General features: G+C 52.2%; 3 protein-coding genes across 11 annotated transcripts; 2 read left to right on the top strand and 1 right to left on the bottom strand.

The window, feature by feature from the left end:
* Nucleotides 1–6,177: 6,177 nt before the first annotated feature.
* LOC136016422 (ankyrin repeat and fibronectin type-III domain-containing protein 1-like) lies at nucleotides 6,178–237,963 on the bottom strand. 7 transcript variants are annotated; one of them, XM_065683594.1, is made up of 24 exons: nucleotides 237,787–237,963; nucleotides 232,939–233,077; nucleotides 172,294–172,487; nucleotides 169,877–170,094; nucleotides 80,641–80,681; nucleotides 46,500–46,628; nucleotides 21,738–21,939; nucleotides 21,214–21,421; nucleotides 20,733–20,927; nucleotides 20,367–20,480; nucleotides 19,537–19,634; nucleotides 18,088–18,178; nucleotides 16,101–16,208; nucleotides 15,787–15,886; nucleotides 15,105–15,237; nucleotides 13,820–13,939; nucleotides 13,131–13,346; nucleotides 12,643–12,809; nucleotides 11,779–11,929; nucleotides 11,417–11,585; nucleotides 10,984–11,150; nucleotides 10,260–10,470; nucleotides 9,328–9,998; nucleotides 6,178–7,378 (listed from the first exon to the last, which is right to left on the bottom strand). In XM_065683594.1, exons 3-24 carry the CDS (start codon nucleotides 172,364–172,366, stop codon nucleotides 7,091–7,093), a joined length of 3,870 nt encoding a protein of 1,289 aa, XP_065539666.1. In that variant the 5' UTR covers nucleotides 172,367–172,487; nucleotides 232,939–233,077; nucleotides 237,787–237,963; the 3' UTR covers nucleotides 6,178–7,090. The 7 variants fall into 7 exon arrangements, with proteins under 7 accessions (XP_065539666.1, XP_065539670.1, XP_065539667.1 ...); XM_065683598.1 differs by lacking the exons at nucleotides 232,939–233,077; nucleotides 237,787–237,963 and adding an exon at nucleotides 221,330–221,380; XM_065683595.1 differs by lacking the exons at nucleotides 232,939–233,077; nucleotides 237,787–237,963 and adding an exon at nucleotides 192,692–192,758.
* A 12,776-nt stretch (nucleotides 237,964–250,739) lies between these two features.
* TEDC2 (tubulin epsilon and delta complex 2) lies at nucleotides 250,740–259,907 on the top strand. 3 transcript variants are annotated; one of them, XM_065683608.1, is made up of 10 exons: nucleotides 250,740–250,817; nucleotides 250,901–250,999; nucleotides 251,171–251,226; nucleotides 251,703–252,384; nucleotides 253,820–253,873; nucleotides 256,216–256,300; nucleotides 256,721–256,829; nucleotides 257,051–257,152; nucleotides 257,568–257,779; nucleotides 259,676–259,907. In XM_065683608.1, the coding sequence occupies exons 1-10, from the start codon at nucleotides 250,792–250,794 to the stop codon at nucleotides 259,820–259,822; spliced, it is 1,572 nt and encodes a 523-aa protein (XP_065539680.1). In that variant the 5' UTR covers nucleotides 250,740–250,791; the 3' UTR covers nucleotides 259,823–259,907. The 3 variants fall into 3 exon arrangements, 2 of the variants coding, with proteins under 2 accessions (XP_065539680.1, XP_065539679.1); XR_010613599.1 differs by having other exon boundaries at nucleotides 250,763–250,817; nucleotides 257,647–257,779; nucleotides 259,676–259,765; XM_065683607.1 differs by lacking the exon at nucleotides 250,901–250,999 and having other exon boundaries at nucleotides 250,763–250,817.
* An 11,844-nt stretch (nucleotides 259,908–271,751) lies between these two features.
* Nucleotides 271,752–276,518, top strand: LOC136017696 (transmembrane protein 100-like). Its single transcript, XM_065686188.1, has 2 exons — nucleotides 271,752–272,802; nucleotides 276,198–276,518. Exon 1 carries the CDS (start codon nucleotides 272,016–272,018, stop codon nucleotides 272,385–272,387), a length of 372 nt encoding a protein of 123 aa, XP_065542260.1. The 5' UTR covers nucleotides 271,752–272,015; the 3' UTR covers nucleotides 272,388–272,802; nucleotides 276,198–276,518.
* The last annotated feature ends 9,268 nt before the right edge of the window (nucleotides 276,519–285,786 follow it).

The following is a 285,786-nucleotide window of genomic DNA, read 5'->3' on the forward strand; positions in this document are numbered from 1 at the left end:
TCACAGCTCATGGAGGGAGGGAGTGTCCTCCCACAGCTCCTCATCACTACCTGGACCAGCAAACAAGACACAAGCCATGGTGAGGGATGAGGGACCTGCTGCATGTGTGCTTGCTGGGAGAGGCACTCTCTGCAGCAGCAGATCACCACCCCTTGTCAAATCACTGGTCCCACTGGTGCCAAGGGCATCTCTCCAGTTGACTTCATTGAGACTTGACCTCAAGTTGACCCAGCAAAGCAGGAGGGCTGGGAAAGTCATCTGGAAGGAGCCACCATCCCAAAATTGTCCAGATGGCTGTTTCCTAGAGTCTCTCCAGTGTGTCTTCTAGCTCTATTTTTACTGAGCCTGTGGGCATTCAGGAATCCCAGCTCCTGGTAGAGTACAAGCTGCTTGTCTGTACCACCGCACACATCCCTGTGTGACCAGGCCTGGCCAGCACAGGGCTACAGCTTTCTGCTAGCATGGCTCCACCTCAGCTTGCCATGGCAGTGAACCCTGAGCTGGTCAACACCACACCCTGGGCTTTGTACAGATATCTGTGCTTCACCCTGGTGCAAAAAGGTACGTTTCCACTCACAGTCAAAACACCAAAACCTGGGATTTCAATCCCTGCGACAGCTTGCGTGCACTGTTAATCCATGCTCAGTGCTCAGCCTAGAGAGAAGAGACTGCAGACAGGGTGTCCCCCTTGCAGCCCTTCTTAGATGGCAAGAAAGCCCAACCCCTCAGTGAGACCTGGCAGCAGCGGGTCCCACCATGCAGACAGGCTGCCCAGCTCTCCCTTCCCACCCTCCTTCCTGGGTACCACCACCTCACTGTAGTTCTCACTTCGCGTTTGTGACGGACATGGCAGGAACAGGCAGCCACAGCGAGAGGATGCAGCTGGGCACAGCAAGGGCTTGCCCCCCAGCCTGGTGGTGTGATCCATGCTCATGTTTTACTCACACTGACTGCAGGATGAAACACTGGGACCCTGGCACATTCTCCTTCCTTTGCTTCTGTGCCCAAGCACACATGGCATTTTTGCCTGTCCTCCCAAACCCACCCAGGGGATGTTTTCTTTAAACCTATGTGGATCTATAATTAGTTGGTCGTTTCACGCATCCTTTAAAATAAACTTAGTAGACTTTCGCACCTGGTTTCTGCTTGCTGGTGTCATTACAGGACAAACTGTGGGCAGAGTGAAGCTCAAGCATGCACAGAAGGGGTGCCCTAATCTAAGCCATACTGTTGTATGAAAGTCTCCACCCCATGACCTGCTCAGCTTTGCACTGATGGACAGCACTGGTGAGAGGACTGGGCAGGGTTTGTTCTTCATATAGATCAATTATCTGAGTGTGTTGCTCATGAAGGAGCAGCAGCAGCATCCCTGGGTGTGGGAATAGCACAACGCTTGGGGACATAACATCTCCCAGTACACTTCTCCACCACAACACGCACCCATGAACCACAGCACACATTGCTAATCCTTTCTGGGACACTTCACCCTTTTCCACCTCTTTCTGCAAGGAGCATGGCCAGGAGCTTGGTGGAGTGGATTCCCAGGATCTCAGTGGAAGCACCTAGTGCATTTAATTTGAGGTATTGCTGTTGGAAACTAGCTGTCTTAAGGGAAAACACTGGGAATCAGGTCAACTGATACCATCCTGGCAGTGGCATTGCAGGTCTAGGAATGTGGTCCAGCAGTTCGGAAACAGTCAAAGAGCAAAATCATACTTTTGTTGCTATCTTAAGATCAAATTAAACTACTTCAGGACAAACACATTTGCACCTCCAAAGATTCTTTGGAGCCTGAGTCAGCACTGTGCATGCTTCAGCTTTAAGAACTTAAAAGCTTTGAGCATGTGGTCTACAATCTATTGCATTAAGCTGGAGCTTGAGGGAATAACTATATGAAAAGTGTTGGTTTAACACATCATCTGTTGGGTTTTTCTTTTACCTTCCCACCAAAAAGGCAGTTTTAGTCATAATATAGCTGTCACAAAGGACTGGTTTCAACACATGGTATCCTTCAAAAGTTCTGAGTTAGGACAAACCTGTAGATAGGCACTGGCCTGTTTCTGTGTTCCGGCTTTTCAAGTGAAAATAAGTTTGGTAAAAAAAAAAAAAAAACACACCACCTTTTTTTTTTTTTTTTTTTTTTTTTAAGTGGAAAATAAAATAAAGCACTGGTGCTCCCCTCATGAATTTTTATCTTTGTATTTTCAGTTCCTGTTTTCACTATGTTTTACTTTGCACATCTCTTTGGGAACAGACTTTCTTGTGTCCTAGGAATTTTCATGGAGTGGAAAGAGCTGCTTCCTGCCTAGTCTATAGGTGGGTTTGAAGAACCTGAAGCCAAAAAATCCTAGACACACCAAAGTCAGCCGGAGCTTTCCAATGGTGCTAATGTTACCAGGACTCTCATCTCCTCCAATCCAAGTGTCTTTGTGGCTGGGAAATTGCAGTCTTTCTCTAAAATCTGCATTGTCCAGCCTGATTCCACATGGGAAGTGGCTTTGCCCACAGCGTACAGAGTAGACCAGTGTGTGGTTTCTCAGAGAGACCTGGGCTGTCTGACTGAAGGCCACTTGACAGCAAGCCTCAGGCCAACAGTGTTTTTGCTCAGTGGCTGCTCGGCGAAGCTGCATCCTCAGTGGGCATCTGTGCTGGGGATGGAAAGTGTGGGCACCCCGCAACTCCTTGAGTCACCCAGCATAAATCTGATCACACCACATTGCAACACGGCAACTCTATTTATAAGCTACGTGGGTAAACAGTCCATGGAACTGCACAGTAATTGTACAGAGTTCCTACAGATGATAGAACTTAGTCACTGCATGTGCCAGAATAGCCCTGGAACTTCTACAATGTGTTTTGGATGCTTGCTTTCTTTCTCACCTCCTGTTTGAAGGAAGAAAGGCTTCCACTGACTTAACAGATCACACTCAGAGCATCTCTCCTCTGTGGACAGTGCAGCTGCTTTATAGAAAGGGTACCTCTTCAGCTTTTCCCCATAACCAGAACTAAGGACAGACATAGAAGTCCAGGTTAAAAAAAGGAAGGAGAAAAAGGCAAAAAAGGAAACAGCATCAAACACCTTCTATGTTTCAGATGCAGAGAGCCAAGCCTTGGGCAATACAAAGCTGGATTTGTGTCTGATAAACTGAGCAGCTCCCTTTGGATGTGAGAAAAGAACTGCAGATGCTTTAGAACTGATGCCAACAAGCTCCTGATTTTGGGGAGGAAATTCAGTGTCCCAGTTCAGGTTTATGATGAAACCATACACTGTGAGCAAAATGCCATGCAGGCATGTCTCTTCTGATGATGTATATTAATGCATCCATTAACCTTCATGGAAGTGTGCCAGTTTTCTCCTCCTGAACCTCTGGACCTGGGTCTACCTCCAAGTGGAGGGAGGAGATCTGGTTGCTAGACTGGACAAGTTGATACCCAGATGAGGTTTTCAAGGATGCCCCATCCACCAGGATGCGGGGTTGTCTGGGTTAGGTGGGTATATGGTACAGCTGTCGTGCACGGTGTCTGGGGCCATTTGGAGGGGGTTGCATGCTGGAGGTGCTCACCTCGCCCTGGGTGTGCTGGAGAAAAGTGAGTGCTCCAAGCAAAATGATGCCTCTTTCAGCTCCAGCCCCATTGCTTTACCATGCCAGGAGGGAGCAGGGCCAAGTGCTCTGGGGATCTTCCTCCATCACCTGTGCCATGGCACACATGCCAGTGAGAGCCAAGCTAGGTCCTCACTGAGAAAGCCCCTTCATCAAACCTCCGCCACCAGTGTGAGGAGACCAGGGCAAATGCTGTCAGTCTTTGTGCTGCTGAGGACAGCCCTGGCTCCTCCTTGCCTGACAACACATATTGTCATGCTGTGCCATTGCCCAGAGAGCCATCATGAAGCTGGTGGGAGGTCGTCAGCCCTGTGCCAGCCTTGCTTGGGCCACTCGCTGTCAGATGCATGGCTTTGGGTTGGAGAAAGAAGGGAACAGAGAGCAGCTGAGGCACAGGGTGGTGAAGAAGTGACAGAGCAAAGCTTGATCCACCTAACTCAGAGCCTCAGTGCCCCTTAGGGCCTTGAGCCACTAAGTCCCAGTCAACTGTAACACCAGAGCATGCATGATATAGCCTTCAAATATTAAAAACCAACCTTCATGTAAACAGCTTATGACTCCAGGCTCGTTCGAAGAGCCACATAGGCTCCCCACAGCCCTCAGCACTGAAGTGACAGCCTTAGAGACTGCCACATGCAGAGGCTACAGTTTGTGATCTTGCTCCTTGGCTATGGGGAAGGGCAGGAGAGTGAAGACTTCGAGACCTGTTAGAAAGAAAACAGTGGGATGTGCCCATCCAGGGAGAGAAGGAGAATGTGAAAGCAATCTTCCAGTACCTCAGGGGGGCTACAAGAAAGCTGCTTTAGGGTCCCCTCCAACTCAAACCACTCCATGATTCTATGATTCCCTGAAAAGATGAAACCACCTTGCAAGTGCCATTCTTCAAGAAACACTGCGCAGCAGAGACTGCCCCAGAAATCCCTCTTCTTCCCAAGGCCCTCTTTGCTCTGCTCTTCATGGTAGTGCCACCTCATCATGCATCATTTACCAGCGTAGGACAGATGTGTCCATAAAGTCCAACTCACAAGGCTGAAGATGTGCTTGGTGAAGGGGTGAGGCTTCTATCAGGACATCACATGTCCCAGCGCTGCTCATAGAGGGGTTTCCTACACAACTGCTATGCAGCTTCTACCCTTCCCACTCTGCCTCCAACACTGCTTCTACCCAGACCTCTGCTCTTTCCCTCTTCCTCTTCCAGGAGAGGGAAGGAGGTCCCATGGAACCATGTACGGCTTTTGTTCCCGGCAGCCGAGTGATACATCCTACTATGCAGCCAGAGAAACTCCTGCAGAAAAGCACTGCCCAGCCAGCAAGATCCTCCCTGGTCGAGGGCTCTGCATAGAGAAATGTGGGGAACCAGGTCTAGCTGCAAAGCTTGCCCATAGCTTGCTCAGCCAAAGAGCACCCAGCTTTGGGTCACAGCTTTATCTGTCTCGATGGCTTCTACGAGAAGAGAACAATTGCTTAAGAGAAGGCCTTTCTCCCCTCTGAGCAAGAGCTGCATGGATCCATGCTCCAGAGCATTGGGTACACAGATGTAGTGTTCAGTTCATAACCCTGCTCTAATACTTAAATCACTCTGTGACTTCCAGAAAACCACATAATAGTTTTCCACCAGTTGTGCCTTCCCTCTCCTCTGCCCCAGGCTCTGACCACCAGTAGGTGATGCATGTAAACAGGCTTTTGCTAGGGAAGGGCTCCTGCCTCTTCAAAACGTCGATGCCCATCAATGCCGAACAAGGGGAACCTCTGCACTCATAACCTACTTCTTCCTTGACCTGGAAAAGTGGGATTGGTTTGGACTTGAGGCAGGAGACAAGTGAAGGGCAAAGGAGATGGGAGAAGTGCCTTTCAAATGTTCCTTTGCCTCTCACCTCTGCATCCCATGGTGGTGTCACTGATGACTGAGGTCAATGCAGTGCAGCTGACTTGCACCAGCTGAAGGGCTGGCACACAGTCCTCCCCTATGAGTGCCTCTGACACGGGGTGGAGAAGGGCTTGTGCTGGGATATATCCCTGCCTGCACTGCAGCAAGGCGAGGAATGATGGACCTTCACCCCAGCACTCTGCAACAGGGTCTGCCGCCCGCCCCAAACCCCTCCACATAAAGAGAAGGTGAATGAGGTGGCTGCTAAAGGGGCATCAACAACATGGGTCTCACCTCGCCAAGGGCCACAAGCCCTGCACCTTGCTTGGAAGCGTTTGTGTCAGTGGCAATAGAGTTGTGAGCTCCTGCTGCCTTCCACTCTCTATTGGTGTTCTTCCCTTGCGGTCTTCATGCACTTCACTGCAGATGCTCAGGGCCTCCGACCATCAGGTGTCCAACACCACATGGAGGTGGCAGCTTTTGCATACCAAACTTATTTTACTGCCTTACAGAGCAACACAGCCCAGAAAAAAACATTTTTAACTTGCACTTTGCTCTTACACATGGGATTTAGGTGTTAATATAAGCCTCCACTGAGAGCATCCACAAAATGCTCCTGGGAAAGGTAAGCCCAGCCCTTGACAGGACCAGTTTGGGGGACGGAGGAAAGCTATCCATCAAGCCACAAGAAGGAACAGTGCTACGCAGTCAGCAGCAGTCATCTTTCTTTACTATGGACCACATGAGATCAGAAAAATAACCTTGTTAACAAGAGACCTAGTAGCTAACAAAACGTCATGCTATAGGACATACAAGAGAGGCCAAGCACAATTACCAGAACAAAATAGCAACCGAGGAGGCAAGGAAACCCCAGGGTGGCGTGCAGGGTGCTGCAGGAGATGATGCCCTATAGCAAATGTGGTATCAACACGGCTGTGTGCACCCCTGTGTGTGCATGGGGTCAGCTGCCTTCAGAACAAGTCAAAGGGTCTTCACCTCCTGCACAACTCCAGTATCTCCAGCACAATGATTATAAACTAATCTTCACAGGAAAAAAAAAAAGAAAGAATTGTCCCAAGAACTATGTGCAAGGATTGTTCCTCCAGGTACAGTGAAAGGAGGGCAGATGGGAAAACACCCTTCTCAGTGCTGTCCCTGGGACTCCTGCCCACTCCTCACTGACACCACAGCCCTCCCCAGCAACCCTCTGTGGCTTCGCCTTCAGTGAATCCCCAACAGGTCTTTTCAGAAAAAGAAGAAAGGAAAAAAAAAAGGTATTGCTGCTTCTTCTTGTCATATTTTTCCTCTCTCTCTCTCCCTCCTTTCCCCTTAAAAATGTTTACTTTCAGAAATTCCATTCCTGCAGAGATTCCTCCCAGGCTCTGAGGTCTTCGCGCTCCACCCTCCTCTTCTGCAGTCAGAAAAACTGAGTCTTGATGTCTCTTTGGTTGAAAAAAAAACCAACAAAATAACACAAACAAATAACACACAGCCCAGTATGATCCCATCCACCCCACGACGCCTGATGAGAGGGTGTCTGTGGAAGAAGGAAGAATTAGAGACAAGCTGTCTGCTCTCTGGAAGCTGAGGTCCCCACGCTGCCTGGCCGGCTGTCCTGCTCTCATACAGTGGTCGCTGGCCCGTACTGGAGCACCAGAGGGGATGTCTCCTTGATCCGGACATAGAACTGCCCCTCAGGCCGGGTCGTTTGGAGGGGCAGAGGCAAGAAGTCATCGGGAAGCCACTGCTCACTGTCATCGGAAGCAAACACCAGTCCAAAGTGCTCCAGCTGCTCCTCGCCATAGCAGAAGGCGGCCGAGCCACCCAGAACACTGCGGGACATCTCATTCATCTCGAGCACCACCAGCTTCACCACCTCCCCAGCGGACGTCTGGCTGGTGATGTGCAGCTGCAGGAAGAGAAGAGAGATGAGATGTAAAAGGGAGAAATGGACGTAAGTGCGAGGAACGAGGAGGAACTGTGGGCTGGAGCCAGCACACGGTGTGTCCTACAGCGGTGATTAGGAGGGTGAAGAACTGCCACCCCGTGGTGCCCAGTGAGCAAATGGCAGCAGCCCGACGTGGAGCTGTGGGCAAATTGTGCCCCAGGATACCATAACTCCTGTACTGCTTCCTTGCCTCCACTACACTGAGTCCTTACAGCTCAACTCTTGCATGTGGTACCTACACTCGCCTGCTCAGCTCAGGCTGCTCACCATCCCATTATCTGTCCTGGAGAGGGATAGTCCCAGCACTGCTCCTGGAATCTGTATAAAGTCCCCCTCATGAGCAGGATCCAGACCATCAGACCAGCTAAACCACAATGGCTCTGCCAAACTAGTGGTGCTGAGCTGAAGCCTCTTTGGGAAGTGGCGCTAGATTTCATCCCATTTACAAGCTCGAGGTTCTCCCACCAGCAGCTGTCCCTCTGTTTCCTTGGGGACTGCCCAGGAATCCCAAATACAGCCAAGAAAATGAGCTCATCTCGGATTCTGGGTGCTAATGACCATTGGGAGCCTGCTACTTGACTTAAAAGGCCCTGAAGCAGGACATCCATCCTCACCCAGGCAAGGCGATGGTTTCCTTTGGCACATTGGTAAGGGCTTGTGGCAGTGACTTGGCAGGGTGGTCCAAGCCCTCAGTCCGCGTGAGACCTGCCAGCTCCCAACAACCACTGCAGGGCTCAGCTGATTTACACTAGCCCAGGAGCCTTTCCTTTTAACTTGCTTTTCTTAAAGAACATCATAAAACGCTTCCAAACAGGCATGTCCAGAGCTTTGCAACTTCAAAAGCCACGTGGGCAGCCTGCCAGGAACCCAAAGGCTGCACTTCAGTGGCATAGAAATCTATGGAAATTTCTCCAATGGAAAATAAATACTGTGAGGCAGATTCCCCCCTGCTCCTAACACCCTGCTGAGTGTGGAGACACCAGCTATCAGAGCTGCCCAGCAAAAAAATCCATCTGCCCTTGGCTCTGTCCTTCCTCTGCCATTTTATGGGCACAATGCACTCAGGCTGCTCTGTCAGCCTTGGCTCTGGGCATTGGGAATGTTGGAAGGGATATTTCAACAGGGGAAGAAGCTTCATGGTGGGAGGAAAGGAGGTGGCAGAGACAGAGGGGGGCCTGCCCAAGATGTGTGTCCGGGAAGACCCATGGGGCATCCCACCCAGAGCAGATGAGGGTGACTGGAGATGCTGGGTCAGCTCTCAGAAGCAAAGTCCTCATGGAGAGCAACCAGGTCACATAGCAGCTCCGGCAGACCCCAATGCCTGAGCGAGGAAGCAGCTTTGCCTGCTCCCTTTCATGAACTGGAGACAAGTGGCTCCTGCTCTCCTTTCCTCAAAGGCACACATGGCTGGAAGGTGGGAACACAGACCCTGGGGTGAGCGGAGGCTGTGGGAGGGCCAGGGCCGGGCCAGGGGTGTGATGGCTGGATTTCGTCTGCGGGGCTGATGTGGTTGAACACGAGGCAGTGGTGAAGGAAACTCCTCTATGCGACCTTTGCTCACTGCCTGCCCACTCTGGCTGGCACTAACCTACTGAACCATGGGCTGAGAGCTGAACCACAGCTCTGATGCCTTGTGCCCCCAAAATTCCCGATCCTGTGGCCCTGGCTCATCCCCTCTGCAGCTATCACTCTTGAAGAACCATACACACTACCCCTAGGCAGGGACACAGGGATTCAGGGCAGGAGTGCTGCGAGTATCCAGGGGACCTCACCCCTGGGATGGTGGAGGATGGAGAGGGAAGTGTCAGGTGAGGGGCACGTGAGCCCCTCCTGCCCACCTCTCCATCCTGCCAGCCCTTTCCATATGTGCCCAGCAGAGCTGCGGTGCTGCCCTTTGCAGGCTCCAGTACCTTGACATTGATCTCTTTGGAGAGTCCAGTCTCGTACTGAGGGCAGACCCGTAAGGTGACAGAGCCCAGCTTCTTCCCTTGATCACCCAAGCACCCAGGCTGCTCTGACTGCTCCTGGAAGTTCTGAGTCCACTCGGCCGAGCGTGTCCGGAAGAGTGGCTGGGAGCCCTGTGTGCTGCGGCCGCACTCGGGCCTATGTGTCACCGCAGCACCCAGCCTGCGCTGGCTGCAGTGGCCCGTGGTCCTGCTCTCCGTCGGGGAGCTGTCGACAGAGCCAGGGCAGGACTTCCTGGCTGCCTGGCAGAGCGGTTTAGGGAAGTCCAGGCTGCTGGTTCGGACACAATATGCCTGCCGCTTCTCCGTGATGTGCAGCAGCTCGATCTGTCGGCTGGGCAGCACGAAGTCGCTGTCATAGAGCTCAGGGGGTGGCTGGGGCTCCTCCGCAGGTGGTGGTGGCAGCGGTAAGGGGGTCTTGAGCTCATGGTTCTGCAGGACGTCCGGGGCGCTGTCCTGCAGGGTGCGGGCAGCCCTCCTGCCACAGCACTCGGGCCCCAAGGAGGAGCACACCAGGTCAAGCTCCTTTGGGCTCTGTGCCCTGCTGGAGTCGTAGTCACTGTCAGTGGCCAGGAACACCTCCGAGGAGCCCTCCTCATCCGACAGCCCATGTGAGTCTGCAAGGGGTGCAAGAGAAGCAGAGGTTCAGCCTTGGTGCTGGCAACCACAGCTGAGGGGTTGGACTCATTTGCACCAGATGGAGTCCAGGGAAGCCCCGGGGTGCTCAATCCCTCGCTTTACACCCATCCTGCGCTTCCCAAGACACAGGCAGAGCAGGTCCTACCCTAAATGAGGCCATCTGCCCTGCCTGTATCTCCACGGTGCAGGGGCAGCTCCAGAGCCCACCAGGCAGGAGCTTCACAAAGCCAGGTCCTTACCAGAGTTGAGCTTACGGCTGGTCTCTGGTGAGGGTGCCGGGGAGGTAAGGTACTCGAGGTGGGATGAGGTGGACCGGGTTTTCTCCTTCATTGCACCTCCAGCCTCACTGAGGAAGCCACTGAGAGACACCCCACAGGAGGGCTGCTTGTACCGGGCATGTTGCAGCGCATCCATAATCCAGCGCATCTCGCGCCAGATCTCCTCCATTTGCTGCCAAAATAGGACAGGATGGATCCCTTTCAAAAAGCAAACAACAGCAACAAAAAGGTCCCACAGCAAAACATGGGCTCTCCCACACACCTTTCCAAAGAGGCAAAAGGGGGAATCCCTGAGCCAGGAAATCCCAAAGAAGTGCTCTCAGGTGGGAAGATGCTGCTTCTACCACTGCTGGTTCAAGCAGGGGTGCTGGGAAAGGGGTAATGTGAGGTGCTCTTTCAAACAGCCATCCCAAAATGCACTTCCAGGCCCTTTTCTAGCAAGGTGGGGAGCTGCAGAGCAGGAGCCTTTGGCTCTCCCGTCAGGATTTTTAATGTGACTGTTGCTGCACAAAACCCTGCCTGCTGCTGCCCCGCAGAGAAACCCCACAGGGTCCCAGCCAACAGGACCAGTGAAGAGCCCCAGTGCAGATGCTTCTGCATCTCATCCAGGACATCACTGTCCTGGCTACATCCCTCAAGCACAGTCAAGTTCAGCTCCTTCCCAGCACGCTCCCACTGTGAGCACCTGGATATAGTCCTGAACCTGCTGGTGCCTCTGCTTTGCAGTGGAGAGCTCAGCATCGGAGAAGGCTTCTCTGAGGCTCTGCTGAGAGAGTAGCGACTCCAGCTCCAGGAGTGCAGATACCTGACAGTACTGAGTGATGAACTCCCGGTCATATGTGAAGAAGTGGACTGAGGAATAGAAAAAAAAGGGGGGATTGAAAAACATCAGGTATTGGCTGCGGATGCCCTACAGACTCCCCCCAGCTCACTGAACACGGGGAAGAGGGACTGCTGTCCTCTAGTCTTCCTGGAGAGCCCTCAGCATCCCCCTCCATCCCTCCTCTCCTGGAGAAGGTGAGGGAGCTCCAGCACACCCCACTGCCCATCCCAGCTCTCAGGAGGTCTCAGTGACAAGAAGACCAGCGAGGTTGGTTTTTGGTACTCCCTCTCCTCACCTAGCTCGAAGATCTGCAGCGGCAGCGTGAGGAAGCCAGAGCGAGGGGTGTAGGGGTTGTTCTGGCCTGGGGCGGTGCAGACATCATCTGATGGAGGCAGCAGCAGCAGGAAGGAGACCTGGTCCCCAAAGTCCAGCACTTCTTGGCTGTACAGACGGAAATCTTTGGCCTGCAAGAAGACACTGCAGTAAGGCTGCAAACATCACCTGGTGGGCCCTCCAGCAAGTGCTCATCCACAGTGGAGTCCTCAGGGACCGCCTGAAGCCAGGGGACATTGCTGTTTCAGCACACAGCCAGTGCTGCTGGCTTCTGGCATAAAATGCACACTTCCTTATCTCTCTTACTTCTAAAAGTCTCTCTACCTCTTGCAATGGGATGTTCACCAGGGTCATCAGCTCCTTGATGGCCACTTGGAGCTCCAGAAATAAGTGGTTCTGGGAGGTCTCAGCCTCTGGTTCTGCAGGAACAGGCTCCTCCAAGCTGACCATCTTCTGCAGCCATTCCCACTCCTCCCTGGAGAAGGGCAGAGAAAGACGAGTGAAGGAGGGAGCAGCTTAGGATGTACCTGAACATGTAATAACTACAGGAACTATATTTGGTCAGCCATTCCTCCCCCAGACAGTGCAGCATCCCCAGGGATGAAGGAACTACAGTGGTAGAGGGGGACCTTGGTCTGCTGCAGATCCAAGCTGCCCTGCATGGCAGGCAGTGAGGCTGAGAGAGCTGGGCTGGTTCAGCCTGGAGAAGAGAAGGCTCCTTAAGGGGAGACCTTAGAGCAGCTCCAGTGCCTAAAGGGGCTACAAGAAACCTGGAGAGGGGCTTTGGGCAAGGGCCTGTAGGGACAGGCCAAGGGGGAATGGCTTTAACCTGCCAGAGGGGAGACTGAGATGAGCTCTTAGGCAGAAGCTCTTCCCTGTGAGGGTGTTGAGGCACTGGCACAGGGTGCCCAGAGAAGCTGTGGCTGCCCCATCCCTGGCAGTGTTCAAGGCCAGGTTGGACGGGGCTTGGAGCAACCTGGTCTAGTGCAAGGTGTCCCTGCTCATGGCAGGGAGTTGGAACTGGATGAGCTTTAAGGTCCTTTGCAACCCAAACCAGCCTGGGATTCTATGGTTCTATGGCTCTCTGAATTAGATGCTGCTGTCAGGATATGAAGAGCAGAAGCAGGAGGTGATGTGGGCTCTTAGGCCTAATGGAACAGAGGAGCCTGGCTGCTCTGCAAGCCCCACCTGGAGATGTTGGGATTAGAGCGAATCTTGACGTGGCACAGGATGTTGGGGAGTTGCTCTGGCACCAGCACTCGGATCTGATCCACAGCACTGCAGAGCTTCAAGTAGCCCAAGTAGAGGCCCGGGGAGAGGGCATGGCTGCTCCGCTGGTGGTAAGCCAGCTTGTCCTGAGGAGAAAGGCACCACTGAATGGAGCGAGCTCTAGCAGGGGGGCTCTCCCCTGCCCTGGTGCCGGCTGCCATGGCACAGCCAGCCCAGCCAACAGAAGGGAAGCAGCAAAGTACAATCCGTTGCTGCCTGATGAGCCTGGCACCAGCTTGATGCCTCCCCTTGAAGCTACACAGGGTTTCTGCAGGCTGGCTGTGCTCCGCTCCCCCTCTGCCTGCAGCCAGCACTGAACCCTTGGTGGCCCAAGGAGGAGCAAGAGTGCTGGCAGTCCCGCAATTGAGCCAAAGGCAATTCCCTGCAGCAACAGCACCGGGCAGCACCTGGATGGAGATCAGCAGCATGTCCAGAGCAGTGGGCTCCTCCGGGGAGGACACGGACTTGCGACTGCTCTGCAGCTTGCAGACGGGAACCCAGCGGACACTCTCGAAGGTCTGGTTGGTCTTCACCTCCTTCAGAGTGACGATGAGGATATTGCCCTGCTTGTCTTTGACAGGCTCAAAGAAGACCTGCCCCAGGTCCTGGATACCCAGCAGCCCCTGCACAAAAGGATGGGAGGGCAGGAGAAAGACAGTGTCAGGTGACATCCTCAAGTCACAGTGCTCTGTGGGACGGGGCACCTGGGACATGACTGGCCAGGTTGGATGGGGCTTGGAGCAACCCGGTCTAGTGGAAGGTGTCCCTGCCTGTGGCAGGGGGTTGGAACTGGAGGAGCTTTAAGGTCACTTCCAACCCAAACCAGTCTGGGATTCTATGACTGGCAGCTGCCTGCTGGAAAACAACCTGCCTGATGAAACACCCACTGACAGCTCCCAGCCTTTCTGCATGAGATTGCCACGAAGCCAGACATCTCATGTACTAGAGAGGACGAGGCAGGGGCATCCCAAGCTGCCGCTGACCGAGCCCTGGGCAGGACCGGCAGAGCCTGCAGCTTTCCTGGCTGCAGCACGTCCACGTGCTGCTCCCAAGTGCCCCACAAGAAGCACTTGCTCCCCATCCAGACCACCCTCACCTGCATTTGAGAGATGGCCAGCAGCATCTTGAAGCGTGTCTGCAGGATGCAGGAGCAGGATGACTGGGAGACGGTGACACACTGCCGCAGCCACAGGATCTCATCCCACATACATGACACCTGCAGCACACCAAAGGACTGTCACCACTGGCTGCCGCTGCTTCACACGAAGGTGTCTTGGGGAAATCCATTTGCCTTTCTGTTTGAGCTGGATTAAGGATGTGCCTGAACAAATATTGCCTCTGAGCAGGGGTTAGATTTCCAATGCCACAGGTACCCCAAGAGCCTGTACCTGAGGTAAGTACCACGAGTGTCCACTCAGACATCTGTCTTCATCTAGGATTAAGACCTTAAGTTTGAGTAGAAGATAGCCAAGGGAAGGAAGGAGAAGGTAGCCTTCTCCTTCACTAGGAGCAAAAGATTTTGTCCCTGAGCTGCCCACCTGCCCTTTCACTAAGCCTAACGACAGCAAAGACCACAGCGCCCTGCACATCCTGCTTTGTACAGCAGAGGCAGAGCTGCCGTGGCAGGATCAGTTAAACAGCCAAGAAGCTGCTGGCATCCCTGCAGAGAGGCAGCAAGCATCCACTGTGGTGGTAATGGTGCATTGTCCCACCTTTGGACTTCAGGGGCTGGGCTGGAAATGCCATTCCTTAGTGGCTTCTTGGTCCAAGCCTGCGCTGCCGCAGCAGCCGGGGTGGAGGGAATCTGCTGCCATCTGAAGGCAGCAGTGGTCCATGGTGGCCACTTGGCTCACCCGGGGCTGCTACTGGTTCTTGGCATTGCTCAGCCCTGCAGTGGTACAGTGGAGGTCCTGGAGGCAGCACTGGGAAGCCCAGGAGCCACCAGATGTTGCGTTGCCTGGTGCTCACTTTGTGCACACGGGGTGTCCCCTGACACTTCTCCCAGCCCTGAATCAGACCCAACCAGCCCCAGTGAGAATGCTCAAAAGTGATGGGCACTGCTGCCTCCACAGGCAGCACTGGGGAAGGTGCTGCAATGAAGGTGCTCTACGGATCGTGAGGCTCTTGAAGGACAGTGTACAGGGTGGTGGCCATCACCTCAGCAGCATCTGGGGTGTCAGCGTTCAAGGCCAGGTTGGATGGGCATTGGGCAACCTGCTCTAGTGGAAGGTGTCCCTGCCCATGGCAGGCAGTTGGAACTGGATGGGCTTTAAGGCCCTTTCCAACCCAAACCAGTCTGGGATTATATTGATTCTTTGTGTGTCAGGAGACACACTGCTGCCATGTTCCAGCACACAGCACAGGGTCCCTAGCCAACCCACCTTGGTGAACCAGAGAAAATCCTGCATGAGCAGGCAGGAGTAGGTATCATCAATCTCCACCACAGGGATCTGGTCTTCATGGGTCACCAGGATGTTGTCGTCCTTGTAGAAGATGGCCGTCAGGTAAAGGCCCCTGCATGGGAGAAAAGACAGGCTTCAGCGTCACCCCCGGCTGCCAGCTTCATCTCCTAAGGGTCTCTCTCCCCAGGGAAGAGGAGATGCCCTGCCCTAGGTCCAGCTTCTCCTCAGCAGCCTGTGTCAGAAGAGGCACAAAGCTAGTACAGGAGCAGGAACAGGAACCCAGTGCTGCCAGTGAGGCAAACTTGGCTGCAGCCGCAGCTGATGCCCCCAGCACAAGGGAGCAGGATGGGGCCGGGCCTGTGCAGGAGACACACTGTGGGTGCCTGCAGGGCACGGGTGAAGGTGGGCAGTGAGGAGCTGGTGGGGTCTAGAGGAGGATGGAGTCTTGGGTGATACTCAGAGATCAGGTACGGGGCTTGGCCAGTCCAAATGGAGACACCAAGGAGAAACGTTTGATTTCTTGGCAATGGGAACCCTCTCTGCTGACACCACCAGCTTGCTCAAGGCCAGGACCCACTTCTGCACACCCCCAGACTCCGCAGGCGCACACAGCCCCGTGTGCCCACTGGGAGAGGGGCTCTCCACCACACCAGCCTCTCACCGCTTCAGCGTCTTGAGGAACTTGCTGCTGGAATGGAAGAGGTGCTTGAGGCTCTTGGAGACCGAGTGTTTCCTGCTCTGGGGCTGGTTCTTGCAGGGCTCTGGGGAGCAGAGAGCAGAGGATGCTGCAGCACAAGATGAAGAGCTGAACCAGCATGGCATGCCAAGTCTCTGCCAAGGTCTCCATGCCCAAGCTGTCTCCCTGCTGTGCTCATCCATGGGACAGACATACTCCTGGTACCACCTCAGCCCCCTGGACCACACCACAAATCTGGATGCCCTCCCCACTTCTTGCCAGACCCTCCATGCACTCACCATGGCAAATGCAGTGCTGGTGGACAGTCTTCACCTGCCCCAGCAGATGGTCCAGAGCTTCAGCTTGTCCCTTGCGCCGTGGGGCCCGGCCATCATACTCCCGCCAGTCTGTGGGGGACATGCTAGCATCACCCCTTGGTCTGCGGGCAGCCCTCCTCCCCATGGTACATCACCTCCCAGCGTGGCACAGCATGGCATGGCACCAGACGTGGGTGCTGGGCATCTCTGGGCAGGCTTTGGGAGATTCCCAGGAGCACCCCACCTCTGCACAGCACCCCATGGCCACCGTGCAGCATGGCAGGGACACGGCACAGGGGAAGAACAAGGTCCCATCTGTTGCTGCTGCTCTTTGCTGGCCTTAAAAAATCAAATTCTTTCCAGTGTCTTCCTCCAGGTCTTCCCTGGAGCTGCAGCTTTTCCGGGCAAGGGCCAGGAGCTGGGCTCACCTCAGCAAACACATTAACAAGCTCCTGCCAGCAGCAGGACTCAAACAGGGTTGGGTACCCAGAAGCTCTTCGTTAGCTTTACATTAATTGCTTCAAACACCCCCTGTGTCCTGCCTGCTGCTGTTTTCCATGGGAAGTTCAGCTCTGTTAACACTGGCTGTGGCTTGCCACTATTTTTAGTAGCTTTAAAAACACCCAGGGAGGTGCCTGACTGTACTCTGCTGGGCCAGGGAGGGATCTTTACTGAAGGGAGAAATATTAATGGAGATATAAATACATAAAACCCACTCATGTCTGATTCACTTCTGCGTCAGTGACATGTAGGAACGTGACCCATGAGGGATGGCAAAGGGCCTTTAAAGTGTGTGCAAAGGGACTTATAGTGTGTCAGACACGACTGCCATGGCCATGCAGTGCCGGCACAGGCTTTCTACACGCATCCATTTACATACATGCAAATGTGGTTTTGCATCTTGCACCCTGGTGCTTTGTCTCTTGTGTAGCTGCAGCTAAAGCCACACTGGGGCCTGCACGGCTCCAGCCCCATTGCTACTCGCTGGGGTCAGACTTACACCTCTGATGCTCCCAGGCAGCAGCGTGCCTGGTCCCTCACTGCCTGCTCCCCAGATGCTCATGGTGACACTCCATACACATCCTGTGGGACCACTCTGCAGCAGAGACCCATTTTGGGATGGGTGGTGAGGGGCAGAGGCCACCTGAGAGACCACTCAGCCCTGAACTTCACCCTTTGGATCTGCTTCTTCCAGTTCAGTCCTTCTAGCCTGGCTCCCGCAGCACCCTGGGGTGCATGTGTGACATTGAGTGACTTTTCCCCACTGCTTGCCCCATTGCCAGTGTTGGGAGGTGAGTGCTGACAGTATGGAGCTTGTGGGTAAGGCTCGTGGCTCCCATTCCACCTCAGTGACGGGGAACGCAGGTCCCTGGGGATCGGCTGGATGGGCCTCTCGCCCATCATGCAGTGGCACAGGGAGGGCTTCACACTCACTGCCAACCAGGACCAGGACAGCTCTGAGGCCTCGAGGACACCTCCAGCTGGGGCGTCCCACCGTGTCCTCCCTCGGCATGTGCCAGTGGTGGTTTTGCACAAGTTTGCCCGCTTTGGGGCAGATGTCATTGAGGTGGTGAGGAGCTGCCCAGCATCAAATGACAAACCTCTGCTGAAAACCACAGGGCTCTTTTTCTTTCCTACAGAGAAGATGGCTGCTCTGCTTCCCTTTTAACTGGGAAAGCAAAGCATCCTCTTCCCAGCTTCTTTGTTAGGATGAGCTGACACAGGTGGCCTAAAATGGCTCAGCCAGGAGAACTTCAGGTTGAAAAATTGCTATTTGGCAAAGCTCCTATTGCCTGGAGGCAGCACCTGCCTGCCTGGTCTGAGATCCCAACTGCTGCCTCTGTTGTTGGGTCCACCAGACCCTATACCAGCAGGGAGAGCGACCCTGGATGGCACAGGGAGCTGCCACTTCCCTGCAGTGACCCTGCAGCTGGGTCCAGCTCCTGCTGGCATTCCCAATGGTACTTACTAGAAGGGATGGCGAAAGGGGGCACAGAGGCTTGCGGGGGACCCCAGCCCTTCATGTTGTAGGCAGACACCTGGACGTAGTAAGCTGTGCCCTGCGAAAAGGGAAACCACACTCAGCATTCTGGCACTGATCCTGGAGTGCAAGAGAAAGAGGATTCCCCCCAGCCCAGTACACCAGGACACCACGGGCAATACTAAATAGGGAGCCTGCAGCCCAGGTCATTAGCTCTGACCTCCCCCCACTGTACAAAGCTTGATATCAGACACTAGAGAATCCCCACAGCCTGGGTGGGTGGCTTTTGCGGGAGAGGCAGAGGAAGGATGGGGCACTGCAAATGCTCCTTGCCAGGAGATGCTCTAGGCCCAAAGACACAGGACTTCCACAGCCTGGAGGGTCAGGGTGCTGCCTTCCTGCTGGGATGTGCAAGGATCCTGGAGACAGGGAGCTGGCCCAGCGCTGTTGAGGGCTTGTAGCACAGTGACAGTGATTAAAGGCCTCTGATTAAAGCCCAGTCAAGCTGCCAGATGTTGCAAGGCCTCCAGGCACTCATGAAGGCACATAGGAGCCTGCAAAGCAGCTCTGAAAGCTTGATGGATGTGCTCGAGCCAGCCCCATACAGCAAATGAAGACTCAAGCCCCACCACACCACACACAAGGGCAGCTTCTCCTGCCCCACAGTGGCTCCTGGGTTTCAGCGCTGCTGCTTTGGCCAAGCCCCTCTAACCACATTGGTGCTTTCCCTGCTCCTTGAGCCGGTGGTCCCTGCCTGCCCAGAGCTTTGGCTCTGCAACTCCCTGGTAAGGGTGACCCAATTCAACCCAGCATCCCAGTGCTCCCATCCCAAGCTCCATTCTGCTGCAGTCCCTGTCCCGCCCCATCTTCCCCGCACTAGTCCAGTATGTGCCTGGACCAGACAGCAGCCCCTGGAGAGGGGACAACTGACAGGCAGCATACTCCCTGCACTTCCCAGGGAGACAAACCAGCTTGTGACTGTGACAAGCCCCTGGAGACAGAGACAGGGCTGGTTCTCCCTCTCCACTGGGGGACAGTGTGAGGGGTCGATGTGTGCTGGTGGCCAAGGAACAAGCCACTGATTTATGGCCCAGGAAGAGCATAGCTGGAGACAGGAGCAGGGTGGGAACAGACAAGAAGTCAGGTGCTCTGCGAATGGACCCATTTTGCCTTTTACCCCAGAGCCACAGGCATCACTTCACTGGCTTTCCCCATTGCCAGGGTGGCTGTGAAGAGACACATAGACGCCTCTTCCAGCCCCACACTCATGGCTCTGCCCACAGCCTATGCTGAACACAGCACATACCACGGCACAATCCCATTCCTCCCGCTCAAGATGATGTCCCATCCCCTCCCAGCACTGGCTGCAGGGAAGACCCAACAGGCTGCACCGTAGCTGTGGGCTCTTCCCCGCAGCCCAGGCCCCCGTGAGCTCACCGACACCAGCCCCTGTATGGTGAAGTGCAGGTTCTTCAGCTTGTCAATCACAGCCTCCCCCAGCAGCGGTGAGAAGGTGGGGAAGCAGCTCCACTCCACTGAAAGGAGAGAGACCCCAAGGTGCTGTGTGGTCCCAGAGCAGACACAGGCTGCCAGGGCTGGCTGCAGCACATCAGTACCACGGCAGCATGGGAGCTGGAGACAGGGAAGAGGAGGAGCCACGGCAGGGGCCACAGCACAGACAGCTATGGTCCTCCTCACCAAACATGTCAGACAGGGTCAACACTCTCAAACTATGGGTCAGGAACTGGGGATGGAGGAAATTCTCCCAGAAGCCAAAAAGCAGCTGGTTTAAGCAGGTGAGGGGTGCAGGAGCAGCATGATAACAAAGCACCCCAGTGTGCATGATGAGGGGGCAGCAAACCAGTGGCACCCTGAGTTTTGCCTTGGTGTAGAATGGTGGAGCAGTCTAGCTCAGGCTGTCCAGCAGCCCTGGCTCCTCCTGTGCTCGAGCACAAAGGTGTATTCAGTGTGCAAGGCCAGGCTGGATGAAGCTTGGAGCAACCTGGTCTGGTGGAAGGTGTCCCTGCTCATGACAGGTGGTTGGGACTGGATGAGTTTAAAGGATTTCAAAGTTTAAATTGGATTCCAATCCAATCCAGTCTGTGATTCTGCAATTCTACGATAGGAGCTTGGCAACCCTGCTCACCCCCCAGCATGCTGGTGTAGTGTGCATGGGGTGAGCACCCCAGCACGCTTCACTGGCACACTCAAAGCACCTGCCCATGGCTGCATGTCCTCTGCACTGCCGTGGGGACCCCATTCCTTACCTTTGTACTTGGTGACAACAGCTGAGTTGAAGCTCAGGGGCTCCCCAAAGGTAACCTGCACCGAGGAGCTGCTGGCCACGGAGAGGTGGACGTTGGAGGGGGCAGCTGGCACTCCTGGGGACAGAGAGTGCAGGGACCACTACACTGAGGACGATCACTCTGAACCCCACAGTGTCCCTCCTGGGCCTCCCCCCAGTCCCAGCAGCATGCTCCCAGAGCATCCATACGGTGAGCCCTGGCTACAGAGTGTGGGTATGCTCTGATGGGTGCTGGTTCAGCCCCACGCCTGCAAGACACAGCACCCTGCTCCTTCCCCCAGTGCTGCAGCTGGCCCCCAGGGCCCCCAAGCCTCCTGTGGGCACTCACGGGCATGCTCAAACCCTGCCTTCATGCGCTTGTAAAGCCGGTATCGCCACTCCCAGGCCTTGAGCTGCTTCTCTTTGTTGGAGCAGTCGGCGTTGGGCGCCTCATTCACCACCTGTGCCGTCAGCTCATTGACGCGCTGCTCTGCTTCCCGCACCAGCGTGGAGAGGTGCAGTGAGCGGCTCTCCAGGCTCACGACTGTGGGGGGGGTGGCATGGCCATGGGTCCCAGACGGGAGCCAGCAACAGGGAAGAGAAGGTGGTTAGGGCAAGCCCAGGCTCTGCTGGCAGCAAGTCCCCTCCCTGAGATCCCATTCTGTGCTCCATGTCTTGCTACTGGGCTCCACTCGAGCCCCTGGCGCAGCCTGCACCAGTTTCCCACAGCCCAGTGACCACCTCCCCACCCGGACCCCACTGTTTGAGCTGCCCCACTCCACCAGACTGGTGACTAATAAGCACAGCATGGATTCCCCATCCCAACTCACAGTGTGGGCTCTCCTTTGCTCCCGCCTGCAGCAGGGCCCTGGCAATGGGAACATTGTTGGTCATGATGGCGATGTCCAGGGGCAGTAACCCCTCACTGTTGGGGGTGTTTAGGTCCAGCTCTTCGGGGCTGTACTGCTTCAGCAGCTCCTGGACCCTGTCTCGGTCCTGCAGCTCCACAGCTTCAAAAAGGGCAGCATTGCTCTGGAACTGGGTGGAAGGAGAAATGCCAGTCAGCATAGGGCACCCTCCTTCACCCCACCAAACACCATAGCCCCTCACCCCACAAACCTAAACAGGGAGGGTATGCCCTGGTCCCAGCGGCTTGGGAGCATCTGCACTTTGCAGACACAACTGGTTGGTGCTGAGCAAAATCCCAGACCAGCTCCAGCTGAACTTGCTCCAGGGTGGCTTCTCTTAACGCACCCTTGGTCTTCCACCCACAGGACAGCACTGCCCACACACAGACCCTCCATTCCCATCTTCCCAGCCACAGCAGTGCTAGATGGAGCCAGTGGGCACTGACCGGATAGGACTTGCGGAGCTTCTCCTTCTCGCCCCGTCCCACCAGGCTGCCCTCGTCAAAGGACGTGTAGTTGACACGGAATTTCCCTGACAGGTTTCGGTAGAGCCTCTTGGCTGCGTTGGGTGAGGAAGGGCCCGGAGGCTTCCTGGCTTGAGCCAGCTGCAGGTCCCGCATCTGCTGCGTCATTTTAGGGGAGGATGACCTGGGGAAGGGCAAGGACATGTGGGGAAGCAAGGCATGAAGCATGGACAGAGAGGAAGAGGCACATGTGCAGCATCGGGACTGAGGCACAACCCAGGAGAGCCAGAGCAGAGATGGGGCAGGACCAAGGTGAGTGGCTGCAAGGCAGGTGTCAGTGCAAGTGATGCCTTCATCCATCTGTTCTCAGCTGAGGTCAGTCCGTTCCTCCTTCCAATCACTGCTTCTGGCCCTGCAGAGGTCCTGGGGGGTTCATATGGACCCTGTGGGTGACACATCTCCATCCAGACCCAAGAGCCAGTCTGGCCCCACTCTTCTCTTGAGCTGGGATGCCCCAAGCAACCTCAGGCTGCTGTGTTCTGCAGCTGATCCCCATCCATCACACCAGGGAAATCTCTCCTCACTCCCATACTCCACAGTCCACCTCCAACAGAGATGGGCTGTCCTATTCCGGGTCAACAGCCCCAGCCCCAAGCTAGATGAGTGCTACCCACCATGCAGCTGGCTTGGGATGGCCTCTCACACCCACTCCACATCCATCCTTCCAGCAGGAGCTCATCTCCTGCACTCATTGCTGTCCCTCAGCCATCTTTACTATGTGACTGTCCTCAGGATCCATTTATTCCAGAAAAGGGCACCCTCCAAAAGTGACCCAGGCTTCACAGCTGCTCCTCACCTTCTCCATCCACATTAATTATTAAGCTACAAAATCTTTTCTCCATTCTAAGTTTGGTTTCTATTTTAAATAGTAGTGATAAATATGTAGTTACTAGGAAAGCTTGGACCTACGCAAACCCTGGAGAGGGACATTTGACAGGGGCCTGTAAGGACAGGCCAAGAGGGAATGGCTTTAACCTGACAGAGGGGAGACTGAGATGAGCTCTTAGGCAGAAGCTCTTCCCTGTGAGGGTGCTGAGGCGCTGGCACAGGGTGCCCAGAGAAGCTGTGGCTGCCCCATCCCTGGCAGTGTTCAAGGCCAGGTTGGACGGGGCTTGGAGTAACCTGGTCTGGTGGAAGGTGTCCCTGCCTGTGGCAGGGGTTTGGAACTGGATGAGCTTTATGGTCCCTTCCAACCCAAACCATTCTGTGATTCTATAATCTTTTGTTGGCTTCCCAGAGGGGGAGCTGACCCTCCCCCTGCAGCTGTGACTCCTGTGTCCCCGTCAAAACCTCTTCCCACCGTGCAGCATGGCCCTGCTGCTTGGAGGGGCTTTTGCCCATGAGTCATTCCTGACAGCTCAGAGGGTTTCCACTGGCGTCAAACATCTGATCCCCTTCTTGCTGCAGCCCATGGCACAGTTCCCAGACGAGGAGCATCAGGTCTAAAGAGCATTCAGCACAACTACACTCAGCACAGTTTCTCCCAGTTTTGACCTCATACCCCTGTGCATAAGGTCAGATATTTAGGAGCAAGGTCTTCCCCGTATCACTTTATTGGTTAAATATCAAGCAAGGGGTAAGCGTGATAAAAAGCATGACAGTTGTCTTGAAGGTCATGCCAAAATGCTACCACGAGGCTGTGCCTGTGATGATGGTGTTTATAAAGCCATCATCAGGAGGCAGGATATTAATAACAACCTCGCTACGTGCTCTTCATTGCCCTGATTTCAGATTAGGCACAGTGGGCTGCAGGAGGCCTTTAATGATTTTGCCTTTTATTACTGTGATATTTTTAAGCAGAAAACGATAGGGAGGTTGGCTCCTGCCAATCACTCATCTCACTGGCTTCAGCCTATGGATTTAGAGGTCTTGAGCGTGGCCCAAGCCTTGGTGTGAAGTTGCTGCCCTGGATTCCCACAGGAATGGGTGTTATCTGAACACAGGGCTTTACAGACCAGGCCGATGGTGAACACCAACCCAGTGAGCTTCAGACACCCTAAGCAACCACACAGAGGTCAATGAGATCTGTGCAGCAGAGTCCTGCTGGTTCCGATGGGAAGGAAGAGAGCAGCTCTCCACCAGAAGGGCATCACCATGGCAGGAGAGATGTGCAAAATGCAGGGAAGGGCCGGCCCTGGGCTCACTGGGACCTGCCCAGCTCTCAGTCATCAGCTCACAGCCTGAGCACATCACGTTTCATCATGGACATGGAGCAGCTCCTGGCACGGCCACTGTGGAGGGCTCCTTATGCCAAAGGCTCTGCACATGGCACATGCAAGCCTCTATAGACAGCTAGTATAAAACCCCAGATATAAAATGAGTGGAAAAGCATCACACAGTTCTGCTGTCACTGATGCACATAAACTAAGAGAGAAAAGCCACCCGTGCCTGCGCAGGCAGGGCATTTTGGCAAGAAGAGGCAATTAGGAAGGCAGGTCCTGACCCACAGGCCAAGACCAAAAAGCAAAGTGCTATCTGACATACTTTGAAAGAGAAGTGGATCGAGTTGATATCCTCCAGCAAAACCTTGTCCTTTCACTTGTGTTTAAGAGCTCCCTGCTGCCCAAGTCCTCCTCTCTCCACCTCCAGCTGCTGCTGGAACACAGCTTTTCAACATGCTTGTCAACAAGTTGCCTAATTCTGTTGCACTTCCCCTTCATCCAAGTGGGCAACAATGCTCTCCCACATCAGTAAAGGAAGAAAGACTCCAAAAGTACATCTCTGAAAGCTGGAGTAGACCCTGTTGTAACAGATCCCTGTTCCCTTCATGCCTGCAGAATCAAGGTTAAAAAAGCAGAGGTGCTTTGGAACAAAAGCACTTTTTTTCTGTCGATTAAAATGTAGGGCAAATGACACAGTAGAGGCAGAGTGCACAATTTGGAAGAGGTTTTCTCAGAGATCGTAACAACAGAGGCAACAGAGAGAAATTTCTCACTGTTTTCCCTCATCTAATTTGCTTTTAACAAGAAGTAGAGACAGAAATTATTCAGAGCTCAGGAGTGAACATCCATCTATATTAAACTGGCTGTCCCAAAGACAAAAGAGTTTCCTGCCCTGTGGTCATGAGTCATCTGGACTCAGTGAAATGGTCTTGATTTATCCAGAGCTAAACTTTGCCCTGGCACAACTGATAGGAGATAACAATACTCAGAGATGCTGTGCCCTTGAGGTATGACCAGCCAACACCAGCTTGCTCCATGGCAAAGCCCCATCCTGTAGGGATGTGGTGGGAGGAGGTCCCAACCTCCTCTGCCTTTGCTGCCGCAGTGCCGTTGGACTAAATTTATCTCAGCCACAATCAGTTCTTCTTGCTAAGTATTTGCCAACCTCCTACAAACACCACAGCACTGGGCAAGTTGCTTGCCCCAGCAGTTCAGTCTTCTGGCCACGGGATGTGTTTGTGACCATTGAGAAGGTGATGTGGACATCAGGTCTGCAATGCCATACAGCCAGCAAACTCCATCACCCCCTCCATGGAAAAGGCTGAGGTTCTGACACAGGATGTGTTAGCGCTGGCCAGACCCATGTCATGAAACCAATGAAATGAGGATTATTTTCTTTTAAAGCACATGAGGACGGATGTGCATAAGACAACTTCATTTTATTCCTCCTTCTGCAGCGAACACAAGCAAATCCACTGGGTACTTTATAACATTGTGGTTCCTGCATATTCTGGGTTTTAATGTTTCCAGTGCTGCAGAGCTTGGCCCAGTAAACAGTGTTAATAATTCTTGTAATTGTATGATTTTAAGTGCATTTTGTTTAAGGGTGTTGTCTTTCTGAGTCTCAGCAAAGAACCAGTCCATGTCAGCCAGGGCTGCTCTATCCCACTGGCAGAGCTCAGACCCTCAGCTGGCTGGAAGGAGCCTTGCTCGCCCCAAGCCCAGCAGAACGTGTGTGTTCTTCCCTGAGCACCCCATGAGGATGCATGCACCAGGGAAGGAAGCCATCCACTGTGTGAACCCCACACACGGGGAATTTGTCCTCCCTGCCACCATGTGCTCCCGTCACAGCGGCAGGGGCTGCGGTACCCAGGCAGGCAGGCAGTGACTGTCCTGCCAAAAACTCACCAGGCTAAATATAAGGAAGAAATGTACGCTGAGGGCAGTGAGGCGCTGGCACAGAGAGGTTGCCCAGAGAGATGGTACATGCCCCATCCCTGGAAACATTCAAGGCGAAGTTGGATGGAGCTCTAAGCAACCTGGTCTAGTCAAAGATTTCCTTGATCACTGCAGAGTGGTTGAACTAGATGACCTTTAAAGGTCCATTCCAACCCAAACTATTCTATGACTCTACAATTCTATGATGTGGGTGGTGGGGACCAGAGTGGCCATTCCACAGCACCTCCCACCAGTGGGAGCCTGCACTGTGAAGAGGCTTATGTGCAAGCAATGCTGCTGCTGGTAGCAATGGTCTTCTACCTATTCCCCGAGGCTGTCCAGTCCCTCCTGCTCCACACGATGGCTGTGGAAAGGATCAGCTCATGGGAGTCTGCCCATGCTGGCTGTGAGAGGGCAGCTCGAGCCCCCAGGGCTCATGAACTCAGCACCACGCTCCTGTCCTTGGGGTGGTGGTGGGTGTCTGTCACTTTGAGAAGCTGCTCCCTGCTGCCTGCAGCCTAATGCGGCCAAGAGGGAAGCCGCAGGGCTCTGTGCATGAGAAAAAGGACAGAGGATGAAAGGTGATGAAATGCTTTGAAAGGACAAGGCTTGTGGTGGTGAGGAGGAGGAGAAGGGTCCTTGCAGAGCTCGTTGTAGCCTCATGGCACTGCGGATGTCAGTGGTGCATTAGCACAGGCTGCCAGGGATGCTTTCCTGAACCGCAGACCAATTCAGTGCATAGGGTTATCCAATGAAGGAACAGGCGAAGGACAGGAGAAGCCTAAAAACCAGTTATCAGGTAGAGCCAACCCAACCCAGCCAACCTCACCCCAAACTGGGAGCTTCCATCAAGAGTTCAGCTGGTAAGATCAACATACAGGCTGCTTCCAAAGGAATGTGAGTGCGAGGAGTCTGCTCAGTCTGAGCACACTCAGCCTAACCCCACCATCAGGACCACGCTCACCCTTGATGCATGCAGCAAAACACTTGGCATGGCCACAAACACTGTGACACTAAATACTCCACAGCAGAGACCAGTTGAGTTCCTCACATACAATGGAACTCTCCTCAGCTCATGGGGTCATGAACCAGAAGCACAGTGTCCAGCTTGAAGAGGAGCTGCTGATGCACTCATGCTGCCCATTCTTTTTGCCCCAGTATAAGCAATTTTTCATGACTGGCAAAATAGAGAATGGGTCCAAAATGGAGAACAAGTACGGGAGCACTTCTAAGAGTGGGATTTCACAACCAACAAAAGGCATACTCAAAACCAGGACAAAACCCTGTGCTTAGCATCCCTGCAAGGTAGCAAGGCTCACAGGAGCAGGCTGCACACCAGCTGCCCAGCTGGAGGTGTGAGGACCTCAAAAGTCATGTTGTGTGGTGACCTGCCTGTGCAAAGATGGAGCAAAACACTCCTGCTCTGTGGAAACATCTGCGTGCCTGGAAAATGCACTTGCTTATTGAAACCTGGGTCCAGGAAAGGCACCGAACCAGAGCCAGGGCTTTGTTTGTTAGTTTCCTACAGATTTTCTCTTTTTTCCCCACTTGGCAAATCTGCTGGGTTTTGTTTTGAATGGAGCCGAAGCGAACATGCCTCTTTTGTTTAGCAATAACAACTAACTTATACAGCCCCTGCTCCTGCCAGAACATTTTTGTTCGGGCTCCAGAAGCCCAATGCCATCAGCCCAATGCTCAGAGGACATCAGGATGGTGCAGGGCCAGGAGCTGCACAGCACCCAGCTCACTGCAGTGTCTCCCGAGCATCAGGGACCCATTTGCCAACACTGGTATGGCTGCATGTTGCCTCTGCCATCTCCATACCAGACATGCCATGGTGCATGTAGGTGCTTCTTGAGGAGCTCATGGACCAAGGCAGGAGAGAACGGATCTCACAGACACACAACATCATGGCACTACATTGGATTTAATAGTGGACGCCCAGCAGCCCAGGACACCCTGGGTGAGACCTGCAACATCCCACCAGCGTTCAATGCCCTGCACCTCTGCAGGGGAAGAAGTGGAGGATTCCTCTGCAGGGGGAAGAGGGCGTCAGCATCATGCTTCAGCGCCCGGGCATCTCGGAAAGGGATGTTCTTTTTCATCCCTTGGGAACACTTGTGCTGAGGGTGCAGCTGCAGCATCTCCCCTTGAGACCAGCCCTTGCTCAGCTGCTGGAGGAGCTGTGGCAGTAGGGAAGCACACAGGAAGCACACAGGGGAGCACACGGGAAGCACATGGGCTGGACACACGATGTCCCACATCCTGGGCCCAGTTGGCAAGTCAGTGCTGTCCTCCAGTGGCATGGCCACATCCCCCAATGCAGTACAGCAGGGAAGAGTCTGCCCCACTGCACCTAACCCCTAAATCACAGGCTCTGAATTTGGGACAGACGGAGACTTCAGGACTCCAAGAGAGGCTGGAAGACAACCAAGTAGATCATTTGCTGACAGCCTGAGGAGGGCTCCCATAAAACACTCTGTTTCTGCAGGCCCGGCAGTACCTCTGGGGGAGGAAGGGAGCAGAAACACATGAGCAAATTCTGCTGCAACATGGTAGTGCTGATGCTTCTTTCTGTTCTTCTTTCTTTTTTCTTTTTTTAATTAAGCATCCTAATCATTGTTTTTAAGTGAGCTCAGAAGCCCAGTGGCTCAACCCCCATTAAAGTACAATCAAAATCAGACTGTCATCTCTCTGGTGCCCGTGACCATCACTGCAGGGACTGCAGTTGCGCTCATGCTGCAGTCACAGTGTGGCACCATCCTGGCTGTGCCCACTTGTGCAGGTCCCTCCTGGGCAGCTGCTGCCCTGCCTGCATGCAGAATCTCAGCCAGCACTGCCAAGGGCACTGGGGCACTTCTAAGGGACAATGCACAATGGCTGGCTCTCCAGCCAAGGCAGATGATTCTGACAGTACCATCAGCCCAGCATTGAGCTGTTCTCAAGTGGAGACCAGCTCTGGGCACCCTGACCTATCCATCCCTTGAGGGAAGGAAAACATAAAACCTCAGAGGCTCACACAGACAGGGGTCAGGAAGGAGATGCTGGAGGGGAGAAGAGATGTCCATTCAGGCCCTCAGCTGTGCATCCAGGCCAGCTCCTCTGGCTTCACTGTTTTCATTGAATGGTTTGGGTTGGAAGAGACCTTAAAGCTCATCCAGTTCCAACCCCCTGCCATGGGAAGGGACACCTTTCACTAGACCAGGTTGCTCCAAGCCCCTGTGTCCAACCTGGCCTTGAACACTGCCAGGGATGGGGCAGCCACAGCTTCTCTGGGCACCCTGTGCCAGCGCCTCAGCACCCTCACAGGGAAGAACTTGCCCTATATCAGTTTAAACCCATTACCCCTTGTCCTGTCCCTAAATGTCCGTGTAAAAATTCCTGCTCCAAATCTGCTGTTAGCCCTTTCAGGTAGTGGAAGACTGTTACAAGGTCTCCCCTCAGACACATGGTAAACCCCAGAAGAGCTCCTGACCCACCATGCCCAGATGCTCACCCCTAGAAAATCCGCTCTTCCTCTTCTGCACTACCAAATTCCTGTGGGACTGAGCTGATTGAGGTGTCCCTGCCTGGAGGGACACAGGTAGGGTGCAGCATCCCCCTGTCACAAGACCCGTTGTCACCGGGAAGCCCCGGTCCCCACACAGCAGCAGAGTCCCTCGGTACTGCAGATGCGCTGCCAGGAGCTCTGCTCAGCCCGGGGCTCCCCGCTCCCAGTCAGGGTAAACCCTCCTCGCTGCGCGCCCCACAATGTCAGCCTGTAATTGCTGCTTGACATTAAATATCTGAGCAAGGAAGTCTTGGGTAAATGTTCTTGCCATGGGAACACACAGTGCTGAGTCTCTTTAATTACATTGTTTTTGTTTGGCTTGTTTTATTAGTTGTGCTGCGGCTTCCCCTCCCTGACAGCCCAGCGAAGCGCACGCTAAATATGGCCGGGTTTAAAGCCCGCCGTGAAATCCGAACCGCGGCACCAGACTGGCTGGACCCGGGACACGCCAGGGTTACGCGGGACACGCATTCCAGCCGCCCCGCGCCGGCCCTGCACCCCGTCCTGCTCCGACACTGCCACCGCCGCGGCCGCAGCGCAGCCGCTACCCTCCACAACACCCGCACAGCCTCCTCTTCCTCATGCCACTAAACCCTGCTGGGAACACAACCCAGCCCTTCACTCTATGGGCCCCAGGCTGCCCTATCTCCATCATACCCTTTGCTTCCACACTACGCCCCATCCCACCCCATCTCCATCACACCCATCACTTCTGCAGCAGTCCCTATGCCCGCCCCACACCTGCTCAGCCCACCTCTGGCTGCTCCTCGGGGCCCAAGAGCCCTCTTCCCACCAGCCACGCCGCTTTCATCCTCCTCTGCCCCTCTTGTTATTTTAAAGGCATTCCAGAGGATGCTGTCAGGCTTGGATGTGGTTTGGTTGGGTTGTTTGTTTTCATACTGGAGGTTTTATGATCGCGTTGGGAACAAGCCCTAATTGAGCTGCAATTCGAATTGCAGTCCGTGGGTATTTGTTTCATTTTTGGAAGGGCTGAAACGGCAGCTTAAGCTGGAGAACGCATTTGGTTTTAACTGGAACCTGATGGAGATGGGACTGAGCAGGATGGGCTGCCCTGACCGGTGACTAAAGCCCATGGGGAAGCCCTGTGCAGCCACCATGCTGGCACGAACCCATGGTGCACCCTGTGACCACCCAAAAACCCTTCTGCTGCAGGACAGAAGGCAGCTGGAGCTGGTCCTGCCATGACAAGTGCCCAGCACATAGCCTTGGGGGCTGGTTTGGTTTGGGCTCACAACCATCCTGCAATCCCTGCACCCTGCAAACCCATGTCCTGCAATCCCAGTACCCTGTGAGCTTCTGCACTGCAGGGTCTGTAACCTTGGGCTCACCCAGCAACCCAGAGAGGGAGCTCAGAAGCCTGCCTTGGTGTTGAGGCTGGCTGGGTGCTCCCTGCTCCACTCAGGAGCTGCCTCCAGACTAAGAGCTGCTCGCAGGGACCAGGCAGCAGAAAGACGGGACCTAAAGGTCAGTGTCTAAACTACCCTTCACAGGGTCGGTGTCAACTTCTGCTGACCGTGCCCCACACTCAGCGCCAGAACTAGCAGTTCAGCCCCGGCACCCAAAATGTGCCTGATGCTTCTGGCACCAGCAGCCAGCAGGACCTTTGCAGGTAGTGACAGGAGGACAGACAGATTTCCAGCGCACAGAGGGACCGGCTGAACACCTGCTCTGCACTGCAATGGCACTTCCTCCTTTCCTTCCAGGATCCCGCGAGCTCCAGATGCTGCAGCAGGTCAACAGTGCTCTGGAAGACACCTCCAACCTGCTGGCACCATCCTGGCTAAATCAGACTTCCGCATATTAAAAGCAGATGAGCAGTGAGGACTCAAGGTCTCTCTTTCAGAAAGAAATCCTACCCCAGCTTGGCCTGCCAGGAACGAGCACTGCTCTGTGCCACAGATGCATGTGTGCAAACTTTTCTCGGGGGTATCAAATGCAGAAGCTGAGTCATACGATGCCTGCTCTCAAAGATCACTGGAGGCAAAAGGAGGGAGAAAAAAATATCTCTGTGGGGTTGCAGGGCCCCAGCTCGGACCCAGCTGGAGCAGAACTCTCAGTGTGGGGATGCTCAGCCATGCAGCCATAGCCTGGAGGAGTGAGAAGGGATGTAAGGACACGCTCATCCAAGCTTGGGTGTCCCTTGCTCGGGCCCTGACACTTGCTTCCTGGCAGAGAGCAGGGCACGCTCCTGGGGAAGCTGCTGTGGCCTCCCCAGGGTGATGGGTGAACCCGTGCAGGCTAGGGTGGCCAAACCATGGCTTCACCAGCAGGCTGTATCAGCATCTCCAGGTGGGAGAAGAGGCCATGGGGGCTGGGATGGCATTGTCCTAGCTCCTCTGAGGGTTGCCACCATGTACCTGCACCCAAGAAAAATGCCCCGGAGCCAGGAAGAAGCACTAACTTATCTTCTCTTCTGATGGCTCAAGCGTGTGCAGGAGGGATGTTCCACACTTCAGCATGGCCTCAAACCAGGGAAACATTCCGCATTGCCTCCTCCTCATCCCCCCTGGGACCCACTGGGGCTGTTCCCCTTGAGACTGAGGATGCTGAGGCTCCGCAGCACCCGCATACCAGGCTCCCCACTTGGGTTCAGCTGTTGGTTCAGCTCCTTGCTCTGCTGGAAATGGGGCTCCTGGGAGCTGCATGGCTGTTGCCTGGCCCTGGGGCTGCAGCCCTAGCATGGGGGCACAGCTACATGCCATGGGGGCTAAGTCCTACAGACTCATCACAGCAGTGAGAGGCAATAGATATGAACCCCATACCTGAGAGGTTGAGCAGCAAATCCTTTAACCTCCTGCGCCACCTGGTGCCATCAGGACGAATACGCTGGTGGGATCTGGCTTGCGTGGGAAACCACCTCTTCTCCAAAACCATGAAATTGGACAAAATTGGCCCAAGGAGGAATTCTGGAGGTCACCTGATCGCACCCACCTCACACCTGTGCCTGGTCTCCATTCTCAGCCAACTGCGTCCAACCCGTGCTTCACAGCCCTCCAGAGGACCTCTCCAGCCCATCGCTGGGATGTCCCTTCTGGTGGAAACCCACCTCCAGTCCCAAGTCACCCAGATAGACAGGGACCGAGCTGCTCAAGCACGCTGAGGCTGCACGATGGAAACCAGCACCGCTGGCTGAAGACTTCCAGTGCTGCACCCAAAGGGGTTATAAAAGGCAGGCCACAGACACTGATCTCAGCAGGGAGGAGGAGACGACAGCCAAGACACAATGGAAGAACAGACAAACGCACACACCCGGCTCCAGAGCTGCTGCCCAGCTGGTAAATGTTACTGGAGTCAGAAAACCCCTTTCCTGCGGGAAGGCAATCAGAGAGAGCCAGCCGGCAGCAATGGGCACACTAGTTGCTACCCACACAGTGTTCCTGGCACTGCTACCAAGAGCTGCCACCCCCCCTCAGGGGTCTCCTTGGACTGACATGTCCTAGGCTGGCTCTCTTTCAGCACAGCTTCATGACAAGGTTTGCTGCCGGCTTGCTCCACAACCAGCACCCACTGGGGTCTTCTCTGACCAGCCCCACCACGTAGCCCTGGTGCCAGTCTCATGCCAGTGCAATGCCACCTAGTGCAATGCCAGAGGAGCTGGATCACTGCCCCTCAGCTACAGAAGTACTCACATAGCCAGAGCCAACCTTCCCTCCATGCATCTCTAGGAAAGTCAGGGTCCAAAGGCTGCATTCCAAGAGGAGGAGCCAACTGTTTTTTGCAATTTTGCTAGGAAACACCCCACAAGTGCTCAAGTGCTCTTGCAGTGGCACCAGCTGGGGAGACCTCATCCCCAGCCAGGCCTCCTTCCAGCCGAGGTTTGCCTGCTGCCTCCATCCGACTGGAGCTTTCTCACCTGCTGTCTCACTTTCTTCTCCCTGTAGCTGCATAAAGCTTTGAGATGCCATCAGGTAGAGAAGCTCAAGCTGAGGATAACAGACATACGGAGGAATTGTCAGAGCCCCCAGACAGTATGTAGAGAAGATTCCCACACTACTATAAAAGAGCAACGTTAAAAACCATGGCAATCACCAGGTCAAACCTCTGACCATCAGCACATGCTCATCTATCTATGCATCGATGTGACCAGTACTGCCAAGCACACCCATGGGAGAGGCAGGCATGCATATGCCCTTTCCTGAGGTCTCAACATGGGAGCTCTGGGAAACACTCTCTCTTCTTACCAAGTATTGTCTCAGCTTCTCCTCATCTAGACAAGACACTGCCCAAGTTGACCTGAGCTCTGTTCCTTGCTCTACCACTGGGAGTGAAAGCCAGGTGATGCCCACAGCCAGTGGGAAACTGAGATAAAGATAATGCTGTCTTCTGTAAAGTGCTTTGAGACTTGCTAACAAGGAGCACCAACCAACCCTTGCGCTCCGTGCAGTCATTACTCCTGACCTGGACTTGCATGGGCAAGGGGGGGCCTCTAGAGATGGAGCAGGAGGTGCTGGGTGCTGCTGGAAAGCAGAGGGTGCAGTGGCCAGAGCCTCTGCAGATGGGGACCTCAGAAGCCAGCCACTGAAGGGCTCTTCCAAGTGTGTACAACCATGCTTTCCAGAGGCTCACAAATTGACCAAATCTGTGCTGATTTCCACCAGGAATGCATCAACCCTGCCAAATTCTAAGTCTCTTTTCCAAAGCATGGAGGCACCAGAAGTCCTCAAACAAAGAGACAGGAGGAGAAAAAATCCTGCTGAAACTTGGGGCGGGGGAAGGCGGAGAAGGAGAGAAAAAGTTCAGCTTAACGTAGAGCAAGCATGGAAAAATTCAGCCCAAACAGTTAAAGTCTGGCAAAGGTATAAGCAAACAAACTCCCACTGGAAAGTGTTCTACAGCCTGAACAACAGGCGTCTGCTGGCTCTGTCTACAATCAGCATGTTGGGCCAGAGGTGCCCATCTTCCCCCTTGCCCCTCTACGGGAACACACGAGGATAACTTCATTGCAAGGGTGGCAGGGGCTAGTGCCTGTAGGTGGCCCTGGTGATAGGAGGTGACAGCACAGAGCAAGAAGAGACAACTCAGACCCCAGCACCTCAGAGATCTCTCAAAGCAGTTGGGAGATACCTGTTCACATGGTTACACCAAGCAGGAGCTTTGAGCCAGACGTAAGCAGTTTGGGTTCCTCCGTCACCAAGGGGCTGGGAAGCATCTCACAGAGCTGGTGGCCCCAACACATGGTGGGTACTGCTGTGTCCTTAACTCCCCTGAACAGCAAAGGCAGGGTGGAGACACCCAGTCATGCCACCATGCTCCTCACCCTGTTTCTCCTGGCTGTGTGCTGCAAGGCAGCTTCCTCAGGACCACAATGCCCACAGACCTGGAAAGCCCTGTAGGTGCCCACTGCCCCTGACACATGCTGGCCTGGGATGCATCACCTTGTCCCCTCTGTTAACATGGGGGTGCTGCTCAGGCTGCAGTCAAGGCGGTGCAGTGGGTGCCTACCGTGCCCTTTAAGATGAGGGAGAGCAGCATTTATGGCAACATGGTCCCAGTGTAGCCCAAGGACGGCTCTATCAGTCTGCTGGCATTTCTACCTGGAGTGATGAGAAGCTACTCAGGCAGCAGATACCTCCTCCACAGAACAGGAGGAGGATGATGGTACACAAGGAAGGCAGACTTGGGTCCCTGTGCAAACCAGCATCCTGTTCCTGACCCACCTGCATCATCAGGAAAGAAAAGGGCCAAAGAAACTTCGCGAATTCATGTGAAGTTTACCTCAGCAGAGCTCTGTGCCATAAGCAAAACTGCTTTGCTGCTTGCCACAAGCCTTACAAAGCTCGTGACCAGAGCAGAGCTGAGCCAGAGAGGATGGTGGGGAGGATAGACACTGGGAGGATAGGACCTCTTGCCAGCATCAGCCTTCCACTTGCACAGAAAGCAGGCCAGCACTTCATTGTATTATCCACTCCTTGCTCAAGTTGCTCCAGACCCACACTCAGAGTCAAGGTTCCCTCAGACACCCCCTTGGACAGCCAGCAGACACTGGGCACAGACCGGGGAAGCAGGAGCATTAGCTAAAGGTCACACGGGCTTATCTGTATCCAGAAGCAGCCTCCTTACTTCCCAGGATTTGGCCTGCTTTCCATGGGATTTCAGCGCTCAGGGAAACCTGACACAGGTCTAATAAACACCAGCACCTGACTGGCACAGGGAAGGACATAGCTCCAAGCTGCTCCTGATGCGCGACAGCAGGAAGAATGAAGTAGAGCTGGTCTGGGGGCCCACGAGGACACAGGGCTGGGACAAGGCACCCCTGGCATGTGCTAGACCTTAGACGAGCTGCTTGCACACCAGCACATAACATGCCTTCACCCAAGTCCCATTTTCTAACAAGGTGCAGGGGCAGAGCAGTCCCTGCCAGCACCAGGAACCCCACTAAGCCTCACTGGGCTGTCTCTCCCCTCAAAGCTGTTCTCCAGCACAAGGTCTCTCCTTCAAGGATTATGGCTTCTGACGAAGGCCAGGCTTGCAGAAGAGCTGAAAGCTCCATCACACAGCGGGAGCAAGCACCCTCTGACTCCAGAGCCCAGTGCACACTGACATTTAAACACAAAAGAATTTAGTGTTATACCTGCCTGGATCCCCCCATCCCACCTGCCCATCTCTGCTCCTTCCACTGCTTCTGATCAGAACTGGCTCCTCTTCCCCAGCAAAGATGCTGATGAACGAGAACACCATTTGGAGGGGGATAGACTCACTTCTTCAGCATCTGCTCCCTGGGCAGAGGAGGTTCCACCGCACAGGACACCTCATGCGGCACAGAAACTTTGACCTTGGTGCGCTCTGCTGAAGTGGTAACATAAGCTAACAGCTTCAGATTGTGATCCTAAAGTTACAAAGCCTAAGAGTAAAGCTTCACCTGCCACCTCTGAGCTTGGAACCAGCCAACATCTTGTCCCTGGGGCTGGGGGAACACGTTTGCCAGCAGAAGATCCCATTTACCAATTGTCCTGATGCAACAGCCAGCTCCTTCATCAGTAGATCTCGAAGTGCCTGAGAAAAGAGGTCAGTGTGCTGTGCTCCTTTTAAAGGGTGAGAAACCAATACATAAAGAGGGCAGATCTCACCCTCAGTTGCTCAGTCGGCCGGAAGAACACAGGTCCCCTGTGCCCCAGGCCAACCTTCGTCCCTTGCCCCCAGCCCAGGCCACATTTCTCTGAGATGGGTGAAGCTCAGAAGCTTTGATGAGTCAGTTTGCTTGAGCCTGGGGGTGGAGAGGAGAAACAATGCTGCAGGAAGAGCTGAGTCACCACACTGCCAGATCTACCTCCATCTCAGAGGATGCAACAACCATGTGCTTGCAAACCTGTAGGGTTTGTATGGAGAACATCAACTCAACAAGCCACAGCATCCTGCTGAAGGTGATGATGGCTCCCCTTGGGGCAGTGGGCCAGAGTCAACCCTGATAACACCAAGAAGACATGTTTCTTGGAGCTCTGCTCAGCTCAGCAGCCGCTCTGGTGGCTATGCGTAACAAATGCTGCCACATATTGTCATATGTTTGTTTTTCAAAGCTCAGAAACACCAGCTTTCACAGCGGACCATCACGAAGGAGCCTGCCCTGTCTTAAGGCAGGAGAGATTTACCTCCCAGCTACTAACTGGTCAGCTCTTACAGGGCCTGTTGGCACATGTGGATGGAAACCAAACCCTGTCTGAACAGATCTGGTGAGGGCTCAGGTGAACCTCCAGACCATGGGCAAAGTGAAGACCTTGTGCCATTCTTGTCACCATTGTGACCTTGTCATGAAGACCTTGTCACCATGCTCATGATGACACTGGCAGCTGCTGCCAACTGTCCAATTCCACTTTGGACAAAGCCAAGCATGAACCTTGCTTTTTCCTGGCCCTGAAACTGGAACTTCTATCAGAGCTGCACTATTTTGCACTGCCGACATGGAAAAACCTCCTACACATTGCCCAACAGCTCTTCGTAGAAGATCTTCAACCCTCTTCAGCCCTCCCTTATAACAGTGCCAATAAAGCCAACAAAGGCATAGTGGGATGGGGGGAGGAATGTCCCTGGGGAGTGAGCTATTGCAGGGTGCATGGGGGTAGATGGATGAGCATTTCAACATTGAGGAGAATGGGAAGAAATCTGGAAGTAAGGAGCAAAGTGGAACATAACTGCTTCTCCCTGACCTCCACCAGGCATGAGGCTCAGCAGATGTGGACTTCACTTGGACTCACAAACCTTCTCTTAAAAGCAAGCAAGCCAGCAGAAGACCGGTGGGTAAGAGGGATGGGTGTGAAGCAAAGCGATGGGGAAGAGTGAGTGTGCAGGTAGCAGGAAAGACTCAAGCAAAGGCGGAGAGAAATCCCAGCACACCCAAGGACATGGTCCTCGGTGTCCCAGGTGTCCTGGGCTGACTCCTACATGCAGTTTGGCCTCCCCACTGAGTGCTGCCCATCCTGCCAGCATCCAAGCCAGTAGGTCCAATATTGACCTGGCACTGAGAGATGCTCTCCAGGAAGATAAACAGGAGGTTCCTGAAGTTCTGGCAGGCAGAAGTGTCTCAGCCAGGAGGAAACTACTGAAGAGCAGGGAAAACCAGCACAACAGGGACTGCCACTGTTTAAGGGACAAGGAAGGATTAAAAGTACTCCAATACCTTGAAAGTGCTGGCTGTCAGAACAATCTGGAAATGTTGATGCTTCTGGGCTTCCTGACCCCAGTGGCCCCAGCAGCATCAGCAGCAAGACCAAGACCAGAAATCTTTTCTTTTCCAAGGGCAAAGCTGTCCCAGGGCTGGGGCAGCCCAGGGCAGAGTGCCTGCCTTGCTGGGGCTCTCCATGCACACAGCTCATCCACACCATCCTTCCCCAGCTGAGAATCAGCTCAAGAAGAAGCCAGGTTCAAAGCCACTGGTCTGAAGCTTGACCACTGTTAGTAAACCAAGTCTATTATCAATATTCCCACTAAGAGATATTGAGATACTTTGTGTGCTGGCTAAGAGGACTGGAAGAGCTAAGACCCTCCAAATTCAGTGCACTATGGAAATAGTAGCTGGTGTGGAGGATCCATGGGCCCATCAGGAAGGGCTTGACTCACTCCAAGATACAGACATTCATGAAGTTTCCCTTCCATGCCAAGGATTGGGGCATCCCTGCACTTTTTCTGCAGCATAACCATGGGGCTGGGGCTGCCTGCTGTACAACCTTCTGGGCATCGACACATCCATGGAGAAGAACCAGTGGGGATCCTACAGGATAAAAAGTATCGTCCACACTCCTCAGCAGAGATCAAGGCATCCACCCTGCTTTGCAGATCCAGGCCATGGGAAATGGCAGAGAGATGATGAGAATAAACCAAAACAAATCAGGCAAATAGGCTATTTGAGAGCCATCAACGTGCACTGAAGATAATGGATATGCTGCACTGAGAAATAATCTTACTGGGGCTCAGAGGTACCAGCTACCAGCAGAGGGAAGAGGCCAGAACAACACATCAGCACAATATCTGAAGCTTGTCTTTGAAATAAATGGTGTTAGCTTCATGTGCGCTCAGTGAGGAAGGGATCTGGCTGAGGGCTCCAGTCCCAGACAGGGAGAACCTGGAAATCAGTCTTCTCTGAGCTTTTCACTTCTGTCACTTTCCCAGAAGGCTCAAGTGACACCAGAAAAAAATGCAGATGGGACCACTGGACCTGCTGGAGCCAGAGCCTGTGGTGGCCAGTCACAATGCTGCACACAGAGGGGATCCAGCCCATGGTCTGCTCCCAACCTCTCCATCCTCACTGGAATCACAAGCTGAGCTGCTTCTCCCCAGGTGAGGAGGAAGCCTGGGCTGATGGAGGTTGTTGCACCAGGAGGGGAGGCTTTGCACAGACCTTACAGATATGGATGGTCCCAAACTCACCCTATGCTGCTCTCCTTTCCCACCAGTGTCCATGGGATCGGAAGATCCCACCTCCCTGCCAGCAGCACAGGATGGCAGAAGCAGAGCTGCGTGGACCATGACCCCTCTGCTGTTGCAAAGCCCTTACAGCAAACACATTGCTGCCATCGTGCACAGCAGTTGCCCTTCAGCCTCTCTCTGTTTGCAGATGATTCAGGCAATGATGATACAAGGTGATTTTCCACAAATAAATAATTCATTTTAATGCTTTCCTAAAGGCAAACCCAACTTTCAGGGACATATTTTGAGGGCTTGCTTCTCCCTATTCCCAGCAGCAAGTCCCTCACAGTCACTGGTGAATCACTGTCCCACCAACTTCTTCTCCCCCCATACATCCAGAGGCACCAACCATGGCCATCCCCAGGGTGCTGGGGATAAAGCCAAGCTCTTGAACCACATTGCCCCATCCACTTTTCAATGCCAAAAGCTCTGGGGCTCCCTAACTGGCATCCAGTTCACACATGGAGAGGTGTCCTGGGAGGGTGGAGGGAGGCAGCACCAGGACCAGGCAGCGAAGCCCACATCCTGCCTTGGTACAGGGGGGTCTCCACAGACAGAGCCCTCCTTGGTGGGGCTGCGGCTCCTCTTGATCACATTTATCGCCCATAAACTGACTTTCCAGAGGCCTGCTGATGGCAACGTCCATCTGCTGTGCTGGGGGAAAGCTCCGGCTGCCCTTGGGCAAGGGGCCCTGATGCAGGATGGCTCCCTGGGCAGGCGGGACATGCTGGCAGACCACAGAATGGTGTGGAAGTCCAGCTCCCATACAGCTAATTCAATAAGTCACAGATACCATGAGTTCGTAAGGCAGAGAGGCTCCACAGCTATTAGGGGAATTGGGCGTGGGGGGAGGAGGAGCTGAAATGGAGAAGGGATGGAGACGGGGAGGGTGGAGAGGGGGAAGCTAAGACAAGCAGCAGAACAAAACATCCCATAAATCATGAGGAGCTGCTGAAATACCAGAACAAATGACCCCATAGCTTGGCCATTGTTCCCGAGCGAGGGCTTAAAGCCCTCCCAGTCAAGACAAAGCGCCTCACGTTCCATTTCAACGCCGCACTGGCTTGTTCAGGACCCGTCCTAGGCACAGCCGAGCTGGGGCGGCTGCACTGCACCCCGAGTGATGGCCAGGATCGGTGGGATGAGGAAGGTGACGCTCTGGGCAAGGCTGGATGCCCCACACTGGAGCAGATGTGGAGCCCACATCTCAGCCTGCCCCGAGCATCTCTGCTCGCAGATGCCCACACACGTCCCATGCTCTGGCATTCCTCCCCTTCCACAGAAAGGCTCAGAGCCTTGGTTTTCCCTCTTATTTTCCCTCACTCAGGCTAAGAGCTTCCTCAGTGGGAAGAGAAGGGGGCTCCACACCTCCTCTTCTGTGTTGGATTAAGTTAGGGGAAAGACAGCTCGAGTAGGGCTGTGAAATCCAAAGGAGCTCTGGGCGCTCTGTCTTTAGCGTTCTGCTTCTCCCCACCTCCCAAAAACTTGCTGACAATTCACTTTGTGCTGGTTGCCCCAGGCAAACCATTGACCGTCAAGCAAAGAGTCCTGGGACAAGTCCTATAGACCACTGAGATGGAAACAGCATAAGGCTTTTGTTGAGCTTTGCAGTAGCAGCCCTGCAGTGTTCTGGCTTCGGAACAGTCAGACGGATCAGCCGGCAGCTCAGCACCTCCCCCAGGCTCTGCGGCCCCCCACGACTTCAGCTCTGGGGTGCCAGGAGGTGAGGAGCCTGCCGATGGGGACAGGTCGCAGTGCTGCCTGCTGATGGCAGCTGAGGGCAGCTATGGAAGGAGCTCAGCAGCAACAGGCACCTCCATGGCACGGATTTCACACCACAGCACAGAAACTCAGGGAGAATTTCCACACCACATGAGACCACTTAAACCCAAAGGGGAAATATTACAATGTAAAATTTTAAATAACTTCCATGAAAATACTTCCATTAAATGCTTTTGCTTTACAACCGAACCCAACGCATGAGGCAGAGTGTGGCGGTGGAGCCGCGTGTGCCGCCTCTGCCAGCCCGATGGCGTCAGTGTGGCTCCCGTGCCCGGTGGCTGCAGCTCCTGCCCTCATGGCACCACGGTCCCACAGCACGGGGACATCTGCCAGCCCGGATATCCAGCCCCAGTGCTGCTGGATCATGGGAAAACCCCTCCTCACCTTCCCACCAGGCAGGCACGGGCTGCATGCAGAGCTGCTGGTCCCAGCGCATCCCTCTCAGCGAGGAGCCGAGATTCAGCAGCGTGCTAGGAGTCAGGCAGCAAAAGAAGCTGCAGGCAGGGCTGAGCCGGAGCCGGCTGCCTGCCTCTAACCACCCGAACACATGCTCCTGCCAGCGCTGCTTCACCAGCTCGTGATTGGCAGCCAAGGAGCAGAACGAGACAACGGGATGGTGGAAGCGAGAAATGTACTGCATTTTTCCTGAGCCACCATGGGAATAGGCAATTCTGACCATGGATCACAGGGAGATGTCTGGCATGAGACACTCAAGAAACCCAAAGAGAACAGGCAGCAAGTAGAAGTAAAAAGCAAGAAGAAGAAAACAGGGTGAACAAGAGGTGAGCATGGGAAAAGGAGCATGGGGGAAAGGCAAGCAGAGGAACAAATGGAAGAAGTGAAAACAGAGAGCTAGGAAAGGAAAAGGAAGAGGTAAACGGATGCCAGGAGAACAAACCTGCTGGGGCTGGAACTCCCGATGAGCACCAGAGGTGGAAGGATGTGTGAGGGGGACAGAGGCTCTCAGGCTCCGCATGCACAAGAGTAAACCAGTGGATCACAGCCATTTTATTGGATTAAGGCTCACTTAAGAGGAAAGATAAATGTGCCTCATTTCTCAGGTGACATGCACAAGAGGAGAGGAGGCTCTTTGCCTCGATTCACCCTAAGGGAGGTGAAAAGGGATGGCTGATTTCGGGGTTGCTGTGGGGGCAGCGGGAGGTCTCTAACAGCAGAAGGTGGTGAGCTCCAGATGAAGAGGGCTTTTGTCTTGCAGGCCTTCATGCTGTTTATGCTTTGGAGCTAGATTGGTATCACAGACTAGCAGAAAGCAGAGCTTTAATGAATCAGACCCCAAATCCATCCTTGCCTCAATTACCAGTTTTTGCCTCACTTGGAGCTCAGGCTGCTGCGGTGCAAGAGCAGGCACCAAACAACAAACAGGAGGAGAAGGAAACCAGCAAAGGGGAACAGAATTGGACACCAGCAGCACACACTTTCTCCCAAAGCTTGGGAAAGGCTGGCTTTACTCTGCTCCCCCAGTGCCTCTCTCCAGGCACCTTCCAGCAGCAATACACCGGCTGGGGGGAGCCCTTGGCTGAGGTGATCTGGCACATTCACGGGGCTTAACACTGGGCACTTTGTGGCACTGGCTTTAAAAAAAATAGCCTAAAAAAAGCCTAATAATGAAGTATTTATTTCAGTAAACAACATGTGAATGAAAGAAGTGTTTTCTCAATACTTCACTTTTTCCCTGCCTTCACTCCCTTCCCCCCAGCAAGTTTTTTTCACTAAGTGGAACTAACGAGGCTCTGCTCACAGCCGGGCTGGGAGCAGCAGCACTGCGCTCCGCACAGACACATGTGCTGTGCGAATAAAGCGTGCCTTGTGCCTGGGAGAAACGGGACCCACCGGCACGTTCCAACAGCCAGTGGGGAAGATGTGCACCAGCAGACACACCAACGTGACCTGCGATGGGAGCATCTCCGGCTCCCACGAGACATTCAGCACCTTGTTTTGACAAGGGCCTGTAGGGACAGGCCAAGGGGGAATGGCTTTAACCTGACAGAGGGGAGACTGAGATGAGCTCTTAGGCAGAAGCTCTTCCCTGTGAGGGTGCTGAGGCGCTGGCACAGGGTGCCCAGAGAAGCTGTGGCTGCCCCATCCCTGGCAGTGTTCAAGGCCAGCTTGGACACAGGGGCTTGGACAACCTAGTCTAGTGGAAGGTGTCCCTGCCCATGGCAGGGGGTTGGAACTGGGTGAGCTTTAAGGTCCCTTCTAACCCAAACCACTCCTGATTCTATGATTATTTATTGTGGCAGCAAATAAGTGCACCTCCTGACCCAGAGAGCTGCCATTGCCCAGGGATGCTGCCCCACAGGGCTCCCTGTCTCCACGGCCAGGGAGAAGGCCCAGACAGAGGTGATGGGATCTCTTGTCCCCATCCTACCTGGCAGTGCTCAGCTCAGGGGACACAGTGTCAGACAGACACTGTGATGCTGTGAGCTCCTTCTCTTCTACCTCAGCTCCATCCACCCTTACCTGGGCACCTGAACAACTGGGAATGCTGTATTTCTATCAAATCTGTATTATTTATATGTGGTATGCATTTATAAGCTTAGCCCAAGGGCACCATGGCATCGTTTTACCTGCATCTGTGCAGAGGGTGAACATCCACATGGCTCATAATCTCTACTTGCTCCCTGGCAACAGGTAATGAAGGTCCAGGAGCCCTTCCTTGCCTTCAAGCCTTGGGATTAAGATAGGAAGGATTCTCAGGAGCCACTGATTTAGGAAAATATGGTCCATCATTTCCATCCCCCTCCTACCCACATGGGATGAGCTGAACCTCTCTCATATACCATGTGGATGTTCACCCTCTGCACAGATGCAGGTAAAACGATGCCATGGTGCCCTTGGGCTAGGTTTATAAATACAGATTACATATAAATAATACAGATTTGATGCATGTAGGTATTTGCTCAGGAAGCCAAATTAGGCATCTGTAGTTTGCAAGGCCATGAACCATGTTTTCTATCAGCCACAGAGCCCAGGACCCCGCCTCCCCAGCAGTGCTCCCTGTGTGCAGCAGGACTGTTTAGAGCAACTAACCAAAGATGTTGATCCTGCTGCATCGATCATGGATCCCTGGAGATGTACAAGGAATGCAGAGAAATGATGTTTCACACGAGGGAAAAGGCCAGGTGCTCCCTTGGGAGGACGAGGCTGCGCAGGAGGCCTGCATGGGAAAAGCCTCCCCAAAGCTGTGTGGAAACCTGTCTGCAGTGTGCCCATTCTGTGTTTCATGCACAGGTACCCCCAGCTGTTCTCTGGAACCTGTGCTGTGTGCACGTAAATGACAATTAAATCCCTGCACTGCAACAGCACAGCCAGCACATCTCCTGGGTTATCTGCTTATCTGCTGAGTGTCAGAGGCACAAGTGCAGGCACTCCAGCACACCCAAGCCTAGCTGCCAAGCTGGACATCTGATCCAGCTTGAGATGTCTCCAGCCAAGGATAAACCCCATGACCAGCTATCGCCCTCCGGCCAGAGCAGCTCCCTGCAGGAGCCGTGACATCAGGTCGTAATTAAACACGTAGGACCTTTACCAATTACTGCAGTGTTACCAGTTCAAACACTAGGGTGGTCTATGCGGTGTGAGGTAAATTAAAATGACACTAAGCTTTTCCATCCACTCAATTTGTGTATCCAACTATAATGAATGAGATAACACAAGTGTGTAGACGTGGCATTTCGGGACATGGTTTAGTGGTGGACTTGGTAGTGTTAGGTTTATGGTTGGACTTACGAGTTTAAAGGTCTTTTGCGACCTAAATTATTGTCTTTCAGGAATCACACCTTCCAGCCTCTATCTCCAATGCAATGTCATGGGGCAAACTACAGGCAAAGGCAATTCCTCCTCACCAAGAGCTCATTCCCAAGCTGGCTTACAAAAAACCCATAAACCAGCATCACCTTATGCTGCAGTCACTGCTCTACAAGGTGCTTTGCAAAATACTGTAAGACAGATGGTTTCCCCCAGGAAAATGCTACAGAGCGAAGGAAAAGGTACCACAAATAACCTGACACCACAGGGTTAAAACGGGATCTGGGGGCTTCAGGGAGACATTTAAAGGGAGAAATGAGATTTACTGACTTCTCTTGCTTCTTTATTGCAAATAAAGAGAAACTCTTGCTTGTTTTTCTATCTGGTGTATTACAAATTCACATATTTGTCTATTTGGAAGATTCATGGCAACGCCAGAGCAGCTTTCCTGATGACATCATTTCAGCAAAGGAAAGAAAACTGTGCAACAGGGGAAGAAAGCAATCTGTCATCAAATAGCTCAAATTCTTTCTTTGTCTGCCTTCATTAATACCTAGTCAGCTTTGGTGCTTAACTAACCTCACCGATAGAGGAAACCTTTGAGGAGGACTCCACAACCTCACACTGAAGTGTTAGAACATACAATAAATGCCAGAAAGATCTCCAAAACAAGCAGGGAAGAACAAAACCAAGCTCGACATTCTTGCAATTTCTAAGCATTTCTTTTCTTCTTTTTACCCTCCTCTAGCCATCTAAGGAAGCAGAAAGCAATGCAACTTCCAGTTCTTTTAAATATCCTTAGCAGGTCACCTCTAATGCTGGGAGGGTTGACTATGATCTGCTTCCAAAGGCTGTTGCATCAGAGCCTGGCAATCCAGGATGAATTGCTCCCTGCTTAAGCAGGGACTGCAGTTTCAGACCTATGCTCAGCACAAGGGGCCTTGAGGGTGCTGCAGCAGCAGCACTGGGGTAGAAAGGAGCAAAGGGATGGGTGAATGGGGGGTGGCCTGTGCTGGGGCTCCCCGGACCTTCACAACACCCACCCCAACGTGTTCCCTGCCATGGCTTCTGGTGCCCCCACACTGGCTGTGGCCATCCCAGTGTGGCTCTTGGATCTTGTTTATCCAACAGATACGTGTCAGGCAGCGAGGGGCTGCAGGATGCATCCTCTGGAACACCAGCTGGGAAGGGAATGGGAGAGGAGCAGCCATGGGTTGTGCGCTCATGTGCGCCTGTCCAGCAGACATGCATGTTCACATCCCACACGAGCCCCAAAAGACCCCCATGGCTTAGTTTATGGGGTGTCCTTCAGGCCTCCAAGGAAGCAGCTGCCTGGGTCTCCTTGCTGCTCCCTGCACTGGAACGAGGGGGCATGTTTCAGTTTGATACCCTGGGGGAGCTTCTGCAGCAGGCAGAGGGTTTTGAAGAGGCGTTGTCCCACAGCACATTGCTTGGACAGGGACAGAGAGTGGCAGCAGTAGGGACAGAGAGTGGCAGCAGTAGGGACAGAGGTGGGGATGAAGAGGCAGGAGCTCCCTTCCCCCAGCCCTGTCCTGCAGCTCTTACCATTCAATGCTCAGAGACCTGGGCCGGAAGGCAGACAGCTCAGCCGAGGCATACTCAGCTTTCCTTCTCTTCTCCTGCTTCTGTTTCACCGACAAGCGGTGGGCAAATCTAGAGAGGCTGCTTTCCGACCTGGGGAAGGGGAGAGGAAAGGCATTAATGTCACTGCAACTCCCTGTGGTAGGTCCATGGCACAAAGCCTGAAATGCTCAGAGCTGAAAAGAGGGTCAGCAGCACCAGGACAGTGAGGCACCAGCTGGGGAGGGAAAGGGGGGAAAGAAATGGGAGCAGCAGCCACATTAGCATCACTTCAGCAGGCCAGGACCAGCATGGGTCCATGGTGTGCTGTTAGCAAAGCCGAAGCTGTGAGCTGGCAAGCTGAGAGCACTGGGTCCCTAACCCACTGCAGCACCATCACCTTCTGCCCAAACACCAGCCAGTGATGGCCAAAGCTGGAGACACACCAGCTGTTTCATCTTTTTTCAGTACCTGCCCGAGAGAGGCTGTGCAGCAAGGGAAGTATCTTTGGAGGATCAAAGCAGATCTCTGCACAGCCACACTCCTCTGGGGAAGCCCCAAAGCTCCTGGGGCTCCCAGCCAGGGGTTTCAAACACTGGGACAGCTTCCCTGATGAGGGCTGACAGGGATATGAGCACACATCAGAAATGGCTTGGAGGAGGAAACAGAAATGTGTGTGAGCAAATGGGTTTAGCTGCAAAACCCATCTGTGCTGAGGACAAAGCCCCTTCCTCGCAGTTGGATGCTCCAGCATCGCTCCCAGTCCCTGGGACCGGGAGAAACTCAGCCCCTGGCTCAGGGGCCATGCTGCAACACCCTGGCTCCAACAAGAAGAGAACCACCGTCCCAAGGCACAATCCCAGTCTCCAAGCCACTCAGATGTACAAAGCTGGTACTAAGATTAACTTTGGAGCCCAGCAGAGACCTGGGTGCCACAGCCCATCCCTGCTGCCCATTGCCTTGGAGCAGAGGTGGGAGCAAGGGAGAAGCAGCCTGGGGAGCTGGAGCTGGGACACCCTGACTTCGGTACATGATGAGGCTGGTGGCACTGGTGCCATTTGCCAGTCCTGCCAGCACAGCCACTGCCTCCCCTCCTTCAGTCCTGTGCCAGCACAACCTGCTCCCACCGCTCAGCTGGGCAGGGCATGCAATGGGGCAGAAGTGATCTGACAGAGGTTTCATGGGATGAGGAACAGACCTGGGGGGAGCCTTTGAACCTACACACGCTACTAAACCCACTCCTCCTCTCGAGTCCTGACCAGTTTCAACCAAAGAAAACACCACCCAAAACAGAAGGAAGAAAAGAAGGGTTTTCTCAGAAACAAGAGGTCCTTGCTTTTCCTCGCAATAATTAAGCCAACCATGACCAGCTAATAGTATTTTTTCCTGATACATTTCAAACACAGACATCTTCAATTCATTAACTCTGGTTACTGATTTATTTTTCAGCTTATGAATTGCTGTTGCTGGGGACAGGGTGGAAACAGCTTTCTGGAGAAGGCTCTCATCTCTCCAGTCACCATCAGGAAAGAGCCACTCAGAGCTTCCAGGGTCACTCTTTACATCCTTGAGAAAAAACACACTTTGTCGTAAAGGATGAGGTTTACCTTAAAAGAAACCCAACAGAAAATCCAAAGCACAGCTTTCCCCTGCTCGCAGCTGGAGGAAGAGATGTTTAAAGAGGAGCAATCCAGGCGCCTTGGGAGAGCCCCTCGAGCAGAGCACAGCACCAACACACCCCCACCACCGCACCTCTCATGGAATCATAGAATCAACTAGGTTGTAAAGACCTTTAAGATCATCAAGTCCAACCATTACCCCAGGGGACGCGTGCTGTTGGCTTCTTACAGCACCTCCTTAGTGGCATTTGAGTGTTCCCACTGCGATAGTTCTAACTCTGCCCGGCTTTCCACTGCCCCAGGAGAGGCTCCTGGGATGAGGGCTCCATCCCCAGCTGCTAGCACACTGGCGATGTTGATCTCCGGAGATGCAGGGACTGCATGAGAGTGCTGTCCTGTTTGCTAGGCTAGCCACATCCCCTCCATGCTCCCTGCACCATTATAGCCACCCCTGCCAAAGTGGTCCCCAGCCCAAATGATCTGCATGGATGCAAGAAGGCAGACACCCCCTGTGAGAAACAAGTGCCTCTGTCATGCTGGTTACATGCCTCTTGGGACGAACAGAACCAGAACAATTAAGCAGAAGCTCTTCCCTGTGAGGGTGCTGAGGTGCTGGCACAGGGTGCCCAGAGAAACTGTGGCTGCCCCATCCCTGGCAGTGTTCAAGGCCAGGTTGGACACAGGGGCTTGGAGCAACCTGGTCTAGTGGAAGGTGTCCCTGCCCATGGCAGGGGGTTGGAACTGGATGAGCTTCAAGGTCCTTTCCAACCCAAACCAGTCTGAGATTCTGTGATTCTATGAATTATACAACCAGGAGGTTTACTCAGTGCATCCACATGCCCCAAGCAGGCTGGCTCATAGAGCCAACAGAATCCACTGAGAAGAGCTGGCAGGGGGAAAACAAGGTGATGTGCGACATTGCTTGGAATGAAGGAGCATTAGTCTCTGGGGACAGGGTGCACTGATGGGGCTGGAGAAGCCACCTGAGTGCTCGGGGACATGCTGCGTGGCATTGCAGGGGAAGATGCAGGGAGAAAAGGGATACTCTAGGGGATGCTCCCCAGCTCAGGGCAGGTGCTGTGCAGACCTGCCCACCCCAGGGTGGGCAAGTAAGACAGAAGTTGACCAATGCTGCTTTCACCCCCAGATCAACCCTTTGGCCTACCTGTCACCCACCCCCTCCCACTGCTCACAGCCATATTAATGGAGACGGCTCTGATGGGCCACTACCTCCCCTTGAGAGCTGTCAGCCGCTCATCCAGTGCTCAGCATTGAGCCAGCCTCCACTCACCTCCGCTGGACCCAAAAGCTCCAGCATAAGCATCACTAATTAGAGAGCCAGGAGGACGTTCATGTGTCATCTGGCTATTTGCACAGTGCAGCTTTACATAAACTGTACTGCAGAAGAAGTAATGAATCATACCTGCTGTGCTGTGGCTGCACAGAGGCGAACACAGACTGGCACCGGCAGCCTGCTCTGCCCCATTCCCCTTGCCCCACTGAGACCCTGCTTGTGGGTCAGTTTCCCCTAGCTCCTCATGCAGGGGCTACTGCACCCCACAGGATCGGGCTGCTTCCAGGGCCAGGATGCTCTCACAGCTGAGCACTGAGCCCAGGGTCTGTACTCCGTGGGTGGCAGCAGCAGTTAGACACTAACACGGGGAGGGAGATGCTGTTGGGACCATACTTTCACTGCCCAGGTGCTTTCCAAATGCATGTAGATGTCCCTGTCCCTTCAGAAAGATCAACATATGGGGTCTTAAGGTAGAGACAGGGAAACTGAGGCACAGAATGGCTGTGTGATTGAGGCAGGTTCCCTATGGCTATCGGCATCCATCCTCTTGTGCACTTCACTGGTGGGCAAGATTTTCATGCCTTCACCCATCAGTACGAGCACACTCAGCACCACAAGTGCCAATTTGGGGAGCAGGCAGCCCCAGAGAGCCACTGCCACCTTGACCCAGCTTCATCCCAGCCAAAGGATGGGGACAAGGCCAGCACAGCTCCCTAGTTCCCCATGGGTGTGCTCATGGCCCAACCTGAGCAGGATTTGGGGTGACCTGCGCATCCCACCACAAGAAGCAGCATCCCTGCAGCAGCTCACATCAGTGCTGCTGCGGCTTGAAGGACCCTGGCACCAGCTGCACCAGAGCCTGCCAAGGCCACTGGTGCTCCCCGGAGCCAAGGGGACACGCGGGAAAAATCCTCGACTGAAACATCAACCGCAGCGCTGGGAAGAATTGTCTCCTGACAACCAGAGAAGGTTGTTAGCTACTGTGCTGTATCATAAATCACACCTCTATGACACATGTTCAGAGTCCCATGTCAGTGCTAAAGTCAGAACGCAGCATCTTTCCTGCAGAAACAGTTACCGGCCCTGGAGACTCCTGCAGCAATATCAGTGCTCAGCCCTTCCCTCCAAAGCTCCCGGCAGAGCAGAGCTGGCAGTGCCATGGATCCCACATGTGACATCTCCCCCATACAACCACCTCTTCAGGTACACATGGAGTGTCAGGACCCCCTGGCACTAGCCACAGTACCCAGCCCTGGCCACAGGCAGGGGCAGCCACAGGCAGATGCTGCTGCTGCTGACGGGAGATGGGGACAGTGGTGTCGCCAGCCTAGTTTGTGCTGACGTCCCCCCAGCGTGTTCAAACAGGATGAGCAGAGGGTGCCCAGAGCAGCACTTGGACCCTCGATGCCACCACAGCCCAGCCTGGCCAAGGAGGAAGACTCCAGCTCAGCACCAGAACATGCCATGTAATACCAGCCTGACGGTCATCCCATCACCAGGCACATTTTTGGGGGGTGTATCCCCAACCTGGGTGATTCCTGGCTCTTGGAGGCATTGGGAATGCAGGCACAGACACAGTGTGCTGGCAGCCTCTGGCTCTGCCAGCTCCCTGAGCCACCACAGCACGCAGCATCCAGCGCAGAAATCCACTCAGCTGCCTTTCCAGATGAGGACAAGGGTCTGAAGTGCCTCCCTCCACCCCCTCGCTGGCCAGGCAGTGGGTGAGCAGTATCACTAGAACACAGGGACTCAATTCATCCCCCCAGCTTCACCCACTGTGCACAGGCATGGATTTGGTCAGGGTCTGCAGTGCCTCACCACCACATCCCCCACACAACGCCATCACTGGAAAGCGATGACAAGCACAATCCCTGTCCCCTGGGTTCTGCATCCCTGCCTCTCCCCTACAGCGGCCCATGGAGGGACACGGTGCTGCCTCTACAAGGAGCAGCACGATTCAGCAGCCTGCAGCCACGGGACTGCAAGAGCTGCCGTGCAGTGTCCAGAGCTGCAGGACACACACACCATGGTCTGTGCTGGTACAGTGCACCATGCCGTGAGTGTGGGATGACCATGGTCATGAGGGCAGTGCTGATGCAGGCACTGGCATGGGGCTGGCAGCATCAGAGATGCTCCTGCTCTACCAAACATTCCCAGCCAAAGCCCTCACCACCACACAGGCACAAGCCATTCCATCCCACAGAGATGGACATCTCCTAGACCGGGCAGGAATAACTCCCACTTGTTGCATTCCCTATCTAGAGAATCAGGAGCCAGCACGTGCTTGAATGTGGTTCTGAACTAACCCAGCTTCTGGCAGGCAGCTTCCAGCCTCCTGAATCAGGACAGGCAAGCACAAGTCCTAGGACAAGCTGTGCAGCGGCTGTGGGCAGCCCTGGTACCTGGCAGCAGGGAAACAAGCAGCATTGTCCCCCCTTTGGGAACAATCACCGTAAAGCCAGCTTTGGAGTTGGACTTATCCCCACCATGGGCATCCCGGCTGCAGCCTGGCCTTGGAGAACCGGACGCTGTCTCTGGGTTAGTGCAGCTCAGTGCACTCCCCGCAGCAGCAGGGCTCAGCTCCTGTGAGTCTTTCATTTGCACAGGTGCAGTCAGAATAAAATAGAGGGAAAACAATGGATGCTGGAAAGGTGCCTCCAGAGCAGGCAGCAGACTGTTGGGAGAAGGAGGCTTTAGGAAGCGGACGTGCACTCAGCCAGCTCCGGGTCAGACTTGGTCCTGCTCACCGGAGCACAGCACCCACTGACCACGGCTCCAGCCATGACTGTGCCCCCAGAGCAGGAGCCAGGACAGGAGCCTGGGGCAGCTGGGCACAGCATGGTGCCGTGCCGTGCCGGGAAGGATGCGCGGCGCCACGCGAGCAATGCTCACTCACCTGCACAGCCACTGCTTCCTTCCCTCCTGGCTCTGCTGATCGCCTGCTGCTGGAAGAGCAGCTCATCCAAGAGTGGCTCTTTGAGAGAATCCCTGTCCCCTTGACGCACACAACCACAGGCATGCTCCCATCCCGGCCGGCATCCCCTGCTCCACTCCTCATCCGCCACCTCGGCGTCTCTCACCCATCACCTCAGGCTTCTCACTTGCTCTGGGTTTGGCTCTTTTTTTTTTTTTTCTTTTCTTTTATCCTTTTTTTTTTTTCCCTTTTTTTTTTTTCTCCCAATCTTGTTTCTATAGAAACGAGATTAGCAGAGGGGGAAATAAACCAGCCCCATGTGACTCAGATTCCGACACTGAAGAATCTCCTGGTCACGCTTGCCGGAGCTTTACGTAACCACGAGTCTGCGCGGGCTCGGCTGAGGGGACCAGGCTGGGATGCAGGGACCAGGTTTGAATGGGGGGACTGAGCTCAGATGGGGGACCAGCCTTGGATGGGGGGACTGAGCTCAGACGGGGGATCAGCCTTGGATGGGGGGACTGAGCTCAGATGTGGGATCAGCCTTGGATGGGGGGACTGAGCTCAGACGGGGGATCAGCCTTGGATGGGGGGACTGAGCTCAGACGGGGGATCAGCCTTGGATGGGGGGACTGAGCTCAGATGTGGGATCAGCCTTGGATGGGGGGACTGAGCTCAGATGGGGGATCAGCCTTGGATGGGGGGACTGAGCTCAGATGGGGGATCAGCCTTGGATGGGAGGACTGAGCTCAGATGTGGGATCAGCCTTGGATGGGGGGACTGAGCTCAGATGGGGGACCAGCCTTGGATGGGGGGACTGAGCTCAGATGTGGGATCAGCCTTGGATGGGGGGACTGAGCTCAGATGGGGGATCAGCCTTGGATGGGGAGACCAGGCTTGGATGGGGGAACTGAGCCTGCATGGAGGGACCAGGCTTGGATGGGGGGACTCTGCTTTGATGAGGAGAACCAGACTTTGCTGTAGAGGGACCAGCACCAGGCAGAAAGCAGCAATGCTTTTGGCTTACCTCCCCTGGCTTTGAGCTTTCTGCGGCACTCCTGATGCAACAGTGTGCCACCAAACCCCACCAGCATCCTCAGAGGATGTAAGCCCCTGACACCCTGTTTGGCTACCTGTTGATATTGAGAGGTGGAGAAAGCAGAGAGTGCTGAAAACTGCCTGAGTCCCACTAAAACTTTTGGGGTGCCCAGGCAAGGTTGGGAAGAGGGGGGCCCAAGCCCCCATGCTGCCAGGCTCTCTTGCCCCAGCCCTCACCACTCAGGAAAGTGGGTTTGGCTATCCATGGGCTCCTGGGTGACCGTGCAGGGAATATGGTGAGCTGCAGACAGCCACATACCTCACACTCCTCAAGTTCCTCTTCCCCAGTTTCCTAAATCCATGAGCACTGTCCATGAGTGAGCTGTTCCACCACTGTTTGAGTGCGCAAAAGGCACAGGACTCTGCACACAGTGACTTCCCAAGCCCTCGATGTGCTCCCTTAGCTCACAGACGGGCACTGACTGCACATGGCTATTGCTGCCTGCCAATGCTGCCCACCCAGCCTTCTGCTGATGAACCCCACATCTGCACAGGACACTGCAGATCTGGGGCTCACCCCACTGTCCAGATGCTGCCCAGGGCTGGAAATGGGAAGCTTGGGTGATCTGCTAGGACACAACAGTTCAACCCCAGGAGCAGTGTGGTGCCTTCCCCAAGGCAGCAGCACAGGAGCTCAGCTGAGCTCATACTCCCTGAGCAGGGCTGCAGAGAGCATCTCAGGGGGATCAGTTCTTGACCCAAAGGGCAGGGCATTGGATCCACACAGAGAAAGGAACTTGCCAGGAAATTCTCCAATTCCAGTGTTTCCTTCAGGGATTCATTGTCCCATGTCTCAGGCTGACTCAAAGAGTGATTAGTCTGTGAGATCTGATGCCATTATAGCCCAAGGTCTGCCCACAGGCTATCTCTCCCCCACTGAACACCACATCAGTGGAACAGGCTCCAGTATGCCTCGGGACAGATCACCCATCACCTAACAGCAATTTCATAGGATCCCAGCCTGGTTTGTATTGGAAGGGACCTTAAAGCTCATCCAGTTCCAACCCCCTGCCATGGGCAGGGACACCTTCCACTAGACCAGGTTGCTCCAAGCCCCTGTGTCCAACCTGGCCTTGAACACTGCCAGGGATGGGGCAGCCACAGCTTCTCTGGGCACCCTGTGCCAGCGCCTCAGCACCCTCACAGGGAAGAGCTTCTGCCTAAGAGCTCATCTCAGTCTCCCCTCTGTCAGGTTAAAGCCATTTACACTTGTCCTATCCCTACAGGCCATTGTCCAAAGCCCCTCTCCAGCTTTCTTGTAGGTCCATTTAGTGACTGTAAGCTGCTCTAAGAGCCATCTTTGGGTTCCTCATCAGCAGAAGTAAGGAGGAGTGGCAGCTCCAAGTCCCTCTTGCACTGTTGCCCCAGAGCTGGACTGCAGCGGGGGGAGTTGTGCGCAGTGAGGGTTAGCTGCAAGGGGAGGAGTGTTCACCAGCATGCTGAGCCTTTCAAGGCCAGAGAGAGGGACAGTGGGGATGCTGCCAATAGGGAAAGAGTGGCAGGAGTTGCAGGAGATGGTAAAGAAAGCAGATGGAGGTCTCAACAAGAGACAAGGAGAAAAGTCTGACAGCCCTGGGACACCTTGCTGCAACTCTAGACAAGTTGACCTGAGCCCCTGAATGGTTCAGAGAACCTGAACCATTCTTCCTTGTGCCACAGCACATGTCAGTGTAAGCTGCCTCTTGGTTGATGAGTACCCTAAAGCCATAAAGAAGACAGATCACAGCTGCAAAACCCCAATAAGCAGAACCCAGGGCAGCCCTTCAGTGACAGGAGCTCAGGGAAGGGACTTTGTGGCAGCAAATTTCTTGGTAGTCACCAACATTTGCCACTAACTGGGGGGCATAAGCAGCACTTACAGATTGACAGTGAGCACTGCTTTAGCAGGCCTGGCGGATGCAGGCACCGAGGCTGACGCTGGGCTGTCTTCTCTGGGAAGGACCAAGCTTGCAGGCTCTGGAACAAGGAGCCAGGATGGGAAGACAGGATCCTCTATTTAAAGTATGAGAACAGGGTCACAAAAAACTTCCATCAGCAAAAATGCTTCGATATGTGCAGCTAATTATAGTTGGCATTATCAGGCTGCATTACAATTAGCAAGTTGGTGGCTGGTCTCTATTTCTGACCTGCAGCACAAGGCGGATAGGTACACCCAAGGATGAAAGGAGAAGGGAAGCAGGGGGAGAAGGACAGAGATACCTCACGGGTGTATTTAAATAAGCAGCACAGCTGTTTCCAAGAGCAGTGGAATAGGAGGTTTTATTTGGAGGGTACTTACAAAGAAAGCCAAGGAAACACCACCCATCTCTTCAGAGCAGCCTCAGGCAGCAAGCGGAGCACCTCATGAACCTGCTCGCTCCAATTCCTTCAGCACCCTTCAGGTGTGCTCTGAGGTACCACCCCTCCAAGCAGCACCCTGGGCTGACTTTTCAGAGCAATTTAGAGGCCAAATTAAAGCAGCATTCAGGAAGAAACTAAATCAGACATCCTACTTGCACTTCCTAAAGCCTGCTCCTGTTGGCCTGTCCAGTATTCAGCACCAGGGAGGTTGCTTCATGACAGCAGAAGCAAATGAACGCAGGAGCAAACCCTGGAAATGGATAGCATTTTTAGAACTTTTTTCTTGTTTTCTTTGAAAACCAGAGTTTTGTCAAACTCAGAGTATTTGCTGCACAGAATATGATGCTAATCCAAGCAGAAGGAACCATCTGATGAGTCTCAAATTAAAATGTTCCTTTGCTTTGTCTTTCAAACATAGTATTTTAATACCCATGTACGCTCTGAATGGAAGGTAAATTTGCATGTCCTCCCCCTAAAAATTCTTTATCAAAACAATGATTTTGTTCATTTGCATTTTGACAATAACTGTCCCCGCTCTGGCCAACAGCTGCCAGCACAGGAACAGAGATGCTGGGCACGTGTGTCCACAGCCTGGTGAGTCACACTGCACCCTCAGCCCCCATCATGCTCGTGCCACTGAGGGGGACAGGACCCGCAAAAGCATCATCTTCCCCCATGGGCATCATCATCACCCATGGGCATGCACAGTCCTGTTGGGAATCATCCCTGTGTGGGTACAAGTGGAAGCATCTCATGGGCAAGCACAGTAAGGATGCAGCGGGGCATGCTGCCAAGAGACCCTGCCCCCACCGATATGAACGTAGCCCATGAATGGGGCTGTGGGACTTGGGAGGAGGTGGGATCCTGAAAATGATATAAAATGATACAGAAGTTTCCTCTTGCTCCAGAATCTAAGCGATATTTAGACTGAGGTCTCCTTGCACATCACCATGTCAAGTTAAGACCCTGTTATATCCAGTGAGCTGTAAAACAACTTAGAAGAAGAGAAGGATTTGGGGGCACTGGTGGATGAAAAGCTGGACATAACCCACAGTGTGCATTTGCAGGGCAGAACCCCCCATGTGCTGGGCTGCATCCCCAGAGCGTGAGCAGCAGGTTGATAGAGGAGAGTGTCCCCCTCTGCTGTGCTCCGGGAAAGCCCCCCCCCCTGCAGTCCTGATCCAGCTCTGGGGCAGCAGCACAAGAGGGATGTGGAGCTGTTGGAGTGAGTCCAGAGGAGGCCACGGAGATGCTGCGAGGGCTGGAGCAGCTCTGCTTGAAACAGGCTGAGAGAGCTGGGCTGGGTCAGCCTGGAGAAGAGAAGGCTCCTTAAGGGGAGACCTTAGCGCAGCTCCAGTGCCTAAAGGGGCTACAAGAAACCTGGAGAGGGGCTTTGGGCAAGGGCCTGTAGGGACAGGCCAAGGGGGAATGGCTTTAACCTGACAGAGGGGAGACTGAGATGAGCTCTTAGGCAGAAGCTCTTCCCTGTGAGGGTGCTGAGGCGCTGGCACAGGGTGCCCAGAGAAGCTGTGGCTGCCCCATCCCTGGCAGTGTTCAAGGCCAGGTTGGACGGGGCTTGGAGCAACCTGGTCTAGGGGAAGGTGTCCCTGCCCACGGCAGGGGGTTGGAACTGGATAAGCTTTAAGGTCTCTTCTAACCCAAACCTTTCTATGATTCTGTGTAAGCAAAGATCTTTTCCTGACTCCCTGCCACAAACCATAAAATTGACGAGCACTGTTTCATAAATGGCACATACCAGTATGCTTCACACTCAAAATTAGCTTAATCTACTTTCAAAACAGAAGTCCAGCCATCTACAGGCAACAGTTGAATAAAATCTACAAAATAAAATGGACAAATATTCTTTTCCCTGGGAAAAATCTCCATCACTTTGCTTATTTTTAACAAGTCCATACTTTCCCTTTACTATTGTTTGTAATGAAGACATTGCTCCTTCCTGAGCAGCAGGACAGAGCTTGGGCTCTTCCAGCTGGGCTGCGTGAGCATGCTTGACTGTATGGCTGCCAAGGCAGAGGAACAGACTTGCTCCCATCTTGCCAGGGGACAGGAGTGCTCTGTATCCAGCCCTGGCAGTTTTCAGAATATCCCCCTAGCAAATAAAGCTTTTCTCCTAATTAAAAAGATGATAAAAAATAATAATAATAATTAAAAAAAAAAGACAAACCGACAAAACCCAACAAATCCTGCTCTATGTGTGCAATCAGTGTGGACAGGTGAGAAGCACCTTGGAGGGGACCTTCATCTTTCTCCACCCACTCTGGCAGCAGCTTAGGCTGAGCCCATGTCTGGCAAGACACCACTGTGTCATCTCAGCATCCCTGCTATGCCACAGCATCCCTGCCAAGTCTCAGCATCCCTGCCATGTCCCAGTATGCCTGTCATGTCCCAGTATCCCCACCATGTTTCAGCATCCCTGCCATGTCTCAGCATCCCGCCATGGCCCTGCATCCCCGCCATGCCCCAGTATCCCCTTCATGTCTTGGCATCATCGCCATGCCTCAGCATCCCTCCCTGACCCAGCATCTTTGCCATGTCCCAACATCCCTGCCATGCCCCGGCATCCCTGTCATGCCATCCCCATCTGCCCTGGCAGCTGTGACTTCAGCCTGCTCCCCCTTTGGGGGGCACAGGCTGCCCTGGGGCTGAGGCGTTGTTTAGTCTGAGCACTGTGCTCGTGCTGGAGCCGGCTCTTGTTTGCCATGGCCCTGCGTCCCATGCTGCTGCAGAAATGGAAAAGCTTGTTATGTTATTCTGGGCTGCCAGGCAGCCCAGCTTTTCCAAGTGCAGGAGAGCAGTGATGTGGTTAACACAAGCCGGCCACAGAGCCACGATGGTTTTTCTTTCTGGGCTGGCCTCAACCTCCTTCTGCGGACCACACCACGATGGGAATGCAGGTGCCAGGAGCTGTGCGTGCACGTGGGAGTTGCCTGTGCACATGGAGTGCTTGTGAGTGCCTGCAAGCTTGCACTGGGGGCTGCAGGGAATGAGCCCAGACCCTGGAGGCACCAGGATGTCTGCCCAGAAACACACCTCCAGCAGCATCCTGTTGAGGGCTTTTTAACAAACAATGGGCATGTGAGCGATCCAGGACTCTCGCCATTGGTCGGAGTTTGTTGTAAGGATTAAATGGCCTAGTTCACAGGTTGCTTCAGGGAAAAGCTGTGGCCACGTATGCGGAAGTTCGGCAGGAGGGAAACAACTCCCGGATGCTGAAGAAGGAATCAATCAGGTACCTTTGCATTGTGTGTAGAAACCAATCATGGTAAAGCTTAAGTGCAGGACCGAGCTTGGAAGCTGTAAAAGGCAGTGCTCTGAACTGAATAAAGGTCAGTTTCTGATCACATTATTCAGCGTGCTGTCCGTTGATCTTCTGCAGCATCCCACTGGCCTCAGGGACACGTCCCATAGAGACACACAGAGCCTGACCCATGCGTGTGCTGCCTCCAGCTAAAGCTGGGAGCTTGGTGGTCCTGGTGGCCCCCAAAGGGCCGCCCAGCACCTCTGTGTTTCATTCACAAAGCTCCTCAAACTGGTAAAGTAGCACCTACAGAAGAACTACATACTAAAACCCAATCCATGGAGGATCCTGGGTTTGGTTTTTTTTTGTTTGTTTGTTGGTTGGTTGTTTTTTTTTGTTACCTAACTAAAGGGAAAAAGAAGGAATGCAGAATTCTGCAAGATTGACTCTAAGATACAACACTAGTGTACATCAGCACCAAGTGGGAAAAACTCATCAAAGTATTTTCAGTCAGAAGAACAATGCCATAAAATGCCACCAAGTTACACATAGCTCTCTCCTGCCCTCTGTGTTGCCTCTCCTACAGAAAGTGAGCAGTTACAAGGGACAGCTGGGTCAGTCTACAGACCCCACTCTGCTCTCAGTACCCTTCAGGTGGTGGACAGCAGCAACGGTTGTGGAATGGGTCCCAGGATGGACAACTGTGTAATTGTGGAGGCACCCGTGGGACTTGTGCACAGCATGCACTATCCCCTGACGGTTCAGCTGCCACAGGGGTGGATCTGTGCTAGGGACTGGGAGATGGGGACCCATCAGGTCAGTGTTGCATAAACATCTTTCCATACTAAAGGACGATTTCCCTCAGGTCCTGGGAGCACGTCAGGATTTACAACCCAGCCTGCTGGGCTCTCTTGCACCAGTGCATGAATCTGCATCTTTTTCTGTTCCCAGAATCTTCAGTGCTTCCCAGTTCAGTGAGAACCTCTCACCACCCTACCCAAGGCACTCACCCATCAGCTTTGCCCAGCAATGTGCACAGGGACGCAGCAAGCTGCTTAACAGCCCTTGAAATAACAGGGACAAAGAGAATGGAAAACGCACCCCTACAGGCAAACCGTAGCTCATCCAAACTTCCTCCCAGTCCAAAAGTCCCCTTGAAAAGGCATGATAGGGATTTACAAAGGTTCCTCTTGCAAGAAGGGGGAAAACGCAGGAGAGAAAAGCCTTTGGCGTGCCTCCCCCCACAGCAGGGACGTGCTGCCGGGCTGTGAGGGACTTGAAGAGATTTGCGATGCAATAAAAACATTCCTGCCTGCGAAGCATGAAACCCAAAAAGTTTATGGGAAACCACTGTCTTCGGGATGTCTGCATATCTTCAGGCATCCTGGGAGCTGTAGTTCAAAGAAACCAAGAAAAAGCAAGTGGTCGATAATGATGGTTTCTGGATGGAGGTTGTGTGACTATTGGCTCCCACATGAAAGCCTGAATTTCTGGGATACTGAGCCCGTTTCTGCAGCCAAGTGAAAGGATTGCTGCTCGGCGCCTGGGGCATGAGAGACTCCAGCAACAAGGCGAGGGAGAGCAAGAGGTTCTTGCTGCCCTCAGGGAAGAACAAATGGCCTTGGCTCCAGTAAGAATGGCCCAAAAGCCAAACATCCATGATTAGGAGGAGGGATGTGCTGCAATGGGAGCCAAGAAGGACAGGCCAAAGCCATTTCCAGGGCCAGGAACCTCGCTGTGATCCATCAGAGATGTGGTCCCTGTGTGGGGCAGTGTGGGGCATGTCTCCAGCCAGTATCCAGCCAAAGACAGGCTGGTGGGGTGACCTCAGTGAGGGACTGCACATGGGGATGGGGTCCTCCTCCAGGCTGCAGGAGGACCCAGCAGAGCCATTTTCACCTGGTACTATGAAAACTATAGGACACCAGTCTGGGCTGCAGGGACTCAGCTAGAAGCCTCAATCTCTGTGCTCAGTTTCCACTTTAACTCTTACTATCCACCTATCCCCAAGCGTATACGGACTGTCCTTTGCTGTTTGAACACTCACAGGGAGATGAGCTCCTCAGAAGCCAGCTGTCTACACTGCACCATGCCCAGCATCATTCAGTCACCATCAGGCGCATTTCCTCAGACCCCACCAGGCCAACAAAAGGTGGTTTATTCTGACACAGGAGCCTTTTAATGTAAAAGAGTCACCTCCCAGCAGGAAAACTAGTGGCACTTGACATCCTCCAGATGTGACCCTGCCAGTCAGCAGAGCTCTGGCACCTAAAATGCCCTTCATGCATGACCACACTGAGAGCAGCAGTGCGGGGACAAGGATGTGAGAGGGTGGCATCTTGTCCCAGACTGAGCCTCAAGTGATGCAGATGAGACACTTTTGTTCCCAACCAAGGAGTCCTGCAGCAAAGACCACAGCCATAGGGCAAAGGCAGCAGCAGGGACATGAGCCATGGTGGGTGACCTTCTCACTGTCTGCCTTTCATTGTGGGCTTGGGCTTCACACGTCAGACCACAGCACTGCTCTGTGGTTGTGCAAGGTCCTCGCTGCCTTTGGACAACATCTGCCCACCAACACAAGCACAGTGGAGACACACAATGACAAATCCATGATGTGAGGCTTGGTACTGGTTGACCTAAAACCCTAGCTTGACAGCAATGAAAGATGAACCACGGGATGGCTTGTCCTTGGAGGAAACCTGTAGCCCTGAAGAATCAAGAAGAGGTGAATTATTCATGCTGTCAATAGCACGGGTGCTTTGCACGTCTCATCTTCCCCCTCCATCCTTGAGCACAGAAAACATTGCAGGCTGGTGCTGTGAACATATCTTGGTGCACAGTGAATGATGCCTGTGGGTTGGGGACACCACGGCAGGCAGGTCCCACTGAACACAGCACCCTTCACACCTTGCTGCAACTCCACCCAGGCTATAGCCTTCCAGCTTCTCAGAGTAAAACCTGCCTTTTAATGCAACCAGCTGGCAGATCCACAGGGCACTGCAGCCAAGAGCTGAGGCTCTGGAGGCTCTGAAGAAAGATGTCTGTTTTCACAAACAGTACAAAAGGGACCCTGAGACAGTCACGGCCGTAACAGGTAAGATGAGAGACCTTGTCTCCAAGATTTAGGGCATCATGGGTCCTCCTGCTTCCTTTTCCTTGACTGTCAAACTCACACAGAGATCCTGATCCTCCATGGAACTAAATCCCAGGCTTACTGAAACCATACAGTGGACACAGCCTTTTCCCTGCGTTGAGGTGTCTCGGCCCCGCTTGGTACAAACCTCTCCTCCACACGAAAAGGTACCACCAGGTAGGTGGCCTCCTGAACCTCCCCAGACCAGGCTCCCTACCTCCAGTCAATCCCCATGAGTCCTCAGCATGGGGCTGTCACTAACGCACATGGGTTAAGCAAATGGGGTGTTCCAACCCCCCAAGGCAGAGCATGGTCTTGCAGTGGTTGTGCTGGCTTGCTTCAAACCTCAGTCTGGTGCCCTCAGTCTGTTCCACAGTACTGATAAAGCCCAACTGAGGAAGATAGTGGGGCTTCAGGAGCAGAACAGATGCTCAGCCTCCCATCCAACTCCAGCCAAAACATGGCTCCCCACCCGCGGCACGTGCAGCAGCGCCTTTGCTGCATATTCTCAGGCACCTTCAGTCTTCCCCTACACCACTCAACCCTGTTAGAATGGTTTTCATTGCACCCTGAGCCTCAGCAATGGGTATCTCTGAAGCAGAACCTCAGGGAGGGAAGGAAGGAGCAAGACGCTGCTGTTCAGCCCATTTCTGAAAGGAAAAGCAACCATCTGGGTTCAGAGCATCTCTCAGCAGCTCAGAGGAACACACACATGCTGCCACATTTTGATATGAGATGGCTTGGTGCTGCCCAGAAACATAACTTAGGCCTCATGCAGTCACTTTACCAAGCCCTCTCTTTGAATTAATGCCACTTTTCAAATCAGACTGAAAGCGCTGATGTCTGTCTACTATACGAGGAGTCCTTACCAAAACTACTTTTTCCAAATGAGCCAAAGCAGCAAAGGGTTACTAACCAGGGACAAAATGAGGACAGGGAGAGAACGTGCTGTTCTTTGATAGGGACCGTGCTAATGAGCATTATAAAACTAAAGAGCAGAAAAGACTCAATGACTTCAACCATAGAAGAGCTGCAGTCAAGGCGCAAAGCAAAACAGCAGAGAGAAGACAGGGGAAAGTCCAGTGTGGTTCCAGCACTTAGGGCCACGTTCAGTGCCTCTCATCTCCAGCACCAGGTCGCTTGATTAAAGTGGAGGTAACCCAAGCTCCTCTGCTAGTCCTGGGCATGATTTCAGCCAGCCATAACCCAGTCATGATAGAAAGATCATTACAGTATGATCATGACAGCATGCTGAGAGAGCTGGGCTGGTTCAGCCTGGAGAAGAGAAGGCTCCTTAAGGGGAGACCTTAGAGCAGCTCCACTGCCTAAAGGGGCTACAAGAAACCTGGAGAGGGGCTTTGGGCAAGGGTCTGTAGGGACAGGCCAAGGGGGAATGGCTTTAACCTGCCAGAGGGGAGACTGAGATGAGCTCTTAGGCAGAAGCTCTTCCCTGTGAGGGTGCTGAGGCGCTGGCACAGGGTGCCCAGAGAAGCTGTGGCTGCCCCATCCCTGGCAGTGTTCAAGGCCAGGCTGGACGGGCTTGGAGCAACCTGGTCTGGTGGGAGGTGTCCCTGCCCATGGCGGGGGTTGGAAGTGGGTGGGCTTTAGGGTCCCTTCCAGCCCAAACCAGTCTGGGATTCTATGAAAGGGCTGTTAGGTGATGGCTGAACAATGGCTTTGCAAAACACAATTCACTAAGAGCACCACTGCAGGCACTGGTCATTGCCTTCTCCTTCAGCATGTCCTACCACCCACTTCCTGGGGACGTGCGGCTGCTGTGCCTGCTCTCCCTGCTCCTCCTTGCAGCTGGTTAATCCATGGGGAAGAGGAGCTGTCACACCATGATGCTCAGGCCTTGATGCTGCCAGGGGATCGAATTCTTATGGCTTTGCAAGTGGCACTTAGGTTTGCTTGAATGGTTGGCTTTGGTTCCCTCAGCTGCTGCAGGGACTCTGCTTTTACAGGACTAAGTCCAACCAAACACTTAAGCATGTGCTCATCTCCCCGGTAAGAGCAGCCTGTGGAGATCAACGCTTCACAAAAAACACACTTTCCTGGATCAGGGCCACAGTGATGGAGCTACCACCACCGAAGCCATACCTGAACAGGACCTCCCAGTGCTGTCTCTCCCTAGGAAAACCAGCAGAGCTATACTGAATATCAACCTATATTTTAGGTGTTTCAAAATAAGCAAACCTCCCTTCCCCTGAAAAATAAGAGAAATCCTAGAAAAAACAGAGCACAAACTGTACCTTCACACATCCCCCACTGAGCGCCAGCCCAGGGCAAGCACAGGGAGCCTTGAGTCCAAAGACAGTCACATTTTCTAGGGAGCATGTTAGCACAGCCCTGGAGCTGGTGGTGACAGGTAAACTGGCTGCAGGGAGCCCCTGGACTCCCAGCACCGTGCCGGGCTCAGCAGAGACGGGAGCTGGACCCTGGCGGGACAGATGCTCTAAACTGGGAATGAAAACATTCCCCCCTGCTCAGCAGAAGTGTAGGCTCAAAGTGAGCCCTTGTCTGGGACAGCCAGCAGGCGAAGCAAGGCGACGACGACAGCTCCACCGGAGTCCAAAATATACTCGGCAACTTGTTTTGAGTTACCTTATGCAGGGCTTTAAAAAAATCACTTAAAAATTTCCACCCAACCTGGCTGCGGAGCAGCAAGAGGACCCTGGGTTTTGTTTCCATCAGTACAGTGATTCTGATCTGAATTTCCACCCACCCCACGCACCCTGGGTAGTGAATAGAGAGAAATTTCAGCGTGGAGAAGAGCCATGGAGATGACAGCCACCCAGCATATGCTGATCTTGAGTGATGACCACAAAGGCACCTGGCTGGAGGTGGGAGCGATGCTAACTCCCACCACCCCAGTCTTTGCCTCACGGTGCCCGGACCCCACAGGCCCATCAACCTTAGATAAACCCCCAAAGGTTTATCTTGCTGCACAAGCGCCACAGTGCAGCCTCCCCCCCTCACCCTCAGGCATTCAAAGCTCCTGCTCATGGCTCAAATCAACACGGCTGCATTACAAACAAACATGTAGGAGGGAGAGAGAAAGAAAGAATCCCTAGAGGGATCTGGAAGGCACTGGAGGAGCTAAAAATAAGCACTGCCAACAAGTCAGTGTAGAAACAGAAAGCTAAAATCCCTGATAATAGAGGGTTGCCAGCCAGAGGAGGGAGATACCTAGCACCTCACACTCTGGCTCTACCCACCAAGGCTCCTGGGGAGAGCAGGAGCACGGAGACCAAAGGGGCATTGCTGCTTCTCAAGCAGTGGTGGGTAATCTCCAACAGAGCCCAGCTCTCGGGCAGGGCAATGTGGCACTGAGGTTCCTTGATGCCTTTTAGCCTTGTGTTTTCATATCACCTCTCAACGTGGGCCAGCGATTGCGAAGAACCACGATGCTTGAGCCAAACTCCACAATCCCTCCTTCTCTCCCTTCTAAGCTCCAGAAATCAAGCCAAATCTGGTGTCCTTTCCAGTGCTGGTCACCATTTTTCCCCACATTCCTCAGGTGACAGCAGTTCAGTCTCAGGGCTCATCTCCATAGCTTGGCTCTGCTATTCTCCCCCGCCCAAGGGTGCATGCCCTGACCCAGGCTTTACACCCCCATGAACATGTGTCATCATAGGCAGAAACCTCAGAGCACGGGCACAGTGATCCCACAGCTATAAGGCAACAGAACCACTCTTGGAGAGTGTGTCAGAGGCTAAGGATGGCAACTCGCTTGCAATGAGAAATTCAAATGTGAATTTCAAGATACTACAGCACCAGAAAATCTGCGCTGGATGCAACTGTGGCAGATGAGGAGGGTGGAAGAGCCCTGGGTTTATCCACCACGCTCTAGGAGAAATCCAAGCCCACTGGAAGGTCCCAGTGCAATGGCTTTCGTTCTCCATGTCCCCAAGGCCTGGAGTGGGAAATGCATCCCCAAGAGTGATCGGGAAAGCCCCCATGCTTGTGCCACCCCAAGCCACCACGCTGCCAGCAACAACAGTAGGGACCACCTCCATGGCCAAGAGGACATGTACTGCTTACACCCATCCATCCTTAGAGCCAACATCTTCTGCCTGTCCCCGAGGCAGCCTTGGCACAGGCCTCCTGGTGATGAAGGGCAGCGCTGGAGGGACACAAGGCAAGGACAGGCCAAGTGGGAGCAGGGTAATCTGATGACTTGCACTTGCCTCCCCCAGCCCGGTGGCAGGCTCGGGTGACTAATGCTGCAGGAAGGGGATGCTGCTCTCTTGACACAATACACGCTGTTAATCCTGCAGGTTTATCTGTCACTTCCGTGCCAGCTGCAGGAGCCAGCACCATCCCGCGAAGCTCCTGGAGCACTCCCATGGGAATTGCATGGCCTCCAGTTCCCTATGTGCCTCCCGGCTTCCCTATCCACTATCCCAGCTCCTCCTTTCTCTTTCCTCTTCTTCAATAAAAGCTCTTGGAGGAACAAAGTATGTCAATGGAGTGTTTGCTTAAATAAAATGAGCTGGAAATGAGTGGGAGCCTGAAAGTTCATTGCCTGGGCTCAAAGGGGGAAATAAGGCTACAGCATGGATGGAAACTCATACCTGGGGTCACTGCAGACACATTGCACCCCGCTGCAAGGGCAGGGAACCACAGAAGTGTAGAAGTCCCTAGATGGGGCAAAGTTCCCAGTAATCCCCAGCCCTCCCCAGTGCCTCCCCACCCCACTGCTCCATCTGGGGACCCCCATGTCCCCCACCACCATTGGCAAGCAGGACCAGGACTCACCCTGACCTGCCCATCACTTGCACACCCAGCACCTCACCTCCATCTCTGAAGCAAGAGCCTTGGACAAGCCCAAAGGGATGTCCCCAAGGACACAGACACCAGGTCCCACAGGCAGCACTGGCTCTTGGTCCAGGAGCCCACAGGCAGATAACCTGCTGCTGGTGACAGCCTGCGCCAAGCTGGGGCAAGCGGCTCAGCAATAACCCAGCTCTCCAGCTCAGGAATGTCCAGATAAATACAGAAATACATAAAAAGGCCATAAATAAGGTTGCCTGAGATGGCTGTTTGTCTCCCGCCTGGCCAGGACCCCCTCTCCCCCACTGCTGTTTGCCTTGGCAGATGACAGCTGGGTAATTTGTTTCCATTGCAATGAAGTCCTAATTAACTGGAATAAACTTTTTACACTAAGTGTGTTTGTTTAACAAACTGGCTCCTTCAGAGCCTCACCGAGACCTGATTGATGCATTTCAGGGGAGTGGAAACACGCTGGGTGCTTGGACATTAAAGCTGCAGTGTCTGAGCAGGCCGGGGCTGAAAGGGCTCTCTCTGTGTTTGGGAAATCAAAACTGACACCTCTGATGTCTGGCCTAGGACGGAGATTTCAGCATGGCTTTTGTGTACAAATATTTAGGGTTTCACATTCGCTATGGCTGACACCTCCAAGTGTCCTCACTGCTCAGGAGAGCAAGGTCTTGTGGCAAGGAGATCCCCTAGGACCATGCTCTGCACTGATGGGATCCATCATGTGGTCCAGCCTGGTGCTGATGGATGATCCATCATCATCCATCAGTTCCATGATCCTGATGCTGATCCACATAGCGGACCCACTGCTGACTGTGATGGATGTGGTGACAGCACTGCTGGCTCTAGCCAGTCAACAAAATGCTAAAGGTGGGACCTCCACAGGATGCTCTCAATAAAGCAGGACTGATGTCTTCAGCAGGAGCCATGCTGCCTCCTCCCCACCTTCAGAGATCGGCTTCATCACTTCTGAAGACAGTGATTTGCAATAGCGACACTTGGGCAGTTAGAAATCAGTCTAAGATGGTTAGAAACTGGTTAGAAGTCTGAGACTAGCTTCTGGTTGAAACCAGGACTTTCAGTGACACCCACCAGCTGTGGGGAGGCCAGGGACACAGAAGCTTCATAAAAGCCCAGAAGCAGATTCCTCCTCATCCTCAGAGCCATCCCGTTTGTCTAGAAATGGCAAAACCAAGCAGCTGCATGGCAGATTTGGTATCCAACACAACCAGGTCTGGCAACCTGGCCCTCACACAGGCGGTCAAAATGCTGTGTGCATGCAGAGATGCTTACTGGAAACATCTGGGAACAACGGAAACGTCTGGAGATAGCAGCTCTTGTGCTGTACCTTCTTTGGGAAGACTGTTGCCAAGAGCTGAAGGACCCTCAAGACAAGCAATGCTAAGGCCACACATTTGGATCCTGCGTGGAATGCTGAGCCCACACCTGGGACCCGAAACATAGGAACATGGAGCTTTTGGAGTGAGTCCAGAAGAGGCCACAGAGGTGCTGCAAGGGCTGGAGCAGCTCTGCTCTGGAGCCAGGCTGAGAGAGCTGGGCTGGTTCAGCCTGGAGAAGAGAAGGCTCCTTAAGGGGAGACCTTAGAGCAGCTCCAGTGCCTAAAGGGGCTACAAGAAACCTGGAGAGGGGCTTTGGGCAAGGGTCTGTAGGGACAGGCCAAGGGGGAATGGCTTTAACCTGCCAGAGGGGAGACTGAGATGAGCTCTTAGGCAGAAGCTCTTCCCTGTGAGGGTGCTGAGGCGCTGGCACAGGGTGCCCAGAGAAGCTGTGGCTGCCCCATCCCTGGCAGTGTTCAAGGCCAGGTTGGACGGGGCTTGGAGCAACCTGGTCTAGTGGAAGGTGTCCCTGCCCATGGCAGGGGGTTGGAACTGGATGAGCTTTAAGGTCCTTTCCCACCCAAAGCAGTCTGGGATTCTGTGATCTGCCAAACGGTGGCTTAGGATCCAGGACAAAAGCTTTGATTAAAAGAAGGACAGAAGAGGAACACAATGGGAAACAGATGACCAAACTGGTGCTTGAAGAGGGCACCCAGAACCACCTTGCTGGCTCTGGCAGGACTCCCCATGCAAGAGAAAACTGCAAGGCTGCACAGCTCCATGGTAAGGCCTAGGTCATGAGGAGCCCCAATCTGAAGCTGTATTTCAGCTTTCTAATGAGATAGCTGTGTCAGTAATAAGCATCTCTGACATCTGAGGGACAGAATGAATGCAGCTGAGCCTTTCCTCCTTAGGTGCTTTTTCCTTCCTACATCATACCACAAAGAAAAACCTGTAACAGCTCCTGTTTGAGAACTGTCAGCTCCAGAAGTTTTCTTGAGGCATTCAAGCCTTTTGGAAGGTTTAGCTTTTCTATTTTTAAATGTGGAACTGGGACTTTGCAGGCCCTGGGGTTCCTTTTGCCTCCTTCTCCAGCCTGTTTCCTGAAAGCAGTGCACACAATTCCATTTACTGTGTGGCAAGAAGGTGTTTTCTTGTGGCTGACGGTTAGCAACCTCCCACAACCTCTCAGTAGAATGTGCCAAAGTCTTGCCAAGGTCTATCTCCCTGTACTTTCCATAGCTTGATTCAATCAAGTCTTTAATTAGGTAGAAATACCATTCTCCAGTGTTTCTTCAGTAATTATTATAGGCTCATCCTACCTTCAGTCGTACCTTCTGGATGTGTTGACAGCCGTAAGTGGCAAGACTGATGGCAGAGATCTGAGCTAGCTGTCATGGAGAGATGAGGCACTTCTGGAGGAAGAATTAATTTCCCTATAAATTACATGGTGATGCTGGAGGTGATGCCCTTTTACATGATGTCCCAAGCCTGAAGAGACAACCAAGCACCCACACCCTTGTCCCTTCCCACTGCACATCTCCTGGGAGTCACTGTGCTATTCTGAATCCTGTCCTTGATAATGTCAGAAACCTGCAGAAGAGCTTAAAGCCTGAGATATCTGCACACACCGCGTTGTCAGGATGCAGTAAAGACAATAGCATTTTCCTCCTTTAATGTCCTCAAACACACTGTTTCCTGAGCAAACTGGTGTTATCTACATGTCTCCTCACAGTCTGCTCAGTACGCACCAAGTCAATCAGTGTATTCAGCCTGATTATCCCTCCAGAGCAAAGAGACATAAACACCAACTCCAGAGCTTGGGGACCCAGCCAATTGCCCTCAAGGTTAAAGCTGTTATTTCCACCACCAGCAACAATTTGTGCTTCTCGGGAGCTCAGGTGGCTCAGAGCCGCAGGGCCTCCACCCACAGCATACATCCTGCTCTGCTTGTGGTCCATACCGGAGCAAAGCAGGAAACAACCATGCTGGAGACAATCACAGAACTGTTTGGGTTGGAAGGGACCTTGAAGCTCATCCAGTCCCAACCCCCTGCCATGGGCAGGGACACCTTCCGCTACAGCAGGTTGTTCCAAGCCCCGGTGTCCAACCTGGCCTTGAACACTGCCAGGGATGGGGCAGCCACAGCTCCTCTGGGCACCCTGTGCCAGCGCCTCAGCACCCTCACAGGGAAGAGCTTCTGCCTAAGAGCTCATCACAATCCCTCCTCTATCAGGTTAATGCCATTATGTCACTAAAGAGAGTGGATCAGTTTGGAAGGACACTGCAAACGGTCTTTCCCAAGAGATGATGCCTGACAGCGGGCTCAGGATGCTCTTCTACAGAATAGCACCACTGGCAGGTGAGCACAGGGCAACCTCTGGTGCTGCCACACTGCAAAGGGCTCAGATACTCTCAGGTTGGCCCTGGTGAGGCTGGTCTTAGGTGAGGACAAGCTGCTGAAGATAGAGCAGGCTGCTGTTGCTGCTGATGATTCTGTGGCCCAGCTGTGTGATTAGCACCGCAGATGAAGGCATGGAGAGAAAATACCAGAACTGAGCATTTGAGTAAAAAGACCCACTAACCTGCGGTTGTTCCAGGACAGAGTATCAGAGCCCTTGCTCCTGCTGTGCTGACAGGCAAAGCAGCAAGCTCTTGAGACGATGTAAGGCAGTGAGGTTGAGAAAAGAGCATGAGGAATGGGAAAATTTCACTCACAAGCAGAAATTCAACACACTTGACATCACTGAAACCTGCTATGACTATTTACGTGATCAGAAGTCTCTGTGTAGGAGGGATGGCAGGGAAGAAAGAGGAGGGCACTCAGTGCTTACAGTACATGCCATTATATTATTTTCTTTAGAATTACAGACCTTTTAGCAGTCAGTGCTTGAACAAATACACGTTTACCTTCTCACCAAGGACTGGGAAGAGGCACAGCACATCATACCTAAGCCAGCACAGGAGCTCAGCCTTAAATATATGTTCTTAATGGATTGAAAGAAATGCGTTACAAAGGATTTGGGCTTATGCGTCACACATGCAAGGAGACTCATGGAGCCAGCAGTAAAATACCACACGCATTTCTAAAGACTGCAGTTGATAACTTTTCAAGGCAGAAGTTAATGCACTGAATGTCTGTAAAATCCTAATTTCATAGTTAGGAAAACTGACTTAGAAATCCCCTTTGCTAAATGAAGGCTTAAAAGTGGAACTAGAATGTACAATAAAGAGTGGTCAATACAAATTTAAAAATACAATGTGTAGGAAACTGATAAGGGAAACTAAAGGAGGGGAAAATGAATGGCTGGAGATGCCATATATACTACTGAGAGATGCACACTAGCAATAGGTCCCTTTCCAGAGAGCAACAGGACCATTTTTAAGCAGAGACTGTAGGACTGCTCACAATGATGCAGGAAAAGCAAACACTCAGTAGATATTTATTCTGTGTTTGGGGGAAAAGAATAGTGAAGTACTTTCTAGGAGAGATGAAGCTTTCCGAAACCATTAGTATACTCACCTGCATCCAAATACACTAAACCAAATACACTAAGCAGCCAGCACAGATAACGTCCCTGCAAAGCTGGGGAGGGATTTCTGGGCTCTGCTGCTTGTTTTGAGCAAACTTGGGGCTGCCACATTTAGATGGCAAATGGCTCCTTCACAGCAATATTCCCAGCCAGCAGTTAAGATGACCTAGTTATTTACTAAATGGTCAGCCTGATATAAGACACAGAAGGCAGGGCTCATCTGGAATTAAATTAAGAAATAATTAAAGGCTGTAAGTTATAATTAAAGTCACTCAGTGTGTCTTTGTTGAGAAGAGATCTCATCAAATGAACCTGATGTCACTCTTTAACAAATACAGGCTGAGCTGAAAAGGCACCACATACATTAGTGCTGTGCAGGCAGAGCACTAAGTGCTTCCTGACATCCTGATTTTAGAAGACAGGACTATACAGTACCAATAAAGCAAGTTAAATAATGAAGAGATGGCTGACAGGTCTCAATCAGAAACTGTCAATGGGACTCCACAGGGAGCATGCTAGTCAATACCTTCATCGATGAGCAAGGAGAAAATACAAAATCCTCACCCCAAAAAAATCAGCAGCTGACAGGAAGATTGATGTAACAGTAAATATTGATGGCAGAGAGTGAAATGTGGGTTGCTTGGTAATGCTGAGCCCATTCAAACACTGTGTATGTTAATGCAGCCCAGTGCAGAATGACACACCTACAGAGAAGGATTTCAGACCGTATTTATGAACACGGACTGTATCCCAGACAAGAAAGAGCCTCCAGAAAGGCTCAAGGTCACCACGGGTGACCAACCCAACACAAGGCTCTAATGTGATGCTGTGATGAAAAATGCTGATGCAGTTCTTGGGGGAGAGGAGAGTTACACATATTGCACTGTTGAGACAGACACAGAAGTGCTCCAGTGATACGGGTCCCCACATTTAAAAGGGGACACTAAAAAAAGTAGGCTGGAGGGATGAGTCACGAAACTGATCCATGGGCTGGAGAAATTATCCTGCTGCAAAAGATTTGAGCTATATTGAGTTTATTGACAAAAACTCTGCCACCGGTCCACAAACCAGAGCGGCACCAACTTCTTTTATCCAGTGAGACACACAGGGAGCCAGGGCCTGGGAGCTGAAGCCCAACAAGCTCAAACAAGTTTTGAGTCAGGATTAGGTACCTCTCAGAGATGCTCAGAGGATTAGGTCCCTCTCAGAGTGCAATCACAACCTCTTCAGCTTGCTCAGAAGCATGTGAGCAGCATTTACATCTCTACAGCACACAGGAAGCCAAAAGGCGTGATTCCAGACCCTTTCACACCTAAATCCCATACAAATGAATCCCAGCGGATAACTGGAGCTCTGAGGATAACCCCTGGCATGCATTATGATGAAGAGGGGTGACTCACAGGATAGCACTGGCTTTGGAGCGCTGAGGAGCTGGGAGTCACCGAGCAGCAAAAATAGGTGCTGGCTCACGAAGGCGAGGTTCAGAGCTAGAATCATAGAATCACAGAACCAACCAGGTTGGAAAAGACCTTTCAGATCATCCACTCCAACCATTCCTCAGCACTGCCAAGGCCACCACTAACCCATGGCACTGAGGGCCTCGTCTACACGGTTTGTGAACACTTCCAGGGTTGGTGACTCCACCACTGCCCTGGGCAGCCTGTTCCAATGCCTGAGCACCCTTTGGGGAAGGAATTGTTCCTAATATCCAGTCTAAACCTCCCCTGGCACAGCTTGAGGCCATCTCCTCTTGTCCTGTCATTTGTTCCTTGGAAGAAGAGACCAATCCCTATCTCCTGGCTCCATCCTCCTTTCAGGTAGTTGCAGAGATCAATAAGGTCCCCCCTGAGCCTTCTTTTCTCCCGGCTAAACCCTCCCCAGTTCCTTCAGCCGTTCCTCATCACACTTGTGCTCCAGACCCTCACCATCTCCATTGCCCTTCTCTGGACCCACTCCAGCACCTCAATGTCTCTCTTGTAGTGAGGGGCCCAGAACTGAACACAGAGAGAAGTTCAACTAGCGGTGAGGAGTCCCTGTCAAGGCTCGTGCCAGGAACAAAATGTGTGGGAAAGGATCTCTCACAGCTCTTGGAGAAACACCAGAAAAAAAGTGCTGCCTGAGCACCTTGGGGAACACCTCAACTCACTTCTCCCTCTTGGCACTCAGCTGTGGAACCAATGGCTGCTGTGGGCGGAAGCATTACCTCCCATGTTAAAAGCATCTCCATGTTGACTCACTGCAGCAAACACATTACTCTCTCGCTCAAGGGAGAATGCAGCCTTGGTTATTGTGTTAAAAAATGCCCATCTTCCCACGCTCGATTCCCTTTTCATTATTAATGCGGAGCAGAGCCAATGTGAAAGGGCTGCAGCTGGTGCATAGGCTTCTGTGCCGGGCTCAGCTCTGAGCTGGCAGTGTTGCTCTCCCATCCTACAAGAAGGGACGGCAGCCCCGGGCTCAGGCCAGTGGAGCAGGCAGATCCCATTTCAGAGTCTTCAGCAAAGGACCAGCAACCGTCACCAAGTGGCCATGCACACTCAGTTCCATTGGTTCAGAAGAAGCAGCAAGGAGAGGAACCCCATGGTGAGCAAGGAGATCTTCTCCTACCATGAGGCCCCATAGGAGATGGGCTGAGGATCAGCCCCAATCTCAGTGAAGGCTCCATGGGGACAGAAGCACACTCCGCATTACCGGGAAAGTGCCTGGTTTGCAGGAACATGCACCCTTCAGTTGGGACGGAAGGAAGAATGACATAAAGACAGCAAGTCTTTGTGGCAGTGCCGGGGACAGGGAATCAGGGCCAGGCAGGTTTTCAATTGGACTGGAACTGAAATTCCAGGGGGTGGGGGGGGAATCCAACTCTGCTTTGGTTGAAAGAAAAGGGCTGGGGGGATAGGAGAAAAAAGCCCGTCAAGTTTCTATGACAACCTGCACAGTGAGAGCCTACATGCAACCTCACTTAACACATTAAAAGCTGCACAGAAACAATGAAAACTAAAACTTTGTTATACCTCCAGGTCTGGGAGGGCTGGAGAGCTGAGTGGGCACTCAGAGCAGGGCAGCATGGGCTCCACCAGCACCAGCAACTCCTTCTCCTGTCCCCTGGGCTCAAGGGACTGCTGAAGCCAAGTGGTTCCTTATCCCGACCTCCCTCAGGCCAAGATATTTAACTTGTGTTATAGAGGGTCCCGGTGCCATCTCTGTCCTCATAAATCTGGGTGTGGAGCACCACCAGCCCCAGGAGATGTAAGGGTCCAGGGTGAGCACTCCGACACAACCAGCAGTAAAAAAGGAAACAAATAAGATTTGGATTCATCCATACTCCACACAACCCAGTGGTCTTCAGCAGGACCCCTGCCCAGATCAGTCAGGTCTCCAGAAGCCTTTCTGGGCTGAAGGCACTACTGGGAAAGACTGGACCACCTTAGCTTAAAAGATCAGCACACCACAGGGCAGGGGACACCTCCTGAAAGCCAGAAGGAAAGCTGCAAAACCGTTCAGAGGCTGGATCACCAGCCAGTCTCCTGCACCCACTGCAGATGTCTAATACTGCCACGGCATGAGCTACCTCCCACCATTCAGACCCATTTCTGCTAGAACCAGCTCTGTTCTCCACCCGCAGACTGGCATTTGATGAACCAGGACTTTTCACCAAAGTACCTTTCCAGGATTCCCTTCCTTTCCCAGCACTCGGACAGGCTTAAAGCCCCTCCACCTGCCTAGACCTCAGACTCTGAATCCATTTTCCCCAGGGGAAATACGTTTTAAGCTTGCAGTAAAATTTCAGTGGTCCATCCCCAGCTGCTACCCCTGACCAGCATCATAATCCATCGCTCCATCGCATGTTAACATCCCAACTCCCCAGAGAACTTCCTCAGCCAGGGTTTGGGGTTGGAAGCTTGGAGCCTATGCTCATGGTCCCTTCTGGAGGGCTCTGCTCCCCTTCAGCTGCCAACCTGCACCTTTCTGAGGGGCACCTACCCCACAGAGCCCAACACCTCTTCCACCCCACTGCTCTGCCCTCCCACTGCCACCAGAGATGGTGGCGATAGTGCTTCATCCTTTCCCACAACTGAAGCTGGCAGAAGCATCCTCCAACCCTGTGAAGGCATTTTTGGGGCAGTTTCTTGCAGTGTTGAGTATCCCATGGCTTCACTACAGAAGGGCAGCCTTGGCATTGCTTCTCCTTTCCCACCGTTCCCCTTGTCTCATCTGCACCATCTCTTACTCCCTGCTTTCCCTGTGTGTCCTCCTCCCGCTGCTTGGCACTTTGCAAGGGAACCTGAGCTGCGTGAAGAACATCCCAGCTGAATGACTCTCAGCTATCACCAAAGGACTCATATCATGTAGCATAAATGTGTGTTATTATCATCATTACTATAACAATTATGTCTGAGTTAAGGAGGCAATGAAATGAACACCCGGCTTAGGAACACATCTTGCTTATTATGATGGTCTTTAATGCTTCCAAGACGTAAATACTGATTTCTAGATCCTTTAAAACACCACGGTTTTATAAGATAATGATCCAGCAGCAAAACGCTCACTTTCATCTAAATGCTGACATGGAAAGGTTTTAGTCTGAGCGATGAAATGTTCTGCTTTAAAAGCAGGTTGACAATGAATTAACTGCAGAGACATCTTGACATAACGAAGACTACAAGGCAAAACAAACACGAGCTGCTGCTTTGTGTAAGGTGATTTCAAAGGTTCCCTGTGTGTTTATACATCTGAGGTTAAAGAACAGAAGGCGAGCAGCAGTCTTTAATCTGGAATGGAGACAAAGCCACGGAGGTGCCTGTATGGAAGGGCTGTGGGAATCTGCTGGAGCAGGAATGGGCTCAGAGACATCAGGTCTCTTCAGCATAGCCACATCAGTCCAAGGGACTGAAGAAGCAGATCAGTGAAGAGCATTTTGTGTCACTACAGAAGTGTCTCTCTTGACACCTCTAGTGCCTAGCAAATATTAACTGCTCCCGAGTGATGACTCTCTTGACAGGTGAGCATTGCTCTCAGCAGAGGAGGCAGCATGAGGAGGGAGCACTAGCAGCTCCTGCAGCAAATCAGTGACACTTTAATTAAACACAGATATTCCAGTCTACATTTGCTAGGGGTTTGATGGTTGGTATTATCACCAACATTTCTTTCTGGGTTTTTTAGAAACTGAGTCCCAGTTGGTGTCTGACACTGAAGAGCAAATATATGCCAGGGGGAATTAGCAAACACACCAGACTTCAGCTCCTGTCAAGACACTTCCAACCAGCCCTGGCAGGAGAGTTATTAAGCAAAAGCATCTGCCCCAGGAGAGCTTATTCCTGTCTCTGAGCCTGGAGTCCCTGGGTCGTCAGCCAGCAAGTCCTCGCTCAGGAGACTGTCTTGACAAAGCACTCAAGGCCCTCTGTGAGAAACAGGGAAGGACCTCTGCAAGCCTGGATATTCTAACATTACAGCTGCATTAGCAGCTTCCAAACTTGGGCTGACAAAGGAGTAAGCAGTTCAGGGCTGATCTCAGCCCAAGAGGTGTTTCTTCCCTGGTCCCTATGAACATGGGCCAGATCCCAGACGCAGTGGGCCTGCAGGCAGGGTTGTGATGGGGAATGTATGTGCCCAAACTGCACCAGATGAGACTTATGTAAGGATATGTTGTTCTATTCTGACATCTGAACAACCTGCTTTGGAAACACAGAAAGGCATCTGTACCTGCCCACACGAGACAGCTGGAGGAGCTAATGCAGGTGGGGAAGCCTGTGCAGATGTTGGCTTGCTGATGGTCTCATGGCCATTCCCAGGCTCCTCTCTCAGGTGTTTCAGCTACAGGAGCTATTTGGGGGCCTGTTCTTTCCAAGATGATCTCTAGCCCATTCAGTTCTCCAGTGATGTAATGTGCATCTGTACCTTAAAACCTCTTGGATGTTCTGGGCAGAGGGGAAGAGCTTTGGGTAAAGGCCATCAAAGGCTGGTGTATGACAGTAGACACCCCTCCATATCCTTGATGAGTGCTGGGCTTTTCCAGGCACTTAGGAAACACCCTGCTGCTGGCTGAGATAGACCAATGGCAACTCTAGGGTGAGGGAACATAATGACAGCCTTTCTATTTCTGAAGGGAAGAGGCAACAAAGGAAGGAAAGTAGTCACCCAAGGTGACACAAAGAAACCCAGATAATGGAGTACCTGATGTCCAGTGAGGAGGAGGAAAGATTCTGAACATGGTAAGAACCAAGCAAGATTCATTCCTAGGTTAAGTGGTGATAAACCCCACTGCCCAGATTTCTGGCATGTGTGTCTTTCCTTTTTCTTTTTCTACAACCTGTATTTGCTGTGAGAGCCCAAACCCACCAACCTGAGAGCAGGGATGTTCCAACCCTGCTCCTGCAGCGCAGGGGTTTGATGGGCAGGGAGAATTCCTGCCTCTGAAGCACAGAAAAGGAAAAGCAGAGAAACAGCCAATGTGGAGCTGAATGTGCTGTGTGCCTCTAGCACATAGGGGCTAGAGGACCAGCCATTCACTACTAGACTTCTCCCAAGCCCTCGGAGGTCCACCAGGCCTTTGGCAGCTGCCAGGGATCCTTCTCTGCTGAGGAAGACCAAGCTCCAGTCCTGCCAGAGGCTGAGGGACTCCCTCAGGTGCTTGGCCGAGCCGTGAAGAGGGGCTGCAGCAGTAGGAGCAGGTCTGCCTGCAGCAGCAATGGTGCCAGCATCTGCTGGTGGATCAGAAAGCTGGGCTGGATAGGGTGGTGGTACCAGGCAGCATCACAGCCACAAACTCTACCAGTCACAACCCCAAAACACTCACAACCCCAAAACAGCCACTGAGGAACACTGTAATACATGATTAGTCAAGTCACAGCTGGTATCACAAACTGCTTGGACAAATCATAGAGGTCCTGTAGCATCATGGCACAGAGGAACAGGTCAACACTAATAAGACAACCTGTACCTACAAGACCTTCTACCCCCAACAGCTCCACAACGGAAGCCCATGTTCTCCCATTGAAGGCAGAGAAACACCCTTCATTTCTCTGGTAAGACGAGCTATAGAAGTAGCACTGTAATTGTTGCTACCTAGCACCAAAACCACCCCAGAAAAACCAAAGAGTAGGAGCTACTTACATATATTTTCTTCAAATCTCTTACTTAAAGCCCCCAAAAGCTTCATCTGGAATACAAACACTAGAGATGCTTTGATCCCTTGAGCCTCCTTGTCAGAACATACACTCTAGCATCACAGCAAGAAGCACCAAGATTTTGGAAGACTATTGCCAAAGGTCACAAAAACATGGTTATAAGTCCTTTGCCAGGTATTTGTTCATTTTGTTGTTGCATTCACAATTACTCCATAGCCTCCTGGAATATACCTCTGATCTCCCAGAAAGCCAGGTGGGATTAAACAGCCTGGGAAGTGGCTCTGGCTGTACTTTCAGTAGTCTTTAGCAGCCAACAGCTTTGGAAAGCCAATGATCAGCACAGCCTTGGGGTGAGCCACAGAGGAGCTCCCCGAAATCAGACTTTTCAGTACGCACCTAGGAAACTTCTGGTGGAATAAAGGAAAAGGAACCAGCAGATAACTGAAGAACCTGCACGCACCAAGCACTTGCACACCAAGACAGCGAGCAGGCTGCTCCATAACGTGCTTCATGACATTTCCAGCCTTTGACATGCCTCCAAGTGTGTCAGAGACACCAAGAGTGACTCGAACGACAGTGATTCGCTGTGTGCTCAGGCACCGCTGGGCAGCAGCTCTGCAGGAATGTTTGGGAAAGCAGCAAAGGAAGACCAAGTGCAGAAGGACAGTGAGTTTTGGAGGAGGTATCTCCTCAGCCCAATTCCTTCTGAATCTTCCAGAAGCACACTCTTCTGACAAGCGTGCACATCAAAGCACTGTTTGCAAATTCAAAACAATCTATGGTGGGCTTTTTCAGAAGAAAAAAAGTGATAACATGAAGATGTTCGCTTCCCTAACAGAGCAGGATCAACACAAAGTCTCACATGCAACTCACACACGCACAACCGCCAGAACCAAACTTCAGCATGGCTTTTCATAGTTTGCTACTATCCAAATAATGGTGGTATGGGACATATACTTCGACAAAGAGACACACTGGTTGTTCCACACTGGGTGGAACAACACTACTGGCCTGCTATTGCAATGCTGTACTTGCATCTTAGTACAGGTCCCAGAGGTTGACAGCTGTAAGTGCCCCATGCTCACACTCTCGCTTATGGACTCTTGCAGCCAGCTCAGAGCCATGGACAAGGGACGCATTAAGTAACCAACTGCTTATGTTAGTGGGGCGATCTGCAGGTCCTTTGTTCATGTTCATGAATATGGTGGCTCCAGAAAACCTCTTCCTGTCCTCTCACCCCTGCTGCTCACTGTGCTTTACAAAACACAACAGATGGAAGATGACAGGCATCAATGTCAAAGTATGGGCTGCAGTAGACGTGCTTTAAGATCAGCCCGTTGTGACACAGAACGAAACCCTTCAGATCTCCAAAGCGGCAGAGCTGTGCAAACCTGGAGCAGAGGGAGCCAGAGGTGGGAAAGGTTACCCCTGCATTTCCTCTGCTTCAGCCACCAGCTCTGTCCCTCAGACTCAGTCAAGTTGTCGTGATTCCTTCTGACCTAACTGAATGAGTTGCATATGCCCAAAACCCAAAATGATTGGCAGCCTTTCCCCTGTTATCCTCACTTGTGTAATTGCAGCAGCTATTCTTGTACATTGAAATGTCTAATCTTAGCAAGCCACAGAGCTGCTCGGGAATACAGACCAACCGGGAATTTCCATGCAATTATTCACCACAGCTACTGGCACTTACTTTGGCTGGTAAAAGTCCTTCTTGTCTGCTGACCCCAGGCTCTGCAAGACATAAAAGACAGATGTATTGTTTTAACTCTTTGCCAAGCAAGAATCATTGATGAAGATGTGGCAAACAGGAGAAGGCATGTGCTTTTGGTTGCCGGTGGTGTGGGCTGGCTGGACAGGCAGTTAGGACCCCAGCCACCGAACATGCTGTGGGCAGAGCCCAGGCAGCCAAGGATGTAAAAATGAAGAGTCAAAGCAGAGGTGTGGAGATGCATTAGGTCTGAACCCAATGAACTCATCATGTCTGCATCTCCCATCACTTGCAGAAGTATGGCACCTTAAGTTAGGAGGGGACTGTCCTGGGGAACCCAGGGGTGACAGGCCTGCTTTGGGCACACATCCGGGTATGTGCATGCCACAGACCCTGCTTTGGATGCACACAAAGGTATGCGAATGCCACGCACAGAGAGCACAGACCCACCGCTGTGCCTGACAGGGCTACAGGCACCCACATGCGCCCAGGTTTGTCCCCCAACACGCCATGTCCCAGAGGCACCCATGGCTGAGGCTGCCCTGAGACTTCAGTTCTGCTTGCCAAGCACAGACGGGGCCCCGCTACCAAGGAAGGTAGAGGCACAGGCTGTCCTTGCACAGGCAGCTCTGAGACAGACCGACCGACACCACAGATCTGAGTGTCAGCAAAGCCATTGCACCATCAGAGCCCCCTCCTCCTCCTCCTCCTCCTCCTCTTGGGGATGGTCCTTACCCTTGTGCTGCGCTGGGATGGGGGACCATGGGCAGCACCACGGGGTGGCCCCAGCACCCGTCATGGTCCAGCTCCCGGTCCCTGCAAGGGCGGCAGGCGGGTGCCGGTGCGAGTGCACGGTCGCGGGAAGGACGATGGGGCTCTGGGGCTGCTGTTGTAGTTTTGCTCCGTGGTTGCCAGGCAATGGCGAGCCTGAACGCCAAAGCAGCGGGGCCGAATGCTAATGAGGGGCGCGGAATTCTCCCGGCACTCTCCAAAGCAGCCCAGCGCTCCCACCCTGGCCCTGAAAAGCAAGGAGGGTGAGGGGAGCCCCGGCTTTTAAGCTGGCGGGGATCCACAGTCACCACAACATCCCCTCGTCTCTGGCCAAGCCAGTGAGATGAGACCGTGGTTTGGGGGTGGCTGACCCTTCCCACAGCATGGAGGTGTTTGTTCACACCAGCATGGGAAAGCTGCAGCCAAACCCGCAGTGCAGGGTACGTGGGTCTGGATACGTACCGTCCTCTTACGCATCTCATGGGCACACACCAGAGCTCCATCCTGGCATAGAGCTGGGAGCATACAAGGAACAGCCCTTCCACTTGCCAGCTGCCATATGGGCGTGCAAAATCTCTGAGCAATCCCCATCACTGGCAGGATGCGCTACACAAGCACCCTTTGGCTCTCCCCATTGCTTCCCCCCCTCTGACATGACAGCAGCAAGAAGCCACCACAAAGCCCTATGGGATCAGTGGCCAGACACTGGTATGGGGCGGTCCAACACTAGGCACAGGCTGTCCAGAGAGGTACTGGAGACATTCAAAACCCAGCTGGACATGGGCATGTCCACATGGTCATGGGCATCAAGGAGAACCCAGTGCAGTGATGCTGCCTTGAGCAGGAGGTTGGACTGGGTGATCTCCAGGAAATCCCAGATCTCCTCAACCACTCCTTGCATTCCTGAAGCAACAGAGAAACAAGCACAGCAGTAACTCCACAGAGCAAATGCCTTGAGCAATAGCACCTGTCCTCCAAGCCCACAGCACATGCAGAACACCTCCACTTCCTCAGACACAGCATTCCCATGAGATATTTCCTTGCTTATTTAAACCTGACACCCAAAACCAAGGGTGCTAGTTCCCAAACCATGGATTAGCTGCAACAAGGTTCACAAGCCATGACAAATCCAGTTCCTTCTGCTATCTCTGTTAGCAGGGATCAGAGAGAACTGTTGATACTTGAGGAGAAACCACTTGCAAACAGCTTTCTCAATGCTATTGAAACAACACATGGGAAACCGGCATGCCCCCAGTCAGATCCTCCCCCCACCTGCAGCTGAGGGCCATGGTCCCATCAACTCCATAGCAAGATCCAAGACACACCTGACCTTTCTGATAACTGGTAACAGCAAAAAACAACACTGAGACTCTTCTACCTTCCTAAAGCACTGGGGTAACCATCACCAGCATCCCCAGCCCAGGAGGCAACAGAATCTGCAGCAGTGATGGGTGCCACAAGCGTTAACCTCCTGAAGGTGCAGGTATTTGAAGCCAAACTCTAATGAGGAGAAACCACGTGGAAACTAGGGGGAAAAAGAAAATCACATTGGAAGTTCAGCTCCTGCAGGAAGCACCACGGCTATGAGCCATGAGCAGGATGAGCTGCACGAGCATGCTGAGAGAAGGGGCTGCCTTAAGCTTATCAAGCAATTATTTTTTAAGAGTCAAGGAAAACCAAGAAGGTTTTAGATATCTGGAATAAAAGAGTGAGGCATTAACTTTGGGGAGAGGGGAAAACACCCCAGTGAAACTGGGACTCAATGCAGCAATGAATAGCCAAAATAGCTGACTAACGCTTCCTGAGAAAATAGCATGAGGAGGAAAAGCAGATGTGTGACACAGCAATGTGTCCAAGGAATTGGGCCTGCAGCAAGGCCAGGAGCCGTGGATCAGCTCCTGGCTCTACCACCACCCCAAGGTCTGGTCTTGAGCCATTTCTTCCCTCTTCACGCCTCAGTTTCCCCATATTGCCCCTGCACAGCCCTTTGCCTCCTTACTCTTCCCAGGAGAGAAAGGGACTATGCCCAGCAGTCAGATGAAGTTACACAGGTCCATCCTACTATGTTGCATTTCTTGGACCAAGCAGGTCTAGTGGAAAGTGTCCCTGCCCGAGGCAGGGGGCTGAAACTGGATGAGCTTTAAGGCCCCTTCCCACCCAAACCAGTCTGGGGTTCTGTGAAAACCAAGGTGGCTGTGGATCCAGAGTGCTCCAGAGGAGTGGCAGAAAAGTACTTGGCCACAAGAATCACCAACAAATAGAGCAGAGCTTTCTGGAAGCTGTTAGAGGTGATGCCTAGGCAGGAGAAGATGGTCAGGGCAAGCAGGAAGACCAAGGCAAGGACAAGTGTTTGAATGCCTCTGAGTGAGATCCTCATGAAGAAGAAGTGAGCTCAGGCATACATGGTGTCAGAACAGCAGCCACAAACAGGGATCTTCCACCAAGGTTAACAGACCACGTAGTGGATAAACCAAATACTAAGATAAATGCAAGTAAAGCAGTGCAGAGCCACTGGCAGGAGGAAGAAGGGAGAGACCTTGGGGCACCTTGGGCTGGCCTGACTTTATGCAGCAGTTCAACTATAGGATGTAGCTGTAGTAAAAACCTGTCCAAGGCATTTTACCCAGGGCAGGGTCATCCCAACAGCCCAACTATTCTATGATTCTGTATTCTATAACTGGCCAGGAGCACTGCAAGAGCTCAGAGCAGCGCCTGGAAAGATCCTCCCAAGCAGGGGAGTGGGTCTCTACTGATGGATTGAGGGTATTCACCTGAGAGCACCCAGGGTGATGGGTAGCTCTGGGCAGGAGCTGCCTGCACAAAGGGGCAGCAGCTGAAGCATCTCCCCAGGGGCAGCAGCATGGGCTGTGACAGTGCCACCAGGCACCACCCCTGTCTCACCACACTGGGTATCACAGAATCAGGTAGCATCCTCAGGAGAGCAGGATTATGGAGAAGTCAAGGGAAGGACAGGATGTAAAGGAGCCAGGTAAAGGGAACATGCAGCCTGGATCATAGGGAAAATGTCCTGGCACTGAACTTGAACTGAGTTGGAATCAACTCCAGCAGCAGAGATAGAGTGGCACTTCAAAGGGCCTGCACAAAGCCAAGTAGATAAACCAGCGCAGAGGGGACAGTCACTGGCTTTCAGGGAGCTGGGACTGGTTTTCTTTTTTCTGCCTGTGCCTGAGGACTAAAAGAGGCAGAAAGCTCCCCAGAATGAGCAAAAGGTAACCTGGCATTTTCCTCGGATTTCTGTGAGGAAAGACCAATTCCTCTGGAACTGATATGGGATCTGGCGGCTTTAATCTATTCAAGTATACGATAAAACAGATGCCTGCCTGCACTGTTGGCTGATCCAGAGGCTTCTACAGGAGCACTGTCTGCTGGTGGCTCCTGTGTATCAGGGCATAGGTGGGGACTCCAGAGAGGCATGGCTGAGTGTGTGTTTAGCTCCCAGAATAGATCTGGGCTCCCAGATAGCTCTTGCTGCTGCTCCAGATGCTAGGGAGACTCTGGCCTTGCTGAGAGGGAAGGAGGAAGGAGGGGAGAGGAGCATCCCCTGGTTCACGAGTCCCCTGCAAGCCCCAAGTCCCAGCGCAGTGTGAGTCACGCTCCAGCGGGACCCACCGCGTTGCTCCTCAGTTGCTCATTTCATTGATGACTCAGGATTTAGGAAGCACATTTTAAATCCCTTAATGAAATAATGGAGAGCGTAATTTTGATCCACGTGTCTTTCTTTTTAAAACAAACACTCCAAGTGAGGCTTGCGCCCATCTCCACCCTTTCCTCCCCAGACATGGAGTCAAGTGGCAGTGGGGACCGGGTACCTCAGAGACACCTGGAAGGGCAGGAGCATCCTCACTACCCTACACATGGAACTGGGCATGGCAGCAACTGAAACCCTGCCAGGCAACAACCTCTATCCCTCTGGCATTCACGGGCAAGGAGAGGGAGGTGGGACACCAGGACACTGTCCAAGATGATGTCCTCAGAGCCCGGCGGTGTCCCCAAGCACCTTGCTCCCCCCCCGGTGTGTGCCTTCCAAGTGCTATCTCTTTTGGATTCAGCCAGGCACCATCTTTAATCTCCTTCCTCTGCAGAGGAAACAACCACCCAGGCAGAGGCAGTGCAGAAGGGAATGTTGATGCCAAGCCCACAGCTCCTTGGTGCAGCCTGCCAAGATGCAGGATTACCTGCCAGCACGGTTAAGTGTTGTCTCAAGCTCATTCCACAGCTACCCTCTGCCCCTCCCTACACAAGAATCACAGAATCACAGATTGGTTTGGGTTGGAAGGGACCTTAAAAGCTCATCTATTCCAACCCCCCACCCCCCCTGCAGTGAGCAGGGACATCTTCATCTAGATCAGGTTGCTCAGAACCACTTCCAGCCTGGCCTTGAACGTCTCCAGGGATGGTGCATTCACCACCTCTCTGGGCAACCTGTGCCAGTGCCTCACCACCCTCACTGTAAAACATTTCTTCCTGAGCCAGGCTTGCACTGCCCTTGCTGTGGTGGAAAGTGCTCTCCTCTCCCTGAGATGCTCAGAGCCCTTTGAGCTTGCAGAGAAGTGCAGCATGCTAGGAACACCTCAGAAATGCTCTGGAGGAAAGGGAAGGCAGCAGGACACCAGCTTCCCCAGTACTTTTACCCGGTGCAAGATGAACTGAGAGGATTTATTAGCCAGAGGCACCCATATCCCAGTTCTCAAAAAGCACCTTTCCAGGAGGTGTAAAAATGCAGCCTCCCAAACTAGTAGAGCAACACGCAGCTGCATCTGGGCTAAGGCTTGTCCAGTGCATCAAAACCACTGGAACAGCAGGAAGACCTCATTTTCCCAGTGGCATTCCCAGTGCTGCCCCTCCTCGCCAGGCCAGGGTGACCACAGGGACACACACGCAGCCCCAGCTCCCTTTGGCCCTGCAAAGCACCTTTGTTAACACACTACATGTTGTACTGAATGTCAAAGACATTTTTGGCCTTTGCAAACCTGTGACAGGCTGGGCCAACATGAGTGCTTGAAGTTATTCTGTTAATTTCACATTTCAGGCACTATGTCAGCTATTTTGTAAGCTATTAAAATCATCTATTTAACAAGCCCAAGTTACACAACATATATAAGCCACAGGCAGGCTTCTCTAAGACAGCTCATCTCCACAGCTGGCCTTGCTGGTCAGTGGTAAGAATCACCACAACGTGCTGCAGACAGGAAAGATGAAGCTGATGGAAAGGACTGCTCTGAATTCCGTACTTCAGCCAAGCTAGGTTGATAACAGACATGGGGTTGGAAACACGGATGCTCACGGAGGGGCTAAGGCAGAGGTATTGATGATTTATTTATCCCCACCAGCAGACATCAATCCTGTTGTACTTTTTCCTCTCCTAAATGTTGCCAAGCATAATCTCAGTTTATCCTTTTCTGGGCAGCGTCCCTGGGAGAGCGAAGTTATTAGTAAGGCTGAAGGAGCCTCATGCAATTATTTAGAAACTACACCAAAATAATCCCCAAGGACAAGCAGCCGCTTGCAGGTGGCAGCTTTCTAAGTCATTCCCATAAAATCTGGCTCAGTAACTCCCAGCATAATCAATGCCCACACAAACACAAGACATAAGAACTGAGGATGAGCTATTTTCCATGCTAGAAGAGGATCCTACAAAACAAACTCGTGGGCCACCGCCTATAGTGGCCTGTGCTGCCAACCTCCCATCCATGCATGGTCACTATCTGGGACCTCGGCACCCACCCCAGCATCCCTGAGCTGAGTTCCTGAGCTGAGTTCCCAAGCTGAGCCGAGGGCATTCCAGGAGGATTTGGGCATGGGCAGCAGGCACTTGGCCCCCAGGGTGGGACATGATGGGGGGACCAAGGCTGCAGAGCTCATCCCACCCCATCCTAGCTCCTCACCGCTGGATCCCAGTGGTTGGTGCTTTCAGGCACAGCCGTTTGTCAAGCTCCATGTCTCTGCAACATGCTGCAGCTATGACTAATCGGGACTTGATGCCTGATTGTTGGAAGGGGAATGAAATTCAGAGCCTGGGATGTGAGAGGGTTGTTTGGAAGGAGGAGGAGGAAGGAGATGCCATTCCTCCGCCCCAGCTAGCAGCATCCCTCTGAGCAAGGGCCAACCCACCCGGACCACCCCAGGTGTCAGGGCACCATGTACCCTTCCAGCTCCCTGCCTCTGCCACAGATTTGTCCAAGAGACCAAAGGGCTGTGGGGTGCTGCCTCCTCCCTTGCAGCAGTCTGGCCACCACCACAACCTGTGCCCAGCACCAAACCCCCAAAACAGCCCTGCCCAGGCTCCAGGCTGGTACAGCCCCAAGTGACCCTGAAACACTAACGGGAGGCAGGATGAACCCTCAAATCCCAAAACCTTATTTTCCAGCTGGATGAACCAGATTGCTCAGCTGAAAATCATGGTGGTAACTCCTACCTTCAATGTGGCTGTGCTGCAAAGCAGCTCCCGCTTGGGAGGGAGCTCCGGGCACCTTTAAAGGCCACCCTTGCTGAAAAGCAGGTCCCTCCTGCCTGCGTGCCAAAGGATGGGGGTGATTAAGGAACAGAGAACAGGGGTGGTTAAGAAAGGGTAGGTCACACCAGAACAAAATTGGGTGGCAGGGGAACAGCCAGGCTGTGGCAGCAGCACTGCTTGCCCTGATGGTGAGAAGGGCTGGTTCAAGGGTAGGAGGGAGGATGTGTGCCACTGGGAATAAGAAAAGGGGCTTGGTCTGTTGGAGGATGGCATTTGGCAAAGCTGAAGACCATGGCAGACCATGGGGGGATGCGTTAAGCCATCAGCATTTCTGCACTGCCAGCCCCAGCCCTTTGTTGTGGTGATCCTGCCTCCTCCTGCCTTAACTCCAAAGGCTCCAAGGAGGGCGAGTGAGTCCCTGCAGTCCTTACCCAGCCAGGGGAGGATGCCAATGGATCCATCACATTCATTCTTCAGCAGCTAGCTCATCCCACCAGCCCTGGAGCCTGAACCTGCTACCACACTTGCCTGCAAACAGCCTGACCCTGTGCATGCACAGGGGCATTGACACTCATCCAGGTTGGGTCTGAGTCCAGTGGAAGGTAAAAACATGCTAAGAACTATAGCAATGTGCTATTGGACCATTCAGCAGGGAAGCAGAAGGAAAGCATGTCTCTACACGAGATGTAAATTGAGGTAATCCAGGGAACAGAAATGAACCCCTGCAGACACCCCCCTCCCCCCACAGAGCAGCTCAACCTTGCACTTGCAAGCTGTAGGAGCTCGCTGTGTCCTCCCAGTAGCAATCCCTACTGGAGACACCGTGGACCCAAACAGGAAGACGCCCCATGTTTCACTGCGTCCCACAGCCTTGCTCAGACTGCAGCCTGAACCCACCACCTCACTATGCCAGGACATCATCCCGCGAGCATGTGGACACCACCCTCCACCAGCTCATCTCACCAGAGGCTGAATGGTCTCTTCTGGTTGCTCAACCTGCACATCTTGGACCCAGGAGACCTAGGGGCTGAAATGCAAACGTAAACCAGGTTCTTTGGATAACTGGGCTTCATCTTAACCCAACCTGTATCTGACCTCAAGAAAGCAATGGGATGGATTCTCCTGGACAAGCAAACCCCATTACCAGCCTCTCACTCTCAGCAGCTTGCCCTGGCCCTGCTGACAGGCTGTATTCATGTAGGCCAGACCAAGACAGAGCATCATTAAATTTTGCTTCGTCTTCCTCAGAGCTCACCCTTCAGAGAGGAGCAGATATCTGCCACACATTGTGCGTTGGACCAAGGAGGAACAGCAGAGCCAAACCCCACTGCCATAAGCTGCACTGGCACAGCCCTGGCGCCCACCAGTCCCACAGCACCCAGTGACCCCCCTCCTCCCTCGATATCCTTCCACTTGGCACATAAATCATAGAATCACAGACTGGTTTGGTTTGGAAGAAACACTAAAGCTCATCCAGTCCCAACCCTCTGCCATGGGCAGGAACACCTCCCACCAGACCAGGTTGCTCCAAGCCCCGTCCAACCTGGCCTTGAACACTGCCAGGGATGGGGCAGCCACAGCTTCTCTGGGCACCCTGTGCCAGCGCCTCAGCACCCTCACAGGGAAGAGCTTCTGCCTAAGAGCTCATCTCAGCCTCCTCTCTGTCAGGTTAAAGCCATTCCCCCTTGTCCTGTCCCTACAGGTACTTGTCCAAAGCCCCTCTCCAGGTTTCTTGTAGGCCCATTTAGGCACTGGAGCTGCTCTAAGGTCCATCTTTGGGTTCCTCATCAGTCAAGGTAATGAGGAGCGGCTCCATCCCCAAGCTTGCCTTCCTACCAGGAGAAAAAGCAACTCTGCTAATGAGCGTACACCAACACCCCCAAATACATGAGTCCATTTGCACTCAGACTTTCCTTCCCCTGCCACGACCCCTTCCCTTGCCTGGCCCCTCCCAGCATCTCCCCAGCCTCTTCCTACCCTGCTTCCCCAGCCAAGCTGCTCACCCTCAAATCCCTTGCAGCTCACACCACTCTATGGCAGACCCACACTTCAAAGCATTTCTTTACCGAGAGCTCGTCCAGGAAACTTTGTTTTCTTGACTCCCCTCGTACTGCTACATGCCTGTAAAAATTAAGTCATGCATATATTCAGATGCACGCACGTACAGACGATTTACTGCAGAGCTTCTCCTTGTGGAAGGATCTCCCCAAGCCGTGCACTTGCTGCTCATCGGAGCTTCTCTTGGATGAAAGTTCCTGTCAAAGCGCTGGCAAAACCACTGAAGCTTGTAAACTCTCTCAGCTCAACAACATCATCCAGGGCAACAGGCACGCACAGGTGTGGACACCTACTCTCCGTGTTTCCATTCATCAGATCCCGAATTAGGCAGGTAAAGGTGCAGGGAGGAGCATCAGACCCCCAAGCTCTATGTCTGCCCACAGCCCGGGATCAACAGCGTGCTGCACACCCTGGTTTCCACCTTATGTTTTCTTCTCTTTCTTGAATACAACCTGAAAACTGTCACTGAGACTTGAAGGAGCTGGGCTTAACTGTTTGCAGAATCAGGGCCATGATGTGGAGCTGAACGTGCTGCTATTTATAGCATGGAGCCCTGAGCTCGGCATGTGCAGGGAGTGCGGCATGGCCGGGTTGCTCCTAGAGCCTGTTTTTTTAATGTTTGGCGTCATTTTGGGGAGGTGCCAGTTGCCTGATCTCCACATGGCATTCATGCACTGCCTGATACCCTCAAACATGACTTACTTTTGTTTTAATCCTTGGGCATACCAGCTTATACATGCATATACTGGTTTATAGGTGAAGTTCCGTGTTTTGTCATAGAAAAGAAAAAGGAAAGGCAAGGGAAAAGACTGGCAGCTGAGCAGGCAGCTCTCACCCCGAGGCCCTGCAGTGAATTACACTGTCCTCCAGCACGGAGTGTGCAGCCCGCTGGGTGTCAGCATCCCAACTGCAGCTCTGCCACCTCAGGCTGGGGACCACCACGCCCCTGAGGCATGCAAGGGGATGGCAGCACAAGGATGAGGGTCTCCAGAGAGGTACTTCCTGAACCCCCAGGAGCACCTTGGCAGGGAGCAGACCCACCATCTCACCTCTGCACCCTTCACCCTGCCCTACAAGACTGGGCTCAGCATGACTGGTCCCTTCTGAAGCCTGGAGAGAAGAGAAGGCTCAGGGGAGATCATCTTACAGTCTTCCAGCACGTAAAGGGGCTGAGAAGAAAGCTGGAAAAAGGGCTTTGGACAAGGGCCTGTAGGGGAATGCCTTTAACCTGACAGAGGGGAGACTGAGATGAGCTCTTAGGCAGAAGCTCTTCCCTGTGAGGGTGCTGAGGCGCTGGCACAGGGTGCCCAGAGAAGCTGTGGCTGCCCCATCCCTGGCAGTGTTCAAGGCCAGGTTGGACACAGGGGCTTGGAGCAACCTGGTCTGGTGGAAGGTGTCCGGAGCAGGAGCAAGATCTGGCCAGTCACCCACCCACCAACGAGCTATTAACAACCACCCCACATGCAGGACCTGCAGGAATACAAACAAGGCTGTCAGCAGGGGACCAAGTAAAACCCAGCCCCTGCACTGGCCATCATCCAACTAGAGCTCAAACCACCATGAGAGAGCAGTTCTCTCAGTCTTCTGGCCCAGAAAGTGGTTCCCTGAGGTTATAGAACGTCTGAGTCAAACTATGGAGATACACATCCCCATTCCTGGGATCCCAGCTGCTGGCTTCGTACCCGCCAGCCAAGGCATGATGCAAACATGACCATGATATGCTTTGAACTGCTCTTAACCCTGGAGGAACAGCAGAGCTGCTTGCAGAACAACTTGTCCACCACAAAATAATCATGCTCCTCACAGATGACCTCTTCATCGTCCTCCTTGGTGGTCAGTAGTGAGCCCATCACACCGAGATGTGAAACCTGCTCATCCCCAGGGAGCTGATGGATCTGAGCAAGCTGTGGGTCACAGGAGGCTACAACACACTCCTTGGGTGCTGCCTTGGCTTTGTCCTGTGCCAAATGGAGGGAAACATGGTTTGGTCAGGAAAGAGAGCAGAGGGAGCACCTGAGTGAGGAGATTGTATTTATACAGACACTTTACAAATTAAAAGAGCACAGACGTGACTTCAGCATCCAGGGTAACACTTCTGGGGCTGTGCTGAGCACCCCTTTCCCATCGTCACCCAGTTAATACCATAGAAACCTAGACTGATTTGGGTTGGAAGGGACCTTAAAGCTCCTCCAGTTCCAACCCCCTGCCATGGGCAGGGACACCTTCCACCAGACCAGGTTGCTCCAAGCCCCATCCAACCTGGCCTTGAACACTGCCAGGGATGGGGCAGCCACAGCTCCTCTGGGCACCCTGTGCCAGTGCCTCAGCACCCTCACAGAGAAGAGCTTCTGCTTAAAAGCTCATCTCAATCTCCCCTCTGGCAGAATTAACTCTTTCAGAGATAACTCCTCTAGGCCTAAAAATTCATGCTTAGTCTTTTACCAAAAGTGATTCTTTTAAAAACAGGGCTTGAAGCATATCAGCCAATCCATTTTGGAGCTGCAAAGCTCCACAAAATGAATATGCCACAGGCGTTTGGAAGGAGACCCTAATGTCTGTGCTCTTTTGACCCTTGTCCCTCTGCTGACCCTGAGGACACTGGTCCTGCTCTTCATCCTTACCCTCCTCGCCTGCCTCTCTCACCCATCACTGCCCTGGGGAACAAAGATGGGTTCAGGAGGATTGGGAGAAGGATAGGGGAGCACAAAGTGTCCCGAGAGCCCATGGGAGAACCACCCCAGGCCACTGAAGCCCACACTGGAACCACTCAGCACACACAGAGATTTTAGCCTGAATTTGCATCCCACTGCTTATTTGGAGGTTTGTAAAAAATGTATATACCCCCCCAAAAAAAAAAATAAAAAAAGTTTAAACAGAGGAAAATGTATCAAAACATTATCTGTGTAGGTTACAGGTAAGGCTTTAAGTAGGAAAAGCTCCTTGAGGTTTGCCAGGTTCTCTAGCAATGGCATCTCCTCGCCACCCCAATGCTGTGGGAAAGGAGCACCTGTTCGCTCCAGCCCAGCTGTTTCTCATCCAGGCAGGCCAGGAGAAAGGAGAAGGGGGATGAGAAGAGGATGGGGATGGCCAGGCCTGCGCTCACCTACCGAGCATGCAAGAGGCTGCAGCAGCATGAGAAGTATTTACAGGGGCTCCAGCCGGCCAACCACCACTAAATATTTAGGCATCAAACTCCATAAAGGAAGCACAAGACACACTACAGAATAAGTTGAGTACATTAGAAAAAGCCTGGAGGGGAAAAATAGATTTTTTGGAACGTGTTCTCAGTCTCATTAATTGGGAAGACAGCCTTGGAGGGGGAAAAATAATGATTTTATTCCTCCCCAAACCATTATCTGCTCTTCAGAGTGTATCATATGAAAACAGTTATATAAAAGAATAAATTATATTTGGAATGGCAAGAACCCCAGAATAAAGCTAGAAACTCTGATGTTCCCATATAAAGATAAGAGACAGTTATCTGTTCCAAATTTTCAAGTTTTCTGTTGCACCACTTCAAATTCACAACATACCAGCACGGCCATATAAAGGGGACTCCACCCATGTAATCTTGGAGCAAGCAGTAATCCCCCAAACTATCAATTTAATGTATGGGGATACAAAATGAGACAAGAATGTACTCACAGAGAGAGCAATGCATTAACGACATGGCAAAAGGCACCAGAACGTGCACACAGGAGTATCTATTCAAAGTGACATTTGCATCCAAAGACTGGATCTGAAATTAAGATTTCTGCACGCAGACGCCATAGATTCTTCAAATTAAAAGGCCCTTCCTAGATCCAATGTGAATTTTCTTTTCTTGTTTCATTTTCTCCTATTTGTTCAGTCACGTTTCTTGGCCAGCACCAGGGAAGCAGCTCTTTGACAAGGATTGTTAAATAAAGGTTGCTTCTGAGCGGCTTTCCAGCCCTTCTCGCTTAGAATCTCCTGAGCAGCAAAGGAACAGAGAGGGTGCAGGGGCAGCTCTGTATGGGTGCAAGGCTGGAGCCACAGAGGGTATCCTCTGCCTGCAGCACACAGAGATGCCCCAGCCCTAGCCAAGGGATGTGGGTGCTAGGTGCAGCATCCCCTGCACAAGAGGTCCCAAGCTCCCCCTCACCCTGTGTTATATCCAAGGTGAGTAAAATCCTCCCTTTTCACTCATTTTCAATCCCAGACTGATTTGGGTTGCAAAGGACCTTAAAGGTCACCCAGTTCCAACCCCCTGCCGCGGGCAGGGACACCTTCCACTAGACCAAGTTTCTCCAAGCCCCATCCAACCTCGCCTTGGACACTGCCAGGGATGGGGCAGCCACAGCTTCTCTGGGCAACCTGTGCCAGAGCCTCAGCACCCTCACAGGGAATGAGGATGTGATCCCACAGGATGCCTTGTCAACATGCTGTCATGTCTGAAACCACACAAAGAGCTGGTTCCTCACCTAAACTAAATGACATTCGAAGTTCAGCAGAGATCTTCCAAAGTCCCCATTCCAATACAGAAATAACTGGCACACCAAGATCCAGGGAGCACCCCAGTATCTCCACGTGCCTCCTACCAGCCCTGTGGGCCCCCATGCCAACGGCACAAGGCAAGGAGATGGGAATGAGGGTCAGAGCTCATCTTCTATCAGATCGACAAGCAGTTTTGAAGCCAGCTGAGTACTGGGGCACAGAGCCCCCTTGCCACCAGTCTGAAGAAATGGCTTATTTTCTCCAGTTCTACCAGTCTAACAAAAAGCATTAGAAATAATAATAATAACCTTCAAGAAACTTCCTCCACACAGACCATGAGGAGTACCGGCAGCACCACGTCCAGCACCACACTGGCTCCAGTGCTGCAGCAGGCGAGCAGCACCACTGGCAAGCGCCCTGGAAGGCAGCCAGCAGCCAGCAGCCAGCAGCGAGACCTGTCCAAGCCTTCGGGATGGCTCCACAGACAAACCAGGTCAGCTAAGTGTTTCCATCCAAGCCAGACAGTGACTAAGAGACGGCATTAATTTGTTACTCAGCCGAAGTTAAACTTTTCAGACCCAGAAGAGCCAAATGGTTGTTCCAAGTGAAAAAAATATTGCGGGATGCATTCCTTCGCCCTGTCCCAGGAATACCCAGGGATTCATGATTCCAGGATGGAGCTGACAGCTCTTTCATATATCACAAAGATTAACAAACTAACCTTTCTGGTTTTCTTTTCACTCCCCAAATGCTATTTACTGGTTGCAGGAAGACACACGTCACGTTTACGCAGCCCTCCGGGTGGGTGGAGGCTTGTACGAGCTCCACATGCTGTTACTGCAGCAGATCAAATGAGCACAGAAAACAAAGATTTGTTTTATTGGCATTACTGCTGTCAGCACAGAGAAGGAAAGAGGGTGAACAAGGGACTCTCCACCTTCCACCCCTTTCTGGATTCAACATAAGGACACGCATGAGCTTTACTGAGGGATGTGAGGCTGAGAAACACAACTGGACAAACCCTTCAGTCCTTGGAAGCTGTTCCAAATCTCTTTGAAATTCAACAAACTGCTCAAGCACCTGTGAGTGCTGCACTGCCTGCTTTGGACATACACACAGACAGCAGCGATGGGGCAGCACCTCCATGCTGGGGTGCAGGGACCAGCACACCCAGGCGACAGGGCAGTGCCCAACGCCTTGCTGCAGGGCGGGTGAGGGATATCACCAGCAGCTTTCACTATCACAGCAACAGCCTTTTTATTTATTTTCTCCTATTGGACCTCTAGAAAATTATGTTTTCACGGCCAGACCCAGAGCCAGGCAGGGCTCATGCAGAAAACCACATAAGGTGCCATGAAATGCCAAGAGGGTGGCACAGTGGATGCAGGGGGAGCATCTCCAGCCCCAGGCTGAGGTACCCTGGATGCCCCACAGCGCTACTGCCCTCCTGAGGGAAAAAATACAGAGGATATTTCATCCCATCAACCTGGAAAAATGCTGCACAGCAGAAATCTAAACAGAGGTATTGCCTCAGAGACCGCATCCAGCTTCACCTGAAACACCCACTTCAGGTAACTGTGAGCAGGACACGTCTGTGATATGACACAGCCTTGGTACATCCTTGTGAAGAACACAAAGTAATGCCCAGATCTTGGTTTATAAAGCTTTCCGGCAGTAGGTCAGACCAGGGCTCTGCAAAGCCTCTCAGCTCCAGCACCCCTCTCTGCAAACCTTCAAACTTAGCTCTACCAAGGTGCCATGCTGCAGAGCTAGGAATCAAACTCCCCTGTGCCACAAATCACAAGACCCTGCACACCTTGCTGTGGCCTGGCCCCTTATAAAGCACACCCATACCCCTTTCCTCCATCCCTCAGGATGTGTGGATCAGTTTTAATTCATAAGCAAACAAGTTTAAGAAATCTCTTGGAGGTGGGGGGTGTGTGTGTGTGTGATGGAAGTGCCCAAAGAGGCCCCCAGCCCCAGTAAGGACCTTTGTGGCTGCTTGCTGTCACTTGAGGGACAATGGTCCTTACACCCCTCTAGACAACGAAGACCAGGGAGAAAGGTGATGTGATGACTTCACCAGTCTCTAGTAAAGCTCTCACCAACATCAACCAAGCTGGGCACCCTTGCACAGGACGACAAGCACACGAGAAAGTGACTACGTTCATGCACGGCATCCCTCTGTGGGAGGCGATGCATATTGGAAGGACTGAGCCGAAACGCAGCAGCTGCTACAGTGGCAAGTGACACATCACATGCTGCGAGCACAGTGCTCACCTCCCCAAGCTGCTGGGGCTCCCGGGGCTGGGCAGGGCTCGGCTGCTCCTCCTCCCACCACCCACAGCCCTTCCTTGTGGCACCTACTCCCTGGTCCCCACCCTGCAACTCCTGCCTGTGTCCTCACCTTCACCCTGTCCCACTGGCTCAGTGGGCTTGGGAAGCCTTAAAATGAGCATAGCATTGATCCAAACCAATGTCCCACTGAACAGCCCTGGCCGAAGCAGGGGGCCAACGAGGGCTTGGGCCCGGCTGCTGCGATGCCGACTGGAGTGATCCCTCCTCCACCGTGTCCCTCCTTCAGCAGGTCCTCCTGCTCGCAGGGGTCTGGGCATCAGTTGTTTCCTTACAGGCTGTCCACTGAGCCCACCTACCTTTCTGGCCTTCATCGCAGCCAGATCCACAACATCTTCATGAACCAAGTGAAAAAACAGCTGCCTTGAATTCACTGCCAGCAAATCTCTTTGGTACCCCCTTAATTCTGGTATTAAATCACTCACCATCTCTGGAAGGCTCAGAGCTGCACAGGGCCTCTGCTTCTTCCTTATCCTCCTGTCCCTTCTCCTCTCCTTGTCGTCCTCCTCCCCTGCTTCCCTGAGCGGCTGGGCTCTCCCTGCTGGGAGGGCAGCACCCTGTCCCGAGATTCCTATCCAGCCACCCGCAGCCTCTCCCAGCAATTACAGGCCTCTGCGGCTGTCCCAGGGTAAGTGGCAATGACAAACCTCGAGGCAACTTCCATGGAAATGTCTGTGTTCAGAGGCAGGTTTATCTGTCCCTGCTTTCTCCTGCCCGGAGAAGAGCAACCCACATGCACCGGCAGCATGGTGATCCAAAACAAGCGGGTGGAGAGCAGCAAAATGATCTCAACCTGCCAGAAAGCAAGGGTATGGGTATTGCCCTGGGACCCTGCATCACACCAGCAGCCCTGGTCCCCAGCAAGGGCAGGTCTGTGGAGCCAGGGCGGCCACCCCAAAAGCAGGGTGATGGCTGGAAACAGCCCAGGGTTTGTGCAAGCTGTGTTCGCATAAAGGGCCCCTTTAATGGTGCACCAAAATAGTGACTGGTGGGTTTTTCTAACCCCCAGGACAATATTCGGCGGGCACACTTATGCTGTCTGGCTGCACTAAGTTGGGGGTGCTGGGCTGCAGGAGAAGCTTCATACACCAGAGCTCAGGGTACAGCATATCCCAAAGAGGCACAGCCCCGGCAGTGTTCAAGGCCAGGCTGGACGGAGCTTGGAGCAACCTGGTATAGTGGAAGGTGCCCCTGCCCATGGCAGGGGGCTGGGACTGGATGAGCTTTAAGGTCCCTTCCAACCCACACCAGTCTGTGTCTCTGTATATTTTTATGTTTTGTCTAAAAGCGCAGGTTCTAGGACTGCTCCCATGGGAAGCCCACCCCTTGCTGCCCCAGCCAGGGGTTTGGATATGCAGGCAGCAGGAGGAAGGCAAGCCAGGTCTGCCTGCAGGCTGGCAGTGGTGAAGCAGTTGCAAGGGAAGAAATAAAAGAAATAAATCATATTTTGTCCATGCTCAGTAAACACTCACTAGACAGTCACGATTAAGCCTTGCATATGGTCTTCCATGGTGGCACTCTGAGGCTGTGGGGTGACCTGAGCCCCTGCCTGTCCCCTGCCCTCTGGGAACATCCCAGCACCTTGGGACTCCTGGCAGCAGCAGAGTGGGTATGGCTGCCAGCTATAGAAATGGATTGGGAAAGGTAGTATGGGGGCAAAAAGGCCCTTTTAAGAGAGGAGGGGAGAAGGGGAAGTTCAAGGAAAAAAAAAAGGGAAGAAAAAGCTGCTGTGTAAGAGATGCAGGAAGGGAAAAAAGAAAAAAAAAAAAAAAGAAGAAAGTTGAAAAGAAATCCCTGGGGAATTGTGGAAGAGAAGAAAGAGAGTAGACATGCCAGGCGAGCCAGAGTGAGAGCCAGAGAGCAGGAAGCGCCTAACTAGGATGGAGACAGAGATACTACAGGATCGCCCTGACGTCATGCCGGAGCTGCAGCGGTTTCCAAAACAACTCCAAACTCCAGCGCCCAGACAAGGAGTGGGAAGTACAGGAGAAGTGGGGCTCTGAGCTCGGAGGGAGCTGGAACAGAAGCTCGAGGAGTCTGTGGAGCTGAGCCTGCTCCCTTTTGGTTTGCATTGGCAGGCTGGGCTCTGGGGAGCCGTCAGACACAGAGACAGGGGTTATTGTAGAGCCAGGCAGCATCAGTAAGGAAATTCCTGAGGGTGTTTTCCTAATTGACATGGACAATGAAGCTACAGTCCCCCCCAGCCCCTTTCTGCAAGAAGGTAAATGCTGGATGCTCCCAAGAAACAAAGCCAAGGAGTGAGCAACAACAGAGGCGATGACCCAGAGGAAATAAAGCTGCAGTAAATGAAACCACACACAGAGTTGTCCCGGTGGCAGCGGCGCGGCTCTGCCCCAGCCTGTTCGGATTAGGGGGATTGATGGCTGTGCTGGCTGGGGTGGAGGACATGTGGGGAGACCTGCCAAGGCACTGAGCAGGCTCAGGGCTGTTTGCAGAGGGTAGAGGACAAAACAAGAGGAATAGAGAGCGAAGCCCCACTTGGTCAGGCTGTGATGCCCCTTGCCTGTGATGGAAGCTGCCCACCGAGCGCTTCCAGCCCATCTCAGCGGCCAGATCCTGGCAGGGCAACAGCAGGCCCAGCTGGGCTGGGCAACCCACTGCGTGAGGGACTGCATGACTCAACAGTCACAAAGACTCCGAAAAAGGACATTTCTTGTCTGCATGGACAACCTAGTGACCAAGCAGCTTCTCATACATGGGAGGGAATCAATTCACCCTCATTTCAGGCCGGGAGAGTCCAGCACAGACTCAGAGTCTGTACAGGACCCCGCCATCAAGGACAAATAGCACAACTTCTATGAAGTCCTTCTGGAAGAGATTTTTCTGCCAGAAGGATGCCAGCCAGAGAAACCCATCCTCATGGCTTCACTGGCATCACTCTTTGGAATGATGCCCAAGCTCAGGAAGATGCCAAACCCCCATGCAGGACTGGCATCATCAGTGCTCCCCAGGACCCCTCTAGTGAGGCTGGCCCAGGTACGTGTGTCAAGGTTCCCACTCACATGATCATGGTCCAGCCGAGACTGGGAGCTGGTCCATCTCAATGCCACAGGACCACCACAGCACACACAATGTCTCCTTCCTTCTGCTAGCTCTAAAGGCAGCCAGGATGCCCAGAATGTTCCTGGCACAATGCAGGTGCCAAGGGATTACTTTCAACATGCATCCTCCAAGATCAGAGCTAACCAGGGCTTCACAAACTGCTGTCCCACCAGCTCTCTTACTTCTCTTATGCCTGCAACTTTGGGGAAGCTTTTACTTTTCATGTCTCCTCAACCCCAGAGGTGTTTCTAGCAACTCTGTGGGCAACCTGTCATAGGGTGCAGGCAGCTCTGCAGCTCCTTCCCTTGCCTACCTGTCCAAAGCCAATCCAAAAGGCAGCAGCCTGAGTGCTCCCCATCTTTGCTCTCACAGCTTCCCCTACTGCAAAGCTGGAGCCCAGTGGCTTTCACAGGACCATAACTGCTGTTACGTTGGCAAAGCTGTAATTGGGCCTGTCCCTGTGCTGGGGTTGATCCTGGGGTTCAGGTATCCTCAGCAATCCAGGCCTGCATCCTGCCGGGACACACATAGGAGAGCAGTAGCTGCATGCCGCTGACCTGGCCATGAGTCCTGCTTCCAAACTTCACCCCCGTGCCCAAGGGAATCCTTGAGAAGGATTCTCGAATCCTGAGCAAGGACAGTGCCAGGCAGGAGATGCAATAGCTGCTGGATTGGCCACGGGTGACTCGGAGCTGGCAGCACCTGCGAACAGGGTGGCCACCAACAGAAGTCCTTACCTGTCAGCTTCCCGTGGCCCTCATCCCTGCTCCTGTGTAAAGCTCATCCCACCCGGGGGCGAGGAGAGCATGACTCACACACTACAAGGAATTAATAAGTGAGCAGAGAAGCCAGGCTCATCCCATGAACCAGCAGCATGAATCACTGCAGCGCTGAGTGTCTCCTGTATTGTTCCAGCACTGAGTCAGTAATGCTGTGCGGGCTAACAAGGGGAGAAATTAAAAGTTATGGCCTATGAAACACAGCAGCACTGAGAAATGAGCAAAGAAGTGCTTCAGTAAGCAAGCTAATAGGACTGCACAGAGGCCCAGAAAAGAGATGCTCTGTGCTCCATCTTCCCCCTCTGCAGATGTGGCCCCCACCATAAATCAAACCTCCGTCACAGGCAGGCTCACTGCCTGCAGCAACGTGCTTCACAGCACCAGTTTTCTTTCTGTTTCAGAAATGCCACCTCTGTATTTATCAGTTTAAATTTACAACCTTCACTGGATGACGTGGTCTGGTTGTTCTTCCCACCCTGCGCAGCTGGGACACACACAAGCCCATGGCTTCCTGCTGCCCCCTAATTCACAGGCCTGGTCTGTTGCTTCCTGCAGAAGCACAGAATGGGATTTTGAAGGCTGAGGAGGAGGAAAACAGTAACTCCCAGAGCAAGTTCTGTCTCAGGGCAGGGGAACAGCCCCCTTCTCAAGGGCCAAACACCTCCAGCTCCCCTCCAGCTGCCAAGCTTGCTCCATCTCTCCCTGGTAAGCAGAAATCCCTGCCTGCTCTTCCTAAGTGTGCCAGCCCGTTTCCCATCCCAAAGCAGCTCCAGCCATGCAGTGCTGGCTCCCCAGTGTGAACAGCAGCTACAGGCTGGGCTTTGCAAAATAGATCATACTTTACCTCAAAATAAAGCTAAAGACTCCTGCACTCAAACTGCTGCAACAGCCTCCTTTGTAATGTGGGAATGGAGCACCTCAAGTCCTTCCAACGTCCCAAGCCCCAAGAACCGCCAGCAGCTCCCCCTCCATTGACCCATGCCCGGCTGGCCATGGTGGTGGTGGTGGCTCTGGGCAGTCCCAACATGAACATGATGTGACGCCTACTTGGCCATCATCCAACCCAGTGTCATCCAATCCTCAGCGACCCTTGAAAAGCTTATCTCAATGAACCATCAACTCAAAACAAAACAAAAAGCACTCAAAAAGCACTGAGCACACGGTTACACCGTCCTCTCCTACAAGGATCTAATTCAGCTCTAATAGGACAGTTATTATTATACAGTAAATGAATGACAATTGATTATTAAGAGTGTATTCATTGAAACTGGGTAGTTGGGTAACAAGATACCTGCCCATTACATAGCTGTAAAACCACACTGAATACGCTTCTAATGACCAACTGGTATTTGCTTAACATTCAATATCCATCACTAAGAAAGGTCTCACTAGATTTAATAAGCCTCTGTTATTTTATGTTTAATTAAATACCATCCATGATTAAAAACATATTTAACTGAGACCGAAACCAGTAAAAACTGTATCTTATAACACAGCTGCTAAACCTCAAATATCTTCTTAATGATTAATTGGGTTTTAGCACATGATCGCTGTCCTACTGAGAGTGAATGGAAAGCGGAAGCTCAACCATTCGGGGAGCAAAGTGCTTTGCTTCTGCAAACAATTCTGCTGGTGAATTCATTTGGCTAATAAAAATAAAACTGAGCAGTGGGAGCCTCAGTTCCTACAAAGCCTGGCTTTGGAAAATTCAGACTAGAACACAGCCGCTTCCACAGCACCGGTCGGGCAGTGCCAGGCAACTTGTAGGGCTGAGTCCTCCTGCACCCAGAGATCTGGGAACCAGGGGTGCATTCCTGGATGCCAGGACACCAGCAGGACCTCTCCATGTCAGATCTACCCCAGCTTTAACGTAGAAGCTCTGGCACAGTAGGCTGGGGGCCTCCTAATGGGACAGTTTCAGTTGGGATTATGAATGGTATCCTGTCTGCTTGGGCTGGCCAGCTGGTGAGGTTCAGCGTGTCATCACACCTACCAGCTTCCCCAGCAGAAAGAAATGGTGTCTGGAAGAAGCTGAAGGTGGATTTGTCATGTGCCATAGTTTAACCCCAGCCAGGAGCTCAGCCCCACATAGCTGCTCACTCCCTGAGGTGGGATGGGGAGAGAATCAGAAACTCATGGGGTAGATAAAGGCAGTTTAACGGGTAAAGCAAAAGCCACATGCAAATGCCACATAGGCAAAGCAAAACAAGGAATTTCCTCACCATTTTCCATCACAGGCAGGTGATCAGCCATCTCCAGAAGAGCATGGCTTCATCAAGTGTAACGGTGACTTGGGAAGACGAATGCCATCACTCCCAATGTCCCCTCTTCCTCCTTCTTCTCCCAGCTCTATATGCTGAGCATAATGTTGTATGGCATGGGATATCCCTTGGGTCAGTTGGGATCAGCTGTCCTGGCTGTGTCCCCTTCCCAACTCCTTGTGCACCCTCAGCCTCCTCGCTGGTGGGGTGAGGAGCAGAACACGCCTTGGCTCTTTGTAAGCACTGCTCAGCAGTACCTAAGGCATCCCTGTGTGATCAGCACTGTCTGCAGCACAAATCCAAACCATCACCCCATATCAGCTACTGTGAAGAAAATTAACCCTACCTCAGCCAAACCCAGAACACCATCATGGTCCAAACCTTTGATGTTAAGAAACAAGAGGCATTTTCATGCTAAGAGACCAAATAGCTCTCAAAATCAAGGAGCCTGCAAGCACAAGTCCTGCAACAGCCACAGATTAAGGACAGATGCTTCTGGCACTGCTCCATGCCCTCCACAACAGCCACAATGGAAGTCACCCAGTCACCCAACCCTGCACACCCACAGCCATGCACTACCCATCACCTTCATCACTGGGCTTGGGGACAGCTGATGGGGGAAAAAGGCCTCCTGGCAAGCTTGAACAGGGAATAAGGAGAAGTCCAAAGCATGTCAGCACTTGGGAAAAATTCATTCCACCTCCGTGACCTCCAGCAAGAGGATTTGATTTTATTGGTTTTGTTTTGAAAGCCCTTGAAAGCAAAATCTGATACTAGCAAAGCATTAAACATAACAGCATATCCCCATACAGACTGCACAAGAAAAAACTTAAAAATAGAAACAGCAAGAATGAATATGAATGCAGAGAAAAATACCAAGAGAGGTAATCCAAGAGGGTCCTTCCCTTCTATTGCTCCCCTCCTAACCTCAGGCACCCTGGAGAAATCAAGGTGAGTGAGTGGGGTGAGAAATGAGTCAAGAGCCTGGAAGGTGCCCTCAGCACCAGGCAAACCCAGTGGCAACCTCGTGTTATGAGCTCACCCACTTCACATGGAGGAACCCTGGTGTCAGAGCTTGGTTTGTGGAGCTCTAGTGAGATGCACTGAGGAAGCGTCACAGTGGAGCCGCTCATCCCAGTGGGGCAGCTGGATGTGGTTGGAGGTAACCAAAGCTCTTCCCCAAAGTCATGTCCTAAGAGTGAATCATCATCCTGCCATGACTGACATACCAAAGAGATAAGAAAACATTCCCAGCATCTGATGAGGCACTGAGCTATGCGTGTCGGGAGGTTTCTAAATATCTACCCTGAGCAGGAATCTTTGGAGGAAAACCTCTGTGTTACTCAGTGTTTCTGAAAACAAGAGACCTCTGGAGTCCAAGCACCTCAGCCAGAGGGAAACGGTTCAAAGAAGACCCAGGCGGTTGCCTGTCTGCCTTGTGGGCAGGCTAGTTAGAGGCTGACTCCACAAATACTCCAAGGAGAGGACATAAATGAGAAGAACCTCTTGGGAGGACGTAAGTGGAACAATGACGTCACCAAAGAACCTCTCCCACCTCCCAAGCATGAGCACCAGGAGGAAAGTCCAGTTGGTTTTTATTTCCTTCTCCAAGCAGTATAAATATATGTATATGTATATGTATATGTATATGTATATGTATATGTATATATCCAAATAAACAACCTACCTACTTACTCTTCACAACATCCCTCCCATGAACTAGCCACACTGCAATGGTAAACACCTCACAGGAGATTCCATCTGAGTTGCTTCAAAGCCATGCAGCTGATTAAGTAAATAGCAGAGGTGTATGTCTGAGGAATATGGTGATGAAGGATGTCTCGATCTCCAAATCAGCCTTGGAGCTGCAATATTGACTACTGCTCCACAATGCCACAGAAATTGCTCAACACCTGGCATGTCCTATCTCATTCAGAAGTCAGTGGATGGGAAGAATCAGGAGGAGGCCTCTAGTGATGCCTCCTTAGTCCACTGGAGGAGAGACACCTGCTCCCTACACATTCATCTCTACTGGACAGTGCTGGACTTTCCTTTTTCCCCTCGTTCAGACAGAAACCTTTGCTCATCTTAAAGCAAGTTAATCTCACTTTTGATTGACTCTTCATAAGGGTACAAGAGCCCTACCATCTAACACTGTATTTTAGTTTCTACAAATTACTCCCATGGGGTTTGAGAGGCCTCGGGAGCTGCACCAGCACAAGGACAAGGACTTGTGTGTTTCAGATCTCTCCTCTGCAACCTCACAACCCCATGGTTCCCATGAAAAATTACTTACAAACACTTTTTTTTACCAAAAGCAATATGATCCCATGCACATCTTCAGCTGGAGCTCCAGAATATGTCCTGTTGAGTTCAAGTGTTGCCAGGAAAACACAGCATAGCTGAAAATGGAAAGGGGCCCAGGCAGGCACCATGGACATGTGGGATAAGGAAATGGAGATGGGTGAAGCAACCTTCACAGAGAACCCTCTGCAAGTTTACTTCCGTAACAGCAAGTACACTCCTTGGCCCAAAGCTGAGGTGAGGCAAGCCAAGCCCTCTGCAAAGGAAGACAACTAAAACACAGGGCTCACAACAAAGCCACATCCCACTTCCATTTCTGCTGGATATTTCTTATGCTTCTTGGGAAGTACCACCAGGCACAGGTTTAGCATCGTCCCTTCCATGTCTGCCACGGAGGCATTGCTCCAGTCAGTGCAGGTGGGGCTATCTCCAAAGCACCATTTTTCTCCTCTGTTTTACACACCCATTCACATGAGCGAACGACACTCTGGTGATGCCCATTTCTCTCCATCATCTAATGAAAGGAACCGAAATACCCAGCCCAGACCTGTACGGCTGCACTGCCAGGTCTCTATTTTTACAGACAAACCCCACCCCTCCTGTTTCCATGCCTCAGTTTCCTCCGCTGCAAAGGGAAAACAGGCTGTGAATGCCTTCCCAACCCAACCACAGCAACAGAGTGAGGCTTAATTCATTACAGCCTGCAAACCACTTTGAGATCCTCCACTGCTGTATGAACCCAGTGCTGGTATTTGTTTAACCTTGCGGCGCAGACGGAGGCAGGCACCCAAAGCCACAGCACCGCTGGCTTCTCAGAGCCGGCCCGGCCCCACCGTGGGCAGCAGATGGATTGGCTGCTGTGAAACAACAACTTCCTTCTTTCTTTTTGCTGGAGTTAACTGGGGTTTAGACTGGGATTTCGGTTACGTTCTGTGGCCAGCCTTGCTGGAGACAACCACCCCACTGATGCTGGGGGAGTACAAGATGTCTAAAACCACACAGTTGGGTTTATTTGGATTCCAACCTTCCCATCATTCAAAACCTTGGGAAAATTAATATATACTGCTGGGATGAAATTTTTGGTTTGGAAATAAGTGTTAGACTGGGGGCAAGTGGTTGACCAGCCAACTTGCCACTGGCTCCCTCCTGCCCTCATCTTGGCTCTCTTGTGCTTTCCCATCCATATAGTCGAGCAGCAGTTTGCAAGGATGACAGTGATGTGCAAGGCCTGAGAGATGCTCAGGGGCTTGCAGGCCAAATGAGGCACAGAGGCACGCACGGAGTCTGCCCTCACCAAAACCTGACACCGCACTGGAATGCAGAAAACTGCAAACGACACTTTAATTCCACAGTCTCTCAACAGTAGCTCCAGCCATGGGAAATACTGGGAAAGGTGCATGCTTGGGAGCGCTTACACACAGCATGTCCAGCTCCAGCCTAATCCAGCGGGTTGGAAACCAGGCTATCTTTATCAGAACTTCCAGTCCCGCCAGGTCATTCCCACCTGCCTGCCCTTGAATCAGCAGGAAGCGCCGCAAGGCACCAGGCAGCTCTGGGTTAAAGTAGTGCTGGAACCGAGCAGATGCCTGAAGCCTCACCCTGCCACACCACATCTCAACGGCCACAGAGCCCTTTCCTCCAACCACAAACCTCATCACTGCCCTCTCCACCTCCAGAACTGTTGTGCTGAATGGTTTTGTCCCTCCTCTCTATAAGGAGGATCCCAAAGCACATTCTAGGCACAGTGAACCCTCCTGGCACTCAGCAGCAGCTGAGCCCCAGCTCCCAGCACTAAGCCATTCTTCCATCCTGTCTCCCCATTCACCTCCAGCTGCCATCCTGTGTCTGGAGCTATGGGAGGATGTATACTCTGTCCTACCATGGGGTTGTGCCACAGAGCCTCCATACCCTGTGAACACTACAGGACCCACACCTGTGTCTTCTCCCTCCAGGAGCTCATAGATCCTGTGCTTTTAACCTGCTCTGCACCATGAGCCCATCACCAGCAGACCTGTGGGGCGCCTGTCGTGGTGTAGAGTCAAGAATAGACCAAATAAAACCAAATGCAAGAAGACCTCAGGAACTGCCATGGCTGGATTTATTACTGGGAGGGAGGATCTGAACTTCAAAAGAGATCGCAGTTAAGATTTAACACCACTTAGTGTTCTGCCAAAAGCATTAGGAGAGAGAGGGAGGCTCAGCACATTGGGATGAAGGCTGCTCTCATGTTTCAGGAACTTCCTGATCCAGTTTCAGGTCTTCTTTCCTTCCTCTTGAGCTCTCCCTCTGAAGCTGATGGGTTCTGAAGACCAAAGAATAATGGCATTTGGTTCACTGCTGCTGAAAAGGGGCTTTTAGGTCCCCACTGTCATTTTCTAAGAGCTCTCAGTGGCACCCAAGGGGCAGAGGGGGTATTGCCAAGCGGCATGCCACATTCCACAGTCCAGGAGACCTTACCTGGACCCTGCCTGTGCTCCTGCCTCCCCTCTGCCTGCTAACCTACAATGGGTCAGCAGCAGATAATGTCCTGTTCCCCTCTAGCAATGTGTTGCACAGTGGAAGAGCTGTCCCACAGTGTGTCACTCAACATGTCACACCAGAGAGAGCCAAGAAGGGGTATGAGACAGCCTGCACTGGTAACACGAGATCCCTCTCCACACTGCAGCCTACCTGGATGAACACCTGCTGTGCCTACAAATCAGAAGGATCTAGTGCTTGTCCTGCACTGGCTGGCACAGCAACTGTGGCCTTGTAACTTCACCTACCCCAGGTATGTGCCATAGATGGCCTGCACTGAATTAAGATTATCGCGATGAGAAAAGTCTATTGCATTTCCTACAAAGCCCTCCTGTCCCTCTGAGTCATTCTGGCCCCTCAGCTGAAGTCTCCACGCCATGACCACACAGGGCTCCCAACCAAGGAAAACCACTGCTCCCTTTCCCTGGTCCCCATTGTCTTTGCATTTAGCACACACTCTAGAACAAAGGTTTCTTCTTGTGTCCTGTGCCAAAATACCAATTCTTCAACAGAAGAGAAGCAGTGGGATACCTGAGGCTCTGCAGGAGCTTTGATTGATCCTGCATGAAGCTGGTCTCCAAGCATTTGGTCTGGTGAGGTCCCCTCCCTCATGGGGGATAACATACATAGGTGAAGTTCCTATCCCTTGCAGTACCAGCACACATATCCCCAAGTGTCCCGACTAACACAAGCCCCGGGTATTTAGTATCGGCTGCCCAAAAGCCACCCATCAGCTCAATCCAGGAACCACTGGCTCCTTCAGGAGGTTCAGATTCCACTTGCATCCACCGGAGGAGAACATCTCTCTCCTGCCTGAGCACTTCCCCCATAGCTCCTGTTTCCTTGGGAGGTTTTGCCTACAAGCAAATCCATCAAAACCAAGAATCAAATGAAGCCCTGACCATTTTAGGGAGTGGGTTGCAGCAGACAGCGGGGAGAACACTGGTGTCCCAGTACCACCTGTACGGGTTTCTGCTCCCAGAGAGCCCTGTTTGCTACCTGGAGCTTCCTCCTGCCTGTGGGCTGCCGCTTCTTGGCACAAATCCCTCTTCAAGGGGGAAGCTGGGCTTTATTTTGTGCTTGGTATCAGAGGGGCAAGAAGAGAGAAGCCCCTTCTGCCACCCAGCCAGAGCACTACACCATGTGCTGGAAGAGGGTAACCCGAGCTGTGGTTTTCCCAACATTCCATGTAGCTCCAGCTTCCCAGCCAAAAAAAACCCAACATTTTCCTTCTTTTTTTCATTCCCCCCTCTCCTCGAGGCAAAACAGAAGGAGGAGGGTCCACAACAGTTCTTAGCCAAAGTCACGCTGGCTGGAAACCAGCTCATCCCAGATGGTTCCCAACACCATTTCCAGCACCCTGCTCCCTGCAGCAGCACCCAGGGTGTATGAGGCAACCCCGTGGGGTGATGCCACGGGATCAGGCCACACAGGGAACATGTAGGAAAAGGATGGCTGCTCCTGGCTCACAGAGATCAGTGTCTGGAGAAGTGCTGTTGATTTACATCAGCGGGAGCCAGGGCCTCTGTCTTTATAGGGCTTTAGAAACCTCTCTGAGACGAGCAAGTGAGAGGAAAGATGATAGTGCTCCAGCAACTTCATCAGTTGTATTTGAGTTACCCAGCAGACACATCGGGAGCAGTGGGGCTTTCCAAGGAACATGGAAAATGAACTGGAAGATGTCCCCAGCACAGTGCTCATGAGCACATGGGGCCCAGGAACAGAGGAGGAAATCACGCCCTGAGGCTGCAGAGCAAGTCCCACTTGCATCCCCATCCACCACCTTCCAGCAACCCCCAGCATCAGCCACCAGGCATGGACAAGTTTGACCTGATGTCCACCCAGCTGCTCTCTTGCTCCCTCTCCTTATCAGCAGCTCCAGCACAGGGGTCACATTTCAAACCACAAACAAACAAGAGCTGACCTGGAAAGATGTGAGATTTGCTCAAGTAGAGCTCAAAACCCATCCGCCTGTTTCCCAAGCCACTGTTTCAGCTTGAGCAGGGCAAAGGGGATGATGCTGAGCTGAGTTCTCCCATGCTGACCAAGCACTCAGCAGTAATGTCAATGGGCATGTTGGGCATTGTGATGAGGGGCTCTGGGGATGGCAGGAGGAGGAAGGCAAGCTTGGGGCCTTGGCATGGTGATCCCAGAACAGCAGGTCTCTGGTGGGTCCAGGCCCATGGGCAGCACTATGAAACTGGACCTTCATCACCCCAGAGAAGCCCTGGCACTGCTGCTCTTCAGGTAAGAGTGAGCGGGGTGCTGGGCACTGCTCAGTGCAGAGCCACCCTCCAGCCTGGGTATCTGCTGCATACCTCAAAGCTGAAATTCTCTGCCTGAAATAGAGGAGCATAGATCTAATAATTAGAATGGCTTTCTACTCAAGGTTAGTTCTTCCTAATTCACAAAATAACTGCTGCTTGCTGCCATTGACCGGAGAGCTGGCTCCAGAGCAGGGAAGTCTCCACGATGGGGAAAATATTCTGTTCAACACCAAGGAACTGCAAAGAGGGAACTGCTGTCTAGGTGGGCAGGAGATGCTGATAAGGACAGAGCAGGAGCCTGCACCCTGATGTGGGAAGTGGTCCCCGTGGGGAGGTACAGAGGAGAGGCAGAGACACTTCCCTGGTGGGGAACAGCCAATCTGGAAGTGCTAAAAGTAGTTCCTCAAGACAGAAGAAGAATCAGAGATGTGACAAACTTCAACAGCAAGCAATGACTTGTCATTGAATGTGAGCGCACTGATAAGCTCCCAGCTAATTCAACTGGTTTGTGATAAAATCACACACTACCCTGCACTCGCCAGCCAGCCCTAGAGCAGACAAGGAGGGGCAATATCCCTGGCATTCCCACCCCTGATGCTGGAGCGCAGGGAGCAATCGTAGGCTGAGCGACCCCCCCCGGGCTGGGTTTTACCATCCCAACCCTAGCCACGGGACCTCCACTCTTCCCCAGAGGCTCACTGCCTCAAGCTGCAGACTAGGGAAAGAGTTAACACTTCCCCCCAGTGCCTTACACTGTTATTCAATACATTATTGACGTTGAAAAGTCGTCACGTTACAAGCCAGCAGTCCACGAGTATTAAGAGGAAAATAGAGGCACGCAGAGAGAGACACACACCACGGAGACGTGGGCCCCTCTGAGCTACAGTTACGTTACCGCACAGAAACTCCTTTCCCAGACTCACTTTCCTCCCCCAGTTGGTGCAAAACCAATTCGTTTGTTATTTGCATTTAATGCCACAGTGAATCCCTAAATCCAGCTCACAGAAAGGATTACTGACTGGGGAGGGATGGCTGCACTGGCGGGTTTTTTCTCAGGCTTCAACAGTTCTGATGCCTTGTGGCTGAAATGAGGAGAGGGACGATGGTGCCGGAGGCTGAAGCCCCTTCACGGCTGCCCCACAGCTGCTTTGCTAGACCTGTGCCCCCCCACCGCCCCGTACTCATGGACACCCCTCAGCACTCACAGACTCAACCCCAACACCGGTGGCACAGCACTGCCACTCAACACAGCTCTCACAGCCCCGACTGCCGTGGTTCTCAGGGAGCCATGGGTGGCAGCTCTCTGAAGCAGTCGGAACCGTTCGCTACAGAGCACGAACCCTGCTCACAGGAAAAGAATTATTCCCTATCCCTTCCTCCAACCCATACCTCACCCTCCACTCAGGGCCCTAAGATGCTGCTTCTCTGGGGAGTTCTACCTCAGAAAGAAAGGCAAAGAAAAAGAAAGGGAAAGGTGGAAAAGCAAGTGCCCACAAAGGGGTCTCATACCTACAGCCAGTGCTGGGGAGGGGAATCATACCATGCTACAGAACTTGGTCTGCCACAAAGACTTTGCCTCCCATCAAAGCTCCGTCAAGGGCTTCAGGCTCCAATGGCTGCTCCAGGCATGGACATCTCCACCCATGGGAGCCCCAGATTGCAGCATGTCCCATGCCCACCCAAGGCAACCCCAGTGCAGGAGCAGCCCAGGTGAGATGGGAAGTTCTCTCCTCATTTCTCACTAAAAGAGAGACATTCAGGTTTTGGAGTGGGTCCAGAGAAGGGCAATGGAGCTGGTGAGGGTCTGGAGCACAAGTGTGATGAGGAACGGCTGAGGGAGCTGGGGGGTTTAGTCTGGAGATGAGAAGGCTCGGGGAGGGCCTTATCGCTCTCTACAGCTGCCTGACAGGAGGATGGAGCCAGGAGATGGTTGGTTTCTTTTCTGAAAGAACAAGGGGTAGGACAAGAGGAGCTGGCCTCAAGCTGCACCAGGGAAGGTTTGGACTGGATATTAGGAACAGTTTCTTCCCCAGAGGGTGCTCAGGCATTGGAGCAGGCTGCCCAGCGCAGTGGTGGAGTCACTGTCCCTGGAAGTGTTCACAAACCATGTAGATGAGGCCCTCAGTGACATGGTTTGGTGGTGGCCTTGGCAGTGCTGGGGAATGGTTGGACTGGAAGATCTTTTCCAACCTGGTTGATTCTATGATTCTGTGGCTGCAGGCAGGGCAGGCAGTGGATGGCAGCACCTGCCTACTGCAGGGTCTGCCATGGGCAGGGTGGAGGAGAAACAAGGGATGAGGCTGGACTGGGAGACGGATCTCGCCAGGCATGCTCCCTCCTCACTCGTATTTTATTTCATCCCCTGATGGGTGAAATGTGTCCTTAATTTGTTCTAAAAGAAAAAGCAAGCGAGCTTCATTCTCACACCCAGAACGAAGACAACACGCAAAGCCCTCGCAAACCAGGCGCCACACATACTCTGCGCTGCCTTTTTCTAATTAGAGACGTCTTTTCTAGTTACTTGGGGCTCGTGATGCTGCTGGTGGGGCAAAGACCCATGGGCTGCCCGCTCCTGTCCCATGGCCAGGCACCAGGGCTGCGCTGGGCCTTCCAGCTTGGAGCACGAGCATGGGCAAAGGAACTCATCCAAGCCCTTCCCAGACAATCTGTCCCCAGAGGGCTGCTTCTGGCTCAGCTAGCGTTTGAGAAATATGGGTGCATCTGGTTTTAATCTTACCCCTCGTGGTAGCTGTCACCATGGGTTTGCTGTCAGAGTAAAAGATGCTTTCACGTAGCACCATGCCAAAGCAGCAGACATGGAAACCTCAGGCTACATCAAAACCCCCATGTCCTGGGCTACCCCAGCCCCAGGGCTCCGCGCCTCGGCCCAGGAAGTAGGGAAGGGGCCATCACTCCTTCCCACTGCTCAGGGGTCACCAGCTTGGCTTTCATTGCAGCCAAGCAGTGTGGTGAGAGGGGTTCTGACCTCCCCAGGAACCACAGCAGCAGCACCCGCGGTGGGACAGGCACCACAAACCCTCCCAACTCCTGCTGCCTGCCCCGGAGCATGCTCGAGCCACAGATCTGTGCTGCAGCCGCCTCTCCTCTTCTCCCAAAACACACAAAGAACCACAAGAACCACAAAAATGCCTCTTCTCCACAGCGCAGAGCCTCCCTGTGAAGGGCACGCCGCGCTGCCCGGGACCAGCGCTCTGCTCACCCACAGCTCGAGCGCCTGGAGAGCCGCCAGCTCGGAAAAGCAGCTGTCACATAAAAGCAAACACTGAAACCCATTACATTTACAGCAGTTTATCTTTAACTCCAGCTCAGGTTTTGATGCTGCTCCATTCTGACTCAGTTAAATGGTTTTTCCCCCCTTGCAGCCCTCCCCTCCTGCATGTTCACGCCTGCCAGGACACTCCTTCTCATCCTCATCCTCCTCCTCTAATTTTGCACTGCTGTGACATCATGCCTGGACTTGTGCAAAGCGTTCAACACTGTCCCACAACACCCTTGTCTAAACTGGAGAGACATAAATTTGATGGATGGTTCACCCAACGGCTAAGGAATTGGCTGGATGGCAGCATACAAAGAGTTGTGGCCAACGGCTCAATGTCCAGCTGAAGAATGGTAATGAGTGGTGTCCCTCAAGGGTCAGTGTTGGGACTGATCCTGTTCAACATCTTTGTCTGTGACATGGACAGTGGGATTGAGTGTGCCCTCAGCAAGTTTGCCGATGACACCAAGCTGTGTGGTCCGGTTGATACGCTGGAGGGAAGGGATGGGATCCAGAAGGACCTGGACAGGCTTGAGAAGTAGGCCAATGCCAGCCTCATGAAGTTCAATAATACAAAGTGCAAGGTTCTACACCTGGGTCAGGGCAATCCCAGGCACAGCTACAGGTTGGGCAAAGAAGAGATTCAGAGCAGCCCTGCAGAGAAGGACTTGGGGGTGCTGGTCGATGAGAAAATGAACATGAGCCGGCTTCAGTGTGCGCTCGCAGCCCAGAAAGCCAACTGTATCCTGGGCTGCATCAAAAGGAGCGTGACCAGCAGGTCGAAGGAGGTGATCCTGCCCCTCTACTCTGCTCTTGTGAGACCTCACCTGGAGTATTGTGTGCAGTTCTGGTGTCCTCAACATAAAAAAGACATGGAGCTGTTGGAACAAGTCCAGAGGAGGCCTCGAGGATGATCAGGGGACTGGAGCACCTCCCATATGAAGACAGGCTGAGAAGGCTGGGGCTGTTCAGCCTGGAGAAGAGAAGGCTGTGTGGAGAGCTCAGAAAAGCCTTCCAGTATCTGAAGGGGGCCTACAAGGATGCTGGAGAAGGACTCTTCATCAGGGACTGTAGCGATAGGACAAGGGGTGATGGGTTTGAACTGAAACAGGAAGTTCAGATTGGATATAAGGAAGAAGTTCTTCCCTGTGAGGGTGCTGAGGCGCTGGCACAGGGTGCCCAGAGAAGCTGTGGCTGCCCCATCCCTGGCAGTGTTCAAGGCCAGGTTGAACAGGGCTTGGAGCAACCTGGTCTAGTGAAAGGTGTCCCTGCCTGTGGCAGGGGGTTGGAACTGGGTGAACTCGAGGTTTCTTCCAACTCAAACCAGTCTCTGATTCTGTGATTTCAGTGGGCACAGAATCAAGCTGTTCTGAAGCTGAGAACTGTGCTGGCAACTGTGACGGAAAACCTGAGCCGAGGCATCACCCGCCACTGGTAAAGCCAGATGGAGGGAGTGAAGCACAGGGGAGTGCCACTGAGTGCCACTGAAGCCTCCTCTGACAGCCCAAGGCGTCCCATGTCACCCTCAGCAGTGCTTGCTGCCTTGCCCAGAACCAGGAGTTTTATTGATGTGGAAAACGAAGAGTACAGCCCCAGAACCTGGGAATGAGCCTCCCTGTGCTCTGAGCCCACAGTCACCCAGGCAGGAGGTGCCAACTGCCCTCAGTCCAGCTTAATAAAGTGTTAACTCCCAAGCCTAATTGCGACCGCTTAACATGTCAACACCCTTCACCTCTCTCCTGCTGAACAAGGAGAAGTGTTGAACCCGCACCGCTCAGGCACACGCCTGTGTTTGATCCCAGGCTGTGTTTTCTTTCCATCTTCCTCCTCACCATTGTTTTGGATGGTGTCAGAGCCCAGCTTATCCCTCCAGTTTCCCAACCCAACCAGGGAACAACACCTCCTTTTCCACGCAGCCACATCCCTCTTTTTCCACACACACCCCCAACACGCACAAAGGGAACTTCACTTGCAGCATCCCAAGGTTGCACAGGGAAAAAAGGAACATCAGGAAATTAAAAAGGTTCATGTAACACTATTAACAAAGCTGGAATGCACAGCCAGTAGCTATGAAACAATGTGCCAGATGAGCCCCTTGCAGGACAGTGCCTGGGTCTGAGCAGAAAGGGTTTAGCTGCAGGCAGAAGGCAGCTCTCACACATTTGCCACAATTCCAGCTGTGTTCTTCCAGTTTTCACCACGAGGTTTTTCTGAAAGGCTGTTACCACGTACTGTATCTACTCACATCGCTCCATCTTTTGCTTTTCAAGGTACAGAAGACGACAAAACAATAAAATCTCTGTGACTTTAATCTTCTGCCCCATTTGACATGCACAGTTTCAGCACTATTTCTCCAAGGCCACTGTTACAGAAATCTCCTGTCCACATCCCAACGAAACAGCAGCACAGAAACACTCAAAAAAGCATAATCATACATTATTATTCTCAGAAAAGTCTACTTCTGAGAGCAAGAGCAGTACCAGACCATCAACTCTTCCTTGTTGTACTGGGATGGAGGGGCTGGATAGGTGAGAGCCAGCACCAGCACTTCCCCTTGCCAAGTACCTGCCTCCTGAGGCTCACCAGCACCTTCAATGTTCTGGAGAGCAGAAAACTCACATCAACTCTGTAACAGTCAACTCTTTCCAAGCACTCCCCTGCATGGCTCCAAGGGACGAGCTGATTCTCTCTTGAGGTCTCAGACCTTTGGATTCAGGATGGAAACTCATTCTGGCTGATCAGGATTGTTCTTCACTCACCTCACTCCCTGACTTGGAATCAGGGAATCCCGAGCAGTGGTATCTCCCCATCATCATCTCTGTGGTCTCCCTGCTTAGTGCTGGCCTTGAAAGTCACCTCAAAGCTGGCGAGCAAGCTGCTGCTCTGGAGGGTCACTTGCTCTAGGAGGTGGCAGCAAATTCACCTCCTGAAGTTACAGGGCAGATGCCAGCATAGCCAAGAGCTTCCATGCAGATGCTCCCTTCTCAAAGCTGGGATGACTTTGGAAAGCCATTGAACAGATTCTGACCACTGTGCTACTAAATTAGACCACATCGATCTATGCATCTATGTGTGTTGGCTTCACCCCTTTGGGGATGCACTCAAGCTCCCCTCAGTGGGCTGGTGCCAGCCATGAGCCTCTCCAGCATATGGGCACCCACCAGTCCCACAAAAGCTCATTTTCAGCACATTATGGTCCTCTCCTGGTTCTCTTGCCCATTCCTTGCTGGGAAAAATGCTAAAAGCTGAGCAAGCCAAGCTCTGAAGAGCATTCTTTGCCATGGGTGGCACAGCAACCCTGGGCAGATGCCCCAGAGTCTGGCAGGCCCTCTCATGGCCCAAGAGGACAGTGGCTGAGATGACCTGATCCTCCAGCCTAGTCACGGACACTCCTACAGAACTGGTCCCTCACTGACCTCTTGCAGACTAAGTTATAAACAGCCACATCTCCTTCCTCAGCTGTCCACCTTCCCTGAGGTCCTCCCTTGAGTGGAGAAAAGCGAGGCAAAGGGGCAGCATGGAAAGACCCTGCTACAGCCACTGCGTTTCTACCTTGTGTTGAGAAGGACACCACAGCAGAGCAGAGCAAGGGCACTGATAGGTGCAAGGGCACATCCCAGTCTGTTCCACATGCTGGCAAGGGCATAGAGAAGCCAACCTCACTCACAGATGACACATTTGTCACTTCTCAAGCACCAACATCTCCTGTAAGCACCACAAGACAGCCACGACCTCAACAAGCTCCTACCGGCATCACAAATTAAAGTCCAGCTAGAAGCGAGGGAAGGGAAGAGGAACATGTTCAGCTTCATGGGTGAGAGAAGGGAAAGTCTGGAGGACACCAAGGGAGAGAGAAGGCAAGGTTTGGGAAAACAGAAGCCAGACAGAGCCAAGGGGTTTCACTCCACTCTGGAGTCATCACCCTGAGCTCAGTGGGGTTGCGAACAGCGAAACCTGATCGCTGCTAACCCAGGAATGCATGGAAATGGCAACTGCACATAACTCCGGGGAATCCACCACTGGTGCCCCAGCACCCGGAATCGCAGGGATAACCGGCGTGCCTGGCGCATGAGCTCATCCCAGGGATAATGCTCTCACATGAGCCCAGCCAGCAGGAATTCACCGCACGCTTGGCGGGCCAGGGGTGGACACCCTTCTCCTTCTGCTCCTTTCCCCTTCCCCTCCTGCCACCATCCCATGTTTCCCACGGGACCCAGAACCCAGCAGGAGCTCAGCTTCCCTTTGTGGGGCTGCAGAAAGGTGATGGGAAATCTGCTTGACCCCATAAAACACTATGAAGTTAGGAAAAAAGGAAAGGAGGGAAGAGGCATCTGCTCTCCTGCATCCCTAGTACCAAACCTGCTTCTTCCTGCTCCTCCAGCTGGGGAAGGGAACAGGAATCTCTTCTCTGTTTTCGCCATGTCCTAGCTGCTGGTGGTGCTTCATGCATCCAGCGCAGTGCACAGAAGGACCAGGAAGAGCTGTGCTCCTGGGAACACTTTAGCATCAGGTGTTGCACCACTCCATCCATGAGGCTTCTCTCCTCCCCTCTAATTTCTCCTCTCACCACAGTCTGCTTCATGGAAAGAGGCTGAAATCCATGAGGATTAGTATGCTCCAGAGAGCAGATGCGGTCTGTGAAGCCAACCTGACTCACAGATGACACATTTGTCACTTCTCAAGCACCAACATCTCCTGCTGATGGTGGCTCTTCTAGGGACCAACCAAGACTATAAATGGTAACTCAAATGGACCTGTCTGCCCCAGATGTGCCCCCTCCAGCAAGCAGCTGTCCTGCATCCATCTTCTGGTGGGAACCGAGGGGAAACAAAGCCATCACAACTGGAGGGAGAGCTCAGACCTGAAAGGGTAGAAGTCAAGCTGCAGATCTTGGGGACACAGGGATGCTCATGCTGAGAAGGCTCAGCAAATCCCACGTCCATTGGGAAGACAGAAGATGGCAGAAGGCAGGCAGATTGCAAGCAACACATCATAGAATCCCAGACTGGTTTAGGTTGGAAGAGACCTTAAAGTTCATCCAGTTCCAGCCCCCCGCCACGGGCAGACGCCTTCTGCTAGACCAGGTTGCTCTAAGCCCCATCCAACCTGGCTAACAGATACACCTATTTGGTTTGCTAAAGAGAAGGGGGACAGCCATGCCCAAGGCACTTGGTTTGGGGTGATGGGGCCAGACCTGCTGTGTCTTCCTTCAGCCATCACACACCCTGCTGACATGATTGTGGTGGGATTTCAGAGGGATGTCTTGAAGTCCCTGTCCCAAGAGTGAGGCAGTTTCTGCCTCCCCTCACATTTGGCCAGCTCACTCCCAAAACACAGAGCCTTGTAGGGGCTGCCTTGCAGAAGGTCAGAGCCTTTACACCCAAGGTCAGACAATCTGAGTTTTGGAAGCAATTCTGGGCTTTCTGAACTGCCTCTAGCCAAGAGGGACCTTTCAACTCACTGATCCAATCTTTCCGCACGTGCTCCACAACTGAATCCCTCCCCTCCAGCAGCTCCACTCCAGAGCCTCTGATGTCACTCACCCTGGAAATGCCAGAGCAGGAACAAGATGAGCCAGCCCCAGAATAGTTGAGCCATGACAGAGGTGCAGACTGCACATGTGAGGCTGGTCCAGAATATGTCCCATTCCAGCTGGACAGGGCCTGAAAGAGCACTAGAGATGCAATGGATGTATCAGCAGAAACACAGCTCACTTTACACCTGGGCATCTCTGCTCTAAGTGGTGCCACATTGGGCTGTGCGTCTCCTGGAGACCCTCCCATGTCCCACCCTCCACACATGGAATCATGGAATGGTTTGGGCTGGAAATCATGGAATGGTTTGGGTTGGAAAGGACCCTCTCTAGTTCCAACCTCCCTGCCATGGGCAAGGATACCTTCCACTAGACTGTGTCGCGTGGGAGAGCTCCCAGCTTCTCCTCCAGCCCAGGGCAGGCTGACCCAGGAGCTGGCTCACAACCTAGGGGTTGCAGTGGGAGCAGAAAGAACCAGGCTCAGACTGTGAAAGGATCAAGAAAATGAAGAATTAGGTCAAGAAAACAGAAAGCTGAGAAGTAACACAACAGTGGAACAAAAAAAAACCCACCAAAACCAACGGTGAGACAGAGCCAGGAGAAGATGCAGACACTTAGGACCAGATGTAGACTAGGTATAGCTCCAGGTTTTGACCCCTTCCAAGCCCCCATCCCACGCCAGCACTGGATTTCTGCTTGATCACCAGCACATGGGACACCAGGAAACAAGAGATGCTTTCCCCTGCCCAGGCAGTTCCCAGCCCTCTGCTCCAAAAATGTTCCCCACAACATGTCACTTCCCCAAAGCCAGCCAAGAGCCCTGAGTACTGTGGGCATGGGAGACAACACAGGCCTCCAGGGCAGGTTCTGGAGCTGGGTAACCAAACACCTGGCCAGCTTGTGAAGGGAATGTGATTTATACCTCTCCCAGGAGAGCAGGATCAGTGTGAGCTCTCCACAGGGTAGGGAAGCAGCACACCCAAGACCCCGTGAGCAAAACAGGCCCCCAAAGCTGTTCCCAACCCATGGGCTAAAGCCATGCCAGCCCCTTCCTAACATGCTGGTGGCAGTTGCCACCTCATGGCAGCTGCGACTCCTCATGATTCGTCCCAAGCCAGACACCAGGACAGAGTTCCCAAAGTCAACAGAAAGCCAGACAGGAGGCAAGGAGGAGGCTGGGGACTAGCAGGGGAACTTGCCGCTCCAGCACAACACCTAAAGGACTCAACACATGGATGCATGAGGAGGACTTGGCTGCTGCATCACAGCTCCCGTTGGATCCCTGCAGCTGGAGGCATCAGTGCTGCACACGTGCACAGGCAGCTTATGCCAGGCTCAGAGGAGATTTAGGTGATGCTGGGCTTAAAATATCACAGTGACCATGACAGGGGGTTGGAACTGGATGAGCTTTGTGGTCCCTTCCAACCCAAACCAGTCAGTGATCCAGTGACCATATGACTGCACATGCCTCACCTACACCAGCACATGGGTTTTAGCCCAGTGCTGCCAGGAACAGACAGCACCTGCAGGTAGGGTGCAGGAATGGGGGGTGCATGGATGCTGCCACCAGCACTCTCAACAGCAGCTATGATGTCCCCAAAAGGGAACTGGGTTTGGGGCTCCTCATCACACCAACATCTAATCAGTTCTTTGCCCTTCCTGTGCTGCAGAAACAGCAGCTCTGTCTCTTGCAGACACAACCTGACCAGAGCATCCCAAAGTAGATGCTTCATCTGGGATTAAGTTGGAGGATGCCTTGGAAGATGAACATGTGCCAGGCACGAGGAGCAGGGCTTGGACTGCAAAAGCCATAGCAGGGTTTGCATTTTATCTTCTACAGCCTTGGGACACTCTAATTTCAGAGAGTACCTAAACAAAACACACAAAACTCGATGCTGAGGAGGAAAATAGGTGGGATGGATCAATGTGGTGTTCATCATGGGCTGGCACATGCTAGGAGCAGCAGCCCCCACCACTTCTGCTCCTTCCTCCCCTGTTGAACACATTGTTTCCCAGCACTTCCCTGCCCACTGTTAAATGCCTCCTGGGAAGGTCCTGCAAGGATCCTGCAGGTATCAAACCATTAGGCTTCTCCACAAATTATTTTGAAACCTACAGAGTTTATTATTCTTGAGAGTCTTTTCTGGGTTTCTCCTACACCAGACCGAAACGCTCTTTGGCAGGTACAATTTTCTGTACTAAACTCCAAACAAAGCTCTATTTCTAGCAAATTACAATCATTTCTCTGAGCCAGCTGAGAACGGTCACAGTGCCAGGGCCTCACCTCACTTAAATGCACCAAGATGCCGATGTGCCATGGTCACACAGGACATTATTTCTATTGAAGGTAACAGGGTTTCTGGAGCAGCACTGGCTCCAGGAGCAGGGGCTGCTCTGCTCTGGGTACTTCCACCCCAGAAGCACTGCAGGTGGTGAGCTGACTGCAGACAGGACTTCACACTAAACCTCAGCCACAAAGTACTCATGGGGGCTGCTAGGGCACAGCATGCTGCCCCAAAACTCCCTCCCTCTCCTCCTCATCCAACCCCATTCCAGTCCACTTTGGCACAGAGTCATCAAGTCCCAGCCTGGTTTGGGCTGGAAGGAACCTTAAAGTTCATCCAGTTCCAGCCCCCTGCCATGGGCAGGGACACCTTCCACTAGATCAGGTTGCTCCAAGCCCCAACCAACATAGCCTTGAACACTGCCAGGGATGGGGCAGCCACAGCTTCTCTGGGCACCCTGTGCCAGCGCCTCAGGACCCTCACAGGGAAGAACTTCTGCCTAAGAGCTCATCTCAGTCTCCCCTCTCTTTATCCACGAAGATCCACTCTTGGATGGGGGAACAAAGATGCTCCAAGTGCCTCAGGAACTGCTGCCACAGCACATACAGGTAAATAGCTATTCAGGTACTGGTGGTGTCTGACAGCCAGGTGCACACTGGCTGGTACCACCAAGTGCAACACCAGTGGCTACTGAGCAGGGCTGGAGCTCTCCCAGAGGTCCAAAGAGAGAGGAAAGGGCTTGGCTGCTGCAAGCGAGCAACAAAGGAGAGAGGAGACCAACATACAGGACAAGGCAACTTGGATGCCCCCAGATTCTTCCTAAGACATGAAGACCAGAGCACTTTCCCATGGGCAGAGCAGTAACAGCCTCAAACTCCACCCTTCTGAGAAGGGGAAACCTTAAGAAATATTCTTCAGCAAGGGAAATATTGACATACATTTACCATGGGGACAGAAAGGAACATGTATTGTGCCTTGCTGGGGGGAGTATTGCATTTCCAGAGCTGGTCTCTGGCCGTGCAGGTGAGGTGGGCAGTGCTGATCCCAGCAATCACATTTGGGACTGAACAAGCAGCATCCTAACAGAATCTATCAATACAGATCACCCATGGGGAGCAGGCATCCAGTGGCTCCCACACATTAGTGTCTGTGTATGTGTACAGAAATGTATATGCTGAGAAGGGAAAGTCCCACACTTCTTAGAGGGAGAGAAAACCAAGACAAATTTACCCCCCTCATTACACAGGCTAATTCACCCATTGAAGCCAAAGCTGCCCATTATGCATGGCCTCAGTGGAGGCAGGTGTCTCCCCACCAGCAGTATCCTGTTCCTAAACACCTCGCCATCATCCCGGGGTTGCATCAGCTCCTCGCTTGTATTTATATCTGGCTTTTAAAACCTGATATTCCATTTCCAGTAGCTCTGGAGGTGGGGGGGCGGGAGGAACGGACTGAACTCACAGGGGCCCCAGCCAAGCAGCTGCTGCCAGCATGATCCCTCTTCCCTTCAACATCCTGCTCAGAAAAGCTCCCCACCGCCAACCTGGTGCCAGGGCTTACTGGCAAGGGCTCTTGAATTAGCTGCCCAAGCCACGGGCTCATTAAAGGGGTAGCTGGTTGATTTGGGAGAGGGAGGGGGGGGGAGGGAGAGATGAGGAGAGGCAGTTTAGGTGGGTTTCACACCCACTGGAATTGCATCAACCCTCAGCACATGGCTCCTCCCCTCTCCCAGCAAGTCTGATTCTATCCCTGAGATTTAATTTCCAGATTAAAAAGACCCTCCAAAGCTATTTTCAAAGTGATGGATGAGTGGAGAAGGGGCTTGTGAAGAGGAAAGAAGTCCCTTTGGGACAGCAGGCCCCATCCCAAGCCTCTTACTCAGCACTCCTTGCAAGACAAGTTGGAGACCTTCTGCAGAGCTGCTCCAGCACCAGGCTCTCCTCTGTCTGCTTCACCCCCATGACAGGGCAAGGGACCCCCTGCTGGAGCCCCCATGGCTCGCAGGAACCATCCTGGTATCAACTCGCAGCCAGCGGGACCCATCCTTGCCATCAGCCAGCACAAACCAGGGACCCCTGCTCCCTCCGGGAGGAAACCTCCAGCTCCTTTAAGCTATAAACACACAGGGACCTGAGGAAAACAGCCAGTCTCCTGGGCAGCAGGATCAATCACACACCTACTGAGTGTACAAAGCAACCTTACAAATTAAAACCAAGACTCCAGGAGCAGGTCTGAAGCTTGGCTGGGACCCCTCACCCAGTGTGCTTCTGTGTAGCACCTATTGCCACAGTTATTTCACCTTCCCTATTTTTCATGGAGAACCAGAGACCCAAATCCAGCAGAAACAGTGGAGAAAAGAGAACTCAGGACTGACACTCTGAAACAAACCCTCTCACAGTCTCCTCTGAACTGTGTGTGTCCCCAGAGGCCAAGCAGCTTCCCTGTGCACAAAACCTCTTCCACAGAACAGGAAAAGCGAATTTGCAAGCCTGAATGGGGCAGTAAAAGGACAGACTGCCTGTCATTTGAAACGTGCGGCAGAACCTCAGCTGAAAAGTATCTGGAAAATGCAAAATTAGCCTGAAATTCCCCAGGCTCCTGCATGGATGCTGCAGTACTGCTCTATCCCACCCCTGAGCACTGAGGACCAGCTCTCTTGCAGAGACATAGCAGCCACTGAGTCCTCCTGGCTGCCGCTGAGAGAGCAGCAGCCAATGTGGGATGAGCAAAACCATTACCTGCTTCCAGAACGACCCAATGCTAACAAATGGGAATTGCCAATTTCCTGGTCACCCAGAAGAGGTTTCAAAGGACTCATTTCCAGCAAAGCCCCGCCTCTATGACCCTTTATCCTGTCCTCCTTTGTTCTGGGACTCCCAGAAGCTGCTGTCCGAGGTGGAATAGGCTGGAACCGTGAGACTTTCTGGGACTTTCAAGACCAGGATGTGACCTGCTCTGGAGAACATAGCTGTTATTGTCTGATAACCCCACAGAAGAAACTGAGCAGACTCTCAGTGAAGATGAAAAAGAAATGCAAAACTCAACCCTACTTCAGACAAGTGCATGAGCTCATTCCAAAACCCCACCTTTCTGATGGGAAGGTGTTACACAGAGAAAGCCTCTGCTGCCAACCCCAGAGCAGTGAAAGTACAGGAGTGTCTCTCAGCAGTCACCATTAACTGCTCTGAGCTGAACATCCCTTGGACTACAGCAGGGAGGCCACACACGGCTTCCTCTGATCCACCTCCATGTAATTACCCAAAATGCAGCCTCCCCAGCAGGGAGGCAGCTGCTGCCTTCAAACCTTCCCATGGCCAGGGACAGCCACCAAGCCTCAGGGCAGCCAGGGAGGAAGCACAGCATCCACAAGAGCCTTTTACTGATTGTCTGAGCCTTTTTCTGATTGTAATCATCATCACAGAGATCCTGCAAGGGCTGGAGCAGCTCTGCTCTGGAGCCAGGCTCAGAGAGCTGGGCTGGTTCAGCCTGAAGAAGAGAAGGCTCCTTAAGGGGAGACCTTAGAGCAGCTCCAGTGCCTAAAGGGGCTACAAGAAAGCCGGAGAGGGGCTTTGGACAAGGGCCTGTAGGGACAGGCCAAGGGGGAATGGCTTTAACCTGACAGAGGGGAGACTGAGATGAGCTCTTAGGCAGAAGCTCTTCCCTGTGAGGGTGCTGAGGTGCTGGCACAGGGTGCCCAGAGAAGCTGTGGCTGCCCCATCCCTGGCAGTGTTCAAGGCCAGGTTGGATGGGGCTTGGAGCAACCTGATCTAGTGGAAGGTGTCCCTGCTCATGGCAGGGTGTTGGAACTGGATGAGCTTTAAGGTCACTTCCAATCAAATCCCCGCCTGGGAATCTGTGATCTTCAGCTCTGGGTGGCACAGACAAGCCTACATGCAGAACACAGCATTCATAATTTCTACTAAAATCTGGTATTATTTTATCTGTTCTATTTGAGGACTCCACTCCCCCTGTTAAAACTGCTGAATACTTGGGACATATATACTTGAAAAACATGAAAAGAGGAGCGAGCTCCTATCCCCAGCCCTGCCTCTGTTTGCTGAGCCCCTTTAGATCCCATCCTGCTCTCCAGCCCTGCTGCCGAGGTGCAACCTCTCAGGAGGAGGGCAGGGCCTGCAGCTGCCTCCTTGCTGACTGCTTGGAGCTCCTAAGGTGAAAGGCACCACAGGGCTGCAAACTACAAATGTGTTTGAAGTCAGAAGGATTTCAGGAACATTAACCTTTATCAGTTTTAAAATTAACATAACCCTTGTACCTTGTAAGCTGACCTGAATAGACACCAGTGCCTAAGGCAGGGAGGTGCTCTCTTAGATCATTATCTAGGAGAGCAAGATGCTTACACATTATAACACCACCACATTCTGTTCATTATCTTGCACTACCCAGTGCTCAAGTTTCATTTGTGCAAAAATAACAACCAAGCAATTATGTTCATTCCCATTCACCCTCATATCAGAAGCATTATCAAATGGAGCAGAGGCAGGTTGCTTTCCCACAGGCAGCAAGAGGAGCACAGCAAAGAACACACTGCTTTCACAAGAGATACCTTGATTGTCTGCATAAATTTGGTTCTCTGTCTTCACAGCAAGACTTTTTGGGTACCATCTCACATTGTGGTTAGCAGTGATCAATCCAGCAGCTGAGATCTGGATGGGAACACGAGACTGAACTAAACTGATCAGTCACTCTAACCCCAAATCTGCAAGTGCTGCAGGATCCAGCATCACAGAATCATAGAATCATAGAATAGTTAGGGTTGGAAAGGACCTCAAGATCATCTAGTTCCAACCCCCCTGCCATGGGCAGGGACACCTCACACTAAACCATCCCACACAAGGCTTTGTCCAACCTGGCCTTAAACACTGCCAGGGATGGAGCACTCACAACCTCCCTGGGCAACCCATTCCAGTGCCTCACCACCCTAACAGGAAAGAATTTCCTCCTTATATCCAATCTAAACTTCCCCTGTTTAAGTTTTAACCCGTTACCCCTTGTCCTGTCACTACAGTCCCTGATGAAGAGTCCCTCCCCAGCATCCCTATAGGCCCCCTTCAGATACTGGAAGGCTGCTGTGAGGTCTCCACGCAGCCTTCTCTTCTCCAGGCTGAACAGCCCCAACTTCCTCAGCCTGTCTTCATACGGGAGGTGCTCCAGTCCCCTGATCATCCTCGTGGCCCTCCTCTGGACTTGTTCCAGCAGTTCCATGTCCTTTTTGTGTTGAGGACACCAGAACTGCACACAATGCTCCAGGTGAGGTCTCACAAGAGCAGAGTAGAGGGGCAGGATCACCTCCTTCGACCTGCTGGTCACGCTCCTTCTGATGCAGCCCAGGATACGGTTGGCTTTCTGGGCTGCGAGCGCACACTGAAGCCGGCTCATGTTCATTTTCTCATCGACCAGCACCCCCAAGTCCTTCTCTGCAGGGCTGCTCTGAATCTCTTCTTTGCCCAACCTGTAGCCGTGCCTGGGATTGCTCTGACCCAGGTGTAGGACCTTGCACTTGTCATGGTTGAACTTCATAAGGTTGGCATCAGCCCACCTCACAAGCGTGTTGAGGTCCCTCTGGATGGCATCCCTTCCCTCCAGCGTATCAACTGAACCACACAGCTTGGTGTTATCGGCAAACTTGCTGAGGGTGCACTCAATCCCACTGTCCATGTCAGCGACGAAGATGTTAAACAAGACTGGTCCCAACACCAATCCCTGAGGGACACCACTCGTTACTGGTCTCCAGCTGGACATTGAGCCATTGACCACAACTCTTTGTGTGCAGCCATCCAGCCAGCTCTTTATCCACCGAGTGGTCCATCCATCAAATTGATATCTCTCCAATTTAGAGAGAAGGATGTGGTGTGGGACAGTGTCAAACGCTTTGCACAAGTCCAGGTAGATGACATCAACTGCTTTACCCTTGTCCATCAATTTTGTAGCCCCATCATAGAAGGCCACCAAATTGGTCAGGCAGGATTTCCCCTTAGTGAAGCCATGCTGGCTGTCACCAAGCACCTTGTTGTTTTTCATGTGCCTTAGCATGCCTTCCAGGAGAATGTGCTCCAAGATTTTGCCAGGCACAGAGGTGAGACTGACTGGTCTGTAATTCCCCGGGTCTTCCATTTTCCCCTTCTTGAAAATGGGGGTTATATTTCCCTTTTTCCAGTCATCGGGACCTTCACCTGACTGCCATGATTTTTCAAATACGATGGCCACTGGCTTAGCAACTTCATTCGCCAGCTCCTTCAGGACCCACGGATGGATTCCATCAGGTTCCATGGACTTGTGCACGTTCAGATTTTGAAGATGGTCTCGAACCAGATCCACTCCCACAGTGGGCCCAAGGTCTTCATTCTCACAGTCCCTGCGTCTACCTTCTAAGACAGAAGGCAGTCAGAGCCTTTGCCAGTGAAGACCGAGGCAAAGAAGTCATTCAGAACCTCAGCCTTCTCCAAATCCTGTGTAGCCAGTTCTCCCAAAAGCTTCCTCAGGGGGCCTATGCTGTCCCTAGTCTGTTTTTTGTTTGCTATGTACCTGTAGAATCCCTTCCTGTTACCCTTAACATCCCTGGCTAGGTTTAATTCTAACTGGGCCTTAGCCTTCCTAACCTGGTCCCTAGCTTCCCGGACAACATCCCTGTACTCTACCCAGGCCGCCTGTCCTTGCTTCCACTTTTTATAAGCCTCTTTTTTCATTTGAATTTTCCTCAGCAGCTCCTTATCCACCCAAGGAGGTCTCCTGGCCCTACTGCCGCACTTCCTTCTAGTTGGGATGCAGCACTCCTGAGCTTGTAGCAGGTGATCGTTGAATATCAACCAACAGTCTTGGGCCCCCCTGCCCTCCAGGGCTATATCCCATGGAACCTTACTAAGCAGGCTCCTGAAGAGGCCAAAATCTGCTCTTTTGAAGTCCAGGGCAGTGAGCTTGCTGCACGCTCTTCTCGCTGTCCTGGGGATCTCAAATTCGACCATATCGTGATTGCTGCATCCAAGACTGCCCTGGAGCACCACATTCTCTACGAGCCCTTCCCTGTTGGTGAGCACAAGGTCAAGCATGGCACCTCTCCTTGTTGGCTCCTCTATTTATGCCCCCTCCCCCAACGCATCTAGTTTAAAGCCTCCTTGACCAGTCTGGCAAGCCTCCTACCAAAACTGCTCTTCCCCTTCTTTATCAGACCAGCTCCACCAGCCCCCAGTAGACCTGGCCTACAAACTTCAGTCCTGTGTTCAAGACACCCAAACCCCTGACTATGACACCACCCTTTTAACCATTTATTGACCTGGCCAATCCTCCTAGCTTTTTTTAGGTCCTCCCCTGTGTCCTGGAGAATTGATGAAAAGACTATCTGAGCACCGGAGCCCCTAACCACCTCTCCCAGGGCTCTGTAGTCTTTCTTTATGGTCCCCAGTCTACTGCTATCTATATCGCTAGTACCTACATGGATCAGTAGGAGTGGGTAATAGTCCGTGGGACTTACTAAAACAGGCAGCCTCTCTGCAACATCCCTGATCCGTGCCCCTGGTAGGCAGCACACCTCCCTCGAGACAGGGTCAGGCCAACAGAGGAGTACTTCTGTCCCTTTCAAAGTAGAGTCCCTTATTACTACGACCCGCCACTTTTTCTTGGCAGTGCCAGGAGAGATCTTTACCTGTGCACCAGCCAGCTGCTTCTGATGCAAGTGCGTTTCCTCGTTAGCCCCCTGCAGGACAGCAAAGCGGTTCTGCGTGGGGACAACAGATTTAGGAGGAAGCCCCTTGCCTTTAATTGTCCTTTTCCTCCTTCTTTTGTTATTTTTCTTTGTCACTAATTCCCAGCTTCCCGGGATAACGGCCTCCTTCTTTCCTTCATGAGCTTGAGGGGAAGCTTGAGGCCTCTGCAGTTTGGGCCTGGAGCAAGCAGCCCTGCTTCCTCTCAGCTACCCTGACGTTTTGCAGCCTGTTAATAGCATCCTGCATCTCAGCCCCTGCTGCAGGAGGAGCTCCACAGGGGAGCACCGAGCGCAGCCCTGCCCATCGTGCTCCTTTCCCTCACGAGACCAGTGCAGGCACTCTCTACACTCCGAGCTCTGCACTGCAGCCTCCCCTCTCATCGGCTCTGTCTGGGTGCCTATGCTGGCCACTGCCGGGGCAGCCAGAGCAGAGCTCCCAGACCGGGCCCTGGCCATACGACGGGTGCTCACCATCCCACTCGCCTGCCCGCGCAAACTGCCTCGACCCGCTCTGTTCGCCACGCTCCTGGTCACTCGCGCTCCCTAGGGCAGGTTATGTGTATTATCTCCCCTCAGACATCTGTATGCCCTGCAGCTCCTTTTAACAACGGAACGCTAGTTTCTTCTCACCTGGGTGATGTGCAGGCCCTTGCCAATGCAGTACGTGGGAGCAACCCAGGAAAAGTCTGTGCCCAGCTTCCAACTGGTCCCGATCACCCAGATCCAAGAGAGCCTGGAGGACAAGTGACTTCCCTGCACTTTTCACTGACCAGCAAAGGAAAGTGGAAACAGAAGCTGACTCATTGTTGCATGTCATAGATGAGAACAGCAACAACAAATCTTAAGACACTTGCCTTGATTCCAAGTTTCTCCTGTAATTAAGAACAAGAGCTACTGCAGCAAACTAAACTGCAGTACAACTCTTCTGCATGACTAATGAGGGCACAGGCATAAGGAGTCATTACACTGAGTAGAGGTGGGGGGGTGAGCTGAGTCCTTCTCCACAGGGCTCAGCACCATGAGAATGTCCAGGTAATGAGCTCAAAATTAAAATCAGGGTCTCACTAAGCTAAAGAAAAGTCCAGAGGTGTCAATCCCACCTAATCTCAGCCTTAGGATCACGCTTCCTTTCTCAAGGCATCTTCAGGCTACCTGCCCATTCGTACAAGCTGCTCCTGCCCAAGTGCAGATAATGCTGGCTAACAGCCCGTATGCCCCAAGTACCTTCACAACTTCAAAACCAAACTCCAGGGATCCAGAAAGAGTGCTGTGGAGCACATGCATCCAGAGCAGACTTCAGGGCCCACCAGGGAAGAGCTGTCTCAAGCACAGAGCCTGCAGTGCATGCTTGTGTTCCCAAAATGCACTCCCAAAAGGCACTACATAGGAAAATGTCATGTTTTCCCCCTGGCAGGGCTGCCCAGCCCACACCAGCAGCACAGTCCCACGAGCATGGGGGACAGGAGGGCACAACTGCTCCATGTCTGTCACACATGAGGTGGCTGGGCAAGGCAGAGCCTGTTTGCAGAGATAGACACCTGAGAATGAAATAAGGGTATAAAAACCCACCAGGGCAGAGAGAAAGGTGTCTTCTGTTGGGAAATGCTGCTTGGTGACATCCAGCTGGCTCTTGGCTGGAAGGAAGGAGGCAGCATGCTTTGTGTGAGGTTGAGTAAAGATAATAGGAGCTTCCTCCAATAAAGCAGCTAAAGGCCACAAATCCCAGCATGAAAATGTCAGAGTAACTTCACAGCTGAGCAGCTGCCAAAACCATCAATATAGATGTGGCGCCTGCAGACAGGACTGTGCAGAGAACAGGCAGCACAGGCAGACGGGAGCAGAGGCTTCTCCAGAGCTGGCACCCTGCAGGAGGGCTGCGCTGCCCCGCACAGCACAGGCATGACCACAGAAAGCAAGTGCCAGAAGAGGCCTGGACTGCACATCCCCAGGATAAACACACAAGCCCATCTTTAGACTGATCCTGGGAGTTGGTCCAGCAGCCAGGTGAGAGACCTCTCCTCCTCTGGCCAAGGGAGGACATAGAATCCCAGACTGGTTTGGGCTGGAAGGGACCCTAAAGCTCATCCAGTTCCAACTCCCTGCCACAGGCAGGGACACCTTCCACTAGACCAGGTTGCTCCAAACCCCATCCAACCTGGCCTTGAACACTGCCAGGGATGGGGCAGCCACAGCTTCTCTGGGCACCCTGTGCCAGCGCCTCAGCACCCCCACAGGAAAGAGCTTCTGCCTAAGAGTTCATCTCAGTCTCCCCTTTGTCAGGTTAAAGCCATTTCCCCTTGGCCTGTCCTTACAGGCCCTTGCCCAAAGCCCCTCTCCAGCTTTCTTGTAGCCCCTTTAGGCACTGGAGCTGCTCTAAGGTCTCCCCTTAAGGAGCCTTCTCTTCTCCAGGCTGAATCAGCCCAGCTCTCTGAGCCTGGCTCCAAAGCAGAGCTGCTCCAGCCGTTGCAGCATCTCCATGGCCTCCTCTGGACTCGCTCCAACAGCTCCATGTCTCAGACCAGGAAACGCACATGAATGCGACAGTGAGTGCCTGGCTAAGGACAACTCATCTTCTGAACTTCCAACAGACGAGCTGCTCCTCCTGACCGCCTTCACCTCATCTCTTGACTTAGTCTAAGGCAATGGAGTACATTTTAAGGCATGACATACATGATGATTTTTTTTATCTATCTCTAAACACATCATCTTCCACTTCCTTGTCCTCCTACAGCAGAAATTCAAACACTGCCTATGCTTAAGAAACCACAAAGAACCAACAGACAAAACATCCTGACAGGAATGAACCACAGAGTAGGAGGGAAAGCCTGATCCTTTGGTTTTATTTTGCTTAAAGACCCAAAGAACCTAATATTAGGAAGCAAGGGACTTTCAATAATTAAAATCTTACATTCTTTAAACATAGAATTGAAAAAAGAAAAGAACCCTCTGGCACTTCTTGAGTTATTGAGGAGAAGCCTGCCAAAAAAATAAAAAAACACCAAAAAAAACAAGAATTCATGTTTCTAGGGTAAAAAGCAAATATGTGCACATACGCATATGTTCTTATACCCTCCGCACCCGGACTCGTAACCTACATGCTCATTAACACACAGGCCCCCCACTACAGACTGGGTGGAAGGGCAGCACAGAGCATCTCTGGAAGGCTGGGGTTTATGTCGCCACGTCAGAGGTAGAAATTAATTTATTTGCTCTTACAGAGGCAGAATTAGAAACTTGTTTCTTCTCTGCTCCTTGATCAGCACTGGTGCCATCAGGAAGACTCACTGAGAACGCCCATGAGATCTCTCTTCCCAAGGGAACCAAACCTTTCCCTTGTCACTGCCATGCTCATTCAAATGATGGGGAGGAAAAAATAGCACTCAACTAATTCTACAGGCACATCAGTAATAAATTCCTCTTGTAAGAAGGGTTATTTTTAAAGCAGATGAGATACCAGGCTGCACTGTGTTTGCACACTCAGTATTTCACTTCAGTCTTCCAAGAAGTGCTGTCCGCAGAGGATGGACCAGCTCCCTCTGACCTGGGCTTGGCTGGTGGGAAGGGATCTGGATTGTATGGTCCTTCACTGCACTGGGAAACAAATTCTTCTTCTCCACACCCCCCAGACACTCCAAGAGAGGCCTCTGTCCTGCAAGAGCTACTGTACAGCCCCCACCAAGGGGCAGCACAGCACCCTGCCTGCCCTGTGTCACCTCAAGGACATGCTCCTTTCCATACCACCACCAAGCACAGCCTGTCCAGCAGTGTGTGCCTTCCTTTGGACCCCAGCTCACCCCTTCTTGCTCCCAAGCTCCCTCTCAAAGGTGAGCAGCCTTAAGAGCTTAGCTGCGGTCTGCAGATCCCAGCTCCTGCTGATAGCTTGGCTGTGCTCAGACGGGGTGAGCCAACAGCAGCAACACCTCCAGCAGCCAGAAAAGTCAAGGTCTGCATCCAGAAGCATCAGCCCTGCCTCTCCAGCAGCAGCTCTGCTCCAGTGTGTGCATCCCCTCCAAGGGGAGAGGCAAGAGCTCAGCAAGAGCTTAGGGCAGAGGCAACTCCTCTCTGATGAGGACAGCATGATCCAGTGGATATCCTGGGGCCATCCCGCTCCATACAGGCTTCAGGTGCTCATGTGTTTCTGTGGGTGGCCTGGCACCCTCCCACACCTCAAGGAAGTGGGACCACTGCTGGCATGGAGAACACCCTGCTCCAGCTGCCCATCTGTGGTCAACTGTGACTGCAGAGGGGTCTTGCATAGCTCCAAGCTGGGGGAAGCACCGCAGCAAACCTGCACCATCATCCTCCAGATGGGAAGACCTCACCACGACCCAGCGTGAGAACCTCCCCTCCCACGACACCGGAGGCGTCTGGAATTGTTTTGAAGGTGATCCCTGCACAGCTCTGTGGTTTCACAGCTTTCCTGCTGTAGCAGATGCTTGGGGGATGCTGCCAGCCCCAAGCAGCCTTTCCAACTTGCTCCCAAGCTTCGGTGGGAACTGTTGAGGTGCAACAAGAGCCAGGAGCCAGAGGGACCCTATGGCCAGCAAGGCAGAACAGGACCATCCCTGCTCTGTGAGGAACAGGGCAGACCTGGACATCATGGCCAAGCTCAAGCAACAGTCTGGATCACCAGCAAGTTGGTGGTGATGAGGCAGGCCTGAGGTCACAGCGGGATGCCCACCCACAGTCAGAGTCAGGATTAGACGTGGTCTGCACTGGGCAGGTCTGCAGACGTAAGGACAGGGTCACTCTGGCAATCAGCCTGCGACCTGGGGATGGAGCCAGAGGCTCCGGAGTAGGGCAAAGCGGAAGACCAGCTCTTCTACAGTGGTCCCAGGCAGATTTGTTTAGCACCACCCATGCAGACCATGCAGAACCATTCATGCCCCCATGCCAACAAGGCAGCAGTGTGGATTGGTTCCATGCATGCCTCTGAGACCAATGCACATAGAGTCCCAGACTGGTCGGGTTGGAAGGTACCTTAAAGGCCATCCAGTTCCAACCCCCTGCCACGGGCAGGGACACCTTCCAGTAGATCAGGTTGCTTCAAGCCCCGTCCAACCTGACCTTGAACAACACCAGGGATGGGAAGATTGGAATAACTCTCTGTGCCACAACAGGGCTACTTTTTCTACCCGATGCAGAGACCCCAGGTCTCCTGCCAGGGGCTGCCATTCCTGCAGAGCCACATTACTCCAGCACACATGGCTCAGCCATGTGTGCAACCCAGATTCCTGACACTAGTCGTTAGCTCTTCCCATCTAGGGATGCCAAACTGAAAAGACTCACTCAGTAGAGCATTTACTGAATATAAGCAGTCGCACAGCCAGAGCCTAGAGCACAGAAGAGCTTCACTGATGGCAGGCTACGGACTGTGCTGATTTAATGATGTTTGATTGCTGGTGTTCATGAAGAGCCCTGCAGCACATGGGACGTGCATGGGTTTTACTGCTGCACATCATCTGTAGTCCAAGGCAGGCAAGTTCAGGCTCAGGAGCAAAGAGATTAAGTTCACAGCGCTGAGCAGCAATCATGGTTCTTTTCTGGAATTCACTGATGCCAAAGGTAACCTTGATATTGGTTCCCACAGGCTACTGTGAAAAAGCTTCTGCCTACCTTGTCAAGGTCTCTAAGCAAAGCTGGATGATCCCTATAATAGTTGGGCAAGGCCAGCCCTCAGCCTGCCTCCTGGCAGAGGAGGAGGAGACACTATCTCACCAGAGAAGGAGATACTGGAAAAGCCCATCATGTACTTAGTCATCCAGCCCCCAAAGGAAAAAAGGGTCAGCCACATTCACAGGCAGCCCCATGCATGGCTCTTGGGCGGCCTCAACCACCTCCTCCTCCACTAGGCTCTGAAGCAACCTCTGCCCTGACCTCAGAGCAAGATGCTCCCACAAGCAAATCCTCCTTGGAGTACGTTAGTTCTCCTCGTGCTCGTCACTCGCCATGTGGATGCTGCCGGCAGGAGGCCTGGGCAGCACTGGGGCTCCTTAAGGCCAGCTACCACACTCCCCATGCCCTCTTCATCCTCACTCCCTGTTGTGACGGACCCCAAGAGATTTTGACCCCCAGTGGGACCTCACTTCAACAAAGGAGGTGACAGTCCCCACCACAAAGCAGCAAAGCAGCAGGACAAAGATTTTGACTCACAAGATCTGCAGCTTTGGCATCTCCCATCACCACTACAGGAGCAAAAAGCATCCTCAAAAGCTTTGCCATATCTAAGCCTCGTCCTAAGGCTGTACTGGGCTTAAAATAGTGAGAACTGCTCCCATGTTCTCTTCTGGTGAATGTCCTGGTGGAAAACAGACTTTGCACACAAGGCAAACCATGATCAGGTCAAAGGCTCACTGCTGGCAGGACAGCCAAGTCCTAGTTTGGTTTGGATCATTACTCACGAGCCAGCATTGCTCCACCCAAGCCAAGCGTGGAACAGCTCTAGGGTTGGACACACACAGGAGGGAAGCTGGGCAATTCACATGGGCTTGGCATCTGCACATGGAGCCAGGGCCCTCCAGCACACAGAGGCCAAGTGGCTGCCCAGGGCCACCAGCAAAGCTGGGCTGAGACCATGTCTCCTCCAGGGCACCAGCCTGCTGCCTCCTCCCTGCACACACGAACCCCAGGACCGTGCTGCTTCCAGAGGCACAGGCTGAGGCTGCCACACCCCAGACCCCATTGCCCTTCCCTCACAGGGCTCCCAGGCCTCTGTGCTCCTCCAGGCTTGAGTGGGCAGCTACAAGACCCTCGGAGGAGCACAGCGGGGTGAAGCAGACCCTGGCCAAACCCTGGTTTGCCCTGAAAGTGCCAGCAGCACGCGAAGGTGCTCGGGAGGAGACTGCACAGCCATCAGCATCAGGAGAGGAACCAGAGCCCAAGGCCTCACCCTACTTTGCCTATCTCCTCTTGCAGCTGCTGGGCTGGGAGCTGGTGGGAATTCCCTCTGGATACACAGGGGTTAATCCATACTCAGCTGGAAACCAGAGGGACACATCCTGTCTTCAGACAGCACTGAGCACAGGCACAGTTACCAACAGTGGGGGTTGAGAGCAGTATCAGGGCTGGGGCTTTCCCCCCTCCGCCTCCCAGGCTCACAGCAGTTCAAAGGGTTAGAGCAAGCAGGGCTCAGTCCACACTAATGCTTCAGCCCCTGACCATACAGGAAGGAGGTATGAGACAGTGCACTATGGAGACCACAGATATGCGTCAGGAGATGTGACCACCTTGAGATTAAGTCACAACACACACATTAAGCACCCTGAATCCAAAGGTCGGGGGCCGGAAGTGCTTGGCAGGGCAAGAACTGGTCCTGAGGGTTTCAGACAAGGAGAGGGTAGCGAGTTGGTATCAGCACTGGGACTAGTCCTGTGCATGGGGGAGAGACTAAAGAACAACTCTGTATCCTAACACAGATAAACACCACACTCAGTCTTTGTAACAAGTCCTGATACCATTTGGAAAGATTTGATCCCTGCAGCCCCAAGCATCACCACAGGTAACAGCTCTCCCCTAGGAGAGCCAAGAGCTTTTCCTCATAGATTTGCTGCCCATAAGAACAAACAGATCTTACCTCCTCTCCCACATATCCCAAAACACCACAAGATTTAGGGTACGTGGGTTTCCATGTTTCAAGGGGGCCCCGTCACCTCCCACACATGCCCAGCTCTACTGGAGGAAAACATTTAGTACCAGATCCTCTAAAAACCACCCAGCTGGCCAGGCCAAGAGCAGTTGTGCTGCTCAGGAGGGTGCAAGAGCTCTTCCATGTCCATTTACACATCACCTGCCCTGCAATCCAGGCACCATCAAGGAGAGCCTGTGTTGGGCCACGCTGGTGGTAGGGGACCATGGCGTGTGAGGCATCCCTGTGCCTCCCGCTTCTCCTCACCAAACCCTTCTGGGTGGGCTCAGCTGGAAGCAGGCAAAGGCAAAGTTGAAGGCAAAGTTCAAGCCCACACTGGGCAAGGGCACAGAGACCTCCAGGATTTATGGAGATGCTGACAGGCACCCAGTGGGGTGACCCTCGGGTCTGCATCCTAGCGTGACCAAGCATTGGGGCGCAGGGGCATGTGCTGGGAGGTGCAAGGCTAGCCCCAATAAACACATCATTTTCTCTTGGTGGCTCATGTACAGTAACGTCTAAATATATACTGGATGGAAAGTGTGGAGTGATTTATTTTTGTTATTGTTGGTCTAAAGTCATGCCGGCTGGAACAGCACTCCTGAGCTACGAAGCCTTGCTGGGCACACACGGAACATTATCAAAGATATGTCATAAAGCAAATATTAGCATGACTTGCAGTGGAGGTTCTATAGGGCCACCGCTGCCAAACACAGCCACCCCACAGCAGGAGCCACTGTGGAGGGTGACATAATGCTGCTCTGCCACAGGCAGGTCCTCCAGCTGAACAGCCACCGTCCATCAGGGTGGAGGAGGAGGACGATCAAAAGGGGCCGACAAGAAACCTGGAGAGGGGCTTTGGACAAGGGCCTGTAGGGACAGGCCAAGGGGGAATGGCTTTAACCTGACAGAGGGGAGACTGAGGTGAGCTCTTAGGCAGAAGCTCTTCCCTGTGAGGGTGCTGAGGCGCTGGCACAGGGTGCCCAGAGAAGCTGTGGCTGCCCCATCCCTGGCAGTGTTCAAGGCCAGGTTGGACGGGGCTTGGAGCAACCTGGTCTGGTGGAAGGTGTCCCTGCCCATGGCAGGGGGTTGGGACTGGATGAGCTTTAAGGTCCCTCCAACCCAAACCATTCCATGATCATCTTGCCCTAGGAAAATGCCAGGATGTAACAGGCCCTGATGGGTAAGGGCTGCATCAGGCTCCCAGCCAGCTCGTATGAGGCGGGAGAAAACCCCCCTTTCTGTAGAAGAGGTCTGAGCTGCATGGCTTCTCCCTGCAGCCCATCTCTGGTAGCAAGATGCAATCCCCTCGAGAGATCCCATACGGGAGTTATTAGCCTTTCATCAGCAAGTGTGCAGATGAATGTCATAAAAGTCAAAAAGCCCCCATGTACTGAAGCCACCCAACCATCCAAACTCAGCAGCACATTTCCCTGGGATGTCTTTCCAACATTTAGTCTGTGCTGGAGGGAGGGGGAGACCTCTGACATCGGCAGGAGCCTCTCCGTTCTCACCAGGATGTTTTCCTGCTCCCTTTCCATGCAGTGGTCATCACTGCCATGTCCCTTAAGCCTTTAATGGGCAACAGTGACCTGAGAGCCCTCTCCGCTCCTACCCCAGGCACCCACTTGCCCAGGAGAAATGCCCATCACACAGAGAGAGTGAGACAGAACACAGGAACCTCCTGCCAGGAGGACATGGTCACGCAGAGCTCACACCAAGCTGGAAAGCCTCTCTTCCTCTACAAATGAGCTGTGGTGGATGGTCATGGGCACCCTGGGGGTCCCTGGACAGGAAGAATTCAAGCGCTCCCACAAGTCCCCACAGGCAGAGCAGGACCTTTGCTGCCCCACAGCTCCCCACAGCCCCACAGGGCAGCAGGTTCCTCTCCACACAGCAGTAGCAAGAGATCAAACTTTGGAAAGCTTTTCCTTTCAAAACAAAAATCCCCTCCAACTGGCCCCCTCTGCACAGATTTCCAGCTATGCCTTTGTACAGAAAGCCCTTATTACTCCTCTGGAAACCCTGCTGTGCACACCCTGCCTGGGATAGATCCCAATGATCTATCTGCCGGGATTCTGCAGGCAGGAGCAAACATGCAGATGTTGCTCCTCTCCCATTTGTAGGACTCCACCTCTACCTGACACCAGAAGTCACTGGCACAAAAGACCTCACCATGGCATCCTCTAAGCAATCAATAGGAGACCCCCATTTAAGGAGTCCCATTTTACAGAATACTTACTTAAAGCCAGGGGTTTTGTGGATCAAGGCTTCACAAGACCTGGGAACCTGGTGCACAACTCCACTTATTGTTGAGATGTTCCTTGACCAGCGCCCCAGCACCAGCCTCGGGACCACCCTGTATATGAGAAGCACCCTCCTGGGTGGTCACCTGCCTGTGGGACACACCAGCAGTGAACTCACCAGCAGCGCTGGCTGAGGTTAGCAGAGCAGCAAAGCCACTTTGACACCCAGCCAAGCCCTTGAGGAGAAACTGGCCCCCATCAAGGCTCCACACAGAGTTAAACCTCCAACTCCTCCATGTGGGGTTGGTGGAGCCACACAGCCTGTGGCCAGGATGGGGATGGCAACGAACCCAAGGCTCCAGATGCCATTATAACCTCACCCATGCTGATGTTCTGCCTGCTCTATCAGTCCCAAGTTGGGGCAAATGCCTGCAGACCCCAAGAACAACACACAAACTGCTTACTCAGAGATGCTCACTGTTGTAATTTCCTCTCTCCTCAGGACAGAGGGGTGCAGAGTTCAATCTTTCCCCTCCTGCGGCCCCAACTCACCCGCTGCTCATTCCGAATTCCCCTATTAAACTTCACAAGCCGCCCTGGTTTTCCCTCTCTCAGCATCTCCTTCAAACACACTCATGCTCCCCCTATGCAGGAGACAGGAGAGCTGAACAAGCTTCAGCTACAGAAAATTAAGACAGCAAACTCTCTCCCTACAGATCATCTTTAAAGGTTTTTTTCTTAAATTGTCCTTCTTTATTAGTCACAGACAGAAATCTGAAACCTCCTTTAAAAAAACCAAGAGATATATAATGATTTTCAAAGCTGTGTCACATAATTAATGTCACATTTATCTCTTCAGTTGTAGAGATAAAAAGAAACCATCTGTCCATGTCCTCGTTATGTTTTATTCTCCTTTTAAAGCCAGGTTTTAACTCCATGGGATGGGGGTACTTTAAGGGAGGGGGAAGTCTGACTTTCACTTTACCCCACATACCTATTGGAGTGATAGAAGATTTCTCCTTTCCCTCTTCCCTGTCCCCTTTTCTCCATCGCGGCTGATCGGAGGGTAGGATGGGTTGAGTATCCCTTGGGCAAACATCTCCCTCTGCCCCATGTAGCTGCTCCTCTTTCTCCCCACCACCTTAAGTTTAACAGGGGACATTTCAGCAGCCAGGAGCTTTCCTCCTGCATTCTTCAGCTGAGTAAAGAGCCAACCTTCCCAGGTCTCCTGTGACCCGCAGACCAAGTCCCACAGCAACACTAGTTTTTAAAAGCCACGTACATTTTCCATCATCAGCAGAGCTCGGATTCATCTCACGTTGCGTCCTGCTCCATTTCGGGGGATGCTGCCCACATTAAATCGACACTTAACACCACGGCGCTCCCCAGGGCCATGGGAACACTGAGCGGCCGCTCTGAGCGGGACCACCAGCACTTTCCCCACGGCTGCTCATTCCCACCCTGCCTCTTCATGGCTCAGGGCTTCCTCCTCCTGCACCAGACAGCCTTGTAATTATGTCCTAAGAAGTGATAAGGGCCCTTTAAGATATCTGATGAATGCAGATAATCTGGTTTTGATCAGCTTATGACAGCTCCAAATATTGCAGCTAGAGCTCTCCAGGGCTTCCAGCATGCTTTGTGCCCCATATTTCCACACTCAGCACTCCCCTATATACACTCATTGACTGTATTCTGTCCCCAGCCTCCGGTCCCACCAAGGACCTCTGTTGTTATGTGGTCCCCAAAACGTGGGGGTTGAGTAACAGCAAGTATCAAACAGAGCTATAGGTAGAAGAAAGGGCTGCCAGATCTCAGGAAGCACAGGGGACCCAAGACCTCTCCCATAGAGCTAGAGACCTCTCATGCAGACCATGCTGATACCAGGGAGGTTTCTCGTCTCCTTGACCACAACAAAACTACTTTTGTACTTTCTGCTACGCACCAGCTCAGCATTGCTGCTGCACAAGATCCACATGCTGAGTATTAGTTTAACAGGGATGCATACTCTGTTCACTGACCTTCTTCAAAAGGAACGCAGAATAGCCATCAAAAGCTGAATGGCATTTGGAAAACTCCCAGAATAGGAAGCATCAGGTCCCAAACCCCTGCATTTGATTCAGGACAGCATAAGCCACTTGGTTCCTCCACATTGCTGGCCCTAGCAGACAGGCTCAGAAGCCAGTCCTTTCCGCCAGGAATGACATCGGCAGAGGTAAAAACATTCCCCACTGTCTGAAGAGTATGTGGGTTTGCATCCCCTCTGCCTGGTTTGAGACATTAGAAAGAACAAGCTGACCCTCCCCACTGGCTCTCCCAGAGCTTCAAGGAAAGCTCTTTTGGTCAGGAGATAACCACAACTCAGTGGCAGGTACCGAAAGCCAGGCTCAAGATCGCTGCCTTCATCTCAGCTCACAACAGCAGGTCAGAGCACTTTTCATCTCATGCCTTCAGTTGAGCTGCGGTAAAGCTGTCTGTCATGCACCCGCTCAGGCACAGTGGAGGTGGCAATGCCGTGGTCACTGTCCCCAACCCTGCTCGAGGGGTGCTAAGCCCAGGCAAAGTCAAACCAATTTGCCACAAACCATGGATAGGTTTAACTTTGCATTTCTGCCTTCACTGCACCTTTTTTTTTTTTTCAGGTAGTAAATCACACCCAGCGAAGAAAACAAGTCTGTGGGCTCTTCCAGAGAGCTGCTTTTGCTCCACATACACTTGAGTGGACCGGCGGTCACCCCAACCTTCCTTCCTTCCTCACTCTCTTGAGAAAGCAGAAAGAAAAAGAGGCATTGCTATTGCTGAAAGGTTCACCCACCAAAAGCAGGGGAGTCAAAGCCACTCTTCACTTGTTCACATCGAGCATACAGTCTTGAAATGAAAGGGTTGCCCTGGGTAAGATAACTTCAAAGTGCCCTACAACCATATGGCTTCACAGCTCATGCCCTGCCTTCACATCAGCTCTTCTCCCTGCCCCAAAGCAAAATCTCAGCCAGGGAAAAGCATTGGATTGGAGCAACTCTGGCCTGCAGAGCTGCTGATAAATCTCAGTTACAAACTGCAGCTGTGGCTGGTCCGCAAAATCTCTTCCGAGCGAGCGGCTGAAAGGCAGGAGGAAAAGTTGCACCACCGAGGGAAGGTCTCCCCTGCTTCGGAGCGTGCTGCACTGCACGCGCTGCCAGCATCGGCCTCGGGATGCGCACGGAGAGGCAAGACTGCTCCCCAGCGTACAGTCAGACGCACGAGGCGCCAGCGCCGCCTCAGTGGCTCTGCGGGGAGCTTCCGACCGTCACAGGTCCCTGCGGACAGAAGAGAGGCCGGTCCGCTGCGGCTGCTCCCGCCGGGCAAGGACCAAACCTGCCCAGGAGAGGATGGGGCAGTTTGGAGCTGCAAACACCCCCCACCAGACGCATGATGACAGGTGGCACTAGAGACGTGATGGCAGCCTGTAAACGGGAGTCTCCCCAGAGCGCAGCAGAGGAGAATCCCCTCCCTGGACGTGCTGCTCATGCTCTGGGGATGCAGCCCAGCACACTCATGGCAGCATGTCCATCTGAATCCTTACAAATGAAAACAGAGCAAATTAAGTCCAACCCACTCACACAAGTGGTTTCTCATGCACAGCTTTTGGTGTTCAGGTTGGCCATGTGAGACCTCAAAATAAGATCCAGCAAGTCTTCAGCTCGGAAAGTTGTCTTCTTTCCCAAGCCCACACCACCTGGCATCATGCAGATGCTGGAGTAGACCATGGACCATCCTCATGCAGTGTGCAACTGCACATCAGGAGAAGCTCATAGCATCAACTAGCCAGTCCCTCTCTCCAAAGATTCATCTTCTGTGGAGAAAGCCAGAGACCTGGGCTTACCCTCATAACAGGGATGGGCCATTCTGCCTCGGTGCTGCTCAGCATCTCCTTCACCCGCAAAGCAAAGGGGAAAGCCAAAAAACTTCCCTGTTGCCACCACCATGACCTGGAGGAGCCTTGGCCATACCCAAAGTGCCAAGGTCTGTGAGAACAGCAACAGAGGCACCAGGCACACGGCGAGTCTGGGACATGTTCAAATTCTCCCACTGCTGACTGCCAGATGGTAGCATCTACAGGATAATATGCCCCTGAGGAAAGCTTTTCTTGACCTCTGCCACTTAAACATCAGCTCCTATCCGCAGCTCTCCCCAAAGACTTTATTTTCCCTAAAACCTTTGCAGCTCACCTTTCCACTGTCTGCTCCCCCTTTCACCTTACTCAACGTCCAGCCAACAGTTCATTTGCACCCCTAAATTTCTTGGAGATCCCAACAGCTGAAAGGCACCAGGATCCCCACCTTAGGTGAGGTGAAAGCAAAACACCCGCTTTTGAGTTGGTGCCACTAATCTGTCACTGACTGCAAAGGCCACGTGAGGACATCGTGATCCCATCCCTCCACACCAAGAAAGGGCTGAAAGCTGGGCTGTCCCACCAATGTTTGAGAGACTAACATTTGGTATCTTTCCAGAGCTCCTGAGTTGGGACTTGACTGCTGTCCTACCCTGGAAAAAGACTCACCACCTCCTGCCAACCAGGACTACATAACCACTACCCCCTCTTGGACCAGGCACTGGCAACTGAGAGGTGAACAGAACAAGCAGCCCCAAACCCACAGGGGTTCAGCTGGGGGGCTGCTCAAAAACTGAGCCAATCCTGACCCCACTCCAGCATCACACCCAGCCAAGCCTGGCAGCATCCCAGTATGGCTGGAGAAAACCACAGGGAAATTAAGCAAAAAAGGGGGAAGTAGGGATCCATGACATCCATCCCTGCCACCCTCCCTGGCCCCCACGGCTGTGTCCCAAACAGGGGTTGGCAGAGTTGGGGGTTTCAAGGGGATCAGGCACCCTGCCACAGGTTGCCCAGAGAAGCTATGGTTGCCTCATCCCCTGCAGTGTTCAAGGCCAGGTTGGATGGGGCTTGGAGCAACCTCGTCTGGTGGAAGGTGTCCCTGCCCATGGCAGGGGGTTAGAACTGGATGAGCTTTAAGGTCGTTTTTGACACAAATCATTCCATTATTACAGAACATGACAATATAGAGATGTAAAGTCTGCCACCCCCATCAGATTAACTGTCCAGCAGCGTGGCATCACTGCGGTGCTGGGCTGGTGTAAAGAGTGAGCCCCCCCCAGCTCACAGCATGCCCCAACAGGGGAAACGCCTTGATCAGCAAAGCAGCAGGGAGGCAAGAGCCCTTCAAGCTCACAGAGGGAGTGTGGGACAATCCCTTGCTCTCCCTGCTCCCAGAAAACCATGCACGAAGTAATCCAGATAGTCACTATGAGGAGCATTAATCACTGAGGACAAAGCTCTAGATGCCCTTCTCTTAAAATACGAAGCCCCAACACATGCAGAAAGCCCTGGCCATGGGGACAGGAGGTCCTCTCCATGGCCAGCACTACGCAGCAGGTAGCAAAGGGGAGAGATGAGGGAAGGTGGGTCAGCATGCCAAGCACAACCTGCAGAACAACAATACAGGTCAGGCTTCACCCCACATTCCACCCCTGCGTTAGGTAATTAAACTGAGAAATTCCCAAGGGCAGCAAGTGGAAGGATGCAGAGCACGGGGCACTGCAACTGCCACTGGGGACGCGGGCAACAGGAGACCTTGCGACGCAGGGATGGGAAGGGACTGGGACACTTGACTTGCTTCTTTGCACCTCTCCAGCATCGTGCTTGCACACCCATAGTGAGGGCCTTGCTTTGCTTCTCCTGAAGCCCTCACAAGGTTCTCCCCCATCCGCACTCTCTTTGCATTTTCCTTAATGGCAATCGAAACCCACCCGAGAATACTCCTGTCTGGAGGACCTGGCTCTCAGCTCAGCAAATCCCTTTGCCAATGCCCCTTCAGAGAGTCTGACCTTCGGCAAAAGAGAACAAGATGAAAACCCAACCACCAGCCTCACCTCAGGCTGCTGGTGCCGCTGCAAGTGGCCGCTTGCTCAGCCTGCAGTAGATGGGGTCTGCTGCAGCTGCTAACAGACCAAAACCCTTTTTCTTCCTGACTAACCCCCTGGTTACATTATTGCTTTTGAGCCTGGATGATAAAAATGTAAGAGGGGATCTTAAACCTGAAGTATCTGGGGTGGACACTGCAGTGATAACAACAGAGAGCCCAGGAGACAGAGGGCAGAGAAGTGTGGGACCATTGAGTGGTTCATGAAGAATTAACACGAGGGCTTACAAGAGCAGCCACGACCATTCTTTAATTCTACCTGGAATGGTGGAATTTTCGTTAATTTAATCAAGTACGGGTTCCCCACCTCTTTTCCACCTAAAACAGGGGGTAGAGTTGGCATGCCTCTTAGAAACTGCCCCCAAAAAGACAGAAAAAATGCACACAGTTGCTGTTGACCAAGCAATTAATGGTGACTCATCTTCTCACATGCAGTAACACTCCCGGCATGGAGCCATCAGCTGGGTTTTGCTCCCAGAGACCAGTCTGGTGGAGCTGATGAGACAGCTCGCTGTGTTTTTCTTGGAGGGGAAGCACTGGGATATGTGGATGCTGCTGAATAAAAATCATTGCTTCATATGAACAATGAGCCAGTCATCCAGCAGCAAAACATTTAGCATGAAAAAGAAGATAACTCTTTACACACTTTGCTGTGCGGCTCTTTGCAGCCTGTGGAAATCAGCTCTGCCCCGGCCTCCCCTTCAAACGAGGACCAACATCAGACCCTTACACTACACGGCCTGGCCTCAGATGACAAAATCCTTCCAAGCACCAGAAAATCTCATCAACACTGCAAACTAACGGCTGCCTTCAAAATCCCACTGAAAAAGGCGAGCACTTTTCCTGCCAAGCCCACCAAGAAGGGATGAAAGGGGAGCCCTGGCATCTGTAATTTGTACCAAGCAGTGCAAAAGGAGGGCTGGGTGTTACCAGACCTCGTCTGAGATGCATCTGCATAGATGGGGCTGACCTTGAAGCCATGTACCTGCCGATCACAGGTGTGATGGTGCCATGGAGGTGCCAACAAAGGATTCCTAGTGGTGGAAAAGCCAGATCCAGACAGTTCCAAGCGCCATGGTCCCCAGCCACGCAAGGTCCACACAGCCCCGTGATCCCTGCCCTCCTGTGCCAACCATCCCAAAGGCTGGCTGTGCCCGCATTCCCCAAGGATTCCAGTCCATCAGAAGCTCCACTCCCACCGCAGAACCTTGATGTGGCTCTGGACCGCCACATCTACTTGGGATGACACCAAGTAGATACCCACCCCAGGCACTCAGAGCTGAGCATCAACACTTTTAAGAAAGCAAATACATAAAAATAAACCCCATGAGGTTCTTTAAACATCTGCCAGTTTGCTCCTACATTAGCATTCGTGTGCCTGGGCTGGGCAATGCATTTTCCAGCTGGGCACCCGGGTTTCCCTCAGAAATGCAAGTCTTTTACCAGCAATCCACAGCAGGAGAAATCGAGAAGGGGGGGAGGAAAAAACAAACAAACAAAACTGAAAAACCCACAACAGTTTTCCTGCTTTCTCCAGTACCAAAGCCTTTTTCAGGTCTACTTCCCTTTGGCTCACTTGCTTTTCTGGGTCTACCAGCACAGTTTAGATAATGAAATGCACATTTGCTGGTCAGCTCTAATATACCCAGAGCGACTGGTTTTCATGTGTGTTTGTTTTAAACTTAAGGGTGTTGTAAAGTTGTTCCATCAGCCCAAGGACAGGATGATAAGACATGGCAGGCAGCGCCTGTTTAGTGGGTGGCTGTGGTGTTAATATTTATCCCATAATTCAAAGAAGACGTGACAACATGAGAAAAGCAAACTACCACCACTTTTCCTTACAAGGCACACGCTGAACCCTCTGCAGAGACCACCAGATATGAGGCACTTCATACACACCTTGCCTGTTGCAGAGAGAGAATTCTCTTACAAGGCAAGTTCATTAAAAAAAGAAAACAAAGCAGCACTCAAAGTCAGAATCAGCCCTGCTGCTGCCCCTAGTGCTTTTCCAGCCTGCTCCTTCAGCTCCTGCATCTGCTTTGGCTGTTGCCAGAGCCCAGGCTGGATGCTGGACCGTCCCCTGGAGCAGACCATCCCAACCCAGCCCTCCCTGCTGAGGAGGGCACAACTCCATCATCTCTGCACCACCAAGCCACATCCCTACAAGTGCTGCTTCCACGTCCAGACAGTTTTCAGACTGATGGAGATCACACTCACAAAACTACAAAGAAGGTTTCCCGTGTAAATTGATTTTGTGCTTGCTTGGTAGAGAAAGCAACTAAAGATCTCTTAACTCACCTTGCAAAGCAAAACCACCTGCCCTTCCTAGAGCAGGTACTGGGAAAGAGCTCTTGCTCTGGAGCCAGGCTGAGAGAGCTGGGCTGGTTCCCTCCTTCAGGGGAGACCTTAGAGCAGCTCCAGTGCCTAAAGGGGCTACAAGAAACCTGGAGAGGGGCTTTGGGCAAGGGCCTGTAGGGACAGGACAAGGGGGAATGGCTTTAACCTGACAGAGAGGAGGCTGAGATGAGCTCTTAGGCAGAAGCTCTTCCCTGTGAGGATGCTGAGGCGCTGGCACAGGGTGCCCAGAGAAGCTGTGGCTGCCCCATCCCTGGCAGTGTTCAAGGCCAGGTTGGACACAGGGGCTTGGAGCAACCTGGTCTGGTGGAAGGTGTCCCTGCCTATGGCAGGGGGTTGGAACTGGAGGAGCTTTAAGGTCCTTCCACCCTAAACCAGTCTGGGATTCTATGAATTTTACAGAGCTGCAGATCATCCTCAAGCAAACAGCAGAACAGTGTCAGAGAGGAGAGAACTCCAAAGGAGGGCCAGTGGGAAGCTGGCATTAAAGAGGCTGTTGCTGCCACAGAGTGAGCTGTGCCCTGGGGCAGCAGCAAGAGGGACAGAACTGTTCATGCAAACCCCCTTTGGCAGAAATTACAACGTGATGTAAAATTACTGTCCCAGTTTGGAGCCATCGGGGCCTGAAGATCATGCTTTCCCTTACTTCTGGTTGTTCAAAAAGTCCAGGAGAGGAAGAGAAAGGTTTCCTGAGGCATTAGGCACATACAGAAAGAAAAGTTAGCTGACATGGTAGAGAGGGCCCTGGAAAGCACACACCTGTGATTGAAGACTGGGAACACAACTGGAAATTAAGTCCATCTGCATGACTTATGCACCCACTCTGCATCTGGGCAGCTCCTCCAAAACTGAGCTCAACAACAAGGCAAACAGCAGAGCTCCCATGCAGGCCTTCCCCCTCTTCAGCTCTGTCTTGTTCCACAGAGCCTGACAGCAAGAGATGGGAAGGAACACAGCTCCCCGTAGAACCCTCAGGCTGTGGGCAAAACCAATGTAATTAATTATGCTTAATGATCATTGGGATAGGAAACACAGATGAAGAAGGCAAGAGCTTAGAATTAGTGAAGCAGAGATGCTGTTTATGAACACGACGGTTTGGCATTTTCTGTGGTCAATTAAGTTAACTGTAAAGCAGCTGCTTCTACCCTCAGCCTGCCTAAGCCCCCAGCGCAGCCTGCTTTAACTCCACATTTCTGTGACCATTTAGTAGACAGTCTACACACAGTCTTAATATCTAGGTGACATTTAAAGTCCCAACTGGGGACTTGTGATTTCTCCCACAGACACACACATCAGCCACCTCATTTTTGTTAAGGTCAGCTTTTTCCCACCTTTCACTCTCAGATCTCTTCCAACCTGTGCAGCACAGGTCCAGATCCCTCTGTGGAGAATCCAACCTTATTTGTTACAGCTGCGTTCCCTGGACACAGAAGGAGATGCTCACTTCAGGGTCCTACCCATAATGATGCTCACTTTCCCTCTAACAACCTCCACATTTTCCACCCCTTTCCTTTTTCCCCCAGGACAGACAGGACTTTATTTACGGTATTATTCAGCTGCTGGCAGGAAGATGTGTGCACATCTGGACAACCAGAAACCCTGGGCACATTGATTCAGTTTATCACAATTTCAAGCTCACAAACACCAGAAGACACCTCAGCCTTGTACTGCACAAGGTGCTCTGCAGCGGGTTCCTGCAGCTGAGCTCCCTCAGCTCCTTGTCTTTCTTATTTGGCTGACAATTAGGAGGTGACTGACCCCCAGCCGTCTCCCTGCACACAGGGTGCACTTGCTGCCAGACTCATTTATGGAGAGCCTCTGGGAAGAGGCATCAGCTGGCAAATAAATGGCTTCAATCAAAATATTTTAAGCCAACAGGACAAGCCCAACTATTCCAGCCCCACACAGGACTTGTCCATGGCAGACAATACAGTTTGCCCCAAAAAACTCTTTAAAGATTCACTGATCAGAGTTAGACATGTCATAAATTTTCCTGAATAGTTTACTATCCCCAAAAGTTCTTATTAAACTATTTTATCTCATCTGGATTGGCAATTAAGCAAACTGTGCTCTGGTTACAGCTAACCAAGCCAGCCTCTAACAATAAGGCATGCGCTCCTCAAAAAAAAAGGGGCATGAAGAGCCTCAGAGCTGCCCAGCCCACATCAACACATCGTCCCTCCAACCACGTCTTCCCAACACACACATAACACCCCAGGCACAGCAACCCACCCAGAACAGACCTACTATCAAATAAGGTTTCTTCTCCTTTCTTATCTTCCAAATACGCTATTGGCAGGGGGTGGGGATATATCTTAGTGGTTTATTCAGCTGGCTTTTGCCAAAATGCATGCCCTGCATTTAATTCAAAGAACATTTTTCTTCTGGAATCACAGCAGCTACTTTATCATCAGTGTTTTAGTGGGAAATGTTGATATTTTATGGCCATCAGCTGTTTGGCTTTTCAATCACATGACCCAGAAATAAATCCACTTCACGGGTTGTTCTACCTGCTACATGACTTCCAGCTTTTCCATACAGCCCAGTCCAGTTTTCCTTTATAATCAGGTCAGGCAAATGGAAGCAGTTTTCCTATAGTAAACAAATAGCAGGAGCAGCCCATCCTGCCACACACAGGCGCAGGTGAGCAGAGCCAGCCGCAGGAAGCCAATAGGCAAAGCCAAGCCCAGCGGCATAATACGGCATCATGAACATCCCACCCAACAGCCTGCTGCCATGGTTGGAGCAAGGCCTGGACAGCCAGGGACATTTTATTGAGACATCCCAAATACCAGAAGATATTTAAGACTTACCAGTGCTGGTTGAAGCCTTCGACCGCTCTACCCAAATACTGCATTTAATAGGAAATGCTGCCTGATGCACAGTTGGCTGGTGGTGGGGCACCCTCAGCTTCCACCACCCACGGCTGGATGAGCAGCCACCTTCATAGAATCACAGGTTTGGGTTGGAAGGAACCTTAAAGCTCATCCAGTCCCAACCCCCTGCCACAGGCAGGGACACCTTTCACTAGACCACGCTGTTCCCAACCCAGTCCAGCCTGGCCTTGAACACTGCCAGGGATGGGGCAGCCACAGCTTCTCTGGGCACCCTGTGCCAGTGCCTCAGCACCCTCACAGGGAAGAGCTTCTGCCTAAGAGCTCATCTCAGTCTCCTTCAAATATGCAGTGATTGTGGTGTCAGCAAGCACCTCCTCTAGCAAGACGTACTGAACAACTCACTGAATATCTTTCCACCTTGTGCCCAAGGACATGGCCAAACCACACATCTGTCACCTGCCAGTGACAATAACATCGCCCCTTTGTCACCATTTACAGGAGAGCTGCCCATGCCCAGACACTCAGGCTCTGGGCTTGACCTCCAACCTCCTGCAAGACATGTCCAAGCGCTCCCTGCCACCACCATCCACCTACATATCATCCCAAACAGCTCCCGGGACACTAAACAGCAGTGTCCTGCTCCACAATCCCTAAAAAGCAGTACCCGCAGAAATCCTACCACTGCCCATCAAGCTTTCCTCTCACAATGGAGTTATGTGAAGGTTCAAAGCTCCTCAGTGAAGCTTATGAAAAACATCCAATGCAATCACAGCAAGCAAACAAGCAAGCAAACAAGCAAGCAAACTTCTGAGAATCCAATAGCAATCTGCCTGCCCTCAGCCACATCATGAACATTAATGTTTGCAGCTGGCAAAGACAGCTCCTCCTCCTCTCTGCAGAGACACCCCTCCATCCTTCCTAAGGACACACAGCTGCTGCTCATCACAGTCCTCATCACAGCCTCAGCCATATGCCTATATTCAGGACCAGGTTACAGCCACCACTCATTTAAGCCTCAGCTCAAAGGCAATGCCTAGTTCAAACTCTTACAGCTTTGCTCATTGTCTCTGTTAAGTGTGAGCCCTGACCCACTCCTCCACTTCCTCAGCTAGACAAGGTCCCGCAACCTTGGGGATATGGCTCCCACACAACCATCCTATGTTACACCACCATGTCACCAATGCCCTTCGTGCCATGCCAGGAGAGCTGAGCAGCCATTCCCACCAACATCCTCGGGAAGGGACTAGGAGCCAGTACAGGAGCCAGAGGAGAGGTCCCAGGCACCTCTCAGGAGTTTGATCGGCAAGTATCCCACACTGGTTTCTCAGACGCCAGGAAGGCAAGGAGCAGAAGTTGTAGTAACTTCAGGAAGCTTTGCAAAGAGTTGTGGGATAATCTACCAGAAGAACCTCACACTAAGGCAACAGTACCATGGATGCAAGGTGCAACTCCCAGAACACAAGCTGGTCGGACCATTTTGTCATGGAAGCCAGGCCCCAGCAGCCACAGAAAGACCTCCAGGTGACTGAGCACCCACACTCCCACCACAGCACAGGCCACCACTGCCTACAACTGATAAACTTCAGGCATGCAATAAAGACTCAAAGCCACTACTACAACATGCCGCACAGGGAGATTGCTGATGTGTCCCAGACCCTGTGCCACGGGACACATGCTGACCTCCAGCCACCATGGTGTGGGTCACTGGCACAGCAGGAACAGTGCCACCCCCCAGCCAGATCACTACCACCAGCAGATCTGTCTCCAGCTCTCCACCAGGCAGAGGGAAAGGGCCGGATGGCGATTCCCATGGCAACACAGGGATGCCATCAGCAGAGGATTAAACTCCAGCGGGAGGGAAGCGGGACCACGAAGCGGGGGTTGATCAACAAGCACAGAAACAGGGATGCTGTGCAGGAGCAGAGCCCCACAGCATCGATTTTCACGCCCATCGTCCCCTCTAGCATGAAAGTCCCAATTTAAATGACAGTTTGACACTGTTAAGAACTATCAGAGCATTGAACACTGCCCCTTCCTCCCACATTGTCACACCCACAGCAACAGAGAACTGCAGGACCCAGACATCTCCCCACAAGTCCCGGCATGAAAGTGCAGCAAATCTGCATCACACAGAGAACCTTTGAAAGACGATGAAAGCGAAGTGCAGGGAAAAATGATTACTTTATTTGTAAAGACCATGTCTCTTGTCATTCTAATTCATTGCAAATCCTCCAGGCAGTGGACAGCTGCAGGTTTAATCATGAATATAAAAATCAGCAACACATGAACAACAAAGACTCCAAACACAGGATGTGGAGATGGAGAATTCAGTCTGGTTTGGCTGCTGCTCTCCCTCCTCTGTACTAAATAGAAGGAGGGGATGGGTGAAGCCAGGACTTGCCACCTCCTCTTGCCACCCCACATCCAGGAAGCCCAGAGGTGCATCATCTGCTCCCAGACATGGGAACACCAGCCTGCATCTCTCCCTCCTTTGGCAACGCCTCCCCACCTCCAAGTGGGAGGAAGCAGCTGCAGGCAGGACAGCAAAGAGGAGGGGAGATGGAAAGGGAGAGGGAAAGGGAGAGGGAGAGGAGGGAGAGGGAAAGGGGAGAGGGAGAGGGAGTGGGAAAGGGAGGGGGAAAGGGAAAGGGAGAGGGAAAGGGAGGGGGAAAGGGAGAGGGAAAGGAGGGAGAGGGAGAGGGAGGGGGAAAGGGAGGGGGAAAGGGAAAGGGAGAGGGAAAGGGAGGGGGAAAGGGAAAGGGAGAGGGAAAGGAGGGAGGGGGGAGGGAGAGGGAGAGGGAAAGGGAGGGGGAAAGGAGGGAGAGGGAGAGGGAAAGGGGAGAGGGAGAGGGAAAGGGATGGGGAAAGGGAGGGAGAAAGGGAGAGGGAAAGGAGGGAGAGGAAGAGGGAGAGGGAGGGGGAGAGGGAGAGGGAGAGGGAGGGGGAGAGGGAGGGGGAAAGGGAGAGGGAAAGGGAGATGTAGCCAGGAAGGAAAACCACAGCGTTTAGTCTACGGAAAATGGATACATCAAGCACTGGGAAGTTGCTCACTGCTGCCTGAGCCTTGGCCGGGGCATAGCAGGGTGTCACAGGGGCACACAGAGGCTCTCAGCAGGGATGCAGCGTCAGCTCCCTCATGGGCACTCATGCCACACTTAATCTCAAACACCAAACCTACTACAGGCGAGTCTTGCAGAGGCTGCTGCTGCCAAAGAGGCTTCCCACACCTGCCTTCTGCTGCTTTGCATGTGTTTTCCACACATTATGATGCTACAAATGTACTGTGCAACTGAACACAGGGCAGGCAGCAATTGATACCTGAGCTGCTTGGGAGAGAGCTGGGAGAGGAGCTGCCCAGAGCTGGTTGCCAGAGGGTGCTCTGCAGGACAGATTCTTTCATTTCTCATATGAAAAGGGCAGGGACCAAGTGCAAGACAAGGCTGAGCAGCTCACCCACAAACCACCTCTCTCCTGCTGCCAGAAACTCCTGCAATGCTCCTCACGCTAAACTCAGCAGCCAACACTCAAGGAATTTGCTTTCCAAGGACCTGAGATCCAGCACTGAGGCAGAGAGCTGACTCGCCTGCAATAGCCAAGGACCAAGCTCTCAGTGTTCATTCCAAGTCCATCTCTGCAGAATTACCTTCTTCAGCCTCTCTGCAGACTTATTGATCTATGCTACCATTTCCCTAGAAGTGATGGGGGATGGAGCTGATGTGCTTCTAAAGTGCAAGCTTTAGGGGGAAAAAAAAATCAAACCAGATGGGGAAAAGTGGCTTTTGAGCTTCCCAGAGAACCCCTGGGGTGGAGGCAGGCTGTGCTCTGGGTGCCAGGCTGCACACAGGGCCACGGGTGGGCCATAAGACCTCAGCAACCTGGGAGACCTATTTCTGCCCAAGCCCCAGCTCCCAGAGTCACCCCTAGCAACACCTTCACCTTCTTGACACGGCACCACGTCAAGCTTCAAAGCCAAAACTGTTCTCCTGCAGAGGGAGAATTGCATCCCATTTGCCTGACCACTGCAGTGCAGGCCCTGGACCCCAACACAGCATCTCCATCCATCCTGCTCCAGAAGGAACGGTCCCAGCGCTCCAGCTGCCCTGTGCTGGGAAAGGATCTAGCCTCTCCTCGTGCGCAAGGGGAACTGGCTCCTTATTTGACTCTGCTTGGAAAAGACACGTGAGTTGTGGAGCAGTGAAAATAAACCTGTCCCTGCAGTGCTCCCTGCCGAGACGAGCGAGGTCTCCATGACCATCTTGACAAAGCAGATCTGGAGAGAAAGATATGAAGACAAGCAGGGGAACCCTGCAGAGACTGCAAGAAATGATGTGCAAGACAGTTTCACGTGTCCTCACTTAGATGTTTCCCAGTGCACCTGGTGAGTGCAGAACCCTGGACTCACCAGGCTGGGGCTCTGTGCTTTAGCCTGGCACAGGATTTCTCACCTTTTGTGCAGGGACCTTGGTGGAAGACAGAAGCCACCTCACTGATCCCTGTCACTGGTGGCACCATCAGAGCAGTGTCAGGCATACATCCTGCTCCCACCTCTGCACCGAGGCACAGCTGATGTGAGAGCTCCTTGCAGAGTAGGAGCTGGCACAGTAGTGAGGGGACCCCGCCAGCTCTTCAAGCCCCACAGCCCCAAACAGGCTTGTACATGGAAGATCAGACATGGTTTGGGGGGTTCAGATGAGCCTGCAAGCTTTCTGCACCATCCTCCTTCCTTTCTGCAGGCTCCCTCATAAAACATGCCAGGAGGAGAAGGGACTTCAGAGATACTTGAGCTTTGAGATTACTGGGACCCATCAGAGGAACAACATACCTGGTGTTAACCCTCTCCCCAGCACTCACTGCCTGGGTCCAGCCTGCCCCGACACCACAACAGCCAAGCATCCCTCCAAACACTAGGTCAATTATTAGATGGCAAAACACCACTAAATGCAGAGTGCTGACAATAAGAATCAGTGTACGTAAGAAAAAAGTCCAGTTCCCAATTCTGCAAGGAAGCAAACAGGCACGACCTCTCTCCTCCACCAGCTCTGAGGTCTCTAGAGGCCCATTTGTAAGACCATTTTTTCTGATCTTCTTGGCAGAAGCATCTTATGGAAATGCCAGGACCACTGGTATTTCAGGTTCCTTCCAACCCAAACCAGTCTGTGATTCTTATGATTAAAGCTCATTCACTCCCAACCCCCTGCCATGGGCAGGAACACCTTTCACTAGACCAGGTTACTCCAAGCCCCGTCCACCCAGCCTAACCCCACCCAGTCATGGCATTGCCAGCACGGGATGGAGATCCCGGGACACCCGCATCCCTACAGCCACCAGCAGAACCCATCTGATGGCTCAACTGGTAAATCCAAAGTCCAGTGACCAGGAAAACAAACATTGATGCTCGCATGGCCAAACCTCCCCTTCCAGCCTGCAGCGAAGCTAAATCCTTCAATGCTGAGCTCCAAGAAACACTGCTGCTCCCAGCCCAGCACAGAGCTCCCCAGCCAGCTGTGCACATCTGTGGGAACCATAATCTCGGCCATAAAACCACAGCCTGGGGCTGGGACAGGGTGTCAGAGCAGCACTCAATGCTGTGCTTGCCACTGGGAAACACAGATGCAAAACCACAATCCCCCTGTGCCAACTGCAGCAGCTTTAGCGGCTTTTCCCCGATGGCCTCATAGCCTCACCCTTGCCAGCAGAATCTTCCCGCCAGCAGAGCTTGGACGCGGCCCCAGCACAGCCGTGCCCTCCACCAGTGCCGCTGGACTAAGTGGAGCGGGGATGGGGACCTGAGGCTCAGGGCAGGGAGCAGCACCCTGAACACCCACCAGGACACACTGGGAGGTTTAATCCCCACTACAGACATGGGCTGGACTTCATGTTCCCCAGCTCACAGAATCATTAGGGTTGGACGGGACCTCTGGAGATCATTCAAGGAGGGCCAACCAGGAACAGGTTACACAGGAACGTGTCTAGAGAGGTTTGGGTGTCTCCAGAGAAGAACTCACAACCCCTCTGGGCAGCCTGTTCCAATGCTCTGCCACCTGCAGCAGAAAGAAGTTCTTCCTCGTGTTGAGGTGAAACTTGCGTTTTAGTTTATGGCCATTGCTCCTCATCCTGTCGCTGGGCACAACTGAAAAGAGTTTGGCACCATCCTCCTGGCACCTGCCTTTGGGATACTGATCTGCATTGATGAGATCCCCTCTCAGTCTGCTCTAGTCATGCCCAGCTCCTGCAATCTCTACTTGTAAGAGAGACCCCTCTCCAGACCCCTGATCATCCTTGTGGCTTCCGCTGGACCCTCTCCACTAGCTCCTTGTCTTTCTTGTACTGAGGAGCCCAGCACCGGACAGAGGACTGCAGATGTGGCCTCATCAGGGTCGAGCAGAGGGGGGAGGAATCACCTCCCTTGACCTGCTGTCACAGTCCTCCCAGTGCACCCCAGGACATTTTTGTCCCTCCTGGTTCAAGCGCACTCTGCCAGCTCATGGTCAACTCATCATCCACCAAGCTCCCAGGTACTTCTCAGCTGAACTGCTCTCTAGTAGGTCAGTCCCAACCCCTGCTGATACTTGGGGTTCTTCCTCCACAGGAGTAAGACCCTACAGTTGCTCCTCCATGGGCTCAAGAGGGAGAGATGAGAAAACACACACATCATCTCCCACGCACAGAGCACAAGGCCCTCTGGGAACAGCCACAGTGACAATCTCACTCCCCTGCCCATCCCAGCTCATCTCCTCAGCCCCCGGCACAAGAAAGTGTTGTGTGTCCCCCCTTAAAAACTGCCTTTCTTTAAGAAAAAAAACCTCCCTGAACAAATGGCAGCAAATCCCAATGCGGATCTGCACAATGGACACTTTAGGGAGGGAGAGACAGGACCTTCAATGCCTAAACAAATTCAATTTGCTCGTTCAGAGGGGGCTGGGGAAGGTTAGCTGCTTATTCACTTCCCCCAATTAACATTCCAGCGGCGCTGCTCTGCTTTCCAGGAACAATGACTTTTTGGGAAGGGGGAGCAACACTCCTGGGGGCTTTGGATGGTCCTGGAGAAAGGAAACACAGCCAAGCCTTAACAGAGTCTCAGTGTATGTACGATGGGAACTGCTAAACAAAACCAATGAGAAATAAAGATCTGGCCTAGGCAAAAAGAACTTGCCAAATAAAACCCTTCCCATTCCTAGACCAAGATTATTTGCCTTTGCTGCTGATCTAAATATTTTCTGCCTTGGCAACAGAAAAAGAGGTGCCTTGTCACTGGTTTGGTTGTAGAAGGTCTCCAAATGCAGGGTAACAAAAAATGTCTAGATCAGGCTTTGAGCCGCACCATCCCCATGCCAGCTCCCAGCAGCTGAGGCCATTGACCACCTGTGATTTAACCTAAACTAGAGCCCCCACCCTCTGGCAGGCTCCCCATTGCTGCCAGGTCAGGCTATGAGGGGATGGCCAGGACACTGGCATGCGGATGGGGTTACTTCATCTGTGCACCAGTTGCAAAAGAAGGATCATAGAATCCCAGACTGGTTTGGGTTGGAAGGGACCTTAAAGCTCATCCAGTTCTAACCCCCTGCCATGGGCAGGGACACCTTCCACCAGACCAGGTTGCTCCAAGCCCCGTCCAGCCTGGCCTTGAACACTGCCAGGGATGGGGCAGCCACAACTTCTCTGGGGATCCTGTGCCAGTGCCTCATGACCCTCCAGGGAAGAGAGCTTACGGCTCCACAGGCTGGGTGTCCTGCAGGATGAGCAGAGCTAGATCCCACCATCTCCTGAGCTTCCTTCTGCACTGGGAAGCTCCCAGGTCCCTTTACTGTGGTCAGCCCACTGCTCTGTGACAGCAACTCACTCATTTATTTCCTTCTCAGGAAGAAAAATCAGCCTTTTCCTAGCACGGTTATGAATTCTTCCATCAGAGCACACTTGGAGCTCCCACTTGGCTTTTGCAGCTTCCCAATGTTCCCCCAAGGACAGCTGCTGTGCTTCAGTCCTCCTCAGGCACACAAGCCTCAGGATGGTGCACACACAGCAAACAAGGAGCACGAGCAAACCCAACTGCAATTGGGAAAGAAAAGCTCCAGTGGGGCTCTGTGCACACCAGACGCTGCCATCCTGACCATGGGATGGAGACCCGCTCCAGCTGAAGCAGTGCCCATCACCATCTCATGTGATTTGGCCTGAAAAGAGCAGGCTCGCCCTTGTGAAACTGAAAGCAAGCACCAAAACCAAATGGGGCTGTCAATACCCCACGGCATATGTGCTGGGGTGGATCTATTTCACCACTTCACAGTTTCAAAGGATTCCCATGAAAATCTAGCCCAAATAGACAGATGGCTTGAGCTCAGCATTCCCAGTCACCACTCAGAAGCAGGAATAGGTTACCCTAAAGCAGGACACACATGCAACTGGACAGACGTCTCTCCAGAGGCACCACTGGCTGTTAAGCTCTGCTGTATCACCTATGGATGCCTATGGCCATGTATAAGGAAAGAAAAGCACTTTGATCAGGAACTAAACATAGTTTACCCTGCTGGTGTTAGATCGGTGTATAAGCCCAGGAAAAGAGGCCCAACTAATAAAGCTCCCATCAGCTTCAGCTCATCCTATCAAACAGGCACAAGGTAGACTCAAAGCAGGCAACATCTGAAGATGCTCCAGTTATTAAGTCACTCAGCAGCAGTACTTGAGCTGAAGAGCTACAATTTCACCACTTGGGCTTCTCAGATGACAAAGCAGCTTTCTGATTTTCCAGGCACTGCATAATCATGGAAAACAGCTCTATGGTGCCAATGCCATCTCTCAGGAAGAAGACGGAAGGATGGTAGGTAAGTACCTAGGTAAGGAAGGTAGGTCTCCAGCACACCTCCTGCTTCCCACCTGGAATCCTCCCCACAGGAGAAACTAAGGTCAGCAACAGAAAGTCTCCCAGGGAAGCCATGTGGAGCACCATGAGGCATAAGCCCAGGGCAAGGAGTTGGTGCCTTTTCATGGCAAGCAAAATCTGCACTGCTTTCCCTACTTCTAGGGCAGCCAATGCTCTTGTCCTACCAGCCAAGCAGCAAGACCTATTGCCCCAGAGCCAAAGCCACAGATGCTCACCAGAGGTATGTTAAACAGCCACAGGGACCAGTGAATGGTCATTTGAACAAACGCCTGGATGAACCAGCTGAGCTATGAGCTGGATTTGCTATTGTCTTTCAAGCCTGAAAGAGGAACCCATAAAAACACAGAAGCCAACTACTGAAAGGGAAAGGTCCCCACCAGAGGGGAAGCACCATGAACCAAAGCCAGACTCAGCACATGCTCACCTCCACCATGGCGTACCAGAGACTATGTGTGTGCCTCGTCCTCTCCATGCAATGCAGTTAGTGCTGTAGTTGAATGTAGGAGTTAAACAAGGACCCAGACCCAGCATGGCCCTATCAATGTGCCTTCCTATGGAGCTTGCCTATGTGAAACTCCATACCTGGTCTCCTGCAGCAATCAGTTTCCTCCCTCTCCTTCCCAGGAGATAATAGGGGCCCAGGACTGATGCAGAAGTGTCAGGACCCCACCGCCCCACAGGGAAATTGTGTGCTTTCCAGGACAGCAGCTTTTCTACTGTTTTACTCAAGGCATCCAGAGGTGCTGAACCTCTTCAGGAGACAGGGCATTTTTGCTGGCAGGAAATGGGAAGATCTAGAAGTTGAATGTTGTCTCGCTGGTAAGTGGGCATCTCAGAAGAGTTATTCTACCTTGGAAATCCCCCTCTGTAACAGCCAAAGAAATCAGAGGGAAATTCTCACCCCCACAAAAGCATTGTTCTGCCTTTCTCCACTGCCAATCATTCCTGGGTCCCAATTCACCTTCTTCTGGGCTTCTTGGAGGCTTCAGTAAGATGAGATTCAGCAGCTGGCACCAAGTGCACCCCTTGCCATGGAACAAGGTGTCAAGAACTCCACAGCCAAAGCATCCATCCCAGATCCCTTCAGCCCAGCCTATCCCCAGCCCTCCTCCGAGGCAAGGGTCAGCAAGGCTGAAGGTCCCACAGCTGCAGCCACACAGCCACCCATCACCACCCCTCTGCAGCTATTCTTAGTCCTCTGGTGTGACCAGGCTCAGACCGGAGATGTGACTGCAGCAGCAGGAGGGAGGAAAAACAGCTCTTCGCATATGACAGGCAGAGACCTCTAAATAGTCAGCGCCAAAAGAGATAAATCTCCTTTTCTTTCCAGGAGATCAAGGCACCACTATGCAAGTGGGGCAGCCTCCAAAGGCACTTTCCTCTCCATTGATCCGGGGCTATTTCTGCCTCGGCAAGCGTCCCTTGCAGAGATAAGGTTTGTCTTTCTGAAGCTCACAAACTAAGCGACAACATAAAACACAAGGAGGGAGATGAGAGATGAACAACATGCAAATAGGACCCCCCAGGTCAAACCGTCTCCCTGTCACCAGGCCCTCCCTTTGCCAGCACATTCCTGCTCCTAATGAGGCCCCACCGCTTCCTCCTCGCTCCTCAAGTTGCTCCTGGTGATGCAAATCCATCGTCTTTGTTTCTATTCTTGGAGTAAAAACAGAACCAAAGTAAATAGCAAAACAGCTCTTAGGTTTCAGGATCCTTTCTTTTTCCATCCTTCCCAAGAGCCGCAAGGCTGTTGTTGCCGTCACAGCAAGGTGACACCCGACTCCAGACACCGTCTGGCTCCCACCGGAAATGCTCCGCTTAATCTTCAGCCTCCGACATCCTCTTTGAGATCACTGCCAGCTCCTTCTCCAAACCTCTGCTTCACTATGCTCCTCACATATCACCTAGCATGAGAGAGTGCGAAAGCCAGACATGGGCTCTGGAGATGGCAAAGAGCTATTGCCATGCCCTCTCTCTCTGCACAAGGCTGGGGTCCATCCCCACGAGTCTGTCTGCTCCTTCCAGCCCAAGGAGCTGAGGCAGCTGCGGTCTGTGCCCAGAGAGACCTCATGGTGCCCAGCGTGTTCCCACATGCCAGAGTGGGCTCCAGCACATGTGCATACAGGGGGAAAGGAGACATGTGGCAACATGAAGTTAGAGACATCACCTCTCCTCATATCACAGAATCCTAGACTGGTGTGGGTTGGAAGGGACCTTAAAGCTCATCCAGTTCCAACCCCCTGCCATGGGCAGGGACACCTTCCACCAGACCAGGTTGCTCCAAGCCCCGTCCAACCTGGCCTTGAACACTGCCAGGGATGGGGCAGCCACAGCTTCTCTGGGCAACTTCAGCACCCTCACAGGGAAGAGCTTCTGCCCAAGATCTCATCTCAATCTCCCCTCTGTCAGGTTAAAGCCATTCCCCCTTGTCTTGTCCCTACAGGCCCTTGTCCAAAGCCCCTCTCCAGGTTTCCTGTAGCCCCTTTAGGCACTGGAGCTGCTCTAAGGTCTCCCCTTAAGGAGCCTTCTCTTCTCCAGGCTGAACCAGCCCAGCTCTCTCAGCCTGGCTCCAGAGCAGAGCTGCTCCAGCCCTCGCAGCATCAATGTGGCTTCCTCTGGACTCACTCCAACAGCTCCATGTCCCTCTTCAGTTGGTGGCCCCAGATATGTGCCAGTGTCTGGTGAAGCAGCATGAAGACTGTCCTGCCACATGCACTGCCAGGGAAGCTGTTCATACAGGGAAGAAGCAGGACTGATGATCAGCTCTGCCACTGCCAAGCTCCCACAAAAGCTGCAGACACAGGAGGGGCAGGCAAATGAGTCTTTATTCCGGAAAATACAGTTTCTGGTCTGCAACAACATCCCTCAAAGTCACTTGCTCCTTAGCTGAGGTCCAGCAGAGCCAAACCCTACATGGGATTGTCTCTGCCCATGGCAGGAGTTTGGACTTGGATGTGTTTAAGGTCCTTTCCAACCCAAACCAGTCTGTGATTTTATGATTCTAAAAGGTGCTGGGACCCTGAGTACCTGCAGCAGGATGAGCACGCTCCAGGGGGCACCAGGGCCATGTCCCAGCACTGTCCTCACCATCACAGCTCACACTGGTAAGCAGACAGCAGCGAAGAGTCAAGCCTAGGATCCAGATGCAGATGCAGGGAGAGCACAGAGCTCTGCAGCTCTCATTTCAGGATGAGCATGCAGATGTCACCACTGCGTTTGGACACAGTGACCCTAGTGCTTCGAGGAGCTCTGGTAGCTTTCTCCAGGCTCCCAGGTGCAAGGAGCAGTGTGGAGACCGTGAGGCTGAAGGGAACTCCACGCTTTCCAGCGAGGGCAGGGACAGGTGAAGCAAAGCCCTTCCAGAGATGAGGAAGCAAAGTTAGAGCTGCCCAAGGAGCTGCTGCTCTGCGGTGGGTAGCAGCATGCTGAAGCGCAGTGCTGCAGAGACCTCTTGCAGCACACGACTGCTACTGCACCCACCCCCTGACACCAGCGAGCATCTCTTGGAGCTGCACAGATCTAACAGAGAAAGCACTTCACAGCACTCCGGTGATATACCCTGCACATCCCCAGCAAGCTGCACCTCCTGGGGGCTTGTAGCATCCACTGATGGCATCCAGCACACACCAAGTGCCACCTGCAGACAGTCACTACACTAAATTGCTCCCAGTTCTGCAGCTGAATCCACTTGCCAGAGCCTATACAAAGCCACAACAACGTCCAAAAGGGCTTATTCAGGCACAGTATTGCATGGATTTCCTTGCAGAGAAATGCTCTGAAGCATTAAACTTCAGGCTTTCAAAGTACCTTCTTTGTTGGCACTCTCCAATACCTAACTAAATGTGTTTTGGGGATTGTATTGCTCATGAACCTGGGGCACTTGCCTTCCTCAGATCAAAAACACCCAAAGACCTGAAGACTGAGAGGTCTGAGCTGTACAGGGACAGACTACAGCAACCAGATTTGCTGTCTGGTATCAGGGAAAGCTCAAAAGGAGGAGCAGATCTACCACAGGAAACATAAAAAAGGTCTGAAGGTGGACCCATAGACCCTATGGTCAGCAGAGGATGTAGGCCTGGTCTGAGCAGCGACCAAGCTGGAATCCAGGGACCCATAATCATGAAGACTCACAACCATGTGGTGGCAAAGAAGCCACCACAGAGCCCAGAAGTGAGAAGAACAAGAAATCAGTCTGACAAAACTTATCAGGCTGTACGTTTTGGGACGAACAGGAACAACGCCAGGAGCCAGATCCTCTCCGGCTGGATGCAGAAGCCAGGATGGGCCCCAGCAGCAGATATCTGGCCACTGTCACCATCACACCCAGAGTCTGGGAGGGGACAACCAGCCAAAGGCAGATAGAGAAGCCGTCCTGGGGTGAGACACCACATAACCTCAACCAGAAAATGGCCAGGGTGCTGCCAGCACAAGGCTTCATGTCCTCAGCAAGACTGAGCCATCCAGAAGTGTTTACTTCTCTATGCACCAGACCAGCTCTGGCTGCAGCTCAGAGCATCCCGAGCCCACCCTGATCACTGGGACCCAAACCAGGATGCAGCACCAAGCCAAAAACTCATCCCAGTTTCATGTTGCAAGGCACTGGTCCTGCAGCAAAGGAGGAATACTCTAGCTCATTAAATGATCATGGAATCCCAGACTGGTTTGGGTTGGAAGGGACCTTAAAGCTCATCCAGTTCTAACCCCCTGCCATGGGCAGGGACACCTTCCACCAGACCAGGTGGCTCCAAGCCCCGTCTGGCCTGGCCTTGAACACTGCCAGGGATGGGGCAGCCACAGCTTCTCTGGGCACCCTGTGCCAGCGCCTCAGCACCCTCACAGGGAAGAGCTTCTGCCTAAGAGCTCATCTCAGTCTCCCCTCTGGCAGGTTAAAGCCATTCCCCCTTGGCCTGTCCCTACAGGCCCTTGTCCAAAGCCCCTCTCCAGCTTTCTTGTAGCCCCTTTAGGCACTGGAGCTGCTCTGAGGTCTCCCCTTAAGGAGCCTTCTCTTCTCCAGGCTGAACCAGCCCAGCTCTCTCAGCCTGGCTCCAGAGCAGAGCTGCTCCAGCCCTCGCAGCATCTCTGTGGCCTCCTCTGGACTCAATCCAACAGCTCCACATTCCTCTTGTGTTGGTGGCCCCAGAGATGAGCACAGCTAGTGTCTCACTCGGTATAACTCACTGTTGTTGTTTTCTTCTTTCACACGAAGCCAATACCAAAGAACACAGTGCACATTTTTAGCAAGTCTAGCTGGGAAAAGCAGAATAAATTTGGATCTTGGCTTAGGACTCTGCTTTCCTCCCCCTCAGCCCCGGGGCTCTCTGTGCATTTGATGCTCCTTGCCCAGAAGCAAAATGCAAATTCATTGGAGGCTGGAAAGTTGCTGCTTTTCACTCTGTCAGCTCATCGGATTTTCTCTCCATCACCTCCCAAGCCAGCCTTGTCCTCCACCAGCATCTCCATACCCACGCAGGCTGGACACAGGGTGCTCCCTCCCAACGCAAAGCCAGCAGAGGGAGCAAACACTGGGTTTGCAGGGAAATCGCAGCGTGCTTCAGCAGCGGTTATTGTGTTTTGAATCTAGAAGTTATTTCTTAGTAGTTTGCATAAGTTAATTGGAAGGGCCCAAGTTAGGACCAAAGCCAGCCTGCATCTTCTCTTGTAAGGGCACTGGGAAATGAGATATAGTTCACACTAAGATCCAGCCTGTGAAATGGCAGCATTCAAATCAAAACAATCACAGAATCCCCAGCTCAAGTGTCATGTTATTTATCAGGTTCATATGTTTTTTTAAGACTTATCAATGAGAAATAGTTGCCAAGGGAGCATCATTCCGAGATGGGGGCAGGCACAGGCATGGGACACACTGTGAGCATCTTCCATTCACCTTTGTATTTACCTCCTTAAGGCAGCCACTGAGGGCAGTACCACCCTCATCACTCCACTGACTTCTTCATGGGCAAAGACATGATCCAGAGCAGCCCTGAGGAGAAGAACTTAGGGGTGTTGGTCAACAAGCAGCTCCCCATGAACCATCTTCAGTGAGCGCTTGACTCCAGAACCCCGTCATACGCTGGGCTGCACCCCCAGAGCATGAGCAGCACAAGAGGGAGGGGATTGTCCCCCTCTGCTGTGCTCTGTGCAGACCCCCCCTTGAAGTCCTGATCCAGCTCTGGGGCAACAACACAAGAGGGATGTGGAGCTGTTGGAGTGAGTCCAGAGGAGGCCATGGAGATGCTGCAAGGGCTGGGGCAGCTCTGCTCTGGAGCCAGGCTGAGAGAGCTGGGCTGGTTCAGCCTGGAGAAGAGAAGGCTCCTTAAGGGGAGACCTCAGAGCAGCTCCAGTGCCTAAAGGGGCTACAAGAAAGCTGGAGAGGGGCTTTGGGCAAGGGCCTGTAGGGACAGGCCAAGGGGGAATGGCTTTAACCTGACAGAGGGGAGACTGAGATGAGCTCTTAGGCAGAAGCTCTTCCCTGTGAGGGTGCTGAGGCGCTGGCACAGGGTACCCAGAGAAGCTGTGGCTGCCTCATCCCTGGCAGTGTTCAAGGCCAGGCTGGACAGAGCCTGGAGCAACCTGCTCCAGTGGAAGGTGTCCCTGCCTGTGTCAGGGAGTTGGAACTGGATGAGCTTTAAGGTCCTTCCAACCCAAACCAGTCTATGATTCTATGAAACACAGCTGGCCTGCTCCAGGCTGAACTTTTAATATTTGTTGCCCTCAACTACAGGGCACGAACAATGATCAAGTGGCTGGTTGCTAACATTTTCTCAAGTCAGGGATGAGAGCAGAGTTTGTATCACATAAAACAACATAAAACAAGGCAGCAGGAGTGTTAGCACTGCAGTCACTTCCCTGGCATCTGGTGGGATTACAGCAGGGCTGAGTCTGACTTTGCTGTCACCAAAGCATCATGTCAGAGCCCGCAGGACTGCTGCACACAGGAGATAATGGGATGCATCCAATGGACTCAGAAAGTCCCTGCACACATTGCGGTAACACAGGGACAGAAGCCACTAAGCAGAAACCGTTCTGCTCCAGGCTCTGCCTGGCACCAAGCACTCAGTCCAGGATAGTCACATCCCATGGTCCAGTGCTACTGGGTTGAGATGGCTTCTGCACAGACTCACATGCTCCAGCTCCTCAGCATCACTGCAGTGTCCATCAGGAAGAGGAGGAGCCCCTGGACTGATCGTTAGCCATGGGAACAGGAAAACCTGGATGGGTACATGTCAGTCAGCACCTGCCTCTTTCTAGAGTGCAGGCACTGGTCGTAACTCCAGTGAGCACCACATTTGACCAGGTTTCTGCCACAAAGCCAGTTTGTCTTCTCATGCCTCCTCTTCCCAGGCTCTACCATTCCAGTTAGCCTTTCCTCCTTCATTACGGGTGTTGTAAGGCAAGGATTACCTCTGTGCAACTCATCTGCAGAGCTCCCAAGACAAACAGTGCTGTAGTTCTTTCCTGGAGGGCACAGACATTTCCCACCAGCATAACTGCCTGGAAAAACACACCATACACAAAATAATAATAATTAAAAATGAAAATTAATCGTTGCATGAGAGCACAGACAGGGAAGCAACACAAACTTGAGTCTCACCTACTTGAAACACACATGACCTGCTGCAAATCAAGCTAATGGCCCATCGGCCAGCACCCAGGACGCCAGGCACTGCTGGCTCTTCCTCTTTTGGGGCCAACAGGATCTGCACTAGCAGCTTAACAGGTTTCCTTGTAACATCACAACGTCAGTGGGCAGGACCAGGAGGACAGGGCAAGGGGAAAAACAGAGTATAAATTCAGCCAGAGCTGTGCTGTAATCTGCACTGCCTATCCTAGCAGCCACCACAGACCATGACTCAGTCCTGGGTGACCTCCTTTAATGCTCCGTAAGGCTAATGGTGAGGTCAATAGGGTTAATTCCATCTTTATTGAGCAGGGCTCCTGTGAAGCTCAGGAGTTTCAGCACAGCCTGTAACACAGCCATCGTGCTCTTCTCCTCCTCCAGGCAGGGTGCACTGCAGAAGGTCTCATCCCTGCTCCTCACTGCCATCTCAGAGGCAGCCCAGAACCAGTGGGGCAAAAAATCCAACACAGCCCCTTGTCCATCACCAAGTGACCCAGAACCACACATGCAGATCCCAGAGCACAGCCCTGGCCATGGCCACCGACTCCATCACAGCACAGACATGCTGGACCCACAGGGGTAAGGCAGGGGAGCCACGTGACAGGCAGGTGTCAAAAGCCATCAGATGCTCCTCTTCCTCAAAGGTGGAAGAGGATGTCACCAATGTTCCAAGCCTTAGAGGAGTTAAAGGAAAGGCTTATTAGAAAGAAAACTCACTGTGACAATCACAAAAACTGGGATTCGTTTGCAATTCAAATTATGCAAATTCAAGTCATCTGTACGTGCAGATCCATCACATGCCAGCATCGGGACTGCAGGCACACGCCACCCCACCATGGCTGGGGGGAATCCGCCCTCCACCACACTCCCAGAGGATGGCAGCCATGGGAAGGGCTGCTCCTGGGGAACAGAACCAAGCGGGACTTGCAGGTGCACCATCTTAGAAGCCAACAGCTACCTCATGAAATAAGGGGGACAGAAAATCACAAAATGGACTATATAAACCTTTAGAATCACTCCGCACCCCAGCACCCCATCCCCCGGATGCAGGGAGGCAGCTTCCAGTGTTTCCACATGAGCTATAAGAAATTCTCCCTCAGAGAAGCTTAGATGCCCAGGACCAAAATAAAGCCTCACTAGGCACAGAGGCTCATCAAATGGATGCAAGACATCTGCACAGCGCAGAGGGCATATGGGCAGCAGCTCTGCCCTGTCTCCATCACCCTGCCAGGTTAGGGTCCTGGATGCCCCCCTGAAAACCCTGCATCTTTCCCCCTCACTTAGCAATTCCCAAAATAGAAAGCTAAGGAGCTGCATCACAAGGCAAAAGCAGCTCAGCAAAAGCCAGAAATCTACTGTTACGAGCTGGATAAGTGCAACTGCCTGGAAAAATGAATCAAGCTTTAAATACGGACTTTCCTGAAAGGTCCCAGATGAGCCGCTGCAGAAAAGGCAAATCCTGTTCTCTCCTGCAGTGTCAGCCAGGGACTGGCACAGGTTGTCCACAGAAGCTGTGGCTGCCCCATCCCTGGCAGTGTTCAAGGCCAGGTTGGACGGGGCTTGGAGCAACCTGGTCTAGTGGAAGGTGTCCCTGCCCATGGCAGGGGGCTGGAACTGGATGAGCTTTAAGCTCCCTTCCACCCCAAACCAGTCTTGGATTCTGTGAGAGTACAATGCCTCCAGCACGGGAATGCAAAACAATTGCCAAACCTTGGGAGGACGTGGAGCTCAGCACTAGCAACCTGTTCTTGGAAATAACTTCCCTAGGTCAGCAGGACCTTTAGTCTGAACTTCAAACCCAGGCTCTCCAGCTGGGTGGGAAATACTGGTCCAGCACCAGCCCAAGCCTCAGCTGATGAGCTGCTGGCTCAGCTCCCTGCAGCTCGTAGCCCCAAGCCTCCACTGAAGGGCCCTGCTGATGCCCTTTCCAGGTAGGATGAACCTGTGTTTCTCAGTACGTCTCACAAGGTCCCAGCCCATGGCCAAGCCTACAGCAGCATCTCATAGCTGTTAAAGCAAACCAGAAATGACACAGCAAGAAGAGGGGAAAAAAAAAATCACCCTAAAAAAAATCCTGCTCTGTTTCTAGATGAACAGTCAGCTCCATGGGTTCACCAAGGAAAGCTACAGTTCCCCAAAGCCCTGTGAATCCAAAGGCCAAAGCAAACCACAGACAGCACAGACAGGTGCTGACATGGTGCTGAGCAGCCAGCAGGGTGCCCCATGGGGAAGGGCAGAGCCCAGCTCCCTGCAGGCACCAGGATGGTGCAGAGGGCCCAAGTCCTTCCACATCTTTTGTGCGCATCCCCACTGCAGAAGTGAGGCTGTGGGTGACAGGTCCCACAGAGACACTGAAAGAGGCAAAAACCCCAACATCTCAGTGACCTGCTCACCCTCCCACTGTCCTGGGGGCAGCTTGGGGCTGCAGATCCAGGCTGAAAGACAGATAAAGCAGACCCAGTACCTTACCCCGCAGCAGGACCGCCTCATCTTAAACACCTCCAACATCCTTCAGCCACTCACCGGAAGTCCCATCCCGCTTCTGCTCATGTCCATCCCTGAGGCTCTCACCCGCATCCTGAGCCTGAAGGCAGCATCTCCCACGGAAGCAGTTCACAGGCACCACAGGCAGCTCCCCCAGACTCACCCCCACAGGCACCCACTTCTGCTGCACATGGAAAAGAATCCACACACTGCCAAGGTCAGGTCTGTCCTCCTGCAGTGGGGGTATTTGTCAGCCCATCCCAGCACAGAGAGCCAAAAACCACAGCAGGCAGTAGTGACACAGCCCCAGGGACACCAGAAGCAGCACAAGCCTGTGCAACCTGGTGGGGGATCAGCCTCTCCTCTGGGCTAGAGGAAGGTGAATGACTTTAGAGGCCCAATGCCTCAGCTGGCAGCTGTCAGCAGCACTTTAGGTTCCACGGATGTCTGACCCCATTGTATTGACGATCCCACCCATTGCCAATCAACACCAAGTGCTTTTCAGCACAAGGACACCCGAGCCCTCATTACAACCCCACAGCCAGTAACAGGCAGGAGGAAGGACACCCGAACCCCCATCTCCGGTGTCTCGGGGAAAACAAAAGACAAAGCCGATGAAACATTGATCAGAGCCCCTGCAGCCGCAGTGTAACCCTGCCATGTCCCTGCCACCCTGCCACCAGGACGCCCGGAAGGGCTGAAGCTGCCCAAGGCTGATCTCAGCAACCCAGCCCCTCACTGCACCCATTGGCTGGCCCAGGGCAGACCACTGAACAGACCCAGTTGCTCACATATGTGAGGCAAAGCACGGGAAAATTCACTTCCTACTTCCAACCTCACTCCATCCTTTGGGCAGCAGCACCCAGACACTTGCCCTGCACATCACCCAGTGAGCAATAGCATGGAGAGGGGCTCTGCCACAGGGTAGGCAACCTTGAGCTGCCACCATCTGCTCCACCAGGCTGGAGCAGCCTCTTTATGTGTTGTTTTGGAAATGCTGAGCATAAAAATAGCTCTCTTACATGTTGATGGTTTCAGGAGGATGCGCATGTACAAACGCAGAGGGGGCAGACGCCCCAATACTCACAAACTGCCGCCGTAGCTTGGTCTTGACACGCTCGGCCTTGGTCTCAGCTGGGTGGACAGCATAGCTGAGGGAGCCAAGGTGGTTGTCCACCGACAGACTCTTCCTCATGTAGAAGGAGCGGGTACGGAAGTAGCTGAATGGGGCATCCTCCACCGCTGTGCCAAGCTGGGTGTCCTGGCGGGGGTCCGTACAGTCATCCTCCAGCCGCCAGGCCTCCCCTAGAAGGACATGCCACCACATCAGAGACATGGCCCAGGCCATGTCGTATCCCTCAGTCCACCTGGGGATGCCCAGAGGGCAGCCTGGATCCACCCTGCCCACCCCACACCACCAGCATGCCGTGGGGATGGGTGATGCAGAACTCAGAGGAGGTTTAGGGCACATCCCTGCTGCAAGCTCTGTGTACCCCCTGCACCACCATGTCCAGCCTCATGTCCCCAGTATCCTCCTGGCTGGGATTGGTCAAATACAGTTGAGCACAATGAAGACTTGGCCAGAGGTGAAGCCTCCAGGCACTACTGCAGTTATCATAGAAACCTGGAATGGTTTGAGGTGAAAGGGACCTTAAAACTCATCCAGTTCCAACCCCCTGCCACAGGCAGGGACACCTTCCACTAGACCAGGTTGCTCCAAGCCCCAACCACAACCAACTGCTCCATCTCCTGCCTCTTAACACACACCTCCAAGCTTCCTGAGCTTTTTAGGATGTAAAAACAGGTCACTGTGTGCAGAGTCCTACCAGTGGCTCTGAAGGCACCGAATCAGAATGATCAGAACCAAGAGGACAAGCTGAAAGAGAGGCAGAAAGCTGAAAACCGTGAACAAAGAGGCAACCTAGAGCACAGCACTTGTGGCGCATCCTTTTTTCCTCCCCTACTTTCAATTTAATAAGCTGCTCCTGCTCCTCTCCAAATGTCAACTCATACAACACAGGAACTGCTGTTTGAAAGCTGTGATTATTCAACGTACAAACACATCAATCGGAGCCCAGACCCAGGCTGCTAGCACCAGATTGCATTGCTCCGGGGCCATGCTGGGAATGCCATGACACGGGCACAGATCCCTGGAGCAGAGCCACCCAACATGCAGGAACATCCCACATGGAAGAAGGAACCAGTCTTAGGCCCCCTGCACTCACCTGCGATGGCTCAGCCACCATCCCCTGTCCCCAGCCTCACATTTCTTCACATAGGAACTGCTCCATCACCCTTATCATCCTCATGATAATCATAGACTCATAGAGTTTGGGTTGGAAGGGACCTTAAATCCCATCCAGTTCCAACCCCCTGCCATGGGCAGGGACACCTTCCACCAGACCAGGTTGCTCCAAGCCCCGTCCAACCTGGCCTTGAACACTGCCAGGGATGGGGCAGCCACAGCTTCTCTGGGCACCCTGTGCCAGCGCCTCAGCACCCTCACAGGGAAGAGCTTCTGCCTAAGATCTAAAAATAATGGAGTCTCCTCCAGTTACCTACCCAGAAGTGTTCCCCCTCATGTCTCAAGGAATCACCTATGCCAGCTGCCCACAGGTCTTCCTCCCATCAAAGACCCTCTCTTGCAATTGGCTGTAAGGACAGCAGGGTCTTGCAGCAGCATGGTCCTGCACCACACCCGGAGCACTGCTGTGGCCAGCACAGCAGGACAAGCTCTGGCCATGCCAAGGTCCTTCCCAGGCAGGACATGCGGGAGAATTAGGAACTGAAATACAGGCTGCAAAGCATTGACATCAGTCCAGCTCACAGTGACCTGACCATGAGTAGAGAAGATTTAAAAGAAATCAAAATAAATATACAAGAGTTCTGCTGGAAGGGAGCTGGGTTTTGAGGGTTTATTTAGCACTGGACTATCAGCACCACCTTGCAGCCCTTATCACTGTTTCCGTCCTAATAATCTCTTTCCCCATCAATTTTATGGCCCTGGAGTGATTCTGCTGGCACCAAAAGCACTGAAACACTTTGGCAATCAGCAGGTTTTTGCTAATAAACTTGTTCAGAGCAGCTATCCCGATCCTATTAGTATTTCATCAGGATCAGCACACAAGTAGAAGAACATGAGGATGATCAGGGGGCTGGAGCACCTCCCATACCAGGACACTGAGAAAGCTGGGGCTGTTGCTCAGCCTGGAGACTATGAAAGATGGGGAGGTTGAAGTAACAGGCTCAAAGCCTCAAAGAGAAAAAAATAGCCCAAACCTCACCAGGAACATCTGCTTTTAGAGGAGGATAAACCCCACACAGGCTGGACCTGGATTTATTTCATCATTTCATAGAACCATAGAATCATAGTGAACTAGCTTGGAAAAGACCTTTAAGATCATCAAGACCAACCATTCTCCCAGGAATTTGTGCCCCTGGACAAGCAGGAAAGATTTGCCAGGATTTGGCAGGCAGGGTGGAAGCCCAGCAGAAGCTACTTACCAGCGGAAGGGACCGTGCAGCCTTTCTGGGGGTCAGGGGCTGAGTGCTTCTTGTAGGGCTTCTGTTCTGGCATCTCCTCCCTGTACACAGCGGGGTCGAGGAGGGGAAGTCTGCTCAGGACCGGAGACTGCGGGATGCTGGGCAGCGTCCGGGACTTCCCCAGCAGTGGCCGTTGCAGCTTCCTGTCCAGAGACCTTGAGGGAGAAAACACAGGATACCCCTGTCAGTGGGGTGGCTTCTTCAGGCCAGGAGCCTTCCGTAACACACACACTGCTACCACTGGGCTGAGAGCTTATAGGGCTTCCCAACACCAGACTGCGCCTGCCATCTGAACGCTGGTCCTAAAGGAAAGCCTTTTTCTTTCACCAGTGTATTTTAATCAGGATTTGCATCTTGAGCTGCAAGCCACGATCAGCATGTGAAGCATTCTAGCAGCCATGCCAGCTCAAAACTTAAGAGAGAATCAGGATTAAGCAAGAAAACAACCAGAGGGTTTAAGACTGAAGTGACATGAATTGTCTTGAAGAGAATAAAAACCCCACTTGGCACTGAGCATCATCTGAGACACCAGAATGCTTTTTGTGGTGGAAATCAGGCACCCTGGAGTGCCCGGCGCATGTGCTATGGAAAGGTCTGGTCTATAGCAAGACAGAATCAGGCAGCAGGTACTGCAGAGGTCACAAAGGTGTCATGAAACATGTAGAAACACAAGGACAAGGTCTCTGTGGGGTCAAAACTCAATCAAGTTCGATGATGGGGTGCAAAGGTGACCGAGACACAGAACGTATGAGTAGCATGACCATGAACTGCCACCTTCTCCAAAACCCTAGAGTCTCGCAGTGGGCCATGGCAGCAGGTCCCTTTTTCTTCTGCTTTATCCCACAGCCTCTCTCAAGGGATGATCCTCAGGTGCCATCCTCAGGGATAAGACTGGCCCAGGCCATGCTGCGAAGATTCTGTGACAAATTGGAATGTGATAAAAAGGAACAGATGCCCAGCACTGCTATGGTGTGAGGAGACAGAATCACTGAAGCACGGAACCATTAGGGTTGGGAGGGACCTCTGGAGATCATCCAGTTCAACCCTCTGCCAAAGCAGAGCCACCAGAAGCAGTTTATAGTGGTGGGGTTCGAATGTCTCCAGAGAAGGAGAACTCACAACCCCCCTGGGCAGCCTGTTCCAGTGCTCTGCCACCCTCAGTGGAAAGAAGTTCTTCCTCGTGTTGAGGTGAAACTTGTGCTTTAGTTTATGGGCACTGCTCCTCATCCTGTCGCTGGGCATCACTGAAAAGGGTCTGGCACCATCCTCCTGGCACCTGCCTTTGGGATACTGATCTGCATTGATGAGATCCCCTCTCAGTCTGCTCTTCTCTGGACTGAACAGGCCCAGCTCCCGCAATCTCTGCTTGTAAGAGAGATGCTCCAGACCCCTGATCATCCTTGTGGCCTCCGCTGGACCCTCTCTGGTAGCTCCTTGTCATTCTTGTACTGAGGAGCCCAGCACTAGACAGAGGACTGCAGATGTGGCCTCATCAGGGTCGAGCAGAAAGGGAGGATCACCTCCCTTTGACCTGATGCCACAGTCCCCACCGTGCATCCCTGGAGACAAGACGGGATCACCCAGTGCCAAGAGCTGTATGCTGAGATCACCCCAAAACTGTCCCCTGTCCCCTGCTCCCCAGACCCCACACCAGACCCTGACTCAGCTCCCAGCACACCGTGAGGGGAACTCAGCAGAGTCTCAAGGCTGCTCCCAAATCTCACATTGAATGATGCAAATCCTTCAAATTCCCATCCAAAATTCAATCCTTAGCTGGTTTATGCTCAGTTGTTCTTGTGACAATTTTAACCTTTACCTTAAATAATTATCCTCTCTCTCTGGTATTTGCTCCCATGATTAATTGCTATTACACTTCAGTCACAGCCCCTTCCAGCCTGTGTTTCTTTAGGCTGATTAAGGCAAGTTCTTTCAGCCTCTTCACACAAGATGACCTTCAGTTGTTTCCACAGCCCTCACTTGCCCTTCCTCCAGCTTGGACCAGCATCCTCATCCCATCCCGGAGCATCGCACAGAGACAAGCTCCTGCAGAAAAAGGGTGCTCTGCCTCCCTGCACCTTACAGCACTCAGGTTCATTCCATTTCCACTGCACCAGGCCTCAAGATCACACAGGGAGCACACCATGCAGAAGCTCCTGCCTCTTGGTGGCTGCTTGTCACTGCTCCCTTGATGATGATCGTTTCTCACTCCTATTACAAACGTGACAGCAGCTCCCAGCTGCTGTTGGCATTGGGTGCAATTTCCAGGCAAGCAGCAGCACTCACTGCACCGTGATTCCTGCAGGATGGCACTGCTGGTGCAGCAGGCACATACCAAGGGATGGGCTGGCTACACATGCGTGAAAGGCAGGAGCCACAGCACTGGGAGCAGGGCACTCCCTGTGCCTACCTGGGGGCCTTCCACTCAGACCATGAAAGACACATCCATCAGAGCAGGGATAGGGAGCACATTCAGCGTGTAGGTTCAGAAATGCATTAATTGCTGTATTAATTGCATTCACCCTTGTTTACAGGCAATCATGGAATCACAGAATCCCAGACTGGTTTAGGTTGGAAGGAACCTTAAAGCTCATCCAGTCACAACCCCCTGCCATGAGCAGGGACACCTTCCACCAGACCAGGTTGCTCCAAGCCCCTGTGTCCAACCTGGCCTTGAACACTGCCAGGGATGGGGCAGCCACAGCTTCTCTGGGCACCCTGTGCCAGCGCCTCAGCACCCTCACAGGGAAGAGCTTCTGCCTAAGAGCTCATCTCAGTCTCCCCTCTGTCAGGTTAAAGCCATTCCCCCTTGTCCTGTCCCTACAGGCCCTTGCCCAAAGCCCCTCTCCAGGTTTCTTGTAGCCCCTTTAGGCACTGGAGCTGCTCTAAGGTCTCCCCTTAAGGAGCCTTCTCTTCTCCAGGCTGAACCAGCCCAGCTCTCTCAGACAGTTGATGATATGATGCTGCTCTGCCCCACACAGCTGTCACTGAGCACTGCGGGGACAGGGGCAGCTCTGCCCTAGCCCTGGAGAGGCACTGTTGCAGCTGCACCAAGCACAGAACCATCCTGTCCACTCCAGGCACCATGCCTCACTTGCATTGACATGAAAACAAGCTATGCCAGGAGATACAAAGCCAGAATTAGCATCCGGAGTTGTTTCTATTTCAGTACAACGTATGTATCTCCCATTGTAACATATTTCACTGGCACAAGACAACAGGGCTGTAACTTAACACATCACTGTGCTGCATAAATGATTCCTGGGCTCTGCCAGCATTCAAAACCTTCCTTTTTTTCTTGCACATAAATCACAGCTCTTTTAAAGGCACCTGGGTACAGCACCATCACCCGCAGAACAGCATTAGCATTTTAAGCACTAACATCCCCTTGTGCCTACAGTGCCACTCACACAAATCTAATGGGGGCAAAGAGGGAAGAATTCTCACCCTCTAACAAGCAACAACTTTAACGTTGCAAACCTGCAGACAATGATTTATTAAAGAAAGAGAAAAGCAACTAGAAACCTGTTTATATCTGAAATCTGAACTTGGATTCCCAAGCACGCTCCATGTATGTGGATCTACCACCTCGTGTGTCCTCAGCCAGCAGCTATATACTACCTCCTTGGGTGGGATGGGAAGGAGGATCAGAAACAGGTAAATCATGTGGGTTGAGGTAAGAGCAGATTAATAATTTCTAGAGTGGTTTAGGCTGGAAGAGACCTTAAAGCTCACCCAGTTCCAACCCCCTGCCATGGGCAGGGACACCTTCCACTAGACCAGGTTGCTCCAAGCCCCATCCAACCTGGCCTTGAACACTGCCAGGGATGGGGCAGCCACAGCTTCTCTGGGCACCCTGTGCCAGCGCCTCAGCACCCTCATAATTGAAATAAAATGAAATATTATTATAACAAAAATGAAAAGGGAGATAACAAAAAGAGAGAAAAAAATCCAGGAAAACCCAAGTGATGCTCAATACAATTGCTCACCACTCACTGACCAGTGCTCATTCCTGAGCAGCAAACGGTCCCTTCCAGGCAACTCCCTCCAGTTTATAACTCAAGCCTCATGCTCTATGGTATGGAATACCCCTTCAGCTAGTTTGGGTCAGGTGTCCTGTCTCTGCTTCCTCTCAGCTTCTTGTACACAACCCCACACACACACCATCTCACTGGCAGAGCATGAGAAGTCCTTGATCAGGGTAACAATGCTTAGCGACTTAAACCATCAGTGTGTTCTCGGTATCATTCTCAGAATAAAGCCAAAACACAGCACTGCACCAGCTACTAGGAAGAGAATAACTCTATCCCAGCTGATACTAGGACACCAAGCACAACTCCAGAGGCCTCAGCAGCCACTGTCTGCTGGAACTTGATATCACCAGGAAGTCATGTTGCATCCATGTATACTTCCCAAGCAGGCTCCACAGCTACGTCTGATGAAGGATGCCACATCCCATTACTAAAGATCCCTGATGGAGTGTAAAGCTCTATTAGAAAAGCCATAATCAATGCTGTTGCAGCCTACATTTAGCTGCCATTTGGCATTTTGGTAGAAAGGAGAGCACATAATCAAGTCTTGACACAGGGGAAAAAAACTTTCTGGCTGCCTGTGAGAGCTCAGGCAGGAGCCCAGTGACAGCTCCATCACCCCCAGTCGGCAGTCAGATGAGGAAGTGTGAGATGAGTCCCCAGGGCCCGGCCTCCTGCCGGCAGCCCTGGGACAGTCGCCGGACACAAGCCAACCCAGCTGAGTGCTCCAGCATCCCCCACCAGAGCCTGACACCCCGTGCAGCTTCCCAAGCTTTCAGTGAGGCCAACAGGCTAACCAACAAAGCCACTGCGACAAAAAAAAAAAGGTAAAAATGATGATCTTTAAGGTCCCTTCCAACCCAAACCATTCTACGATGCTATGAGAAGAGAGGCAGAACACATCACAAAAGATGTGCTGTGTCCAAAGCCTTCCCCATGGTGATGTCCTTACCCAGCTTCTCCATCACCCCAGCGGAAGCGAGGGGAAGGGCTGAGCAGAGATGAAAGCAAGGGAGGGATAGAGGGAAAGTTTATGAAAGTTGAAATGGGTCCAGAGGACACCACGGAGATGCTGCAAGGGCTGGAGCAGCTCTGCTCTGGAGCCAGGCTGAGAGAGCTGGGCTGGTTCAGCCTGGAGAAGAGAAGGCTCCTTAAGGGGAGACTTTAGAGCAGCTCCAGTGCCTAAAGGGGCTACAAGAAAGCTGGAGAGGGGCTTTGGGCAAGGGCCTGTAGGGACAGGCCAAGGGGGAATGGCTTTAACCTGACAGAGGGGAGACTGAGATGAGCTCTTAGGCAGAAGCTCTTCCCTGTGAGGGTGCTGAGGCGCTGGCACAGGGTGCCCAGAGAAGCTGTGGCTGCCCCATCCCTGGCAGTTCAAGGCCAGGCTGGACGGGGCTTGGAGCAACCTGGTCTGGTGGAAGGTGTCCCTGCCCATGGCAGGGGGTTGGAACTGGATGACCTTTAAGTTTCCTTCCAACCTAAACCAGTCTGGGATTCTGTGATTAAACCAGGGAAAGCCAAATCCTGCATGCCTCCTTCAAGCAACTGCACACACCCCCTCAGGTTGTGCTTCCCCTCATTTCAATGTGGGAGAAGCTGCTCCCCAGGGCACTTCCCAGCCCAGTCTAGAGAGGATGGTGTCTGCAGCTTATCCAGGGGAAGGACAGAGTCACTACACCAGCTACAGCAGAAACCCAGCAACACAAGAGAGACAGCAAGCAGCAAGGGAAAAACAATCCTAAACCCACTACTCCAGTGACCCAAAAATTACCGCAATAAACCTCACTACAATTTCCCAAGTATCTGAGCAGGAAGACCTCCTGCACATGCCTTGGAAATGCCTGAGGATGCTGACTCCCCACAAATGTCCCCTTCCTGGGAGAAGGAAAGCCCTCACCCTGCCACAGCATTCAATCAGCTCTCAAGAGAAAGCCAGGTGCACCCTGCACTAGTCCAGTTCCCCTCTCACCCATTTTCCCAGAGCCAGGCTGCTCATGGAAAATGGGAAGGAGAAAAGGTTAAGGCAGAAAGCAATGGGGAAAAGGGAGTGGCAGAGCAGCAGGGTCCCTGCCTGCTGCTCCAGAGCTGGGGACTGGTGCCAGCCACATGCCCTGATATGAGGCCATTTCCAAGCTCAGAAGGCAACAATGTGTGTCCCAAAGGACTCACAGCTCCGAAAAGCAAATAACGATTCAGAAAAAGATGGAGATGCCAAATGGCTGCTCCTCCTGCAGAACATTTCACAGGGAATTTTGGGGGCTCCTCTATACCGCCAGTCAACTAGTTCACTACATCAGCCAAGCAAAGGAAGATCCTAATGCTGAAGGTTTGGGGAAGAACAGCTAAATGAGGTACTGGGAGTAGCCCAGGACTGGCAGAGGATGGCAGGGATAGGGGCAGGAGAGCCAAGTTATTGCAGAGGGACACCACTCCCGGATCTTCCCTCTAAGACGTGGCTTAGCCGGTTCCTTCAAGGAGGTGTAACTTAGCAACCTGACCTTAAAAACTCCACAAAGGTTTCTGATGGATTCAGGAAAATGAGAGATGCTGCAATCCAGGAGGAGCAATTCCCCACCACAACCTGCTCCTGGGCTGGGGCGAGCACAAACATGCCTCTGGCTGGGGAGGAGGGCGAAGGTGCTGTGTGCCTCCCCCTCCACATGGCCTCCTAGCACCAGTGATGCTGCAAAAGGTAAAACAACAAACAAAGCACCATATCAATCCCTTGAAACAGCTGCAGAGACCAAGCTGAGGGCAAGGTAACTGGCACAGGGGATGACATGTATCCCAAAGAGCTCAGAGCCCTCCAGAAAAGGTGGAGAAGCAAGGGCAGGGTGACCATGTCACTGCCATCCCTGTAGAGCTTCACCCCACTTTGAATGCATGCCCTGGGCAGGGGCAGAGCCTACTTCTACAGGAAGCAGAGCTGGATCATGGACACCCTAAAGTCCATGCATGAAGCAAGGCAGGGCTGTGCCTCAGCACCCCAGGTGTGAATACTGCTGCTGGAGAACATGCACCATGGGGAAGCTCTGGAGGCAACAACACAAGAGGGATGTGGAGCTGTTGGAGTGAGTCCAGAAGAGGCCATGGAGATGCTGCAAGGGCTGGAGCAGCTCTGCTCTGGAGCCAGGCTGAGAGAGCTGGGCTGGTTCAGCCTGGAGAAGAGAAGGCTCCTTAAGGGGAGACCTTAGAGCAGCTCCAGTGCCTAAAGGGGCTACAAGAAAGCTGGAGAGGGGCTTTGGACAAGGGCCTGTAGGGACAGGCCAAGGGGGAATGGCTTTAACCTGACAGAGGGGAGATTGAGATGAGCTCTTAGGCAGAAGCTCTTTCCTGTGAGGGTGCTGAGGCGCTGGCACAGGGTGCCCAGAGAAGCTGCGGCTGCCCCATCCCTGGCAGTGTTCAAGGCCAGGTTGGACGGGGCTTGGAGCAACCTGGTCTAGTGGAAGGTGTCCCTGTGCATGGCAGGGGGTTAAGCTTTAAGCTTTAAGGTCCCTTCCAACCCAAATCTGTCTCTGGATGATTTCAAGAGCAGTGATTTGTACAATGCTCTCCTTCATCCCCATCCAGACAGCGGCAGGAGACAAGAGAACTAGTTTCTGCAGAGGGGTTTTGCAGGAAAAGGAAGCAGCAGGAGAGGTGAAGCAGAGCGGCTGCAAGTGCCTTAGAAGCTGTTTCCGGACAGAAGCACATGGCAACAACAGCAGCAGCCTCCAGATGCAGTTCAGTGTGGTCCAAAGCCCAAAGCAGCAGCAGGGCCCCAGAGAGGGTAGGGGGTGAAGTGTGTGGGGGTCATTCTGCAGTGGGGAAGCCTAGAGAAGGACCCTGAGAGGAAGTGAAACAATCAGCTAAAACAGAGTGGCCTTAAAAACTAAAGGCCAAGGATTTAGGAATCGTGGAGCCTTCACAGGGCACCCGTGTGTGTTCAAGCCACCATCATTTGCTCTGGAAGCCTCATCAACTGTCAGCAAATGCCTAAGTCACCAGTACTTTTCCAGTGCCCCTGTGAATTGCAGAAGTCAGAGAAAATCACTGAGAAATCTTCCCTTCACATTCAGAAAACACCCAAACAGGAAACCTGTTCTTGCTGGCAGGTGTCCGCATCAGAGTTAAGTTCCCAGCAGCCAACAAAGAGCCACACCGGTTCTCATCACACAGGCACTGAGGGGTGACAATCACCACCTCCTTGCAGCAGGACCTTCCCCATCTATCAGAGCCACATTTCTAGCAGAAGAGATGAGCAGCCGAGCCCATCCGCGTCATCTGGGAGCAGAGAGGAGGCAGGAGCATCCCCTCCTGCTGTGGCACAGGGCACAGCAGTACCCCTGAGCAGGAGGGGTTCCGCTGTGTCGCATCTCTCTCTTCCTAATTCAAGCCAAGCTTCCACAAAACTGTCTTCCTGCTGTTAAAAGGTAACAGGGGCTGAAGAGTGGAGGATGACAGCTGAAAACAGAGAGTCTTTTATCTGGCTGTGGAACACTTTCAAAGCAAAACAAAACCCAAAACAGCATTCAGCTTGCAAGTCCAGAAAAGCAAAGCAGAAAAATAAACCCAAAGCATGTGAAGCTATAAAAATACCTTCCCAGGCTCAGCTGAGAGCGGGTAAATAGCATGATTTCCACCAGCTGGGTTGCAAAAGCTTCCTCTCCTGCCACCTCTCTGGCTTGAAGGGCATCCCTCCAACAGGGACCATCACCTGAGCACTGGACAAAACACTGCCACTGAGACCATCTTCGAAAGGATGCTGCTGCTCCTGACAAACACAGGACAGATGCTTCAGGCATGAGTTCTACAGCACAGGAAACACAAAGACACTCCAGCCAGTGCTGGGGCTGCTCGGCTTGTTTTAAATCCTATTGTTTCTGCAGCACGACCAGGTTTTCCAGCCCTTGAGGCTGACAATGGCAAAGCTGGCTTATCTCTGTCTATTAACCCCTGGCAAAAATCATTATTTCATATGTTTTGGTCAAAAAACATATTTGTAGTCATAGGCTTGACCAGCATAGTGCTGTTTTAAACCATCCTGTGCATCCAGAGCTTTAGGCCGGTTCTCATTTTCCTCTGAAGAAGCAGCAGCACAAGAGGAAGGTTGCCACTGTGGTCAAATGGACAGCAAGCCTGTGCAACAAGACTGATCTTTATGCTCCCAGTTTGGATGCTGGAGAGAGACTCTTCATCAGGGACTGTGGTGACAGGACAAGGGGTAGTGGGTTCAAACTGAAACAGGGGAGATTTAGGCTGTATATAAGGAAGAAGCTCTTCCCTGTGAGGGTGCTGAGGCACTGGCACAGGGTGCCCAGAGAAGCTGTGGCTGCCCCATCCCTGGCAGTGTTCAAGGCCAGGTTGGACACAGGGGCTTGGAGCAACCTGGTCTGGTGGAAGGTGTCCTTGCATGTGGCAGTGGGTTGGAACTGGGTGAGCTTTGAGGTCCCTTCTAACCTGAACCATTCCATGATTCTGTGATGATACTAATGTGTCACAGAAACATCCCTAAAAGAAGTGGCTTTTGGTGAAGGGATAATGGATGCTGCAAGGAGCAGGAAGCAGAGCTGGGAGTAGAGCTGGGAGTGAAGACCTCCCTCAGGAGCTACTGCCTTCCCAGGATGGGGGCTAATGGGTGGGCTGAGGGTCCATCCTATAGACTCACAGACTGGTTTGGGCTGGAACAAACCTTAAAGCTCATCCAGTTCCAACCCCCTGCCCCAGGCAGGGACACCTTCCACTAGAGCAGCTTGCTCCAAGCAAAAGGGCTTTGCCCATGGGTCTGCCGCAGGTGGGCAGCGAGGGCGGAGGCTGCTGCCACAGCAGGCTCACCAGGAGCTGCTTATTCCCACCTGCATTCTTCCCATCAAAAAATGCACACTAAAAATATGTTGCACAAATTGGTATAATTGCCAACTATTCCTACTGTAGAAAACACAGATTTTTGAGGGGAAAAAGATACTTATTAAACTATTATCTTTGCATTTGAACTGCTCTGAACAGAAGTCTCCTGTTTTTTCTTTCCTCTTTGAAATTTCTCTTCCTGGATCCACAAAAAGCCTCCTCTGTCAAGCCATCCCCCCCTCTCCTTGCTCTCCAACTCTTCAGAACACCCATCTCAGCCCACCTCTGGTAGGAGAGCATCACCCAGATGCTCTCCCAGGAGCGGCCAACTCCCCAGCAAGGGCTTTGGAGGAGGTAACCCACCCAAACATCCTCACAGGAGGGTGCCATTGCTGCTCTGTCTTCCATTTCCCACTCTCACATAGTGGCCAGATCAGGGCTGGTCACTTTTAGAAGGTCCTTCAGCATCCAAGGTCAGCTAGAGGATGGGTCCTCCAGGGTGATGGATGGATGACACTGTTTGCTCAGACCCCTCCAAATCTTGATGGCATCACTTCCCTGCTCCCCAGAGCTCTCCGCACTGCCCTGTGGCACTCCCGTGCTCCACCACCACCATCTTCATGGAATCCCTATGTCCCGTTCAGCTCAACATCTCCCTGAGGCACAGGAGGTCACAAAGCCCCTTCCCTTCCCCTCCACAGGTAAGTGATGCCGATGTAGGTACCTTGATGGCTGTCAGGAGGGAGCCACCCCCACCCCCCCATCGCTCCCCTGGGCCTGGCAGGGTCCCTCCAACCCCACTCCCTGCTGCATTTGCTGCATGGTGCCCTACACCTAAGGCTGAGTAGGGCACCCAGGGACAATCTCTGTTCAGAAACCTTCCCCCTGCCAGCCACCACATTTAGTAGAAGCTGTTACATTCACATCTGCTGTCTGAACTCACTTCCTTCCACCTCCTCGTGCGCAATTCCCAGTGTGTATTGCTGGGGCTTCTGTTTCCTACCTGTGCACCCACCCAGCAGTGACTCAGTGCCAAAACACCGGGGGAAGGAGGAATCAAACTGTCTTTCTAGCAACTGTGATTCACAGGCCAAGGCTTCCTGCTGAAGGAGATGTTTGCTGAAGTCATGCTACAGACGTAATTCTCCTTAATACCAGTATAACTCCCCCCTCCTCCTGCTACCCCATCCAACTACTGTTCCAAAATAAAGGATGACAATCCATTACTTTCTGCCTAATCCAGGCAAAGATTAACTTCAGCTTGTGCAGAAAATAGCTCCCAACCTCCTCACCCATTCCAAAGATTAGCTCTAAAAGGAGGCCAGAAGCAAAGCATGAAGGAAGAACATGGGGTGGCAGACACATCCTGTGGCTTTCAATAAAAAAAGGCCCCAAACCCCAAAAAGACAACAAGAAGAGCTCAGACGTGCCTTTCCCGCCTGCCAGTTGCAGGAAGTGTGATTTTCCCAGCCAGCTCCAACACATGCAGACAATTCCATGGGAAAGATAGAATCCCAGACTGGTTTGAGTTGGAAGGGACCTTAAAGCTCATCCAGTTCCAATCCCCTGCCACAGGCAGGGACACCTTCCACCAGACCAGGTTGCTCCAAGCCCCGGCCAACCTGGCCTTGAACACTGCCAGGGATGGGGCAGCCACAGCTTCTCTGGGCACCCTGTGCCAGCGCCTCAGCACCCTCACAGGGAAGAGCTTCTGCCTAAGAGCTCATCTCAGTCTCCCCTCTGGCAGGTTAAAGCCATTCCCCCTTGGCCTGTCCCTACAGGCCCTTGTCCAAAGCCCCTCTCCAGGTTTCTTGTAGCCCCTTTAGGCACTGGAGCTGCTCTAAGGTCTCCCCTTAAGGAGCCTTCTCTTCTCCAGGCTGAACCAGCCCAGCTCTCTCAGCCTGGCTCCAGAGCAGAGCTGCTCCAGCCCTTGCAGCATCTCTGTGGCCTCCTCTGGACTCACTCCAACAGCTCCACGTCCCTTCTCGTGCTGTTGCCCCAGAGCTGGATGCAGGACTGCAGGGGGATCTCCCTGGACCACAATAGAGGGGAGAATCCTCCCCTGACCTGCTGTTCATGCTGCCTACAGCCACAAGAGCAGGTTTTTGAGGAGCACCAAGCAGCAGAGATGACCAGAAGCAAGGCATCACTGGCTCCATCCACATCACTTCCCCTGCAAAGCTGCTGGTGCCCAGCACCACGACCATGCAAGAGAGGATGGAGGCAGCAGCCCCCACTGACAGCAGGGCTGTGGACAGGGTATTGGGTGCTGGAACTGGGAACACACCCAGGTGTCCCCAGTGCACAGGAACCCTCATGGAGAACCAGGATCTGCTGAAATGCCCCTTGTAATGACAGACTTAACCGGGAGGGAGATTTCTTTTCCATGCTGCTCCCCTTTCTGGTAGATCACAGCCACACTGATGCAAACAACTGGGGAGAGCAAAGCCAAAAAGCCTCTTGAGGTTTCAACATACAAAGCCCAGGCAGTTTAATCAAGCAAGAAAAGCTAAATGTCATTTCCTCCCATGGCACTGCCACTCTGCTCACAAACACAACCCTTTACATCTGATGGCTTGTCATCTTGGTGACACACCAGGGATGCAGCTCACAGCCCCGGGGAAAGCTGACGCAGCGCAGAGGGGAGGAAGGCTCAGGCCACCACCGAGGGTGAGAGAGGCAGCTCAAAATGCAAGAGCTCCTGAAGCTGCTTCTCACATTCCTGCCCAGCCATGCAAAGGGAACCACTAAGTTGTGCAGGTGCCGAGTGTCCTGTCACAGTTAACAGGAACAACAAACAGACAGTGCTGCTGCAACACAGCCGTGGTCTGAGTCACTCGTACTGAATTTAGGACTCAGTCTCCAGCTCAGCCTGGGCACAGCACAGAGCACATCCACCAAGCAGCCATGGACATCATTTATTCCTTTTAAATAGGTTACAATGATCTGTGGCAGCAAAACTGCCAGTCCAGCCACCCACATGCTTCCCTGCTGGCCTCTCAGCAGGGAGGAAGGTGTCAGTTCTGGGCAGTTTGAAATACAAGTGCCACCAACACCTTGTTGAACAGTCTCAGGTGGAAACTTCTCAACCCAAAACATTTCCAAGTTCCTTCCTTGTTTTCTCTTTTAAAATACGCAGGTACCATCTCATATTGGTGTGTCATTTGGAAGCAGGAAGGTTTTGTTCAAAACATGTCCAAACCAAAGAGTAAAGTCAGTCAAACTAACATCCATGCACAAGACCCTCAGTGCCCCTCAGGGGGGAACTTTTACCTTGTGTGAAAAGCCTCTCACCCAGCTCAAGCAGCAGGATACAGCACCTGGGGAAAATGGTCCACACACACTTGCTGTAGGTGGGTGCACAAGATGCCCTCAGTCATGCAGCAAGGCTTCCCTTAGCTCTACACACCCCAGCTGGCTTCTTGCTCCATCCTACCAGCTCTCAACACTTCCAAGCATTTAAAACAGCCAGCACCAGTTAAAACCCCCCAGACTGGGACTTGGAAGAGGTGGGCTGAACCCCCAGTGCCATGTCCAACAGGATGCCAGGTAACTCGGTGCCACTGCAACACAGTGGGATGATGCACAAGACAGGCGTGCTCCGACGGTGGGGCTGTTGAAAGGCCATGCTCTAAGGCAGGAGTGGTAGACACGCTGCCAGTTTTCATCTGCCTCACAGACAAACTCACACAGATTTTATTCCTTCAGTGCCTTTTTCCAGCCCCAAAACTTGCCAGTTCTTTCTCTTCCCTATCACAACCGTGCGATGGAACGCAGACGTGCTGCCAGAGCTGAAGAGAGATATTTAAACACCCAAAAACAACTAAGCCAAACCCTGCCAGGAGAACACTGCCCACCACCCCTCCCCACTCACCCACCTCGAAGCCCATCCACTTACACAGCAAGGAACATGGATCAGGAAATCAGGGTAGGACATACCCGCAAAGGAGGGGAGGTTACAGCTCCCCAGTGCAAAGAGCTTCCTACAAGCCCCAGTATGGGCTCCAACAGCAGCAGGGACAGCAGGACCCACCTCTGCTCCTTCTATGAGTGCAAATCAGGAGCATGACCCAGAGATTATCTAATGGCATGGGCAGAACAGGCCAGGCAAGTTGGAATTTTTATGGAATTTTTAGATAATTTAACACCCTGCAGCTAACTCTGCTTGCCCACTCCCTGGTTCAGCACAAGCCAAGCACCTCTCCTCCCCATTTCCCAAGCTTAGCTTCCCTGGGATTCATGGCAGGTTGCTCCACTGCCTCCACCCAAGCCAGGGAAAAGCTCCTCCCCTGCAACTGGACTCTCTATGCTTTTCACCCCCCAAACTGTTGAGGGTCTTCAGTTCTGCTGCTTCCAATGCTGAAGGTCCCCCCAAGGAGAAGGACACAAGATCCAAAATCAGCCACAAATCTCTCCTTCCTCTCCCCCCACCCTGAAGATCTCATTTTCCATAACTAGGCAGTGATCTCCAGATGAGCACATCAAACCCCTTCTGTTGGGACCGCATGCGACTCTGGGGACCACGGACCTATCATAGAATGGTTTGGGCTGGAAGGAACCTTAAAGCTCATCCAGTTCCAACCCCCTGCCATGGGCAGGGACACCTTCCACTAGACCAGGTTGCTCCAAGCCCCAGCCAACCTGGCCTTGAACACTGCCAGGGATGGGGCAGCCACAGCTTCTCGGGGCAACCTGTTCCAGAGCCTCAGCACCCTCACAGGGAAGAATCAAAGGAATGTGCATCAACCTCCTGAAGCCAAGTGAGGAGATCTATCCTAAAACAGTACTGGGCCAAGAGAGAAAGCCAGTATATCAAACAGCCTCTGAGTCCCTGCCTAGAGGACAAGATACTTCCCAAAAGTATTTCCCTGTACAGTATTTGGGATTTCTAATGATGTGTCATTTGCCTTAGAACCATAAAATGGTTTGGGTTGGAAAGGATCTTAAGATCAGCTAATTCCAACCTCCTGCCATGGGGAGGCTGTCACTGCTGCAGGTCGCAGCTCCCTGAGGGAAGGACCGGTGTTCTCAGGGAGCGGCGTGCTGCCAGCACTGCATTCAGGCTGAGACCAACCCCAAGAAGCTCCCTGAGAAGTTCTCCAAGAATCATGAACTCTGTCAGTGACACTGGATCCTGATCTTCCAGCAGCACTGCGAGCCCCTGGCCCTTGGCCAGCATCTGCCAGGCTTGCTGGATGCTAAGCAGCCTTGGCTGAGGACAGCAGCCGGGAGAGGTGCCAGCAGACTCCTGAACACTTCCAACAACCTCCCCCAGCCCACTCCCAGCGGAGCACCACTGGTCTCCCAGCCCAGTTACAAGACAACAGCCTTCCCCCATGTTCTGATCCACTCTCAAAAGCTGCAGGAACCCAGAATTGGCTGCCCAGACCTTCCAGTTTTAAAATAACTCACTAGATGAGCTGTTCTGTAGAACCTGACTTTTCCCCTCATTACCCCTCATGTCAGAAGCAGATCCTCTTTACAAACACACAGAGAGCTGGGCACAAGCACCTGGAGGCTGACACCATAAGATAACACAAAGAACAAGCCCCAAGAACCACATACAGGCCCTCCTGTCTTTGCCCCCAGGCACCTTCATCCAGTGCTGCAGAGAAAACCCCACTATCCCGCACAAAGCCATGCGGCTCCAAAGCCAGTCAAGCCAATTGTCTGGTTCATCCCTCAATGCTTCTATCAGACTGGAAAAAGTTACTGCAAATAAACCATAGACTGGTTTGAGCTGGAGGAACCTTAAAGCTCATCCAGTTCCAACCACCAGGTTGCTAGATCAGGTTGCTCCAAGCCCCATCCAACCTGGCCTTGAGCACTGCCAAAGATGGGGCAGCCACAGCTTCTCTGGGCACCCTGTGCCAATCCCTGGCCGGTGTGTTTACACTCCATCCCCACACGCTACAAGCTGCATGCTGGGGACACTCTGATCCCCAGCATGTCACACTTGGAGCCTCTCAACCCCTGGAGATCTGACTGTCCAACTGATTCAAGAACGTGAGACAAACATGCCGTGCTACTGCTCTTCCATGTACAAGTTTGAGCCCTCAATTCCCAAATCCACCTTGCGCACATTGCTCTGTCTGGAGGTGTAGTCTGAAAACGCAGGCAGATTACTTAAGAGCATAACTACACACCTGCTAATGTCTGTGAGGTCTCCCAAGAACACATGGGACCACTATATTTAGAATTTAATAACTCCAGTTAGTGCATCCTCCTTGCTGAGGACCTGCCCACACTTGATTGCTGCAGTCCCAGGGGACCACAGGCCTTTGGCAGGAGTGGTGGGAGCCCGACTGGGCTGAGCCGTGCCAGGGCCATGCCATGGCTCAGACATCACACTATTGAACTTGCATCCATGATTTCCAGTACTTCTGTGCACATGGAAACAAGGGGTCTGAGCCACTTATTTCCTTGTTTAATTTGCCCCTATTAGCATGAAGAAATAAAATCAAACCAGAACATTGCTCAGCAAAGTGAGAAAAAGCCTCATCTAGAGTAAGGACAGGGTCAGATGTGGCAGGAGATGCCTTTTGTTTGCTTTTGGATCCCTGCCATGAAGTGTTTGGCTTTCTGGCTGGCAGCAGCCAGTGCAGCTAGGGTCAGGAGGCTCAGGTGAGGCTTCTCAAGGTACAGACATTGGAGGGAAGAACAAAACCTAGCAAAAATCTCAAGCAGCTTGGGTGGAAAGTGACACTGATTTCAAAAGCATCCTGTGCTTCAATCAACACATTTTTACTGCCATAATCAACCATGTGCAATCAAGGGAACGTGCTCAGGATCTGCAGGTGCACTTGAGCCCTGGGTCTGGGGGTGTTGGGGCTCAGGAGCACTGTGTGCGCACTCAGAGCCAGCCTGAGTTGCTGCACAGCACTGGGGCAGGGAAGCGCGGCTGCTTCATCTCCAGCTTGGCCATGCTGCACCATCCAGGCATGTGCAGAAGCTTCTGCTTGGGGAAGGCATGTCCGGCAGCCCCACACAGAACCCCACACAACAGCCACAATGACACAGCACAAACCACACTCCTGCTCTTAAACAAGTCCTCACTTAGCATCTCCCCAGCAGATTTGGTACCCTAGCTACCCATCAGAAATGACTCTTGTGTGACTAATGCCCCAGAGCTAGGCAGGCACCACAGCATCTCCCATTAGATGGGAAATCACACAATTCACCCTAAAACCCAAGGTCCAGAACAGTAGCAGGCTATGCAAGGGAGATGATTGGTGTGAAGCCCCAGGAGCATCTCTTCACTCCCCTCATGCCCAAGCCACATGCTTGCTCCCCATGTGGCACTTGGCCGCACACCAGCGAGCCCCATGGACACACTGTGCTGGGCAGTGCCTGCAGAACTTCCACATGCCCATTGCACTGGCACAGCAAATACCAGAGGGCAGAAACCAGGGTTACTGCCCACAATGCCAAAGAAGAGCAGAACAAAGCTCCTGGCTCAGCCAAGGATGGTTTCGTGTTTCCGGAGAAACTGCGCCAGGCTCCAAGCGAGTGGGGAAGAGGCAACTGAATCCTTCAGCCACCGAGTGAGTAGGGAGACAACAACAGCACATCACATCTCAGCAGCAGCAGCACTGGAAACAACAAGAGGGACTCGGGCAACAGACCCCCAACTTCTTTTTAATCTGCCGATACTCCAATAACCTTTAGAGGGCATGAGATGCTCAACACCCAGGGAAGAAGGCAAACGGGTATCATGGTGCTGTGTTTCCCCCATGTGTCCCCACACAGACCCACATCCTTCCAGCAGCAAGGAGTCACCATGTGCAGGTCAGCAGAGGGTTTGGGGACACACACACTGCTCAGGCTCTAACCCTCTGTCTCACCATGAGCCCACACAGAGAAGGGAAAAAGCATCAAGGGCTAGCCACGTCCTATACCACCCAACACACTGCCATTCCCAACACACTGCTCATCATTCCCCAGGAGAGGTAAAGCTACCCAGGCACCCAGCAACTTGCTTCATTGCAACTGTGTTGACATGCAAACCAAGGATGTGTGGGGCTGGCCCTGCTGCTTCCCACCACAACCCCAATCACCCTAACAGCAGCACACTCCAAAGGGACTTCCAGTCCACCAAGTGCCACCCATCCCCATCCCCAGCATGTTCCCCTCATCAATCCACCCCCCAATCGAGCTGACAATGAACAGCTTGTCTGCTGCCCAGAGAAGCCCTTTTTACACTGCAGCCTGTCCCAAAGCACCACCAAGACCCCTCCAAACCAGTCCCCTGCATGCCAGGAGGCTCCGTCAGCACCAGGTTCATCCCTACCTGTGAAGCCGCATCTTGTGCCTTTTCAGCCCAGGACTTGGCCCACAGCAGAGTGAGGGGCAGAGGGAAGAAGGGGCAACTGCAGCACAACCACCTCCTCCTCCAACCAGGAGACAGTGCAGTGGCACTACACAGCCAGCCAAGGCAGAGGCAGGCAGATACTTGCAGACATCTGAGGTGCAACACCGACACCTGGGACGTGTCCTGGGCAGGGGCACGGATGCCAGGAGCCTGCTGGAGACGTCCCACGGCCATGAGCTGCTCAGGAGCCCCTCAGGACAAAGGTGATGCTTCCTGAGCCCTTTCCATGCCCACAGCCCCCTCCCCAGTCCCAGGAGCCATGAAGTGAAAGCAAAGCCCTCAGACTGCATTTCCCAGCCCGCAGCCCCCTGGGGCACACACGGAGGCGGCACAGGCCACCCTGTACCTGCACTCCAGGCCACTACAGCAGCAGCTCCCGCTCCGCCGGCCGCGCCGCCCTGAGCGCAGCTCCGTCCTCGACTTCCTCAGGCTGAAGTATTCCGTCAGCTTCCCAAAGGAAGCCATGGCCCCCGCCTGCGGCCCTGGGCGCCGCTCCCGCCGCACGCTCATGCATGCTACATCCCGACTGCGCTCGCTACCCCGCGGGCTCCGGCAGCCACGGGACCAGGCAGGGAGCGCGGTGACCCAGGCACGGAGCAAGGCAGGAAGAGCACAACCAGGAATTACTTGTTGGAGGTTCACAAGGCGCTCCACGGCGATCCCTCACATTTGGAGGGTGGGAAGCTCTGCCTCCCTGAGCCAACTGCAGGCACCGGACTGCACGAGAGCGGCTGGCATCCGCGCTCTTAGATACTGCGACGCTGCAGAGCTGAATTAAGGGAGGAGGAAAGAAATAATACAACTCCTGATACGCATTCCCGCTGGAAAGGGTCCCTCAGTAGTAATGGCACATGTCTGTGAGCTCCCACGGCAAGTGGCCACTTGGCAGGGGAGGTAGCCCAGGGTGGCTGTGGTGGCCCTCGGCCAGGCAAGGGGATGCTCTCCAGATCAGAAGGTGATGAGAAACCCCAAGGAATCGGCTGTTCAGATGGCTTTCCAAAAGGTCTGTTCTTACGCCACAATAGGTGGAGAGGATCCCAGCTCGCTCCTCTTGCGAAAGAACCCCACTCGCTTCTCTTGTGGCTATTCAGAGTTCAGTTTTTCCCTCCTTCCCTGTTTCCAAAGGCAAAAGGCACCTCTCAGCCTCCAGCAGCACCTCCCCATCACGATTTTCCAGCCTGTCACCAAACACTAGTCGGAGATCATCTGCTCCCCAGGCTCCGGCACAACGCCTTTCTACAGCAGGCAGCAGAGAAAGGGATGCTCCAAACCCGAAGGGAAATCCTACAGCCAGCCTCCCGTGGTCGGGAGCTCTCAGCTCTGCATCCTCAGTGCCTGACGCCAGCTGGGCGGAGGGAAAACACGGGCTTCAGACCCCCCCCCAACACACACACACACACACCCCCCAGCCCCACAGGGCAAAGCCAGACCAAGTCGGTGAAGCACATCCAGGGCAGGGGTGTGTGACGGGACTCACACGCCAGGGACCCTCGGACACGGCAAACAAAACCAACGTTAACCCAGCTGGCGGAGCTCCCCCTGCATCCTCTGCATTCCTCTGTTGTGGATGCCATGTTAAAACACACACAACCCCCTTTCATTGCTATTTCCCTGCTTAGAGCCATCCACGGCAACCAGCCTGCGAGCACCGAGGGACAGCGGCCGCTGCCGAGCCCCTGCTGTGCGCCATGCAGGCCCCCTCTTTCTCCCCCCGCCCTCCGCTTCCCTCCTCCCTTATTTGCTTCCCTTTCCTCTAGGTTCCGGATCAGCTTCCAGCTCGGAATTCAGCAGCGGACGGGTTCGCCCCACGGTCACTGGGGCGGGCGGCTGGTGGCTCTCGGAGCCACTGTCACCATCCCTGCTGCAGTTCCTGGGGGGGTGCGGTGTGTGTGTGTAATTCCTTTGATCCCGCTCCCAGCAAAACAGACCCAACCGGTGCAAACCTGCACGGGAAACGAGGGGCTGACGGTGCACAAGGGGTCCCCAGGGACATAGATAGGTTCACGGACCTCCAGCACCTTCTCCATCTCATTCACACATCAGGAGGGGACAGCTCGGGCTCGATCCCCTCTCACAGATGGGGACAATCAGCTGTCTACCCGCTGCTCAGCACAACCTCCCCTTCATCTCCCACCTTCTGCCTCCGATGGGCTCCACCGCTGCCGGGGAGGGCTCCAGGGCGCTTCCTGAAACGGGTCCGTTTGTTGAGAGCGGGGCTGAGGCACCGGAGCCTGAGGCTCCTCCGAAGCAGCCCGAGCCGCTCACAACGTCGGGGCGGTCACCCTCTTATCTCCCATCGGCTCCCCGTTACCAGTGAAATGCAACACGTCAAAGGAGGTCAGAGGAGCCGGAGCGGAGCGGGCTGGGAAAGCAGCCGGGGGGGGGGGGGGGGGGGAACATAGAAGCGGGAGATGGAAGGGGCAAACTCTTGTTTCCCTGCTGGAGAGCGAAAGCACAACTTCGGCTTTGGGAGCAGCTGGGGTTCAGGCACACACACGCCTTCAGAGGAGGGCACCAGCACTTGTCTGGCAGAGATGATGTTACTGGCTCCTCAGCTATGCAAAGGCAACAGGAGAGCGGCTGGACCGGGCAGCAGCAGGCGTGGGGAGAATGAGCAGGGTTAGTTTGAATCCTTATCTCTCCTGGAGAGAATGGGAGCAGCGATGCTGCCCCGGGTATTCTCCTTTAGCATTTGCAAAGCAGAATTGTTAAGGGACAAAAGGGCAATTTGGAAGACTCTAGGACAGACAACTGGAGGATTAGCCAGACTGACAGACCCTCCACAGCAAGCCAGCCCTCCCCAGCACAACCCACATTCCAGGTTGGATGAGGCTTGGAGCAACCTGGTCTAGTGGAAGGTGTCCCTGCCCATGGCAGGGGGCTGGAACTCGATGAGCTTTAAGGTCCCTTCCAACCCAAACCACTCTGGTTTGGGATGATTCGTAACACCCCTCCTAGGTGAGCAGGAGCCATAGCTCTTTGCAGAGTGTCAGGCCTTCTGTAAGGCTGTGAAGCTTCCTGAGAGACAAACAAACAGGAGGAGGCTCTGCCTTGATGAAACACGTGCCTGCGTAGCTGGGGGTGGTGGGAGTCAAGGTACCAACACCTGAAAGATCAGGCAGGTCCACAAACACCTTCATCTGTGATCAAAAAGTGATCCTCCCAAAGGGACTGCTGCCCCACAGCCTCCCTAGTGCATCCTAGTCCCCCATCTGGCTAGAAGCAGACCCAGCACCACCTCCCACATCTCTCCTCTTTTAGTGTCTGGTTTCCTCTGGTGACCTGGGGCAAGAGAAGGGCTGTCTCCTTTCCCCCAAGGCAGAGGAACAGCCTCAGGTCCTTTCTTACTGAAGGAATGATGTGGCCAGGCCTTCAAGGTAGGGCTGTCACACTAGCTGGTCTCCCAGAGGAGCTCTATGCCTGTTATGAAGCAGCAGAGGCAATGTGCTGAGATAGATTGCTGGAATCTCTCTAATTTCCCATTACCAGTCTGATGTGATGAGGTGCACAGCCACGCACTCAGGGATGCAAGCAGCAGCTTCCCATTGCCACTTCATAGTAGAATGAACCACTCTAAAGTGAAACTGTAGTTCAATTTGCAGGATACATAAACTGATTTTTAAGAGGATCTCTGGAGGAGACTGTTAAAGCAGAAACCAAGACGTATGCAGCGTTGGGACTGTCTGTGTTGGGTAACGCACAGCACTGCTGCACACAATCATCACTGAGAAACTTGCACAAGCATCTCATACCCTCACCTGCAGACATTTTGGAGGACAAAACCCCAAGTCATGAACACAGCCACAGTGTAGGTCCATCTCACACAATCCTATACATATGCTTGTCCAGAGACCACCGTTTTCCATTTCAAAACCCTCCACACACAGTGAAGCCATCACAGTCAGGGGAACCAGCACCAGTCCCAGCCTGAGAATCACCACGATGCTTCTTCAGGCCAGAGGGCTCCCCAGGAGCAGTGAGCTGGGAAGCATCTCTGCCAGATTCCCTGCCCAGCCAATGTGGTGGGACAATCTGGGCTGCACTGGGAGGTGGTGGCCCCTGCTCCATCCCAGCAAGACTCCTCACAGTCCATGGTCACTGTGCTTTTGAGGAACCCATATCTTGTTGCATCCTTGTGGCTTCCCCAGGCAGCTTTTATTCTGATTACACTCCTCAAACATGGCTAGGCATAAGCAGGGAAGGGGGAAAAGGGTGCTCTTCAAAGCTGACAGCTTCTCCATCTTCTGCTGCACTGCCAGAGGACTCCAGCCCTGTTTCTCCAGGGCTTCAGTGTCACTCCTCCACACCAAGACCACTCAACACAACTTAAACCCACCTGCTCTGCTACCCTAGCTCATCTGGGGAGCTGCATCCCAAAGAGCCCAGGTGATGCTCACAAGTAACCGACCACTGGTGTCCAGGGTATGCAGGTAAAATGGAGTAAAGCTGTACTGAGAGTAGACACCCCACTGACAAGCAGAGCCTTGGCTGTGTTAAGGCTCCCTTTCCATGTGGCCCTTTCCCAGCCTGGCTGCTACTCGGAGAGCAGCAGCTGCCACCTCTTTGAGGTCCTCCAGCAACAGGGAAGATTGCTTGTGCATCCTGCTGCGCTCTGAGTCCCAGACAGCAGCTTTGAAATTAAAGTGGTGACAACAGCAGAACAGTCTAGGAAAGCAGAGAGCCTGTCCAAAGGAGGAGCCAAAACCTGAGCAGCGCACCAGGGACAGAGCCTGGAGCAAGAGACATGTCTACCTGCTCATCCTGAATGTCCTGTGGCCAAAGGCAACTGTTCCCAGAGCCAGTTCAGCAGGGGTCTGTGGGTCCTGGCAACCCAGTTCCCATCTGTTGTGGTCCAAGTCCCTCTCCCCCAGCGGGAAAAACGTCTGCTGAGATCCCAAAAACTGAGCAAGAGGAAGCTTCCTTAGGGACAACTAGTTGGAGAGGATTTCTCCTGAGCTGCCTTTTTATGCCAACAGGGGAGGAACCAGCTTCTCCCAAGTTACCTGGAAGTCAGCTGGAAGCACCACGGGGACCTCAAAGGGGGTTTGAACAGGAGTTTTCCAAACTCCTGAAAACTGGCCCCTAATGTCAGACATCACCTTCCTGCCAAGCCTTATAGAAATGAATGAAGAATTTTGATAATCACCATTTTTTCAGAGAGCAAGGTAAGTTTTGAGCACTAACTTGACCTGGTCTAGTGGAAGGTGTCCCTGCTCAGGAGCTGGACGATCTTTAAGGTCCCTTCCAATCCAACTCATTCCATGATTCTATGATCCCTTATTTCAAGGGACAAAGGCACTGTACCAGTCCCTTCAGGACACTGTCATCACACCATTGTGCGAGGCCCTCTCTATCCAGAAGCTTCCATGTAAGAGAAGTGCAGTGGGAACAGGGGGATCAGGCCACTGCTACCTCACATCCAACCCAAGGTATAGCAGCTGTAGCAGCAGCTGCAGCACCCAGGGTACAGGCTGAGTGCAGGATGTTTCTCCAACTCCAGCTCCTGGAATCAGCCACAGCAGCACCAAACGCACCCATGTTCATCAGTTCTTCCTTGGACAGTGGGAGCATTTGACACCACCATTTTGCGCCAGCTCAGACATTCCGCTGTGGGGCCCTATGGAAGTGCTACATTTAATACAGCTGTAATGAAAAGCAGAGTATACGGAAGGCTCTATAATTCCCCTCTAACTAGGCACTTTGCCTTAATTGTCACTTATATTGCATTACATACAAATTTCAGTGCTGATACCAAGCAGTACCCAACCACATCAACTCACTAATTTGCCTGGTGTCTCACTGCATTACAACTCATTTAGCACAATTACTCCAATTCCAGCAGCAAATCCAGATGTGCTTCCCAAGTTACACTTAAAATAACCTTGGTTTTAGGGACAGTATTGAATTACATAGGGGAAGCCTTCAAAGCCACATTCCTTTTGTGATTTGGGCCACTCTCCTGGTGGGAAGGGATGGTATCCAGAAGCACCTGGACAGGCTGGAGAGGTGGGACCATGCAAAGCTCCTGGAGTTCAACAAGGCCAAGTGCAAGGTCCTGCACATGGAGAGTCCAGAGGAGGCCACAGAGATGCTGTGAGGGCTGGAGCAGTTCTGCTTTGGAGCCAGGCAGAGAGAGCGGGCTGGTTCAGCCTGGAGAAGAGAAGGCTCCTTAAGGGGAGACCTTAGAGCAGCTCCAGTGCCTAAAGGGGCTACAAGAAAGCTGGAGAGGGGCTTTGGACAAGGGCCTGTAGGGACAGGCCAAGGGGGAATGGCTTTAACCTGACAGAGGGGAGACTGAGATGGGCTCTTAGGCAGAAGCTCTTCCCTGTGAGGGTGCTGAGGCGCTGGCACAGGGTGCCCAGAGAAGCTGTGGCTGCCCCATCCCTGGCAGTGTTCAAGGCCAGGCTGGACAGGGCTTAGAGCCACCTGGTCTGGTGGAAGGTGTCCCTGCCCATGGCAGAGGGTTGTGACTGGATGAGCTTTAAAGTCCCTTCCAACTCAAACCAGTCTGGGATTCTAGGATTCAGAGAAGCACCCAGAAAGCAGAGGTGCACCCATCACCAAACACTGTTGGGCAGCAGCAAGGTAGCTGCAGACCCCACCAAAGACGCAGGTGCTGATGCAGTAATTTGCCTGCAGCTCATTAGCATCAGCCCCTTTTCAGAGCAGCACAGGATGTGCACACTCATGAAATCCAGTTCCCTTTATGACCCTCTCGGATGGGAATTGCTAAATTATTTTACCTACTTTAAAGACGTTCTACCCGCATGCCACACTGTGCAGTCAAATCCCTCCACACAAGGACAATTACCTCCCAAAGCAGCAAGATCCCTGGTGCCTGCTCCTTGTTGGCAGCACAAAAACCTGGCTCAGGATTGCAGGGGAAAGATAAGGGCAGGAAAAAACGGACAGCAGCACAGCCAGCTGCAGGAGCCACAGAGGCCTCTACAGCCTTACTATAAAGAGAGCAGAAATTGTTTAGCCCCTCCTAAAAAAATATTGAGGTTAACAGGATTGAAGAAAGTATCAGACATCAGCACTAATGTGATGGGATGAAACACAGCAAAAGGAAAAAAAAAGGCAAGATAATTTGAGGGCATAGGAGCTGCATCTCACATGTGAGGGTGCTGTCTTCATCCATCACCTTGGCTCTGCCACCTTACCCATGGGGATCCACCCAAAATTCACTTGATTCTTTCACAGCCCCTCCCCACCCCGTTCTACCCAAGTGGAACAAACAGGGCACATGCCATCCCCCCATCCTCAGTCAGCCAGGGACAGATCCACCTCAGCACCCACCAATTAGAATCATAGAATGGTTTGGGTTGGAAAGGACCTTAAGATCATCAAGTTCCAACTCCCCTGCCATGGGCAGGGACACCTCACTCTAAACCATGTCACCCAAGGCTCTGCCCAACCTGGCCATGAACACCGCTAGGGATGGGGCATTTACCACTTCTTTGGGCAACCTGTGCCAGTGCCTCACCACCCTCACAGTAAAGAACTTCTTCCTTACATCCAGCCTGAACTTCCCCTGTTTAAGCTTGTCCTTTGTCCTCTAAATACCAGCTGTGGCCAAACCCAAAGTAAGAATTGGAAAAGTCAGTAATGTGATCAAGAGTTTAAGAAAATGGGAAGGAGAATCATTCCTGCAATCACAGCCCAGCAACCTTCGTCACTCTGTATTAATAACAATCAGTACGTAGCAAGCCGTCTCCGGGCTGGATTATCCCAGGACTACGATCGATATGACTGCCGGCATCCAGCAGCAGCTTCCAGCGCCTACCTGGATCTCTGAGGAGCAGCTCCCTCACCACCATCAGACCTATGGGTGCTGGCTTAGCAAGCACAGAAACCCTACGGCACCCCAGCTCCTTCCCCCTTCCCCAAAGGTGCCAGAACTTGCAGTGGAGAAATGGACAGTCCAGAAGAGGTGGGAAGGCATGGGGGGGGGGGGGGGGGGGGTTGTGCCCAGCTGCCAACCCGTGTTGTAAAAGCACCCCAGTTCTCCCTTCATGGTGTTCTCTCCCCACTTCTCCCAGTGCCACACATACACCATGGTGGCTGCTCTCCATGCCTTTGCCATAAGATGCAGCTCCAACGCCCTCAAACTATCCTGCCTTTGTTTCTCCTTTTGCTACCTCATCACTGGGACGATGAGGTAGCAGCCATGGGCTGGAGACACAGGAATATCATTAACTGCCAAGCCAGGGAGGTCACTCATGAGCAAGAGAAGCCTCCAACCTGCTCCCTTCTTTGAAGTGAATTATGGATACATGCAACAACCCCGCTGGGAAATTAATCATTCTGACCTCAAGCTTCCCTCTGACTGAAGCCCTTCCACTCATCTTAAAGACACAGCAGCATAGTCTTGAGCAGCTCAGCTCCCCTTTCCAGGGCCTCAGGACCCAAACTGCTCCAGAGCCAAGCCCCAAACCAGTGGCTACCCAGGAGGACAGGGGATCTGCATCCTCCCCGCTCCCAAAGCAACACCACATCCCTCCAGGAGCACAGAGCTCCCCATGACCTGGGATACAACCCAGAGGGGTACAGGCATCCTCAGCATCCTACAAAAGGCACCCACATGCACCAGGGAAGCGCATTTCTCCTTCCAACCTTTTCCTTCTTTCACACAGTAATTATCCCATTTCTGCATCAAAGAGTCTATTAAAATCTCAGCTTCTTTCCCAAACAATAGATTAACATAATCCTCTTACAACACAGTGCCTGTTGCAGTCAATGATTGCAAACTTTCAAGCCTGAAGTCAAATTTTAACTTTTCATGTCAAAACTCTGAAGAGCACAACCATCAGATAGACAGGGATGCTGGATTTATCCAGCACAAGACTTTCCGCTTAAAGATTCCCCCCCAGGTTATAGCAATTTAATTAAAACAAAGTAAAAACAAACCTCTAAAAGTTCCAAAAATGCTAGTTGTAAAATTAAAACCTCCAGAACTGCCAAATAACACCCAAGGGGAAATAAATACTGCCACTTAGTTCAGTAGAATAAAAACATGGACCGACCACGGCATGTTGTGTCCTTCAGAATAAAAGCGAAAACATGCAAAGCCCCCACTGGGCAGCACAAAGACACAGATGGCCACTACCACCATCAAGACACCTCACCTGAGATGATCTCCAAGGCCACACAGCTCCAAGCCACCACTTTTCCTGCTCAGATCCTCACCATAAGGGGAGGAGGGAAAGACCCCTCAAAGAGCTGCTCAGGGGACAGCCACCAGCTCTTTAAGCCCTGAAGTTGGCGAGATCAACTGTGGCCTCTTGGGGCGCCAGGGAAGTCCCCAACCTTCCAGCTCAAGCTGCTGCACCTCAAGTCAGTCTGCAGGAGCCCTGAGGACCCTCCCTGCTTCCAGACCTCTTCCATACCTCATACCAGGCTCATGCTGTGAACACATGGTCCAAGCCCAACTCTGAAACCGTGTACACTGTGACCAAGGTTTCTGCTGCTGGGGGAAAATAATGGAGAGAGGGAAGGAGACCCTGCTGGCAGCCTACACCCCCTTCCTTCATCAGTGCTTCCCATCCTACCTTCACCTTGCTTTTGACCCAGTGGGATGCTGCCTTGGTACCAGCAGAGGGAAAGTAAATCCTGCAGAGTTGCATGGGCAGGGTGATGGGGCTGGGTGGGCTTGGGGACAGACCTCTGTGGCACACCGTGGGGCTTGCTGGCCCTGTCCCTCACCTGGGAACAGAAATCATAATCTTGGGAACAGAAAACTCAACACACCATCAGCAGAAACGTGCCATGCAGCCCTGGGATGAGCTGCTGAGCTGGTCTGGTACAAACCAAAACCCAGGCCAGTATACCCAGACTCCCTCAGTGCTCTGTGATGGAGCGAGTGGATGCATCCCATGGCAACTACTGGACCCTGGCATAAGTGAGGTGGCTCAGTCCAGTGTCTCAGGGGTCTGGACCTTTCCTCAGCACCCACCAGACTGTGAAGATGTGCCCTGAGAACCTGGAGGGGATACCATGCAAGCGCTTGCAAAGCATCCCAGGATCCTGCAGAGCCTGGACCATGCAAGGAGAGGCAGCATGAAGTACTGCATGTCCAGGATAGAATCATAGAATCACAGAATAGTTAGGGTTGGAAAGGACCTCAAGATCATCTAGTTCCAACCCCCCTGCCATGGGCAGGGACACCTCTCACTAAACCATCCCACACAAGGCTTCATCCAACCTGGCCTTGAACACCGCCAGGGATGGAGCACTCACAACCTCCCTGGGCAACCCATTCCAGTGTCTCACCACCCTAACAGGAAAGAATTTCCTCCTTATATCCAATTTAAACTTCCCCTGTTTAAGTTTTAACCCGTTACCCCTTGTCCTGTCACTACAGTCCCTGACAGAGTCCCTCCCCAGCATCCCTATAGGCCCCCTTCAGGTACTGGAAGGCTGCTCTGAGGTCTCCACGCAGCCTTCTCTTCTCCAGGCTGAACAGCCCCAACTTCCTCAGCCTGTCTTCATACGGGAGGTGCACCAGTCCCCTGATCATCCTCATGGCCCTCCTCTGGACTTGTTCCATCAGTTCCATGTCCTTTTTATGTTGACTAGATAACGAAGCATATTAAACCCCCCAAACATTTAAGTACTAATTGACCATACATTTAACCAAGGGTGTTTCTGCCAAACAGGGTCAAGGATCCACTGGATTCCTACCACAATTCAACACCCTCTCCCAAAGAGACCGTAAGGCAACACCTTCCTGAACAACCCCCTGGGTCTGTCAAGCTGTGTTTTGACACAGGGAGAAGGCAGCCAGCAGAGCCCATTGCCTGCAGCGTGGGGGAAGGAGGTCCAGCATCAGACACCTTTCCCAGCAGCAAAGCCCCCAAACCTCCAAACATGTCAGAGTGGCAAGAAAAATAACTCACATGCCCTGCACAGCCACTGCTGGGAAGCAAACAGGGAATAAACGCATCTTGTGCTTAAGAGATAAAGTAATTTGGGAATCAAAACTGATTCACCAGACAGGAGATGGTGGAGCACAAGGCATGGAGGTCAACAGTTCTTCAAAAGACCTAAACACCAGCATCATATAGGTGTCTGACACAACAGGCTACGTAATACATGTCCTGTGTGCACCAGTCCTCAAAGCAGCACACCCCCTAACACAGAGGTCACAAAAGCCTGAAATAGCCACAGAGATGTTTGTTCGTCGGACTTCTGTGAACCTTCTTCTCAGGCACAACATGTCCCTATGCCCAAGCAGGGGCACAACTATCACATCACCCCTCACAGGACCCAGCATCACGTTACCTGCAGGGTTGACCGGCTTCACTGTGACATACAGCAGCTGGTAGTGGCAGGGCAACTCTGCAGACACCTCTGTGAGCTGTGTCACAGCCTCCCAAACCAGCCCCAGCTGATGTGTCTGCTTTACCCTGGGCAGACCCACAGCACCCCTCGCTGCCTGGTGCTTCTAAAAGCAATAGGTGAGAGTCAACGGGAACATCATGACAGCACAACCCTCCCCCAGCTCCCTACTCATCTCCAAGTCCCCCGAGCTCAGGCAGCGCAGAAATTCAACTAGGGCAGAGACCAGCTCTCTGGACATGGGCCCCTGGGAATTGCCCCGGACTCATCACCGCTGGGCAGAGCTCAGCATTGTGCAGTCTCCAAAGAATTAACATTGGGATATACCCCCTCCCACAGGCCTGGAAGCAGAACTGAAGGTGCTGCTTCCCCTTCCGGGATGGGCTCAAGATCTCTTGGGCTGCACATTTGCTCCAAGACCAGCAGATCCACAGCCTTGTGACAGGCTGTCACTTGCTGTGCACAGGAGTGGTTTCCCAGCTGCAATACCTCATCGGGAAAGGAGAGAAAACAAGAAAGAGGTGGCAAAAAGGAAGACTGCATCTTACTCCATGCTGTAACAGAATCCCAGACTGGTTTGGGTTGGAAGGGACCTTAAAGCTCATCCAGTTCCAACTCCCTGCCATGGGCAGGGACACCTTCCACTGGAGCAGGTTGCTCCAGGCTCTGTCCAGCCTGGCCTTGAACACTGCCAGGGATGGGGCAGCCACAGCTTCTCTGGGCACCCTGTGCCAGCGCCTCAGCACCCTCACAGGGAAGAGCTTCTGCCTAAGAGCTCATCTCAGTCTCCCCTCTGTCAGGTTAAAGCCATTCCCCCTTGGCCTGTCCCTACAGGCCCTTGCCCAAAGCCCCTCTCCAGGTTTCTTGTAGCCCCTTCAGGCACTGGAGCTGCTCTAAGGTCTCCCCTTAAGGAGCCTTCTCTTCTCCAGGCTGAACCAGCCCAGCTCTCTCAGCCTGTCCCTGTGCTGGATGCCTCTGCTTTGGTCCCCAGCTCGCTGCACTTCAGCCACATCCAATGCCAGACCCTTAAACTCACCTCAGTCTCCGCTTCCAGCAAATGCCTCTATGAGCCCTCATGTGCTACCCACAGATAACGCCAGCTTGTGCCTGGGGCACATAGGTAAAACCCCTCACTCCCCAAACCTCCAAGAGAAATTCTGGACAAACAAATCCCAACCCCACCAAACTCAGAAGCCCTCACCATTCTCTTCAGAGGCTTTCTAAAGCACCTGAAGTCTGACCATGACAGCACCCAGCAACCAGCACCCATAATGGCCATGGGCCAGCACCTGTTGCTGTGCACCGTTCAAGCTGCAAAACAGTCTGGTATTTTTTCACCCTAATATCCCCAGGCTCTGGCTAAGCTGAGTGATGTCTCAACTCAGCAGTGTCTTTCCATCCATCCATTTTCCAAACAAAACTCGGTTTTGCCTCCATCCATGCTCCCCTTTGCTATAGGATCCACGGCGGCGGTACATAACAATCCATGCTGGCAAGAGATTTGGCCACAAGCAGAGCAGGATGGGGCTGAACAGGTCAAAGCCTGGGTGTCTGCTTGGGGCTCAGAGCATCCCACCGGCTGCTGCTGAGAGAGTTCTAAAAGCTCTTCCCTGTGAGGGTGCTGAGGCGCTGGCACAGGGTGCCCAGAGAAGCTGTGGCTGCCCCATCCCTGGCAGTGTTCAAGGCCAGGTTGGACGGAGCTTGGAGCAACCTGGTCTAGTGGAAGGTGTCCCTGCCCGTGGCAGGGGTGTTGGGTCTGGATGAGCTTTAAGGTCCCTTCCAACCCAAACCAGTCTGAATGATTCTGCGATCTCTCTGCCTGGCTGGGCAGGTTTGGGCAGTGCTGTACATGGGGTGAGCACAGGAATGCTGCTGAGCAGGGCACACTCCTGGTCCCCACACGAGCAGGTTACAGCGGGTGTTCTGCACCAGGGAAGAAACCTCTCACTCTGCAGGAGGAAAAGTCACCAAACCAGCACCACCATGTCCTCCCCAGCATGCTACAAACAACTTGGCATCACTCCTGCCACCCCCGGGGGTGCAGAGCAGGCCCTCCACATATGCTATGGGAGACAAAAAGCACACCTTTACACACACACACACACACACAGGAAAACACATTTTCGAAGAACACTCTGCATCTAGTACATGGAGCAGGAAATATGTAAAACAAGCAGTGAAGTACCAGGGGACATCAAACTGGTTTCACTTCCACCACACACATCCTGTGGCAGGCCAGCACTGGACAAGAACCATGAAGATGTGAGCTGTGACCAGAGCCAGACCTGTGAAAACCACATGGATGAATGCACTTGTTAACAGCAGGAGGAGCCCCACAGGACTCAGGACTAAGGTAATAGGGCAGCTCTGGCAGTTTAAGCAGCTTCCACATTACACTCACTTCATGAGCCCAGAGGAGTGGAGTGGTGATATGTGTGACTGACCTGCTGCATCAGGTACCACTGCTTGGGAGATGTGGTCATGGCCCAGATCTCTCCAAATCACCTCCAGAAGTGGGCAGAGAGTTCACCCCAGGAGCAGGATAAGGGCCGGTGCTCTTCTGGCCCTGGTCTAGGCCCTGGCATCCCAAGAGCCCAGCCACACAAGCACACAGAGATGCTGAGAACTAAGACCTTCACAAGGCAAATAAAGCTAGGTAGCATTAAGATAAATACAGCAAAGATTCAAACCATCATCCTTCATCAACAGCCAGGCCTTGTGCAGAAGTAGAGCTACATGAGCTAAGCTGTGCAAGTCCAGGTTTAATACAGCTTCTTCCAGCCTCCCAAGCCTGAAGATGTCCCAGGCCATCCTCAACCCCATCTTTGCAGGTGAGCAGCATCCTGCAGCTGATCTCTGCCTGATTTGGAGATCTGTCTGTTATCTACCTACTATTTGCAGAGGAACAGGAGGAGAGATTGTTCCCTATTAATGTACGCTCCAGGCAGTAGCTTCAAGTCTTTGATTTACTCTTTTACAGGTCACTGTCTCTGTAAATGTATATCAAAGGCAATTGCCAGCACAGTCAACAGCTGTGCTGGTGGCTGGGCATGAAAAATGAAAGAGGCTTTCCTCCCAAATTACTCCTGCCTTGGAGAAACGGCTGTGAGGACACAAAGCAGGAGAGAGGAAGAAATGAAAGGTCAGAGCAAGTGAAGGCATGCAGCAGAAAGCAACATGGAAGCAGGTCAGCAGGAGCAGGCTGGGACAGTGAGAGCTGGATGAGCAAAGTCCTCTGCCTCCCTGCCCCACAGCTCAGCATTGTGTCAGCTGATTGTCAAATAGTGTTGGCTAAACTAAGCTCTCCAAAACTGTCAGCACTCCTGAAATGCTTAAGGAAATAGGACAATCAGGGATTTTTGAGGATGGGAAGAAAAGAAAGGCAGAAGAGACCTGCTGGAACATGGCCCTTGGTAGTGATCCTGCACCATGTTTCAATTCTTATTCAGTTTATTCACCCTGCACAGCCCCAGCTGAAGTGACACAGGCACACACAGCACAGAGGAACCTGCCTGCCTTAGCACACAATGGATGTGGCATCACAACAAAGCACAGAAAGAGAAGCAATGCAGCCCTTTGCCACCCCAGCTCCCCTCCAATGGCTCCAACTGCCTCGGCTGCAGCTACTCCGAGGAGTAAAGCCCTGGGGTACCATTAGGGCTGTGTAAGAGATTAATAGCAAATGCAGGGTGTCTGAGTGTGCTCCCTTAGCAGCTTGCTGGATTAAAGATTTAATGCAATGTGTCCCTCTGGAAGAAATTACCCAGGCTATTAGGAAAGAGGCACCTCTCAGCTGATGAAATCCAGCAATGGCTGCAGCAATATGTGCACACAACAGGCTCTGTGGAGCAAAGGGAAAGCTGCTCTGCTCTTGTGAGCCCTTTTTGGGCAGAGGAACCAATGAGGGAAGCAGCAGCTCCATTAGCAGTAAAGCAAATGTGCAGACACAGCTGTGCCTGGAGAGCAAGATGGGCCCTGCTTCCAAGGGAAGAAGTAGTAGGCTCAGCAGCAATCCCACAATCCCTGTTTCCCACTGGCATTCCTCAGGAGGCTGCTGGAGCTGGGACAGCAGGGGGCCTTCAGCATCTCCCAGGGTCTTGCTTCCCAGGGAAGAGTGAGGGACATGCCAGTGCCTCCACTCCCGAAGTGGCACCACTTTGGGAATCCAGGGTATTAGCTAATGCTTGCCTGATGCACAAACAGGAATTAACCCCAGGTTCCTCACCCAGGGCCGGCGGGACAGGAGGAGCACAGGCTGTCACAGCAACAGGAACAGACATGCTAAAGCATCTTATTATCTGGGGGGGGGATAACCACACAGTTTAACACAGTGTTACTCAGGGTGTAGCAAGTGCATCTTCCTGAGAAGCAGTGTGGTGCTGCAGACAGCAGCACTGGCTCCAAACACAGCTCCAGCATCCCCTTAGTATTCAGTGGCTTCGCCACAAGGGAGCCTACAGTAAAAAACATCAAACAATCAAAGGGAACAGGCACAGGGACACAGCTGACAGCAGAGCTGACATCAACATCCATGATTCCTTTGGTGGAGCAAAGCCTCCCACACAGCAGGAAGCCCATGGAGATCTTATTTCCAGGTAAACTGTGCCAAGACCCCTGAGCTCATTCAGCAAGGACCATGGATGCACAGCGCATTCCCAGGTCCTGAGTGTGACCCTGGTAAGAGCCAGAGAAGGGCAGCCACCCACATCCCTGGCACTGCTGAGCTGCTCCCCGCACTCAGAGCTACCAATTTCCACCCGTTCCCAAGGGAAGCCATCAGTTCAGATGCTGTGCCAAGCTCCATGCCACAGAAATCTGGGCACCTTCACAAACACACAGGGCAGGCGACAGGCACAGCTCTGCAGAGCTCCCCTTCCCCTCCCAGCAAGGGTGGCCCGTGCTGGATAACACCCACTGCAGTGACCCTCACATTGAGGTTGACTTCCCACATGCTGCATGCACCTCAAAGAATCCCAGACTGGTTTGGTTTGGAAGGAACCTTAGAGCTCATCCAGTTCCAGGTCCCTGCCATGGGCAGGGACACCTTCCACTAGAGCAGCTTGCTCCAAGCCTCGTCCAGCCTGGCCTTGAACACTGCCAGGGATGGGGCAGCCACAGCTTCTCTGGGCACCTTGTGCCAGCGCCTCAGCACCCTCACAGGGAAGAGCTTCTGCCTAAGAGCTCATCTCAGTCTCCCCTCTGGCAGGTAAAAGCCATTCCCCTCCCAACTCCAGACTTTCCCAGCTTCCCATCACAGGGTGAAGCTGAGCCACTCACATATGCTCCAAACCCTTCCTCATGCCCTTTAAGCCCCTCACATCTCAGGAGCTTCTGTAGAAGCTGAAGGTAGACTTACAGAAGAAAATAAAAGCTTACATTCAGAGTTGCTCTGGTCAAAGCAAGGGTGGCCACAGCTTTCCAAACTCCAGTGACAAGCTGGACAACTCAGGCAGCAGAGATGCCTGTGAAGATGACTTGGTTTGAAACACCAACTCTGGCAACCTGTGCAGGAGACATAGTCAGACATGGCACCACACTTGGGCTCCCTTTGGGGAGCACAGTGACAGGAGTTGCTTTCCAACATCCCTTGGCTTCCCCAGCCAGCTCCTTCAAGGGTCCCAGGGGGTTCAACAGGCAGAGAAATGGGCACCAGCAGTGAAGCACCTTCTCAAAGCTGTGGTGCCCACTATTCAGCACGCTGCCCATGCACCCTGTGCACATACAGGGTTGATTTTGGGGGCGAGCTTCAGCCCCTGGGTCACTGCACCCCGCAAGTCAGCACCAGCAGATTCATTCTTCCACTCTTCCCATGGGACTGATTAGTTGAATGTGTCAGCTTTGAACACTTCCGCTTTTTGGCAGCTTCCTTCAGCCTAGGAGTGAGCACACAGCCGGGACCCACAGCTCAGATGATGAGCAGATATTTGCAGGTGATTAATGAAATCATTTACTGGTTATTGCAGTGATTCTGCCAAAACACAAGCAAAAAGCATCATGGTCACTACCAGCAAACCTGCCAGTTCGCAACAGGTCAGGGAAGCAAAAGTTTCTGGTGTTGCCTTCTAAGATGTAGGTTTACAGGACCCCAGTGACTAGCCCAGGCTCCTCCTGTCAGAGCTATGCCTGTCCCAGGTACAAAGGTGTCCAGCAAAATCTGTCTCCTGCACAAACCCTTCATAGAATCACAGAATCATAGAATCACAGAATCAACCAGGTTGGAAAAGACCTTTCAGATCATCCAGTCCAACCATTCCTCAGCACTGCCAAGGCCCCCACTAACCCATGGCACTGAGGGCCTCGTCTACACGGTTTGTGAACACTTCCAGGGATGGTGACTCCACCACTGCCCTGGGCAGCCTGTTCCAATGCCTGAGCACCCTTTGGGGAAGGAATTGTTCCTAATATCCAGTCTAAACCTCCCCTGGCACAGCTTGAGGCCATCTCCTCTTGTCCTGTCATTTGTTCCTTGGGAGCAGAGAGCAGCCACCTCCTGGCTCCATCCTCCTGTCAGGCAGTTGTAGAGAGCAATAAGGTCCCCCTGAGCCTTCTCATCTCCAGACTAAACCCTCCAGTTCCCTCAGCCGTTCCCCATCACACTTGTGCTCCAGACCTTTCACTAGCTCCATTGCCCTTCTCTGGACCTACTCCAGCACCTCAATGTCTCTCTTGTAGTGAGGGGCCCAGAACTGAACACAGGATTCAAGCTGCAGCCTCACTCATGTAGAGGAACATTCATTCACTCCTGGAGTTTCATGGCAGAGGTGCAGCCAAGGCTGCAAGTATATCCCCCTTCCCACAGCTGCGTCCCGGTAACCCTCTGAGGTGCAGCTCAGGTCCAAAACCACCAGCTGACCCCCCTGCTGCTGCTGCTGCCAGCCTCATCACAGTGTATCCTCCCAGAAGACACAGGGAAAGCAGAGGAGCAAAGGAAAAACTGTCAACCTGCCCTAACTCTGCTGTTAAACAGCGAATCCTCTTCCTTCAGCACACCAAGAGCCTGCGGAGATCAAGGAAATCTATTCCTTCATACACTCCCCAGGGCACAGAGCTATTTGCAACCTGAAATATAGTTGCTGTCAGTGCACATCTGAGGAATATCCTGAGCACAACAGTGTGGCTTTAAAGGCAGAACCCAAACTGCAGGTTCTTGCATGCTCCCTCCAAAGTGGGCCCAGACAGGAAGAAAGGGGGATGCGGACATGGCAGCAACATCCACCCACCGGGACAGAGACCAGCTCTCTGCAGAAACACTGCTGACAGATCTTCTCCACGGGACCCCGAGACCCTGCAGGCAGGAGGTGTTAATGGAGAGCACACACACACACACACCCCGCAGTCCTGAGTCTCCATCTCATTTCCAAGGATTAGCCTTGCCCAGCCAGGGCCAGCACCTCTGAAAGAAGAGTTTGGATCAGGATCACACCTTGTCATCCTGACAACACCAAATGAGATTCCTGTGCAAAGCATGTCTCCATCTCACACAGTCTCATTTCTCACAGCAGAGATGAAAGCACCTTATTACAATTACATTTGTTATGTCCTACCTGTTTGGTGACTTTGACGCCTTAACCACCACCTTCTGCAGAGGGGCTTTTTGCCCTCTTCCCAAAGCTGCAACCCAGGCTGAACCAGCCCAGCTCTCTCAGCCTGGCTCCAGAGCAGAGCTGCTCCAGCCCTCGCAGCATCTCTGTGGCCTCTGGACTCGCTCCAACAGCTCCACATCCCTCCTGTGTTGTTGCCCCAGAGCTGCAGCATTGCAGGTACTTTAAGACACACATGGACAACCAGACCCCAGAGGAGGGCAAGGAAAAGCCATGCAGGGGGTTGCTTCCTCTGCCTGAGGGGCAACACACAGCTCCAAAGCTGTATCCCTCTGTCCTATAGCAAGAGCACCAAAGCCTTGCTGGAGCATGAATATACTTGCAGCAGCAAGGTGGGGGTCCATGGCAAGCATCACACCCTGCACACTCTGCCTGTGCCCCCAGGCAAGGGGGACACAAACAATCCCAGCATTGAGAGGCTGCTCTGCTCAACCCATCCCATCTGTGGCAGACAAAAACGCTGCAGCTGATGAGGAGCCCTGCCAAGGCGAGGTAGACAACCCACCCTTTGTATCTGCCAAGGCAAAGTTAGCTTTGGGGAAAAGGCTCGATAGCTCAGCAACCAGAGCCTGGGCTTTGGCTGCTTTCCACTCAGTCGGTTCCAGCCCACATGCAGATGACAGCAGCGGTCCCCAGTGCTCCCTTTCTTGTGCCTGTCCCACTCACGGGATGAACTCGGGTTCCCACCACAGCTCCTCCCTCATGCAAGGACCTTCGGCCCATGAACACACACTCATAGTGACAGGAGGAGTGAGATAAGGGGGTTCGACACATCCCAGCTTAAACCCATGTATCACCTGGGGCTTGCCTCCAGACCAGCAGAGAGCTGGGGACTCGAAAGTTTTCCTCCCCCAGGTAAGCCAAGCAGGGTCAGCACTTCTGCCCTCAGATCCGGCCCATCCTGTCCCTTCCCAATGCTTGAACTTCCCATCCATGCCAGCAACGATTTCCATATGCAGAAAAACAAAGCCGCAAGGACAGCAGGTTTTCCCTTATTTCCTCCCTTCCCCGGCTCCAGGACCAGAACCACTGTGCTGCCTCCAGCAAGGCAGCAGCTGTCTGTCCCCACAGCACAGCACAACACAGCACATGCACTGTGCTCACTGTGTTCACCTCCACGCCTGGGCAAACACCCTCAAGTGATCTCAGCACAGATCCCAAAGGTAGGAAACATTTAGCGGTGGCCACTGATGGCTTTTGCACAGCCAGGACAGGACAGCCCAGCCCAGCAGATGCTTCCCAGGGGAACCTCCCTGAAAAAGGCAAATCCTGTCTGCAACTTAATGGGAAAAACAAGACCAGAGAGAAAGGGAATCAGATTTTTTTTCTCACTCTGGAAAGCTGACAGCATGAACTGACATTAAATACATGTATTTATGTATGGCTGTGACCGCTCACCCCTGCAGCGAGGCACAGCCTCTCCCCATGGGCACGGGTCTGCTTTGCAGCATCAAAATGGAACAAGGCGTTGTGCATGCTGAACGCTCACATTGGAGAGCCCTGCACAGGCTTGGCTTGCCCAGACACCAGTACACTTCCTCCTCTGCCAACCACTAGTGAAAGACAGGGAGCAAGGCACAGCCTGACTCACCCTATGGCAAGGTCCATCCTGCCCCTCATCTCAGGGTGCACAGCAGCTCCCCCGGGGCTCCTGGCAGCTAAGAGATGGTGCGATGCAGTCCTCCACGCCCCACCATTGCTAGCCACCTTGTGCTGCTGGAAGAGGAGAGATGGAGACCCTGCCCGCTAATGGGACAGACAGAGCCCAGCACAACCTCAGCACCTAAACCAGAGGTGAGCAATGCCCTGAGGACAACCACATGCCCAGCATGGTTGTGCTTCCCACCCAAGAGACACATGGTGTCCCCCCCACCGGGGGACTTTAGCTCATCACCTCCCTCAGGACTGAGTAATCAACTCAGTTTAAGAGCTGGCAGCAGCCAGAAGCCTAGGCAGGCTGATGTAGGAGCACACCCTCTGTCAACATAGAAACCTTCTGGGTACCTCTGGCAGTAAACTGGGATGCACTGTCCTGTTTCTAAATGATTATCAGTCACTGGATTGACAATGGATTACATTAGCTAGTGGATTACATTAATTTCTTACTCAACAGTAAAAAGTAGATGCATGAGCAAGAACTAGGGCTTCTACTTCCATATATCCTTCCTCCCCTCTGTTTGGCACTAGCAGCCAAAACGTAACAGTGCTTCCTCCTGACCTCAGTAAACATGCCTGGCTTGGCAAGAGCGCTCGGTGCATTTACTTGCTGCCATGCTGACATTCCACATGGATGTCTACTCATTAGCCTGTAACCAACTGCACGGTAAGAGAGGTGAGATGCCCTGTTCAGAAGCCAAGGCAGAAGTACGAACCTCCCATGAGGAGCAGGAAACTGGTGTGGATCAGTCACCCTCTGGAAGGTGGGAAGAAACCCACCACCACACACAGAGGCTCTCCATGCTCTGGGCTAGCCTGCCACTCAGAGAACATGGAAAGGGGAAAGAAAAGGAATTAGTGGGGTAAAACCATCAGCAGACACTGTTGTTGGGTGAAGCTTTGATGTCCAAGGGGAACACTAACACAATGGGACCCACAACCCCTCTTGCGGCATGATAAGGCTACAAGCACAGCACCCACCAGGCTTAGAAGGATGCTCACTGCTGCCCACAGCCATACAGACAGCAAAAGCTCAGGGAGGACAGGAAAGTGCACAAAGTTATCAGGAGAGAAAGCTTCGGCACGAAGTCATCCTCCATTAGGGATAATAGAAGAAAAACACTCCCACTGAAGAGACATCTCTGTGCTTTTTTGCTCGTATCACAACATTGCTCCATTTTCATCTGTTTCAGCTCACAGCACCTCTGCTTTTAGCCTCCAAGCCCTAATGTGCATATCACTAAGCCGCCTGTTGCAGATTTACCCTGTGATAGAAAAATGCAGCTGCCAGTCTTCAGCACCACTGAAATCCAGACAAACACCTGCCGGGATTCAGTCTCCACTGTGAGACTGCAGGCTGCTCCAGCATTTATATTCGGGGCAAATTTGTCGGGAGGAAAACGTACAAAGAATGTTATTTTCAAATCATTATTTTCGCTTCACTAGAGTTGGACACTGATGCAAAATATCTGAAGCATGTCCTCAGTCAGACCTGCTAATCAGAAGCCTGCTCTCACCATGCCAGGACTGCGCTTCTCAATGCGTACTGATGCACACAACCAAGTGAAACGCTTTCCCTGGCTCCTGTTCCAGCTGTGGCTGCTGAAGCAGCTGCAAGCATCTGCCCAAAAATTATTTACCCTCAGAAAAAAACAGATCAGTTGTCAGGTGGAAGCCTGGAAAGCCCAGCTTGAGCTAGAAATACTTTTCTGCTTGTAAATTGGAGGCTGCAACCTCAGCCAAGTAGTGAAGGCTGTGTTTGACATGGAGAAAGATGCCAGGGAGATTTTATCTATGACACAGCTAATGGGGTTTGCCTTAAGCACTGAATAAATCTTCCAGCTCATTACCCGACATTAAGAATCACTTGGACAAATCGGGAGTTGGGAAGTCAAGCCTGCAGAGCAGCTTTTTAAGTTACCTTAAGATGTCCTCCATGCCCCCACCCCCCCAGTCACCATCACAACACAGCTGCACTACCAGTAACATCCAGAATGCAGGACATGTAATTACAAAACTGTTTCCTCCCTCATTTTCTAAATTCCCACTCCTCAGCCAAGATGAGTTGTGAAGGTCCCTCCTAACCCAAACCTGTGATTCTAAGGATGCTGCTTGCAGGTTTGGTCCCAGGGCCTTGCAGCTACCGTTTCCCAGAAGGGGATTTAGTCCATACACCAGGACATTAGCACTCGTGGCCAGAGATGCAGACCCCAGCCTACACAGGACCCCATACAGAAACAGTCCCCCTTGTCTTCTCTCAAAAGAGTTCAGCTCAGACAGTTTCAAGCCATTACATTTTTAGGCACCTCTCGTGCAGGATTTGCAGAGTGAGGATCGTTGGCCTGGCAACCACGGATTTTTACATTAATGGTTTGACTTCTTTGCATAAAATGGTCACAGCCAAGAAGAGTGCGGAAATAAACAGCTTCAGGAGGCTCCTTCAAAGAAAGGAAAGAAAATTCCCATCTGCCAAGAACAAACACGGACCATTCAGGCATCCCTGGGAGCTTGGGTTGGGTTTCTTGGTCTGCTCCCGCTTTCAATTCATAGTCACTGAAAGGGTTTTGTGCCCTTCACTATTGCACGTGCCACCAAATCTGCACCTTAATGAGAAGGAAGATGAGAGTTGCGCACTCACTGCTCAGGCATTTGCACGTGGATTCATACACAGGAGGAGGAAGCAGCAGCCATGCCAAGCCCTGCAGCCAGCCTGCCTCGTGGAGCTGGCATGGGACAGGACCTGCCATCCCCAGCAGCACACTGGCCAGGCTCTGTCCCCCCAGCCATCCCTCTGCTGATGCAAGTACACGGATGCTGTGTAAGAATGGAAAGCTTCATGCCACACCAGGCATGAGGGCAAATCCTGTCCCCCACGCAGAGACCCAGAGGAGCAGCCCCATGTCCCTGGGGACAGTACTGGTGTCCCACGTGCTGTACACCCCCTTAAAGAGGCTGCCCAGCTTCCCAATCGCCTCACCCTTCACAACAGCAGCCAGCTGGGAAAGATGAGAGTGAAAGCAAAGTAAGGAGAAAATTTCAGGTGAACACCTTATGTGGATTAAGAGCAGTGTCATAAACCATAGGCACACCATAGGCACAGGCCAGCTCAAGGTGGAGACCCAGCATGTGAGTTAAAGTCTCCCACAGGTCAGGGAGGGAGCAGAGATGCACTTGTCCATCGGGATGCAGACACACTGCTCATGGGACTGTACAACACAATGTCCTCCTTAATACCTCCAGCAGAAAGGCAAGACATCAGCCAGGTGAGGATGCACATACACCCTTTGAAGCACTTTTTCCCTTTTAGCTGAGCTTTGCGCCCCAGGGTAAGATCACTGGGTGAGAAAGCTGCTGGTCTGCTCTGGTTTATGCTCCCCAAGATCAGCACAGATAGCACCAGGCTGGCAGGACCTGATGTGCTACCACACAGAGGAATCCAACAGGAAGGATTAACCCCACATTCCTCAAAGGCATTTTTGAGGATTTTCAACTCCTCCTTTTGGAGCTCAGGGGTGGGAGCTGACAGCCAAGGTCTGCAGCAGACAAAGCCTGCTGCAAGCTCCAGCCCAGCTCTTCCCCATCTCCCCTCCACGCTGCTACCCAGCAGGAACTGGGATTGCCACAAAGTCCATGGAAAGGACTCCCTCTATTAGGATTGGCAAGCACTCAGGAACAAGCTACTCCCTTCCCTGCCAACTCCAGAGGATGAGAGGAAACTCATTAAGAGCAAGCTGGAGTGATTCTGCAGGCAGGGCAGAAGGAGTGGGCCATCCCAGGCACCCAGCCACCTCCTCTGTGCCCCAGGCACACCTCAGCTGGAGGGACCAGCCCACCAGGGAGCCAGGATCGTGCCATGCTACAACAGTCATGGATGATATGAAAGAGCCTTTGCATGCTGTTCTGTGCACAAACATGAATTCTCTGTCCACTTCCTACCCCTGGTGTTGCCAACAGCCCTGTCCCCAGCACTGTGTCAGGACATGGCTTCTGTGCTTGGTCATGGCTCCTCCAGGGGCACCTGCCTGTCATTACAGCATCAGGCACCGCAGAGCTTCCACAGCCTGGGGATTCCTTCAAATCAGGTTCCCCTGTCACAGAAGCAGAAGAGACCACATACAGAAATTTCAGCCCCAAGGAAAGCAAGCACCGTAACTCATACATCCCTGGGCAAGGCACCCAGGGAGCCACACATCCCAGAGCAGAGCACAGCTCACCAACAGAGCACATGGTCCCACAGAGCCGCTGGGGCTCTGCGCTCAACAAACACAAACCCAGGTCCAACCAAATCCCCATGTGCTGGCATGACCAGAGCACACCATGATTTTCAGTTTGGTCTCTCACAGGTGGAAGGCAAAAAGGGGCATCTCAGTGGCTGGCAGTGATTTCTGGCCAGAGCAAAGAACAACTGAGCCCATCATCACAACACACGGTGGCAGAGCCCTGTGGCTCACCAGGAACACCCCAGCATCCCAAGGAGCACCCAGCAAAAGAGCAAAAGAAGCAGGGCTATGTACTCCTCCTGCACCGGGGAACCTGGTGGCCACTGAGCCAGGCTGGGGCAGTACCGGGAAGCACAAGCGCTGTCCAGGTCGGTCACACAGAGGAAGGACAACCCGACGGAGGCACCATGAGTACCTCAGCACCCCATCAGCAACAATTTAGTTCCCAGATCCAACACGATGCTAACAGAAGCAGCCGGGCAGAGCTGCGCTCCCCCAGCACTCAGGGCCCAGCTCCCTGCAAGACTCCAGCATGTCAGAGGAGAAATCCTCTTTGCCTATGGGCAAGGGAACTGCATGGGGGAGTTAAAAAAACGCATCAAGAAACTCTTTGTCTACAAACATCCCGGCCGGGCGCACGTGCAGCAGGAACTTCCTGACGAGGGTGGAGGGGGAGCCTGAAGTTCAGAGACACCATTTCCGCCTGCAGCTCGAGCCGCTCACCGATTGTCCTCTAAAAATCAAAGTAAACACTGAAGAAGAGCCCTTTGATTTTATTTCTGCTGTGTCAGAGACGTTTCTCTGATAGGAGCCTCCTTTTGAATCACCAAAAAACGAGGAAAGCCAAGGCTTTCTAACATAAAAATCACAGAATCCCAGATTGGTTTGGGTTGGAAGGACCTTAAAGCTCATCCAGTCCCAACCCCCTGACACAGGCAGGGACACCTTCCACCAGACCAGGTTGCTCCAAGCCCCGGCCAACCTGGCCTTGAACACTGCCAGGGATGGGGCAGCCACAGCTTCTCTGGGCACCCTGTGCCAGCGCCTCAGCACCCTCACAGGGAAGAGCTTCTGCCTAAGAGCTCATCTCAGTCTCCCCTCTGGCAGGTTAAAGCCATTCCCCCTTGGCCTGTCCCTACAGGCCCTTGTCCAAAGCCCCTCTCCAGGTTTCTTGTAGCCCCTTTAGGCACTGGAGCTGCTCTAAGGTCTCCCCTTAAGGAGCCTTCTCTTCTCCAGGCTGAACCAGCCCAGCTCTCTCAGCCTGGCTCCAGAGCAGAGCTGCTCAATACATTAGAAAAAGTAAGACTGAAATATGCATGTGTGTGTATCTCACTTTGTTTTGCTCCCAACCCTTGTTCCTTGGGCTGCCAGCGAGGCCAAGCTCAAGCCCCAAATGGCCTCATGCAGCCAAGAGCACTGATGAACAGCCAGCACAAACTTCCTCACCAGGCAGCTGCTGTCATCAGAGCATCTTACTGCTTTGCCAGTTGTTTGTTCAGGTTCTTCCTCTACCACGGAGCTGCTGCACAAAACTGCAGGGTAACGAGACACACAATTACCTTCTCTTTTTCTTGACCTGCACTAGGAGTCAATCCAGCTTCAACAGCCCAAAGCTTCAGGAATCCTCTTACAAAGTTGCTTTTCTAAGCAAAACCCTGCAGGAACCAGCCCCACTACCCAGAGCAAAGCTTTTCTTCCTACATCCTTAATAACACTGTTTCTTTAACCTGCCTGCTCAAAACACAGACTGGCAGAAGAATAAAATAAAAATAAAATTAAAAATCAAAGAAATAAAACAAGGAGACATTTGGTTTCCTCATTTGAGTGCTCCAGCCCACTTCCCAAGGAAAGGAAAGGAAAGTCCCATGGGACATGCACCACACTGCCAAGGAGCCCCAGCCCCTGGGAATAGCACACGCCAGGAGGGACTGGGCTCCTGGAGTCCAGAGTTATCCATCCCAAAAGCAGCTCAGAGGAACAGGAGGACAACAGCCCCATGCTCTGCTGCCCTCCACCCTGCAGGGGGACAGGTGCATTAGTGATAACAGATTTGACAGAGCCCTAGCTCCATTACAGCAGCTTCAAGGGTGAAAAAAAGCAAAGGGAAAGGGCTTATCACTGCACACATCCTCCCCAGGGCCCCATGACCCCAAGAGTAATAAGGTGCGGTAAAGTAAATCAACACAGCCCTGGGCAACAAGCTGATAAACACACCATTAATTCCCAACCCATCCACTTCCCGGCTAACAAGTTAGCCCAACATGTTCACTTGGGGGCTTTTCCACCCACCCCTGGGCAATGACAGTGACCTGAGACTGGGTGCAGTCAAGTCATCCCCCTCTCCAAACACAACTCAAGCCCCCCAAAGCCCAGCAGGACTCTACAGCTGCAGATATATGTGAGCACCGGAGTACAGAAAGCACCATCATTAAATACGTCCTGTGCATGTGGGCAGGGGATGACTTTGCCACCGCCAGCCCAGGAGAGCTCCATCCTCTGCTCCCCCTGTCCAGGCCGCAGCTTCAGACCACACGCTCCAGCCCAGAGGGAGGACTCAGCACTGGTCAACCTCCCCAGCCTCCTCCATCATTTTCCTGCCCTAACAGCCAGGTCTAACAGAGGATGCCTCATTTTCCTCGGCCATCCAACTACCCCCTCTTTCAGCAGCACATCAAGCTCTGGTGACCTGACACCATCTCACACCACATAAAACCCACAATCAAATCCATGATGCAACTCAACACACACCCAGAAAAGAGAGAAAACAACTTTGCTGCTCATTAGTTCACCTGTGGGCCAGAAAAACAAGTCACACCACTAGAATTTGTGAGCAACAGACAGCGGCTGGCTGGCTACTGAGACGCCGGCACAGGTTGCCCAGAGAAGCTGTGGCTGCCCCATCCCTGGCAGTGCTCAAGGCCAGGTTGGACAGGGCTTGGAGCAACCCGGTCTAGTGGAAGGTGTCCCTGCCCGTCACAGGGGGTTGGGACTGGATGAGCTTTAAGACCCTTTCCAGCCCAAACCATTACATGATTCCATGACCTAGCACCCTCCACCGAAGCAGGGTGAGTTCTAGGACCCAGCCTGGGCTGAGCAGAGGGTGAAGCCCAGGCAAGCCACCAGTCCCACATGCCCAGAGGTGCCCAGCCAGCAACTTCCACCTCTGCTCATCCCCGTGCACTCGCTCCAGGAATCCCAGAGCCTGAGAAGCAACTCTGGGCACAGAGCTGGGGCCACACCAAACAGCAGTAGGGACATGAGGGGATCGACCCAGGGACTGACCTGGCCATACCTGTGCTGCTGGAGCACTGCTAGCCTGGATGGGACACTGCTAGGGCCTGGCTAAATGCTGGCAGGAGCAGAGATGTTAACCAGAGCTTTAACCTAACTGTAACCTTTGCTAAAGAAACTCAAAGATTTTGAACATCCCAGTTAAAAACTGACCAACAGTGGTGTGAAAAAACAACACTACCCTTACAGGAGGACCCACTTATTACAGCTGTAAACTTTTACAACACCCTTATTTGGCAGTGGTACCAGGATCAGCTGCAATGCCTTATTAAGTTGTGCAATTACCATTTTACAGGTGTATGGATTGATTGACTCAAGGCACATCTCCTGGGAACCCAGGAGATGCTTGTCAACACCCATCGCTGTCTGACTCGAGGCACAGAGGAACACTTTACTCCCTCAGCTCTCCAGTGGGAGTGAATCCAGTGGGAGCCATGGAAAGGCTTTGGCTTTCCTCCAGTCATCTTAATATATTCCAGTGTGCTTCCTATATTGGCATTAGAGGCAAATCAACGCAGTAACTTGTCAAAGCTGTCGGCACCACCACGGCTCCCGGCCGCTGCCTAGGACAGCACCTAGGGTAGGGCTGGGTGCTGGTAGTGCTGCCAAGGCAGATCCCATCCCACCACCTAGCAGCCTCCATAGCTGCAGCACTGCCTGCTCTCATGGAGCAGACAGGAGATCAGAGGAGCTGCCCCAGGACCCACATACCCAGAGGCAGTGCACACCCACCCTTCACAAGCCAGGACACGCTCAGCATTCCCTGGAATACACAGAGGAGGGCAAACCCAGCCCTCACCCTCCTGCCCTCCACATTAAGCTATGTGCAGGCAGTGCAACAGCATCCAGGAGGGGTAATTCCTAGGACCACTGTCCCAGTTAAAAGTTACCTGACCAGTTGTCTACATTTCTGTGCAGCAACAGGTTGCCCAGAGAGGTGGTGGATGTAGCATCCCTGGAGCAACCGGGGATCTAACTGAACATGCCCATGTTCATTGCAGGGGGGATTTGGACTAGATGAGCTTTGACATTCCATTCCAACCCAAACCATTCCATGATTCTATGCCAGCTCCACTCTGCACACTCTGAGGGTAGGGCAGGACCCTGTCCCAGGGGAAGCAGGACTCTCAAGGGTGACACAGGGGGGGAAGTGGGAGTAACTGAAGTGCCCAGCCAAGCAGCGACACACTGCCTTTCCCTGGTGCCCCATCCCTTAAGGCTCAGCAGCTCCAGCCATGCTGCGGACAGGATGGACCACTGAAAAGCAGGACAACTTTTCCAGCTCTGAGCCCCAGAACTTCCAGCTATTCTTTGTCTGCCACCAACAGCACATGTCTCCCAGCACAGGACCTCTTCTGAAGCACACTCACCTGCTCCTCTCCTCTTTCTAGTCCATGTCAGTGTGCTGCCCAGCGCTCGTGCCTGGCCCCGAGGCTGATCCCCAGCTCCACAGGGAGGATGTGCTGCCCGACAACTTTCCAGAAGCAGGACAGGTACCTCCAGGAGCAGGGACCTCGCTGGTGCTCAGGGGGATGGAGGAAGAGCCCAGAGTCAGGCATGGAGAGTGCAGGGCTGGCTCCGACCCTCCCAGTTCTGCCAAACCCAACGGCACACCCCTGCTAGGAGAGTCAGTTTCAGTTTGCAGACCAAACACCCCTCACATGGAAAAGCTACTTCCAAGGGACGACAGCTCCACAGGTTACAGAACAGCCCACATATCTGAGAGGATCCAGCTGGAGTTTACACCTCAACTGAAGCACAAATAGAAAGCCAACAGTCAAAAGAAGTTGAAAAATCTTCTTTTGCATCAGTATTAAAGGGAGGAAAAGGAGATCAAGAAGCCAAGATAAGATCAAGTGCGTGTTCTGTGAGCCTCAAGCCAACCTCAAAATTAAGTCCTGAGGAAGCAGAGCAAATTATTTTTGCCTCACTGAAAAGCTTTAGCTTTGCCTTTACTGATGCCAAGAGCATTCATGTTCAAGACTGAGTGTGCCCAAGGGACATGCTCTGTAATGTGCAGTTAGTGTGGTACAAGGCAGGGCAAGGCAAGCCCACTGCAGACCTTTCCTCCAGGGTGTCCCATTTCTGCATGGATGCTTGTCGTTTATGATGGGGTGTTCCTCCAGGGCAGAGAACAGGTTCACAGGTGCTTTTGGTCTCAAGAGCTACAGTTTCTGTGACCCACTGACCAGCAGCACCCAGTGCCCAAGCCCAGAGGCTCCAAGGAAGGATGTCAGTGTCACCACTTAGGGAAAAGGCTTTTAAGCAGGTTGTTTCATAAATGCAGCTAGGAATGTCTCTGCCTGGAGGTGAGTAGGGTCCGGTGCCCTGACTCACTGCTGCTGACGCACACACTGGCACCTCCAGCAGAGTTGGCTGGGCTGTAGGCAAGGAGATGTCATGGTGACATGGACTCACAGTGATTCTTGCCCAGCACAGGAGTCTTGCAGGATCTCCTGGTCAGCAGGGACTGGGGCTCTTTGTAAGAGCCACCACCATCTCCCCCACTCCCCTGCATCCTCTCCCACCTCCTCATGCCCCCCATACTCAACCAGGGGCCATCCTCACATGGGAAATCAACTTCATCTGCTCTGACTTCACCTGCTCCAGTGACAAGAGAGCTCCCAGCAGAAGCAGGTGAAGCCACAAAACCATTCAACTTACCAAGGAAAGGAGTAGAGAGGAGCAAGAGGCCACGATGCCACCCAAAGCAGTGAACTCAGAGCCCAAAGGCTCCAGCTGCCACTCAGACTCCGTCTACAACCACTTGGCAGGGCACATGCTCATTCCTGTGCTGGGCTCTCCCGGTGGAAAGCCTTCTGCATCACCGTTTCATCCTCAGGGAGAGAAGGGAAGAGGGATGTGAAGCTCAGCCAGCAGCACTGTCCCACCACCCCCTCACAAACACAAAGATCTCTTCATAAGAAACACATGAGAGGGCTGGTGTCAGCGCTGGCTCTGGGAGCAAAACACAGAGAGGGTCAGAGATCTACTATTAGAGCAAGGATCATGACAGAGAAGAAGGGAAGGAACCAGAAAAGAACAGTATAAATAGCAGCATTGTCCTTAGTTTCACAGGGCATCAGATGTCAAATATGATCTTTCCCTCAAGAGCTGAAGCCTCTAATTGATTCCCATCTGACTTTTTCTTATCCAGCAGTTGTTACCCGTCCAAACAAGCTGAGTAAATATGCTTTGCTCTGTCATTAAAGCTGGCAACAAATCATGGGCTTGCAACAGAACCAGTGTAAACAGCATCCTCCCTCCTGGACCAGGAGATCTCCTGTTCCCCTGACCTCCTCCCGCTGCTGCACTCAGTGATCTGCCAACCCTGGTCCTGGCACAGGGCAAAGATCTACATGGTGGGGACCACCAGCAGCCCCATGGCTTTGGGAAGAGACATTGTATATTCTGAAGGATTTGGGCTTCCAAAGCACCTTTGCACACCTTGAGGGAAACCTGACGCAGCTCAGACATCCAGCCTACAGACTACAACCAAGAGTCCTCACAGGAGGCAAAACCTAAACCAGGTAGAGAAAGTTCAGCCTGGCAGTGCCCAGAGACGTCTTACCGTTGGGCAGAGCTCAAGACTGTGCAAGTTCTTGCCCTGAATACATGTGTCCCAACTTTGGGGGGTCCCCAGCAGACCTCAGCACCCTCACAGGCCACAAACGCCTGGCTTTCCTGCTGTTCTACCCCAGCCTTCTCCAAAGAGACTGTTAAGGGAGACAACAGGAGCCTGGGCATCCCATGGTACATTTCCTTAACCATTCCCAGTATCCACAGCTATGGGATGAGGAATATCAGTGGGTATATCCCAAACAAGGCCTTTCTGGATCCATCTATATACCTGCTAGGCAATAATCTGCCCAGTCTCTTTCAAATGAGCCATCTGCCTCCACTACCTACTGCAGCACCAAGCTCCAGACACTTGATACCGCTGCAGTGAAGCGGTGCCAGCCTTCATCTTCTTTCAAACCCACTGGTTTCACTGCCACCTCCTAGTTCTGGTACTGAGAGATGAGGTGAGCAGCAGCCTTATCCAGCTCACCACCTTCATAGTTTTGGGAGCCTGGATCAGGTTATTTTTCATTCCTCTTTTCAGACTGATGATGGAGGCCCCAAACCAGGGGCTCCACTACTGAGTGTTCCATCTTTAATAGTCAAAAGGTGACCACAGAGCCCCCTTCCCAGTACCTATAAGACCTTTCTTCCAGTGCCTGAGCACCATCAGGAAGAAACACTAGAACCAAACCGCACTGGGGCACCAAACACATGGGACCAAGGGTGCAACTGTCCCAAGAGCATTGCACCACCACCAAGCATCTCACCACAGCCTGGACCTGTTGGCACATACCAGGCTCCACAAGAGAGCCAGCTGGAGCTTGAGGAAGCAAGGCACGTGTGTACCTCCCCTGTGTGCTGCTGGTGGTTGGATCCAGTTCAGAGGTTCTCAATCTTTCTGTACAGAGAGCACAGTGTCCTCCAGTGCAAAGCCCTCAGCTCACGCTCCTGCAGCTGACAACACAGCCACAACTCAAAGAGTTACCCATCCCGACATGAGATCCATGCAGCAAACACACCCACAGCCCTGCCACAGACCAGGCTGGAGTATCCCTGGGCAGCGGCTTCACCAAAGGCTTTGCTTAAACACTCCCTGATCCCAGTGTAAGCAATGGCTTTGCCTCTCAGCATTTGCAAAGCCCCAAAGCCCTGAGCTTGGAAAAGATCCAGAGGAAAAGGAAAAAAGGAAAATAAATAAAAAAGACTTGACATTTTTCAAAGATGATTGTTGAGAGTGAGAGAAACCTGGCAGTTTGACAGGGTCCCAAAAAGCACGTGTGGTTTTTAAACCTGAATGAGAACAACTGCAGAACTGCAGCTGTACCGATTGCAGCACAATGATCAGCACCCTCCAGTGAGGAGGGAAATGTGGGGAAGTACACGAAGGTGAGGAGAGAGGCCTGGAGCAGCGCTGCTCTGGAGAGAGGCTGAGAGAACAGAGTTTGTTCAGCCTGGATAAAGAGAAGGCTCTAGGAGACCTTAGAGCAGCTTCCAGTGCCTAAAGGGGCTACAAGAAACCTGGAGAGGGGCTGCCAAGGGCTTGGATATGTGAACCTGAAAAGCAGTGCAATAAAAGACCACATGTAAGGCAAAAGCACAAGTTTCAGAGAGCTCTTTGCTCAGGGAATTGCAAGTATTTGTAGTGTTTTATCCAATATGCCTCCATATTTGCCTAGTGCATAAAGATATATGAACGGGTAATGTACACTTAAGATATAAAGATTTTGGAAGACTTTATGTGAAACACCAGTGAGGCAGTGCTCCACACTGCAACACTGAAGCATCAGCAGGCACATGGGAGCCAGACTGCCAGTGCCACAGCACTGCCAGTGCCACTGCTCCTGTGCCCCTCAGGTCACTGTCACCTTGACAGCACCAGCCTAGGGAAGGCATTGTCCCCCTCTGCCGCTCTCTGGGGAGACCCCCCCTGAAGTCCTGATCCAGCTCTGGGGCAGCAGCACAAGAGGGACATGGAGCTGTTGGAGTGAGTCCAGAGGAGGCCATGGAGATGCTGCGAGGGCTGGAGCAGCTCTGCCCCGGAGCCAGGCTGAGAGAGCTGGGCTGGTTCAGCCTGGAGAAGACAAGGCTCCTTAAGGGGAGACCTTAGAGCAGCTCCAGTGCCTAAAGGGGCTACAGGAAACCTGGAGAGGGGCTTTGGGCAAGGGCCTGTAGGGACAGGCCAAGGGGGAACGGCTTTAACCTGACAGAGGGGAGACTGAGATGAGCTCTTAGGCAGAAGCTCTTCCCTGTGAGGGTGCTGAGGCGCTGGCACAGGGTGCCCAGAGAAGCTGTGGCTGCCCCATCCCTGGCAGTGTTCAAGGCCAGGTTGGACGGGGCTTGGAGCAACCTGGTCTAGTGGAAGGTGTCCCTGCCTGTGTCAGGGGGTTGGGACTGGATGAGCTTCAAGGTCCCTTCCAATCCAAACCATTCTGGGATTCTGTGGGTGTCCAGATCACATGCACCAGTTTGCCTGTATCAGTGACCACTATCCCATAGCCAGCAGAAGCCATCCTAGAGCACTGACACAGCACAGGCAAAGCAATAGCCAGAGGTGAGTGCTACCACTTCTGGGAGGTGAGGTTTGCAGCAAGCACCTCTGGAGCCTCCTTCAAAGTGTCCTCACCCTGAAGCCTCCAAAACTGCCCAACAGCATCACACCAGCATCAGGAGGGGAGAATATGCTCAACGCACACCAGGCACACTGCTGAAGGGGACTCTGCTATGGCAGACCCTTGCAGCATCTTTTCCCCCTTCTGTAAGATTTTCCCTGCCACATGCACAGCAGCTGTGACTGCCCATTCAGAGACACCTTCTGACCACAAAAAGAAAGAGCAAGACCACTGCCAGGAACTGCTCCTCAAGTTTCTGCTTCATCCTCCAAACCTCACTCACTTGGTTTGAGGCAATAACAAGCTCAACCTTAATACCTGCCCTTCCCCCCACAATAAACTCGTTCTTCCCAGACAGGAACCAACCACCCTGGGCAACCCAACTGCTATGTACATGCAGAAACCGGGGAAAGCTACACAGCAGAAGACGGTTCTGCAGGAAAGATGAAGCTACACTCAATAAATGACTGCAAGCCCAAATTACCACCTCCAAAAGCAAACAGAAAGCAATGAGACAGGTCTTACCCCCCTACCTCATGCCAAGGTGATACAACATAGAATCATAGCTTGGAAGGGACCTTAAAGCTCATCCAGTTCCAGCCCCTGCCATGGGCAGGGACACCTTCCACCAGACCAGGTTGCTCCAAGCCCCGTCCAACCTGGCCTTGAACACTGCCAGGGATGGGGCAGCCACAGCTTCTCTGGGCACCCTGTGCCAGCGCCTCAGCACCCTCACAGGGAAGAGCTTCTGCCTAAGAGCTCATCTCAGTCTCCCCTCTGTCAGGTTAAAGCCATTCCCCCTTGGCCTGTCCCTACAGACCCTTGTCCAGAGCCCCTCTCCAGGTTTCTTGTAGCCCCTTTAGGCACTGGAGCTGCTCTAAGGTCTCCCCGGACCCTTCTCTTCTCCAGGCTGAACCAGCCCAGCTCTCTCAGCCTGTTTTTGTACGGGAGGTGCTCCAGCCCCTGACCATCCTCATGGCCTCCTCTGGACTCGCTGCAACTCTTCCATAATAAGCTCCATGTCCTTCTTATGTTGAGGACACCACGACTGCACACAGTGCTCCAAGCGGCGTCTCACCAGAGCAGAGTACACATAATGTCTTCCCCCTTGGAGGCGGCCCAGCAGCAGGAGAGACAGCCCCACAGTACAGACCCACACCATGTAGTGGAGAAGAGCTGTACCAGAGCTGTGCTCAGGGTGTGTCCAGCAGGGGCTTTTAGTGTCTATACGACTTCTGTCCACTTCACCACAAAAGGAGAGGAGCTAGAAGGATAAATTTGAGCTGCAATAGGAGTCGCTAAAAAAGGAAAGATCAAAGGTCCATGATTTAAAATTAAGTAATTCAAACTTGGGCTATTAACATAAATTAAACATGCAAACCACATACAGCACTATGCTTCTTCCCAAGTCATTTTCAAGAACCTAAAGTGCTGCAAGATAAGTCAATCCCTCATTCCATTCCTTGGCAGCATGCACAGGGGAAGTTAACTGCCACTTAACTACAACTCCTTTTAGTCTTGCAGGAATAGGGCAAGAACACTTTATGAGAAACCCTCTCAACATTACCCCTTGTAGGGAGGGAAAAAGAAGCTCTTTATGCTGCCTCCTTCTCTTTCCTTACACACACATCATTCCTCTGCAGGTCCTTGTGCAGCCTCAGCCGGAAGAGCAGAAGCATTTCACAGGTGACTGGCAATAGAAACAGGACAAAGTCAATTCTGCAGTATTCCTGCTCAGGGGAACAGGGAGGCACATGGACACTAGAGCCACCAAAGAAAGGGTCACAAAGAGCTGCTGAACCACATGTGTGTTGTGCCCCAGTTTGCCTGTAAAGTAACGTAGGAAAGCCAGTGCTGAACCTTGCTGGAGTTGTGCTGCATGTGCAAAATCTGACAGCTATAGAAGAGGCAACATGGAAAGGACCAGCCAAGGGACAGTCCTTCCCAAGCAGCCTGCAGAGCAGGGTGAAGCTCACTGCCCTCCTCAATCCCTCCCTCCCACCTGCTGAGGCTCCAAGCCAAACCTGCATCCGCCAGAGTTCCAGGAGTGCCAGTCCAGTCACGGCTCCTGTGCTGTCGGCACATCCAGACCTCCAGACCCATCACTTTTTCAGCAGCTCTGTGCTGCCGGAGCACACAGCTGCCTGGTCCCACGTAAATCCCAGATACATGGGCTCTGCTGTGAGTCCTCACCCAGCAAATCAGCTCCATCAGGAGGCAAAGACCCGAGTAGGAGCCTGAAGAAGCTCCCAGCACCTTCTTGTGCCACTGGCTCTGCCTCCAGGCATGCCCAAGCCTTCCCCCATGGCCCAGCTCTGCTTCTGCCTGGCCTGGGTCACAGAGCACTTTCATGCAGGCTTTTGCTTTAACCTATACAAAAAACCCCATGCTACAGGGTTGCCTCCAGCTCCATAATTCAAAGTGAGTTCAAAACATCCACTCTAAAACCCTTGAAATTTGCCTAAATCAGTTTAAAGACTCCCAGTCCCCATGCTCGGAGCTTTTCTGCAAAGGGAAGGCACTTCCATCATCCTGGACCAATGCCACCCTGAAGTAGCCCAGTTCAGCAAAGCCAGTGCTCCCAGGAGCCACAGGGCACCCGTGCCAGCCTGAAATCATGCACAACTCACAGCTCAGCCATGCTCGTAGGGCACAGCCCGGGTTCTGCTCACACCAGTGGAGGAGAAGAACCAGCTCTTGGAGACCCCAAGATCCCTCTCTGGTGATGGCTGTGTTAAACACTGCCTGCCTTATGTGTGGGACAGCCCAGCCACCAATCCATGGCCTGACAGCCAGGGACACACAACAGATGTGCCCATTTGCATTCTTACTGCCCTTAACCTGAGCTTCTCATCCCACCCCCCCAGCACCACTAACACCACCTCCTGCCACCACCAAGCCAAGTAAACTGGTGACTTCACCATGGCTTCCTTCACCTCAATTGCCTCAGGAGATCCCACCACTGCTTCCAGCGGGTGCAGCATCCTCCCAGCACAGCTGCACAGCCCCCGCTTCCTTCCTCTCAGACCTCTGTTTTGCATCTACTGTGGTTTAACCTCAAGCTCTCCTCCACTGATACTTGCTCCACAGTGATGCCTGTGTGCTGCAGGACAAGTAAAACCAGGAAGCAACCAGTATCCCTCCCTGGGTCCTCCTCTCCAGTGCTTACACACACAGCAAGAAGCTTCCAGGGGCTCTTCAGGGTCAGTGTGATCAAGATCAGAGCTGAGCAGCGCTGGCGAGAAGAGCCAGGGCAGGAACCATCACCCGTCTGGGGACAGGCATCATCATCACCACCACTCTGCTCCAGGATCAGACAATTCCCACAGCATCAGGCAGAGATACAGTTGCACCCAAGCCCCAAACACACACAGGATGGCATCAGCACACCAGGGTGGCAAAGCACGGCTAGCAAGGAGGGAGAACACCCACAAACTCTGCAAGAACCCTGGAAGATTTTGGAAAGAGAGCTCCTCTGGGAAGAGCTAACCCATCAATGAAACATCCCCGTTGATTCTGAGGGACTTTGGCATTGAAGCTGGGCACACAGGGACTGATGGGCAAGGCTGAGGGGTGCCTTGCATGGACATGTTGGATATCAAGCTGCACTTGGGATGCTCCTTCAGAGCCCAAAAGGAACAGTTTCAACCAGCCCAAGATGAGATGGCCCACAGAGCGCAGCATCACACACTGCATGCTGGGGGCTATTACTGGTTTTAGGTTTGCTGAGCTCTATCAGCTCTATTTCCCACTTAATAGGTGCAATTGCCTTCAGACCTGCTCCTAGAGCCCTGTTGCCATGGTTACCTCACACAAGCCCCAGCAGGCGAGATGTATTTTTAGCATTGCCAAAACCCACATCTCCAGCAGAGCCACTGTGGACAGAGGTCTCCTTGTTCCACCACATGGGCATTAAGGGCACTCAATGGGATTAAAAGGTGGGAAATTCAAAACCGATTAAAGGAGAGGCCCATGGTGCAGGGTAATGGGGGGACCAGGCTTCTCTCTACCACCCAGGGGCAGATCCAGGGCATGGCTGAGGCTATGGCCTCATCAGGACCACAGGACACAGTGGGACAGCTGAGATGACAGTGCTGTGATGGATGCACATGGGACAGCAAAAAGGAGCTGCTTGGAGTGCACGGAGCTGTGCCTTTGGGTAGTCAAGAGCTTAAGGCTCAGGGCTGGGAACAGATCAACACAGGTGACATTATGGTGGTGTGCCTGCAATAGACCACCTGATCCAGCCAAAGTAGTTGAGACCTCCAGACAACTGGGAGAAGCTTCATGTTTGCAGATCCTGGTTCTCACAGTGGACTTGAGCAAACCCAGTACCTGCTGGAGGAACACCACAGTAGGGCTTAAGAAAGCCAGGGGGTTCTGGAGAGCCCTGGTGGCAGCTTCCTGACACAGGAAAGCAAGGAGAGGAGACACTCTGCTGGGCCTAGAACTTACAAACAAGGAAGCACTGGTCCTGGATGCAAAGGTCATGAGCAGCCTTGGCTGCAGTGGCCATGAGATGGTGGAGTTCAGCTTCGCAAGGGGGGTGAACAGGACAACAAGCCTACAGACCACAGCACTGGACTGCAGGAGAGCCAACACTAGCCTGCTCAGGGACCTGCCTGGAGGAATCTCATGGGACACAGTTCTGGAGACAACAGCAGTTCAGGATACCCAGTTGACTGTAATGGATCATGTCCTCCAAGCTCAAGAATGATCCATCTCCACTTCCTGGAAAGCAAGCAGTAGTGACAGGGGGACTGCAAAGATGAGCAAGTAGCTCCTGACTGAACACTGACACTAAAAGAAAGAACACAAAGGATGGAAGCAAGGGCAGGCAAGCCAGGAGAAACATCGAGTCACTGAGTCTGTCCCAAAGGGTTGTGCTTCCACTCAGAAGTATCAACAGCCTGGAGAATCCCACAAAGCTTGCCAAGGATAAACATCAAGTCCTGCAGCTGCCCCTTCCCTGCACCCACACCAGTGCTGCTGAGCTCAGGTCCTCAGTCACCAGAACACCACCGTACAACCCCAGTAGGCAGCCTCTTGTTTGTGCAGCTTCTTGAACTGATTCAACGCAGGAGGAGAATCAGAGTAAACGTATGAACGGAGAAGGGCAGTTCAGCAACCACAGCCTCTGTCTGCTTCTCAGGAGCTTTCACAATAGAAGCAGCAGCAGAGGAGCAGGTCCCTGCAGCAGTCAAATCTCCAAACCTGCATTTGCAACCCACAGACATGATATTGGCTACACAAACTGGTATACAAGTATTTCCTCCTGATGGTTCTTTAGGGAAGAGTCCATTAGATCACCACCTACAATACCCCATACAGGTGATGGGGAGCACTGATGGAGCAGTGGACCCAGAAAGCTGCCTGTGTACCTTGCACAAGTGATACTTCACTGTTCATGGCCAGTTGACAGGCAAACCCTAAGGTGCAGAGATCTCAATCCAAAACCCACCTCAGTTCCAGTGCACCTCACCCTCCTCCAAGAGAAAGACTGTACCCCACACCAGTTCCTGCAACTTCAGGGGAAAAAAAAAGACTCCTGAACTCAGCCAGAAGGAAGAAAATTGAAAGTACAGCAAGAACTAACAATAGTTTACCTGAGGTCAGCAAGTGGACCAAGGGGAGGGAAAGCTGCAGCTTCAGCAGGAGCTCATGCTGTTGCAGGAAGTGTCTTACAGAAAAGGACAACTTCAATAGCAGCTGCTGAGCTGTGAACACTCAAAGAGCCTGACCCAGGTTCCTGCAAGGACCCATCAAGAAGAGAGGGCACAATGGAATGTTGACCAGTGTTGGTTTTGTTACCCCCACCACGCTCCCAGGAGCTGCCAGGCAGAGGTGGAAAACCACCATTCACCTCCAGCACATGTGGGATGGTCAAGCTCAGCCTGACTTCTGATCAGAAGCTACACTCTGACTCAGGTATGGGCCTGATGAGACAGACCGAGAGCACAGTAGGTCATGTCTCACAGCCCATCCTGCGTTCCCTCTTAGCAAGGTACGGAAGGTGCCAGCTGCTGCCCCTCATCCCAGCTCTTCTGGATATGCAGAAGGCAAATGCACAACCATCACACCTCTAAGGAAAAGCATGACCTGCTGACAGTCGTCTCTCCTGAGGCATGTGACCCCCACAGCAGCAGCTCTCAGTACCCTGTCCTCTGGAGCTGCACCATCCAGCCGTGCCCAACCATCCTGGCTGCCACAGTGGTGTTTCCTCATGAAAAGGAAAATGCCACTGACGTGAGGACAAAACCAAAAAAACTCTAAAGAAAATACACTAAGGGTGCAAATGCCTAGGAGGACACTTTCTGGTTTAGAGAACAGATGTGTCTGACAGCCTCTGGGGTCTTGATGACTTACATAGACTAGAGAAAGGAACAGTTTGGAGAGACACTCAGCATGCTGCACATCAAATGGCATCATAAAAATTAAGCCAAAGCTTGCACAGCAAAGTCTAAGAATGCTGCTAATGCTCTTCTGAACACCCCTACAGACCGTTGTAAGGAGGACCATAACCATTCCTGGCTGAAGCTGGATTCTGCCAGCACTGTTCCATGGGCACTGCACATCTGGAAAGATGCCTTCCCAAAATCATCTGCACAACTCGCTGCAGAAGCCTGCCAGCAGCTATGCTCCTGCTCTCCCATCTTTTTCATGATCACATGAGTAATTACTCAGCACTCAAGCTACTAAGACTGATTAGAGCAAAACAAAATGATTTTGTTACAAGGCAATGACCCGACCTTGTTAATGAGGTGAGTAACTCACTAACAGTATTTTCCTCTTCCACAGTGATGTCTTTCATTACATCTCAAGCTGATTTATAAAGGAGCTAGAAACTCATTTTGCATAGGAGGAAACCCAAGCCAACGAATGCATACCCAGAACACTGCTCCCTCGGAAGCAATCCGTATTGATGCTGTGAGCATGGAGAAACACCACCCAGCCCAGCCAGGAGCAATAACTGGAGGTGCTGGTGCATGAAGCAGTCTCTTCCCTGTGCTGCTTCAAAGCAGGCACCAGAACAAGCAGGTACATCCCAGCCAAGGCAGATCCCTGCCAGACCTGCACAGCAGGTTTCTTCCTCAATAATAAACCCACATCTTGCCCCTTCCTTTTGAATGAAGAGAACAACTCTGGACACCCAAACTCACTGTAAAGCCTCACAGGAGTTAGAGATTTTGCCATCCTGTGATATTATTAGCCCCAAGAAACATCCTGTTGAGCCAACCAGCAGCTCCCAAAACCTCTCTCACATCTCTCAATAGACCTCAGCCACCAAATGAGAGCTACCAGCTGCCTTGGAGTCAGTCACAACCTCCTGCATGAGGGACCAGCACACTGGCAGCTTCAAGGCCAAGCCAAAGTTTTCTTCTGTGCTTGCAACATAGAGACAAAAAGACTTCAAGATCCTGCTGCCCCCTAACACACACACACACACACAGAGTCCCCAGACTCCACTTTCCATCTGACCTGCAGCTGAAGCCTCCCAGCACCAGCTAATCACTAACTAACAAGGTCTTACAGCTCTGCTCTGGGAAGTAGAACCAGTTCTCCCCATGTCCCACATGAGAAAAAACCTGCATGAAAGGAGATGACTCTATGGTTCCCGTAGGCTACTGGCATGTCTGGAGCTCAGTCACCTGCACACATGCATGGCACTGCAGGGTTGCACCGAGCAGGGCACAGTGCATGTCTGCATCTGCTGTGAAGTTACGGGGAGGTTTGTGTGCATGTGCCTTAAAGCCCCAACCAAGCCCAAGGCATAGCTTATAAGCAGTACTAGTACACTCAGCTTATGACTCCCAAATGCATTTAAGATACTAGTCCAGTTTCTACTCGGTACTCTACTGTTAAAAAGGGACGAATTTGCAGCAGAACAGCAGAAGAAGAGGTCCAGTCTAAGAAGCTAGTGGGCAACTGTGCTCCTCTCATTTTAATGACACACCAGTAGAGGCAGAGGGGAACTTCCAAGTGAAAGAAACAGAACTAACATCTGAGGGACTTGTGGGGTCTCCTGTCTCTATGTGTACATTCTTAGCACTCTACAAAACATTAAACACAAGCCAGGCAGCTGCCCTGCCAGACGCTCACCTTTTGCAGGCTCACCCGCGTAGCCGGCAATCCAGGGGTCACTTTGGATGCTCTGAGAGGCAGTCACCCTCTTCCACAGCTGAATGCTGCACAACACCAGCACCGAGTGCCTCGAGGTAATACTGTCCCCAGTTACCTCCTGTAAATATAAACAGAGCAAGAGCTGTGGTCTATACTGCAGACATCACATCACACATGCCCAGAACCAGGCTGGGTACCAGCACCAGTGCACACACAGGGTGTCCCTCTGGGTGCTCTGTAACCCACAGCACAGGGCAAGTCCTCAGGGAGACAAGCAGGTTGCTGGCTCTCATTTGAGAGAGGGCTTACTAAGCTCAAAGCACCCAGAACAGGGACAGCACAGACACTACATGCCCAGGAAGCCAAAGGAACAACAAGGGAAGAGATGACAGCTCAGTGACAGCCACATCAATGTACCCAGAGCAACGCTGCATCTGCCAGCCCAGCAGGACCAGACCCCCACGGCAATTGCCACCACCAATGGGAACAGCATTAGAGGAGCCCCAGGGACCACAGGGCTCAGGACCAAGAACTACTCAGACTCCACCATTTTCACATTTCATTTTTCCTCTCAAGGTGCTTTCAGTCACCAAAATCCTTCTGTAAGCCTGGGAGCCCTTGTGCCTTCTTGTCTCTCCATGAGCTTCACAGACCTCAAAGAAAACAACACTCACTCCCACATGAGATACCCTATGGGCACTCTTCTGGAGCGAGGTCACCCCTAGGGTGATCCCAGCTGGCTGCATCCCATCCCCTGCCCTCAGGGACAACATGCAGCTGACCAAGCATGGCTTGAAGGGCACCAGAGCACCCAGAACAGTGCCAGCCCTTCCTGCAGGGAGGGAGAGGAGCAGCAACGCAGCCACATGTCCCCGCCACAGAGGTCCCTCTCCCACACTTGCCAGCTGCCAAGGGGGAGCAGAGACCACAGGAACTGGTTCCACTCAAGCAAAAGCACCCAGTGCACCCCATAACTAAGGACAAATCAGTGCCACCAAAATGGCCCCACTGTCCCCAAGCTCCATACCCATCCTCCAGCTACATGGCCTTTCTTCCTGCCTTTCGGAATCTCCAAAGCCAAGCAGTGCCCTGGTTCTCAGTGGGAGGACATGATTTGGGTCAGAATGAGCCAACGAGACACAGATAACTGAGTGGGTTTGAGATAACCAGATAAAATAGTGGGAGAATCCAGCAGCATTTATGGAGCAGATGGGCAGGGAGATGCAGGAAAGCAGCAGCAGGGGCAGGGGCTGGCCAGGGCCAGGAGCTACAGGGGCTGGCACGTGTCCCTGCCTGCCTTAGAGCCTGCAGCCCCAGCAAACAGGCTGTGAAATTTCAGAGAGCCTCAGCAGGACACAGCACCGCTCACCTGCCACCACTGACCAGAGAGATGTCATCTGACATCTCGGAGTTAAAGCAGGGAAAGACCTGAAGCAAATCAGAAGGGAAAGGCAAGAACAGCCTGGAGAGGATGCAAGCTGCGAGGAGGAGGAGGAATTCCACCCCAACCTGAGCACAGCTCCAGGTCTCACTGTCGCAGACACCAAGCTCAGCCCTGAGCTTGGGAAGCAGGCAACACACGTTTCCCCTTCTGGGAGAGACACAAGCACCCAGGAGTGGTGGCTGCAGCACCCTGAGAGACACCAGTCATGCCCCAAAGAGCGTCCCTGTGCCCTCAGCAGCTCCCACTGCCTGGGGGCAGAATGGACGAATGGGGGCAGATGGATGGGGCTCTTGGTTATGCTTTGACTCAGCTCCTCACCACAACCAACATCCCCTGCAGGTGTAGTTCCGAGCACTGCCTGGGTTTCAGCAGCCACAGGTCCTCTGCCCCAGCCCTGCACTGCTCCCTGCAATTCCCAGTGTTAATGATGTGCAAAGGATAATTACTGTGGCTGAGCTCTGCAAATGATCATTTGCCCTCTTAAACAAATTAAATCCTTAAAGCTAACAAGAAGATTGTTTGCTTTCAAGTTATAACTCCATGGAGGTAAAGGGCTAGTAATTAAATGACCGATTGCCATAATGATGCCACCCCAAGGATAACAATCACCCCTTTCCGAGCACTGCTTTAATTAGCGGGTAGGAACAGGAACAGACACAATCCACTGTCACCAAGCTCTCACCCAGATGAGCATCAAAAGCTCAACTTGCTCCCCACTAACATCCCAGATGTCACTTCGGGAAAGTTATGACAAAAGAAGCCCTTCTCCAGGAAGAGAAACCACGATTTCATCACTTTCCTTGGATAGGCTCTGACTCTTCTGCAGTTTAGAGCAACCTCACCAGAAGCATTTGCCTTCCCTCCGCCTCCAGCCCCCTCTCCCTGCACTGGAGAAGACCATCGGAGATCGAAACCGCTCCAGAGCACAAACACAAAGGGAGCAGAAGTGCCCTGGTTCTGGGAAGTATTTGAACAGTTGTTGTTGGCATCAAAATAGATGTGGATTTTTGCTTAGCAGAAGGAGAGAAGAAAGGACATAAGGTAATTCATGCAACTATACCAAGTTCTCCACACTTTGGATGAGACAAGTAACTTAAATATATATATATATATATATATTATCCAAGACCACCTTTGATGGGGTGAAAGCTGCAAAGGGCAACTTTCAGGTCCCCGGGGACAGGCTGGGATAGGAAATTTCCCACCTGAGGGCACTACATTTTAGGGAAGAAAATCATCTACTCAGCAAGTTCTGAACTCCTCAAAATGCAGGATGACATCCAGGGCCCACATGGGAGTTCTTGGCACCGCAAGAAAATTAACAAAGGCAAGTAAAGCAGAGCAGTCACACCCGGAGGATGATACCATCAGGGGAAGCCCGGGTTTGAGATGAACAAAGCAGCTTTCCTTGGCTTTAATTACTTTTAGAGTTACTGTCTGACAGGTGAAATATTACAATAAAGAAGGAAGACAAACAGCTCCCTTCCTATTTTACTGCTGTAATTGTCAGCTGCAAGCAAGAAAAAGTACCTGTAGGGGAAAGAAAGAGAGGATCAGATTGATGCTCCCGAGCACCACACTGTGCTCAGGAGCATCTCTTACCCTTCCAAAACCCCTTTTCAAGTGGAACATGTAGAAAAGCTCAGTATGAGACAGATGCAAATTGGTCCTTCGCTCACACACCTTGCAGCATGCAAACATGCATCCAGCGAACCCAAGGACCAGATAGAGGTTCACAGATCAGACTGGTTTGGGTTGGAAGGGATCTTAAAGCTCACCCAGTTCCAAGCCCCTGCCACCTGCTCCATGCCCTGTCCAACCTGGACTCAGGTTGATGGATGAGATCGATCATCCCCACATTTAAACATCCTGATGGCTCTTGGCCTAAAGGAAACAAAGTCCAGCACTTGCCCTCTAGGTTTTACCACTTTACAAAGACACATAACTTCTTAGAATCATGGAATCAACCAGGTTGGAAAAGACCTTTAAAATCATCAAGTCCAATTGTTCCCCCAGCACTGCCAAGGCCACCATTAAACCATGTCACTGAGGGCCTCATCTACACGGTTTGTGAACACTTCCAGGGATGGTGACTCCACCACTGCCCTGGGCAGCCTGTTCCAATGCCTGGCCGCACTCTGGGGAAGGGATTGTTCCTAATATCCAGTCTAAACCTCCCCTGGCACAGCTTGAGGCCATCTCCTCTTGTCCTACCATTTGCTCCTTGGGAGAAGAGACCAACCACCTCCTGGCTCCATCCTCCTCTCAGGTACTTGTAGAGAGCACTAAGGTCCCCCCCCGAGCCTTCTCTTCTCCAGACTAAACCCTCCAGTTCCCTCAGCCGTTCCTCATCACACTTGTGCTCCAGACCCTCACCAGCTCCATTGCCCTTCTCTGGACCCACTCCAGCATCTCAATGTCTCTCTTGCAACTACGTTCATGTTCAAGAAAAAGCTTTTCTAGGAGCACATCCCAACACACCATATTCCTCAGACAGCCATTTCTGTTCATTTCACTGGTGGAATTTAAATGCCATCTACACGACAACTTTCCCCGTCCCCCCCATTCTCAGACAAACCTGAGGAACTCCAGCTTGCAGCAACAAAATAGGAAAATAAGCTCCAGGAGGATAAGAGAGCTCAGAGCTGCTCCACACCGTCAGGACCCGCGTGCAGGAGCCAGGCCACCAGCCAGGCTGCTGGGAAGGAAACTGCCTGGATCTCACATTTTCTATGGAAATCTTGGAAGACAAGGAAAAAAGCCCCAGTGATGGGATTAACCTGCAGAAGAGGAAACTACAGGCACACAGCACCGCACTGGGGTAGCTGCAGGAACCCGTTCAGCCGAGCAAAGCTCTGAAACCAGCTACAGAGACAACGGAACCTCCCTTCGGAGCGAAGCCCCGGCCACAGGGGAAGGCAGCGGCGGCGGAGCAGCGCCCGCCCCTCACCGCGCTCTCGGGGCGGCCCCGCCGGTCGGGCGCTTTTCGGGCGGAAGGGCTGAAAAACAACATTGCAAGAGCATGAAGTAATCCCACCCCGCGGCTCGCCTTTGCTCATCCAATTAGCTACTCCAAGTGCAAGGGAAGAACGGAGAGGAAAACAAGAAAGCCAAGGAGAACGTATTGTAACTCCCGACAGCCGGGAGCCGCCGAGGAAGGAGGGGAAAGGGGGAGAGAAGAGGGACAGAAGGGGAACACATCCCCGCCACCGTTCACTTGCTCCGCCGGGCCTCGGGCCTTTCTCGCCCGCCCGCCGGGATGCAGCCGGCGGAGGGCAGCGGGCTGGGGTGGGCGGCGGAGGAAGACGAGAGGGGCGATCCCGGCGGAGAACGGAACGGAGCCGCCCGGCCCCGGAGGGCCCCGGCCCGCCGACGGCTCCTACCGGGGCTCAGCCGGCCGCTGCCGTTGCTCCGCTGCGGTTCGTTCCTCGTTTAACGCAACCAGCCCCAAGTCGAGCTCGGAAGTTCTGGGAGCAGCCGGGCGAGGCGGGCCGGGCAGAGCGGGGGGCAGAGCCCGCAGCCGCCCCCCCGCTGCCGGGAGAGAACCTCCGGCGGCGCCTTCCAGCTTTGCAGGGGTTGGATTTGCGGCCCCGCTGAAGAGGCACCTGCTGGAGCAGCTCCCTGGGAAAGGGACCCGCTGCCCGGAGCCAGATGTTCTGTGGAATCCAGCACTCAGGGCTGCTGCAAGACAGGCACTGCCTGCGGAGCGCGGGTGTGAGGTCTGGGACACCGAAGCAGAGTGCCAGCCCACAGCCCGGAGAGGTGGGTCAGTGCAAACCTTACCAAGTGCAAGGTCCTGCCCCTGCTTCGGGACAGTCCTAAACGCACACAGAGTCTGGGGGAGAATGGATGGAGCAGCCCTGAGGAGAAGAACTCGGGGGGGGGGGGGGGGGGGGAGGGTTGCTTGACCCAAGAGGGTCATGGAGCTGTTGAAGAAAGTCCAGAGGAAGCCACAGAGATGCCGCAAGGGCTGGAGCCGCTCTGCTCTGGAGCCAGGCTGAGAGAGCTGGGCTGGTTCAGCCTGGAGAAGAGAAGGCTCCTTAAGGGGAGACCTTAGAGCAGCTCCAGTGCCTAAAGGGGCTACAAGAAAGCTGGAGAGGGGCTTTGGGCAAGGGTCTGTAGGGACAGGACAAAGGGGAATAGCTTTAACCTGATGGAGGGGAGGTTGAAATGAGCTCTTAGGCAGAAGTTCTTCCCTGTGAGGGTGCTGAGGCGCTGGCACAGGGTGCCCAGAGAAGCTGTGGCTGCCCCATCCCTAGCAGTGTTCAAGGCCAGGTTGGACGGGGCTTGGAGCAACCTGGTCTGGTGGAAGGTGTCCCTGCCCATGGCAGGGGGTTGGGACTGGATGAGCTTTAAGGTGCCTTCAACCCAAGCCAGTCTGGGATTGTGTGTCTCTGTGTATCCTGCTGCCCTTAGAGAAGTCAGAGGATCATGGAGCTGTGGTGCTCTTCCATCACTACAAACTCCTCTTTGAGAGCTGTTGCTGTTCCCTCTGTCCCTGCTGATCATTTCTCCTCCTCACTTGCCTGCTTTTCCATGGGCGATGCAGCTAATGCTTCTCAGTTGCATCCCACAGCCACCAACCCCTGCACCCCTCTACCAGCAGCACCCACAGACACAACCCCCTGCAACCTGTTGCACCCATGCTTGGGGGTGAGGGGCAGACAGCTCTGGTGAGTCTGGGGCAAGAGCTGTTGTGTACCTCGGTGTGCTAGGGGCTGTTTTCCTCTGTGCCAGCATCTGCCTCAATAACAGGCGCCTGTCACCACCCTGCAGCTCAGTGCTCCATCACTGAATGACCACAACTCAGCTGGTGCTGGGCTACCCCTGACTGACCTACAGAGATGCAAATGGGTCAGGAACTCTTCATGCCAGCCCCAAACCTGCCCAAAAGTGGCTCAGTCCAGTCACTGCCCTCCATTCCCTGCAGAGGATCAGCTCCTGCAGATGGGGTGATCTCAGCACCGTGGGCAGTGTGAGCTGCTGCGTCCAGAACACACTATATACCTCTCTCCTTAAATCCTGGCAGGAAAGTGTCTGAATTTGCCATGTTCTTCCCACTGGTATTTTACACACATTCACCTGCCACCCTGCAGGGTTACAGGACATTTACTTCAAGTTAAAAAAACTCTTAAGGACACCCAAACGATGACAATTCACATAAGCAGCTGCCAGCCCAAGAGGTTTATGTGGCTGCCTTGCATTAGCAATGCCCCTAAACCAGACTTAGCCTGGTGATTTTGGGGCTAAGCCTTCTGTGATTTACCACTGGAGCTGCCCAGGAGCAGTCAGAGATAAATGTGCTTATGCACCACCCAAGGAGCATCATGCAAACCCTTTGGGCTAGGAACAGCAGGGCCTCATCAATCCAAATCCAAACAGCATCATCCTCACACTTCACACCTGGCAAAACAGGAACATGCAAAGTAATCCGTATAATTCAGTAAGGGGGAAAACAGACTGTAGGAGTAAGGATAAGATAGCGCAGTGAAAATGTCTGCTGGGAAAAGCAAATACATTTTTCTTGGTATGATTAAACAGCAAAAACTCATGATAGGCCCATGGCTGGCTGAAGAACTGTGCTGCGAACTGAGCTCCCAAGCCAAAGCACTTGAGCCATGCTTTCAAAAAGGGAGGAAAAACATTTTCCCTTCCCAGTGGATGAGTTGCAAAGCACCAGAGCCAGGAGGAGCCAGTGGGGTAGAAGTGGCTTCTCACGGAGGTGAGGCTGAGCCAGCACACACAGCATGAGTGCAGGTCCTGACCCACACAGTTTGGGAAGAGAAGAGGGTCTGGATACTTTACATGAATTTCATAACACTCCTTAGGGCATGCTTCTGCCCACGTGGAGGGGAGTAATCCATAGTAGCTGCTCAGTGCTGACTCCGGGGCAGCCTCCCACCGGCTTTACTGCTGCTGGGTCTGCTGTGAGGAGGAGACCATGAGGGCCTGGAGGTCCAAACCTGGGTGTCCTGAGAGCGATGAGGTGCAGAGGTCTCAGGACAAGTAGAAGGAAGCCAGGAATGCTGATGTTTTTTTTGGCTTCAGTGATTTCTAGCAGTGATGACTTCATTGCATCAAATACTGCCATTTGCCACTCTCTACAACTACCTGAAAGGAGGATGGGGCAGGAGGTGACTGGTCTCTTCTCCCAAGTAACAATGGGTAGAACAAGAGGAAGCAGCCCCACATTGTGTCAGGGGAGGTTTAGACTGGATATTAGGACCAATTTATTCACAGAGAGAGTGGTCAGGAATTGCAACAGGCTGCTCAGGGCAGCGGTGGAGTCACCATCCCTGGAAAACGGTTCCAAAACCCGTGTAGAAGAGGCCTTTAGTGACATAGCTTAATGGTACCAGGGATGGTACCTCCTTTGTGAAGTACCGGTCAAAGAGCTGTGCTTGCTGGTTGTCACTAACCATAATATCTACAAAATCAAGCTAAGGTTGATGAAAACCACCAGGTCTGACAGCTCTGGAGTGTTAAGTGACCTCGTCATCTGCAGCACAGGTACAGCATGAACTCAACGCAATGTCCCCCTTCCCAAGCAGAAGTATTTTAATTCCTTTCCCTTCAGCCTGCAACCCACTGCCCAGCCAAGCCCAGCACATGGGCTTGTAAGGCTATGGGCCTGCCCTAAGGGGCTCACAAGGCCATGGGTCTGCCCTAGAGGGCTCACAGGGCTAGGGAACCATCCCTCCATGGGCTGTAGGCATTTGAAGGTCTCACACTGGCAGACATGGCTCACTTTGAGTCCTGGAAAGGTCTGGCACACATCTGGTGGGGATGGAGTGGTCTGATGTCAACAGCAGCAAGGTCCTGGTCATGCTTTGGGAGATTCCTGCCTCAGGGGAAGGAGGAATGAGAGGAAGGACAGCTGCTCAATCCCCTGGAAGTCTCAAATACAACAAAGTCCAGACAGTTCTTTGGTCCTGATACTCTGCATTTCTTGTCAGGCCACAGACTGTCAGGTTATGTTAAAGCTATCTGCCCCCATAGTTCACTTATGACCCCTCAACACCCAGACACTTAATCCCCCCTTTCTGGAGTCCCACTTCACTTTGAGCCCTCCCTCCTAACTCTTCACATTAACAGGACTCTTCAGCCAGGTGAGGACTAGAATGTACAGACACACACATACGAGCAAACAGGCCACAAACACAGGTTGTGCAGAGTTCCTGAAGGCACCACTGATATCTCACATGCTGAGCAGGGAGAAAATAACAGGCACCAAATACAACACTGTACGCATGCATCCTCCTGGCTGGAGGGAAAAGAGCCACAGCTTTGGTCCGGTTCCCTCTTGCCTTCATCTCCTGTTAAAGGTGACTTCTCCTGACAGAGAGAAAATAGAAAGAGGGTTTCCAGCTTCTAATACCTCTCATCCCATCTTGCACAGTCTGGCCCAGCTTGCAGGAGATCACAGTCTTTTCCCAGGTGATTTAATCATCAGGCAAACATCTTCCCAATAAAACACATCACCCTAGTCAGAATTAGCCCTTTATCTGGGACTTTTGAATTAGAATGGAGGCCAGGGCCACGGAGCAACTCCCTGGTATAAGGCCAGGTCTACAGTGTCAGCTCAACCTAGAGATGAGAACTGAAAGAAGAGGTTAAGTACAAGCTGATCTCCTGGCAGCAGCAGGGGCTTGGAGACCTCCTCAGCCACTCTATGAGCAGCTCTGCACTGGTCATAGAATCCCAGACAGGTTTGGGTTGGAAGGGATCTTAAAGCTCATCCAGGCCCAACCCCCTGCCATGGGCAGAGACACCTTCCACTAGACCAGGTTGCTCCAAGCCCCTGTGTCCAACCCGGCCTTGAACACTGCCAGGGATGGATCAGCCACAGCTTCTCTGGGCACCCTGTGCCAGCGCCTCAGCACCCTCACAGGGAAGAGCTTCTGCCTAAGAGCTCATCTCAGTCTCCCCTCTGTCAGGTTAAAACCATCCCCCCTTGGCCTGTCCCTACAGGCCCTTGCCCAAAGCCCCTCTCCAGGTTTCTTGTAGCCCCTTTAGGCACTGGAGCTGCCACCCTCCAATGCCTGCACTCCCTCAAGGAGCTGGATCAGTCCCTTCCTCATTCGGGTCAAGGCTAGGTTCAGCCCTTATAGAGATAAATACCAAATTCACAGGGAATTCACCCTGTGTTTTCACAGCCGGGTTTGACACCGATGCGGTGATGCCAACTGGAATGAGGCATCTGATTTGATATCATCGAAACAAAAATTGTTCAAAGTTGCTATGGTCTTTTCGAGTGTTGGGCATCATCAGGTTTCCTGGGGAAACTAGAAGGATATGAAAGAGGGTCTCCATGGCTGGCTCAGCTTAAAAAAGATGACTTGTAAAATCTATAGCTGCTGGTTGCAGGGCAGCACTTCAGGTGGCTTACTCAGCACTTGCTCCAAAGTACAAAGGAGAACTGAAGCAACATTTTCATCTGCAGACTGATATGACTCCCTGCTAAGAATTAGCAACTACTTCCACTGATGATTGGAGTTTGTGTCTCTCAGTGCACTCAGTGGAGATGCTAAAGAATGTGAGGCTGTTCAAGGAAGTTCAAGGCCAAGTTGGACGGGGCTTCGAGCAACACCTGGTCTAGTGGAAAGTGTCCCTGCATGTGACAGGGGATTGGAACTGGATGAGCTTTAAGATCCCTTCCAACCCAGACCAGTCTGGGATTCTATGATTCTATGAATTACTACTCTCAGCAGATGACATGGTGTGGAAACAAGGACCTTTCCAAGATGTTCCAGGTGCCCACCACCACTAATATTTTTTTCCTGAGATAAGGCATAAAAATGATGATACAAGAAAAGAAATTACATTCCTTTGACATCAAAAACAGCAGATGGGAACTTTTCTGAATAAATCTGAGAGCTGGAGCTGTCTGTCTGACGATGCCAGCTTTGCCAACAAGGAGGAGAAGTGGAAGTTTATTCTAGCACAGATTTCAGCAGTTAATCAAGGATGTGCTCCGAGCAGGTGTTTGAGTGAGAAACTGAGTGTGAGACACGAGCTGAAATCAGAAGTCCTGCCAAAGATGATATGCATATGCTGCACATCTGGAGCATTCCACAATCACTTGAGCTGAAAGATTCCTACTTACAGCTGAACACACTCAGACAGATGAGAAATGGACAGCTGAATATGGAAGTCTTGCTAGCTGAAAGTGCCTTGTAAAACTCTTGACTTGTGTCTTAAATCAAGTTCAAGTGTAAAGAAAAGGAGATTTCCAGCACATGGAGATTTGCAGTAATTTATGGATTCTAGAAGAGGAAGATGAAATTGAATAAAGGGAAACAAGCTCGACTGAGCATGATTGCTGCCCACAGGGCACGGATGGGGCTCATCAAATGCTCTTACCTATGCAATAGAAGATGTGACAGCCTGGAGCTGAAAGGTCTTGTCTGAGAGGGCAGCAAAGAGGAAAATTATGTTAATCTGATGTTAGTCTGAATTGATTAATCAGATCTTAGCCTGGCAGTGATGTTTGTAGAAACTCAGATACCTTCCTCCACCTGATGTAGTCATTAGCTTTCATAGCCTGTCTGATTCAGTTTTGCGCAGAAGACTTTGAGACACAGTGTGAAATGTTCCATTAAAATCTAAATATATTACTGCAACCTCTTCTAGCATCAGTCACCACACCACAGACTCAAACTGGCATTTCCCTTCTCTTCTGTCTCCTAATTATCAGCTAAATAGGGAAAATAATAGAAGAGTGACTAGGAATAGCAATTCCTAACACTGTGGCTGGTTGTCCTTTCTTTGCAGCCCAGTACTCTCTGACTGCACAGACCTCTCTTTTCATGGGTATAGGAGTGTCTGGCGGTTTTTCTTTCTCAGTATATTTCCATTCCAATTAGTGCTGAAGCAGATTTATTTGGACAGTTGCTGCCACATAGAATCCTAGACTGGTTTGGGTTGGAAGGAACCTTAAAGCTCATCCAGTTCCAACCCCCTGCCATGGGCAGGGACACCTTCCACTAGACCAGGTTGCTCCAAGCCCCGTCCAACCTGGCCTTGAACACTGCCAGGGATGGGGCAGCCACAGCTTCTCTGGGCACCCTGTGCCAGCGCCTCAGCACCCTCACAGGGAAGAGCTTCTGCCTAAGAGCTCATCTCAGTCTCCCCTCTGGCAGGTTAAAGCCATTCCCCTTTGTCCTGTCCCTACAGGCCATTGTCAACCCCCCTTCCCATGGAGGAGGAGTATGGAATACGTGTTTGAACTTTCTCTAATAAGCAAAGACTCAGCAGCATTTCGGCTTCTACCTGCGAGTACTACAGCAGCAGTGTTGTACACTTGCCGGCAACTCTAAGAGAAATAGGATATTTGTCTTTGGCCAGTGCTCTTCTCCATCTTCCGTGAGGCCCAGACTCCAACTCAGCATCAGGCAGTGCCTGAGCTGGCTGGTGTCAGAGGCTCAGGGTCATATCAGAATGCAGTCACCAGTGTGGCCAATGTACCCACCACCCCTGGTCTGTGTGCTCCCATTCATGCTTCAGAATGTATGAACACCACCACAGGCCAGAAGCTGCTCACTGCATGCTCCATGAGAGACAGGGAGTTCAGGGTCACAAGCCATGTGGATTACACCAAGCCCAGCACTCGGCTTCTACCTGCAGCAAACAGCAGAAGCACAGAACACAGTATGCACCCATACAAGTGACCTTCCCTGGAGCTCATATCTTTGCATTTAATTCCTATTGGTGTTTTCTTTTTTCCATGAGTTTTCCTAATGGCTTCTTTTTTTGCTGTTAACCCATGCAGCCTTTGGCGTCTGCAGCCTCCAGCAGTGATGGGCCCAGAGGTCACCTCCATTCCTGAGTGCAGACAATTCAGAGCAACAAGTGCTCATGCAGACAGTCTCTAGCAGGACTGTTCAAGTCTTTCCAGCATAGCAAAAGCAGCTCACTCTGAAGAGGTCTGGTCTGCTTGGTCTCTTCCAGACACAGCTATGGTATCTCCCTTTGTAATTGGCCATGCGGTGCAGGATGATTTCTCCTGTCATCAGGAGGGAAGCAGCAGTGAGGCACTGATGTCTGGATGAGCATGGCCTGTGTGAGAACTCTGATGGGTTACTTCAGGTGTTGCAGAAGTCTGTCCAACACTATCCTGGGCCCCAGTGCATGAGTCTTCAGCAGGAGAAGGCGTGGTCCATGGGTGGGTGCTGGTTGTCCTACAGAACACATCTCCCTTCCACTAGAACCCATGCTGTCCTAGTGTTCATGGTCCAAGATAACAGAGGAAGGACCCCTCAGGTTCTCATTTGGCTGCATTTTCCCAGACTGTAAACCAGGTAGTGAGAAGCCTCAAGGGCCGAACAGCCCCATAAATACCTCAGAATTACAAGGATCCTCTAAAAAAAACTGGGCAAGGCCTTTCTCTTGGCTGGCAGCTCCAAGGGACTTCGCTTTCATTTGGTGTGAACTGAGACCTCAGCTTGGTCTCAGGGTTTTGAAGATGTGCTAATGTGATGATCCTTAACACATTCACTCCCCAGGCAGGGCATCAATCCACTGCTTCCTCTGTGGCAAACCACTGGCCTGGTTTTATGGAGACCTCCATGTGTTAAATGCATCATTTTTTACCGGGACATGTGAGGAAAGACCCTGTTGTTACTGCAGCATGTCAAAAGAACCCCTGTTAGAGTAACATAGCAGCCGGAGGCAGAACACTCCTGCACACAGTGTTCACAGGGGCTGTGTGATGAACTGCTGCAGATGGTTTCCAAACCCCCTGGCCAAATCTCCAGATTCCTGGCTTTCCCTGTCCCCAGTCTTACTCCAGTGCACAGTTCCCCTTACTTAAACACTGTTTTCCCCCCACACGACATTACCTCACTTCCTTCCACCCACACGGCCAAGCAGGATCCCTGGAGAGCTGTACCAGATCTGCACAGGCTGGGCAGGCCAGAGCTCTGGCCTCTGCCATTGGTGGGATGTCCCACGGGACAGCAGATCCTCCCTCCCTGCTCTCTGCTGCTCTGTGCTCCAGCACTGAAGTCAGAGCCTCTGCACAGCACTCATCCCACCCGCTGGTGTGGTCCTGGTGAGAGACCTGCAGCTGCTTCACAGGACATCCAGTGCAAGTGCTGCTGGAGACCCAGCATACACACAGCACAAAAATCCAGCTGCCAGAGCCTTGGATCCTACACATTGGGGTTCCCCCCCTAACCTGAAGTCCAAGCTGGTGTATGGACACTTACGTCTCAGGAGACCATGTTTGGAAAGACTTTCCCTTTTTTTGCATACATCTCCCCACCTCAGCTGTATTCTTTTCCAACTTGGACACATGTTGTCACTCCATCTGTTTCATGGTTTCACACATGTAAGACTTTCATCCTCCCTGTTTTGTTTTAATGAGGGCTGATGGAATGTAACTTCCAGTTTAGGAAGGTGAGAATACAGAGCAGAGTATTTTCCTATAAGAGTGTCCCTGCTGTCAGCATCTTTCAGCTTGTCAGTTTTACAAAGCTGATGCTTCTCCTGGTTTTATAAACTCATGTTCCCTGTGACCTGTAGCTTGGTGTCCTGGGTTTACCAGGAGCCGTTTTGCTCCTTCTTAGTAACTGGTGCAAGCTCTGTGTTTTGACTTCCAGCCTGGGCAGAGAGCTGATAACACCGATTGTTTTTAATTGTTGTTAAGTAATGTTTATTCTGGCCAAGGACTCTGTGAGTCTCATGGTCTGCTGGGGACGAGGGAGGCCGGGAGGAAGCAGAGACAGGACACCTGACCCAAACTAGCCAAAGAGGTATTCCATACCACAGCACGTCATGCCCAGGATGTAACGGAGAGTTACCCGGAAGGGCTGGGGGGACTGCAGGGTTGGATGAGGTATCGGTCGGTGCTCTGCTGGGGGGAGTGGGGCGAGTTATTGGTCAACTGGTGTTGAGGTGTTGTATTCTTTCCTCTTGTTATTTCCTTTAGCACTATTATTATTGGTGGTAGCAGTAGTGATTTGTGTTATACCGTAGTTACTAAACCGTTCTTATCTCAACCTGTGGGAGTTGCATTCTTTTTGATTCTCCTCTCCATCCCTCCAGGAGCAGGGGGAGGGCAAGAAGGGGGGGAGTGAGTGGACGAGGTTTGTGGTTGGGTTTAAACCACGACACTTGGGAATCTGCCTGCTGGCTGCAAGCAGCCACAGCACCCACTGGGTGCCCCAGCAAGGTGAGCATGCCCCCTGCACAGACACCCTTCACTTGTGCCACAAGACATCCTCTGTCTGAGACATGTCACATCCCCTTCCCACCCCATCTTGCTGATAGCCATGTGAATTCCACAGGGATTTTGGCTGCAGCAAAATACAGGGTCTGGGAATCTATTTATAATCTGTTTCTCACAGATTAATTTCCTGAAATCTTTGCTCCAAACAGATGACAAGAGCTGGAAAAGGATCTTTGGATATTTATGTATTTTTTCCAGCCATATAGCAACATCCTCAGGCTTACAGTTGGAAACACTGGGAGGTTTTCCTCCTCCTTAGCTCAAACAAGAATGGTTTGGGAAAGTGTGAAATCAGTTCCTCAGTCTTTAAGGTACCTCCATCGAATCTGAAGAGTTTGTACAGGATGTTACCCTGGTGTATACAGGGAGGATTTTCCCATGTCAGGTCAGCAGGCAGCATACAGGAGCAGAGCTTCTGCAAGAGAGTAAAGAAAGTGTGAGAAGGTTTATTAGTGATGAAGTTTATCTCCTGCTTCTTATTTTTGTCTTCTTTGTGTTCATCAAAGTGTGATGCCTATTTGTACTTTATCCTAGGAAGTCCTGCCCATGATGGGCAGGGTTCTCAGAGAGCATTAGGCACCGAGCAGGAGATCCAAGTACCTGCACAGCTATTTTTATTAGCCTCAGTTACTTGACCATTGGGCTCTCAGTAAAAGAAGAAATATGGATTGTAGAATATCACCTGGCACCTGTCAGTGTAAGCAATGAGTGCTGACACTGTAACTTCCCAAAATGCCTCATCACTGCAGGCACCGAGAATAACTGGTGGTAGAGCTGTGGCTATAAGCACTGCCACTTGCACATTGCACAGGTATTTTAACCCACATATCTTTTGTTAAATAAATCTTTAAGTAGTGATCTGCACCAGTTTAAATACTATTTATCATGTGGGCCCTGTTGTGGTACTCAGCATTTTCACAGCAAGCACTGAATTAGAACCATAATTCAGACTCTGTCAGCTTAAAATCCAGCCCCTGGCATAAACATCTCCTGTGCCAGCTGTACCAGATCAGGTCTGGGTCAGGGCTCGCTGCCACACAAACACAACATAGCTCTTCGCTGCATTTACCCGTTTGAGCATGAGCTGTTAGTGAAAAGAATCAGACACAAATACCCCGGATTTTTAGCTCAGCTGGGTTTGCCAGGTGATCCACTGAAAAGCCAACCACCCACAGGAGGAGGGATGAGCTGATGTATCCAGTGGTACCCTGGTGCCAGACTCCCCAGAAGGGGAGGCAACAGGAGCCTATGGCCAAGGTGTGGATGGAATGGAGCAGGGTTGGTGCTGCAGGGAGGGAGCTCTCACAGCAGCTGGGCTGTTATGTGGATAGAGCTCTGCTTTAAGCCTGAGCGTCAGCAGCAGGGTGACTATCTTGGTCAGAAAGCTTCTGCTCTCCGAATGCTAATTACCACCTCAGTCCAGCTCTTGCACCATGATTTCTCTCCACAGCACTTGCTGCAGGTGGAAGGGGCACTGACAGCCTTGCCCTCTTCACCTCCTAAATTCTGGGGTGTCAACAGCACTTGCCTAACCTTGCTCTTGACTCAGAGGCAACATGCAAATGGTCATCTGTCCTTCTTCTTCCCAGTGAGTGGCAGAGTAATAACAAAGGGCCCACATTAAAGCTTCCTTGTCTATCAGTAGAAATAGAATCATAAGATCACAGAATCAATTAGGCTGGAAAAGACCTTTAAGATCATCAAGTCCAACCATTAACCGAGAGCTGCCAAGACCACCACTAAACCAAGTGGTTCAGTGGAATGTTAGTGCCTGCACAAAGCCAGAGGGTCAGGAGGGTTCATCTCAAACACAAAGGGGTTCTTGAGTTTCAGGGCTGTTCCTTGTTTAGCACTTGTAAACCCCAGAATCTTGATGCAAAAGCTGGTGGGGTCAGTAGCCCTGCTCCAGTAGACTGCAGATGACTTTCCTGGATTACAGCAGGATTACAGGAGTCTGAGCCCCTTTTTGGCTGTTTAGAATTGCTTAAATGTCAACAACAGCCATGTAGGTGCCTAACAGATCTCTAACTCTGCACTGCCCAGGCTGTATTCTCCCAGACATGCTGGCAGCAGCAGCAGCACTCAACCCTGTAGTAAAACTGCACCATGTCCAGCAGCAGAGAACCCTGTGCAGTCACGATGCAGCAGCACCAGCTGAGGACCTTTAAACCTCATTAGGAGAAAACCATAATAATTCTGCCAAAAGAAGGGAAACAATGAGCTTCTCATGCACTTGCAGTCAAGAAGAAGCAATCTGTTAATGGAATCATAGAATCCCAGACTGGTTTGGGCTGAAGGGACCTTAAAGCTCATCCAGTCCCAACTCCCTGCCATGGGCATGGACACCTTCCACTAGACCAGGCTTCTCCAAGCCCCGTCCAACCTGGCCTTGAACACTGCCAGGGATGGGGCAGCCACAGCTTCTCTGGGCACCCTGTGCCAGCGCCTCAGCACCCTCACAGGGAAGAGCTTCTGCCTAAGAGCTCATCTCAGTCTCCCCTCTGTCAGGTTAAAGCCATTCCCCCTTGGCCTGTCCCTACAGACCCTTGCCCAAAGCCCCTCTCCAGGTTTCTTGTAGCCCCTTTAGGCACTGGAGCTGCTCTAAGGTCTCCCCTTAAGGAGCCTTCTCTTCTCCAGGCTGAACCAGCCCAGCTCTCTCAGCCTGGCTCCAGAGCAGAGCTGCTCCAGCCCTCGCAGCATCTCCGTGGCCTCCTCTGTGCAGGGCCCTGCACTTGGCCTTGTTGCTCTCCATGAGGCTCGCCCTGTCCCACCCCTCCAGCCTGCCCAGCTCCCTCTGGATCCCATCCCTTCCCTGCAGCGCATGGACCACACGACGCAGAGACTGAATTCAGGCTTAAAGCCCACACTCGCTGAACCCGCCGGAGGGAACAACGCTTTCCGCGGGGGGAGCGGGCCTGGGTCCCCCCAGCCCGCGCCCGACCGCCCCCGCCCTGCCTCAGGATGGCGGCCCGCGCCTCCCGGGCTCGCTCCCGCCCCTCTCCTCAGAGCCCGCCCTGCCCGCAGATCCTGGCAGGGTGATAAGGAGCGCCGCTGCCGGCGCCGAGCTTCGCGGGCGTAGCGACCGCGGCAGCGTGGAGAGCTGCCAGGACCGAACGGAGCCGGAGCGGAGCGGGAGCGGAGCGGGAGGACGTGGTCCATGCTGCCTAGGGGCTGCGGCCGGCGGTGAGAGCGGGCCGGGCGGCGGGGGCCGGGCGGCGGCAGCGGGGCCGGGCCGGGCGGGCCGCTGATGGCGCTGGGCCCTGCAGGTCGGCGGCGGCGCTGTTGGCGGCGCTGGGCGAGGGTGCGCGCCGGCGGCGGGAGCTGGAGCAGCGGGCGGCGCGGAGCTCCGCTCTCCTGCGGCGCTGGTGAGTGCGGCCGGGCCGGGCCGGGCCTCGCCTCCACCCCGCCGTGGCCCTGCCTCGGTTCCGGGGTCCGTGGTGCCGGCAGGGAGGGTGTTTGTGTCCTCCCGCCGGGGAGGCCGAGCCCGTCGGTGCCCCGCAATGCTGTCACTTGGTGCTGTGTTTCTCCCCGCCCAGGGGCAGTGAGGAAGAGGAGCAGGCGCAGCCAGAGGCCGGCGCCAGCAATGGACGAGGTGAGTGCTTCCCGCTCGGCCTGGTGTCTCTTCATGTCACATTGGCCTTGGGCCTGACCGGGGTTGAGGCAGTTTCAGTGTTGGACATCCTTCCAGTGCTCTGTATCGACTGGAATCCCCTGCCCCTCTTTTTCCTCCCACTTTCCCCCTTGGTGTTAGCTTGGAGCTGTGCTGCAGTAACCAAGGCCAGTGATGAAGTGCCTGTGGGCCTGACCAAGGTGTGGTGTTTGTCACTGGTTGATGAAGGGGACGTTAACTCTGGAGAGCTGTCTCCTCCTATGACTCACAGCTGTCTTGAGTCTTTGAGGCTTTTGGCAAGCCTGGCTGCGTTCTCTGTATAGCTGCTGGCCAAAATACCCACCACACCATTCAGCAGGTTCAGTTTCCTTCTGTGGCATCTAAAAGAGCAAGCTAGTTTAGAGAGAAATGGGGAAGATCCAGGTTTGGACCTTCTGATACATCTTTTCCTCTTGCAGAGAGCAAGCCTTCACCCGAGGAGCTGGAGGAGCTGGAGCTGCTGAACAAAGCCTTAGAGAAGGCGCTGAAAGTCAGGAAAAGCATCTTGAAAACTCCATTAGAGGCCCAGGGAGCTACAGGAGAGAAATGTGCAGGTGAGGAACCTGCTCCCAAGAATGCTGAAGAGCAGCAAGTGCCTGTGCCTGTTGAGGATGTTCCTGTGAGCACAAAGGTAAGATCTGTAGGCAAAAAGCCTGCCTCTTTGAAGAAGCCCTCTCCATACCAGCTAAAAGCCCCTTATAGGACTGACCCAGAGGTGAAAAAACTGCAAAAGAAAGCCTTGTCCAGATGTGTTTCTCGAAGTCCAAGGACAGCTGGGAAGAGCTCCTCAAAAGGGGTAGTTTGCAAACAAGGAAGGAGTCCTAGGAGACCAGTGAGTGCTGGTGCCAGAGAGGACTGTGCTCCAGCTGAACCGCAAAAGGCACCTGGCTCATCCAGATCCTCTCTGAATGCGCAGCAAAGGTTTTCTATAGGGGATTCAGCTGAGGAAAAGAACTCTGTAGCTGCTGGCAGGCACTTACTTGATGCAGGAAAGAAAAGTTGTGGTTTCCTGGGAGAGTCCAGCAAAAAGGAGAGCCCTGCAGCTGAAAGAGCATTGGGAAGGAGCACCTCACCTCGCAGAGTCACCCTGCAGGAAAAAGGGTAAGTGCTGAAAGATGGGCACTTCTGTCTTGTTCTGCTCAACACTGACTACCACATCTGCGAAGCCTGGTCTCTCCTGCTGTTCTGTAGGCCTCTTGGTTTCACTCCCCCCCTTCAGATCCTCCTCAAGAGGAAGGATCCTCTACAGCTTAAAAGCCTTTATTGTGACTGAGTAAGTGTTCTTGTTTTAAGGGCTTACTTTTGGATGGCTGGGACTCTGAAAGTCTTTAATTAAGACTCTTTGATATTTCATAGCCCCTTATGATTGTTTTGGAAAGCTGCCTCTGTAGAGCTTTCTCAAGCCTTAGTTGTCCTCTGAGTGCACTTTCTATTACAGCTTAGTGATTTTTCTTTTTAGTGTTTTTTTTCTTTTTTTGCACAATGAGAGTACATAATGCAAGTGTTCTCTCTTTCTCTATTATGTGCCCAGTGCTGTTTGAAGAAATGGTATCTGGGATTTAATACTGCCCCCTTTAACCTCTAATATACTGCCTGTGTAACTACACAGATCAGCATTGACTGGAATGCAGTTGTTTCTAGTATTTGGTGTAGGAAAGACGACGTATGTTACTGAGATACTCAATAACTGTGGAAAAGTGGCAAAAGAATACTTGGAAGCTTTCCTTTGCATTCAGACCAGTCTCTGCTGGAATAATTTCTGTGTTCTTTTCTTTAAAGCAAAGAGCAGACAGAAAAGTGAAGTTCAGATCTGATGAGTGTCTGTCCTCTGGAAAGTTTTGAGGAATAGCTCTCAGCTGCCACAAACCCTGTGTTTGTGCAGGGAGGAAATTATCATTGTTCACGTGATGTTGGAACAGACACGGGACGCTGAGTGGCAGTTGCTGGGGGAACAGGAATCTGGATTCACATGTTTGTTAACTTATTCCCAACTGTTGTCTTGTGTTCAGAGTCTGCACATGACTGTAGCTATAACTGCCAACCCACATTTTTGCAATAACGAGTTAGGGATTGGCCTACTTTGGGATTAAGATGCATATTCCATGTGGAAGCTGAAATATCTCTTTCCCATTTCTTTGTGATATGGTGCTAAGCAAAGCTGCCTTGTTCTCAGGTACAGCTGCAGAGTCAGTCTGTAGGGATCGGCAGGTTGGTTCCACACCTGTACTCTGCCTTGCCAGGGCTTTGCTCCCAGCTCCTCACCTTGGAGGAACCTCTGAGGGCTGGTGCTAGGCTGCAGGAGCTCTCCCAGATTGGCTCAGTAATGCTTATGGAAGTGTATAAGTGGACTGATCCTCCTTCCTCCTTCCATGAGGTCGGCTGAGGGCAGTGGTGGATTCCATCTCCATGGTTACTGACGTCTTCAGTTACAGCTTAAAGTCATGTCAAATTTAGACAAAATGTCATTCTGTCTGTTTTAAAGGCAAGGTTCAACTGCTCTCCAGCAGTCAGGATTGACGCTATTTGTGTTTTGCAGGTGCCAGCTGAAGCTGCCCCTTGCCTACAGGAAAGCCTATTTCAGGAACTTCAGGTAAGCCTAGCCTGAGCAGTCCAGAACTACTCCCTGCTTCAGGGCAGTGAGGACAGCTCACGTGGGGGAGACCTGGCTAGTTTGTAGGTCACAGGGAGGTACTGACCCCACAGTGTGTGAGGCCTGAACCTGGGGCAGGAGAGAGGTCCCATACAGCATGTCTCTGCAGGGCTGTTTCTGAGGATATGTGTGATCATGCTATTCTAGCCACTAGAGTTAGTTTTGTTTTCAGAGTGCTAACTCCTATTAATCCCCCTGTTGTAAGAGTACTGGAATGCTTTAATCCTGGGTTTAAAAGTGCTGCAGGAGTCTCTGCCGGCACTGTATACTTGTTGAAGGCAGGAGACCCTGTGGGGTGGGTGTCCCTATACCCTATGCAGTGTGTTTCTGTGCTGGTTGCTGACCCGAGCTGCTCTGTTGGGGCAGCTCTCTGCCTGGAAGCACCAGGGCTGTGTTTGTTTGAGGTGATTCCTGCTGATGAGCTCTTAAATAGAGCTAATTATGATGTTGCTGCACTTGGTGGCATGTGAACTCGAAGCATATCATCAGTTCTGTTGTATCGCCCTACCTATGTTTTTAGCCCATAGGCAGCAACAAATCTTCCCTTCCGTTCTTGAGGGGTAAGTCATCTGCATTTCTGTACATTAACTCTGTTAGTAAATGTGTACAAAAAGAGCAGACAGGACACATAGAGGATAAAACATAGAGGATTTGCACCCCTGAAACTTGCTTCTGCACCCATAAAGCCTGGTAACTTCCTGTACCAGTGGTGCAGGTGGTTGGGTTTCTGGCAAATCCAGGGCTCTAGTCCATTCTCCAGCCCTTTGGAAGGGTTTCCTACCATTGCCTTTGAGAAATTTTGCCATAATTCAGCAGACCATCTCATCATGTAATTTGTCCAGATGATAAGCTTAAACCCTCTCTTAAATGTGGCTGTAGCAACTTGTGCTAGCCTCAGGAATTCCACTTCCTCTTGGGAGCTGTCATTTATCAAATGCCAATTTGTTAGTTGCCCTCAGTGAGTTGTAGAGACTTGATTCCCTTAATTTTCACTTGTAAGTTGAGCCTTTTGGCATCCTAATCACTGGTGTAATTTTACACTTTTCACTATTACTTTCAACTCAGTGACAGATTGAAAATAACTTTTGCTTCGAAGATCCCTCTATCGAGGGAACACATCTTGCCTGATAACTTCTTTTCTGTTCCCTTAACCTTGCTATTTCTCTGCCTAATGTGTTTCTGAGAACTGCAGTTTCTACCATGATTGAAAAAAATATTTGGCTGGAGAAGAGACACACACTTGGGTTAGACAGTCATGCACTGCATAACTATTTGAAGCTTCCTTGTGACGGTTGTGACTTTTTGGAGCAGGTTTTGGGAAGCTGGTTCTTTAAAGTTGTCCTTTACTTATGATGGAGGGGAGATTGACATGAGATCTTCAGAAGAAGTTCTTCTTTGTGGGGGTGCTTGAGGCACTGGCACAGGTTGCCCAGAGAAGCTGTGGCTGCCCCATCCCTGGCAGTGTTCAAGGCCAGGTTGGACGGGGCTTGGAGCAGCCTGGTCTAATGGAGGGTGTTCTTGCTTTAAGGTCCCTTCCAACCCAAACCAGTCTGGCATTCTATGTTGAAGGCTGTAACTGTAAAGCACCTCTCTTTCATTTAACACTGTCATTTGTGCAACACTTTTTATTTTAGTCCTAGACTCTGATGAGGTCCTGGCCAGCTTACTCATGATACTGTCCTCAAATGTCCATGTTTTGCACCCCTGTTACTGATGCACTGCTGTCATGCTTCTTGCCAAATGTACCACTTTGTCAAAAAACAAAAAAAGGATTAGAGGAGAGTCTTGAGGAAGCTTGGAATCCCTGTGGGAAAAGCTAGGGTGAGAATTTGTCCTCTCCACTCTTTTCATACACATTTACTAACACAGTAAGTGCACAGAAATGCAAATGACTTACCTCTCAAGAAAGGAAGGGAAGATTTGTTATGGGCTAAAACATAGGACAGTACCAAAGAATTGACATATGCTTTGTAGAACTGTGTTGTCTCTCTTCTGATGGTTGTAAATTCTTCCCTTCAAAACAAGCTGAAAGAAACCAAACAGGTGTTTTGCAGTATCTAATGCTTTCTGCAGGGTTTCCTTGTGAATTTAATACCAGCACTCAAAAATGAGGAGGCAATGGCTAGTTAATAACCTGTAAAAGAAAGGGGTGAGGAAGATGCTTATATCTGAAGTGATACTGGTGTGTTACAGGATGTCATATGATGAGTCACAGCTCAGTGTGAGCACACTGGTACAGTGGATCATAACTCCTCCACCTCCTGCCCCTTTTGAATTTTCAGGGCATGGGAGAGATGTCGTCTCTGCCAAACAAGTGCAGGTGCAGCAGCTGCCAGGACCCGTTTCATAGAGAGGATCCAGACAACAGTATCCTTTCTTGGCTCCAAAACCCCTTCCACAAGTACGGGGCGCAGTATAGCAGCACCATTGCAAATGCTACAGTGTGCTCCCATCTGGAGAGTTATATTTTCAATAACAGGAGTTGAAGCTGGGTCTCTATGAAGTGTTTTGGGTTTTGTTTTTGGTCTTTTTGGTTGGTTGGTTTTTTTTTTTGGTTTTTTTTTTACAATAGTGCTGCTCTTGGGCACTCATAAATCTTTGGCTCCAGAGAAACAAGGCCACAAGGCCAATATGCCAGGCAGACCCACAGCATCTTGCTTTCCCCTTGCAAGGCCACTGCACAGGCTGCTTGCCCTCTGCCCTGATGCCAACTAAGCCTGGCCCTGGGCTCAGGGTGATGCACAGAGCTGGTGCTGTGTAACCTTCCTTAAGCTGCTGCTGTTTGAGTTCTGTTCACCAAGGCCAGCCTTCAGTCCTGCAGAGATAGAGGAGGAGTTAAAGGTCCTCCAGGATGTCCCCTCCCTTCTGAGCCAGTATGTGGAAGCTGAGCTTGCAGGTAAGGGGTGAAAGGGTAGAAGGTGGAATAAATAAGGGTGACTTAAGTGGGTTCCAGTCACACATGTTTTGTGTTCTTGGCATATGCTGGATGTGAGGGACAGGAACATTCTCTGCCTAAAAAGAGGGCTGGTGAGCCCAAGGCCACTCTAGAAACTGGTATTTGGGGAGGAAGGTTTCAGTATGCTCATGCCTGCTGGTTTTCCTCTGCTTCTCTTCCAGACCAAACCACCCTGCAAAGAGAGTATGAAAGCCTTTTAACCTTGGAGGGTTTGCAAACCACAGTTTCCCAGTGCCTGTGTAAGCTGCAGCTCCTGCGAGCAGGTGAGACAGAGCTTGTTCTTGTAGTGGGGTATGAATGTGGCCAGCTGTGCTTGAACAGGACTTTGCTGTCTGTGCACACAACACTGTGGTCCAACATAAGTTTTCTCCTGGTTATCATAAATGATAATGTAGCATTTAAAATTCTCTGGTGGCAAACAAAGCTGTGGTATTTTTTTGCCCCATCAGGTGAGGTTTGGGACTTTGTTGTAATTCAGGAGGGCTGGTGAGGGAGCTGTTGGGATGTGGGAGAGGCTTCATGCCATAGCTTCAGATGTCCTGGTTGTGCTGTTCCGAGGAGCTTGCCCTGACTAAAACAACGTCAGTCACTCATTTCTAGGAAAAGTAATGACAAATTCTGCAAGTACGGGTTTAACTTGTACCTGTCTGCCTCCTGCCAACTCTTCCACTCTGGCAGCTGTGGAGTCCCAGAGGAAGATGCACCCGGACTGCCCTGGGGACATAGGAAGCTGCTCTCCAGCCTGTGTTCCTTCCAGGGGACAGATGTGTGACAGTGCAGGCATGCTGGCTGTGCCTCTCCTTTGTTACTCCAGTTTCCAGGAGCTGAGGGACCTGTTTGCCTTGAAGCTGCAGGTGTCAATACTGCACCAAGAAATTGCCTTACAAAAGGTGAGTCTGTAAAAGGGTTTGTGCTCCGGTGTAGGGAAAGAAAAGGGCAGTTATAGGGCAACAGCTGGCATATGGGGGAGCAGAAGGGCAGCAAGCACTCCCAGTGATGTTTCTGTGTTTATGCCTCATGTCCAAGTCCCATCAGTGCTTTGCTTGCTTGTGAATGGTATTCTTCTGTTAAGGCCAGAGCAAAGGCTTTTAAATGTCTGACCCTCTCCTGATAAGATACTGCTTTTTTTATTTAGCTACTCTGAAAGAGTTTGGCAGTGGAGGATGGTTTTTGTAGTACCTAAAGGCCCCTTTTGGCAGCCGTTACAGTCCTGTTAAGGCACCCACTGTCATTCTGTCCTGAGTGACCTCCAGCTAGTGAACTCCTCTGCTGTCTGTTCCTTTCCTTTTACACCTCAAACTACTAATTGGGATTTTACTATTCTGAGGCTGCCTGTAGGAACATGGTGGGAGATCAGTCTCTCCACCAGCCTGAGCAGAGCAGCAGCGAAGGGCAGAGAAGAGCAGTGAAATCACATCTGCTCCTTTGACCTAACCTTTGCTGTTGACCTGAATGATAGAGACTTTGGAAAAGTAATTTCCTGTAAGCCAGGGATGAGTTACTCATAACTGGCCATGCTCCTCCTTTTGGCTGAAGATAAATTGCTGCCTGTCTTCAGATAGGACATTAGCACTATAATCCTGAATTATGGGTAATGAGGGTATGGGTATGATTTTTATCTGCCCGGAATGAAGTAGTGACCCACTGCCTACTGCTCTGTTGACTGACTCAATTTCCTCTGCAAATGCCTCTAAATCTGCGCTTTTAGCTGGGTGAGCTCTAGGTATCTGGAGCAGCTGTGTGCAGAATAAGTGAAATTCTTGGGACAGGTGAAGTGAATAGACTTGGTACAAGATAAAGACCATGGGAAAGGATGTACATACATATTTCTGGGTCAAGCCTGTCGATTGCCTTTCTGTGGAGAAATACCAAGCATCATAGAAATTCCTGGTAGCTCTTAGCTTGTTTTTAATAAAGGCCTCTTTTCTTATGCACCAGGAGCAGGTGAGGCAGGTGGAAAACAGAAGGGTCTCTCTCTTTGATAGAACAACACTGTAGTGCTCCTTCATGTGCCAGTTTTCCCCTTAGGTAGATTTCATGTCTGCAGCTCTTAACTCTTACCAGAGATGAGTAACTGTGTCCTGATCCTGTCCCTGTGCAGATCCCCTGTGCTCTATTTGGGTCTTCCTTTGTTTCCACCCCTGGAAAATGTTTTTAGGGAGGTGACTGACACCTGCAGTTCATTGTTTGTACTTCTGGAGGGCAGTGTGTACAGCAGGCTGTGTAGATTTTAATGTGCAGACTGCTCAGACTTCATTAGCTGCTGTCATCTGAAAACCATATCCCAGGCCAGGTCTTTCTGAGCAAGCATACAAGACTGGGGCTCCATCCTGGGGAGGAGTGCAGCTTTGTTCTGTTTGGGCTGGAGTTGACCACTTGCCTGTGATGTGTGGATTAATGCGGCCCAACTGGGAGGTGACAGGAGCAAACGGTTGAACTACTCATTGCATAAGTGCTTCACTGTGTGGTTGCAAAGCTCCTGAATCAACATCAGCTTCTAGCAGGATGCTGATTTTATTCCAGTGCCAGGCTGGCTCTGCAGCAGTGGGAAAGCCACCATCATTTATCTCTGCTCTGGGAACACTGGGTGGCTGCTGGTGCATTTCATGAGTAGAGGATGAACAACTCTGCCTTTGTTAAATATGACAAAAGAGAGTACCTGCCTATCAATCAGCATGCTATTAGTCACACTGCTCTGGTTAGGTACCACTTGTAATGCAGCCACGTCACTTCGTGGCATCCCAAAAATACGTGCTGGCTCTGGTGATGTATCTCCTTTGCTCCAGCTCATGATGGCAGAACTCCTGCCTGTCCTGGAGGCCAGGCCCTGGCCGGAGGCCTCTGCAGCGCAGCTCTATCGGGCCGTGTACACGCAGCTCTGTGAAGGAGGCAAGAGATTTCCTGTGCTGGTGCGGGATGAGCTGGCAGACTGAGCCCATGGGAACCTCCTCCTGGCCATTCACATAACCACAATTTTTAAGCAATAAATGTATTCTTGTTTTCTGTTTAACTTTTTTATTCTGCCTGTTTGTCTAACTCATTTTCAGGGGTTTGTTTTTCTTTTGTGGGTTTGTTGGGTTTGGTTTTTGGTTGGTGGGTTGTTTTTTCCTTTTATATCACTTTTATGACCAGCTAACTCTGAGGTTTTGTGAAGCCCCCTCAGAGATTGAGACATTCGTTGTGACTTTTCTTCCAAGGTCTGTCTCTGTTTCTAGCTGTAGATTCTTGGCTGCCCCAGTCAGGACACCAGGCCTCTATATGCAGACAGTGTAGCAGGCAATAAAACATGATTTATATGGATCAGATAGCCAGTCTGGGGTGCAGCCTTCCTGCATCTAAAACTCCAGAGAACCTGTGCTGCTGCACACTCTGATCACCAGCTGGCATATAACCAGCATTATAGTGGTCACTGTCTAATATCTCAGAGTCCAGAGGAGGCCACAGAGATGCTGCGAGGGCTGGAGCAGCTCTGCTCTGAAGCCAGGCTGAGAGAGCTGGGCTGGTTCAGCCTGGAGAAGAGAAGGCTCCTTAAGGGGAGACCTTGTAGCCCCTTTAGGCACTGGAAGCTCCAGAAACCTGCAGAGGAGTTTGGACAAGGGCCTGTAGAGACAGGCCAAGGGGGAATGGCTTTAACCTGACAGAGGGGAGACTGAGATGAGCTCTTAGGCAGAAGCTCTTCCCTGTGAGGGTGCTGAGGCGCTGGTACAGGGTGCCCAGAGAAGCTGTGGCTGCCCCATCCCTGGCAGTGTTCAAGGCCAGGTTGAATGGGGCTTGGAGCAACCTGGTCTAGTGGAAGGTGTCCCTGCCCATGGCAGGGGGTTGGAACTGAATGAGCTTTAAGGTCCCTTCCAACACAACCCGTTGTGTGATTCTGTGATCCATTCTAAATCAGGCTGGTGAAGCAGCCCAGTAGATGGCACCCAGCCCTTTCTGTTCCTGCTGAACAGAGCGAGGAGCTGCCTCCTGAGGGACTACGCAGTGTTCTGCCTGTGGAAAACTTGGATCCGGTGGCACTTCTGACCTTGTCACTATGGGAAAATTCCAGCTTTGGTTCTTCCTGCACCTTAGGTTTTGACGGTAATCCCCAAATCCCTTGGCATTTCTATGTGACAATTGAAGCAGAGCTTTAGAGTCAAGTGGAATATCTCTGCCTGTGAGCACTTTGAAGTGACTTTGGGGGCAGGCTGCTGTGTACTGCTGCTTATTACAGTGACTTGCAACATACCTCTTTGCTGGACATGGGCTGATTGCCTGGGGGTATTTAGCTCTTTGCAGCACTGACAGGGATCATTATTTTTCCTTTGGTTTTGTTCAAGTCCAGAGTGAGTTGTCTCTCTCTTCTGAGTGTCTGGCCCTTTCTGACACTTGGATTTCACAAAAAACCCTTCATATGACAGATAAGAATCAGCATCTCTCACTTTAGTTTTTTGATCATATTGCATTCAGTTCTTTGTAAATAGTATTTAATTTCCCATGGAGTCTGCAGTCAAGGCAGGGGTTTGTTACCTTTTCCCTTCCCTGCAGAGGAGTCTTGTGTGATTTATATCTGTATGGTGTACAGGGGCCTCAGGACTGGAGGATTGCAAGGTACTGATTAAAGGCTGCTCATAGGAAGGAGTAGGTGCTGCCTCCTGAATTACCGTGTTCATATGCCATGGGTATTAATATCTGCATGATTGAATGTTAGAGATGATATTTGGTATTGTTAATTGCCATGCTGTAATTTGTAACTTGTGTCTGTAAGCCCTGCATGAGTCATGGAGCATCTGTTTCTACGTGCAGAGCAGGCCAGTGTTACTTGGCAGGAATTCCAGTGCCACAGCAAGGACTGCATAGGTGGGAAAGGGCCGTGAAGAGCCCAAGCCTGCACAAATGGCCTTGCAGGGGTTGTTACAAGCTCAAGAGGCAAACTGGCACCACAGGAGGGGTGCAGAGAGCATGGTGACTGGCAGGTAGCTGGGTTGTCGTGTGCCTCTGGGTGCAGTGGGCTTTTATTGCTCTTCCCACACTGTGTAAGAGGCATTTTGTAACTTTCATGAATGTGTAAGACTTTAAATCATGTGAATGACTCACTTCTTCAAATGAGTCTTGTGCTACAGCAGAGATAAAGATTTAGTAGCAACCTCAGAGGTTTGGGGGGGTCTTTTCATTATGAAATGTGCCATTGTTATAGAGCAAAATTATACTGGTACATCAAATTGAGATGAGGGAAAAAGACAGACAAAAGGTAGTATTTGTGATGCCAGGGGATAGTATTACAGAACTACAGGAAATGAGCAGTATTTTTGGAAAGTGATAGATGACACCAGTGTTGTGTAGGCATGAGCTGAGATGAAGCTGGGTCAGGGTCAAATTAGCAGCTCTTATTCCTGCTATAGAGTCTTAAAAGGTTTTTGTTTTGGTTTGTTTTTTTTTCACTACTGTAGGATCTGAAGTGGGATCCCTTCAAGGGGACACAGTTTCCCCTTTTCTTTCCAGAGTCTGTGACTTTAAGCATTTCCAACTTGTATGGTTTGTCTTTTCCACCAGCTTCCTTCTTCTTCCCCCTCCTACAACTTTTCCACTCACTGTTTTTGTTTCAGCAAATATGTTTGACCAGTGGGAAGTCAGAGGCAGTGCTGCTGTTAGTGCACACTGAAATCAACAAACCTTCTTGTGCACTGCTCATCTTCGGTTAGTTCTGGATGGTCCATCCCTGGTAGTATTCAAGGCCAGATTGGATGGGGTTTGGAGCAACCTGGTCTGGTGGAAGGTGGACCCTGCCTGTGGCAAGGTTTGGAACCAGGTGAGCTGTAAGGTCCCTTCAACCCTAGCCAGTGTGGGATTCTCTGATTCATTGTGTTGAAACCTTTGAGGGATTTATCTTGCACATGTTATCAGATATACCACGAAGTGTTTGCTACAGGTCCCTCCTTGGAAAACACAGCGTGTAGAGACAAAACAGTGTGGCTAGGGATACCCTCCGTCTAAGTGAGAAATAATCTGAGTCTTCTTAAGAGAGAAGTCAAAGCTCATGAAATGGAGGAATGTCCTGCCTCTTCCAGCCTTTTTGAGGGGTCTCTAACAGCATGTGAGCAGTGATGGAGCATGACAGCCTGCTGAAATGATTGCATCTACAGCATGAGCACAGGGTCCTACCCTGGGGCAAGGGCAGGAAGAACTCCTGAGTCGCCTGGGCCTGGAGCACAGATTACAGTTTGGAGAGGAAAAGCCAGATGAACTGAATGAAGGATAAGGGGGAACTTCATCAACAAGCAGTGTAAGATGGTAAGTGTTGAACTGGGAGAGACCTCCCAGCTCTCTCGGTAGATGACAAAATTTGCTGTTGGTGTTATTCTCCAAATGAGCTTTCTGTGAGCTCCACAGAGGTTACTCCACTGTATGGAGTTCAAGTCTGAAGCATTAGCACCTGAATCAGCAACTTGCTGGGCTGTGTGTGCTGCTGTGCCAGGCCAGGGCTTTGAGAAAGAGCAGTGGTGCTTTAAAGTGCTGAGACAGAAAAGTACTGGGGGAAATTATGTCCTCCACAAATCCTTTAATTGGTTATGGGGTTTTTTTTACCTAACTTGGTCTGTCCCCAAGTTACAGGATTGAATTTGAGCTTGGGATTTCCAGCTGAAGCTCTGCTGAGAAACTTTGCTACTAAATCTGGAAGTGATGATATTGGGTTACATGTGAGTGCAAACCACACTGAGGATGCTGAATGTGGATAATGCAGGATGGATCCTGCGCATCCAGACTGGCTCAGGGTGTCTAATTCTCAGTAAGCAGTGAGTTGGAAATGCTTTAATAACATCGCGAAGGCCAGAAGAAGGGACCATGTGGATTTTCTGCAGGCAGAGAGCCAGTTCACAGCTGAGCATTTCTAGTCCTGAGTCCCATCACCAGGCGGGGATCACTGAGAGGCTGTAGCAGGGGATGGGTCTGACACTAGGGGCTCTTCACTTCTGGTCTGTAAAATGGAGTTTGCTATTATTTCACATGCTCATTAGCTTGGCTTTGCCACATCTATATTCTGCAGCAAGGCCTTCTTATTTTTCTTAAGCATCTACACTAGGACTGGCACAGCAGACGTCTGGATTCGATGGAAGCTTCTTAGTCCTCCTTCAGTTCCATTAAAAAAACCTCTCACAAACAAAAACCCTAATCGTGACTCAGCCCAACATGAAAACAATTCATTAAATAGGTATTAAAATGTCTATTATCCACCATGCAGATCAAATACTACCTTTGTAACATCAAAACCGCCATCCAGAAGAAACAGTCTATCACCTTGGTTTTAATTTGTGAAGGAAGAAGGGTTTTTACATTGTAATCCAGGAAAATCTATTGCCTGGTAATTAATCTGAGCCCAGCTATAAAGAAGGGGGCAGGAACCTGTGTGCCATGTGCGCCAGGGTAGAAAGAGCTGGTAATTGGAGGGGAAAACTGAAAAGCAGGTTTTGAACTGTAATTTCAGAAGGCAAGAAGTAACAGCAGTGGGTTATTTAGGCATGCAGAGATGTTTGACTTATTTTTAGACAGAACAAGAAAGATAATCAGTGGATCTGGAGTTCAGAGAGGAAAAAGCAAACAGAAGCAAGCTCTGAGTTAGTGGAGGAGACTGACCCTGAAGAAAAGCCGGTCTGAAACCTCACCTCCTGGTTGCTGAGAACACAAACTCCCAGCGGTGCTAATGCTGGTTAGCCTTTTTTCAGCCTTTGTGTTTTATAGGGGGAGGCAATTTATTAGTCTCATTTATCTCCAGTTTAAGAAGAAACCAAGAGACAATGTGCACATTCAGGTTGGTCAGACCTGAAGGGTCTGGTCATAAAGCAACTGGAGGGTTGCTTTATGTGCTGCAGATGAAGTTGTGGTGTAAATTATGTTGCACTTTTCCCTCTAAAGCTATTACACCTCATCTGCTGATGCAGCTAGCACAGCCTCTTAGCTTTGGACTTCGGAGAAATGAGAGATCTGAGGATCTCGCCCCTTTAGGGTTGTAGGTTGGTTTTTTTGTTTTGGGGTTGGTTTTTTTGCTGCTTCAAGTTCTGAATTTCAGAATATAGAGCACTTTTCCCTTTTGGGATGAAGTCTCTTACAGGATATAGTAGCAGTAAATCTTACTTGTGCAATCGTTGGGCAGCTCAGTGCTGCCATGCATGGTGATGGGCATCTGCACATCTCACTGCCCTCAGGAAGAATTGTTCGGTACCAGTCAGGCACATGAATGCACAGAAGGAGAGAGCACAAGTATGATAATTAAAACAAACCAACCCCAAACACAAAAACCCTACCTTTAAAAATGAATGAAACCATAGTCTCCGATGCTTTCATTAGGATTGTGTGCCAGCTGCATAATTCAAATTGCTGAGTGCAGGGAGGAAGCAGACGTAGTATTTTTGATGTTTTTAACAAGTTTAGGTATATACATTTGGATGTAACCATGTGCTCCTGTGAGCCTGGAAGACTCCCTTTTCATGCCATTAGGATATAGGGGATGTTTGGCAAAATCTTTGCAACTGTTACCAATCAGAACCACCTGGTTTTGTCTGGTATTAAATGGTGTACATCTGGACCCACTACTGTGCTCTTCTGGAGTCTTCTTGTTGAGAGTGACAAAGGTGTCAGCAGTGATTATGTTGTTCTTGCAAAAGCAAACCCTAAGAAATGGAGTTGTTTGAAAGAACAAACTGTTAATCTTTGAATCATACATGGTTTGATGTCTCCTTCCTGTGCAGCACAAGTGCATGGTCCCCATTTACAGAGTCAAGCAGTTTCGCTTAGGACAATGCAAGTGACATTGTTCTGTGGGTTATTTGGGGTTTTTTTTAAGCACTAATTACATTAAAATAGCTTATTCTAATGTACTAGGTCTACTACCTGTAAGCCTTAAAATGAGTGTGCATGTCCTGTGAGTCAGACTGAGCTCTGCTTGTCCTTGCCCAGCTCCCTGCAGAGCGCCTGCCAAGGCTGGCCGTGCACGAGGATCCCCAGCATCCTTTTGAGAGGCAGAGGAAGGACGTTAACAAGGTTGCTGTGGATCCACTTTTCTGCTAGTTAGCTTTTTCCTGTTTCTGCATCCTACCTGGTTCTCAGTGTTGTTTGTGTTGAGTACCTAACATGGGCTAGGCAGCTGATGGTGATGGGAGAGGAGCAGAAGAAGGTGCAAAGGGACGTCCATGCGTACTCATCTGTACCAGCATCGCACAGTGCTGGTAAGAACGTTGGTGCCACCAGGCAGATGATGCAATAATTCATTTCCATCTGTTCCCGTCTATATTTGCACCCACAGGAAAGCTTCCTTCTTGTGAGACACAGCAATCTCTGGTTTCAAACACTGTCCCTGTTTCGGAAGTTCCTTTGGCAGCCTGGCGCTGGGAAATGCTCCAGTGGGGCTCACCACGCACACAGAATAGTAGGGCCATGTCACCTAGCAACTCCTCACAACTGCAGAAGGCTTTGTTGGAGTGGATCAAGGTGACACTTAGCTGCTATTTTCAGACCTGCACTTCCTGCTGGCTGTTGCAAATTTATTTCCCTGCTTTATTTATTTATTTGCTTGCCTTTTGCTGAATCATAGACCTGGAAAATACTTCTGAGGTCACTGCAATCCACAGCTCTGCCTCCTGATGGATTTTTGCTGCTATTTTCCAGTTTTACATGGCACACGGCAACTCAAAATGGACTATGAGAGGCTGCCTGCTCTTCATGGATGTAGTTTTCCTGCTGCACAAGGTGTTTCTTCCCTGTTCTTTTGTCTTAAAATTAATGGAGCTGCTCAAAACTTAATGCTGCCTTTGCCAGGGCTGCTTCCACAGCCACAGTGGGATGGAAAGTACTGAGCCACCATGTGGGATGGCTCCAAGAGTGCACCTTGTGCAGCTTCCCCCTCACAGCCACTGCCTCTGGTAAATCCAGACATCACCATCTCTTCTCCCATCGCATTTTCCCTCCCTCTGAGTCTGCAGCCTTTTAGCACTTCAGAGCCACCCCTCCATCTCTAGGTAGCATTTGAAAAGTGCAGAATGGGTACATTCAGTGGCTGGATGTAATGGTTGCATTTAAACAGTTAGGGTCAGGCTCAGGAAAAGCCACGGTCCCAGGGTACAGCTGTGATTTGGACCATCAGTGCCCATAGCCCACATGGTGGTTGATGCCATACTCGCCTGCTCCTGTTTCCATGCAACTCCTCAGGGCAGGATCACTGTGCAATAAATAGTTGCTCAGTGTTTCTTGTCCTCATCTTAATCTATTTTATGATTAATCATAGAATCACAGAATGGAAGGAAGGAGCCATAAAGCTCATCCAGTTCCAACCCCCTGCCATGGGCAGGGACACCTTCCACTAGACCAGGTTGCTCCAAGCCCTGTCCGACCTGGCCTTGAACACTGCCAGGGATGGGGCAGCCACAGCTTCTCTGGGCACCCTGTGCCAGCGCCTCAGCACCCTCACAGGGAAGAGCTTCTGCCTAAGAGCTCATCTCAGTCTCCCCTCTGTCAGGTTAAAGCCATTCCCCCTTGGCCTATCACTACAGGCCCTTGCCCAAAGCCCCTCTCCAGCTTTCTTATAGCCCCTTTAGGCCCTGGAAGCTGCTCTTAAGATTTCCCCAGAAATCTTGTGTGTGTGGCTTTTGCAGGAACTGCGCCCTACCATCCAAATAAAGGCAGAATTACTAACTTCCTCATAAGCCACAGAGGAAAAAATGTTCGGGGAGATGTCTTAGTTCTTACAAACCAGTGGATTGGAGGGGTTTTTTGCAGCTGCGTGCGATAAGTTGCTGCGTGTGCTCTGCTGGAGTTCAGTTTCTAGACAAGTGAAGGTTGCTTGTTCAGAGCATGCTTCTCATGGACATCAAGGCTGCCACTTCGTGGATTCCTGCAGCCCAGACCCCAGGATATGAGCTGTGTGTCCTGAAAATGAGCAACAAGGTGGGTGCGAGTGCTACTTCTTTGCCTAGTGCAGGGATAGATATTAACAGAGATTCTCTCTGATCCTCTTTTCCCAGCAGTGGTGTTTACCCGAAAATACATGGATTTCTGTCCTTGTTTCCAACCCCTTTACCTTCAAGTTTCTGGTGAAAATAAGGTGTAATTCCGTCATCTACAAACCCATTCTCCTTTCTACAAAAACTTCTTCCTACACCATCATGTTAGCTCTGGGATGGAGGTGTTGGCCATTCTGAGTGCCACAGGACCATTCAGAGCGGCTGCCCTGTGTGGAGGTGATGGGCTTTGCATGGTGAAGCTATAAGCAGAGCAAGTGTGGTGTGGCCTTTCAGCATTTCTGTGTGGCCTGCAGATTATTTTGGCTCTGTACCATCTACTTTTGACAAGCTGATACTGGTGTCTCTGGTTACCCACATAATTACCGACCCCAAAGCTCCTTCCCCCTGCTCCACCACTGGGTGCTGCGGGATGTGGACTGCCTCCTGCACATTTCTCCTCCTGGGCTGCAATAGTAGTGGTCAGCATTGTATTTGATTCTGGGCTTTCTTACTTGAAAATTTGAGTAATTAATCTGTTTTTGAGGGATCCCAGCTTCATTCTTCCTCACTTTAACTCTGTTTTGTGGATCATAAAATGGATTGGGTTGGGAGGGACTGCAAAGATCATCTGGATTTCTTGCTCAAAGCACAAGCTTTCCATTGCTCACCAAAGCTATTCACCCTCTCTGATCTTTTTCTGTTCCTCTTAAAGGGAAGTTTCTGTTGTGAGGTTTCCCTTTCCTTCCTGAGCCCTTTGCTGCAGCCCTGAGAGCTTCTCCCCATCAGCTGGCCTGAGGCAGCATTCCTGCAGCAGGGATTGCTCCCGCTGCCCCATCCATCACAGGTGGGCCCTGTCCCTGTGGGTGTGTGTGGAGGGGTGTCATCCATCTCTGCTCTTCAACGTGACTCATCCAGCCCCAGCTGCACTTTTCACTTCTGCGGGAAGAGGGAGGAGATCACAGGCAAGTCTCTATTTCTGCTGTGAAAATTACACCCTTATGTTAGCTCAGGAGGAGGAGTGTGGAGGCAAGGAGCTGAGCACCCAGCATGGGGAGCTCCACAGCCCCACCAAGGGAGGAAGTCTCTGCGCTCGCACCATGCAGCCCAAACTGAGCCCTTGTCCCCTCTCTCTTGGAGTCTGAGTTTTACAGAAACCACTGCAAAGGCAGAGAAGGATTGGCCTGGATTTGGCCTCTTTGCCTGGAGAAGGGCATGTTCATCCGGCTGCTTCCTACACTTGAGAGTGAGAAATGTCCTGGAGGTGACCCTGTCCCTGTCTGAGCCCTGTATGGGGCTGTCCTGATCCTGCTGAGGCTCTTGGCTGTTCCTTTCAAACCAGGGGCAGATCCAGTGTGCCTCAGGATTGCACTTCCCCTATCTTCTGTGTCAGTGCTTAGTAAATGTCTTTTAAACCATCTCTGGAGTTTTAGAGGGTCCTTATCCAGACATGGGGGCAATGCTGCCTGCTGCTGCTTTGGAAACACTCTGATGAGCTGTGTTTCAGTGTATATATGGAGGAGTTTGATAGATACATGTATACACGAACATGTATGCGTACATATATATGCTTTACTCCTGTATCATTTTAAGCAGATGCTAGTGGGAGCCGTGGTTTGTACTAGTGCAGGAAATACAGTTTCTACAGTGGGATCGCATCTGTGTTGTCAAGTCAGATACTCAAACTCATCAAGGATCCAACTTGAGACATAATAAATCGTCATGTTTTTCTGACCAATTGGAGCTTGCTTTTGTCACCTCCTGCTATTTCAAGGCCACTTACTGCTTTTCAGCACCACTTAAAAACCATTGTACAGCTCAATCCACTGATGCTGTCACACTTTGATGGAATCATAGAATGAATCATGGAATGGTTTGAGTTGAAGGGACCTTAAAGGTCACCCAGTTCCAACTCCCTGACACAGGCACGGACACCTTCCACTAGACCGTGTTGCTCCAAGCCACATCCAACCTGGCAAAGCCCTAAGTCATAGTATCATAATCAGCTAGGTTGGAGGGACCTTTAAGATCATCAAGTCCAGCCTGTAGTCCTTCCAAAGTGATGAGTAGAGGCTGGAGGCGTGGGGATGCAGGGGGGTGGGGGTAGGACCAGCTAGAGCATCTCCTGGGGGGATACAGCTCTATTTGGGGGCATCATCACATCACTGGTTCCTTGAGAGGCAGTTTGAAAGGTGTCCAATCCATTGCCAGGCTTGTCACTGGAGTATTTGCTTTCAAACCCTGCTCTCAGCAGCAGTTGAACTTATTTTAGCCGAAGTTTTCTTCAAGGTTAGGGTAAACACTTAGCACAGATTTAAACCTGAACAGCTTCAAGTTTGACAAAGGTTCGTGTAACTTAAGGAAGAGCTTAGCTTGGGGACTGTCAGCCTTGTGAAGCACATTGACTGGAGAAGTTGTGTTGCCCTTCTTCCTCTCTAATGAGCCACCAGGAGAATAAAGAAAACCCGCTTTGCAGGACACCATGTGCCGCACGGACTTACCTGGAGTTATTTTCCTGGTGTTCTGTATTTATATGGCCACAACCCCTGTGCTGAGGTCCCTGGGGTGGCACAGGTTGGGAATTCATCTGATGCCTCATTGACCTCCTCTTCTGTTATTTTGGATGTTACTTAAGAAACTAGAGCCAAGGAGAAACCCCAGAGCTGTTGCAGACCCCACCACCTCCCTTACCATGCTAACAGGTCTCATGCAGCTTTCCAGACCAAGCCTGGATTAGGGCAGAGGCTGATTCAAACCAGCTTCATTCCCCACCACCTCCTCTGCCCTGCTTCCCAGAGTGGGATGATTTCCTTGAGGATGATGTAGGCAAGATCAATACCCATTAGAAAAAAGAGGGGATAACATGTCCCAGGTCCAGACTGATGCCCAAACCTCCCCTTTCCTAGGTCAGTCCTGTCAACTGCTCTGCTTCCCCACCTCCCCACACAGCTTCTGCTGCAGGGTGGATTTTTCTCCCTGATTTTTGGCTTCCTCTTGGTTGATGCAGAAATGCAGCTGGGCCCCATCAGCTTGGGGGAAGCTCTGACCTGGGAAGGGCTCCCGGTGTCTTATGTTTGCTGCAATAACTCATTCCTTTCCTCTCTCCTTCAGGAAAACCAATTAAAACTCAGTGTGGGAGAAGTGATGGAGGTGGGAGCTGTCTTTCCACCTCCTGCCCTAGCCTGGACAGTGATAATCCCAAACCTTCCTTCAGCTCAGCTCCAGCCTCTTCCCTTGCAGGTCCCCTTCCTGGTCACCTTGCATCCCCTCCAGTGCCACCCCAGCGGTGTCCCAGCGAGTCTTTTCCAGTCCAACCAGCAATACCAGTGAGGGTCCCCCAAGACTTGTACCAGGGGACAGAGCTGGCAGAGGGTGACTTCTGGCAGAGGGAAGAACTTCTTTACTGTAAGAGTGACAGAGCACTGGAACAGGTTGCCCAGGGGGGTTGTGGAGTCTCCTACACTGGAGATATTCAAGGCCCGCCTGGACAAGTTCCTGTGTGATGTACTGTAGGTTACCCTGCTCTTGCAGGGGGGTTGGACTAGATGATCTTTTTAGGTCCCTTCCAACCCTTGGGATTCTGTGATTCTGTGACACAGGAAGAGCATCTTGGAAGGAGGCGAGGGGGCTCCGTGGAGCGGCTGGAGGTCCTGCAGCTTGTCGCTTTGGGGTTTCACTGCCCATCGGGCAGCCTGGAGGGGTGCTTGGAGCGGTGTGGGCTGGAGGTGATGGGCAGCCAGGCCTGTTTCTCTGTCCCAGCGCTGCCTGGTCGGGGGCCGGGCTGGTGGAAACACGCAGACTGCAAAACCCCATTCCGAGAGCGATCCCAGCCGGGCTGCAGGCCCGAAACAGTTAACAGGCATTGGAGCAGAGCCGGTCCACCCACCCCCCGCATGAGATCACTGCCGCCACCACCAATCCTCGCTCCACTCCTCGCTCTGTCTGGCAGCAAAGGAGCCGGGAACCGAAGCTGGGAGTGAGAGCAGCAGCGGTGAGATCCCAGCCCGGCTGCACCGAGGCAGCCCGAGCAGGACAAAGCCGACCATGTAGGATCCAGCCTCTTCCCTCCCTCACCAGCACAGCAGCAGCTCGTGGCGGGACAGCGACCGGCATCCAACCCACCCGCAGCTTGCGCTGGTCTTTCCTGGGGTTTCTTGCCAACATGATGGGCTGCAAGTCCAACTCACTCACTTGCCTGCAGGGAGGAAAGCCAGGGCTGCCGGTGCCCGCTGCCACTGACTCCACTGCCACACTCAACAAGCTGGCCCTGGCCACGGGTGGGACTGAGAAATCCTGGTACCGCTGCATCTTCCCCTTTGGCATCGTCTCCGTGGTCATCGGCGTGGCAGCGACGTGCATCACCTTCACCATCAATGGCCCACAGATGGACATTGCTAAGGTGGTCTCGGTGGCCACCTTGATCTTCGGGATGGGTCTGCTGGTGGCAGCCTATGTGTGCTGGCGTGCCAAGAGGGAGAGGCAGCGCAAGAGGCAACGCCAGGAGCCCATCTCCTTAGAGCAGGGAGCCCTATGACCCGGGCTGGGGGCAGAGGCTCAGCTCCACCCGGAGCCCCCTGCTTAGACACCCCGCTCTGCCCGGCGCCCCGCGGCACAGGGGTGACAGCACCGGCTTTGTCGCCCCCGCAGGGCCCGGACCCTGCCCGAGGTCAGCTTGCCGTCGTTGTCCGCGCAGAGGCAGCCCCTGGCCATGAGGGGGGCTCCCGCTCGCTGCCCAGGACTGGAAGGAAAGGCCGAGGAGCGTGTCACCGCGCCCGGACCCGCTGCCTGCCCGCACCGCGCCCGCAGCACTGCCCGTGAGGCATCCCCCCCGGAAACAATCGGTGCTGCTTCTGTCCGCTCCTGTTGTCCCCGTGCCGCGAGGAGCCGCGGGGCTCCGTCCGGAAGGAGGTCCCAAAGGAACCCGCTGGGAGCAGGGAGCGCCCGGAGAGGTGCGGGGTCGGGGAGGGCTTGCAGCAAGCGCCAAACGCCAGTGCGTGAGGGCGGCCGGCTCCGGAGAGCCACGGGGACAGCAGGGGGGACAAGGGGAGGTCGGGAGCTCAGTGTGACGGGGAGGACACGGACCTCCCCACGCAGGGAGCTGCGCAGCCCCGCGGCCCGCGGCTGTTGGGTGTTTGCAGCGTGGCAAGATAGGAGGAACCGGGCTCCTTCTGTCACCGTGCGTGTGATCCAGCCCTGGAATCCCGGGGGACCGGGCCCCACTGCGTGGGGTTCATCTGCCTGGGATGCCCGGGGACAGGGGGCTCGTGCTGTGAGCTCACAGCAGCACCCCCCGGCTGTGGGAGCCTGAAAGCAATTCTCTTCCCAGAGAAGCAGCTGGAGTTGCATTAAAAAGGAGCGAATACATTTTTGCCACTTTTTTTCTTTCTTTTTTGGGAACCGAATGCCTGCTCCTGCTCTTTGAGCTCTTTAGCCTAAAAACCAAGCATGAAGTGTGGGCAGGGGGGCCCTGTCTGGAGGCTCCGGGAGCAGCAGCAGCACCTCTGCTCTGTGCCCTGCACCCAAAGAGGCCTCCCCAGGCCATCCCTTCTCCAGACTCCGGCACTAAGGGGCTGTGCCAACAACTACAGAGTGCAGCCACGCTCTAGGCTGTCAGCGCTGGAGACTTTCCATGCGCAGCCGGAGAGAGGGAATAGTGCCAAAACCCACAAGCAGGGGCACGCGAGAGCAAAGCCAAGCTTGTGCCGGGTGTGCAGGGAGCTGTGGGTCTGGGACGCTCATGAGCCTGTTACGCTACATGCCACATGCTACATGCCACCCTTCCTCCCAACAGCTTTGCCCTCACCCATTCTACCCTCGTGAGGAAATCGTGTTCTATCGCTGAGAGAAAGCCACTGTGTGCATGGTCCAGAGCCATGCCTGTGGTACTGGGGATGTTCTGGGATACCAGGACTTGGAGTGCCGGTCCTGCAAAGTCATGTCCACATACTGCAAGTCTGGGAGGTCTGGGGACACTTTCAGCTCAAGTCTGACCCAGGCTGTACTCCCTGAGCGGTCAGGAGATGCGGCGGTGCTGCCGAGGGGGCCCAGGGCTCAGAGGGTGATGGGTTATGCCAGCATTGAACATGGGCTGTCTCTGAAGCCTGGTCCCTGCTTCAGGGTGTTTGTGCAGCTGAACTTCCCTGTTTCAGCCTGTCCTGGGGTAAGCAAACCAGTGGTCTGCAAGCTCGGGGGCTCAGCAAAGTGCTGGTTTATTGAGAGCTTGAGGTCTTGGCTGAGTTTTATTATCACTGTTATTACATCCTGGGTTTTAGATCCTCCTTCTTGCTCTAATATTTCAGCAAACAGGCTTGTGGCTGCCTGTAAATGCCTCTGCTCCCACTTTGCTCATCCCACATGCCCAAAGCCACTGGCAGGGCCATCAGCCCTGCTCCTAATCCTGTCAACCTGCCCAAACCTAGGTTGCTTTTGCAGTGCTCAGCCCTTCTCCAGCACCCTGAAAAGCAAACCCCATTGGAACAGGATGCAGGGACGGGACGGGCTGTTAAGATGCACCACAGAGAAGCCTCGTTAGCCAGCCCCAGATTTCTAGCGTCAGGCCCCACTGCATCCCACCCTTTATTGATCTGGAAACTTGGATGCCCCTCTTCTGCTCCCACAGAGCAACTGTGGGCAGGGCAGCGCTCACCCGTCCCCGGGTGAGCCGCCACCAGCGCTGCCCGGCCCTGGGCTGGGGAGTCCCACACAGGCTGATGTGCCTTTTGTGCCTGTTGGAAGCTTGGCTGGATTTGATTTCTGCATTAACATGCACACACACAAAATCCCTCCCGCTGTCTGCAAGGGGTTTATTTACATGGATGGATCCCAGCAGGGACTGTGGCTGCTGCAGGGGCTGGATGAAGGGCAAATCCCGCAGAAATTCATCTCCTTAAAAGAGCATCAAGCTGGTTTTTTGGCTGCAGGAATAGACGAATGGGGAAGTGACACCCTGTTCAGCAAAGAAACCGGAAGGAAGAAGGTAAAAGAATCTACATGGTCAGTCCTCACTCACAGAGCACCCAGGGATCCAGACTGTGCCACCCTGCTGACACCACCCCATGTTGCACTTCCTCAAGCAGTGTGCAGGATGGAGCAGATGGCACTCCATTTGCTGGCAGACAACCCCACCATCTCACCCTCCTCCTTGTGTCCCCGCTGGTAGCATGCAGATGTGTGGGAGCTTCCTGGATCCAGCTCTTCCCATCCCAGTGCAAGCTGGCGTGGCTCTGGAGAGCATTGCACCCTAGCATCCCACCCATACATCCCTGCCCCTTGAGCTGCACCAATATCCTCCATCAGAAGCTGCTCCTCCAGTGTAATGTAATATTCCCTCACCCTAAGGACCCCAAACCTGCCTCCAGTGACAGCATCCCCATGGCTCTCTCCATAACAACACCTCATCCCTGTTAATGTATACCACTTCCACAACAGCGATGTGCCCCAGTTCTGCCAATCCCACCCAAACCCCCTTTCCACACTAAACAGGCTTAAAAGGAGAAGCTGAGGTTTCATTGCATCGTAGTGAAGGGTTAAAACTCGTTGCTACCAGATTGGGAACAGCTACAAAGGGGAAACTGTAAAACAAAAATACGCATCCTTAAAATAAATCTGACAGAAGTTTCTTATCTTGGCTGACACATGGGTCCGCTCCGGCTGCCTGGGTTTAGCTGCACGAGGTAGATCTCTCCGGGCCAGACTGGGCTCCAAGCTCAAGTCTCTGCAGGATACCCAGCCTCCAATCCTCATCAGGATGGTGGAGCTCCTGTTTCTCACTCCCTTTGCAGAGGCTGAAACCTGGAGCCGTTCAGACATGCAGGGACAGTTGGAAGGGACCATTTTTCCTGGCTGCTCCAGGACCCCAGTTCATGTGATGGAGGAATGAAGCCCCAGCAACATCACCTGGCCATCAAGGTGGCTGGTGGCAGAGCTCAGTCTAACACAAAGGCCGGGTGCTTCCCTGTGAGGGGAACATCCCTGCCTTCACCTGACATTTGGATGTTGGGGTGGATGCAATGAGACCCCATTCGCCTTCCCCGTGGGGAGTGGGATCTGCAGCTCTGCCAGCTCCCTCTCCCACCAGGAGGTGAAGGACCTGGCCATCAGGTCCTGCACAAGGGGACAACATTTTGTGCTGGAGTGGGTGCCAGAGGTCCGCACAGATGCCGTTGGTAGCGGTTGCGTCCCCTGCTCCCAGTGGTGCCATAGGAAAGCTGCAGCCAGAGGAGGCTGCAACCCCTGTGCATGACTGCGTGTCTGTGCTGCGCTGGGTGCCCTAGAAAAAGACACGTCCCAGATTTCTAAACAAGCCACACAGATGAAAATGCGTTCATTTCCACTGCTTCCCCAGGGGCCAGCTGGGCCTGGAAATTCCCAACACAAGAAGTGAAGCTGATCTCCCAGCCAGAAGCAGAGGCTCAGGTGAGCCATGGTCCTGCCCGATGGCTGAGGGACTCCTGATCCCATAAGGAGCATGGAAACCTGCACGCCCTGAGACATTCGTCCCTGCCGCAGCAGAACAGCTTCCGGCTCCATTCCCGGCACAGTGAAAACAAATCCACGTGCACAGGGAAGCGCAGGAACATCCAAGCGTGGCCGTTTGGCAAAATAATGAGTAACTCCGAGACAGCTGGGCTGGATTCGTGGCTAATAAACTGGTTTATTTACTCTTCTTTCAGTGATTTTGTTTAGCAGGGAGGTGGATGGGAATCTGAACAGCTTTTTTCCCCAGCCGTGCATGGAAAGTCTTTTCCAGGGCAAGGACAAGGGGCTGGATGCCAGTCACCGATTCAACAACAGGAGCAGGTTTGTGGGAATACGAAAATTACCCTTAGACCACCTAAAGCAGCATCGCTCTCCCGAGGGGGCTGCTTCAATGGTGGTTTAAGATGCCCAAATGCACTGGTGCAGAGTGCCCAGAGAAGCTGTGGCTGCCCCATCCCTGGCAGTGTTCAAGGCCAGGTTGGACGGGGCTTGGAGCAACCTGGTCTAGTGGAAGGTGTCCCTGCCCATGGCAGGAGGTTGGAACAGGATGAGCTTTAAGGTCCCTTCCAACCCACATCAGTCTGTGTTTCTGTGACACTATCATTCTATGAATATTTTGCTCTTACAAGAAAGTTTTTCTCCAAATCCGCAGTGTCTGTGTGCTTGGAGGACTCACTGTCACAGAGCTATCATTGCACACTAGCCCTGTTTATGTGCTGCAGGGATGTCCCACCTTCTCCTGGGAGCCCTGGGCAAATCTTAGTGACGTGACTCAGATGCGGCCTTATCTTTAATTTGAGGTGTCCGCCACCCCAAACAGAGCTGCAGCACTCAGTGATGCACCAAGGCAGATCCCCGTGGCCCTGGTGAGGTCCCTGTCACCGGTGCAGGAGGGGAGGTGGAGGTCTGGGAGTGCAAGTGGGGCCTGAGACCACCACTCACCCTCAGGGGCTGATTCAGCTCCTCTCATCACTGTTTGCTTGAGCCTTGGTTTGGGTTTATGCCATCTTCCTCTGGGGTTTCTACATGGATTAAGGACAGCAAGGTTGGGAAGGATGTTGAAGATCTTGGAAAGAAATGGGGGATTCATTGTAACAAAGGCTCGGGTGGTGTTCAAAAGCTAAAGCTGCTGCAAGGTTTGCCCAGACCTGAAGACATGAGACCTTCCTACCCTTTTGCTGCCCAGAGATTGTCCAAATCTCTGTCCAAATCTTGGCCTATGTCCTCCTCCTATGAGGCCTCCTATTGTGCCAGGGCCTCCTGGCTGGAGGCTAGCAGGGAGGTAGGACTCCCACCAAGTGCAAAGGCCAACCCGAGGAAACATCACCTTCATAGAACCATAGAATCATGGAATGGTTTGGGTTGGAAGGGACCTTAAAGCCCATCCAGTTCCAACCCCCTGCCACAGGCAGGGACACCTTCCACTAGACCAGGTTGCTCCAAGCCCTGCCCAGCCTGGTCTTGAACACTGCCAGGGATGGGGACATTTTACCAATGAAGTTTCTCAACCGGTGCTGATCCCCCCCTGGAGCAATGCTGCGCTTTCTTCCTGTGTTACCATGTGCAAGCTGAGCTCAGAGACCACCCCGGAGACCTGGAAAAAGCCAATGTGCTACCAGCTCAAAGGCACCTCCTGTATTAGCCTGGAGTTTATTAACCTTGTTTGTCACAATGACATTAGACCACATCTTAAAGATCCTTCTTGCAAAGCATCATGACAATGTTCTGACAGCTCCCAGGAGCAGATCTCTTGGCACTTGATGGCAGCTGCCCCAAACAGCAGTTAAAACCAATGCAGGTTTTAGCACAGGGCTGAAAGAAATCCATTATAAATGTCTTTGCTGGCAGGAGGGTTATTGGAGCAGTGCACAGAGACTCGTCCTCAGCCAGGCACCCTTTGTGCAAGCCCTGCCTGAAGATGCTCATGCTGAGAAGGCACTGCGGAGGGTGTTTTCTTCTCCTGACACAGGGAACTGGGCAGAATCCCGGTGTTTCAATCACATTTTCCACATGGCATTTGCCAGAGCTGAGGCTTGAGTTCAGCTCTCCTGTGAGCTAAGCAGCCAGTGCCTGTACAGGACCAGAGAGGCCAAGTTCAGCCCAGACACAACATGGTTGCTCATGCAGGTGGTGGATGTATTTGGACATGGGGCGTGCTGGAATCCAGCCTGTGCCTGCGCCAGGGATAGCAGCAGGCAGAGACGATGGGCAGGAGGTGTGCCATGTTCAGCAACATGCTACAGAACTGCCCAGTCAGATCCCACTGGGTTGTAGGCAGCAGGGACAAACCTCTCCTTCTGCCTGTGTTGATGGAGGTGACATGAGCCCACGCTCCATCCCTGGCAGCTCGGTGCGGCACAGCAGGAGCAGGTGGGCATGAGCATTGGCTCCACAATGGGTGCAAGTGGCTTCTTCCAGAGGTCTGAAATCCTGCTCTTTTGGAGGATGGAGCACAGCTGAGGACCCTCCCCGCTGAGCACATGCAGGGGCACGGCTGTGAGGAGAGCCATGATGCCTTACCCACAGGCAAAACACGGGCTGTCCTGTGCAGATCTACACCCATTATGGGCTGTTCTGTGCAGATCTACACCCATTATGACCCCCCTATTTTCATTCCAAGAATGAGAGTCACAGACTGGTTTGGGTTGAAAGGACCTTAAAGCTCATCTTTAGGTCCCAGTTCCAGCCCCCTGCCATGGGCAGGGACACCTTCCACTAGACCAGGTTGCTCCAAGCCCCGTCCAACCTGGCCTTGAACACTGCCAGGGATGGGGCAGCCACAGCTTCTCTGGGCAACCTGAGAATGCAGCTAAGCCATCCTTGGGATGCCCACTTCTCATTTTAAGACACAATTCTGCTGTCTTTCTACTGAAAATGAAGAGTTGCTGGTGCTCAGCAGGCAGAGCTGAGGAGGAAGCCTCTGCAAGCAGTCTCATACTTGGTGGGAGGAAGAAGCTGATCCAATATGAGATGACTGAGACGCAGCAGGACAAGGAACCCGCGTGTTCCTCGCTGTGCTCTCCTCCCTCTGATCACAATGTCTTCCCACCTGGAGGGATGCAAAATGTCTGTTTTCCTGAATCCAAACATATGCGGTTTGTGGAGGTAGAACAAAATGATAAAAGGTTATCATTCCCTCTCATTGATCTCATGAAAACCAGGTACAAAACAGCATTATGTCATGAAATGTATTAAAAAGACTACAAATACCATGACATTATCAAGGTAAAATGCCGGAGACCATGACGGTATTATGCTGGACTCAAATTAGTGTCCATTAGAGGCACAGGTGGAGCTGCACTCCCAGCTCCAGGTACATAGTAAAATCTTACCTTCATATTGAAAAGAATTAGTACAGCAAGTCCGAATCTGTCTTGTCTCCACTAACTCATGGCACAGGATCAAACACGCTCTGAAGTGGGTTATAAATCAGAACAAACCCAAGGCTATTTATCAGCAGCAAACTTGGAAAACCCTAAACCAGTGGGTTACGTAGGGTCATTACGGGCACTTTGTAGCATCCGTTTGCAAGTAATAGTTTGTTCTAGGTCTTGCTGCTGCAGGCAGCCCTTTGGGAAAGATGCTACTTGGTAGGACTGCAAAGGAACAAGCATGGTCCTCCAGAAAAGGAGGCAGGAGGAAGGATAGCAAAAGCGGGTCTAAGAGAAGGCAGAACTGCTGGGGGAGAACACAGGCTGTTTTCAGGCTTCTGAGAGGAGAAAATAACAGGGGAGGCAGGAACAATAATGATATCTGGGAATAGAGAGATGAGCATTGAGGTTTGGTTTAAACTCAAGTGGTGCTTGCTAAAGCTGCCGGGGCTGTAGAGCTCTCACCTGCATTTTTCACTGAGCTGATTTCCTCCAAGTGAATAAAATTATGGCAGCAACAGTTGCTTAAAGAGACTTCTTCAGAAGTACTTCTTCAAGGTACTTCTGAGATTAATTTTTGTGAAGTCTCCTTTTGCAGCATTCTGCTTCGAAACTCAAAACCTAAGGACACTTGCAAGTGAGTTTGTTCTTTCCCATTGCGATGAGTGGGAGGTGTTAAAGGAATGCTCCATGGTCCCTCCACCAGGCCTGCAGACCCATATGATCCTCATCACTCCTTACACCCAGCACTGTCTGAAGCAAAACCACTGCAGCTTTATGCACAGGAACATGTACAGGACTTTATCTTGTTCTATTCACAGCAAAACCATTGTTCCACTCAGAGTCCTCTGAAGTGAGGATGTTTTGAAGAGCTGCCTCGCAGAAGTCCCTCGGGATGGGCTCAGTGATTAGTTTCTGCATGGGGCACTCACTGGTGGTTTGTGCTGGGTTTTTGTCACGCAGAGTTGGTGTGATTGCTCTCCACAGGGCACCTGGCAGGCATTTTTGAGGAAGAAAAGCACAAGACACACCAGAGCCCAGCAAAACTCCTCTCAGTTAATGGTATGGCAGCTCCAGCCCATGCCATGTGAGTCAATTTTTGCTGCCTCTTTTTACTCCTGATTAGTTTTTGTTTGGAATATTTACTTCTGGACTTCAAGAAGTGCCCAATAAAGGCTGAATTTGAGTAACTTGCAGGTTGTGGGTACTCATATTAGTGCCCAGCTTGGTAAAGCACTTCCATTGGATTTATTTTAAGCACGTGTTCAAGACCATATGCTGAAATGTTTTGCCAGAGCTAAGAATGGATCTGAAGCTGTTGAGTTTTACACTCGATCAAGCCAAAACTGGTAACCCAGTTCACAGACTGTTCCATCTAGGAGAAAGGCTCAGATCCTGCTGGAATAAAGGGGACGAGAGAGCTTGAAAAATAAGTCTGCTCGTCTCCACTCTAAGTGTTGGCTTTCCAGCGTTAAAAAAATGCCAAAAGTTGTCAAATCTTTACAGTGTGATTTTCAGTTTGATGGGGGGGGGGGGGGGAGAACAAACACATGTAACTGGAAATTCCACATGAGTAGCACTATGTGTCCGTGTGTCCATCTGCTCCCAGAGAGCTGGGCTGTCTGGTGTAACTGTGTCTGCCCTGATGCTTTACGTAAGCTACTGTGCACCATGGCACACGTGGTCTCACGGGGATGTAGTGACTATAAAGGAGACCAGAGGAATGAAGCACCCATGACATAAAACTAGGAGGACCCAACTGGCATTTCTAAATCAACATCACCACACTTTTATGCCCTTGGGGTTTTGATGGTTGAGTATTTATGGGATCACAAGGATCTCAAGGTGGGAGCAGAGCTCAGAAGAAACTAACCCTCAGAGTCTCCCTGGTGCGTGGCTTCTCCTTCTCAAGTCACTTGATCAATGTGTAATCGAAATAACCAAGGTGTGCAGGGCAGTATGACCCCTTACTATATTGTCCACAAAATGTGCTCTGGCTTTTCTGAACACAGGCACTTCTGGACTTGGAAATTAAGCATGAAAATTTGTTTCTTGAGATTGGCATCCAAAGTCTGCTGACCTGATGGAGTCCTTAATGCAGGAGCTGAGAGCAATTGCATACTAGCACTTCTTATAATGGATGGCCAGCCTTGTACAATATGAAGACAATTCCAGCACAAGGCAGGAGACGTGGTGATTGATGGCATCTTTTTTCAGGAAGGACCTGTTTGAATACGCTCTTTGCTGTCTTTCTTGTGATCTAAGATTTCAGAGTCAAAGACCTCAAAGCTCACCTAGTTCCAATGCTCCTCTGTGTCCCCCACCAGCAGCCTCCCCCTTCACTCAAGGGCTTCTTCTGAGGCATTTTGCACACAGGAAGAAATGCAAAGATTTTAAAACTTGCTGCTGGCTGTGGAAGTCCTGCAGCATCACTCCATCTATTCCATGTAAACACCAGTCTTATTTGGGGGGGGGCTTCTGATAAGTAATAGAATCAGCCAGGCTGGAAAAGACCTTTAAGATGATCAAGTCCAACCGTTCCCCAGCACTGCCAAGGCCACCATTAACCCATGTCACTGAGGGCCTCATCTACACAGTTTGTGAACACTTCCAGGGACAGTGACTGCTCTGCACAGCCTGATCACCCTTTGGAGGAGAAATTGTTCCCCAATCTAAATACCCAATGTAAACCTCTCACCTCCTGCAGAAAGACATGGAATGGAATGGATTGAGCATAGCTGTGTGTCATGAGACTGTTTTCATCAGTTTTTCATTTCATGCCTCCCAGCTCCACTGATTCCTCCTGCTCATTCATTAGGAGACAACAAGAGTACAACAATCTTCTTCACAACACTTCTGGTCATAGCTTTCTTCTGGCTCCTTTTTTGAAGACCTTTACAGCAGTGGAACATACCTTCAGTGGCAGAACATCCAGAAGCTCAATGCCTTTTGCTAAAGGCTTTATAAAACTGACCAGTGAAAACCTCTTAGTGTTGGGTCATTGCACAGACTTAAATCCAATCAGACTAGTTTAAACATCATAGTGCCACTACAGAGAAAGGGAATTTCATATTTATTGCAAGAATAACAGGAAAAACCTGGCAATCTTATCCACAGAAAGGATTTAAATTGAAGACTGAGCCCATGTGCAGCAACTTGAATTTGCCATCTGAAGCGGCTGGCATTCGCAGTGAGAGATACCAACAACAAATATGGACAGATGACTCACTAGGGAAGTGTAAGGAAAGGATATACACAAACATGAAGCCCATATGCTTTGTCCAGAGGAGGCCGTCTTATTTGAAGGCCAGCCTGGAATGCTTGCTTTTCTTCCAGATTGGATCTAGAGTAAGGACAGCTCCATTTTGCTGTGAGATGTAGCCTACTACCACTGAAAAGTGTACCTACATGCCAGATCCATCCCTGCACACAGCCAAAGCTGCACTGGTTGGAATGGGGTGTGTTGGGGCACTTGTCTGGGGTTTCTGAACATCCAGAGTATCCTGGAAGAGTAGCTTCAGTGGAGCTGGTAGATAGCTGGAAAACTCATGGTAGATATGGTGGTAGGCAGGTAGATGGGCTGCATCCCCAGAGCATGAGCAGCAGGTCAAGAGAGGGGATTCTCCCCCTCTGCTGCGCTCTGGGGATACCCCCCTTGCAGTCCTGATCCAGCTCTGGGGCAGCAGCACAAGAGGGACATGGAGCTGTTGGAGTGAGTACAGGGGAGGCCACGGAGATGCTGCAAGGGCTGTAGCAGCTCTGCTCTGGAGCCAGGCTGAGAGAGCTGGGCTGGTTCAGCCTGGAGAAGAGAAGGAGGACTTTAAGTTGTGCTAATGTGGTTACACACAGTTGTCTGCTCATCCTCTAAGGATGCATTAACCTTAATACTAAGGGACAGGGCCCTAACTACAGATGAAACAGCACTGAAAAGGTTAAGAAGGGACTGGACTCTCCAATTGCCCCTGAAGCAAAAATATAGACTGCATTAATTATAAATGATAAGACATTGAAAGTTTGAAGTATGTTGAAGACAAATAGAGGCAGATGAAGCAACGAACAGCCTTGGCCCTAGAAACGGGAGACAAAAATAGGGCAAAGAGATGACATTAATCTGAGGGCTATTTTCAAAATATCATGTCCAAAAAAGCTTTGGCCTGACCTTTTTAGGAGAGGTGGCAAGTGTGGAACAGAGGGACCCTGCGGGAGGCACTGTCCATGGCCTGGGCAGGCAGCGGACAGAACAGCTGGGCCAGGTGGAGGATCTGGGGCTGCTGCACCATGTCCCCTCTTTTGGGGACTTCAGAGCAAAGCCAGGTTGGACGGGGCTTGGACCAACCCGGTCTAGTGGAAGGTGTTCCTGCCTGTGGCACAGGGTTGGAACTGGATGAGCTTTAAGGTCCCTTCCAGGTCAAGATTCTATGACCTCTTATTTCTGTATCCCGATTCTAGATAATAGAGACTCATTCAAGGCCTTCTAGTAAATGACACATACTCTAACGGAAACAGTTGCAGGAATCTTTATTCCCCTTTCCCTGAGAATATCCCTGTACGTAGCCACAAACCCATCCCATTGTTCTTCACATCTTTTCTCAACACTTGCCTTTACTGCATTGCCTACAAGACATGGAGTCAAAGATGGCTGCTGTCAAGCTGCATGTGCTGATCAGGACTGAGTCATAGAATCTCGGGCTGGTTTTGATTAGAAGGAACCTTAAAGCTCATCCAGTTCCAACCCCCTGCCATGGGCAGGGACACCTTCCACTAGAGCAGGTTGCTGCAAGCCTCTGGCCTTGAACACTGCCAGAAATGGGGCATTCCAAGCAGAAATCCTTGCTGTTTCTTACTGCCTCTGTCCACAGGCTGTACCTGGTGGTCGGTTTTGAGGGGAAGCCCTTGGGATGGGACCATCATCATCCTGGTCTGTGGCTGCATGTGCACCTTGCTTTGGGCCCACTCCTGCAGCTCCTAGGAGATACATCAGCAGCATTTATTTTTTATGTAGAATGATCTACACCATCTCCTATGGGGATAATAGCAGGAAGAGGCAGTGCCAAAAATACTGTTCTCCATCAGTACTCCCTAGTGGGATTTTCTCAGAGTTGCTCTGTTGGGATAGAAACCCCCTGGAAGAGTTTCTCTGGGATATAAACTCTTTGCACCCTTAAAGTAAGAGTCACTTCCAGCCCCCGGCACTGTAGAGGAGCAGCACAACAGCATTTTGTGGGTTCACAGTAAAAATCACTGCTTTGTTTTTCATAGAGAGGGGTTATCTCCAAGGCCATATCTTCTGCTTTTGGCTGAGATGCCAGTGAACATCCATCAGAGAACGCAGCATCCATGGTCAGAGAAACTGAGGTAAGAGTAGGAAAGGTGGAAACTTACTGTGATATGAGGAAGTGGAGAGCTGTGAGGAAGAAAGTGGTGGAAGGACAAGGATTTCCTCCCCAAAGAGCTCAGAGCACTGTCCAGGAAGGAGAGCAGGGAAGCCCTATGTGCCCACCATCCCAGAGGAGCACACCCTTCAAAGGCTGAAGAGAGGCTCAGGAGGTGACACAGAGCTCCAGTGAGAGAGAAGGAGCAAGCCCAAGGAAGGAAGTTCAACTTCTATTGTCAGGAACTCCTGGATAACACTTGGAAGAGACCACATGAGCCCTTTTGGTAGGGTGGTGGTGCTCAGCGAAAGTGGCGGAATGCTAAACCTCCAAGATAACCCAGCAGTTTGTCTCTTGCCAGGCATGCGTTGCTTATTCTTCAGCCAGTGCTGCAGATCTGAGCTGCAGAGGGAGGAACAGGGTTTTCCCTCCTCTGCACACAGAGCCACGATGCCAGGCTCATCAGGGCCTAGATTTGTTCTTATTTAATGGCATTTTAACCATGCCTTACTCTAATCTTTGGCTTTTTAGCCTCCAGATCCTTGGCCAGCAGACAGGAAGCTTCCAATGAGCTTTTAATTGTGTGTGTAGCCTTGTTGTTGTGATGGCTGCTGCCCTACTTGTGACTGATGGCCTGAACCCTGCCGAGGGGGTGGGGAGCAGGGCAAAAACCCTCTCGACAGACAAGCCAGCATTGTATTACAGCTTGTGT

The sequence above is a fragment of the Lathamus discolor genome, chromosome 6 (assembly GCF_037157495.1).
Source record: "Lathamus discolor isolate bLatDis1 chromosome 6, bLatDis1.hap1, whole genome shotgun sequence".
Classification (NCBI taxonomy): domain Eukaryota; kingdom Metazoa; phylum Chordata; class Aves; order Psittaciformes; family Psittacidae; genus Lathamus; species Lathamus discolor.

What these genes read in the sequence shown, in the direction of transcription:
- LOC136016422 (XM_065683596.1), bottom strand. Translation starts at nt 191,067, where the DNA reads ATGAGCGTGCGGCGGGAGCGGCGCCCAGGGCCGCAGGCGGGGGCCATG. An exon ending in AGCAAAGGAGAGCCCACACT is followed by an intron (nt 20,928 to 21,213) that starts GTGAGTTGGGAT and finishes CCCCCCCCACAG; the next exon opens with TCGTGAGCCTGGAGAGCCGC. An exon ending in TGGCCATCTCTCAAATGCAG is followed by an intron (nt 13,347 to 13,819) that starts GTGAGGGTGGTC and finishes CCTTTTGTGCAG; the next exon opens with GGGCTGCTGGGTATCCAGGA.
- TEDC2 (XM_065683608.1), top strand. Translation starts at nt 250,792, where the DNA reads ATGCTGCCTAGGGGCTGCGGCCGGCG. An exon ending in GCCTATTTCAGGAACTTCAG is followed by an intron (nt 253,874 to 256,215) that starts GTAAGCCTAGCC and finishes TTGAATTTTCAG; the next exon opens with GGCATGGGAGAGATGTCGTC. An exon ending in TGTGGAAGCTGAGCTTGCAG is followed by an intron (nt 256,830 to 257,050) that starts GTAAGGGGTGAA and finishes CTTCTCTTCCAG; the next exon opens with ACCAAACCACCCTGCAAAGA.
- LOC136017696 (XM_065686188.1), top strand. Translation starts at nt 272,016, where the DNA reads ATGATGGGCTGCAAGTCCAACTCACTCACTTGCCTGCAGGGAGGAAAG.